Source organism: Mus caroli, unplaced genomic scaffold (assembly GCF_978045245.1).
Source record: "Mus caroli unplaced genomic scaffold, Mus_caroli_1 scaffold_6, whole genome shotgun sequence".
Lineage (NCBI taxonomy): Eukaryota > Metazoa > Chordata > Mammalia > Rodentia > Muridae > Mus > Mus caroli.
In genome coordinates, this window is record NW_028227261.1 from 151,051,725 (window position 1) to 151,340,082 (window position 288,358).

General features: G+C 42.5%; 2 protein-coding genes, 1 long non-coding RNA gene, 3 other non-coding genes and 2 pseudogenes across 7 annotated transcripts; 7 read left to right on the plus strand and 1 right to left on the minus strand.

Annotated features, from left to right (window-relative positions):
• Positions 1-3,985: 3,985 nt before the first annotated feature.
• On the plus strand, positions 3,986-4,122 carry LOC115031009 (small nucleolar RNA SNORA17). Its single transcript, XR_003836601.1, has one exon. It is a non-coding gene; the product is annotated as a small nucleolar RNA SNORA17 (small nucleolar RNA).
• Positions 4,123-28,008: 23,886 nt separating this feature from the next.
• Rps20 (ribosomal protein S20) lies at positions 28,009-29,219 on the plus strand. Its single transcript, XM_021160613.3, has 4 exons — positions 28,009-28,171; positions 28,365-28,464; positions 28,659-28,732; positions 28,996-29,219. Exons 1-4 carry the CDS (start codon positions 28,169-28,171, stop codon positions 29,176-29,178), a joined length of 360 nt encoding a protein of 119 aa, XP_021016272.1. The 5' UTR covers positions 28,009-28,168; the 3' UTR covers positions 29,179-29,219.
• LOC115031049 (small nucleolar RNA U54) lies at positions 28,522-28,589 on the plus strand. The gene has a single exon (XR_003836625.1). It is a non-coding gene; the product is annotated as a small nucleolar RNA U54 (small nucleolar RNA).
• Positions 29,220-43,209: 13,990 nt separating the features above from the next.
• On the plus strand, positions 43,210-52,837 carry LOC115030864 (uncharacterized). Its single transcript, XR_003836432.2, has 3 exons — positions 43,210-43,447; positions 44,537-44,669; positions 52,754-52,837. It is a non-coding gene; the product is annotated as an uncharacterized LOC115030864 (long non-coding RNA).
• Positions 52,838-62,770: 9,933 nt separating this feature from the next.
• On the plus strand, positions 62,771-68,135 carry LOC147004435 (protein SLX4IP pseudogene; annotated as a pseudogene).
• Positions 68,136-90,432: 22,297 nt separating this feature from the next.
• LOC115031003 (small nucleolar RNA SNORA17) lies at positions 90,433-90,569 on the plus strand. Its single transcript, XR_003836595.1, has one exon. It is a non-coding gene; the product is annotated as a small nucleolar RNA SNORA17 (small nucleolar RNA).
• A 4,762-nt stretch (positions 90,570-95,331) lies between these two features.
• Lyn (LYN proto-oncogene, Src family tyrosine kinase) lies at positions 95,332-221,440 on the minus strand. Of its 2 annotated transcripts, none has more exons than XM_085839511.1 (13): positions 221,132-221,440; positions 156,865-156,938; positions 152,784-152,829; positions 151,970-152,075; positions 149,898-149,996; positions 149,688-149,791; positions 148,434-148,583; positions 146,483-146,635; positions 138,550-138,732; positions 136,695-136,771; positions 104,359-104,512; positions 102,356-102,487; positions 95,332-96,950 (listed from the first exon to the last, which is right to left on the minus strand). In XM_085839511.1, the coding sequence occupies exons 2-13, from the start codon at positions 156,931-156,933 to the stop codon at positions 96,748-96,750; spliced, it is 1,476 nt and encodes a 491-aa protein (XP_085695637.1). In that variant the 5' UTR covers positions 156,934-156,938; positions 221,132-221,440; the 3' UTR covers positions 95,332-96,747. The 2 variants fall into 2 exon arrangements, with proteins under 2 accessions (XP_085695637.1, XP_085695636.1); XM_085839510.1 differs by having other exon boundaries at positions 156,802-156,938; positions 221,132-221,439.
• LOC110293660 (high mobility group protein B3 pseudogene) lies at positions 174,488-175,124 on the plus strand (annotated as a pseudogene).
• Positions 221,441-288,358: the final 66,918 nt, after the last annotated feature.

Consider the following 288,358-nt stretch of genomic DNA (forward strand, 5'->3'; position numbering starts at 1 on the left):
TTTTGAGACAGCCTATTGCTGGTTCAAAACTTGTCTGGAGAGAGCTAGGGAAGATGGGTCAGTGATTAAAGCACTGGCTGCTCTTCCAGAAGTACCTGGTTTGATTTCCAGCACCTACATGGGAGTTCACAACGGTCTGTAACTCCAGTTTCAGGGTATCCAATGTTCTTTTCTGACCTCCACAGGCACTGCACACATATAGGACACAGATATAGAAGCAGGCAAAACATATATACACATGAAATAAAAATACATAAATCTTTAAAAACCAAACCAGCCAACAAACTAAAAACACTTGTTTCAAACTTGTAATCTTCCTGCCTCAGCCTCCCAAATGTTAGTATTACAGATATATGGTACCTTGCTTAGGAATGAGGAAAATTCCTCCCTTTTGAAAGAAAGAAGACACTAGATTATAGCCAAAAATGTCAGAAGATATTCATTTCAGTGTGTTGCTTGGAGGTAACCTGAGACACCAAAGCCACCGACCAGCATAGGGAATGCTGCGGCCGCAGCACTGGTGTGCATGCTAGAATCGGATGCTCTACTGATTCTGGTATTTACGTGTAACTGATGGCATTTTAAAGTAAATTTAAAACAAACAAAACAAAACCAGAAGCATAGGTGTGCCTTAGGAATGTATTTCAACACAATAACTCTAACTCTAATTCTCAACTATGAAATAGTGTTTTGTCGTCTCTTTATGTAACCTATGCTACCTCCTTTTTCTTAAAAAAAAAAAATTCATTTATTTAATGTGTGTGTGTGTGTGTGTGTGTGTGTGTGTGTGTGTGTGTGTGTGTTTCCACATGCATACCATGGCACATGCATGCAGAGCAGCAGATAACTTGCAGGAGTCAGTTTTCTATTTCTACTATGTGGGTTCTGGGGAGCAAACTCAAGGCTTTGGGATTGGCAACAAATACCCACTGAGCCATCTTGATGGTCCCGAGCTGGCCTTTAATTCACAATCCTCCTGTCTCAGGCTTCCTGGTGTTGAGATTGTCACCATGTCATACTTAAATATGAGTTTTAAGAAACAGATGACACCACAGAGACAAACAGCATTCTTCTCCATTGCCTTGGTGTGTGTGCATCACTGTGCTGATAACCACTCTTTGTACACACACATACTACTAACGTGGAACAGACTCCCTCCTACAGGAAAGCCTAAAAGATGAAAAAGCCCACACTTTCTTCTAAAGAAAAGAAACTAAAGGAAGCTGGGGAAAGTAAAAAAAAAAAAAAAATGGAGCATACTACGGAGCAAGGAATTCGATTACAAAGAGGGAAAGCTAAGGGTCTATGGGACAGGAGAGGGCATGCAGAAGACATTTAAAGAGAAAGGCAGGGGGGCAGAGAACATGGGTGACAGGACTAGAAGCTTGTGCTCTTCCAAGAGGCCAAAGAGTGGCACTTCCTTGATTTAGAATTGGAGGTAGATTTTCCTGCTTTCAGGAACAGTGACGTACAGGAGAACATGCTGTACAGCAGTCCAAGAAAACATTTGTCAAATGCTGAGGAAGACTTAGGTCCCAGAGAACTGGGGAGTCCTGCCATAGAACCCTCTGAAGAATAAATCATGTACGTGTTTTCTCATATTGTTTAAATGCTGTGGCAAAGGGGTGACTTAGTAGATCCTGCAGCCATCATTAATGATTCACTTCAGTTTATTTTCCATAATTACTTATGACTTGCAGCTATTGTGATTTTAGCCATAATAATTCCTCACCAGGGCTATTCTGTACACCCAGTCAGTTGAACTGGGTCTTGGCTATGCAGTAAGAATGTTATTCCCGGGTTTCTCTTGGCTTTCTTGGTAGTCATGCTTTGGCTCATACTTGTTAGCATCTTTCTGGAATGTTAGAGAAAGTTTCAAATTTAGTCAACAATGTATTTCCTAAAGCAGCACTATCCTTTCTTGCCTTTAATTAGGTTCAAATACTATTAAAGAACTACTAGATTCTTTAAAGTCTCTGGTCTCTGAAGATTTCATAGAGTCTTTCTTGTCTAATAAATTCAATTTTAGCATATTTTATGGACCTTGCTTTAAACTCTCAGTCAGGGCTCAGTTGGTACTCCAGACATTGGTGTGGGAGCAGAAAAACCATGCGTAGCATTGGCCACTAAAGATTCAGGCTGAATGCCCCACCCACAATAGTTCCTCTACACCATATCAAGAAGACAGACAGACAGACAGACAGACAGACAGACAGACAGACAGACAGACATTTGAAAAAAAAAGAAACCAGAAAATGGTTTCTCTTGAACCAGGGAGGTGCTCTTCAAGTGGGGAGCAATTTTCCCATGTGGCATATTAACCCAGACAAAGGAAAGGAGGCACCAGGAGGTGCTGCTGGCCAGAGCCAGGAAGTCTCCAGGGATTACAGAAGTGTTTTCCTGAGTCTGCAGAGACCTAGGGTAGAAAGTGTCCCCAAGAACTAGTGGGGAGATGTAGGGACACCACCCATGTAGATTGTCATGGGTACTGTCTCTTCCACACTACAGACTGTGAGAGCCATTGTTCCTAAATAGAACCTAAGGAAGCAGAGGCTGGCTGATCATGTTTCTGTCTGGGAAAGCCAAGGAACCCCAAGAGTGAATAAAACATGCTTCCTGTTTTCAAAGAGTCTAGCCTAGCACATCAGTTTTACTAAAAGTATTTTTTTCAATAAATACTTTACATACCACATACCAAAATCATTTCCAGATGGACTAGAGGCCATATGTAACACTGGAAGAAAACAGAATGAAAGGTTATTATGAAGTTGGAGAGAGAAAAGATTTCAAAGTATGAAAGCAATGGAAAAGCTATAGAAGAGATTGCCAGAATTAATTACACAGTGGAGAGGATTTCTGAACATCAAAATATAAATAAAACACAGCCCGTGGACTGAGAAAAGTGTTTTGTTAGAATGTAACAACAGAAAAATGGAAATGAAAACTCAGCTTGCCCAAAAAAAGAGAGTAAAGAAAAGTTTTTAAAAGTGGATAAAAAATAAAGAAAATGCATTTAAGAGACAAGAATCACAGGAAAATGTCATCTCTCAAGTGCTTGGAGATTTGCACATTAAAAATAAGGTATTTTAAAAGACTCTGCACATATTTCTCTGTGTTGATGAAGTTGTGGTAAAACAGGATCTTCCCCATGTGGCTAAGTCACTACAACTTTTTGAAAACCAACTGCAGCTTGGCAGTATGTCAAGAACCCTATAAGTTTTAGTACTCAGGAGGCTGAGGGAGGGAGGCCAAGAGTTCAAGACCAGCCTAACTATATTGCAAGGTCCCACCTCGACAAAACAAAACAAAATTTACAAGATCCCTAAAAAGGTTTTGTATTTAGTACTCAGTACATAGTACTCAGAAATCTGTCTGTAAAGCACTAACTTTAACTAATGAAATAGTCACCAAAAGCCGCTTTATTCTGCCAAAATAAAACAACATAAATACCCAACATGGTCCAAGTAGATCAGTTGGTTCAGAATGTGATGGTTATTATAGTAACATAGAAATGGCTAATTTACAAGGTAAACTGAGTCAGGGAGATATTAAAGTGACTTATTCAGTGTGTTTATTACATATGTTTCATTATTTACTTATTTGGGTTTTTTGGGGGGTTTTTGGTGGTGGTAGGCAGTGGGGTTTTATTGAAGTTGTCTGTTTGTTTTGTTTTGTTTTGTTTTGTTTTGTTTTGTTTTGTTTTGTTTTGTTTTTTAGATAAGCTCTGTCTGTTACTTAGAATGACCTGGAGGTTACTTTGTTGCCCAGTCTAGCCTCAAATTCAGCCTTCTGAATGCTGGAATTACTGGTGTGAGCCCCCAAAGATGGTTATATACTGCCATTGTTTTAACCTAGTACCTCATGGATGCTAAGCCTTCTACCTACAGAGCTATTTCCCATCTCTCTGTTCTTTTTGTGGTGAATAGTATTAATTTATGATTGTCATGGAAATTATCCTAAAAGCACCTATTTAAAAAATAAATGACCTGCCCCAGAGGCATTGCAGGTGTGGCTGCTGTGTCACATGTACGTCAATAGGTGGCAGAGGGGAGAGAGGCTATGTCTATGCTCAGTGTTTTGACCTGTAATCACTGACCTATAAATGATTGGTAGACTAAAATCCCCCGAAAAAGTGAGCCGAAGACAACTAGCAGTCCAGTGCCAGGCAGACCCAGATGAACTTCAAGGAAGGGGAGCAAGCTGGAGACTAGAAGCATCCTTCCTGGACCTCCAGCCCCAGGTGGCCATGAGCCCAAGACAACCATCATCAAAAAGGGCCACTTGGGTGGGTGGGCTGGACAAGGATAGAGCCCAAGATGACCACCAGGTTAGTTCCATGAGACCACTCCTGGGAAGATCCCAGACACTCGGAGACCCCAGGCACCACTGAGAAGAGCACGTAAGTGGTGGAGAGATGGAAGAGAAAGAGAAACAGAAGGATGTGTGCATAATGAAGAGGCAGAACTGGAGGGTAGTGAGGAACAGCTGATGTGAGTAGCCAGTGATGCCACCTGGGATCATGGTAGGGTCCTGGCCTGTGCTGCCACTAGGAGCCACATCTGTGTCTGTGGCCCTGCAGCAGCAGGACTGTTACCCTCGAAGGCCAGGCAGATGTCTCCGGTCTGTTCTGTCACTCAGGGACATGCTGATGTCTGAGGGCTGTGCAGAACTGGCCCCACCCCTCACCTGGGCATCATGGGAGAGCTGACCCTGAGCGTATGAGAGCAGGAGAGCTGACTCTGCCCATAGCCAGCTTCAGTACTCAGGAGAGCAGGCTCTGCACATTGTGGGTGTGCTAGCCCCAAGGATTTGGGCATGGGAGAGCTGGCCCTACCACTTGCCTCCCATGCAGTGGTATAGACAAAGGAGAGATACTGTCCTCTCCCCTTGGCCCCCACCAATTGTAGCAGGTGGAAGACCTGGCCCTGGCATCATGAAAGCAGAAGAGCTGACCTTGTCCTTCATGCACTATAGCACTCAGGAGAGAGGGCCCTGTACCTCGCCTGGGCAACAAAGAAAACTAGCCTTGGATGTGGTGGTTACAGGTGAGCCAGCCTGCAAAGGCTCTTGGGCTCTTGCCTATTGGGCAGTGGCAGAGGGAAAGGTGCCCTTCTCCCCTCCCTTGTCCCTCACCATCTATGGCAGGTGGGCGACCTGGTCCCATGGTCATGAGAATAGACTTGGCCATAACCCTCAACAGCTGCAACAATCAGGAGAGTGAGCCCTGCACCTCACATGGGCAACAGAATAGAGCTGGCTGGTCCTGGTTGCAGGGGTTGCTGGTGAACTGGCTCTGTGGATGTGAACGCACAAGAGCCAGCAGGCTGACCAACTCAGATTCCTCTCAGGCCAGATCCAGGGCTTGAATCAGTCCACCCCAACATCTATCCCATTGATGAACTGCTGGAGTGCATGTAGGGGCTGGTCCTACAGATCCACAACTACAGAATCCCCATGATATAGGCTATATATTCTATATCCTCTTGGATATCCAAGAGGCGTCTCAGTGAGGCTCCAGTAATGATAAGAGTAGCAAAAATGAGAGGCCTCGTATCAGATGAAGGAGTCATTGACATGAACATCTGCAAGCAGAGAAGTGTGGACAAAAGGGTATACTGTGTGACACACTGCGGCTTCCATATTGAGATTTTTTTCTGTTGGTGGGAGGTTGCAAGGGTAGAGGGGCAAGTGTGAGGGGAGTGGGAGATGAGTGGGATTGGGGTACATGTTGAAACGCACAAAGAATTAATACAGAATTAAAAAATAAATGAATTAGGGAGGCAGGAGCATGCACACCCTTAACTCCAGTTGGGAGGCAGAAACCAGCCTGAATTCCAGTACAACCAGGGCTACACAGAGAAATTCTGTCTCAAAAAAAAAAAATCAAAAGCTAATAATCATAATCATAATAAATAAATGAGCGAAGAATTGCTTGTGCCTCTGTACGATAGTAATGAACAACCAGAAAGAGATTTTAAAACTAGTCTCATTTACAATATCAAAAAGGATAAGCTGGGCCGTGGTGGCTCACGCCTTTAATCCTAGCACTCGGGAGGCAGAGGCAGGCGAATTTCTGAGTTCGAGGCCAGCCTGGTCTACAAAGTGAGTTCCAGGACAGCCAGGGCTATACAGAGAAACCCTGTCTCGAAAAACCAAAAAAAAAAAAAAAAAAAAACAAACAAACAAACAAAAACATGACCAAAGAAGAAGAAAAAACAACATGTCTTTGTTCTTCCTTTTTAAAAACAGCCTCCCTGTTCCCCGATGTGATCATTCTCCTATTGAAAGTGTGTTCCCGTGGCTTTCAGTGTACCCAGAATTGTGCATTAGAATGGTTACCACACTTTCCCAGCCACTCTACTCCCTAGCCAGCCTGTCTTGACAGAATTCCCTAGTTTTGACATTGCATATAATCTGATTGCATAATGTATGACCGCCTGTGACTAGCTTGTTTGACAGCTGACTCTTTCCAAAGCTCATTCCTTTTGTAGCATGCCCCAGCACTCTGCCTTCTGAATAGAGCACATTTTATCTGTTCACTGGCTGATGGGCATGAGAACTGTTTCTACTTTGGGAGATACTATAAACAATCCAGATATGATAACCCAGACAAACATTTTTATAGGGAAATGTTTTCATTTCTCTGGAGTATATACTTAGAGCCAGAGTGATAATAATTTTAAAATTCTTTCTTAAAAAACTATGAAAAAATGCTTCCAAAGGCAGTTGAATTAACTTATACTATAAGGTATATATGCCACTTTGGAAAGACCAAATTTTCAGATAATAAGCATAGAAGGAAAAGAAGAAACATTTTTAATTTTATTTTTTTAGAATGAAATAAAAGAAAGACAGAGTGTCACCCACAAGGCATGCATGGTGGCCAGAGGACAGCTTTTGGGAATTGGTTTATTCCTTCTATCATTTGTCTCTCCAAGATTGAGGCCAGGTCATCAAGTTTGGCAGCAGGAACCTTTATGCACTGAGATATCTCACTGAGCCTAAAGATATGGAAAACATTTTTTAAAATAATTATAACAGAAAACTTCCCAGAGTTAGAAAAAGAGATGGGGCTGGAGAGATGGCTCAGCGGATAAGAGCACTGACTGCTCTTCCGAAGGTCATGAGTTCAAATCCCAGCAACCATATGGTGGCTCACAACCACCTGTAACAAGATCTGGCGACCTTTTCTGGAGTGTCTGAAGTCAGCTGCAGTGTACTTACATTAAATAAATAAATAAATAAATAAATAAATAAATAAATAAATAAATCTAAAAAAAAAAGAAAGGAAAAAGAGATGGCAATCTAGACAAAGGAGACATTTAAGACACCAATCAGACATGATCAGAGAAGGACCCCAACCTACTCCATGTTATAATTAAAACACAAAATACACTGGAAAATTATTGTGAGCAGCAACAGACAAACATCGAATCACATAGAAAAGCAGGCCCATCAGAATAACAGCAAATTAATCAACTGAAACTTTAAAAGCCAGGAAGCCTGGGAGTGGGTATTTCAAGTTCTACAAGACAACTGCAAACCCCAACTGTGAAATCAAAAAAGTTACTGTCATAATTGAAAGAAAAATAAAAGCTTTCCATGATAAAAATAGTCTAAAAGAATTCATGACCACTAAGTCAGTGCGACAGAAAATATTTGAAGGAATGAAAAAAAAAAAAAAACCCATGAGGCCACAGAAAAGAATAAACCACATAGAATAATAGTTAAGCAAGAGAGGAAAAGGGAGTAGAGGAGAAACACTACAAAATCAACAAAATTTCAAGAATCAATATATAACAGTTATAATGCTGAATAACTAATGATCTCATTTCCCCATTCAAAAGGCACAGATTGCTAGACTGGATCAAAAAGCAGAAAATATGTATGCCCCAATTATAGGTCCACCCAACTTCATAAAATAACAAGACGACACAAATTAACCCTAGCACAGGAAGAGGGGCAACTTCAATATTCACTCTCACCAACTGACAGGTCATTCTAACAAAAAATACAGAGATGTGTGACTCAGCCAACACCATACATCAAATGGGCTTAACAGACATCTACAGACCATTTCATCAAAACACTGGAGAAGAATTTATTCTTCTCCACTGAACCTTTTCCAGAATAAATAAAATACTAGAGGGAGAGAAGGAAAGACAGAGATAGGCAGAAATAGAGACAGAAAAAGAGAGATGGAGAGAGAACAGGAAGTTGGTGGGTAGGAGATGGAGGTAGATCTGGGAGGAGCTGGGTGGTAAATATAATAAAATGCATAGTATAAGATTCTTAAAAAATAATAAAATATTATTTAAAAAACAAACCATATATTAGTACACAAAACATCTCAACAATTACTTCAAAATTGAAATAATTACTTTTGTCTGGTGACTGAGAATGGGTGGGGGTGGGTTGGGGAGCCGGCTGTGGGGGGGGGGATTTTCGGAGGGAACACTAGGAAAGGGGATAACATTTGAAATGTAAATAAAGAAAATATCATATATTATATATATATATACCACCTAAGCCACATGCTGAGGAGTTAAGGATGAGCTAGCTGCTCAGTATCTGAAGAGCTCCGTCTGTAGCTCCTGTAGTTCATCCTATTGAGTAAACTAAAGCTTGGTTTTGTGACTCTCTCTGAGCATCAGAGCACTTAAGCCCCTGTTGTTATCAAGCTTGGTGTTTAGGTAGCCTAGAATAAATACCCAGAGCACTTGGGTTAGAAGGGGCAATTCTGACCATTGCATTAAAGTTTCCTCAGTTTCTTTAAAAAAAAAAAATGGGATACAGAGCTAAACAGAGAATTCTCAGCAGAAGAATCTTGAATGGCCAAGAAGCACCTAAAGAAATGTTTAACATCCTTAGTCATCAGGGAAATGCAAATCAAAATGACTTTGAGATTCCACCTTATAGCCATGAGAATGGCTAAGATCAAAAGCTCAAAGGACAGCACATGCTGTCAAGGTTATGGAGCAAGAAGAATCTTCCTCCACTGCTGGTAGGAGTGCAAACTTATACTGCCATTCTGGAAATCAATTTGGCAATTTCTTAGAAGACTGGGACTAGTTCTCCCTCAAGACCCAGCTATACCAGTCTGAGCATGTACCCAAAAGATGTTCCACCATTCTACAAGGACACTTGCTCAACTATGGTCATAGCAGATATATTCTGCTGCCAGAAACTGGGGAAAAAAAAACTAGATGTCTCTCAACTGAAGGACAGATTCAGAAAAATTTACACAATGGAATACTACACAGCCATTAAAAACAAAGGCACCATGTATTTTGTAGGTAAATAGATGGAACTAGAAAATATCATCTTGAGTGAGGTAACCCAGACCCAAAGGGATATGCATGGTATTTTGTGCTCACTTATAAGTGACTATTAAGCCATAAAATACAAAATAACCATGCTATAATCAACAGGCCTAAAAAAGCTAAATAACAAGGAAGGCCCAAGGGAGGGTGATTGAATCTTTCTCAGAAGGGGAACAAGATATTGGAGGTCAATAGTAGGAGGGAATTGGGTAGAAGAGGGGATGGGCAGGGAAGCAGGGCAGCAGGGTGTGTGGGGGGGAATCTTATGTAGGAAAAGCAGGGGATAGAGAAAGGAGATCAGCATTGGGGATTTGGACAATCTCTAGGATGTGCCAGAGACCTGGGATGGGTAGAGGTCCCAGAGGGTATATGGGGGCTACCCTAGCTGAAACTCCAAGCAGTAGGGGAAATGGATCCAGAAGTGGCTACTTCCTGTAGCCAGGCAGGACTCCCAGTGGAGGGATAAGGACAGCAACCCAACCACAAAACCTGCTACCAAAATGTGTCCTGCCTACAAGTGTGCAGGGAAAAAGAGCAGAGACTGAGGGAATGGCCAACGAATGGCTGCCCCAAATTGAGACCCATATCCTGGGTAAGAACCACTCCTTGACACTATTAATGATACTCTGTTATACTTACAGATAGGAACCTAGTATAATGGTTCACCCAGCAGCCAATGGAAAGAGATGCAAAGAATCACACCCAAACATTAGATGGAGCTTAGTGAGTCTTATAGAAGAATTGGGAGAAAAATTGAGGGACCTGAAGTGGACAAAGACTCCACAGAAAGACCAGTCAACTAAACTGGATCCTTGGGGGATCCCAGAGACTGGATTACCAACCAAAGAGCAAGCAGGGGCTGGACCTGGGCCCCCTGGACATATATAACAGATGTGCAGCTTGCTTTTCATATGAGTCCCCCAACAACTAGAGCAGGGACTGTCCCTGATCTTCTTGCCTGTGGATCCAGTGCCCCTAAATGGACCACCTTGTTTGACCTCAGTGGGAGAGGATGCACCGAGTCCCACAGTGACTTCATGGGGCGGGGGTGACGGCATGTTCATGATGTTCTTGTTAAATGGGGGGTGGGGGTAATTAGGAAAGGGGAAGGTGGAAACTGGGAGGAGAGGAAGAGTTGATATTGGTTTGTAATGTGAATAAATAAATACAGAGAGACCTCAAATAAAGAATTTATTGATCCCTCTCATTAACATAGGAAAAGAAAAGCATACTAGACCTCAAATCAGTATAGAAAATATTATTAATATCAGGGCAGAAATTAATGAAATGGAAACAAAAAACCCACAAAGGATCAAAGAAGCATAAGTTTGACCACTATGTAGGTAGACAATACTTCCTTAGAAGACATTGGTTATTAAATGAAAATGTCAGTGTTAACCATGAGTAATAATGGGAGACTCCCAAAAGAATGCAGCCTATTGCTATTGCTCCTGGCTGACCACCAGAACTAGATGGTAAGATCTTATTGTTGATGCATGAGTTGGTTTCAAGATAAAGATAAGGATAAAGAAAGAGAAAATCAACAAGATAGATAAACCCTTAGCCAGACTCACTAGAGGGCACAGGGAAAGCATCCTAATTCACAAAATCAGAAATGAAAAGGGAGACATAACAACAGATCCTGCAGAAATCCAAAACACCATCAGATCCTTCTACAAAAGGTTATACTCAACAAAACTGGACAACCTGGATGAAATGGACAACTTTCTAGACAGATACCAGGTACCAAAGTTAAATCGAGATCAGGTTAATGATCTAAACAGTCCTATATCCCCTAAAGAAATAGAAGCAGTCATTAATAGTCTCCCAACCAAAAAAAGCCCAGGACCAGATGGGTTTAGTGCAGAGTTCTATCAGACCTTCAAAGAAGATCTAATCCCAGTTCTTCACAAACTATTCCACAAAATAGAAGCATAGTAATTCTATGAAGCGAGATTTACCTAAACCACAAAAAGACCCAACAAAGATAGAGAAATTCAGACCAATTTCCCTTATGAATATCGATGCAAAAATACTCCATAAAGTTTTTGCTAACCGAATCCAAGAACACATCAAAACAATCATCCATCCTGACCAAGTAGGTTTCATCCCAGGGATGCAGGGATGGTTCAATATACTGAATTCCATCAACGTAATCCAGTATATAAACAAACTCAAAGACAAAAAACACGTTAGATGTGGAGAAAGCATTTGACAAAATCCAACACCCATTCATGATAAAAGTCTTGGAAAGATTAGGAATTCAAGGCCCATACCTAAACATGATAAAAGCAATCTACAGCAAACCAGTAGCCAACATCAAAGTAAATGGTGAGAAGCTGGAAGCAATCCCACTAAATTCAGGGACTAGACAAGGCTGCCCACTTTCTCCATACCTATTCAACATTGTACTTGAAGTCCTAGCCAGAGCAATTCAACAACAAAAGGAGATCAAGGGGATACAAATTGGAAAGGAAGAAGTCAAAATATCACTTTTTGCAGATGATATGATAGTATATATAAGTGACCCTAAAAATTCCACCAGAGAACTCCTAAGCCTGATAAACAGCTTCAATAAAGTGGCTGGATATAAAATTAACTCCAACAAGTCAATGGCCTTTCACTACACAAAGGATAAACAGGCTGAGAAAGAAATTAGGGAAACAACACCCTTCTCAATAGTCACAAATAATATAAAATACCTTGGCGTGACTCTAACTAAGGAAGTGAAAGATCTGTATGATAAAGAAGATCTCAGAAGATGGAAAGATCTCCCATGCTCATGGATTGGCAGGATCAATATAGTAAAAATGGCTATCTTGCCAAAAGCAATCTACAGATTCAATGCAATCCCCATCAAAATTCCAACTCAATTCTTCAACGAATTAGAAAGGGCAATTTTCAAATTCATCTGGAATAACAAAAAACCTAGGATAGCAAAAATTCTTCTCAAGGATAAAAGAACCTCTGGTGGAATCACCATGCCTGACCTAAAGCTGTACTACAGAGCAATTGTGATAAAAACTGCATGGTACTGATATAGCGACAGACAAGTGGACCAATGGAATAGAATTGAAGACCCAGAAATGAACCCACACACCAATGGTCACTTGATCTTTGACAAGGGAGCAAAAACCATTCAGTGGAAAAAAGACAGCATTTTCAACAAATGGTTCTGGCACAACTGGCGGTTATCATGTAGAAGAATGTGAATTGATCCATTCCTATCTCCTTGTACTAAGGTCAAATCTAAGTGGATCAAAGAACTCCACATAAAACCAGAGACACTGAAACTTATAGAGGAGAAAGTAGGGGAAAGCCTCGAAGATGTGGGTATAGGGGAAAGATTCCTGAATAGAACAGCAATGGCTTGTGCTGTAAGATCGAGAATCAACAAATGGGACCTCATAAAATTGAAAAGCTTCTGCAAGGCAAAAGACATTGTCAATAAGACAAAACATATTGTAAAGGATATTTACCTATCCTAAATCAGATAGGGGACTAATATCCAATATATATAAAGAACTCAATATAAAGAAGGTGGACTCCAGAAAATCAAATAACCCCATTAAAAAAATGGGGCTCAATATCCAGGGATCCATCCCATAATCAGCTTCCAAATGCTGACACCATTGCATACACTAGCAAGATTTTTCTGAAAGGACCCACATATAGCTGTCTCTTGTGAGACAATGCCGGGGCCTAGCAAACACAGAAGTGGATGCTCACAGTCAGCTATTGTATGGATCACAGGGCCCCCAATGAAGGAGTTAGAGAAAGTACCCAAGGAGCTGAAGGGGTCTGCAACCCTATAGGTGGAACAACAATATGAACTACCCAGTACCCCAGAGCTCGTGTCTCTAGCTGCATATGTATCAGAAGATGGCCTAGTTGGCCATCAGTGGAAAGAGAGGCCCATTGGTCATACAAACTTTATCTGCCTCAGTACAGGAGAACACCAGGGCCAAGATGTGGGAGTGGGTGGGTGGGGGACTTTTGGGATAGCATTGGAAATGTAAATGAAGTAAATACCTAATTTTAAAAAGAAAGATAAAGAATGAGATCACTCTGGAACTAACCTGAAAAGTTCCTCAGTGCTGACTACTTTCATAATTCCCAAATGTGCTGTGTAGGTTACTGGGGGAGAGAAGCTGTTGGTACCCAATAGAGAACCAAGTGCTGGACTCCAACACACCAGGCAAGATGTGTTCATTGGTACAATATGGGGTGAGCAACTGCTTCCTGATTGGATCTGAGGTTTGCTTCACAGCACGGAATTTATATCTACTACTGTGAACCCAGTGCAAAGCCCCTGGCATTGAAAGTTACAGTGGGGACCTACTATTGCTATTGCTGAATGATCATGTTGTCAAATGCTCTTCTAAATCTTTCTGTTTGATCCCATAGATTAGTTATGTGCCTTGGTGAGAGAAGCTTCTTTGTGCAGCAGACCAGCAGTGCAGAGCCCAAGGATGGGGAAGAGGCTATGAGATGCCGTCTTCTGAACATGGCATGGCTACTGTGCTCAGGAATTTGCAGCAGCTGTGGTTAGCTGCTTTTGGAATCACTTGACTCCAAGTAAAGAAGTCAATTGAGAGCTAAAAGAAGTTGCACTGACTGCAGGCCAATCAAGCAGCATCACCCAACACTGAGTCTCCCAATTTATGAACATAGCTATATGTCCATGTATCTTTGTCTTCTATACTTCTTTCATCAATGGTTCGTAGCTTCCCAAGTATGGCAGTTGGGCTGCCTTCTATGGAACTCACATTAAATTAATTTATTCTTATCGATGCTGTTACAAATGTTATTGTTTTTGTGTTGCTACTACTTATGGGGAGCAGCATGGCTGACTCCTGTGTGCAAATGATACAGTACCCATTGTACCTGTCTTTTGCAGTGTTGTTAGTGTATCCATTAGAATTGTCTGTCTATGAAGTTATCTATGGTGCAAATTCAGAGGACACTTCATTTCCAGCTTCAATCTTGCTTGCTTGTTCTTCTCATCTTATTACTCTGATGAATGTTTCTGGTAACATGCTGGATGCAAAGGACAAGAGTAGCCTCTATGTCTTGTTTCTGAACTTAAAGGTTTTTGCTCTTTTGCTTTTGAGTAGAATGTTTGTTGCACATTCTTCATAGAATACCCTGATGAGAGAGTCCTCTTGTGGGTCCATTTCCCCAGCTTATTGTGCTTTTATCAGGAAGGAATATTTTTTCATTGTCTATTAAAATAATTATGTTGGTTGTTTGTGTTTTCTTTTTGTTTTAGGTATGGTCTCCTGTAACCCCATCATGTAGCCTTAAAATTGCTATGTCTCTAGGGATGACCTTGAATTCCTGATCCCACTGCCTCTACACTCTAAGTGCTGAGGTTACAAGCATTCACTGCCTTGCCTGTCTAATCATATGGGGTTGCTTGTATGGTATGATTCACTAATATCTGACTGTCTTCAGCTAGGCATGGAGGGACACACCTTTAATCCCAGCAGGGAAGCAGAGGCTGGCAGATCTCTAAGTTTGAGGGGCAACCTGGTCTATTGACCTAATTCCAGGCCAGCCAGAGTTACATCAGGAAACCCTGTCTCAAACACCAAAATCAAAAAACAAATACACATTGTTTGCCTGTCTTTATTCTTACCCAGCCTTCCACCAACATTTACATAGTTTTCAAAGTCCTTCTTTTTGAAAACACTCTTCCAGCAACCACAAGGTGGCTCACAACCACCCATAATGAGATCTGACGCCCTCTTCTGGTGTGTCTGAAGACAGCCACAGTGTACTTATGTATAATAATAAATAAATCTTTGGGCCGGAGTGAGGAGGGACTGAATGAGTAGAGTTGACCAGAGCAAGCAGAGGTCCTAAAAATTCATTTCCTAACAACCACATGAAGGCTCACAACCATCTATACAGCTACAGTGTATTCACATACAAAATAATAAATAAATAAATCTTTAAAAAAAAAAACACTCTTACTTACTTGTTTTGGTTTATCTTTACTATTTGCCTCCTGCTTCCTTCCCCCTCTGCATCCTAAGCACTGAGAGCAGTGGGGTCGTTGGATGTCTTTACGTGATCACATCCTGTCCTGGGCTGGCATCCAGGGTAATGAGCCCTCAAAGTCATATTTCCAGGCCTGATCTCTTCTTTGAATTCAGAGCATGCCCCACTGTCTCTTATGATTCTACATTTTCTGTGAATAGTTCAACTATAACTTGCTCAAAGCTAAATGTTCTACATCTTCTTTTATTCAAATCTTATCATTTACATTCCAAAAAATGCATCTGGAATCCAACAACTTTTCACAATCTCTGCTGGTAAAGCCCAGCCCAAAGCACTGACAAGCTGCCTGTGGATGGCCAGGAGAACCTTCCTTCCACCCCATCTATTGCTTTAACTAGGGCTGGGACCAGCAGGCAAGCCCCTCATCACTCCACTCCACCTGTGTTTAGTGAATGCCTGTGATATCCATCAAATGGCCTGTTTCCCTAGGACCACATGCAACAGACAGTTTAAGGTTGGGAAACCTAAGGCATCAGTGTCTAACAAGTTCCCACGGTCAGAATATCATTCAGTCTCAGAAAGAGACTTTTGTAACGAGAGGGATGAAGAGAGAGGATCTTGTGCTAAGTGAAATGTTAAATGCAGAAAGAACACAGTGCCATCTTGCTTCTGCATGGGATCTAATGAAGCAAACACACAAGTACAGAAAGTAGAGGGTCTGGAATGAGGGCTGAGTGTTTATGAGCATTTATTGTTCATGCAGAGGACCCTAAGTCTAGCTCTGAATATCCATGTGGAATTGTTCACAACAGCCTCTAACTCCAGCCACAAAGACCAAGGCCCTCTGTAGCCTTTACAGGTACCTGCACACACAGAGCGTACACTCACACAGACACACACATATGCATGAATAAAAGCAAAATAAAATCCTTTAAGAACAGCAAAAATAGAAAGCAGAAAGATGGTTGTCAAGAGAGGAGGGGCCAAAGAAATGGGAAGCTAGAGATAAACATTCAATTTTCTGTTGCCTTCTCCATTACATCACAATAAAGCTCAGTCCTCTTGCTGTGGCCTCGAACCCTCACGGTCCGAGTCTGCCTGCACGGTACCCTTTGCCTCTCACCCTCCCAGTTTCATCCACATCTACACAGTCGTGGGGGATGCCAACCATCCTGCCCAAGGACTGCTGACTCCTTCTCAAAGTTCATGTCAGTTCATGCTACCTTTCCTGGATATTATTTTTCTAAATACTTATTCATTTTTCTAAAACAAATTTATGTGCATGAATGTCTTGCCTACATGTATGTATGTGTACCATGTATGAGCCTGGTGCTTGCTAAGACCAGGAGAGGTTGTCAGAGCCCTTGAAACTGTAGTTACAGATGGTTGTGTACTGCCACGGGGATGCCAGGCACTGAACCTGGATCCTCTGGGAAAGCAGTACTGAGCCATCTCTCAAGGGCAACATGCACACTTACCCGGTATCATTCTTTCCTCTGATATCAATCATGTTGCCGTATGTTCTTTTTATGGTTATGTTATTTATCTTGACAGAATCTCATACAGGCCAGGCTGGCCAGCAGCTGACTGAGGCTGAAGATAACCTTGAACTCTTCATCTTCCTGCTTCCAAGTCTGGAACAGTGAGATTTCACCTTGTGAACCAACAGCACTGTTTCTGTGGTGCTGGGCCCTGAACCCAAGGCCCCTACATGCTAGGTCAGCTCTACCAATGCAACGATGTCCCTCCTAAACTCTCCATAGCTATTCCCTCATCTTTCTCAAAAAATAAAATAATTTCCCCTTCTTCATTAATACAACGAATGTAAACTCCCGGAAAGAAACAGTAGCCTCAGTATTATCTAACTTTAAGTGAGATCTGATATATATCATTGATGTTCAATTAACATTTGTGGAAGGAAGGAATGAGTTATATTTGTGAAAGATATAAAAGCAAGGTATCTTGAAACAACTCAGAGTAGAAAAGGAAATGTGTATTCATTTATTCATTACAATTAGTTCTGAAGCATAGTACAAGTTAGGCATGATAACAATCTCAAAATGAGTTTTCCTTATTTTTAAAAAAAAGTTTAGACAAGATCACACCATGTAGCCCTGGCTAACCTGGAACTTACTATGTAGACCAGACTGGCCTTGAACTCACAGATGTTCACTTGACTCTGCCTTCCAAGTGCTGGGATTAAAGCCATGTATCACTACAGCCTGCCATTATTTTTAAATTAGCATTCACAATATTAAGTTTCATCGTGGTACTTTAAAAACTAGTGTGAGAGAAGGGGGAGGGGGAGAGAGAGAAATGTGTATGTGTGTACATACCACGGCACACATGCAGAGGTCAAAGGACATTTTTGGGAGTTGGTTCTGTCCTTCCACTGTGGATTCTGGGGATCAAACTCAGGCTGTCAGGCTTAACAACAAGCACTGTTAACCTCTGAGCCACTTTGCTGGTCCACATTATGGAATTTTCAAACCAAGTCAGTTTTTGTTGACTCCCTTTGCTCCCTTATTGCCCATGCCTCTGCTCCCCTGTGCCCACCCATCCCCCCCCCAGCCTTCTTTCTCCTTCCACTTCATGTGTGTTCTATGTTTCCCTTCTACCTATCTTAATGGCTCTTTTCTCCCTCTCATGGCTTCCTTCCTAGTTTCATAGCTCATATCCATACACACTCTACCTATATATATTCATATAAACATTATAAGCTAGATTTGTATATGAGAAACCCCTCTTTGAGTCTGTCATCTCACTTAATATACTATTTCCTTTGTCCATCTATTTCCCTAACATTTCATTTTTCTTTATAGCTAAATAATGTCATGGCATGTATTACCTCATTTTCCTTATCTAGTCATCTGTTGATGGACATCTTAGCTAGTTTCATTTCCTTGTTATTGTAAATGATACACACACACACACACACACACACATCTATATATAGATGTGTGCATGTGAAGTATTTCTGTGATAGGAGTCCACTAGGTAAATACTCAGAAGTGGTACTCCTGGGTCATATGGTAACTGTGTTCTTTTTTGTTGTTGTTGTTGTTGTTGTTGATTTTGAGAAATGACTATATTGCTCTGTATAACAACTATACTCATTTTATTCTCCCACTGTCAATGAGTAAAGGGTCCTCTTCTCTTTTCAGTTTTCCAAGACAGGGTTTCTCTGTGTAGCCCTGGCTGTCCTAGAACTCACTCTGCAGACCAGGATGGCCTCAAACTCAGAAATCTGTCTGCCTCTGCCTCTCAAGTGCTGAGATTAAATGCGTGTGCCACCACTGCCCGGCATAAAGGTTCTTCTTTATGCACAGCCTTACCAGGGTTTGTTGTCTATCAAAATAATGTTTACTGAACATTTAAAGCACATATAGAATCCCAATATGATTAGTTATTTAACATAGCACCAACTGTCCCTCATTGGGTCCTTTCTTGGACAATATTTTTCATCTGTAGATGAATAGAGCAATTTTTGTCCAGTAGCTACCTTGCCTTAACTGGAGCACCTCTATATGAGTTTTTTATTCTTAAGTTCTTCTTTGAAGGGAAATGGGGAAGATGTCAGGAGCAGACACGTCTCATTGTTAAATAGCCCTTAATTATGAAGTAACATTAAATGTCACATTTTGTGGATTTCTGGTGTTTCTGAAGACTATCTATGTAAAGTATATCTGAACTGTTAAACCTTAAATACTCTTAGCCATTTCTATTTGAGTAAATTGAAAATACTTTATTATAATTAAATCAGAATGTAATATAATCATGAATTAACTATCTGGCCCTTAACTTTTGTTAATCGACTTATAAACAGTTTGTAATAGCAACTATTAGAAGGTCTGGGTCAAAGGCTTGTATTCATAAATGAGTTGCATAGGCACAAGGCCTAGCTAAGAGTAGCAATATTAATTTCAAATTTTGTATCAATATACATGTTTATATCAATGAAAACATTAATTTTATATATGTATGTATATATATATATTCTGTATCAATGCAAGAAATTATAGCTAAGCTCTGAGTGGAAAGTGGCCCTATAGGGGGAACTGCCCAGAAGGTAACAGGGCTGCAAAGATAAAACAGAATTAAAGATAAAAAGATAAAACAGAATTAGAAGGTGTTAAGCCAAGACTACTAGAGGGAAATATATGCTAGCTGTGTGGAAGATTAGAAGTACCCAACCATTGAGCTAGCCAAGGTATATCAAAATTAACTGGGGTGTGTGTGTGTGTGTGTGTGTGTGTGTGTGTGTGTGTATGTGTTTCTTTCACCCATGAATCCAGAGGGTTCTGGCAGGTGGCAGTGCACCAACAGGAGCTCAAAGCAGGTTAACTAAATTGCCACTACACCTTATTGCTCACACAGGTGCAAGACAGATCAGGAAATTTTAATAGTATTCTTTTAAGGGTTAAACAAGGGTAACTGTCTGGGAAAGTAACTTGAGCCCCCTTAACACATCAGAATAAACTTAGAATGAGCAAAGAAATCAGCAAAACAATGAAAATAGTCAACAAAACCATGGGCTTTTACAAACTTTGCTGGAGACAAACATGACCCCAAAGTCAGAGGAGAAAAGATTGATGGTAGCTCAAACAAAGTAAGAGCCAATTATGTGAGAGAAAGTTCTTACCAAGTCTGTACAGAAAGTAGCAGTGACCTAACAGAGAGATAGTGCAGAATATCAATAAATACCCCACAGGAAAGGAAAGAAAGTGGCTCCTAAATGAGCTGCTGTGCAGCACCTAACACACTTGTACTGGGAGAAACAAGCCTTTGGGTGGATTCTAAGGTTAGGGAATAGCAGTCAACATGACGAACTTTGCTAATATAGCACACACAGAGAACTTTAAGAGGAAAAGCACAGGGATGCCTAGTTGAACCTACCAGCCTCATTCTTCACTGGAAAAAAAAAACAACACTGACAAACTATGACTGTTAGAGCAGCAGTATGTATTTGAAACATTTCTTCAACAATGCCTAGTGCGGAGAGCTAGAGGACTATCTGTATCATTAGAGGGTTTGTTGTGCAAGCATGAGGGGCTAAGTAACTCAAGACCCGTGTCAAACCAAACCAAACGAGTGTAGTGGTACATACTTGTCAGCCTAGTGCTGGGGAAGTAGAGGCAGGAGGATCATCGGACTCACCGACCAGCCAGTGAAACCCAGGTCCTAGTGAGAAACCTTGTTTCAAAAAACCAAAGCCAAAAGCTCCAGAAGAAAGACAGCTGAGGTCTTGCCCTCACACACACTCTTTCAGGGACAGACATAACACACACACACACACACACACACACACACACACACAAAACACACAACACACACAAAACACACAACACACACACACAACACACACACACACTTGCACAGTGTGAGTCTGTCAAGTAATAGGCAATTTCTGACTATAAAATTTGAGCTTTCAAACTCAATTTAGAGTTTGAAAATGCATTTGGAAAATGTACATGCCACCCTGACTTTACCAGTTGCCTAGTACTCAAAGCGTTCCTCAAATGAATCATAGAGATGATAAAAATGTAATTTTTAAGTGTGATGCCATGAAATATGTCAACAGTAAGATTTGTGTAATTCAGGGATTCAATATTTACTTGATGAATAGTATTCTGTTAAAATGCAAGAGATTATTGTAAATTCCATGGACACAAACTTCCAGATTCTCACAGTAACCACACATACAGCTTAAGTGTAATTTAAGTAAAAAGTATTCATTGCTTTCTAAATAGGTTATTATGTCTTCCTCTCTTTCCCAAGTGCATAGCTATGCTCACAAAACTTTCTACATAAAGTTTGTTTCTACCAAAGTAAAACAACTTGACACTGAGTGAAGAGGCAGGTATGAAAACTGGGTTGTCTTTTGCAAATTATATTAAGGAAAATTTCAAAAGTATAAAGACAATACTACCCTTCTCACCAGTAGTTTTGTCATGGAAGATATTTTAGTTTTTTTCATGGAAAGTATTCTTATTGTAAATACATTAGTAGTTAGTGTGTTTCTTATTTTAAAAAGAAGTTAACTTTGAATGCTTCTATTTTTATTTTTATTTATTTATTTTATTTATTTTTTTTGGGGGGGGGGTTTCCAGACAGGGTTTCTCTGTGTAGCCCTGGCTGTCCTGAAACTCATTTTGTAGACCAGCCTGGCCTCCAACTCAGAAATCTGCCTGTCTCTGCCTCCCAAATGCTGGGATTAAAGGCGTGCACCACCACGCCGGGCTTATTTTAATTTTTAACATGGAAAATGTCAATAGTGATAATCCATACAGGTCAAAGCTCTTTGTAGCCCCTAGCATCTTTTAAGCATTCAAAGAGTACCTAAGACCAAAACCTTCAAGAATTACTGTTCTAGAAAAATTTTAATTATCTAAACTAACCACAGAAATATATATGGTGGGCTAGAGAGAGGGCTAGAGAGATGGCTCAGCAATTAAGACAGCTCTTCGAGAGGTCCTGAGTTCAATTCCCAGCAACCACATGGTGACTCACAACCCTCTGCAATGGGATCAGATGCCCTCTTCTGATGCGCCTGAAGACAGCAACAGCGTGTGCGCGCGTGTGTATTTACATACTGAATGTATACTGACTCCTTCCTAGCCTGAGCTGCTCATCTCACTTAGCTCCTTCCTTCCTAAGTAGAATGTCCCCTAATATTGATATAAGGATCAAATGGATTGACACCAACACAGAGTACTTTTGATAGTGGTGCTGCTGGGACCTGCTCAGCCGCATTCTGCATCCTCACCTGCAATCCTAGGTACCTATGACAAACTCTCTGCTCCACTCCCTGATCTGACCCTGGGTAGTCACAGAGGTTTTAAAATCTTTTTAGGTTTTGCCTTTAATTTTCAGACTGATTAAGTTTAAAATTAAAATGTTTATTTAAACTCAAAATTTCACAAAGAAGTAACTATTTACACAGACTCTTCAATACTAGTGTGATCATTTAGCCTCATCATTTTTTTTTTTACAAATATATACAAGTGTTCCATGAACTAAGTGGTTTTCAATTGCCTTTCCTTTTGGAAGGAATAGGATGATACTGTCATTGCCAGTAGGTGGCAGTTCACAGACCAACTCGAATGTATAGTGCAACTCTTCATAAGCATAAAAAAAAAAAAAAGAAAAAAAAGACCAAGGAAAGACATTGAAAACATTTTCCGTTTATCTCCAGAGTTCTTCATAAGTTAAAATGAAATGTACATCTAAATCAGCTTTTTTCCCACTTAAATTTCTTATTGTTGAAGGATGTGTTTAGATACAACCTCCTCAGAAAGCAAGTTAGTAATAGCAAACTAATCTAAAGCATTAAATATGAGATAACGACTTATCTGTAACAGTGCTCTCAGTGGTGCAAAGGAAGGTCCTGACTACGTCCCAACAGGAAACAATGGCCAGTATCTGGACCTGTGTCTGATGTCACAGCTGGAGGGAACAAATTATTGTTGGTATGGGGACAAGAGATAAAGGGCAAATATATGACTAATTACCCTGCAATATACATACAGCCCCCAGCCCAGCATCACACGTAACTACTGAGGTTAAGGGGCCCAATATACAGTCCTACACCTACTGGGATTGTTTATCCGAGTAAAACAAATGGGAAAACAAACCCCCTGACTCAAAACTAGGAAAGCATCCCCTGCACAATTCATGACCTATATAGTGTTCATGCAAAGCCCAATTTGTGCTTCAAAGGGAATGAGAGAGGCTTCTCCCCAGTCACACAGCAGTGATCAGAACCCAGAAAAGCTGACTCAGTCACTGAATGATATGCCCCACTTTAAGGGATTCCATGAGGTTTTAGAAGCATAGAACAAAGTTTTAAAAAGCCCTAAATCAATGCACTGAGCAGACATGTTGATGGGGACACTAAGTGATCAAGTCCAGTAGAGTCGGGGCAGAGTCTTCTATAGGCTTCTGATGCTACCTTATAACTTTTAGATTTAGGGGTGGAAGAAGTTAGTAGTCAGATAAATAACACAGTCAAAAGGTTTTAACTATAGTCACAACACTGCTAGAAGAGATATAGATTGGCCACAAATAGCCATTAAGGAGCTAAAGGTAGCGCAAGGAAATGGCTCTCAATCTGTAACCTTGCATTTCTTCATGGCAAAATTAGGATCAGGCCATTGGTCTTCAATACAGATGTTGTTTCCTTGGAGACTTCAGTGGCAATTGTCATTAAAAGAGATGAAATGGGGCTGGCAAAGATGACTCAACAGGTAAAGGTGCTTGCTGCTGGACACTGACAACCTGAGTTTGACCACTGGATCCCAAGTAAATAAAGGTGGAATGAAGGCTGGAGAAATGGCTCACCCATTAAAGTGTGGACTCACAACCAAAAATAAAGGTGGAATGAGAGATTTGTTCTCTGACCTACACACACACACACACACACACACACATACACACATCATACATACAGATATGCACTAATAATTATTAGAGCAATAATTTTAATTAAAATATAAAAATAATGAGACAGAAATATACATATTATAATTAAATAGTCTTTGAATCATATTGTACATAGAATATAGGCCATATGTTTAAAAAGATATATACATACCTAACGGTGTAAATTGCTTACTTTGGAATGGTGAAAATGTGCGTTTTCCTTTAGCATTTTGCTTAGTGTTACTTTCTACTTTTCCTTTGATGACTACCTTACATAATAACATAGAAAATTGATTTTTTTTTACAGGGAAATTTGGGGGGCACTGTAACTGCTAATTTTCAAGAGAAAAACACGCAAGAAGTTTGAAATGAAAACTAATAAAATTTAAAATAATGATTGTTGCTGAACATCTCTCTAGAGCTTGCTGTCCCTGGAAACCACTCTTCTTCTTAGTTGTTGAGTGTTGGACCTTTAAGATGCCATGTCCCTGGGGGCATGCGCTATCTGTCTTCCTGCTCCCACTGAATACAATGCCAACAACCTCACTGGTATATATCAGAGTTTCCTCTTTTTTTTTTTTCTTTAAGAGCAGGTGATATTCCATCATATCTGTGTGTGTGTTCTTTTCTTTATTCACTCATCTGTTGATAGATACTTAAGTTGTTTCCATATCTTGATTATTGTGAATAACACTGCAGTGAACATGAGAAAGTATCTCCTTGAAATACTGTCTCATTTAGGGTTTCCATCGCTGTGGAGAGACACTACGAGGCATCGCTTATAAAGGACAACATTTAATTTTGGATGGCTGACAGGTTCAGAGGTTCAGTCCATTATCAGCAAGGTGGGAGCATGGCAGCTTCCACTCAGGCGTGGTACAGGAAGAGCTGAGAGTTCTGCATTGTTCTGAAGTCAAACAGGAGAAGATTGCTCCTATCTGGCTAGGAGGAAGGTCTCAAAGCCCAGGCTGACAATGATACACTTCCTCCAATAAGGCCACACCTCCTAATAGTGCCACTCCCTGGGCCAAGCATATTCAAACCACCATAGATACTTACTTTTATTTATGAATATGTGTCTGTTAGTGTATGCTACAGAGGTCAGAGGAGGGATGGCTTGGAGCTGGAGTTACGGCTAATTAAGAGCCTTCCAAGCATGAGTTAGCACCCTTGAGTTATGTGCTTTTAACTGCTGAAGCATCTCCCTAGCTGTGAGATAAGGATTTAACAGATAACCAAAGGTGGGAGTTCTAGGACATATAATGGATTTATTTATTTATTTAGTGTGGTGATGGGGTTGAACCAATGCTCATGTATGCTGTGCTAATGCCCTCAGTCAACTACACTCTCAGGCATACTTACAATTTCTAAAGTAAAACTGCCCTTGCTTTCTTTTTAAATGACTCTTCTTTAAAGATCTATGTCTTTTTTTGTATAACTGTTTTGCCTGCAAGTGTGTATGTGTGCCACATGTGTGCCTGGTATCCAGGAGGTAAGAATTACAGGTGACTGGAGCTGGGCGTGGTGGCACATGCCTTTAATCCCAGCACTCGGGAGGCAGAGGCAGGCGGATTTCTGAGTTTGAGGCCAGCCTGGTCTACTAAGTGAGTTCCAGGACAGCCAGGGCTACACAGAGAAACCCTGTCTCGAAAAACAAACAAACAAACAAACAAAAAGAATTACAGGTGACTGTGAGTCACCATGTGGATGCTGGACACCAAATCAGCTCCTCTTCAAGAATGGCAAGGCTACCTGCTGAGCCAACCACCTTCCTCCCTCCCTCCCTCCCTCCCTCCCTCCCTCCCTCCCTCCCTCCCTAAAGCCCTCACTATGTAGACCAGGTAGTCCTTGAACTCACAGAGATCCACCTGACTCTGCCTTCCAAGCGCTGGGATTAACTCCACTCACATAAATCTAGGGTGTATTTTACCTGTTTATCATTGAACTTTCTTTACCTCTCTTTTTCTTTGTGTGGTGCTGAGGGTCAATCTAAGACCTTGGTCATACTAGACAGAGGTTCCATTGCTAAGCCCCAGCCCCAGCTTTTTTCTTTTTCTTTCTTTGTTTTTTTTTTTGTTGTTGTTGTTGTTGTTTTGTTTGTTTGTTTGGTTGGTTGGGGGTTTTTTTGGTTTTTTTTTTTTTTTTGTGAGATGGGTTCTTACTATGTAGTCCAGGTTGATACTGAACATGAGATCCCCCTGCCTCTGACCGCCCAACTCTGGGATTATAGATCCATGCCACCGAGACTATGTTTAAGAAGTGAGGAAAGTCTAAGGTTTGTTTTTGTCAATAATTCTAGCTGGGAGTGGTTTCATTCACCTGTAATTCTATAGCACTGGAAAAAGAAGGATGGGAGGATCTTAAATTTGGAGCCAGCCTCAGTGTGTATGGTGTGTGTGGGGTGTGTGTGTGTGTGTGTACTTGTCCTTCTCAAGAACCCTGTTCAATCTCTGGACAACCTCGGAGCATTGCTTTACAGGCCTCTGAAGATGTAATTAATACGAATACAGATCACATCTCAGGAAGCTGCACTATGACTCATTTCTTTATTTGTTCCAGATAATCCTACTGATACATTACACAGACTTAAAATTTATGTCACAGTTAATAAAATAAAAATGCAGGTTTTAGCTATGGTGGTGGCCAATGCCTTTAATCCCACCCAGTATTCTAGAGGCAGAGACAGGAAGATCTCTGTAAATTTCAGACCGGCCCAGACTAAAGCCTTAAAAAAAAAGAAAAGAAAAGAAAAGCAAAACAAGTGGGCACTCAAGGAGGCAGAGGCAGAGGCAGGTAGATCTCAGGGTGCAGGCCAGCCTGGTCTACAGAAGAATTCCAGAACAGCGAGGGCTACACAAAGGAACTCTGTCTCACACAAAATCAAAGCAGAACAAAACAAATAGTCAAGAAAGGAAAAGAAAAACAAAGTTAGACTTTTTTTCTGATGTGAAATCTACTAGTAGTCTAAGAGGTCAATGGATTATATTTAAAAATAATTGAACTTGAAAAATCCCCTAACTTTAACACTTACCTAATTGTTCAATGACAGCAAAACTTCATGTACACTGTGAGTCAGAAAGCCAGTTCCTAGCTAGGTCGAATCCTGACCAAGCAAGTGAATCGGTGCTGGCGCTCCTAAAGCTCAGAAGAAATGGCTTAGGGAGTTCTCCTTGGAGGGGAATCAGTGCTCTGGGTTTGGCAACACGGAGCAAGTAACTCACCTACCAAATAATGTCATTTCCTCCTGTATTGTCTGTAACCCACCTCCAGGCTTACATTCTATTTGACCACAGCCTTATCCTTGCGCAATGAGTAGTATAGATTAACCGGCACCATCCTCTGCGTCCTAGGACATTTGACCTGAGGACATTTGGCTTTCTTTGTGCTGTTCATAGACACACATTTTATTATGAACAGCCTCTCCGTTCTAAAGAGTCCTCGGAGGTCTCAGCCATCATAACATAGCAGAACGGAGCTCCATCGCAACATAGAGAAGAGAATATTAAAACTGGGAAGATGGGTTCCAGGCCGGGCTGCAGGTACAATGCCCTGTGACCCCACAGAGCACTGGGACTAGAGTTCTGCCTTCACTTAATTGAAATAACAGAAGCTAAACCTGGGTTTCCAGCAGATATAGACGTTTCCACTACTCCTGGAAGCCCGAAGCCAAAATATCACAAAAGGGCATTTCAGCTCCGAAAAACAGTTTCCGAATAATTTTTAGAATATAAGCTTAGTAATTAATGAGGGGAGGGGGGTTGGGGGGTGCCACAGCTCTCGTGAGAAGACAAGTATCCGAAAACCACTATCTCCTTCTACCAAGGATTCACAAGATTGAACTCAGGGTGTCAGCTCATGGAGGGAGTGCTTTTTCCTGCTGATCCCTGGCTTCTGTCTTCAGCACCAAGTAAATAAATGCAAGCATCTGGCCTGTCAGGATCATTCTTCCCCAAGGTCCCTGTCAGCTAACCTCAAAACAACTCTTCCCTTGTCAGACAAAAGCAAGCTGATCGAGTAAGGATGCGAAGCATATTTCGCACTGTAAAGACCATAGGTGCATGTGCACAGAGCACCTGACATGAGTTTTCTCCGCTCCAGCTTCTTCTGAACTCCGGGTCAGGGCAGTGACTCCGCCCAGAGGCCAGAGGGCGCGCGCGCGTCCTCGCCTTTCCCGCCAACTAGGCGGCGACGCAGCCCGGCCTCCCTCCCGGCGACCTCTTCGCGGGCGGGGCGGTTCCTGTTCCGGGTCACAAAGCACCCGGATGCGTACGTGCTTTATAAACGCCCGGCGCCGTCCGGCCCCTCCTTTCTGAGCCCTGGCGGTGCGCGTTGCGGAGCTCAGCCAGCCTGCTCCGTCCTGACTCACCGCTGTTCGCTCCTGCTGAGGAACAAGTCGGTCAGGAAGCCGCGCCTCAGCCATGGTGAGGTGGGGGACGGCGCCACGCGGCCTGGGGCGTCGGCGGGGCTCGACCTTGCCGGGGCGCTGGGAGCGCAGAGCCCGGGAGAGGGCTCCCGCCGCGGCGAGGGCCCGGGAGAGGGTCCGCATGGCGGTTGTGTAGGAGTGGGCCTCCACTTACGGGTTGCTGTTTGTTTTTCCCGCCTGGGTGATAACAGGCATTTAAAGATACCGGAAAGACGCCCGTGGAGCCCGAAGTGGCGATTCACCGAATTCGAATCACGCTCACCAGCCGCAACGTGAAGTCGCTGGAGAAGGGTCAGTACGATGCTCGGGGTGGCTTGGTGATGCCTGGCGCCGTCGCTGGGGTGCGGTCGGCGATGAGGAGATACCTACCGTATTGAGTTATGGTGATATTTCTTATACGCTATTCTGAGCCGATAGGCGAACTTGTTTAAAACGCTTCGAGTCATTCTGAGCTAACTGAAAGACCATGCTTTCTTAACTCGCAGTTTGTGCGGACTTGATCAGAGGCGCCAAGGAAAAGAATCTGAAAGTGAAAGGACCGGTGCGCATGCCTACCAAGGTAAGCGACAGGTAGTACTGGTATATACTGGTGGGGAGGGGGAAGTTCAGGGTTTGACTGCCAAAGAAATTCAAAGATTAAATTTACATTCCTAAAATTACAAACAAGTTATTAGGGGCCAAATGTCTGGTGGTGATTGAGTATGATACCTTTCTTAAAGCAAACTCCAAGAGATCTACTCTTGAAAAGGTTGCTGGAACCTGTTAACGTACAGACAGAGAAAATGGTTCAGAAATGTACGAGTTACTTTTGTTTTATTGCAGACTTTGAGAATCACTACCAGAAAAACACCTTGTGGTGAAGGTTCCAAGACCTGGGATCGATTCCAGATGAGGATCCACAAGCGACTCATTGATTTACATAGTCCTTCTGAGATTGTTAAGCAGATTACTTCCATCAGTATTGAGCCGGGAGTTGAGGTTGAAGTCACCATTGCAGATGCCTAAGACAACTGAATAAATCGACTTAATAGTCAAATTTTGCTGGCTTTTGTTTAGGGTCTTTTTTCTTTTTATTCATGTTTATGGGTGTAAATGTGTGTGTGTCACAGGGGTGCCAGAAATTCTTTGAACCATCATGTAGGTGCTGGAAACCCAACCTGCATCCTCGGAGAGAACAAGTTCCTTAACCACTGAGCAAGTACTGAAGCAGTAACTGCTTTTAGAAATAAAGGTGTGCGAACAGATTGGTCAAGTGGAAAAGAGACGTTAGGTTTCCTGCAGGGGGCGCTAAGCCAATTTAAAGACTAAGTTGGGTTAGAAGAGAGCAGATTGATTGCATCCTTGATCTTTTAAGCCTGGGGATTTTTTTGTTTTGTTTTGGGATAGGGTCTCAACACAGAACCGGCTGGCCTCATTAAATATCAATCTTATTTGATTGCCTCTGCTCCTAGAGTACTGGAATTAAAGGCAGGGACCACTGTATTAGCCATTCTGAATTATTTGAAATGAATTCTGTAGGCCATGCTTAGTCAGAATTCTGCCTTCTCAATTACAGGCATGAGGCACTATGCCTGGTTTACTTACTAATAGATGTCCAAAAACTCGTGTATGAAAATTAGACCCAAGGTAACTTTTGCTTTTCCAGGTGACTTGTGAAGGGCAGGGTGGCCTCTCCCATGTCGCAGTACTTGGGTTACTCATGTCGCAGAATAACTGCAACTTTTGGGTTAGGGCATTTGAGCCTGCATGGGCCACTTTGGCCAACTGAACTAATCTTTCCATCTAAAACTTAAATCTCAGTCATGTTCAACTGGAAAATAACCTCAAGTGTGCTATGTTGAGTTCAGGTACGCATCAAAGCAGGTTTTAGTGAAGTAGAAGCTGTGTTTGAGTTGAACTAGTGTTGAGGCTAGGCCTAGGTACCATAGAACTTTTTTTGTTGTTTGGTTTTTCGAGACAGGGTTTCTCTGTAGCCCTGGCTGTCCTGGAACTCACTTTGTAGACCAGGCTGGCCTCGAACTCAGAAATCTGCCTGCCTCTGCCTCCCAAGTGCTGGGATTAAAGGTGTGCACCACCACGCCCAGCTCTAATTTAAATTCCTTGCACCAAGAGATGCTCCATCCATCTGCTGAGAATAAAGGTGCATGTCAGCATGCTAAATTCTAAAGTTTCAACACGTTTGAAAGGCCAACAATATAAGCAAAATGTATTTGCACTGTACGCCATGCCCTTTTGTGTTTAAAGTTGAACAGGCTACCATGCCACATAGAGGTTCCAGAAGAAACTGCTTCTAAGGAGGGGAGGACCCAAAAGGGAAATGCATAGAACCATAGAACTTTGTAAATGCTCCTACAGGTGGTACTATGGATAAGTATATGAACACCTTTCTATTGGAACAGTTTTCTAGAAGTACTTAGTGAATATGTAAATAATATTGTGAAATACTTTGAGGTTTCTCTATAGTCCTGGCTGGCCTTGAGCTCTATACCAGATTGGCTTCTAAAGCAAATCTGCCTGCCTCTGTCTCCTGAATGCTTATGATAAAGGTGCAAGTTACTTAATTTTTTACATAATTGCACTTTGTACATGCTTTTGTATATGGGCCTAGGCTTTTGCTTTTGGATTAGGCTGTCTTTATTACATTTACTGGCTTGCTACCTTACAGTCATAAGTCCGCTTGCCTGGGAGTGGTACCTCTTCATAATGGGCTGTATATCAATAGTTAACAGTGGAAGTGGCCGGGCAGTGGTGGCGCACACCTTTAATCCCAGCACTTGGGAGGCAGAGGCAGGGGGATTTCTGAGTTCCAGGACAGCCAGGGCTACACAGTGAAACCCTGTCTTGGAAAGCCTCTTTTAGAGACTTGAATCTAAGGATACTAAGCAGGCAGTAACCATGAGTCATTGATTCTGTGAGTCTTGTATGAGTGAGTTAAAGGCAGAAATTAACTTCCTCTGAGAGCACTGCTGTTTTAGAAATGCAACCTAGTAATTACCAAAGGCATTGAAGCCACTTAACTGCAATCTCAGGTTTCTGCATCTGACATTGCTGGGACTGTGGAGTTTATGGGCGTAAAATAAAACAGGCGAAAGGATGTTGAGTGGAAAGCTTTGGCTTCAGAATCAAATTCCAAATTGAGGTTCTTGGGTCCAAAGGCCAGATCAAAGTACAAGACTTCCTTATGACTAAATTCTTCGGTGACTTAAGGATACTAATAGTATCTGCCTCAAAAGTGTATATGGTTATTTTCGTCCCAGTGAAGCCAAGATTCACACGCTATGGGCATGGATTTCCTGAGGACATGCTAGCCTACAGAAAGGACTCTTGAGAAATCTGAGACCCCAGCTGTGAGGTTTTTAATGATCTTGCTCAATGGAAAGTGGGGCAGTAATTTGAGAACATGGCACAAATGAGGTTTTATCTTTTGAAGCTAAGTGAATATGTCCTTGGACAAGCATATTTTAAATCACACATCAAATGAAATTTCTGTTTGATTCCTATAAACAGTTTATTTCATATTTTGTAGTTACCATTTTCATTAGCAGCATACACCCTTCAATTGTGTTGCTAAAACTAAGTTGTGCCATTTTCACCAATCCAGAAATTTTATATTTTCAGGACCCAAACTCAATGCTTCACGTGTGCTAGGCAACTGGTTTATTTGTACAAACCCAGCATGCAGTGTGATTGTACAAATGTAGACAGCGTGTAAATGACATCTAAATAGTTTTGAGTTTGCTTTATGCTGTGAATCTGAATCGCTCATGCTGCTTTGTAAAATAGTAGTTATTCTGAAAGTGGGTCACATTCTGTAAGAACTTACTCCAGTGTCACAACTTGGTGCTCGTCGAATATTTTTATTTTCATTCTTTTTTCCTTGTCTAGCCACGTATGGCCCTTATTCTCTCTTCTTGGATTGACCCCTCTTAACTATTTTGTAGGCATTTGTTATTCAAAGCACAATCTCAATTAAAATGTTTTTAATCGCATCTTTCCACTTGGATGTGTAAAGAAAGTATTTTTAGAAGTCTGAATTTTTGTTGCATTGTAGATGTGTACACAAAGTTATAGGGCTGGAAAAGTAGCTCACAGTGGGTAAAAGCCATTTGTTGCCAATCCTGACAGCCTGAGTTCAATCCCAGAATCTACAAGGTACAAAAAAAACCCCAGCTCCCACAAGTTATCTGGCCCTCTGCACACATATAAATGATGCAATAAAAATTTAAAAATATAAGCATATACTAATTGCTCATGTGTGAACACTTTTCTGGGACATTTTAAGAGAAATTTTTCAGTAAAACAACCAAAAAGAAAATGGCTTTAAATGACTGACTGCATTTATGTTCCCACCATCATCAGAGTGCAAAGGCATTGTTCTATACACAAGATGGTTCTTTTGAGTTCTGCCATCTGTGCTCCATCTCTCTGGGACTCCTATTAACCTCAACTTTGTTGCCTTCTAAACTGCTGCTTCCATGAGTCCTTATAGTTTGTTGTTTTGGTTTGGTTTTTTTCGGAGAATTTTTGTTTTTGTTTTTTGGTTGGTTGGGTTTTGTTTTGTTGAGTCAGGGTTTCTCTGTGTAGCCCTGGCTGACCTAGAACTTAAATTCAGAGATCTGCCTGCCTCTGCTTCCTGAGAGCTGGGATTAAAGACCCGTACCATCGGCACTCTCAGGCGGAGATTTTCTTAACTGTCTTGCCTATCATTTCTGTTGATTTATTTTTCAACTTCATTGTCTTGAGTTTTTTAATATCTCACTGAAAGCTTCAAAAATGCAATAATGGTTCTTTATAGCTTAGCTTTATAGTTTCTGTTATAACTTAGTTTTAAGGATTGCCAGTTGCTGTTGCTTGTATTTCATGTATGACTATCCACTTTACTCAGAATATTTTGAATTCAATTTCAGTCATAATGTTTTAGCATGTATATGCTAAAAGATAACATTTAATTGTATGGGTGAGAGAGCTTTTCCTGAATGTCTGTGCACCACATGTGTACCTGGTACTGAAGGAGGCTAGAAGAGAAGGTCGGTGGATCCCTGGAGCTGGAGTTAGAGCTGCCAGGAGACTACTGGCAATTAAACCCTAACCCTTGGAAAGAGAAATAAGTGCTCCCAACCAGTAGGTTAGCCCCACAGCCACTGAAAGATAAGCCTTTAACAAGATCAAGCTAGCCAAAATTCCTGAGTAGAAAGGGGAGATACTGTCCAGACCCCACCCCCATCTGAGGAGCTGTTGGCAGTTGATAGCTGCTGAGGGAAGGAGAATCATGTAAGAGTTTTTTCTGGTAGGTTCCCCATGTTTCAGCGAATGGCTCCATGCTGATATACTAACTGGGTTTAGTAGGTTAGCCAAAAATAGAAGAAAAAAAAAGGTTGGGAGGGGAATATGGTGGAGAGATATGAAGGAGTTGGAAAATAGAGGTTAGATATGGTATTTCATTGTATATGTGTATCAAAATCTCAACAAAAATTATAAGAGAAAAGTTGTAATTTTTAAAAGTTCAGTATAATTGTAATACTGTGCAACAGATCCCCAAAACTCTTTAAACTACAATTCTCAACCCTTAAATACATCCTTAGCCGGCTAGCACCTATCATTTTACTTCCTGTTTTTTTGAGTTTGACTATTTATTGTAAGATAGCTCATATGAGTGCAGTCACAGGCTCCTGTTTATCATAATGTCATCAAGGTCCATCCATGTTGCATGGCAGGAATTTTTCTTTTCAGTAGTTGAGGAAAGTTTTATTGTTTAATTCTGGCTGGCCTCAAACTCTTGGCAATCCTCCTGCCTCTGTCTCAGGAATTCTAGAATTTCGAAGCTTGTGACATCATTCCTTGCTTTTACCAAGCTAGGAAACTGTGCACCTCATTTTTTATCCATGTTTCTGGTTTATTTGGGTTGCACTCATCTCTTGTTGATTGTGTCTAATGTTGCAGTGAGCATAAATGTACAGATACATCTTTGAAATACAGCTTTTCATACTGTATATGTCAAATGGGAAATGAGGTTGCTAGCATGTATGGTCTTCCTATTTCTAATTTTTGAGAAATCTATGCTGTTTTCCATAGCTGTTGTGTCATTTTACATTCTCACCAGGGATTCCAATTTTTCTTGTTTTTGTTTGCTTTGGTCTGGTTTTTCGAAACAGTATTTTTCTGTGAAGCTGTGGATCTCCTGGAACTTGCTCCCACTCAACACTGTAGGTTGTTTTTCATTCTGTTTTCTGTTAACTTAATTGTATTGTTTTCTCTTTGTTTCTGTTTTATGAGCCAGGGTCTTGTATAGCCTAGACTGGTTTCAACTTGCTAGATAGCCAGGGCTGGCTCGAACTACTACTGCTCTTCCTGGTTCAGTTTTCAGAGTGCTGGAGATAATAGATAAGCCAATAACTCTAGGCCTGAGTTATTGACTTATGAATATGAAAGGACTCTGCCATTGGTGTCATACCTAGGAGATCACTAAATATATCTATGCAGCTTTCCCATGAGGTTGTACGCCTTACAGTTGAATTGGTAACCCATTAAACTAAAGAAAATGACCATTTAATCTTAGTATGTCAAAATGATTTGGGGAAAATTATTAATCCATGACCTGTAAAATTCTTATGAAAACATAAAAGTGTCTCTTACTGTTACTTTAGTTGTAAGGGGGAATAAGAAAAAGTTAATATTTAGTATGCTGAAGCCCCTCTCATCCTTTGTCTTACTTTGCTCACCCTACATTCATTTTCTGCATTCCAGAATTGTGAAACTCACCCACCATCTATTTATATGTTCTTTTTGCCAGAGCTCTATTTCTTGGTTTCTCTACATGGCATTTCAATGTGTATTATCACGAGCTGAAATTTGATTTTAAAACTTCTCAAGCGTTGTTTCTATATACTATGTAAACAGTCATCCATAATACTTTGTACTGAAAGACAGCACAGTGTTTCACCACCATAGGGTTCCTGGACCAGACTCTGTGTTAGACTGTGTCTCCAGTTATTATGCATCTTAAGTTACTTATTAATCTTTTTTCCCCTGACTTTTCAAGACTGGGTTTCTCTGTGTAACCTTGCTGTCCTGGAACTCTATAGACAAGACTGGCCTCGAACCTAGAGACTTCCCTACCTTTGTCTCCCAAAGGTGTGTCCCACAACTGCAAGGAGAAAACATTTACTCTTTTGGTTTTTCAAGACAGGGTTTCTCTGTATAGCCCTGGCTGTCTTAGAACTCACTTTGTAGACCAGGCTGGCCTCGAACTCAGAAATCCTCCTGCCTCTGCCTCCCAAGTGCTGGGATTAAAGGCGTGAGCCACCTCGCCCAGCTTTTATTCATTACTCTTGTATCTCACTTTTCTTATATGTAAATTAAGAAAAGTACCTTGTGGAATTGCCTGAAAAATAGCTGAATTAACTTTTTAAGTATTTTTAAGATACTGCCTGGTACAGAACATAAGCTATATAAATATTTAAAAGTGTATTAAGCTAAACTTCAGGAAATGAAACACATTTGCCCTGACAAAACATTCAGGAATCTTAGTAGAAACTGAAATGATTTCATCCAAAATAGAAGCATGAGAAACTACAGAGAAAGGAGACAGGAGACATTCATGAAACAATTCCCAAACATCTGTTTCCTCCTGTGTTTTCTAATGACTGCCTCTTCACATTATTGGAGCCACAGCTTGAGGAAAGTTAGGAACTTCGTCTGTTTAAAACCCAACAAAAAGAAGCTAAGACATTCAGCAAAAGTATGCTTATTCTAAACTCTACAAAAATATTTTTGGCAGAGTCTCACTATATAAGTCAGTCTGACCTGGAACTAACTATTCTCCTGCATCAGACTTGTGAATGCTGGGACTTTAGGTATACACCATCATGTCTGGCATCAAACTGCAATTTTGAAAACAAAACAAAACAAAACCAAGAATTTGTTTTATTTTTAGACAGGGTTTCTCTGTGTAGCCCTGGCTGTCCTGGAACTCACTTTGTAGACTAAGCTGACCTCGAACTCAGAAATCCACCTGCCTCTGCCCTCCCAAGTACTGGGATTAAAGGCATGTGCCACCACCACCCAGTTTGAAATGTCAAGTTTTTAAAAGTATCAGTCTTTCACTTATGTTCCCTTAAGGTTTAACACATTGTGGTCAAGTCTCAAGTGTTTTCTTTTCTGAAAAGACTCAACACTGGTAGTTTAAATCTTTTCAAAGATAAAAACTACTAAGTTTCACAAAAGGAACAGGAACAATAAGTATTTTCTCTTAAGATTGAGAAAAGAGATATAAGCTAGTGTTAAAAAACGATGAGTGCTTTTCATAATCCATTCAATTGTTGGCACAGTGCCAAAATATGTTGGAAAGTACATGTGGTGGTTTGAATGCATAACCATAGTGTGTGGCACTATTAGGAGGTGTAGCCTTGTTGGAGGAAGTGTGTCACTGTGTAGGTGGGCTTTGATGTCTCCTATAAGTCTCCGACCAATTCGGAAGATAGTCCTCTGGTTGCCAAGATGTAAAAGTCTCAGCTTGTCTAGAATCATGTTTACTTGGAAACTGCCATGCTTCCCTCCATGATTAAAATGAACTGAACCTCTGAAACTATAAGCCAGCCTCAGTTAAATCTTTTCATTAACAAGAGTTGCCATGGGCCGGGCGTGGTGGCGCACGCCTTTAATCTCAGAGCTTGGGAGGCAGAGGCAGGTGGATTTCTGAGTTCGAGGCCAGCCTGGTCTACAAAGTGAGTTGCAGGACAGCCCGGTCTACACAGAGAAATCCTGTCTCAAAAAAACAAAAAACAAAAAAAAAGTTGCCATGGTCACGGTGTCTTCACAGCAATGAAATTCTAACAAAGATAGCACATTTCCTTGAATATTTCTTAATGCTTTTAGTTTAAAACCATCTCAACTTACAAAGTCAGATGAACAGTCCCCTATTCTTTGTTAGTTCATTTACCATTTTGATGTGTTGCCAACATGATGCTCTGTCAGCCCCAAGCATTTGTACTCATATGTTGCTTACGTGTCCATGGAGGCACATTCTGAAACCTGCATTGGCACTGGTTATTGTGTAAACATTACAGTGTGTATCACACACCCCTAAGGAGGCCACCTTGATCACTTCATATGGCTTTTTGATGCAATCAAAATACTTGTAAGGGAGCTGGAGAAACCACAGAAGCTACAAAAATACTTCAAGACAGAATGAGAGATTCTGAATGAACACTGAATTACTGAAGAAGTCAGGAAGTATTAAGTTCTCAGAATCAAATGAAAACAAAAGCACAATTTTCTGTAACCCCTGGGACACAGATAAGGCCACTTTAAGAGGAAGTTTATAGGTAAGAATGATCATATTTAAAAATCAGATTTCAAGTAAGTGGTATAGTGTTATACTTCAGGGTCCTGGAAAAATAAGAGCACAGTGGAATTAAGTCAGTGATGGAGGCTTGCTGAAAATGTGTGTGCCCTGAATTCAACTCCCAGCACCACAATAACAAATCATACCAAATCCAGACCTCAAAGCAGAAGGCATCAATAAGTAATAAAGAAATAGAGGTAGAGGTGAAAATTAAAGTCAAGGAAACAAAAAGGAAATCACCCAGAGAGTCAGTCTTTGAGTAAGTAAACAAGACTGATAAGCCCTGCTAGCCAAGAGAAAAAGAAAAGAGAACCCAGATTACCAATACAAGAGATGAAAACAGCTACTTAACCAGAGTCCAATAAAATCTAGATAATCATTATGGAATACTTTGAAACCTTTTATTTCCCAATCTTGTAAAATATAGAAGAAATGAATTGTGTAGCCATATGACTTACCAAACTTAAGAGGCTGTAAACAATTGGAATATCTTTCTAACAACCAGTGAAGAGTTAAGCAGCCATAGGTTCTTAACAAAGAAAAGTCCATAACTGGATAAATTCATTCCTGAATTCTATTCAACTTTTAAAGTATGTCAACCAAGTGGAAACCATATAACAGAAAGGGAAGGAACACTAGGAGACTCACAAAGTTAACATTTTCCTGATACTAAAACAAAGAAACAAATCTGTAGACCAACTTTTCTGACGAGTACAGACACAAAAATTCTCAATAAAAGTCTTGCAAACTGGGTTAAAGAACATCATACATCATGGCCAGGTTGGTTTCATTATAGCATGATACAAGGACTATTCAACATATGTAAATTGATAATTGATACAAAAAGATAACTAAAGACATAAACCATATTTGTGATATTCCAATCAGTGGAAAGAATAAAACCCTGATACATTCAGTATTCTGCATTGTAAAGAACCTAAAAAGGCCAGGAATAGAAGGAACACACCCCAGCATAATAAAACCTATATACACCACACCAATAGCCAGAATTGTACTGACCAGTGAAAACTTAGAGCATCTCCTGTAAAGTCAGGGACGAGATGAAGATGTCTACTTTCTCTGTCTTTATTCAAAATAGTGCTTTGAATATTGGCTAGAATAAGAAGAGACAAAAATAGAAAAGATACAGATAGGAAAGGAGAGTTAGAGGAAATCCTTGCCAACTATACCACAGGGCATTAAAGTCTGATGCATCAGAGGCTCTACCCACCCATCCAATCAAATACGAGTTAATGAATTGAATATAGGAATACAAGGGACCAATAAACGTTTGAAAATTTTCAATATTCTTATCCTCTAGGGAAATAAAAATGAATACTGCTTTGGAGGCAGTATTGCTATTATAAAGAAAGCAACCATGGTAAGACTTGAGCAGTGTTGTGAGAAGAGGAACATAAGTAGAAGCAGCTACTGTGGAAATCAGTATGGAACTCATCAAAACCTGAAATTATGACCACCCTATGACGTAGCTACACCAGCAGTAGGGAGAGACTCAAAGATTCTGTCAGCATCCACATTTACCATTGCTCTACTCACAATAGCAAAATATGGAACAATGCCCATCACGAGAAAATAGGACAAAAAGCTGTAGTACACATACGGAGTTTTATTCAGCTGTATAAAGAAACTTTGATGTTTTCAGGAAAACAGGTGAAATACATGGGATTCATAATAACTGCAAAGCATGTGAGGTGGTAGATCAGAAAAGATAGAAACTGTGATGTAGGAAAGGAAGACAACAGTGGGAGCGTCCTGAAGGAGGGCTCAAGCCACAGGTGAGGCTCCAGGAGGGAGAGAAAGGGATGCCTGAAGTCTATTATTTGTTGTTGTTACAAGGAGGAAGCCAACATCAAGTGTTGCTGGCAAGCCATTTCCCTTTCGAGAGTCTCTGTAAATAATAGAAAGTATATGCAGAGGGAGGGGATCTAAAGCTGAAAGAGAAGGGAGAAAGTTTGAAAAGAGTGAGGGGACAACAGGAGGCAACTGACCAAGCAACAGAAGGCTCATTGAGTTCTTTTTGACACCAGTCTGAGCCATTTTTCTACTTTTCTTTCACTGCTTGGTGAAAAAGCAAACTGCTTAGTGGATCCAGAGTGAAGGCTTGCTTAGTTATGTTATGCTGGAAGATATGATGAGTCCTTGGGATACTGCGAGTGGACTGTGAAAATCATGGAATGAAAACAGACACATAATGACAAAGTGTGTATTGATAATGGTAACTGGAGAACATGTGAGATATATATATATATATATATATATGACAGAGCCTAGAATTCCCTTTGTCCAGGGTGACCTTGAACTCATGGCAATCTTTTTGCTTCTGCCTCCTGAGTGCTGGAGGAAATTACAGGTATAAGCCACTATGGCCAGCTCAAATTGAGATACCTATTTCTTTACCTTTACCTTTATATAAACAACCATTCCAACAGTGCCTATAACGTAGTAAGACTTGGCACTAAAAGTTTGAGTTCTGTCCCCAGTACTGTGCTCTGGACTCCCTGCAGTTCTCTGTCTGAGACAGAGTATAGTGTAGATGGACTGGGTTGATCATAGAGTAAGGTGGAACATTTGAAAGAGGTGAGACAACCAAAAGACCAGTGTGTCAACCTACATTTTTCTAGACAGTTCTATTGACAGTAAATAATATATGCCAACTTATTTTTATTTTGAAATAGATGTAGAGTTTAGAATCATTCTAAAGCTCCTGGAACAAATGTGTCTTCCTGAGAGCTGTTTTTCCTGTCCAGGTGATTATCAGGACAGTTTGATTTGACCCTTAAAGGAGGAGTAATGACATGTCTTTGTTCTTTTCCAGAAAAACCATTTACTGAATATTAAGGGTTGGGTTCCGAGAAGTTGGTTTAGGTAATTAATTAATTACTAGTGACCTTCTTGGCAGTTCAAGATATCCTGCCACGGCCAGAGACTTCATTCCTCTGGGCAGTAATTATAGGCCGTGGTTTCATAGGTTGAAACTTCCTTCTGAAGTTGGTCAAGGATGCATTTTCTGCCTATTTGTCTTGATAAACGTGGTGCTCACTAATTGGATTGGCTAGAGTGGCTGACCAACTCTTCCCTCCCCCACCCCACCCCCAACACTGGCATTGTAGGTACTTACTGCCAGGCCCAACTTTTTACCCAGGTGCTAGTGATCTGAGTTCAGGTGCTCATTTTTGCAAGGTGGGTGCTTTGCCTACTGAGTCCTTTCTCCAGACCCTTTGTGATTCTTTTCCTTTTCAAATATATTTTTGTAATTATTCTTTTAAAATCTCATACATGTATACAATGTACTTTGATCACAACTTGATTAAATCTCTTAACCTTCGGCTTCATGCTAACCTCCTCCTATGGTTTTAAGTATATAATTGATAGGAGTGACGTTATGATATGTAGTTATGAGGGCCTTTCTCTTGAGAATTCACAAACATCTGATTGCCTCTGCCTTTCAAGTGCTAAGATTAAAGGCTGAATTGGGACTCCCTTTATAGTTGAGACTGGCCTTAAATTCCTAAGTCAGCCTCCAAACTCCAATCTAGGTACTGGGATTGCAAGTATATACCACTACAGCAGGCTCTTATATACAGGCCTGTACTCTCAACATTCAATTCAAGGTCTTCCTGACAAAGAACATATGTCACATAAAGTGTAGTTCAGAAATGCAGATCCACGAAAAACAAGGAAGCATGTAAAAAGAGGATTAAACAGAAACTACATAGGTCCCACACACAATTTCAACAGGACAATCTGTGAGCTGTTTCTAACACCTGGGTAAATAAAACAAATACAGAGGGCTGGTGAGATGGCTCAGTGGGTAAGAGCACCCGACTGCTCTTCTGAAGGTCCGAAGTTCAAATCCCAGCAACCACATGGTGGCCCACAACCACCCGTAATGAGACCTGATGCCCTCTTCTGGTGCGTCTGAAGACAGCTACAGTGTACTTACATTAAATAAATAAATAAATAAATAAATAAATAAATAAATAATCCTTAAAAAAAAATAAAACAAATACAGGGGGCTGGAGAGATGGCTCAGCAGTTAAGAGCACTGACTGCTCTTCTGAAGGTCCTGAGTTCAAAGCCCGCAACTACATGGCGGCTCACAACCATCCGTAACGAGATCTGGCACCCTCTTCTGGAGTGTCTAAAGACAGCTACAGTGTACATACATATAATAAATAAATCTTTAAAAAAAAAAAACAAATACAGTGGGAGGAGCTGCGAACATTGCTCTGATGAATCTGTATTTTGCAGGAGGCAGTGTGATGTTACTAAAAAATGGGTTTAGATTGGTTACAAAAGTGCATTTTAACCCAGGCAGTCCTTAGAACTGCCATTCTGTCTTTCTTCCCTCCTGCTCGACTTCCTTTCTTCTTTCTTTTAAAGGAATCTCACCCTTAGCCCAGGTTGTCTGGGGCTCCCTTTGTAGACCTGGCTGAACTTGAAGGCTGAGATTAAGGCCTGAGCCTCTGAGACACCTGGCTTTTAAAATGTTTTTAAAAGACATGAGCAACATGCCAGAAAACAGAACTGAAACTTGGCTACAGGATTATTCATTTAAAACCAGACAAGACATAGAAAGAAGAGGAAAGGAAACAGAACAACTGTATATGTAGAAACCTCAAATGGTAGGCTCCCTGGGTGCCTGTGTACATGTTGAAAGGGTCCATGAGTCACTGAATATTGATACTCCAGACTCAAATAGTATGTAACCACAAAGAGTGTTTTATTCTGTAGAAGTCCATCGTGCTGGGGTCTACCATCTACAAAGATGGAGAGACTCTGAAGTGAGCTGGCAGGCAGAATTTAAAGCACATTAGGGGAATTCCAGGAAGGGCCAGGTGACTTCAATCCGAATTTTGGCTCTGTCTCTAGGGATATGCTAGAACCATTGCTGGAGACTGGGAGGCTGGATACTGTTGCTGGGGAAGTCTGGAAACTGTTGTATCACCTGGCTCACCTTAGATAAATTTGTGGCTCATTTGATAGACTCTTGGAAGTCCTCCATCCAAATTTGGCAGTAGACTCAGAACCTCTCCTTACCTTCAGCAGTGTTAAGATCCCAGTTGGGCCCAGTCAAAGGAAAGGCTGCATCAGTATCAGCATGGACTTGAGTAGGCAGCCCATTTGCTCCCAGAACCAATTTCAGGGCAGCTTCTTGTTGTGAAGAGGACTGAAGTGGAAACTTAAGTGGGATGGTGTTTTGCTGGGGCAAACACATGAAGGAATGTTTTGTTAAAGTGGACACAGGTGTGAAAGGCTAAGGCAGACTCAAAAAAGGAACGTTTTGCTGAAGAAGACACAGGAGAGAGGATGTTCTGCTAAAGCAAACACATGAAAAGACATGTGATGGAAGATTCTTTGGTTATGACACCTAGGTATTGGTCTGCCTTACATTGCGTAGTTGAGCTGCATTTAGGATACCATAGAGAGAAATGCACCAAAAAACTTCTGGTGCTGTGCTGCAGTTTGTTGCCACGTCCAAGGACTGGGGCTGATTGGATGCACATGCTGAGGCAAGGCACATGGAGGACACATGATGTTTGGAGGGTATACATAGGACTCCACTGAGTGATAGAGACAGAGGTTGGCTTACTGGTATAGCCAACTGTGCAAAGATTGAGGGTCTTGAGTCTTTGGTGATCTTTGATTCCCTGGTAAAGGCACAGCTGAGACCTTCTGGTGTTCCTGTTGATCCCCCCTACTGACTTGAGCTGAGGCTGAGCCTGCTGTTTCTGCTAGGTCCTGTCACTGCTGTTGCTAAGTCAACTCTACTGGACTCTACTGGACTGCTGGGGTATCCATGAAGTGTTTGTGCATAGATCAAGCTGCAACTGCCTGCTGACCTGTGAGCTGAAATGTGATTTCCAGACAACACAGACAGGAATTGCTCTAAAGAACCTTTCTAAACAGGTTCATTTCCTCCATATTCTTTCTTTTATACTATCTCTGGTGGGTGATGGGCTACAAGGAAGGTCAAAAACCATCATTAAAAATAGAATTTGAGAAAATTAAAGTTACAGAGGACCTGGAGCAGTTGCTAACAGTCATCCCAGATGGGCTGGTGACTCAACATGATTAAATCTAGAAGACTTGTGAGAGCTGATGGTCTTTCTAAAAATGGGGAGTTCTGCAACTTCTACTTGTAAACATCATTACTTGCAAATATCATAAACTGTCTACTCTGAGCATCTGGGCATCCCATAGCCTGGATGTATAAGGCAAGGCCATAATAGAGTCGGCCCTCTGGGACCGAAGTGAACTCCAAGTGGTGTCAGGAGAGTCAGAGGAATCAGGGGAGTCAGGAATGCTCCTCCCTCTAGCTGTGGTAGCAGGAGCAGGACACGGGAGGCAGACAGAGACCCTTCTCTGGAACAGAGAAGGAGAGCAAGGCAAGGGGCTAAGAATGACCCTCCTTTAGAGGAAGAAGGGTGGAGAGCAGCGAGACCTGTAACAAAAAAGGTTTCATCCAAACAGGGGAGGAGGGGGCTTCTTGACCAGGTGTTGCCACGTGGTGATATATAGCACTTGGTCCTGGGGGGCCCCAGGCCTCATAAACTAAACCTTCACCTTCTAATTGAAGAGGTAATGGAAAGTCCCCTCCTCAGGTCATCCTACTTTATAAGTGGGCCATTCATTTCTGCAAAAGATGGTTAGACAAACAACCAGACCACAGTCTTGGCAAAAGTCATTAAAATTATTCAGGACCAAGCCCAGTGAGGTGCTTTGTGCCTGTCCCATCCTAGAAATCAAAGAAAAATTTGTACAAAAGGACAAAATGCACAAACAGAATACACACAGACAGACACAGAAGGACATTCCTGGGAAAACAAAAGCAAAACCAACAGTCTTCCTCCCTGTGCATGGGAGGCCTATAGACCTATAGACAGTTCAGCATTCAGAGGAGAACTAGCCATTTCTGCTGCTTCTCCTAGGGGGTCTGGAGCATCCTCTGTTGCCCTGGCCAGTTGACAAAATACGCATCTGCTTTGTCCTTCTCAGCCTCCAGATTAAACCCAAAACAGAACCACAGAGATGGACAAAAGACAACAAGGCACCCAAACTTACCGACTGGAAAAACACTCCACTATTTGGGTCAGGGGTCTCCAGAGAATCCCAGACAAATCCCCCAAATGTAAGTGTCCATGATTTGCTGAATATTGATATGTATGTAAATAGTATGTAACTGCAAAGAGTGTTTCATTCTGGAGAAGTCCAGCATGCTAGGTGCTCGGGACTACCATCTACAATGATAGAGAGACTCTGAAGTGAGTTTGCAGGCCAATTTAAAGCACATTAGGGGAATTTCAGAGAAAGGCAGGAGACTTTTTTTTTTTCTTTTTTTCTTTTTTTCTTTTTTTGAGATAGTTTCTCTGTGTAGCCCTGGCTGTCCTGGAACTCATTCTGTAGACCAGGCTGGCCTTGAACTCAAAAATTCGCCTGTTTCTGCCTCCCAAGTGCTGGGATTAAAGGCAGTGCCACCACGCCCGGGATGGGAGACCTCTATCTTAATCTTGGCTCTATCTCTAGAGATATACCAGAACCATTGCTAGGGCCTGGTGTGCTGGTGTGTGTGCGCACATGTCTGGAAACTGTTGCTGGGGAAGTCTGGAAACTGCTGCTGACCTTGCCTCAGGCCAGTTGGTGGGGCAGCTTCTGAGACCTAGACTTGCCTGAATTTGCGCAGTTCTTGGAAACAGATCTAGGTCTAGTCTTCTGAATTGCCAATTAGAAGCCTGTCATGGAGTCAACCTACCCTTCTCATTGTCTGTACATGTGTGTGCGTGTGCACATGCACACTTGTGTCTTCGTGGATAACTCCTCAGATAGCATCTATTTTTCCTGGGACAGGGCCTCTCAGAACTTTTGAAGTAGGTTAGACTAGCTGGCCACTGAGCCCCAGGATCTGCCTGTCTGCCTCCTCAACACTGGGATTATAAGCATGCGTGACCACCCCATTGTTTTCTATGTGGGTGCTGGGGATTTGACTCAGGTCCTCATCCTTGCAAGGCTTTACGGACTGAACTATCTCCCCAGCACAAAGATGATTGGTATTAATCCAATCATATCCATAACATTTTTAACTCTGAAGTGCTAAACACATAAACTAAAAGAAAATTTTACATTAGATTGAAAGAATAACATCAAATCCATCTTAAAAACTGACTTAACTCATTTTTATTTATTTTTTAAACTTATAATTTATTTATTTTATGTGCATTGGTGTTTTGCCTGCATGTTTATCTGTGTGAGGGGGTCTGATCCTGGAGTTCCAGACAGCTGTGAGCTGATAGGAATTGAACTCAGGCCCCTGGAAGATCAGCCAGTGCTCTTAACCAATGAGCTATCTCTCCAACCCCAATTAAACACATTAAATCCCTTAATTAAACACAGTCAGTGTAACATCTGCTGTTTGCTTCTGGCCTGGACTGGCCTCATTTGCATGTCTGCCTCACAGTCTAGGCTTCCTGCCTCCATCTTTACTCTTCTTCCATTTGTCAGGAATTAAAAACAAAACAAAAACCACAAACAAACAATCTCTAACCTCAAAGGACAATTTATTCTGGAACTAAACATGAGAGACCATGGTCCAGGAACACAGATTCACGTTACCCAAATGTCATGTTCCAATACTGTCCTGGGTTCATGCAGTTTTACAGTAACAGAAAAAAGGAAGTTATAGACCAAGACATTTTTTATTTTTTTAATTTTTTTTTATTTTTTTGGTTTTTCGAGACAGGATTTCTCTGTATAGCCCTGGCTGTCCTGGAACTCACTTCGTAGACCAGGCTGGCCTCGAACTCAGAAATCCGCCTGCCTCTGCCTCCCGAGTGCTGGGATTAAAGGCGTGTGCCACCACGCCCGGCTCAAGACATGTTTTTAAAACACATTGGTGGAAACATGAGGTTGACAGTTTCCAGAAAAGCTGGGAAGATCAACTACAGATGCTATCTGACAGCACCTTTAGCCTTCTGGTTGGTGGGAGCTAGGGTCTGTTGATGCATTCTGAAGGACTTACCTAATGGCCACACAGATGTTAGGTCCAGTACACAGGAGGATAATAACTGGCTATTAAGGAGGCTGAAGATGGCCTAAGATAATTGGGGTCTGGACTTGAAGCATTCCAACCTTAGCACATCACTGAAGTTCTAACTAGTCAACAAGCCATTGTAGTCACAGCTTCTTCCCAGGAATTTTTGTCACACTTGGGAGTCTTCAAGTGGAATCCAACAAATCCAAATTCACCCATCCCAGTGCCCCAAGTCTTCTCTCAGTTCCACACTCCAAACCACAGTCTTTACTGTGACTACCCCATTGCTGGGTACTAGAAAGCTTTGAGAACTTTACATCCTCTGTCATCAAGCTGAGTAATCTTCCAGAGAGTCATAAACCCACTTGTCCTGCCCCAGGGTTTTTTTCCACCCCCCATGGTGCTTCATTGCAAGGTGTCTGATTACCAGGCACGACTCCATTGGGTCACAAAACCAGGGGGTGCAAGAGTAGGCACCCCCTCATTTGTTGGACTGATTGCACCTTAATATTTTTATTAAGAAGTCAATTTTAGAATACTCATATATAAAATAAATAATAAATAAACGGAAAAAGGTAAACTCTGGATGGTACTATGATCTAGAGTCACTAAATTAAGTTTAGACAAATTGTACCAAGAAAAGATGAGGTTTATAAATCATTGTACAATATTTTTGTTTTGTTTTTGATTTACAAATGGTTTCACTGTTTAGCCCAAGATGGCCTCAGATTTGTGATTCTCCTGCCATCACCCCTTGAGCACTGGGATAATAGGTGTGTGTAGCCACACCTGTCTGCTTTGCAATTAAGGCATCAACAATAACAATGGCCTTTGTAATGAACAGTTTCTGCTTTCTAACATAAAGTCTTAACTGTAAAAAAGATAAAGAAGGCTTTGTAATTTACACTTTCCCATCTGCCAGCATAGGGCAATAAGCTGGAAAAGATACTGTGACTTTGTTTTACATTTATATATGCTGTGCATGAGTAAAAGCAGAGGTTCCTAGAGACTCCTTGAGCCTCAGGAATTCAGCCTGAGAACAATGGTACCTGAACAAACAGATGACCTGCAGAGCAGCAGACACAGACATGGAGGCCTATTCTCACACTGCCCAGCCGGTGGAAACAATTGGCTTTTCATGCCTTACATTAGCTGGGATTCAAATCCAGAAGCAGCACAGAGTTTGACAGTCTTCTGTCTGTGCTATATGACTTGTCCTGACTTTCTGCTTAACATTAGTCAGGGACTCTAGCCAGGCTATCACAGAGCCAAAGAGGTAAGATTGGTTCTTCCTGTAGGCTAAGGAAGAGGACAGCTTCATGTCTTAGAATTCAGTTGTTTTGCAACCCCTTTTATACAGTCTGAATTCTCCTACTAGCCCACAAAGGACAAAGCCATCATTTTGTACATTTAAGTGAGATTAAAGAGGCTGAGTAATTTACACTGGGAATGGTAGTATATAAGATTACTGTATGTACATGGGCATTAACCCTTGTAATAATTATCACTCCCATCAAATACATAGTATTAACATGTTCTGACTCTATATATTCCTTCTATTTCATGATATGGGGAGAAGAGAAATGATAGGGAGGGACTGGGAGGAGAGGAGAGTAGGGGAAATGTGCCTAGGATATAGTATATGAGAGGAGAATAAACAGACAGACATATTCCCTGGCTGTCTTTCCTTGACTGTCTGTGGCTCTCTCTTGTATGACTCTGAGAACGCCCAGATAAGCTAACCTTGGACACCATTTTTATCATGACCATGAAGAAAGCTCAGCTTTCCCTTGTTTGATCTAAAACTTCTATTGTTCATGATCCATAGAGTTGATTTCGCCAAAACACAGGAGACTGCCTGCTGCTGTTTGGGGTACCCTTCATGAATGAGCTCCCAGCAGAGTGTGTTGACTGAAGTCTATAATTCTAGCCCTTGGAAGGCTTGAAGCAGGAAAACGAAAAGTTCAAGATCAATGTGGCCTAAATATCAAGAACCTGCCTCACTTCCTCAGTCTCCCCCTAAGACATTTCTCCTTATTCTTCCAGTTTTTGTTTTGTTTTAGGGTAGAAATTTATTTATTCATTTTTTTAGAAAATTAATTATTTTATTTATTTATATCCCAAATGTTGCCCCACTCCACCTCCCTTCCCAGAGTTCCCTAACCCAATTTGGGATCCATCCCATAGGCGATCAGTATTACTGATGCTATGTTGTGCTTGCAGACAGGATCTTAGCATGGCTGTCCAGTTTTGTTTTTTAAGGTTCCTTTTCATTCCCAAGTCAATGGAGAGAGGAGAGTGGTAGGTAGGTAGGAAGGTAGGTGGATAGGTAGGTAGGTAGTGTTTATAGCCTGTTTCTTTTTCTGATAAGAACATGATGATAAGCTGTTAACAGAGTCTGACCTCTTTTCTTTCACTCTGAAGGAAAGCCCAAAGTCACCTCTGCCCACTCTCCAGCTCTCTACTGACACCCTCTGGGAAGAAAGCACATCTGTAAGACTAGGAACAATGCAGCTTTGTCAAGGGCTGTTCACCATAGGACTTCATGTGGCTCCTCTAGACTCCTAGCAGCTCCTCCTTCAGTCAGAGCATGCGGCTGCGGTTCTGACAATGGAGCCTCTCCTTGACACTACCTGGCTTCAGCCCTGCCCACACAGTCCTCTCTTCCATCACTCTCAAGCACCCTCTTGAGGTCTTTAGTCCTGGGAAAGAGCTCTCCCAACCATCATCTTCATCCATGATAAATCCCTTTTAAAGGTCCTTTACATTTTTCTCTGTTCCTGCAGACCTGATCCCTTAGTCTCATCTCTACCACTGCAAGAGAACACAGCAGCAACCTTCCTCCCCGCACCCTGCCTACAGCTCCAATGGATTCCACAGACCATGCCCTCCTAACTTTTCTCTCCCTACTTGTTTCTGTATACCAATCCCCAACTCCAGCAGGCATACCCTGCTAAAACACAGGCCACGCCTGCCAGAAAACCAGGTAGGCTGCCAGCAGACCTCTCCCCACTGTCTTTCTCTCTCTGTTCCCTCAAACCCAATCTCCCAGTCTCCTTTCATGAAGGACAACAGAACGGAGCTATATAGCCTTCCCTCCCTCCTGCCCACATCTTTTGTGGAGCCCACAAACCAACCCCTCCTAACCTCCCTCCTCAAACTTGTAGCTTTATCCAAGATTCCAACTCCAACAATCCCTCTAAACAACCATTGCTCTCTAAGGACTTTTCTTTTCCTACCCATCCTTGGCTAGGAGGAAGACCTTTGAAAAGAGAGAGTAAGAATCTCTCAATTAAACAAGCTTGATAGTCCCAATGTGTTCTAGTTGCTAATCTAAGAACTGCTTCTCCCAGGGTAACAAGTATACTGAAGGCAGACACAACAGTTCTACTGCTCCTGAGATCCAGTTCCCCCAATCTCATCCCCAACTCTGTTGCAAGCTTTGCAAACAGAATATAAGAGAGAATCTCAGGTATTGAAGGTATGATAAAAGAAATGGAAACATTGGTCAAAGAAAGTGTTAAATCTAAAAACAAAAAACAGCCGGGTGTGGTGGCACACGCCTTTAATCCCAGCACTCGGGAGGCAGAGGCAGGTGGATTTCTGAGTTTGAGGCCAGCCTGGTCTATAAAGGTACAAGAAGCATACAGAACACCAAATAGATTGGACCACAAAAGAAAGTCCTCTCAGTACATAATAATCAAAACATTATACATACAGAACCAAGAAAGAATATTAAAAACTACAAGTGGAAAGGACCAAGTAACATAAAGACAAAATTATTAGAATTGTGTGTGACTTCTTGATGAAGACTATAAATCCGGAAAGGTCTGGACAGATGTCCTGCAGACTCTAAGAGATCACAGATAGCAGCTTAGGCTATACCCAGGGAAAGTTTCAATGACTATAGATGGAGAAAAAAGGTATTCCATGATAAAGTCTAATTTAAGCACTATATTTCTATAAATCCAGCCTTATAGCAGGTACTAGAAGGTAGGCTCCAACCTAAGGAGGTTAACTATACTTATGAGAACATAGGAAATAAATAATCTCATACCAGCGAAATGAAGAGAAGGGAAGCACACACCCCCTCCCCCCACAATAACTACCACCACCATCAACCACCGCAAAGTAGTAGGAATCAACAGTCAGTGGTTATTGATGTTTCTCAATATCAATCAATGGTCTCAATAAGTAAAATACACACAAACAGGATGGATGTGAAAACAGGATCCATCATTCTGCTGCACCCAAGAAACAGACCTCAACATCAAGGATAGATATTACTTCAGGCTAAAAGGTGGGAAAAAGAGAATCCATGCAAATGGACCTACGAAGCAAGCTGGTGTAGCCATTTTACATCTAACAAACTAGACCAAACCATATTGATCAAATATGGCTTCCAGGGCAGACTGGGTTGCACTCTATTGAGTTAGCCGAAGGGATCCCATTGAAATCCATAAATAGCCCTGGCTGTTGCCAAGACAAAGGGTTGCTCTCTGCAAACTGATAGCAGGGTTCCATAGGCAAGGACAACACCCACACAACTGATTGGACATGGAGAAGTCAAGCTGGTTCCTACGTGGAACCTTAACCCCTACATCCTGGTCTCTTTGGTGCAGGAAGTACTCTACAGGCTACTAAAAGGGAAACGTGGCTACCACCTCAACTACAAAACCTTTGATTTACAATCTGTCTTGCCTACCAAAAACTATCGGCACAGAACGTCAGAATGCCTGATCTGACTTAAGGCCCCCTCCCTGAGAAGGAGCTCAGACCAGCACTGCTTGTGCAACCAAGAATCAGGACTAGGTAGCCTGGAGACCTAAGGTAAAACCAAACACTACTGCTTTTTAAAAAATCACCAAAATGACTACTAATGATATTCTGCTAAACTTAGAAGTCAATGCCTTACCCAGTCATCATCAGAGAGGTTTCCTCTGGCAGCGAATGGGAACAGATGCAGAGATCCATAGCCAGACAGTATGTGGAGAGAGAGTCTAAACTGGAGATCTCTGTCCAATTCCTCCCCTCAGAACTCAGGGAAGCCCACAGAAGAGGAGGCAGAAAGATTGTAGGATCCGCAGGAGATGGAGGACACCAGGAGAGCAGAGCCCTCTGAATCACTGCAGCAGGGCACATGTGAACTCACAGAGACTGAAGCAGCAAGCACAGGACCTGTAGGGACTGCATTAGGTCCTCTGTGTATATATAAGTTTAGTATTTTTATGGGATTCCTGACTGTGAGGACAAGTGGGTCTCTGACTCTTGTGTCTGCTCTTGGGACTCTTTTCTTCCTGTTGTGTTGTCATGTCCAACTTTGATATGATAATTTTTGCTACACCTTATTAGATTTTATTTTGTCATGCTTGGTTGATATCTCTTAGAAGCATTTTTTTTTTTTTTCTGATGAGAGACACAAAGGGAGTGGATCTGAACAGGAGGGGAAGAAGGGAGGAACTGGGAGGAGTAGAGGGAGGGGAAACTACAGACCCTCTTCCCACTACAATGAAGTACTACATCAAGTCCCAGACTTTTCTTTTTTTTTTTTTTAATATATTTTATTACGTATTTTCCTCAATTACATTTCCAATGCTATCCCAAAAGTCCCCCATACCCTCCCCCCCTCGACTTTTCTTTTCCTACCCATCTGTACTGGCTAGTTTTGTGTCAACTTGACACAGCTGGAGTTATCACAGAGAAAGGATCTGCAGTTGAGGAAATGCTTCCATGAGATCCAACTGTAAGGCATTTTCTCAATTAGTGATCAAGGGGGAAAGGCCCCTTGTGGGTGGGACCATTTCTGGGCTGGTAGTCTTGGGGTCTATAAGAGAGCAGGCTGAGCAAGCCAGAGGAAGCAAGCCAGTAAAGAACATCCCTCCATGGCCTCTGCATCAGCTCCTGCTTTCTGACCTGCTTGAGTTCCAGTCCTGACTTCCTTGGTGATGAACAACAGTATGGAAGTGTAAGCTGAATAAACCCTTTTCTCTCCAGTTTCCTTCTTGGTCATGATGTTTGTGCAGGAATAGAAACCCTGACTAAGACACCATCCTTGGCTAGGAGGAAGACCTTTGAGAAGCGAGAATAAGAATCTCTCAATTAAACAAGCTTGATAGTCCCAGCATGTTCTAGTTTTCTCTCCTGATGAATACAGAAGACCTCCATTCTCCTGTTTGCTCCTTCCTCAGGGTAAGAGGTCATACACTGCTATCAGATGGGGAGCTTCTGCAACCACAGAGGTAAATGAACAAAGGCAAGGGAAGCCCAGGATGGAAGGTAAGCATCCTATGGGGTAATTCATTTTCTTCATATCTCATTTCCACATGATTCCATTTCAGTGGAATGTTAGGAAAATCAAAATTATGGTAATAGAAGGTAGATAAGCCGTGTCTGGGGCAGGGGTAGGGGTCAAGGTACAGGATGCAGAGGAACCCAAGGGCACATTTGGAGGGAACTGAAACTTTTGTTTTGAATGTATTCATGTTATATTTGATGGGTATATAGATATATCATGAGACATAGATTATACATCTTAAATTATATTAGCTATTTTTATTGCTGTTTTGTTCTTGCTTTCCTTTTTTTAAAAAATGAATTCATTTATTTATTTTATGTGAGTACACTGCAGCTATCTTCAGACACAACAGAAGAGGGTAACAGATCCCATTACAGATGGTTGTGAGCCACCGTGTGGTTGCTGGGATTTGAACTAGGGACCTGTGGAAGAACAGTCAGTGCTCTTACCCACTGAGTGGTCTCCCCAGCTCCCTTGCTTTTGCTTTTCAAGGCAGAGTTTCTCTGTGTAGCCATGGTTGTCTTGGAGACTACTCTGTAGACCAGGTTGGCCTCAAACTCATAGAGATCTGCCCACCACTACCTCCCAAGTGCTGGGATCAAAGGTATGTGCCACACTGCCACTTCTAATTTTTAAAGAAGAGAGCAGTGAAACACTCCTACCTTAATAGATAGGGAAAGCCAAGGGACATATGGAGCTGGCTCACTAGTTATCTCCTTCCTCCCTTTTCTGGGCCCTAGAGAGCTCTTCTGTTGATCCACAACCCATGAATATACAGCCGAGAGAAACAGTTCCATGGAGTAGGCATTGTCTTGCTTATTTTCTCGTCCCTGCTTTTCATGAGGTTTCAAGGACATTAGAGTAATAAGCCACTGTAATAAGATCTGGAATCGATGTCATCTCATTTCCATCCTAGATCTTCTGGCGAACCCATGAGTTAATCCTTGAAGCTCCAGACTCCAGTTATAGCCTTCCTACCTATGATCTTCTTTTTCTTTCTTTCTCGTGGAGCTCCACACATGAGACAGATATTGTTCCTTGTTTCCCGTGGTTTCCAGGTTCCCGTTTGTGGGCCAGTCTGTAGTAAGCTGGCCCGCGGCTTACATGAACCAAGTATTTCTGGAAGGCAGGCTGGGCCTGAAAGAGTCTTAGACTTCGAGAAAAGATAATGAGGCCAAGACATTTTTTTCCAGATCAAGGCCCACAAGTTTACTAAGAGATCGGTGCCAGTCCATTCTTGGTGCTTTGAGCCAGCCTGTAGGCAATGTGCAGGATAGGGTGTGTCTCCAGAATGTCTCAAGGGTCTCTCAGAAGGTAGCAGAGTCTCAGAGAAGAGCAGAGGGAGTTGACATAACAATATAGTCATCTAAGTTGGAAGGCTACACCCCAGGTGATCTCATATTCAGTGGCAGCAAAGTCTGAATCAGCCTGCTTCAAGGCTGGGGGAGGCTACAATTTCCCCCCTGATTATATAATAAAAATAGCTGGACTGAGACAATAAAATTTATTTATGCTCCATAGTCCTGCCTGGGAGTTATGGTGGCTGGCGGCCATGCCTGTTTCAGGAAATCTCAGATTTTCCCGAGCCATTCTTAGCCATCAAGGAGCATACATGCAGCTCGTTTGTGTTTATTTTACACAAACATGGCTCTGTGGTGTATTATTAACAAACCCCAGTCTCTTGGCATGTACCTCTGTCTTAGATTGATATGGCTCTGAAATCTGGTTGCCATCATTGACTCTCCGGCCCTCATAGCACACCTTATTCCCAAATCAGAGCAAAGCCACAATATATACTGAATATGCGTCTTCATATTGATGAATTTCTGCCACCCACGCTTGCTGGAGGGGACCCTTGCTGAAATCAGGCTCTAAGGAGAGACTGACCTGCTTGAAAAACAAAGATAGTTGAAAAACAACAGGATAAAAGCTTCTTTGTGGAAGCCCAGGTACTTTATTCAGTTGCAAATTAGCAACATCAAGCTCAGACTCTGACCTCCCTGCAAGGGGGGGGGGGGGGAGCTGACTTTGAGAATTAGCAGAAAAGCAGGAGATTCTCTGAAAGTGGAGGCTGTGCTCCAAATTAACTTTTTTTGGCTAAAAAGGATTTTTAGCCATCAAGGAGGTTAGAATCATACTTACTAGAAGATTCAGGATCTGTGTCCACTTGACAAACCAGTCTTTCAGGCAGCCACCACGCTCCGTCTTCTTTTTGTGAAAAAATACAGACCGAACCTCTTCCCCAAATTAAAACAGGGTCTGGACCATTCCACGTATTAGATATTGGGTCCCGCCATTTAACCATGGCATAAGAACTGGAAGTAACTGGATGCCAGTGGCCATCTGCTGCAGACTGACCTTTAACATCAGTTTGCAAAAAATTAAAACGAACAAGACAAAAGCAAGATGTGCTTTTGGTGACTTTGCAGGGGTATAACTATGACTACGTTGCAGGGGTATAACTATGACTACGTAAGATATCCAGCTCGGATCTTGGCTCAGGGACTCCACCGAACTTAGTCTACAGGTTAGAGTGAGGACCACAGAGGCAGACAGCTTCTGGGACAGGCGGGAGCCACAGAGCCGCTGAGGCAGCACCCTTTTGGGGCCGCAGACATCCGGCACCCTCCCAGTCGGAGGACAGTGACCTGCCCTGCAGAGAGCGCCATCTTGGCTCCGGGACTCCGCCGAGCTTAGTCTCTACAGGTCAGAGTGGGGACCACGGGGGCAGACGGCTTCTGGGACAGGCAGGAGCCACAGAGCCGCTGAGGCAGCACCCTTTTGGGGCCGCAGACTTCCAGCACCCTCCCAGCCGGAGGACAGAGACCTGCCCTGCAGAGAGTGCCATCTTGGCTCCGGGACTCCTCCGAACTTAGTCTACAGGTTAGAGTGAGGACCACAGAGGCAGACAGCTTCTGGGACAGGCGGGAGCCACAGAGCCGCTGAGGCAGCACCCTTTTGGGGCCGCAGACATCCGGCACCCTCCCAGTCGGAGGACAGTGACCTGCCCTGCAGGGAACGCCATCTTGGCTCCGGGACTCCGCCGAGCTTAGTCTCTACAGGTCAGAGTGGGGACCACGGGGGCAGACGGCTTCTGGGACAGGCAGGAGCCACAGAGCCGCTGAGGCAGCACCCTTTTGGGGCCGCAGACTTCCGGCACCCTCCCAGCCGGAGGACAGAGACCTGCCCTGCAGAGAGTGCCATCTTGGCTCCGGGACTCCGCCGAACTTAGTCTACAGGTTAGAGTGAGGACCACAGAGGCAGACAGCTTCTGGGACAGGCGGGAGCCACAGAGCCGCTGAGGCAGCACCCTTTTGGGGCCGCAGACATCCGGCACCCTCCCAGTCGGAGGACAGTGACCTGCCCTGCAGGGAACGCCATCTTGGCTCCGGGACTCCACCGAGCTTAGTCTCTACAGGTCAGAGTGGGGACCACGGGGGCAGACGGCTTCTGGGACAGGCGGGAGCCACAGAGCTGCTGAGGCAGCACCCTTTAGGGGCCGCAGACATCCGGCACCCTCCCAGTCGGAGGACAGTGACCTGCCCTGCAGGGAGCACCATCTTGGCTCCGGGACTCCGCCGAACTTAGTCTGTACAGGTCTGCTGACAGAGGATACTCAGAATCCCCAGAAGAACAACCTCTGAACAGAGACAACTATAACAACTCCAGAGATTACCAGATGGCGAGAGGTAAAGGTAAGAATCTTACTAACAGAAACCAAGACCACTCACCATCATCAGGACCCAGCACTCCCACTTCGCCCAGTCCAGGGCACCCCAACACACCTGAAAAACTAGACCTGGATTTAAAAGCATATCTCATGATGATGGTAGAGGACATCAAGAAGGACTTTAAAGAACTACAGGAGAACATGGCTAAAGAGTTACAAGTCCTTAAAGAAAAACAGGAAAACACAACCAAACTGGTAGAAGTCCTTAAAGAGAAACAGGAAAACACATCCAATCAGATGATGGAAATGAACAAAACCATACTAGACCTAAAAAGGGAAGTAGACACAATAAAGAAAACCCAAAATGAGGCAACACTGGAGATAGAAACCCTAGGAAAGAAATCTGGAACCATAGATGCAAGCATCAGCAACAGAATACAAGAGATGGAAGAGAGAATCTCAGGTGCAGAAGATTCCATAGAGAACATGGGCACAACAATCAAGGAAAATGGAAAATGCAAAAAGATCCTAACTCAAAACATCCAGGAAATACAGGACAAAATGAGAAGACCAAACCTACGGATAATAGGAGTGGATGAGAATGAAGATTTTCAACTCAAAGGACCAGCAAACATCTTCAACAAAATTATAGAAGAAAACTTCCCAAATCTAAAGAAAGAGATGCCCATGAACATACAAGAAGCCTACAGAACTCCAAATAGGCTGGACCAGAAAAGAAATACCTCCCGACACATAATAATCAGAACAACAAATGCACTAAATAAAGATAGAATACTAAAAGCAGTAAGAGAAAAAGGCCAAGTAACATATAAAGGCAAGCCTATCAGAATTACACCAGATTTTTCACCAGAGACTATGAAAGCTAGAAGATCCTGGACAGATGTTATACAGACACTAAAAGAACACAAATTCCAGCCCAAGCTACTATACCCAGCCAAACTCTCAATTAACATAGATGGAGAAACCAAAGTATTCCACGACAAAGCCAAATTCACACATTATCTCTCCAGGAATCCAGCCCTTCAAAGGATAATAACAGAAAAAAACCAATACAAGGACAGGAACCACGCCCTAGAAACAACAAGAAGGTAATCCCTCAACAAACCTAAAAGAAGACAGCCACAAGAACAGAATGCCAACTTTAACAACAAAAATAACAGGAAACAACAATAACTTTTCCTTAATATCTCTTAATATCAATGGACTCAACTCCCCGATAAAAAGACATAGACTAACAAACTGGCTACACAAACAAGACCCAACATTTTGCTGCTTACAAGAAACTCATCTCAGAGAAAAAGATAGACACTACCTCAGAATGAAAGGCTGGAAAACAATTTTCCAAGCAAATGGTATGAAGAAACAAGCTGGAGTAGCCATTCTAATATCAGATAAGATTGACTTCCAACCCAAAGTCATCAAAAAAGACAGGGAGGGGCACTTCATACTCATCAAAGGTAAAATCCTCCAAGAGGAACTCTCAATCCTGAATATCTATGCTCCAAATACAAAGGCAGCCTCATTCATTAAAGAAACTTTAGTAAATCTCAAAGCACACATTTCACCTCATACAATAATAGTGGGAGACTTCAACACACCACTTTCACCAATGGACAGATCATGGAAACAGAAACTAAACAGGGACACAGTGAAACTAACAGAAGTTATGGATCAAATGGATCTGGCAGATATCTACAGAACATTTTACCCTAAAACAAAAGGATACACCTTCTTCTCAGCACCTCATGGTACCTTCTCCAAAATTGACCACGTAATTGGGCACAAAACAGGACTCAACAGATACAAAAACATTGAAATTGTCCCATGCATCCTATCAGATCACCATGGACTAAGGCTGATCTTCAACAACAAAATAAATAATAGAAAGCCAACCTTCACGTGGAAACTGAACAACACTCTTCTCAATGATACCTTGGTCAAGGAAGGAATAAAGAAAGAAATTAAGGACTTTTTAGAGTTCAATGAAAATGAAGCCACAACATACCCAAACTTATGGGACGCAATGAAAGCATTTCTAAGAGGAAAACTCATAGCTCTGAGTGCCTCCAAAAGGAAACTAGAAAGAGCACACATTAGCAGCTTGACAACACACCTAAAAGCACTAGAACAAAAGGAAGCAAATTCACCCAAGAGGAGTAGACGGCAGGAAATAATCAAACTCAGGGGTGAAATCAACCAAGTGGAAACAAGAAAAACTATTCAAAGAATCAACCAATCAAGGAGCTGGTTCTTTGAGAAAATCAACAAGATAGATAAACCCTTAGCCAGACTCACTAGAGGGCACAGGGAAAGCATCCTAATTAACAAAATCAGAAATGAAAAAGGAGACATAACAACAGATCCTGAAGACATCCAAAACACCATCAGATCCTTCTACCAAAGGCTATACTCAACAAAACTGGAGAACCTGGTTGAAATGGAGAAGTTCCTAGACAGATACCAGGTACCAAAGTTGAATCAAGATCAGGTTAATGATCTAAACAGCCCTATATCCCCCAAAGAAATAGAAGCAGTCATTAATAGTCTCCCAACCAAAAAAAGCCCAGGACCAGATGGGTTTAGTGCAGAGTTCTATCAGACCTTCAAAGAAGATCTAATCCCAGTTCTTCACAAACTATTCCACAAAATAGAAACAGAAGGTACTCTACCCAACTCATTCTATGAAGCCACAATTACTCTGATACCTAAACCACAAAAAGACCCAACAAAGATAGAAAACTTCAGACCAATATCCCTTATGAATATTGATGCAAAAATCCTCAATAAAATTCTTGCTAACCGAATCCAAGAACACATCAAAACAATCATCCATCCTGACCAAGTAGGTTTCATCCCAGGGATGCAGGGATGGTTCAATATACGGAAATCCATCAACGTAATCCAGTATATAAACAAACTCAAAGACAAAAACCACATGGTCATCTCGTTAGATGCGGAAAAAGCATTTGACAAGATCCAACACCCATTCATGATAAAAGTCTTGGAAAGATCAGGAATTCAAGGCCCATACCTAAACATGATAAAAGCAATCTACAGCAAACCAGTAGCCAACATCAAAGTAAATGGTCAGAAGCTTGAAGCAATCCCTCTAAAATCAGGGACTAGACAAGGCTGTCCACTTTCTCCATACCTATTCAACATTGTACTTGAAGTCCTAGCCAGAGCAATTCGACAACAAAAGGAGATCAAAGGGATACAAATTGGAAAAGATGAAGTCAAAATATCACTTTTTGCAGATGATATGATAGTATATATAAGTGACCCTAAAAATTCCACCAGAGAACTCCTAAGCCTGATAAACAGCTTCGGTGAAGTAGCTGGATATAAAATTAACTCAAACAAATCAATGGCCTTTCTCTACACAAAGAATAAACAGGCTGAGAAAGAAATTAGGGAAACAACACCCTTCTCAATAGTCACAAATAATATAAAATATCTTGGCGTGACTCTAACTAAGGAAGTGAAAGATCTGTATAATAAAAACTTCAAGTCTCTGAAGAAAGAAATTATAGAAGATCTCAGAAGATGGAAAGATCTCCCATGCTCATGGATTGGCAGGATCAACATTGTAAAAATGGCTATCTTGCCAAAAGCAATCTACAGATTCAATGCAATCCCCATCAAAATTCCAAATCAATTCTTCAACGAATTAGAAAGTGCAATCTGCAAATTCATCTGGAATAACAAAAAACCTAGGATAGCAAAAACTCTTCTCAAGGATAAAAGAACCTCTGGTGGAATCACCATGCCGGACCTAAAGCTCTACTACAGAGCAATTGTGATAAAAACTGCATGGTACTGGTATAGTGACAGACAAATAGACCAATGGAATAGAATTGAAGACCCAGAAATGAACCCACACACCTACGGTCACTTGATCTTCGACAAGGGAGCTAAAAACATCCAGTGGAAGAAAGACAGCATTTTCAACAAATGGTGCTGGCACAACTGGTTGTTAACATGTAGAAGAATGCGAATCGATCCATTCCTATCTCCTTGTACTAAGGTCAAGTCTAAGTGGATCAAGGAACTTCACATAAAACCAGAGACACTGAAACTTATAGAGGAGAAAGTGGGGAAAAGCCTTGAAGATATGGGCACAGGGGAAAAATTCCTGAATAGAACAGTAATGGCTTGTGCTGTAAGATCGAGAATTGACAAGTGGGACCTCATGAAACTACAAAGCTTCTGCAAGGCTAAAGACACCATCAATAAGACAAAAAAACCACCAACAGATTGGGAAAGGATCTTCACCTATCCTAAATCAGATAAGGGACTAATATCCAATATATATAAAGAACTCAAGAAGGTGGACTCCAGAAAGTCAAATAACCCCATTAAAAAATGGGGCTCAGAACTGAACAAAGAATTCTCGCCTGAGGAATACCGAATGGCAGAGAAACACCTGAAAAAATGTTCAACATCCTTAATCATCAGGGAAATGCAAATCAAAACAACCCTGAGATTCCACCTCACACCAGTCAGAATGGCTAAGATCAAAAATTCAGGTGACAGCAGTTGCTGGCGAGGATGTGGAGAAAGAGGAACACTCCTCCATTGTTGGTGGGATTGCAAGCTTGTACAACCACTTTGGAAATCAGTCTGGCGGTTCCTCAGAAAATTGGACATAGTACTACCGGAGGATCCAGCAATACCTCTCCTGGGCATATATCCAGAAGATGTCCCAACCGGTAAAAAGGACACATGTTCCACTATGTTCATAGCAGCCCTATTTATAATAGCCAGAAGCTGGAAAGAACCCAGATGTCCCTCAACAGAGGAATGGATACAGAAATTATGGTACATTTACACAATGGAGTACTACTCAGCTATTAAAAAGAATGAATTTATGAAATTCCTAGCCAAATGGATGGACCTGGAGGGCATCATCTTGAGTGAAGTAACACAATCACAAAAGAACTCACACAATATGTATTCACTGATAAGTGGATATTAGCCCAAAACTTAGGATACCCAAGATTTAAGATACAATTTGCTAAACGCATGAAACTCAAGAAGAATGAAGACCAAAGTGTGGACACTGTGCACCTTCTCAGAATTGGGAACAAAACACCCAGGGAAGGAGTTACAGAGACAAATTTCGTAGCGGTGATGAAAGGATGGACCATTTAGAGACTGCCGTATCCAGGGATCCATCCCATAATCAACTTCTAAACGCTGACACCATTGCATACACTAGCAAGATTTTGCTGAAAGGACCCAAATATAGCTGTCTCTTGTGAGACGATGCTGGGGCCTAGCAAACACAGGAGTGGATGTTCACAGTCAGCTATTGGATGTATCACAGGGCTCCCAATGGAGAAGCTAGAGTAAGTACCCAAGGAGCTAAAGGGATCTGCAACCCTATTGTTGGAACAACATGATGTACAAACTAGAACCCCGGAGCTCTTGTCTCTAGCTGCATATGTATCGAAAGATGGCCTAGTCAGCCATCAATGGAAAGAGAGGCCCATTGGACTTGCAAACTTTATATGCCCCAAGATAGGGGAATGCCAGGGCCAAAAGAATGGGAATGGGTGGGTAGGGAAGTGGGGGGCGCTATGGGGGACTCTTGGGATAGTATTGGAAATGTAATTGAGGAAAATATGTAATAAAAATATAAAAAAAAAAAAAAAAAGAAACACCCTTAAAAAAAAAAAAAAAAAAAAAAAAAAAAAAAAAAAAAAAGATATCCAGCTCGCCCTTTAGAGGAGCCATCAGTAAAAATCAATAGAGCATTATATAAAGGCTGTAAGGAAGTCATTTTAGGAAATATCACCTCATGTACATTTAAAAACTTTATCAACCTATCTTGAGGATAATGATTATCTATAGTTCCTATAAATCCTATTTGAGCAAGCAACCAATCTGTACTGTGCTGCTTCAGCCAAATATCTTGGTCTACACTATAAGGCTGAACAATGATATCTGGCTCTTTGCCAAAATAAGTTAGTGCCTGTTTCCTTCCAAGTATGATCACCTGAGCTACTGCTTCATAATATGGCAGGATATTATGTTTAGGAGAAATCCTCAAATGTATCCACATTAGAGGAGTCTTTTGCCACAACAATCCTGTAGGCATATGAATTGTATTAAAAATTAACAGATGTAAAGGCAAAGAGTAATCTATATAAGTGATAAATTGTTCTTCAATAGCTCTTTCCACTAGTTGTAAGGCCAACAATTGATTAAGTATAAGTCCTCAAGAATTAACACCGGCCTGTCGCCATGCAGGAAACTTCCGCCCAGTCTAGGAGCAGGGTTGGCAGAAGTCGGGAATCTCCAATTCAGTGCCGGATCCGCACTGCTGGACAAGCAACTTCATGTTCTCATTTCTCGTATTTCTTGGATACTCTATATAACCATAATTGTAAGGCTAATACTCCAGGTAGTATGGCCTTGTTGCTCAGGGTAATCATCGACCAGCCATCCCAGCATGTTTCTTGGAATGAGTAGAAGCTGCACTTGGGCACAGTATAATAGTGACTTGGAAACTTTGGACTGTGGCTTACCTTAGCTTTTTGTAGCACCAGGCTTTCTTCTGTGTCTTCTTGTATGAGAAATCAAAATTAGGAGTTCTCAACCTTGGCTGCCCATGACAGTCACCTGGGGAGCTTCTAAACCAGACTTCAGACCAGTTGCAGATAGAAATTGAGACTCTGTGGAATATAGATGACACTAAGGTTCTGTACCTCACTTGGGAATCAGTAAACCATGGCATCTAAGAAATTTGCCATTAAATGTGGGAACTTCGCAGTCCTGGTGGATCTTCATGTATTGCCACAAGGTTCAAATAGAGACTCCAGTTGGTTTTCTAAACAGAAGAAAGAGGAAGTTTGTTTGCTGTTAAAAGAAACCATTGATTCCAGAGTTAAGGAGTACGTGGGCATTTATAAACAGCACAAGCCATCAAGTGCAGAATTCACAAGATCCAGTGCCTTGTCCTTAAAAGGTTATGGCTTTCAGATCACAGCTTATTTCCTCAAGAGAGGGATACACCTTCACTGTATCCAGAGCTCCCAGAATACTGAACTTCGTATATTTCCTGAGAGATTTGTGGTGTGTGTTAGTCAGCTTGCATTTGGTCATGATATTTGGGCAAACCAGAATGAAAAATCGTGTGAGAAGAACTAAATCAAAAGGCACTGATGTGAGCAAACCACAGCCCAGCGGGGACCTCGTGGGAAGATCTAGTGACTCAGTAATTACTGTGGTACCATGGAGGAAGGATGCCTCAGCCATTCTCCTGTCAGAATCTGTGGGTCAAGCACAAGATGACATAAGAGCAGCCAAGAGCCACCAGGAGCTTCCTGTTCAAAAGCTGGAAAATGTTTCTCAGACTCAGCCAGGAGACACTTGCAGCCAGCAGCAACTTCATCCTGGGGAGTGGTTAAAGATGGGGCTTCTAAGCAGGAGCCCTGCATATAACTATGAGTCAGCATCACCAGGTCCAAAGCAAAGTCTGAGAGCAGCCAAGACACAGCAGAAACACAGGAATTGTGAGTCTGTGGAAGACTCTGACCACCGCAGGAGAGTTTCTCTTGGAAATGAAGGATTAGTCCCGGAGGATGCGGCCGAGGAAAGGAGCGCAGCTGTCAGGGTTTTGCCAGCCTTAGAGTTGTCAGATCCTGGGTTGCTTTTGAACAAGATTTGGCAAAAGCCACAGCTAAGGAAGAGCTACATGCTTTGGAAAATCTCTCCTCCAGACATCTTATGACAAACAACCCGGGGCAGGCACAGCAGACCGACTCAGCTGCAATTACTGAACGATTAGCTACAGATCAGGGCGGCCCCAGCAAGAAAAGAAAGAAACTGCAAAGTTACAACAGAGGATGTAGTGGCAAGAAAAACTGAGGATACAGTACCTGGGGTACTGGAAGAAATTAGGGCAATTACTTTAAATAAATAAATATTTAGGAGCTGGAGTTATGTCTCACTTAGTGCTCTTGCAGAGGACCCAAGTTTACGTTCCAGGCACCTAGAAGGTGACTTACAACCATCGTGAACTCCAGATCCAGAAGACCCAACACACTCTTTGACCTCCATGGGCACCAGGCCTGCGTATGGTATGCATATATACCAGGCAAAACACACATACATGTAAATCTTTTTGTAAAATTGTTTGTGTTGGAATTGGCCTTCATAGTCACCTCCTGGAGGCTATTTTCCTAACAGGCTTGTAACTTTTTCATCATTTTAGAACTGTCTCCAGAAAATACTATATTGACAAAGAGCCATCCACTGGTCAAGGAGTAAACTATGTATCTAGGACCCCAAGGAGAAATCAGTAATGGTGGCCTTCTCACCCCATCACTATGAAGACCTCCTGATTGGGGGGGTTGGGGGAGGCAGAGACAGTACCAGGTACTTCTGGCCACATCTTGTGCTGCAGTCCTCTGACTTCTCAAACTGAGTACCTGACAGTAAGAATAAGTCAGCAGTCTCAGCATGTGATTCTGTGAGGAATGCAGGTATTTGGGTCTCAGACATATGGAATGAAGAACTGTGATTCTGAAATGGACTAAAGTTGAAAACAGCTCCCTAGAACTTACATCCTACAGCCTAGTTACCGTGGCTTCCTTCAGCTGGGGACACATGTGGAAATGTACACCCCGTGCTTCCTTCAGCTGGGGACACATGTGGAGATGTACACCCCGTGCTTCCTTCAGCTGGGGACACATGTGGAGATGTACACCCCGTGCTTCCTTCAGACTTGGATTTGGGGTGTGAGTCACTTTGTTCCCAGGTTCATATGCTAAGGATGGACACAATGCCTAGGTTGCTCTTATATCTGGAGTTACCAGAAATGTATGCATAATTCATCCCAGTCTGAGATGAAGACATGGAAGAGGTGTGTCCTGTGTAGCACAAGTTTGACCCTGTCCTTGTCCACACCCCCCATATTCTGGTTGCAGTTAAGACAGACCAGAATCCAAAGCTAGGGCAGTGGCCGTTCCAGTTCCCAATTTGGAAAATTTCCCAGAGCATTTAAATGTCCTCTTCAGTTGTGTAGTCAGCCCTCAAGATAGACAGGAAGCCAGAGCTATCAGCCTGGACACTTCATCTGCTCACCCCAACCTCAAAGGACCAGAAACTGCTTGCTGGTGTCCCTCTCCTTTCCCGCCTAGCTTTTTTTGTTTTCTTGAGAGCTGATTTCAAGATGTTGAGTCCTCAATGAAAGCATGAGTAGTCACCATTGTACAGAGAGCTAAGATATTCTGACCTGGAATAGATGGGATTTGAATTATTTAATGGCTAAGGTCATATTCTGTATTTAATTGTACTTATATGAAGAATGTGCTTTCAAGAAATGTTTTGCTTTTCAAATCTGTTCCATTATATTATAGGAAATAGTGATTATTGTGACCAATGATTTAAAAAAAAAGTATGTTAAGAGTTATAGATAGATGTGGCTTTATAGCAGCCTTCATGCACAATGGATTTTAATAGGATTAGCAGAGCTCTGGGCTTCTATACTCTGCCATATGTTTAAGGAATTTTGCCCTTAATCATTTTCCTTCAGCATGTTTGAAACACCTCTCCATGTCCTGTTTCTTGAATGATTTTATAATTCCTTGAATATATGCATAAAGGGGCAAATTAATCCCCAGTGTTTTGTTACTTATCAGGTGGGACATGAAGTATTGTCTACTGTTGGGAATGGTATGAGTTTTTATATTCTTAATTACTGTAACAATTTAGCATTTGAAAGTCTGAGACACTGTCAGGATTGATAGTCAGAACCAAGTTCTTCAACCCTTTCATTCTCCAAATTAAAGTTATATTTAGGTCCCTGTGATTCTGATCCTTAGAGGAAACACTCACCCAATTCCGTTGATAACTGAACTCAAGACAGTCCTCAGTATCTGAGATGCTAAGCCACCTCCATGTACTATCAAATGACATTTTAATAGATGAAAGCTAGTTAGGTCTTTTTGTATTTTCTTTCCTTCTCCCTCATTCCCCAGTTTAAAAACATGGAAAAGCTGGCCTGGTGGCACATGCCTTTAATCCTAGCACTTGGGAGGCAGAGGCAGGTAGATCTCTGAGTGGGAGGCCAGACTGGTCTACATAATAAGTTAGTGAACAGACAAAACTACATAGTGAGACCTTGTCTCAGAACAAACAAATCAGTATGGGAATAATCTGTGATTTTTCTCCCATAAGTGCTTTTCTTTGCCACTGGAAGTTAACTCACCAAGACATGCATATGATTTGTGCAGTGTAAAGAAGCACTTGGTGCTGGAATAGTATGTAAATGTATTTAATTTTTTAAGAAACAAGACTTATGAGTCTTGAATACTTGGTGAAGGGGGTGTTCTGCATGTGCAGTGACCACTAAGACACCAATAAGAAAGAAAAAGACACAAAAAGTCTCTGTATTTTGATGTTTGAAGAATCCAGTTCATCTCTGGATGGACCTTCTCAAAGTGGATCTTAGTGGTGATGATGGGGTCTCAGTATAATTGTTTTATGTTTGATGTCATGTTTTGATTTCAGCTGAAATTGTACCTCTCATTGATTGGCCTTTGACTTCAGAAAAAGCCCCGACTAGGACGGACACATAGGGAAGGAAGCATCTATGCCCAAGAGAATGACCTAGGATCAGTGTCAGCCTTCGTAGTTTTTTAAGCTCCTTGGCAGGTCGTACTGTAATATTTCCACAAAACAGTAGTGAATGGCCCTCTGAATAATAAGCAACTTTTCAAGAGCCAAAACACGTACTGTGCAGCATTCTGGGACTGGAATATGGAAATTGTTTTAATTTCTTCTTTTCTCTTATGAGGAAATCACTGCACTTGGTTTGTCAAGACAAGAGAGTTCATTCCCCTGTATTGAAACAGTGATGAATTAAAACATGTTGGAGCAAGTTTTCTAAGAAAATCAAAATTAAACTGGTTTCTCTTAAATAGCTTAAAGCTTTCCACAGTACACAATAAATGAAGCATTGTAAAGTGAAGTTAATGCAAGTAGTCACTTAAGACAGAAGTCTAAGCAGATAGATAGATAGATAGATAGATAGATAGATAGATAGATAGATAGATAGATACACACACATCATCAGTCTTGCAGTTCCAGGCTGTAATTCATTCTCAGAAACCTGCTGAAATCCCTCTAATTTTGTTTCTATATATACTTAACAAGACAGGGAGCAAATGTGTGTCAATATGTAGCATGACAAAGAGAACTTGGGTGAAGTTTTCTACTTGTGAGGACCCATTTGGCATGGGCTTGAAATATCTCTGGGTAAGTCTCATCTGTGGCCCAGTGTCCCCACACTACAGTAAGGCTTCCATAACCATTCTAAGCAAAGGGAGCTTTTGTTTATTGAAGTAAAATCAGTAAAGGCGTGCAGTTGGCTCCCCAGGGCAGCTGGCCGACCGGTGCTAATAGGTGCTAACTTGACAGATTCTCAGGATGAGTTTCCAGATGGAATTAGACAGCGCCACAATCTCCAGGAGAGCCCTGGTCCTCTCAGTCAAGTATGTTTAATAGACTGAGTGTCCACAGAATAAAAACACTTTTGTAGTGAAAATGTACCTGTTTTATGAATAAACATGTGGGTTTTGTGAATTTAAAAAAAAAAAAAAAAAAGAATTAACACCATTAAAATATGTAATAAAAAAAAAAAGAATTAACACCATTATGTGGAAACAGGTAGGAACTGAGGACACTAAGAACAATTTTTTTTTTACAATTTGATATGCACATTCTCTAAAAATACCAACATATTATCTTAAGCCATTACTGTCTTGATTATATAAAGAATGAGATCATATGGCCAATCATTTCTATGTAAGGCCTGTAATCTGCCTAAAATATAAATCCAGCATGGCATTGCCCCAAGGTCTTGTCCAGGCAATCCAGGACAAATTCTTAAATGTCCAAAAACAGTCTTCTTAAAAGAACAGCATTTTTTCTTATGAGTTGTATATGCATAAACCATTGCAAATTTGAGAATTTATAGTATCTGAGGGATGAACAATTTTAAGCAATTGTAAGCTCTGAGTTATATATTGATAAATATACAAATTAAAGCCTGATTATTCAACATTTTAAAACACCATCTATACCACACAATTTAATTATCTGTGCTTAAGCAGGAGGAAACTCAAAAGAATAAGTGTGTGGTCCAATTCACATATACTTTTCTCCCCTAGAAGGGCTGTTTTTAAACACAGTAAATGGGATGCATGCATGAATTTATAGAAGGTACAAAAGCATGCATAAAAACAATTTTTAACTTATCTTTAGGATGATTATCAATTTTATTTAAAATGATGGCATGCAATGGGCCAAATATCAATATTCTGCAATAACCAATTTAATTGCTGTTTGGAACAAGGAACAGGCACTTTGTCAGGTTCTTTTTTTTTTTTTGGTTTTTTTTTTTGTTTGTTTGTTTTTTTTTTGGTTTTTTCGAGACAGGGTTTCTCTGTATAGCCCTGGCTGTCCTGGAACTCACTTCGTAGACCAGGCTGGCCTCGAACTCAGAAATCCGACTGCCTCTGCCTCCCGAGTGCTGGGATTAAAGGCGTGTGCCACCACGCCCGGCTCTTTGTCAGGTTCTTAAGACACAAATTTTTCTTATAGGTTTTTTAAAATATATGAATTTATCTTACAATTCTTAATTAGCACCACAGCAGCCTTAATAGGATGTTAAAACTTTGCTTTGAGGCAAGGAAACATGATTTTACATTAATGTTTTCTCTTGCCAAGGAATTGCCGTGGGCACATTTAATAACCAAAACTAAAATAAACAGCTAATATTTAATTACCATTGATTATAATTGATAACAATTATAAAAGCTTTATTTTCTGCAAAGCCTTTTGTTCTTACCAGTTAATTTGTGTCTCTCAAGGTAATATCCGACAAAGTTTAGGTCACTTTAAGACCTTAAGGTGAGGCCTTAGCCAATTAACATCTCCTGGAAGCTTTTGAAAAGAAAATTTTGAAGCAAATCAATTTTTTGTTCTTAGATTTTCTGTACCACAACTTTATAATATAACTAAAACCCCAAATATTAAAAAGATATTGCCTCTGAATCTTTTCGGGAGCAACAGCTACTCCCCAGAACTTTAAAGCTAATTGTGTGAGAGCAAAGATTTGAAGTAAACTTCCCTTGAGAGGCATTAGCTAATAAAATACTTTCCACTTAGGAAACAATATACACTGAAAGATTCAAACTCTTAGCTTCTTATATAGAAGCAGATACAATAAAAATTTTTCTTACATAATGTAAAGCTATATTAGCCATACCTAGAGGCAAAATTTTCCAGTGATTACCAGTTCACTAGAAGCAAACCCTTTACAATTATCAGGATGCAAAGGGAAAAAACAAACTTTTAAATCTATAATAACTTTACATGAAGTAGGCAAGCCAGATTGTAATGCCTTTACAAGTTCTACAGCCTGGTTTACCTTTTATAAATTTTTAATTTGAACTTTATTTAGAACAACATCTGGATAGATCTGCAACAGTGTTCTTTTTTTTTTTTTTTTAAAGATCTATTTATTTATTATATGTAAGTACACTGTAGCTGTCTTCAGAGACTCCAGAAGAGGGCATCAGATTTCATTACGGATGGTTGTGAGCCACCATGTGGTTGCTGGGATTTGAATTCAGGACCTTCAAAAGAACAATCAGCACTCTTAACCACTGAGCCATCTTGCCAGCCCAAGAGTGTTCTTTTAGCTAAAGAGAAATTCCCCTGAAAACAGGCAAGAACTTCTCTAGGCACTGCTTGCAAAACAAAAGAAAGTCACACAAACTTCTCTGAGGCTGCTCTGAGCTTTGTTCCTCTTGTCATGAGGACAGATTTTAGAATTTTTAAGTTTCTTTTGCAATATTAGACTATAACACAACTTTGGGAAAGCAAAACCCAATTTTAAAACAATTTATTATCTTTAGAATCAATATTAGAAACATTACTATCATGTTACGAAGTTTAGCTGCTAATTTATACCTATGAGTGCATGACAGTGCAAATTTTAATGCTTCACTAAAGACACATTGTTTTAAATCTTATCTTTAAGTCTACCTTTTAGGATAAGAATCACATTAAATATTATCTCAACTAGAAGTATCCTTAGAGGCCTAGTTTTTTGGCCTGCTTTATGCCACGTGTTTGAAAGACTCCAAACCTGAGTTACCAATTTAAAGCTGTCTTGCTACCAACGTTACACCTTTTATATCATACCCAATAACTTATAAGCCAATATTCTATGATAAAGACACGCAGAGCATATTATACCTTTAAGACCAGTAAAAACCCAAATTAAGTGGCTACGGGAATCTCATAAATTTAGACCAATCAAAGAATTTTACTTTTTCTAGCTATATTTATAAGATAAAAAAAGCACTTTGTCATTTGCTAAACACAATAATCACAATTGCAGAGAATTTTCTAGGAAAAAAACAACTATCAGCTTTTTTGCCTTAAAACTAAGAGGTTGCAGGCTCCTTTTCTTTAAAAGCAGTTTTTCAGCAGTGGCTCCCCTGCTGTGCTTGATTCTTGGCTAAAGTGTGGGCCACTCTTGGGCTTTGCTGAACCAGCAGATAGAATCTTAGCCATTTTTATTTTCCAACATGAAACACAGAACATTCAGTCATTCAGACAATGAAACAAAACACACATGAATTGACACAGATTGGTGCACCAGACATTAGACAACACAAAGAGCGCAGAGAACTTCTGCTGTAGGAGCGAGAGAATAACACAGGGCGTCCCCCAGTTTCTCTCTGTCTCTGGGAGAGTTTCAAAATCCATTTTCCTTTATTCTATTTTATTTTATTTTATCATTTTAAACCCTATTCCTCTAGCCTGATGTAGTTCTCGACTGCGGACAACCGCCTGTTTTATTATTTTAAACCCTATTCCTCTCGCCTGAAGCAGCTCTTAAAAGTTGCGGACAACCGCCTGTTTTGAGGTTTCTAGTCCTTCGCTGCCAAACCCTAAGTGGAATCAGCGCCCGGTCAGCACTCTTCCAACTTAGTCGGTATCCTACTACACTTCCAGCAACACTTTAAAAAATGGAGTTTAAAACCAGCGCTAGCATAAATACCTGTTGCTCACTGTGCCTGATACGATCTTCTTTTTCTTTCCTTCTCGTGGAGCTCCTCCACACATGAGACAGAGATCCCTCAGTGTTTCCTGCGGTTTCCAGGTTCCCGTGGCACCAATCTGTAATAAGCTGGCCCGCGGCTTACATGAACCCGGTATTTCTGGAAGGCAGGCTGGGGCCGAAAGAGACTTAGACTGCGAGAAAAGATAATGAAGCCAAGACAAATTTTTCTGATCAAGGCCCATGAGTTTACTAAGAGACTGAGCTTACTTATAAGGGGGAAGGCCCATCTCCCGTGCCAGTCCATTCTTGGTGCTTTGAGCCAGCCTGTAGGCAATGTGCAGGATAGGATGTGTCTCCGGAATGTCTCAAGGGTCTCTCAGCAGGTAGCAGAGTCTCGGAGAAGAGTAGCGGTAGTTGACATAACACTATAGCCATCTAAGTCAGAAGGCTACACCCCAGGTGATCTCATATTCAGTGGCAGCAAAGTCTGAATCAGCCCGCTTCAAGGATGGAGGAGGCTACAGTGTGGGTACAGTGACACCCTTTGCCCACCTGGAGCTTTGCCTCCCCATTCCAGGATGGCTTTATGCCAAGCAGGGACACTCTGAAAGATGTGAATATTCAAGCTTCCCAGTAGGAAGTGGGGTCATGGCACAGTTAAAGAGGAGGATGTCCCCATAGCTGCTGTCTGTCTGTCGTTGGAATGACTTATTCCAAGTTTTTGGGCTATGGGAATACCATAGCTCTTTTGAGTCTGAGACATTTAGCAAAGTATATGCCCTAATTCTGTCCTAGCAAACTTGTATTTCAGAATGCTGTTTCCATCTTTTCACGTTTTGTTTCCTTCCTTCCTCCCTCCTTTCCTTCTCTCTTTCTCTCTCTCTCTCTCTCTCTCTCTCTCTCTCTCTCTCTCTCTCTCTCTCTCTCTCTCTCTCTCTCTCTCTCTCTCTCTTAATCAAGGTCTCACTATGTATTTTAATCTGGACTCATACTCACATTCTTCCTGTCGCAGCTTGCAGAGCTCTGGGATCTTAAGTGCTTACTTCTTGCAATCTGGCTTCAGTGTGTATTAATGTTGGATTAGTTTAATATTTCCAGGCAACGATTCCAACTAATGGAGCAGATACATCATTCCTCAGGTAGCATCATTGAAGTTGAGCAGTGATTTGTTTGATTTCGGGAAAGGGTATAAACCCCAAACCTAAAAGAAGCTTTTTTGGAAAGCCAAAATCACCAAAACGTTTGAATTGGATTTATTGACATTATCTTTAGTACAATTTAACCTAATAAAACCATTACAAATCTGATCTTGCCTTGCAAACCATGTCTTTTATTTACTTATTTTTTAATCCTTATTTTATGTGCCTGTTTTGCACGTGTATATAGTGCTCTTCAAGATCACAAGAGGGCTCTGAATCCCATAGAAATGAAGTTATAGATGGTTGTGAGCCACCATGTGGGAGCTGGGATTTGAACTCAGGTACTCTACAAGAGTTATCAGTACTTTTTACTGTGAAGCTAGATCAGACTCCCCCCACAACGTCTACTCTTTCTCTATTACTGTCTCTTTTCCCCTCTGTATGATGTGTGTCTATGTGTTCATATGTGTGAATGCATGTGCCTGCATGCCATAGTGTGTGTGTGTGTGTGTGTGTGTGTGAGAGAGAGAGAGAGAGAGGGGCGGGCTCCTTTCTTTTCCTACATTTTGCTGCAGGAGTGCTGGGATCGAAGCTTAGGAGATCATGCAGAGTCTTAAAGCAAGAACATACCTCTTACCCAGAAATGATGAGAGCAGTATCTTTTTAGTCATAAGAGAGTGAGAAGTGGCATTAAAATTAATAGTAAGAGTTTCCCTAGTTCTGCACTGGCCCTACTGGGGATTGGCAGAACTAGGGCTAGCCATGTATACCACACGCTGTTATGTGACTTAGTGGCTGTAGACGACACTCCTTATTTCATCTGCTCCTTTCTTTTTAAGCCATGTTTTGAAGAATCATTCAGATTCAAGGAATTATTTGATTTTTTTCACTTTCAAAGATTACTTCAGTGAATACTGTTTTTCTCTTTTTAGCTATTTTTGATAAAGACATTTATTTTATGATATTAAAGCAAACACAAACACAGGCAGGAACACATGTAGCTATTGGATTAAAAAGAAATGATAGCTCTAGGTTTTCTTGAACTGACACTTGGAATTGAGATCTGCTGTTTTGTAGAGCCTAAGTTATTTTTACCTTTAAAAGAAAAAGTAATTTTATGAGGTCCCATTTATCGATTCTCGATCTTACAGCACAATCCATTGCTGTTCTATTCAGGAATTTTTCCCCTGTACCCATATCTTCGAGGCTTTTCCCTACTTTCTCCTCTATAAGTTTCAGTGTCTCTGGTTTTATGTGGAGTTCCTTAATCCACTTAGACTTGACCTTAGTTCAAGGAGATAGGAATGGATCAATTTGCAATCTTCTACATGATAACAGCCAGTTGTGCCAGCACCATTTGTTGAAAATGCTGTCTTTTTTCCACTGGATGGTTTTAGCTCCCTTGTCAAAGATCAAGTGATCATAGGTGTGTGGGTTCATCTCTGGGTCTTCAATTCTATTCCATTGGTCTACTTGTCTGTCACTATACCAGTACCATGCAGTTTTATCACAATTGCTCTGTAGTACAGCTTTAGGTCGGGCATGGTGATTCCACCAGAGGTTCTTTTATCCTTGAGAAGAGTTTTTGCTATCCTAGGTTTTTTGTTATTCCAGATGAATCTGCCGATTATCCTTTCTAATTCGTTGAAGAATTGAGTTGGAATTTTGATGGGGATTGCATTGAATCTGTAGATTGCTTTTGGCAAGATAGCCATTTTTAATTTATTGATCCTGCCAATCCATGAGCATGGGAGATCTTTCCATCTTCTGAGATCTTCTTTAATTTCTTTCTTCAGAGACATGAAGTTCTTGTCATACAGATCTTTCACTTCCTTAGTTAGAGTCACGTCTAGGTATTTTATATTGTTTGTGGCTATTGAGAAGGGTGTTGTTTCCCTAATTTCTTTCTCAGCCTGTTTGTCCTTTGTGTAGAGAAAGGCCATTGACTTGTTTGAGTTAATTTTATATCCAGCTACTTCACTGAAGCTGTTTATCAGGCTTAGAAGTTCTCTGGTGGAATTTTTAGGGTCACTTATATATACTATCATATCATCTGCAAAAAGTGATATTTTGACTTCTTCCTTTCCAATTTGTATCCCCTTGATCTCCTTTCGTTGTCGAATTGCTCTGGCTAGGACTTCAAGTACAATGTTGAATAGGTATGGAGAAAGTGGACAGCCTTGTCTAGTCCCTGATTTTAGTGGGATTGCTTCAAGCTTCTCACCATTTACTTTGATGCTGGCTACTGGTTTGCTGTAGATTGCTTTTATCATGTTTAGGTATGGGCCTTGAATTCCTGATCTTTCCAAGACTTTTATCATGAATGGGTGTTGGATTTTGTCAAATGCTTTCTCATCATCTAATGAGATGATCATGTGGTTTTTGCAATAAGACAAAAAGACCACCAACAGATTGGGAAAGGATCTTTACCTATCCCAAATCGGATAGGGGACTAATATCCAATATATATAAAGAACTCAAGAAGGTGGACTCCATAAAATCAAATAACCCCATTAAAAAATGGGGCTCAGAACTGAACAAAGAATTCTCACCCGAGGAATACTGAATGGCAGAGAAGCACCTGAAAAAATGTTCAACATCCTTAATCATCAGGGAAATGCAAATCAAAACAACCCTGAGATTCCACCTCACACCAGTCAGAATGGCTAAGATCAAAAATTCAGGTGACAGCAGATGCTGGCGAGGATGCGGAGAAAGAGGAACACTCCTCCATTGTTGGTGGGATTGCAAGCTTATACAACCACTCTGGAAATCAGTCTGGTGGTTCCTCAGAAAATTGGACATAGTACTACCGGAGGATCCAGCAATACCTCTCCTGGGCATATATCCAGAAGATGTCTCAACCGGTAAGAAGGACACATGCTCCACTATGTTCATAGCAGCCTTATTTATAATAGCCAGAAGCTGGAAAGAACCCAGATGCCCCTCAACAGAGGAATGGATACAGAAAATGTGGTAAATTTACACAATGGAGTACTACTCAGCTATTAAAAAGAATGAATTTATGAAATTCCTAGGCAAATGGATGGACCTGCAGGGCATCATCCTGAGTGAGGTAACCCAATCACAAAGGAACTCTCACAATATGTACTCACTGATAAGTGGATATTAGTCCAGAAACTTAGGATACCCAAGATATAAGATACAATTTACCAAGCGCATTAAACTCAAGAGAAGGAAGACCAAAGTGTGGACACTTTGCCCCTTCTTAGAACTGGGAACAAAACACCCATGGAAGGAGTTACAGAGACAAAATTTGGAAGTGTGACAAAAGGATGGACCATCTAGTGATTGCCATATCCAGAGATCCATCCCATGATCAGCTTCCAAACGCTGACACCATTGCATACACTAGCAAGATTTTGCTGAAAGGACCCAGATATAGCTGTCTCTTGTGAGACTATGCCAGGGCCTAGCAAACAGAGAAGTGGATGCTCACAGTCAGCTATTGAATGGATCACAGGGCCCCCAATGGAGGAGCTAGAGAAAGCACCCAAGGAACTAAAGGGAACTGCAACCCTATAGGTGGAACAACAATATGAACTATCCAGTACCCCGGAGCTCGTGTCTCTAGTTGCATATGTATCAAAAGATGGCCTAATAGGCCATCACTTGAAAGAGAGGCCCATTGGACTTGCAAACTTTATATGCCCCAGTACAGGGGAACACCAGGGCCAAAAAGGGGGAGTGGGTGGGTAGGGGAGTGGGGGTGGGTGGGTATGGGGGACTTTTGGTATAGCATTGGAAATGTAAATGAGCTAAATACCTAATTAAAAAAATGGAAAAAAAAAAAGAAAGAAAAAGTACCTGTTAGGAGTTTTGGCGAGTGTGTGTAAGTACCTGTTAGGTGTTTTGGTGAGTGTGTGTTTGAGATAAAATATCCTTAATAAACATTGTTTTTGGATTGCATTTCTTGGAGATTGAAAAATAGGCATGTCTGTAGACACAGAGATTCTGGAGTGAACTTATAATTATAATCAAGTTGTTTAAATCTAATTCCTCAGGAATCCTTAACAACTGTGAGTGCTCTTTAGAAGGGATATGGGATTTCAGCTCCTTGTCCTTTTGTGTTTTTATTATAATTATGAACACACATTTCAAAAGCTGATGGGATTTACAGTGGCATCTTCACACGTTACAGACACCTGGTATGAACCATTTCGGTCTTAAACTAGGACCAAGTTTATGTCTAAAGGGAAGAGCCAGAGCCTTTTGTGGGTGATTTATACAAGAAGACACTAGATGGTGCTGTTTCGTGAGGAATTAAGAAGAACTGACTAGTATTTAAAGCCTCCTTCAGAGGTGGGTTTATTGCATTTTTAGAAGTGAGGAAAATACATTTATTTTTGTACTTAGTGAAGGTTTAACTTTCTGAATAATCCCCACAATTAAAATGAAAATGGTCCCAGTGAATAAGTGGCGTGTTGAGTAGGATTTTGAATAAAGTATGTATGCTTCTCTATGTAGGAACCAACTCATAGGACAGATTGACTTTTGGATTTTGCTGTTATGTTTAATTTGATTTTATAGAACAGTTTTAGGTTTTCAGAAAACTGTTGAGTGCATGGATTTCTCACAAAATCTCTATATAGTTTCTACTATTATTAGATATATATCTATAACCCCAGCTACTCAGAAAGCTATGACAGGAGAGTGGTGAGAGAATTCAGCCAGGGAAATTTATATGGCCTTATCTCAAAATAAAACCTAAAACATCTAGGGCTATAGTTCAGGAGTAGAGAACTTCCCTAGCATACAAGAGATGTTAGGTTCAACACCTCCCCCACCACCCAACACTCACACTCAACTCAGTGGTAAAGCATTTGCCTAACCTGTGCTAAGCCCTGGATTCCATTTCCAGAACTGAAACGCAAGTACACAAATCCTGAAAGCATAGCATGAATCTATATGAGCACTTGCTGTTCTTTGTTGTTAACTTGCATACATCTGAAATTTGTAGGCTTTGATTTTATTTATTTATTTGTTTGTTTGTTTGTTTATTTATTTATTTTGGATTTTCAAGACAGGGTTTCTCTGTGTAGCCCTGGCTGTCCTGGAACTCACTCTGCAGACCAGGCTGGCCTCAAACTCAGAGATTCACCTGCCTCTGCCTCCCAAGTACTGGGATTAAAGGTGTGTGCCACCACTGCCCGGCTTTGTTTTTCTTTTTTCTTTTTTTTTGGGGGGGAAGGGGAGGTTAGGCTTCAATTTTTTTAAAACCTACTAAGAGTTCTCAAATACTTCGACTCCCTTCTAGCCCACTGTCCAAAGGTAGGGGAGAAAAGACGGTAAATAGGACAAGGGGATGTGAACCTGTTTAAAAATAGTTCTTTGAGGTGATTCCAATTTCCATTTGTCAGGATACCGGCATCCAGTTCAGTAGTGTCAGAATACCAAATAGGAATCTGGAGCAGTGGTGTGATCCAGCAGAAACTGCCAGGCCTCCACCAAGTCCGCATGAGTCAGCAGGATTGACCAGAATCAGCTGGAATGTCAGAAATTCTCTGTTGTGCCTCTATTAACGAATCAAAGATCAGTGAAAATGCAAGACCAATGAAGTGTTGCAAAGTTAGTACGCAAGCTTAACGTCACTGTCCATTGAGCCCTATTTATATTTTCTCCAAATACTGTGTCCTCTCACAGGTCTTACCTCAGCAAAACACATGAGTCTGCATCAGCAAAACACCACATGAGTCAGCGTCACATGACATATCCAGAAACTTCCACTTCAGGAGTTAGTTAAAACCCAAATAGCTGGATATACCTGTAAGAGACTTTCTTTTTTTCTTTTCTTTTCTTTTCTTTTCTTTTCTTTTCTTTTCTTTTCTTTTCTTTTCTTTTCTTTTCTTTTCTTTTCTTTCTTTCTTTTTTTTTTTTTTTTTTTTTTTTTTTTTTTTTTTTTTTTTTTTTTTTTTTTTTTGGTTTTTCGAGACAGGGTTTCTCTGTGTAGCCCTGGCTGTTCTGGCACTCACTTTGTAGACCAGGCTGGCCTCGAACTCAGAAATCCGCCTGCCTCTGCCTCCCGAGTGCTGGGATTAAAGGCGTGCACCACCACGCCCGGCTCTCTTTTTCCTTTTAAAGATTTATTTTGTTTTATGAGTACACTATAGCTGTATAAATGGTTGTGTGCCTTCATGTGGTTGTTGGGAATTGAACTTTTGGGACCTCTGCTTGCTCTGATCAACTCTGCTAGCTCAGTCTCTGCTCTCTCTGGCCCAAAGATTTAATTATTATTATATATAAGTACACTGTAGCTGTCTTCAGACTCACCAGAAGAGGGCATCAGATCTCATTATGGATGGTTGTGAGCCACCATGTGGTTGCTGGGATTTGAACTCAGGACTTTTGGAAGAACAGTCAGTGCTGCTGACCACTGAGCCATCTTGCCAGCCTGAGAGACTTTTTCTTAAGTAATTTAAGTAGGAAGACTCAGTTTTAGTCTTGATCTTTTGAGGTGGGAAGATCCACTTCTATTCTCACCCACACCTTCTGCTGGCAACCTATACAAAGGACACGGGAAAAGGAAGAGTTTGATCTTTGCCTGCTTGGCCTCACTCTTGCTGGCAAGCCTATTCCTTCACTGACATTAGAATTTACTTCTTTGGAATTCCAGCATATACTGAAGACCAACTCCAGTCTTCAATTGGAAAAGACATTCAAGCTCATGAACTGAGCAACTACTGGATTCTTTGACTTTCTTGTAGGTCGACAGCCATTGTTAGACTAGCTGGACCACTGTTAGACAGCCTGTAAGCCAATCTAATAAATCTCTCTCTCTCTCTTTCTCTCTCATCTATTTATAGATTCATTCTATAAGTTCTGTTCCTCTAGAGAACCCTGACTAATACAAAGGCATTATTATTTTTTCAAGTCCACACTTATTTAGTTAGAGTTGCTTAATTATTTTCTTCTTATGCCTTTTAGTGTCTTGGAACCCCATCCAAAATATCATATTCTCTTTGTTGTTTTCATCTCCCTTGCCTTCCCTTGCCCATAGCAGTTCGCTACTCAACATAACTGGTTTTGAGTAAACCTGAAGGTGTTGTGTATTCTTTGTTTGACCACTCACCCTTCTTTAGAAGTTGGTCTTCTTCAGTGAACATGAAGCTACAGGGGCATAGCTTGAAGGTCACACCACCACCTAAGCATATGCTCACCACTGATGCTGCCCTTTAACTCTCAACAAAGGGATGCCTGACAGGCGTCGTCACTGTAAATCCCCTCTTCCTGCTCTCATGCGCTTCTTCAGAAGGAGGTGTACAGTGAGTCCTTGTGGGGACGTGGGCTTCACTTCTACCTGGGGAAATTATGTGAAATTATTTGTCATGAGAAAATTGCCTCTTCTGTTTATTTGATGACTCATTTATGCATACCAGTGTGGACTTATGGGTATTTATTCTGCCTCCAGTGTGGACTTATGGGTATTTATTCTACACCCATTGTGGGATTATGGATATTTATTGTAAACCCGTTGTGAACTTATGGGTATTTATTGAACCCCAACGTGCACTTATAGGTATTTATTCTGCCCCAGTGTGGACTTATGGGTATTTATTCTGCCCCAGTGTGGACTTATGGGTATTTATTCTGTCCCAGTGTGGACTTATGGGTATTTATTCTGTCCCAGTGTGGACTTATGGGTATTTATTCTGCCCCAGTGTGGACTTATGGGTATTTACTCTGCCCCAGTGTGGACTTAGGGGTATTTATTCTATCCCCAGTGTGGACTTAGGGGTATTTATTCTATCCCCAGTGTGGACTCATGGGTATTTATTTTGCCTCCAGTGTGGACTTAGGAGTATTTATGCTGCCCCAGGGTTATGCTCTAACATATTATGCTGTTCCGTTGCTTGTATTGTCCCCATTTGGATCCTCCACTCTTCCACTTGGCTTCAGATCTTCTTATGCATTCTCCATTCCCTGTGGGTTTTTCTTCTCTTCCCTTTTCTTTCTTTTCTTTTTTCTTTTTCGTTTTAGCAACTTGTTTACTTTTTAATATGCAGATTTCTTTCTCACTCTTCTAATAGGATCTAGCATTAGTACTATCTGGGCATCTTCTTTTTCTTGTCTTTAAGTTAATCTATAAAAATGAAAACTGAGAGATACATGAATATTATGACTTTATTGTGTTCTCTTGACATATTTTGACATTTTTTCCTCCTTTGCTTTTTGCACTTTCATTTTTTTATGCATTTTCACATATCTTTTTAAAGTGACTCTTGCATTCTTTAAATAATTAGATGTTCTGATTATATTTTAACGATGGATCATGCACTTTGCCTCAATTTCTCATTGCTATACGTGATTCTATTCCCTTTTTATACTAAGCTGATCTGTGTTTTATTTTTTATTTATTTATTTATTTTTTTTGAGACAGGGTTTCTCTGTGTAGCCCTGGCTGTCCTGGAACTCACTCTGTAGACCAGGCTGGCCTCGAACTCAGAAATCCACCTGCCTCTGCCTCCCAAGTGCTGGGATTAAAGGTGTGCACCACCACACCCGGCTCGTGATCTGTGTTCTAATTGCATTGCACACTTCTGGATGCACAGCCAAATTTGAGTGCACTGTATTGTTATAAATTAATTATTTACAAGTGTGTGTGTTGTGTTTTATAAAAAGATAAGAAAGAAGCATATGTTTGGTGGGGGTGCAGTACACTATGGGGGAGGGGAGTGACTCTGAGGGCCCATGCTGAGGCATCCCTTCCCTCTGAGGGACCAGCCACAGGACAGTATAGTATAAAATAGAATTTATTCAGGGCATGGGGAGGGGAGTTAAGAGGGTAGAGGCAGCCAGGCATGGTGGAGCATGCCTTTAATCCCAGCACTCAGGAGGCAGAGGCAGGAGGATTTCTGAGTTCGAGGCCAGCCTGGTCTACAAAGTGAGTTCTAGGACCGCCAGGGCTATACAGAGAAACCCTGTCTCACCTCCCCCCCCCCCCAAAAAAAAACCCAACAACAACAAAAAAAACCAAAACCAAAACAAACAAACAAACAAAAAAAAGAGGGTAGTAGAGGAGAGAAAGGCAGAGAGAGAGAGAGAGAGAGAGAGAGAGAGAGAGAGAGAGAGAGAGAGAGAGAGAGAGAAGAAGAAGAAGAAGAAGAAGAAGAAGAAGAAGAAGAAGAAGAAGAAGAAGAAGAAGAAGAAGAAGAAGAAGAAGAAGAGGTAGAGAAGTAGAGGCAGGCTGTGAGCACATAGAGAAAGACCAGGGAAGGGGAATGGGGAGCAAGGGGGAGCAGGAACAAGAGGAGAGAACAAGAGGGTAAGAAATAGGAGGGGGCAAACAGCCCCCTTTATAGTGAGTCGGGCACACCTGGCTGTTGCCAAGTAACTGTAGGGCCGAGCCTAGACTAAATGCCAACAGTGTGTGTGTGTGTCTCCCTGAGAGTTAAACTGGAACTCTACTGCTGAGCTATGTCTTGCATATAGAGTTATTTAAGGCTTTTTGCCTTATTTTGCATACAAGATTTCTGAAGGTCACACTGGGTCCAATTATATTAGTATTTTAAAGTTTTTGATACACAATTAGATTTTACAAAGTTGACTAAATGGCATAAGGCTAAAGCAAGAAAGGGAAAAATGATCTATGCAGATTATACAAATAGCAGAGGGGCTTAGGCTGAGAATATAAACAAAATTGGCTGTTTCATGAAGAGTAAATTTTTGTTTGTTTGTTTGTTTGTTTGTTTTGGTTTTTTGAAACAGGGTTTCTCTGTGTAGCCCTGGCTGTCCTGGAACTCACTCTGTAGACCAGGCTGGCCTCGAACTCAGAAATCCACCTGCCTCTGCCTCCCCAGTGCTGGTATTAAAGGCATGTGCCATGAACACCCGGCAAGAGTAAATTTTTTTCTACAAACAATAAATCTAACTCAGATCCTGAACACCTAAAATATGGCTTGTTAAGGGCAGCACAGCCACCACCCACATGGCAACCATGGACCACTCTTGTCGCGCCTCCATTCTTCCCTCGGGTCTCTGCTTAATTGTGCTGTTCTCCCACCCAACAGGTTCACTTAACATCTGTGCTGGGACACACCAGAAAATGCCTGCAGCTGATAGGATCCAAAATGGAGTCTTAGCTCTTTTCAAGCATTAAAAATATTTTCCCTCCAGGGAGGCCTATCCAATCCTTATTTTGCAGGTGCATTGTGGGATCATTCATTGCATTTATAGTCTTAGTCTGAATGCAGCTAACAGTTGACTGTTAGTCCAGGAGGCTAGAAAAGGTGGCCTTGAGTTGTACTCCCTTGCCCTTGTTCTAAAATTCTATCTACATGTGAATTTATTTCCCAAAGGAATGCTTTGTTATATTATTGATGAATAAGGAAAAATGGTTTTTTGATCCAATTCTCTGAAATTAAGAGTTTTATTGAATTTTTCATAGTTTGCCTTTATTTCTACTAAGAAAGGATAGAAAGACAGGGAAGTTTTTGGCAATGGGAGAGAGAGAGAGAGAAGCAAGAAGCAGGACTGAAAGTTGCTCAGAGCCTTGGTCACATTGCAGCTGTAAACCTGCGACTTCCCACAAATTGCTCAAGAAATCCCAAATCCCACTTTCAGGAAAAAAAACACTAAGCATGTTGTACAAGCATAATGGCTTCTGCTTCCATTCTTTCAGATTTAAATTCTTTTGTTGTTGTTGTTTTTTGTTTTTTTTTGTTTTGTTTTGTTTTTTTGAGACAGGGTTTCTCTGTGTAGCTTTGGCTGTCCTGGAACTCACTTTGTAGACCAGGCTGGCCTCAAACTCAGAGATCCACCTGTCTCTGCCTCCCAAGTACTGAGATTAAAGGCATGCACCACCACCACCCAGCCAGATTTAAGTTCTAATCTTGCTTGTCAAGGAAAAGAGGGAAAAGGGTTTCTTTGCAGCCCCTTTAGATGCTACTTGAGAACCACATAAATGGCATTGGTGGCTAGTTAATTATGACTCCATTGAGTTACCTATACTTGGCTGTCTCTCCTTCTAGGCACCTGTCATCTTCCTAATCCCTGTGTTTGAGTCTATATTAAAATATCTTTAATAAACTCTCCAAGTCTGCTTTGTGTACACCTGAAAGTCTTTTTTGCTGTTGTTTTCATTTGTTTTTGTTTTTTGAGTCAAAGCTGTGAGTCTCAGTTTGGCCCTGAGTTGAGGTTCCTGAGAGGCTATGGGAGCTTCTCGCCATGCTGCTGAGGGTGACAGCGTGGAGCTGTGTCTATGTCTCCTCACCACTGATGCTCACACGTGGCCCTTTGCTGAGAAAGATGATGACAAGGTCTAAGGGTATGTTGGGAGGGTGAGGCCTATGCCCAGATAATCTTCACATTTCAGCTATCCTACGCACGCATGTAACCTGCTATACAGCAGACGATTAGTAAATATGACTGATTTAATGAATGAGTGAGTGAGATTCTAGTGTCTTACTTTATTTATTTATATACTTATTTATTCTCATAGTTGAGAATAAATTCACTCCTATTTTTGGTTCCCAAATTCTGGTTTCTTTAAAAGAAAGAAATGAGTTTAAATAACAGCAATAGAATAATACACTCTTGGGCTGCAGGTATGATTCAGGGGCCAAGAATTGATATGGCACGTACAAGGCCTGGGTTCAATCTAGCACTGCATAAACAAACAACAAAGAAACAAGAAAAATCTTCAAGGATTATAGATAACAACGAACATCAGGGAGAGTTTGTTTCTAAGCAGCAGCAGCAGCAGCAAGAATTCTGTCTCCTAAAATTATTTTATGTTAAACAGAACTTGACCTTGGCATACCTACATGTCCATTAGAATAAAAATGGAAAATAATCTTTCTTGATGGGATGGTTAGACAGGTGTGTGCATGTGCACACGAATGGAGCTAAGAGCTTGAGTGCAGAATATATTTTTACATCATGAGAATCGAGATGAGTTTGGTTGTCCTTTGCCAGGAAATGTTTCTCCTAATGCTGGTCCCCTGCTTAAGAAGCTGTGGGGCCCAGCAGGGCTGGCTGGGCAAGACGTGTGCTTACGGTGCCTGAGGACTCTCTGAAGCTCTGCTGCCCCTCACCCCCCCTTTTTTTTCTAATTTCATTTTACTTTATATGTGTGAGTGCTTTGCCTATACAATTCATGCATCCCTGATGCCCATGGAAGCCTGTAGAAGGCATCAGATTTCCTGGAACTAGAGTTAGAGACAGTTGTGAACTAAGGTCCTCTGGACCTTAATCTGGCCCAAAGATTTATTTATTATTATACATAAGTATACTGTACTTGTCTTCAGACGCCAGAAGAGGGCGTCAGATCTCATTACAGGTGGTTGTGAGCCACCATGTGGTTGCTGGGATTCGAACTCAAGATCTTTGAAAGAGCAGTCAGTGAGTGCTCTTACCCTCTGAGCCATCTCACCAGCCCAAACAAGGCAGTTCTTATAAGGACAACCTTTAATTGGGGCTGGCTTACAGGTTCAGAGGTTCAGTCCATTATCATCAAGGCAGGAACATGGCAGAATCCAGGGAGGCATGGTACAGGGGTGAGGGGCAGTGGGTGTGGGGGAAAGAGGGAGTGGGAGAACACCTATGTCCCGCCAGAGTTCCGGTGCTCTGGGTGGGCAGATGCGGAAGGACTGCCAAATGCTTCCCATGTGGCCCCATGTGGGTGTCTGGCTGTGTAAAGCCACTAAACCCCAGCTTGCTGGGTGGTGGACAAGGGGCAGTCCTAGGTACCAGGTCCTCACTCTTGGGCATCTCACGCTGGACAACTTGGAAGAGCCGAGAACAGAATGGGGGCCCCAGGGGCAGCTTCATCAGCCCCAGGGCCAAAGGGAGGAGAGAGCAGGGGAAGAGGGGTGCTGGATGGTTTCTACATGGGCGAGAGTCTTTGGTCTGGTCTGTGGATGGAGCATAGGAAGGCCTTCTGGCAGGAGGTTAGACATGGCTCGTTAGGAGAAAGCCTATCTCATAGTTCAAGCACAGCAGGCCTTGATGAGCAGAGATAGTCTGTGGTTTTTTAGCTTTATTGTAGAAAGGCAGAGGGAAAGAAAGAAGGTAGAGCAGAGGCAGGAGGATTTCTGAGTTCGAGGCCAGCCTGGTCTACAAAGTGAGTTCCAGGATAGCCAGGGCTACACAGAGAAACCCTGTCTCAACAAACAAAACAAAACAAAACAAAAAAAGAAAGGAGAGAGAGAGAGAGAGAGAGAGAGAGAGAGAGAGAGAGAGAGAGAGAGAGAGAGAGAGAGAAAGAGAGAAAGAGAGAAAAAGAGAAAGAAAGAAAGAATGAAAGAAAGAAAGAAAGAAAGAAAGAAAGAAAGAAAGAAAGAAAGAAAGAAAGAAAGAGGTACAAAGAAAGAGATACAAAGAGACAGAGAGAGAGAGAGAGGCCGGCCATGGCCATGTGGAGAGGGGGGAAGGGAGAGAGAGAAGGAGGGCTAGAGATGAGAGTAAAAGGGTGAGAGTTTAAAGAGAGAGAGTGAGGAGGGGCCAAGCAGCCCTTTTTATATTGGGCTGGGCTATCAGGTAACTGTGGGGAGAAGCATACCTGGCTATAGTCAGGTAACTGTGGGGGTAGAGTCTAGCCAGAATGCCAGAAGCTTTAGAGATTGTGTGACTTATAGTCACAGAATCATGGAGTTGGGGACTCTGTGGTGTCAGGCACCTGATTCTGGGAACGTGGCTCGCTTTTCTGTCCCTTGTAGAGTTTTCTTCTGGGTCGCCAGAGCAAGCCTCATTCAAGCAAAAGAGGCTGACTATCACAGTCCCACACAGGGGGAGCTGAGAGTTCTACATCTTCATCTGAATGCTGCTAGCAGAATACTGACTTCCAGGCAGCTAGGATAAGGGTCTTATAGCCCACACCCCCCGTGACACACCTACTCTAACAAGGCCACACTTACTCCAACAGGGCCACACCTTCTAATAGTGCCATTTTCTGGGCCGAGCATATACAAACCATCACAATTACTGAGCCAACTGCCCTTGCCCCTCATTTCAATGCTTTTTGCTTCTGTCTTTCTGGTCCAAAGCAGTAGCCAGTGCAGCCCCTGCATATGCCTCCATTATTTCCTGCTTACTAAGGCCTCCCACCACACTCAGTCTGTGTGGTTTTTTTGTATATGTGCGGCGGGGGGGGGGGGGGCGTCCTTTTCACCTTCTTTTCTAGTACTTTGCAGAACTAGCTGGGACTGAGGGGTTCATCTAGGTGCTCTGGGAGGGACTGCAGGGTAATAGGGACTAGTCCTAGGGTCTCATGCATGCTTGAGCACTTAGCCTTGCTCAGTGGTTTTGATGACAGCCTTTCCTACTTATTATGATCCGCCCAGGCCAGTTTCAGACTGAATTGTACTTTTAAACAATTTTCCCCAGTTGGAAGGCACTAGCTCCAACATTCAGAAGGGTAGTGTCTGAGATAATGTTCTTTTGCTGTGAAGAGACATCATGACCACAGCAACTCTTATAAAGGAAAGCATTTAATTGGGGGCTCACTTACATTCAAAGTTTTAGTCTATTATAATTATAGGAGGAAGCATGGTGGTATGCAGGCAGACACGTGCTGGAGAAATAGCTGAGAGTTCTACACCTTGGCAGGTAGCAGGAAGAGAAAGTAAGTCACTGGGCCTGCCTTGAGCTTCTGAAACCTCAAAGCCCATTCCTGGTGACATACTTCCTCCATCAAGGCCACATGCCCTAAACAAAGGCACTCCCTATAAGCCTATGGGGGCCATTTTTATTAAAATCACCACAGGTAGACTGTGAATAAATTCAGACTTAGAAAGGTTTAAAGGCTAAGGGAGGCGAACATAGCTGTGTACAGCTTAATCAGGCCCAGTCTCTATGTGCTGTGTCCAGCACTGTGTGGGCAGCAAACAACCCAGTTTTGGACTGTGCCTCTGTTTTAGTAGGGCTGAGTACTTGAATTGAGACCGTTGCTAACTGAGCTCCACACTGTCAATGTGGTGGCTTCTTCTTCTTCTTCTTCTTCTTCTTCTTCTTCTTCTTCTTCTTCTTCTTCTTCTTCTTCTTCTTCTTCTTCTTCTTCTTCTTCTTCTTCTTCTTCTTCTCCTCCTCTTCCTCCTCCTCCTTCTTCTTCTTCAGTCAATGCTGGCTCATAGTCTCTATTTCCCAAGAGCATTATGGGCTGAACCACAGCTCCAAATTTATATAGTGAAGTCTTTACTCCCAATACCTCCCAATGTGATTGTATTTGGAGATAGAGTTTTTACAGAGATAGGATAAATGAGGTTACGGGGGTGTACTCTGAATCAGTAAGACTGATGTACACATAACAAGAGGGAATTTGGACGCTGGTATGTGCAGTGAGGAGAACAGGCAAAGACAGGAACAAGGGTTCTGAGCCAGACAAAGACTTTAGGAGGAAGCCAGCTGTCCACGACTTGATAATAGCTTCTGGCCTCCTAGTGGTGAAAAACCTTCTTCTAAGTCCTCCAACTTTGAAATGGCAGCCTTTGCTAAGGCCGCTAGACAACTAGCTTTGGCAGGAGTCCTTTATTTCATCCACATTCTATACACCTGAAGCATTCAGAAAGCTGAGACAGGCTTCGATTCTGAGGTGACCAGAGCGCATTTCCAAAGTTTGGTGGTGTATGGCTGTTTGATATTCTCTGAGAGCAACTATGGAGAAGGCTTAGGGAGGAGGTGCCTGCTGGAGCCCCATGGCCCCCATGGCTGGCCTTCTGGTGAGCCAGTTGACAGGCCAGTTAGGATTTCAGCTTGCTTGTCTCCGTTACAATTACTTCATTTCCTCTGTGTTCTCTGCATTGTGTTCAGGTTGGAGTCTACAGCCTCTGTGATGCTGCATTGCTGCCAGCCACACAAACAGAGCCCTCTCTGTCTACCCTACAAGTCTCTCATCAGGAAATGCCCTCTTTCCCTTCCAAGTGCTGTTGTGGGTGCTGGGATGTGAACCAGGGCAGTATTACTCCTAGTCTCCAGATATTTTGGCTCTTCTTTGGAATGTGCAAACACTGTCTAACTCTGCCTCTTTGTACTGTACCCCTCCCCCCAACTTGCTGTTGTCTTTGACCCTGGGCCTCAGCATGCGTGTTAATTCTCTGTTCCCAAAGCTTTGATATCTGGGGCCTCTGTAATCTTAGAGGGAATATCCTTCCCAGGGTCAGACCTTCAGAGGAACCCCACATCTCCCTTCAACTCCAGCTGGTCTTTAATATGCAGACCAGCCAAGCAGGAGCTTATGACATGTCCTACCCACCCAGGGCTGAGTACTAGACAACTAGGAATAGTCTCCAGGAGTGAGAACTGAGTGCAAAAATTCAACGTAGCCAGTGCACAGCCTTTCCCTGCTTTCTTGACTTCCTACAGATGCTCAGATTTTCCTTCCTTCTGCCTGGCAATGTGGCTGCAGTGTATGCTGCAGGCATGGGAGGCTTCTCCATCAGATAGTACTGCCACCTCTTGGTCTATGCAAGGCCCACTCCTAGCCTGGACTTCTCTGAGCCATGGCCTGATCCAGGCTTCTGAGCCTCTAAGCAACTGTCTTGCAGGTCTCAAAAAGGTGCGCCATGGCTGCCACTCTAGAGCCCTGCCTGAGCTAGGAGACCTAGTGAGCCAGCCACCTTAAGGAGCCTGCCAGGAAGTTCTGAAAGGCAGTGCCTGTCTTTGATGTTAACCTCCCCTGCTGTGCCTCTTCCCTTGTTGCTGTTCCTGAAGCTCCTCTTTGCACTCTGGATCCCATGTGTGTCCTGTGGTTTTTCTTGTCCTATCTTGTCCTTGCTGCACTTGTCACCTTTAAGCAAGTTAAGGCTAAATGTTTCTGCCTCTCATACATCCACGTGGTTTCCTCCACAGGGAAACAGTGTCTGTTGAGACAGTGCTGAATAATACCTTTGGCTCAGAGAGATCCACAATCAGAGGATTGGGGGTGATCATTTAAGTATTTTTTAACACAAAAATTTCAAAACAATGTGGCATAAATCTTAAAAAAGACTTCATTGCTCCATCTAATACATTCAAGGGCTGTCTGTGCTGTGGCTTCCAGTGACTCCCTGTCCCTTCAGAAAAATCCAATTATCCATTCTGTTCAGTCACCCTCCGGGGTCCTGCCAGCACATGTTCAGCACAGAACATTTACTCTTCTGTGGCCTGACTTGAGGTGACAGAAAGCATGTCTGTGTATGCAGCCCTTTCAAGTTCCATTGGGTCCTGGGCCTGCACTTCATCTTGGCTCAATCTGTATTATATTTTCCCCTATAGATCTGAAGCTATAGTTCAAACTTCTTATGAAACCATCATTATATTAACAACAGAACATGCTGGTTCAGAGGAGCATAACTGTTGCATCTCTGAACATGGCTAATTCAGATGGTTTGGAGCATCCAGCATCTGGCTGTTCCATCTGAATCCAGGATGGCATTGACACTAAAGCTCTTGTGCCCCTCAAGGTGCCGAGGAGCAGGCCCTTACCTCACTCACAATTCTGAAATCCCCACACCCCCAAACAAAAAGGTTCCCAAAAACTCACCTGATGGCAAAACCAGATCTGAATCTACCTATAGGCTACATTCATCCCACCTATTCTGAATGTCTACAAAGATTTTTCCCCACCAAAATGTTCTATTTCATTAATAGTTTGAAGTGTTTGCAAGAGTCTTACCAGTAAATATTCAGTATATTAATTGTATTAAAACAAACAACTTGCTGCTCCTAGAAGCATTGCAGATGTGGGTGCTGTGTCACATGTACCTCAGTAGGTGGCAGAGAGGAGAGAGGCTTTGTCTATGCTCCAACCTGTGTTCTAACCTGTGAACATTGGAATGATTAGTAGTCTAATGTTCCCTGAAAGAAAGCAAGCCTGAGACAACTACCAGGAGGCCAGACAGGGAAATAGCCAGATATGATCACAAGTCCAATATCCCACATGCCCAGACAACCTCCTAGGGGAGGAAGCTAGCCGGAGACTAGAAAGATCCTGCCTGGAACTCCATAGCTTGAGGCAGTATTCTTGCATGGAGACACTTGGGTGGCCAACAACCAGACCAGAACCATGGGGCACTGACAGGGTAGTAGCCTGTGGTAATCACCAGTGTGGCACTACACAGGCCTTGGGGGTCAGGCAGACCACGCTTGAGATGACCCTTGCCTGCTGCCACAGTGTACAAATGGGCATAGCACTCCTGAGACCAGCGTTGAAACCCCAGACACTCAGAGACCCCAGGCTCCTCTAAGGGGAGGAGCAAGTAAGTGGTGGAGAAATGGAAGAGAAAGATAGACAGAAGGATGTGTGCATAATGAAGAGGCAGAACTGGAGACTTGAGGGTAGCCAGGAACAGCCTGATATGAGTAATCAGTGCCACCTGAGACCACACTGGAGCCCTGGCCTGTGCTGTCACCAGGGGCCATGTCTGGGTCCATGGCCCTGAAGCAGCAGGGTCTATTACTACTAAAGGCTAGGTGGACATCTCTGGTCTGGGCTGCTGCCCAGACACATGCTGATGTCTGAGGGCTGTGCAGAACTGACCCCACTCCTCACCTGGCATCAAGAGAAAGCTGGCCCTGGGGTAGCAGGAGAGCTGATCCCACCCCTACACACCTGCAGTATTGGAGAGAAGCTCCCAAAATTTCAAGAATCTTGGTGAGGATATGAGTGTGGGAGAGCTGGCCTAGTCAATCATCTTCCCTATGATGGTGTAGACAAATGAGAGATACCCTCCTCCCCTCTTGCCCCTGAGAAACCTGGCCCTGGGATCATTATAGCAGGAGTGTTGTCTCTTCCCTCATCAGCTGAAGCATTCAGGAGAGCAGGCCCTGCACTTTACCTGGGCATCACAGTAGAAGTTACCCTAATGTAGGTGAGCTGACCACAAAGGTGTGAGCTTGGGACAGCTGACCCTATATTGTCACTTGTCTGCCATGTGGTAGTATGGGCAAGTGAGAGATACCCCTCTCTTGCCTTTGCCACCCATGGCAGGGAGGAATGTGGCCCAAGGTCATCAGAATGGGAGAGCTGGCCCTGCCCCTCAGCTACTGCAGCACTTTGGAGAGTAGGTTCTACACCTTGACTAGGCAGCACAGCAGAGCTGGCCCTGGACATGGGGGTTACAGGTGAGTCAGCCAGAGGGTGTGAGCACAGGAGAGCTGACCCTGCCTCTTATGTATTGTGGTGCAGAGAGACTCCCTCCTCCCCTCCCTCATCCCTCAACACCTATGGCAGGCAGGAGAACTGGCCTCAGGGTCATGAGAATGGGATAACTGGCCCTATCTCTTGCCAACTGCAACACTTGGGAGAATGGACCTGTACCTCCCCTGGGTAGCATGGTAGAGCTGGCCCTGGTTGTTGGTGAACGGGGAAATAAGGAGGGTGTGCTTGAGGGCATGAGAGCAGGAGAGCCAATGGGCTGATTAGTTCAGATTCTTCTAAGGCCCAGATCCAGAGCTTTGGATTGGCCCACCCCGACATCTATCTCATTGATGAACTGCTGGAGTGCAAGAAGGGACCAGTACTATAGATCCAAAACTACAGGATCTCTGTAACACAGAGATCCAACAAGATATCCAAGAGGAGTCCCAGTGAGGCTCCAGGATTGACAGAGTCGCAGAAGCCAGAGTACCCATACCAGACCAAGCAGTCATTGCAATGAACATTTGCAAGTAAAGTGTGAATAAAAGGGTGGGATCTGTGGGACACACTGTGATACGTTACAGCTTCTACAGTAAGATGTTTTTTCTCTGCTTTAGGGGAGGATGCAAAGGTAGAGAGTAGGTATGAGTAGAGGGGCAGATGAGTGGGATTGGGGTGCATGCTGTGAAATTCACAAAGAACCAATAAAACGTTAGAAAAAAAAACAACCTGAAATTGACAATCCAAATTATTCTAGAACCTAAGGGATAAGACTGAAAGTAAATAGAACTTGCAATTATCCTGGCTTTCTGACATGGCATCTCCTTTTGTGCACGTAAGCTCTGTTCTATGACTATAGTTTGACAATCTAGATTATTCCAATGGTCTTTCCAACAACCTAGAGGATTGTTGGACAATCCATGGGGATTGTCGCTATTGTTTCCACACTTATGGAAGTGCAATGATGCTGTGGCCATCCCAGGAATGCTAGGTACATTTAACATGTCTATCTGAAGCACTTAACAGGAAACAGGGTCAGTGGAGTCACTCAGCAGTTAAAGGTCCTTGGGGCTGGATGGTGCACGCCTGGTTACTGATGTTACATCTCTGGCACCTGGAAAAGGTGGAAGAAGACAACACAGAGCTGTCCTCTGACCTCAACACAAAGCGTGGCCCTTGTTCCCACACACACCACACACACTCTCGAGTGCACACACATGCACATCACACACACATACACACACACACATATGCACATGTACACCACATGCCCGTCACACATATATTCATTCACATACATGTATACACACAAACACACACACAGACACACACACACACACACACACATTGCATAGGAAACTAAACGGGAAAACTTTCAACATAGTGGTCTAGAAATTGCTGAAAAAAAAAAACGTTACCAGTTTTAATATAGTCTCCCTCATAAAATGGACCAAAATATTATCAAAACATTTAATTTTGAAGGCTATAATCCCTACAAATTGTGTTTTAAAAGTATATTGGTGAGCTTAATTCTTCCATAATATAACTTTGAGGCCAAGTCTTGGTATGTAGCTGTGATGGTTTGACTACAATGCCTAGGCCCATAGGGAATGGCATTATTAGTAAGTGTGGCCATGTTGGAGGGGGTGTGGCCCAGTTGGGAGAAGTCTGTCACCATGAGTGGGCTTTGAGGTTCTTGAAGTTTTACTTAGGCCCAGTGGCTCACTCTCCCTTCCTGCTGCCTGAGGTGTAGAATTCTCAGCTACCTCTCCAGCACCATGTCTGCCTGCCATGCTTCCACCGTGATAATAATGGACTAAGCCTCTGAGCTGTAAGCCAGTCCCAATTAAATACTTTCCTTTTATAAGAGTTGCCGTGACAATAGTGTCTCTTCACAGGAATAAAACCCCAATTAAGACAGTAGCCAAGGCTAGCCTCAAAGTGTGCCTTGCATGATATTTTGTATACACAAAAAAAAATTACTTAAGGAAATTTCTCCTTCTATTTATGTGGACTTTAGTGGATCCTTTTGAAATGTATATCCTTGGCAATTGGAATCAGGGCTAATCTGCTACCGAAGTTCTTCAGAATTTGATTTTATAAGTAGATGCTCCCAGTGGCCTCGAGGTTAGAGTTAGGTGCGCTCATTTTATCTCACAAGAAAACAAGGAAAACAAACAAACAGGCAAACAAAGAAACAAACAAGCTCCAGTCTAGTCCTTCAGCATTGAACACACCAGATCACTCAGTCATGAAATCAGATCTTTCAAAAATTTCAGGGCTGTTGTGTGAACTGGAGAAAATTTTGATAAAGTGCCAAAGTTAAAAAAAAAAAAAGTCTTGACTAAATGGCAGATGTGATTAGAATCAACATTTCCTTTAGCAAAAATAGCAAGGCTCGCCAGCTCTTAATCTAAAAGGATTCTGCAGGAAAATGTGGAGTTGCTGATCCACTGGGTGAAGAGAAAGAAGGAAGGAGCCACCAGGAGGTGGGAAAGCAGTGTCCTCTGAGGGACAGTTTCCTTTGGGGAAATGGGAGACTGTTCAGCTGGTTGTGGATGCTGGTGGTAAAAACAGGAGAGCTGGAGGCCACAGGAGGATGAGCACTTCATCTAATTCAGCAGAGTTGCAGAGAGCGTGTCCCACTGCAAACATCTTAGCAGCTCTTGTCTATGAAGGGGTCCCAGATGGAAATGAACTGTAACACTTTCTTTGCCATGGATGTAACCACTATGTGAACATTCAAAACGTCTTGTTGTTGTTTGTTTTTTAGTCTCTCTCTCTCTCTCTCTCTCGTGTGATATATGTATGATATGTGTGTAGGATGTGTGTGTGTGTGTGTGTGTGTGTGTATAAAACCTATGGATTTATGTGTGCATTTGAGTGGTCAGAGGACAAGCTTGGGTACTGGTCTTTTTGCCTTTATCTTTTTGGGGTACCTTGTGTGTTGCTGCATGTGCCTGGCTAGGTGGACCTCAAGCTTCTGGGGATTCTCCTGTGTCTGACTCCGACTTCCCAGTAGGAGCATTGAAACTGCAGAAAGTACACACGTTCTGGGGCTGTGGAAGGTCCTTAGCCTTAACAAGCATTTTACCCACTGAGCCTCCTCCCTCCCAGCACACCTGATATCTCCTAATGACACAAGCATATGAAGGAAAGATCAAATACTCCATAGAAGGGGAATACCAAATGGAAAATGGAAGCAGGAGTGAGAGAAGTAAGACAAGATGGAAATGAATTTTTAGCAATGTTTTGGCGATTTCTTTAAGGATTCTTCACACTTCCTTTCCATGAAATAAAGTAGACAATGCAGGTGAGTTTGAAATGAGAGTAGGGACGGGAGGGCCTTAGAAATCCCACTATTGTCAATCAAATAACTAAATGTACACATGCTGTGTTTGGAAATAGGCACTCGGAAATGAAGGGCTTTAGAATACTTTGAAATGATACTATTTTTAAAAATCATGGAAAAGACAAATTAAAGATTGAGAAAAAATGAGATATTCAATCCCTTCCCCTGTTCATCCATATCTTCAAATGAACATACAAATTTCAATTTTAATGGTGCCTGCAAAGCCTGTTAAAAACAGATCTTTGGCTACCCAGGCCATCAACTCCTCAGCCCTCCAACCTGAAATGCTCCAGCTGTGGGGGTGCAACCTCCACAAGTTCATGCAGTGTGACTGTACAGAATAACTCCCTGCCCTTCCCCCACCAACCAGCTCTTATTTATACATGGATAAGAGTTGAAAATCTGATACACAAGACAAAAATCTTAAGATGTTATTGGGTGTATTAAAATAAAATCAAAAATCAAAATATTAAGTATGTACACAGTAGCGTAAGTGAAAGGGGCAGACACAGCAGTTTCCAATCAGCGTTGACAGTGGAAAACCCAGATAACAAAACTGCTCTGGTCACCAGAGGCTTCTCAATGACTCCTGATTCCTACTTGTAAATAGTCTCTCACACACCTTACACATTTTTAGAAAAGATTACTGAGTCACAAGAATAGCCCCAAATGTGCCATTTTAACTTTTTTAGAGTACAACTAAAATATATGATTTATAAAATGTTCAAGTCCTTTGAGGCAATGAGAGAAATGCTTTGTATTCTTGTAAGTCCTGACAGATTAGATAGATGTTTACATTTCTCCCAAAGGACACCATCAGGAAAGCCTTTAGAGAATCCTGTAATTGAAATACCTGGACCATTAAAAACATTCCTTTAGAGCTTGAGGCTTTCCTGCCTTCGGTGGGAGGTCTGGGCAGTGGTGTAGCTCCAAAGGGCTCCAGTTCAGCAGTGGTTCTTCTGTGTGCCCATGCACAGAGCTCCAGCAGAGTGGGCACGTGCTGCCTCCTGTCCAGTGATCTTACCACAAAGGAAAATGTTTAATAGTCTCATTTTCTGGGGGTTGGGTAGAAGGTGAGGAGGAATCAAATTTCCAAAGCAAAAAAAACATTCAAATTTAGAAAAGGTGTTTTAAAGCTTGTGGCTTCACCTGTAAAATCTAACAGGCTGGATTAGTAATTTTTAAGAAAGTAAGCCAAAGCATTGATAAGGTACAGGAGCATCTGCTCTGCACGGGGGTTTATTTTTGCTAAGTGAGTTTAGTTTTTGTTGCATCTGGGAATTTGTTGCAACAGTCTCTGAACCTGAATCACTCACCCCTGTAGAGCCAGTGTGCATATTGGAAAGAGCGGGTGTTTGTATTATGACTGTGGTCCCACTGAGCAGTGGCCACCCATTTAAGAAACCGCATCCAGGGTGTTCTTCCTGAGTTAATTCATCATGTCCATCAGGAGCCAGGAAAACAGAGGGTCCTGGCATGAGATAGTTAGCTCCGCCAAGGCTGCTTTTCCAACTACCTACAATGGGCTAGTCTCCATGCCCACTACGGTTGCTGCTGATACTGCCCTTCTGTGGCTGTATAGAAATCATCCAGGACACTCTGTAAGTAGTCAAAAGTTGGCCTCTCCTCTGCCTTTTCTTTCCAACACATTTTCATGATGTCATAGAGCTCATCTGGGCAGTTCTCCATGCGTGGCATTCGATATCCCTGTGACAGTGCGCTCATCACATCTGCGTTGGTTCTCCCTGAGGCCAAAACAAACAAAAGCAACCATGTAGAGTTTAGAAGCCCAGCTCAGTGGCAGAGCACTGCAGGTGGCTTGCCACCAGCATTCTGCAGCTAAGACTGAAAAAAGAAGTTCCCTTGAGTCTACTTACAGGTTGGGGTATGTTCTCCCCAAATTCACAGAGCCTACATCAAAAGCCAAGCAAGGTGGGACACACTTGCAATCCAAACTCTCAGGGCTGTAGGGATTGGCAGGCAGTGGAAGTAAGATTAGCAGATACATCTCTGGGGCTTACTAGCCAGTCAGCCTAGCCTACTTGGCAAATTCTAGGATGAGAGACTATCTCAAAATCAATAGACACTGAAGAATGAGACCTAGTGCTGTCCTCTACAAGCATGGTATATATGTGTACCTGTATATACACATACACCAGCATGCTTGTGAGTAACTCCTTCATATTAACATGCACATACATACTGTCTGAACATGGCCAAAGAATGACCTATGGTGAAAACTTGGGAAATTGTGAGAGAGGCTCCAGGAGAAAAGGCAGAGGGTCTCTTCAGGAACGTTTTGTTCCTTGGGTTGTTCTTGGATGTGATTTTCTGTCTACTGTGTTAAACATTTACACTCAATTTATATGACACGATGATGCAGAACATAGCTATAGAACCAAATCTGGTCAGTATACATTGACTCTACGTACAGCTTTCTGCATTGCTTTCTCAGATATACTCTATAGTAGGTGCCAGTCAATAGTGTTTATTTTATTTTTTTAAAGATTTATTTATTTATTTATTTATTTATTTAATGTATATAAGTATACCATTGCCTTCTTCAGACATACCAGAAGAGGGCATCCAATCCCATTACAGATGGCTACTGTGATGGTGAGCCACTGTGTGGTTGCTGGGAATTGCACTCAGGTCTTTTGGAAGAACAGTTGGTGCTCTTAACTGCTGAGCCATCTCTCCAGCCCCAGTCAATACTGTTGAAATTAGGGACCGGAGAGATGGCTCAGTGGGTAAGAGTACTGACTGCTCTTCTGAAGGTCCTGAGTTCAAATCCCAGCACTCACACAGTGGCTCACAACCACCTGTAATGAGATCTGACATCCCCTTCTGGTTCGTCTGAAGTAAGCTACAGTGTACTTAGATATAATAATACATAAATCTTTGAGCCGGATCAAGGAGGGACTGAGTGAGTGGAGTTGACGTGAGCAAGCAGGGCGGCCTGAGTGAGCAGAGGTCCTAAAAATTTAATTCCCAATGAAAGCTATACAGCTACAGTGTACTCATATATATATATAAAATAAATAAATCTTTAAAAAATAGTGTTTAAATTGGTCTGTCCTAAGAACATTCTGGGGAAGGGCTACTCTGTTAATATTCAGTATGTGTTTATTGATGTTTATTTACATGCTTTTCTGAACTCAGCCAACCTTCCTTGGATGGTTGTTTTTTTGTTGCATTTGTGTATAAAAATACACTGAACTGACGTAAGGTTGCCTACCACATCAGACTGTAGTCTGCCCCATCCTTCTAGGTCCTCAGATCCCGTGACCAGCAGAAAAATCTGCACAGGTCGGCTGAAAAGTCCACAACGTGCATACAAATCAATGTTAGACCTGACTGACCTTTTAAGTTAACCATACCAGCCCAATATTTAGTTTCTCCTTCCTTGGTGGGGAAGATACTTTTTAGCATCCAAAAATTAAAACTATATTGCACACATCTTATACTCTCAGACTCTCTGCCATCCTAGCTTTCCTTCAGAGAAGACAGGTGCTAAGGAGTCTCTCCTGACGCAAACCTCTGAGGAATGATTGTTGTTCCTGCCGTGCAGGAGCTCTTGTCTCTATATAAGAATCAAAATAAACTTTATAACACTTTGTATCTTTTTTTCTAAAATTTCATTTCTTTATTGTGTGTATGGGCGTTTTGCCCATATGTGTGCTCTGTGGCATCTCATGTGTACAGTGCCTGAGTAGGTCAGAGAATGTATCAAATACCTGAGAATGGAGTTATATACAGTTGTGAGCTACCATATAGGTGTTGAGAATTGAACCCTGGGCCTCTGGAAGAGCAGTCAGTGCTCTTAACCAATGACCCATCTCTCCATTTGTATGCCTTTCAAGTTGTTTACCTGGTGAATTCACTTTCCTAAACCTACTTATGAAATACGACTTTCAAATCTGTCTACTGAAATCCTCTGACTAGAAGATTACACTTGATTCTCACTGCCCAGCCAACGAGTAGATAGATATCACTTTCTTTAGTGGGAACTTTGGTGTCCACAAAATTCTGTAACTCTGACTCCTAGCTACATTGCTGAGGAAATGTCTGGTTTTACGTCTCCTTGAAGTTCTAGGGTGCTGGTGGAAGTTAATGCATAGGAGGGTGTAACTAGACATGGGTATGCAGCTTGGTTAGGAATCTCTTTACTTCCTTCCTGAGGAATCCTTGGCTACATAGGAGATCAGATGCCCATAGAAGATAAACTTTGTAGGAGCTCTTTGTATGTTCTCTTAACTCTGAATAACACACTCAGTGATGCAGACCAAGGACAGGAATGTCCAACCTGCCAGGGAAATCTGCTTTGGTAAGAGAAGAAAGAAGAAAGAATCGAAACACAACTTTTTCATTTTGAGTGAACCAACACATAAAGCAAGCCATGATATGACCAGCCTTATAGAGGAAAGGAGATGGGAGATATACTTCTACTTACCCTAAACTCACTCAGGGTTTCTACTTAGTCTGTGGCTAGGCTAAAGTATGCAAATGTCCATTAGCTGGAGGCCTTCAGCTCCTTCCTGTTGCATCCTTCAATCTTTCCACAGTGCTTACTACTAATCACCGTGAATCATGAGACAGCACGGAGTTCTGAAGGACGCAGTGAGATGGTTAACATGGAGAGCTGTCCTCAAGTGACACATAGCCCAGTCAGAAAGATCCTCTGACTTGGGGATGGGGAAGGTGGTATCCAGAAGCTAGGAAGTGCCAGAAACCACAAACTGGTCAAAAAGCATGAGAAAGAGGAAGATGTGGAAGAGATAAGAAAAGAAACTGGGGGTTGCTGACAGGGGCGGGGACCCAGCAGGACCATAGAACATTACTGTCTGCAGTTCTTCTGGGTAAGGGGGTACTGGAGTGGAGAAGAAGAAAAAGTACACCCTATAAGAAGGTGAACTGTCTTCTCTAAGCATCAGTTAAGATCAAGACAGATATTCATAGAAGGATGAATTTTTAACTTTGAATTCACACATGGCTGGAAAAAGCCAGAGAAGACATGATGTGTCAGAACTTGTTAATTTTCAGCCTAATTTCTATTTATAAGAGTAAAGCAAAGTGAAGGACCCTGTGCTGAGACCCTCGCTTCTCTTCGTAAAAACCATACACATACAACCATAATGAGGCTACAGAAGCACAGTCCTGGAACAAGCCTGGTTGTGCTGTGTTACTGCTGCAAACACAGCGAATGACCTGAGTATGGTGTGCCCTCCCAAACTGATGCTGAAGATTGGATGTTATTCTGAAAGTTTTGTGAGGTGGCCTCTGTAAAAGATGGCTGCTAGGTCATTAAGGAAGATGGATGCCTTTCTCACAGGAGCCAGTGCCTGCTCTTGAGGTCCCACATAAAATTGCTTAGGAGAGAGATGTTAGGAAGTGTGTCATCCCGGCTACCTAGTTCATTCTGCATGAGCCTGCTTGCCTCTCTGCTTCTCACCTTGTAGTTTTCCACCTGACAGCAGCAAGCTCCTGAAGTCAAAAGCAACACACTTACTTCCTGTATGGAGGCCCAGCCTCAGGCCTTCTGCTCTACCAACAGAGAGGAGCCAGAGTGAGCTGAATAGGGAAAGCTCCAGCAAGACTGTGGGGAAGGAATGCTGGACAGCAGGAACAAGAGCCAGACACGATGACACATGTCACACTGTGATGACACATGTCACACTGTGGATGGTCTGGAGGATGTTATGACAAGGGACCCATGCTGAGCAGAGAACAGAAAGCGGTTAATTCTTTTATGTGTATATATGAATATGTAATCTTTTATTTGTACAGGTAGATAGATATATATTTGTAGGGTTAGATAGATATAGGCTTACATACAGAATGATGTCATCAGTTTAGATACTCTGGATAAGTAGAAGTAGTTTTCCTAGTTTATAGCGGTGTTAACTCACTAACTTCACCACCATCTCCCCATCTTGACCTCAAGCTGAGTGTGACAGGAGGCTCTCCTACAGTCATCAGTACTCTGTTGAACCCAGGCCCATGGCCTCTGACACTCTCTGGCCCTGGGCCTGTGGCTTCCTCTGATATTCTGACCTCCTAGTATCTCATCCACAGTACGGAGACCGTCTTAAGGTTAAAGAGCCTTCCTGAGTTACTCATTCATTTGTCCATTATTCATTCATCAGGTATCAACTAAGGTCCAAATCACACTGGCCTCCTTCCCGTGGTCCAAGTCCAAAGCTAGCTGTTCCCACTGTGAGACGCTCAACTCTCAACTTCCAAGCCTCCTTCCCTCATGCCTTTGAGTCCCAGACATTAATAGCCCTTGGGTAAAGACAGTAGCTCCCTTCTTTGCAAGAAATCCTGCTAGCCCATACCCATCCACATGCTTTCTCCAGCATCTCTTACCCCCCCCCCACCACAAGCTGAAATCATCTGTTAAACATCAGTTTCTCCCATGAAGGGAAGGGTGGAGAACCTGCCTCCTTCTGGCCTTGGGCATGGGCCATATGCCCAGGTATTTCTAAATGAATGGGGCAATTAGAAACTTCAGGGATTTAACTGCAATTTTCTCCTCTTAATTTAAATTTTATGTGCATGGGTGTTTTTCCTACATGTATGTCTGTGCATTATGTACCAGCAATGCCTGCAGAGGCCAGAAGAGGGTGTTGGATCCCCTGAGATTGGAGTTGGTAGATGGCTGTGAGGGGCCATGCAGGCTCTGGGAATAGAACCTAGGTTCTCTGCATGAAGAGCCAGTGCTCTAACTGATGACTTATCTCTCAAGCCACTGAAGATTTAACTTTAAGATCAGAAGAGTCCTTCAGTGCTGAACAGTAGCAACTACCCCCTGAAGGGGGTGAGAGCCACTGCCACAGTTCTCACAGCTAGCAGAAGACATTGAGTCTGCCTCACCTGGAACCCTGCTTTGGCAGAGGGGCACTAGTGTCTAATCTGCCTCACTGAGACACCTCGAGCAGCGCCAGGTGCACAGTGTAGTAAGTGGTGAACTCACTGAAGGAAGCGTGAGGTAGAGACAAAGAAGCATCTAAGCATCGTTCAGTAAGATTTGCATAAAGGGTAAGGACCCTAAGTTCTGTCAGAAGAACAGATCTGGGTAGACAGAGCTATTGTCTCTGGGGTGCTTGGTTCTCCCCTCACACTGGAGTGGGGTGTAGGGAAATGATACCTGGGTAGGGAATCTTCCCATAGGTGACAATCTCATACAGGAGAATTCCGAAGGACCACACGTCAGATTTGATAGTGAAGCAGCCGAAGTTGATGGCCTCTGGAGCTGTCCACTTGATAGGGAACTTCGCACCTGAGGAGGAAGATGTGGGCTCCTACTCAGAGTTCAAGATAATGATGGGTTATGAGTAATTTTCTTCTTTGAATTTTTTTTTGAAATTTAAGTAATTTACTTGGAATAGAAAAGATACAATCAAAATGGATGTGGTGTCAAATTTGTTCACCTCCCTTTCTTGCATTTCCCTTTTAGGTCCTTCCCTTAGAAGCAGTTTCTTCTGGAACCTCTATGGGGCGCTGTAGCCTGTTCAACTTTAAACACAAAAGGGCATGGTGTACAGTGCAAATACATTTTGCTTATATTGTTGGCCTTTCAAACGTGTTGAAACTTTAGAGTTTAGCATGCTGACATGCACCTGTATTCTCAGAAGATGGATGGAGCATCTCTTGGTGCAAGGAATTTAAAGTTAGAGCTGAGCGTGGTGGCATGGGAGGCAGAGGCAGGCAGATTTCTGAGTTCTAGGCCAGCCTGGTCTACAAAGTGAGTTCCAGGAGTTCCAGGACAGCCAGGGCTACAGAGAAACCCTGCCTAAAACACACACACACACACACACACACACACACACACACACACACACAAAGGGAATTCAAAGCTAACCTGGAAAGCAAAGCAGGAACACATCTCAAAAAAACCAAACCAAACAAACCTATGAAAATGTTGAACCAAACCTCTATAAAACAGTTCAGGTTTTTCCTTAATGGGCTCATTCTAAGTTTCCATGGATACATCTTTTTATTTCATTTAAATTTGCCTACTTAACTTCTAGTGCTGGGGATGAATGCAAAGTACACATTTGACCACTGAACTATATCCACAGCCAGAATTATATATAATTTCCTTAAAGGAAAGCAAGACTTGGCACAGACTGTAACTTGATCATCACGGAACTGCTCAGGGTTCATAGCCATTGCTTGAAGACATTACCTTTACTATGTCTTTGCATGAGTTTTCTTTTGAAGTGCCTTACTAAAACTGGAAGTCCCTACAAGAGCAATAAAGACAGTTGTGTACACCTGTTGTGTGCTGGACCGTATCACTGATTCCTGGATGATTGCCAGGCAGTCTGGAACAGTGCTGCATGATGGGAGGACAGATGCTGAGACTGAGAGCATCTCCATGTTACCACTTTCTATTTGGTCCAATCCTAACATGTTCCTTATGATCTTTGTACCTTTCTGGTATCTTTCAAAGACTCAGTGCTTGCTGGTGTCAACAAACCAGTGGACTTGGTTCTTGCTCATGTACTTAGAAGCCGGATTCTCTGGTGTGGATCCAGACTTAGCCCCTTACAGAGGGATCTCTAGAGCGGCAGAACCTCTGAGGTCTGTCATCAGTGGTCTGCAGCATTGAATGAGTGTAACAAACGTCTCTGCAGTTCAGGGAAGCACACAGACTTTATTATTGAGAGAAAAAAATCTACCTGACAGGCTAAAAAAAGAATCTTAATTTTGACAAATTCAGTTTTGTTTTACTTTGACGAGTTGAAATACGAGGCTGGATGTGTAATCCCAGCACTTGGGAGGCCAAGGCAGCAGGATTTAGAGTTTGAGGCCAGCCTGGGTTACACAGCAAGACCGTGCTACAACTCAGTGGTTGAGCTCTTCCCTTGCAAGCACAAGGCCCTAGTCCATTAATCCCCAGTACCAAAGAGTAAAACAACCCCTTATCTAAGAACCAGCAAAGAAGAAGATAGATGCTACTGTTTATGAATCTTGTTACACAGCAACTCCCTGTCTTGAAGGTAGAAGTGAGGACTGTGGGAACAGAGAGAACACATGGTGGAATTGGGGGTGAAGAAACAGGAGGGCATCAGGCACGGGGGTCAATGTGTGGAAAGCACAGCAGAAACCTGCAGTGAGATGGCCTCTGTGGCCCAGCACACATACCTTCCCTTGCTGTGTACTCATTATCTTCAATGACTCTCGCAAGGCCAAAGTCTGCAATCTTGCACATGAGTGACTCAGAGACCAGGACGTTAGCAGCTCGCAGATCGCGGTGGATGTAGTTCTTCCGCTCGATATACGCCATGCCTTCTGCAATCTGCAAACAGAAGGGGCTCAGGCTTGTATTCTAGATAGGCTGTCATGGTTGGCCACCAAGAAAAACAAAACAAACACATACACAAAACCTGAGTTTTTGAGATTTTTTTCATGTGTATTATTATTCTGATTGTTCACATTTTTAAAGATACTGCTAAAGTCACCCTTAGAATCCTTTCTAAAATCTGTCCCTAACATCTACAATGATGATAACTTCCAAAAAAGGTTTTATTTTATTTTTATTTATCTGTATGTCTGTGTGTGTGTTCATATGTGTATGTGTGTGTTTGTGCATCTTTTGTGTGACAGTGTAAACATTGCATCTAGTTGCTCATTGAGGTCAAAAGGGGGCATCAGATTCCCTGGAGCTGGAGTTGCAGGCAGTTGAGAGCAGCCCAACATGAGAACAGGAACTGGACTTGGGCCCTCTCTAACAGCAGTTTGTGGTCTTAACTACTGAGCTGTCTCCTTAGCCCCATGGTAATGGGTTTTGTTTTGTTTTGTTTTACAGTTTTTCGAGACAGGGTTTCTCTGTATAACCCTGGCTGTCCTGTCCTGGAACTCACTTTGTAGACCAGGCTAGCCTCGAACTCAGACATCCACCTGCCTCTGCCTCCCAAGTGCTGGGATTAAAGGTGTGTGCCACCACCGTCTGGCATAATCTTAGATTCTTAAGTGAGGAAATATATGCTATTCTCTGGATGTTGTATCCCCTAAATTCATATATTGATACCCTGACCCTCAATATGATCCTTATGTGTTGGCAGTTGTAAAGTAATTAGGTCAGGGGGTCATGGAAGACTTGGTGTCCTTATACAAGAGACCACAGAGAGCTTCCTGGTCCCTTCCACCTTGGGTAGCCATAGCTGTTAAGGGAGAATGTGTGTGTGTGTGTGTGTGTGTGTGTATGCTTGTGTGTGTGCATGCCTGAGCCAGGTACTGAATGTGCTGGCACTTCCTCCTGGACATCCCTAGAACTCTGAGAAGTAAATGCCTGTTGTGTGAGCCATTCAGTCCATGATGATTTGTGGTAGAAACCAGAACTAAGACAACAGAAGTGAAGAAAGTGACTTTTTAATAATACAAGTTCATTATAAGGCACCAGGACATGAGGGCTGTGCTTGTTAGTAAGACTCACTCTATCAGGATCTTGCTAAGGAAGAGCTGTGGGGCCAGCTCTCCAGAGCCTCTGATTACAGTCCCTCAGGATGAACTGAATATACTCTGACAACAGAGCAAGGGCATGAGGCAGAATGAAGGATTCCAATAGACAACGACCCCGAGAGAAGAAGGTGCCACTTAGTGCTGGCAGGAAGTGTGGCAGAGCTCTAAAATCACTTAAAGGATTGTGCCACCAAATTATGCAGTCAAGGATAAGGAATGAAGGTGTGTGTGCTTGTGTGTGTTTATTTGTGTTTATGTGCATGTTTGTGGTGTGTGTTTGCGTGTGCTTGTGTGTGTGCATGTTTGTGGTATGTGTTTGTGTTTGCTTGTATGTGTGCATGTTTATGGTGTGTATTTGTGTGTGCTTGTGTGTGTGTGTTTACATGTGTTTGTGTGCAGGCTAATGGTGTGTGTGTGTTTCTGTGTGCTTGTCTGTATGTTTGTGTGTGTGTGTTTAAGAGAGTTAGAAGAAGTCACTTCCAATTAGGATTACTTCTAATAGAGTGCATTGCCCCCAGATTCTGCCTTAAACTGCAGCAGCTCATCTGGAAGGACCAGACTCCTCCATCACTGTGAGCAGCAGCCTCATTACATCATGTTGTGAAGCCCACTCAAGTCCCTTGCCCTCTACTGCTCAGCAAAGGAGCAGCTCTTTAGCACTTCCTTTCCTTCCAGGCCTCATCCTGGGTCCCCTTCCAGAGTCGACCAAGTCCCATCCTGAACCTCTCTTCTCCTGTTCTACAGTGTTGTTTTGCACAAACACTACTGGCAGCTAAGGGTTGTAGCTCTACCTTTGTTTTTATTCTGTTCAGGTGCTTACTGTTGTCATGGCAACCAGATAACAAACACCTCTAAGACAAAGGCCATGCTATTTATCTTTTCTATTTCACTTTTATCTAGTGCAACTTTGCTGCTGTTACTAATCTCCCTCAGAAAAATGAGCTAAGATTTTGTTTTTCTAAGATTTATTTATTTATTTTATATATGTGAGTACATCTCTTCAGATAGACCAGGAGAGGGCATCAGACCCCATTACAGATGGTTGTGAGCCATCATGTAGCTGTTGGAAATTGAATTCAGGTTCTCTGGAAGAGCACTCAGTGTTCTTAACTGCTGAGCCACCTCTCCAGCCCCTGGGCTAGGGTTTTGCTAGCACCAGGAAGCTATGTTGCTAGCACACAAGATTTGGCAGGTGTCATTTTTCTGGTCACAAAAAGTTGAGAATACTCAATATGTCCCAGACCTACTTCAAAGTCTAGTCAATCCAAAATTTCACTCTGTATGGGCACCAAGGCACACTGTGCAGATACTTTGTGCTTCCAAGGTTCTCCAGGACCTGACTTTGCTTCCACTTCTTGCCTCCTCACCATGACCCCTCCTACAGCTTCCTGGCAACCACCCTGGAACCTCTGCATGGGACATTCACTGCCCTCTTATGTGACTCATTCATTCTGCAGGTCTCGGCTGAGAGGCCCCCTTTTTTGAGAAGCCTTGGTAGCACGGTGCTTTCTCCAAGGAGGGCATCTCCACGGCTTGCCACTCTATCCATGTGCCCACTTCAAATGTGCACATCCCTGGGCACAGGTGAGATGCACATGCTGCCTGCATTCAGTTCTAAACTGAGTACAAAGCATGATGACCTGGCAGCCTGACCTTGTGAAGCATTGTACAAACCTATCAATCGGTAAGCACACAGAGAAGAAACCAGAGGGTGGCAGGGGAAAATATGAGGCTGGTCTAGATAGCAATGACTGTGTGGTCTCTGCTTTCCCATACTCTCAACGGCCCTAGGCACTCAGAAGATGTGCACTCTTATCTGGAAATATTCAAAATAGCTTCAACAGGAAGTCCACAAAAGGCAATAGGTGTTGTGTGTGTGTGCGTGTGTATGTGTGTGTGTGTGTGTGTGCGTGTATGTGTGTGTGCGTGCACGCCCTGGTGAGGGTATGCTAGCATACATGACTTCCTCTAGAAGACTCTGCACCAGACCAGTGGGGCATGACATAGAGGGCAGAGGGTGATGTAATATCACTCTGAGACTGAGGCAAAGTTTGGGGGCAGGAGTCATGCCTCAGTTTTAATTACTGTGCTGACACACCAACCTTAGGCAAACTTACTAAAGCCAAAGAAAGTGGAAGAGTGCAGAGCATGCTGGGACTAAGCAGAAGAATGGGCCAAGCAGTTGTCACACAACTGGATGGAATGTTTGGGTTAAGGAGACAGAGAGATGCCTTGCTGAAATGAGCCAGAGGCAGGTTCTAGAGCCCCAACGGAATACAAACAACTGCGTGGTCATTACTGGTGGTCTCTGAGCCCGTTTCCAGTCCTCCTTGGTTACTGCCTTTTTGAAATGCTGGTCACACCTAGCTAACAGACTAATGATTATATAGACCCTGGGCCAGGTGTGCAAAGAAGCTGAGGCTGGCTATAATCCCAACTTAGGCCTAAACTCAGTTAACTAGAAACCTGTGTGGGAAACACAGATACAAGCATCACAGACAGCAAGGGCTCATGCTCTGCCATGGATTCCCAGGATCAGCTCATTGAAGAACATTCCAAGAACTTGCAAGGAGGGCTCCACGAACATCTACTCAAGCTAGGCACCTGTTGAAAATGTTTGGAGGAGCTTCTGCTCCAATCCAATTGCGCGGGACCTGAGACTGCATTGGTTAGGGAAGCAGAAACCGGCCTGAGTAGGACCACAGGCCTCATCCGGCCAGATCAGTGCCGGGGTAGCGGGAGCGCAGGGTTGCCTGACACCCGCCAGCTACCCACGACCCCCGCCGCAGGATTTTGGGACTGCTGGTGAGTGGAACACAGCTTCTGCTCCAATCCAATTGCGCGGGACCTGAGACTGCATTAGTTAGGGAAGCAGAAACAGGCCTGAGTAGGGCCACAGGCCTCACCCGGCCGGATCAGCGCCAGGGTAGCGGGAGCACAGGGTTGCCTGACACCCGCCAGCTACCCACGACCCCCGCCGCAGGATTTTGGGACTGCTGGTGAGTGGAACACAGCTTCTGCTCCAATCCAATTGCGCGGGACCTGAGACTGCATTAGTTAGGGAAGCAGAAACCGGCCTGAGTAGGACCACAGGCCTCATCCGGCCGGATCAGCGCCGGGGTAGCGGGAGCGCAGGGTTGCCTGACACCCGCCAGCTACCCACGACCCCCGCCGCAGGATTTTGGGACTGCTGGTGAGTGGAACACAGCTTCTGCTCCAGTCCAATCACGCGGGACCTGAGACTGCTCGGGTTGGGGAGAGAGAAATCCGGCCTACATAGGGCCACAACCCTCTTCCGGTCAGAAAAGCACCTGGGCAGCTGGGGCGCAGGGTCTGCTGACACTCGCCAGCTACCCACAACACCCACCACAGGATCTTAAGACTTCTGGTGAGTGGAGCACAGCTTCTGCTCCAATCCAATTGCGCGGGACCTGAGACTGCATTAGTTAGGGAAACAGAAACCGGCCTGAGTAGGACCACAGGCCTCATCCGGCTGGATCAGCGCCGGGGTAGCGGGAGCGCAGGGTTGCCTGACACCCGCCAGCTACCCACGACCCCCGCCGCAGGATTTTGGGACTGCTGGTGAGTGGAACACAGCTTCTGCTCCAATCCAATTGCGCGGGACCTGAGACTGCATTAGTTAGGGAAGCAGAAACCGGCCTGAGTAGGGTCACAGGCCTCACCCGGCCGGATCAGCGCCAGGGTAGCGGGAGCCCAGGGTTGCCTGACACCCGCCAGCTACCCACGACCCCCGCCGCAGGATTTTGGGACTGCTGGTGAGTGGAACACAGCTTCTGCTCCAATCCAATTGCGCGGGACCTGAGACTGCATTAGTTAGGGAAGCAGAAACCGGCCTGAGTAGGACCACAGGCCTCATCCGGCCGGATCAGCGCCGGGGTAGCGGGAGCGCAGGGTTGCCTGACACCCGCCAGCTACCCACGACCCCCGCCGCAGGATTTTGGGACTGCTGGTGAGTGGAACACAGCTTCTGCTCCAATCCAATTGCGCGGGACCTGAGACTGCATTAGTTAGGGAAGCAGAAACCGGCCTGAGTAGGGTCACAGGCCTCACCCGGCCGGATCAGCGCCAGGGTAGCGGGAGCCCAGGGTTGCCTGACACCCGCCAGCTACCCACGACCCCCGCCGCAGGATTTTGGGACTGCTGGTGAGTGGAACACAGCTTCTGCTCCAATCCAATTGCGCGGGACCTGAGACTGCATTAGTTAGGGAAGCAGAAACCGGCCTGAGTAGGACCACAGGCCTCATCCGGCCGGATCAGCGCCGGGGTAGCGGGAGCGCAGGGTTGCCTGACACCCGCCAGCTACCCACGACCCCCGCCGCAGGATTTTGGGACTGCTGGTGAGTGGAACACAGCTTCTGCTCCAGTCCAATCACGCGGGACCTGAGACTGCTCGGGTTGGGGAGAGAGAAATCCGGCCTACATAGGGCCACAACCCTCTTCCGGTCAGAAAAGCACCTGGGCAGCTGGGGCGCAGGGTCTGCTGACACTCGCCAGCTACCCACAACACCCACCACAGGATCTTAAGACTTCTGGTGAGTGGAGCACAGCTTCTGCTCCAATCCAATTGCGCGGGACCTGAGACTGCATTAGTTAGGGAAACAGAAACCGGCCTGAGTAGGACCACAGGCCTCATCCGGCTGGATCAGCGCCGGGGTAGCGGGAGCGCAGGGTTGCCTGACACCCGCCAGCTACCCACGACCCCCGCCGCAGGATTTTGGGACTGCTGGTGAGTGGAACACAGCTTCTGCTCCAATCCAATTGCGCGGGACCTGAGACTGCATTAGTTAGGGAAGCAGAAACCGGCCTGAGTAGGGTCACAGGCCTCACCCGGCCGGATCAGCGCCAGGGTAGCGGGAGCCCAGGGTTGCCTGACACCCGCCAGCTACCCACGACCCCCGCCGCAGGATTTTGGGACTGCTGGTGAGTGGAACACAGCTTCTGCTCCAATCCAATTGCGCGGGACCTGAGACTGCATTAGTTAGGGAAGCAGTAACCGGCCTGAGTAGGGCTACAGGCCTCACCCGGCCGGATCAGCGCCAGGGTAGCGGGAGCGCAGGATTGCCTGACACCCGCCAGCTACCCAAGACCCCCGCCGCAGGATTTTGGGACTGCTGGTGAGTGGAACATAGCTTCTGCTCCAGTCCAATCACGCGGGACCTGAGACTGCTCTGGTTGGGGAGAGAGAAATCCGGCCTACATAGAGCCACAACCCTCTTCCGGTCAGAAAAGCACCTGGGCAGCTGGGGCGCAGGGTCAGCTGACACTCACCAGCTACCCACAACACCCACCACAGGATCTTAAGACTTCTGGAGAGTGGAACACAGCTTCTGCTCCAATCCAATTGCGCGCGGGACCAGAGACTGCATTAATTAGGGAAGCAGGAAAACGGCCTGAGTAGGACCACAGGCCTCTTCCGGCTGGACCAGCACCGGGGTACCGTCAGCTACCCACGGCCCCCGCCGCAGGATTTAGAGACTGCTGGTGAGTGGAACACAGCTTCTGCTCCAATCATTAAATAGTGACAACGATAACAACTAACCCCAGAGATTACCAGATGGCGAAAGGTAAACGTAATAATCTTACTAACAGGAACCAAGACCACTCACCATCATCAGAACCCAGCACCCCCACTTCGCCCAGTCCAGGGCACCCCAACACACCGGAAAAGCTAGACACGGATTTAAAAGCATATCTCCTGATGATGATAGAGGACTTCAAGAAGGACTTTAATAACACACTTAAAGAAATGCAGGAGAACACTGATAAAAAGGCAGAAGACAATAAAGAGGAAGCACAAAAATCCCTTAAAGAATTGCAGGAGAACACTGCTAAAGAGTTACAAATCCTTAAAGAAAAACATGATAACATAATAAAACAGGTAGAAGTCCTTACAGAAAAACAGGAAAACACATCCAAACAGATGATGGAAATGAACAAAACCATACTAGACCTAAAAAGGGAAGTAGACACAATAAAGAAAACCCAAAATGAGGCAACACTGGAGATAGAAACCCTAGGAAAGAAATCTGGAACCATAGATACGAGCATCAGCAACAGAATACAAGAGATGGAAGAGAGAATCTCAGGTGCAGAAGATTCCATAGAGAACATCGGCACAACAATCAAGGAAAATGTAAAATGCAAAAAGATCCTAACTCAAAACATCCAAGAAATACAGGACATAATGAGAAGACCAAACCTACGGATAATAGGAGTGGATGAGAATGAAGATTTTCAACTCAAAGGACCAGCAAACATCTTCAACAAAATTATAGAAGAAAACTTCCCAAATCTAAAGAAAGAGATGCCCATGAACATACAAGAAGCCTACAGAACTCCAAATAGACTGGACCAGAAAAGAAATACCTCCCGACACATAATAATCAGAGCAACAAATGCTCTAAATAAAGATAGAATACTAAAAGCAGTAAGAGAAAAAGGCCAAGTAACATATAAAGGCAAGCCTATCAGAATTACACCAGACTTTTCACCAGAGACTATGAAAGCCAGAAGATCCTGGACGGATGTTATACAGACACTAAAAGAACACAAATTCCAGCCCAGGCTACTATACCCAGCCAAACTCTCAATTAACATAGATGGAGAAACCAAAGTATTCCACGACAAAACCAAATTCACACATTATCTCTCCACGAATCCAGCCCTTCAAAGGATAATAACAGAAAAAAACCAATACAAGGACAGGAACCACGCCCTAGAAACAACAAGAAGGTAATCCCTCAACAAACCTAAAAGAAGACAGCCACAAGAACAAAATGCCAACTTTAACATCAAAAATAACAGGAAACAACAATTACTTTTCCTTAATATCTCTTAATATCAATGGACTCAACTCCCCGATAAAAAGACATAGACTAACAAACTGGCTACACAAACAAGACCCAACATTTTGCTGCTTACAGGAAACTCATCTCAGAGAAAAGGATAGACACTACCTCAGAATGAAAGGCTGGAAAACAATTTTCCAAGCAAATGGCATGAAGAAACAAGCTGGAGTAGCCATTCTAATATCTGATAAGATTGACTTCCAACCCAAAGTCATTAAAAAAGACAGGGAGGGACACTTCATACTCATCAAAGGTAAAATCCTCCAAGAGGAACTATCAATCCTGAATATCTATGCTCCAAATACAAAGGCAGCCACATTCATTAAAGAAACTTTAGTAAAGCTCAAAGCACACATTGCACCTCATACAATAATAGTGGGAGACTTCAACACACCACTTTCACCAATGGACAGATCATGGAAACAGAAACTAAACAGGGACACAGTGAAACTAACAGAAATTATGAATCAAATGGATCTGGCAGATATCTACAGAACATTCTATCCTAAAACAAAAGGATATACCTTCTTCTCAGCACCTCATGGTACCTTCTCCAAAATTGACCACATAATTGGTCACAAAACAGGCCTCAACAGATATAAAAATATTGAAATTGTCCCATGCATCCTATCAGATCACCATGGACTAAGGCTGATCTTCAATAACAAAATAAATAATAGAAAGCCAACCTTCACGTGGAAACTGAACAACACTCTTCTCAATGATACCTTGGTCAAGGAAGGAATAAAGAAAGAAATTAAGGACTTTTTAGAGTTCAATGAAAATGAAGCCACAACATACCCAAACTTATGGGACGCAATGAAAGCATTTTTAAGAGGAAAACTCATAGCTCTGAGTGCCTCCAAAAGGAAACTAGAGAGAGCACACATTAGCAGCTTGACAACACACCTAAAAGCACTAGAACAAAAGGAAGCAAATTCACCCAAGAGGAGTAGACGGCAGGAAATAATCAAACTCAGGGGTGAAATCAACCAAGTGGAAACAAGAAAAACTATTCAAAGAATCAACCAATCAAGGAGCTGGTTCTTTGAGAAAATCAACAAGATAGATAAACCCTTAGCCAGACTCACTAGAGGGCACAGGGAAAGCATCCTAATTAACAAAATCAGAAATGAAAAAGGAGACATAACAACAGATCCTGAAGACATCCAAAACACCATCAGATCCTTCTACCAAAGGCTATACTCAACAAAACTGGAGAACCTGGATGAAATGGAGAAGTTCCTAGACAGATACCAGGTACCAAAGTTGAATCAAGATCAGGTTAATGATCTAAACAGCCCTATATCCCCCAAAGAAATAGAAGCAGTCATTAATAGTCTCCCAACTAAAAAAACCCCAGGACCAGATGGGTTTAGTGCAGAGTTCTATCAGACCTTCAAAGAAGATCTAATCCCAGTTCTTCACAAACTATTCCACAAAATAGAAACAGAAGGTACTCTACCCAACTCATTCTATGAAGCCACAATTACTCTGATACCTAAACCACAAAAAAGACCCAACAAAGATAGAAAACTTCAGACCAATATCCCTTATGAATATTGATGCAAAAATCCTCAATAAAGTTCTTGCTAACCGAATCCAAGAACACATCAAAACAATCATCCATCCTGACCAAGTAGGTTTCATCCCAGGGATGCAGGGATGGTTCAATATACGGAAATCCATCAACGTAATCCAGTATATAAACAAACTCAAAGACAAAAACCACATGGTCATCTCCTTAGATGCGGAAAAAGCATTTGACAATATCCAACACCCATTCATGATAAAAGTCTTGGAAAGATCAGGAATTCAAGGCCCATACCTAAACATGATAAAAGCAATCTACAGCAAACCAGTAGCCAACATCAAAGTAAATGGTCAGAATCTTGAAGCAATCCCTCTAAAATCAGGGACTAGACAAGGCTGTCCACTTTCTCCATACCTATTCAACATTGTACTTGAAGTCCTAGCCAGAGCAATTCGACAACAAAAGGAGATCAAAGGGATACAAATTGGAAAAGATGAAGTCAAAATATCACTTTTTGCAGATGATATGATAGTATATATAAGTGACCCTAAAAATTCCACCAGAGAACTCCTAAGCCTGATAAACAGCTTCGGTGAAGTAGCTGGATATAAAATTAACTCAAACAAATCAATGGCCTTTCTCTATACAAAGAATAAACAGGCTGAGAAAGAAATTAGGGAAACAACACCCTTCTCAATAGTCACAAATAATATAAAATATCTTGGCGTGACTCTAACTAAGGAAGTGAAAGATCTGTATAATAAAAACTTCAAGTCTCTGAAGAAAGAAATTATAGAAGATCTCAGAAGATGGAAAGATCTCCCATGCTCATGGATTGGCAGGATCAACATTGTAAAAATGGCTATCTTGCCAAAAGCAATCTACAGATTCAATGCAATCCCCATCAAAATTCCAAATCAATTCTTCAACGAATTAGAAAGTGCAATCTGCAAATTCATCTGGAATAACAAAAAACCTAGGATAGCAAAAACTCTCCTCAAGGATAAAAGAACCTCTGGTGGAATCACCATGCCGGACCTAAAGCTCTACTACAGAGCAATTGTGATAAAAACTGCATGGTACTGGTATAGTGACAGACAAATAGACCAATGGAATAGAATTGAAGACCCAGAAATGAATCCACACACCTATGGTCACTTGATCTTCGACAAGGGAGCTAAAAACATCCAGTGGAAGAAAGACAGCATTTTCAACAAATGGTGCTGGCACAACTGGTTGTTAACATGTAGAAGAATGCGAATCGATCCATTCCTATCTCCTTGTACTAAGGTCAAGTCTAAGTGGATCAAGGAACTTCACATAAAACCAGAGACACTGAAACTTATAGAGGAGAAAGTGGGGAAAAGCCTTGAAGATATGGGCACAGGGGAAAAATTCCTGAATCGAACAGTAATGGCTTGTGCTGTAAGATCGAGAATTGACAAGTGGGACCTCATGAAACTACAAAGCTTCTGCAAAGCTAAAGACATCATCAATAAGACAAAAAAACCACCAACAGATTGGGAAAGGATCTTCACCTATCCTAAATCAGATAAGGGACTAATATCCAATATATATAAAGAACTCAAGAAGGTGGACTCCAGAAAGTCAAATAACCCCATTAAAAAATGGGGCTCAGAACTGAACAAAGAATTCTCACCTGAGGAATACCGAATGGCAGAGAAGCACCTGAAAAAATGTTCAACATCCTTAATCATCAGGGAAATGCAAATCAAAACAACCCTGAGATTCCACCTCACACCAGTCAGAATGGCTAAGATCAAAAATTCAGGTGACAGCAGATGCTGGCGAGGATGTGGAGAAAGTGGAACACTCCTCCATTGTTGGTGGGATTGCAAGCTTGTACAACCACTCTGGAAATCAGTCTGGCGGTTCCTCAGAAAATTGGACATAGTACTACCGGAGGATCCAGCAATACCTCTCCTGGGCATATATCCAGAAGATGCCCCAACCGGTAAAAAGGACACATGCTCCACTATGTTCATAGCAGCCCTATTTATAATAGCCAGAAGCTGGAAAGAACCCAGATGTCCCTCAACAGAGGAATGGATACAGAAATTATGGTACATTTACACAATGGAGTACTACTCAGCTATTAAAAAGAATGAATTTATGAAATTCCTAGCCAAATGGATGGACCTGGAGGGCATCATCTTGAGTGAAGTAACACAATCACAAAAGATCTCACACAATATGTATTCATTGATAAGTGGATATTAGCCCAAAACTTAGGATACCCAAGATATAAGATACAATTTGATAAACGCATGAAACTCAAGAAGAATGAAGACCAAAGTGTGGACACTGTGCACCTTCTTAGAATTGGGAACAAAACACCCAGGGAAGGAGTTACAGAGACAAAGTTCGTAGCTGTGATGAAAGGATGGACCATTTAGAGACTGCTGTATCCAGGGATCCGTCCCATAATCAGCTTCTAAACGCTGACACCATTGCATACACTAGTAAGATCTTGCTGAAAGGACCCAAATATAGCTGTCTCTTGTGAGACGATGCCGGGGCCTAGCAAACACAGGAGTGGATGTTCACAGTCAGCTATTGGATGTATCACAGGGCTCCCAATGGAGAAGCTAGAGAAAGTACCCAAGGAGCTAAAGGGATCTGCAACCCTATTGTTGGAACAACATGATGTACTAACCAGAACCCTGGAGCTCTTGTCTCTAGCTGAATATGTATCGAAAGATGGCCTAGTCGGCCATCAATGGAAAGAGAGGCCCATTGGACTTGCAAACTTTATATGCCCCAATATAGGGGAATGCCAGGGCCAAAAGAATGGGAATGGGTGGGTAGGGAAGTGGGGGGCGCTATGGGGGACTTTTGGGATAGTATTGGAAATGTAATTGAGGAAAATATGTAATAAAAATATAAAAAAAAACCAAAAAAAACATTAAATGGAAAAGTGTATAAAGAAATAAAAGAATTTTAATGATAAAAAAAAAAAAAAAAAAAAAAGAAAATGTTTGGAGGCGATTCTCTGAAGCAGTAACAGTATTGAACAAGCCCTGTGTACTTTGGCTCTCTATTCCAGGTAGAGTGCTCTTCTGAACTCAGCTTCTCAACCATGGTGATGGTGGTGGTGGTAATAGTGGTACTGAAGGTGGGTAATGATTATGATGGCGACTGTTAGGTAGTGAGAGAGGTAGTAACCACGACTAGTTCAGCATTTACTGTGTTTCACAGATTTTATACTTAATTCATGTTTGACCCTAATAACAACCACTAGGCAGGTTTTGCTCCCATGGAACACATGCAAATGAAGCTTAGAGAAGTTAAAGGCCTCATAAAACAGCAGTGTGAAGGAAGTCCATGGAGGTACATGACAACCACAGCCCGTGACCAAGCTCTGTCCAGAATGGTGCCTGTCACTTGAAAATGTTTCTGACTGAAGCAAATGCTGTGAAACACACCCTTGCTGAGTGTGCTGCTCTCCTGGGAGGATGGGCAGAGCCCCCAGGCAAGGCAGAGGTCTGTGAGCCACAGGGTCCACAGGAGCCTAGCAACCTAGCCACAGAAGGTTAGGATGCTGCCTGGGGTGAAGGGCTGCCTTGTCTTGTTAGTTGACAACCAGCCCTGCAGTGTCAGGAAATGAGTCCTGAGGTGTAGCCTCTCTGATGCACCTTGGGAAAGAAGAGAGGCTTCAGAGATGCTCTTACTCATTCACCAGTCAGCCAGACTTTCCTTAAGTAACAGCCAACTGGCTGATTATTTTCAATAACCAATCAGCTGAAGAGCCTGCCCTCCCAGAAGCCCAGAGCCACAGGTTTGGCCAAGCACACAAGTCAGAGATGGGAAGTATCAGCTTCTAACAGAAGCCATGTCAGGAGCTGCAGCATGCAGAAACCAAATATTGCTTCTTACACGTGTAGGCTGTGTGTGTGTGTGTGTGTGTGTGTGTGTGTGTGTGTGTGTTTAGGGTGTGCTGGATCAGGGCTGGTCCTTAGACTGTGGTCAGAATCCCAGAGGCTACTGTCCACTGCTAGCCTGTTGTCATGCCTTAGTAGGGACCGATACTTAGAAATCAATCATTAAGTGATCTTGCTATTGTTCAAGAACGGTGTGCTGTACTTACATAGCCTAAGGTGGTGACATCATCACTAGGTACTACAATCTGAGACTACAGTTGTATATGCAGTCAATGGCTGGCACAGCATTGGAATTTGGTAACCATGGGTGGTTTTTCACACAAAGTGATTCTTACAGTACAACAACCTTAGATGTACCTGCACACCTATGGTGGGCTGGGTGGCGATAGAATATAAACTGCAGGGTCTTATTACTTTGCACATGATTTTCTCCCAGGATACAACATCAGGGGTGTTAAATCAGACTAAAGATATTAGAAGAATCTTGATTGGGCATGCTCACATAAATTTCCCACCCACTAACCATGCTTACATAGGAAGTCTGTCTTCTTATTCCACAAACAAGGGGTGCACAGTGTGATCTACTTCATCAGGCCTCACTGTGCCAGAATAGCTCTGAGGAAGGCAATACTGGTCCCTCTCCACTAATGAACTTGAACCTCGAGTCACCATTGCACATATTTAGTGACGTGCAGGCAGCTCACAGCAGTTACATGTGTGTGGAGAACATCAATGGCCCACAGTGACACACAACAAGCCTTCCTTATTGAGGATTTAACTCTAGCTGGAAATATCAATTATGTCTGCAACTCAGGCAGAACTCAAATAATTCTCCTTGCGGGTGGCTGACTTACTAGTGAAAACTGCTCCCAAGTCAGTCATCTGCCTCCTTGTGTAGAACTAGTCCATTCCAGCACCCCACAGAGTGTAGCTTTCAGCTAGTTCCCACAATGCTTGGAATCCAGGCAGCTCCTCACTGTGGCGCTCATCTGTTCATGGACACTGGCTCAGATGTCATCACCCAACTTCCTGATGCTTTGGACAGCTAATGAAGTGTCTCACAGTGACTTGGGCTACACAACTATTGCTGCAGTGTTTATGTCCACTAATTACTACAGCTTTTGGGCACATCAGCAGATAGCAGGAGAAAGGTTTTGTTTCTGTTTTTAATAAGAAACACCCACAGCAGAGTCAGCTGACTCAGGGAGATAGGAACTCAGGAAAGCTGTATGTGATCTCTCAAGCAAAGCTAAACTCTATCCCAGGAAGTTTCAGCCTGAATGAGAAGCCGGAACTGAAACGCAGCAGCCTGCTTTCGAATGGGCTGTGGGAATAACAGTTGTCCAGGCAAGCAGGAGAGACAATAAAGAAGGAGCCACCAAAGGGCAGGAAGAAGGGACCCGCCACCCTGCTGCCTTACCTCCTTGTGGGGCAAGCTCACCCCACACTCTAGAGAGCTGCTCACCTCCTATGGCTGAGCAAAGGGTTCAGAGGGTTAGTTCTACCCCAATGTCCCAAGAGCCTGTGGAGTAAGGATGACTCTAGTAAAGTGGAAGGGAAAAATGAGCAGTAAGTGCTACACATCACAATCTCTGAAGTCATTCCTAACAGGGAGAAGGTGTCATGATAAGAGCAGAAAACAGAGTTTGCAAACCAAGCAAAACCAGGATCCACGTTTCTCTGTGTCTCCAACAGGGCAGCATTTGTCTCATGGCTCTCAATTGCCACAGAAACAATAGCAGTAATGGCCACTGATTCTCCATACTGGGTCTCTACATTGCAATCTATAATGTGCATGGAGGAAGCATGGATCAAAAAGCCCACTCCTTGCTGCTGAGTCTCTTGAAACTCAATTTTACTTAGTTATAATATCTATATTTTCCCAAGAAAACACAGCTAGACATGATGATCTATGCTTTGATGTTAATGGTAACAGCTGCCATCTTAGCTTCTCCTCACCCTGACCCTGCTAGACTTTTAAATCAGTCAAAACTAGCCTGCACAACAGGTGCCACTCATAATAGAGAAGAGGATCCAGGATCCAGAGAGGATCTGCTCCAAGGAAGGCAAGGATTCCATACCATATCTAGTGGGATCCTCCTTATGCACACTGGCTTCTGCCTTTCAAAGCAAAGCGTTCACCAAATAAAGAAGGGAAGGAGAAAGAAGGTGATGAGGTCATTTAAAATCCAGCCAAGACAAAACTGGAAGTCTGTTGGCTCGTCCTCAGTGCTGAGGATGAGGGAGGAGAGAGGAACACACACACACAAAGAAAGCCACATCAGAATATAAACAGCCAACAACAGACAAGGATTCCTCAGGGACACAGCTTTCCACAGGTGGCTCCACCAAGGGACTGGTTGCATTTCAATTAGTATGTCCCCATGAAAAGGAATCACTCTTGTTAGCCAGTAGAGGGGAATTGTCAGTTATTTTTCTTAGAGTTTCTCTTGCCCAATAACCCACATGCGACTACTTCACTCTGCTGAGAATTGTGTGGACACACTAGAAAAGAGCAAGTTGGACTAGTGAGGGGCTAGGGTCCAGAGCAGACGCTGTGCAAAACAGCATGGTGGGCTGTTATTATTGAAAATAGAATCACTACATGTTTCAGAAAGTCTCTTTCTTAAAAAGAGAAAGACAGACAGAAAGGAAGGAAGATCTTTGGCTCCCAGAACCTACATAAAAAAGCCAGATATGGTAACATGTTCTTTAAATCCTAGTGCTGACTAGGCAGAAACAGTGTGATCCCTGGACAGCCTAGTCACTGAGAGACCCTGCCTCAAAGGGAGCTAAACTGCTCCCAAGGAATGACATATGATGTCTATCTCTGGCCCTTCACACACACAGACACATACTTGTACATGTGCACTTGAACTTACATGAACACACACACACACACACACACACACACAAGAAACCATTGTAAGGTCTTGAGATATACTTGTACATCTGTTGCGGTAATTTTTACACCAGTAAGCCCATATAAAAATATACCAGTTATTATATTTATAAGCTATATACCTACATTGGGCAGATCTATCATTATACCTCTCCCTCCCTCTTTCTCCCTCCCCCTCCCCCACCCTCCCTGAGACCTCCAGTCCCATCTTTCCCTTCCATTGTCCAGTCATCCACTCTAGTCTTTATTTGCCAAGTCAGAATGGGGAGAAGGTTTAGTGAGGTCATCTGAGTATGTAATCTACTTCTCATCAGGGGCAGCCCTTCCTTTTCTCCTTCTCCTCCTCCTCCTCCTCCTCCTTCTACTTTTCTCCTCCTCCTCCTCCTCCTCCTCCTCCTCCTCCTTCTCCTTCTTCTTCTATTTGTTTTTCGAGACAGTGTTTCTCTGTATAGCCCTGGCTGTCCTGGAACTCACTCTGTAGACCAGGCTTGTCTCGAACTCAGAAATCCGCCTGCCTCTGCCTCCCAAGTGCTGGGATTAAAAGTGTGTGCCACCACTGCCCGGCAGGGGCAGCCCTTCTTAAGGAAGCAGAATTAACATCAAAATACAAACAGCACCAAGGCAACCCACAACACACACCTATGTTCAGAGAAGCATTATTCACAGTAGTGAATAATAGATTACCCCAAATATCCACCAGTGGTTGAATAGATAAACAAAGTGCAGTATTTTCATATCATGGACTGTTATCCAGTCAACAAAAGGAAGGAAATCTGATACACGTTAAAACACACATGAACCTTATAGAGATGAATCTAAATGAAACAAGTTAGGAGCTTTAAATGGTCAAATTCAGACCTACATAGAGCAGAATGCTGGTTAGCGGGCTGGGCATATAAGGGATATGGAGAGTTAGAAATAGGTGTCAAATGAAAGACTTGGTGTCTCAGCAGTGTGGAAGTGCTTAATACCAGACATAAGTAGAGAGTGACAGGCCATATGGAAGTCCTGAACAGCAGGGCGGACCTAGAAGAAATTGTCCAAGAGAATCTCTTACTGTTCATTCAGTCCGGTCTCAAAACTGCAACTGGGTCAGCAGGATGGCTCAGGGGATAAAAGTGCTTGCTACATGACTGATAACCTGAGTTTCATAGCAGATGGGAGTGAACAATAATTATTACTTTAAAATTTTCAGGTTTATTTATTTTATGTGATAACTGCTTTGCCTGCATGTTTGAGTATATGTATCACTTCTGCAGAGAAGTCAGAAGATGGGCTCAGAATTTCTGGAACTGGAGTTATGGATAGCTGAGCTACCATGCAGATTCAGAGCACCAAACCTGGGTCCTCTGCAAAAGCAACAAGTGTTCTTAACCGTTGAGCTACTTTTCCAGCCTGAATAATTATTATAGTGATTGTATTACCATCACTGAACCTTCAAGTGTGTGTGTGTGTGTGTATGTGTTGCTGCATGCTGAGCCCAGAGCCCTGCCATACTAAGCTTAAACCCTCAGCCCTGTACTGTATTGATATGAAAATGACTAACATCTCTAATGTGTGTACAGCAGTGAAATTATAAACAGTAAATGTGGTCCTGGAGAGGCCAGGTGGGAGGCCAGGTTGGCACAGCCTGGCCTCAGGTACACTGGCCATGCAGGTTGGCTACCACTGATTCATGGAAATGACTTATCACTTCGGTACACCCAGGATAGAGCAGAAAGTGGCAGACATACTAGAAATCTTTTCACTGTCATAGCAGTGGTGAAAATGCCCTAATCCTGGTCTCTAGTGAGCAGAGACCACTGAGAAAGCGGTTTTCCAACAACTCCACTGTGGACTGTGGACTGACCCTACAGGGGACTCCTGATGCCTCCATGCAAGTAACGATTCCCTCAGCTCAAGGCTGAAAATGCTCAGTGGGAATGAACTATGACTTTGACAAGAACTAAGACAGCTGCCCTCCATCATAAGGAGCCCAGGCCAGCAGAGCCTTGTGCAACAGCTGTGCCCTGTGCTGCTGCTGACCAGTGAAGAACTGAGCATCACCCAAGCACTGTTTCTAGGAGAATGCAAAGGAAGTGGTCAGGAAAAGATTACATTGTGATAGGTACACATGCATTTATAGACTTTTAATAGAAAATAGAAAAAAAAAGCACCATACCTTCTCTAAAACGTCCTAGGTACACTCAGCCTCAGCATGCTGTTGTTGTTAGTATTGTTGTTATTGCTAGAACTGAAACCAATTGAACTATAGGAGCTTGGTCTTAGAGTGTCAAAGGCCTGAAGGTCAAGGTCTTTGTGAGGCGGGAGTCTTCCTTGTTTGAGAAAATAGCATCTATTCATCCATCCACACATCCATCTATGCACTGACATGGTTGTCCCTGCCTTCAAGCCCCATCCTTTTCTCAAGGCAGAAGTCTCCTAGAGGAGCCCTGTCTATCGTGTTTATTTTCTAATGAGGTAAGAAATCTGGCAAACAGACACCAAGCCAGACACTATGAAACAGATCGCTGCCTCTCTACACTTCAGTTGGTTAAACTGTGCTCTACACAAAATCTCTAACTCACTTACCCTGGGATAAGCTTCAGGGAAGCTTGTAACAAGATCTAATAAATTCCAGGAGCAGAGTCGGGGTCATCTCTATTTATATTTCATCCCCTTTGAAGTGAGTTTTCAAAATAATCTGTGTTTAGGGATGAAGCCTTTAAAGGTCTCCCTCCACCACTCCAGCTTTCCCTTATGAAGCAGGAGGTGGTAGAGGCTGGAGTGACACTGACAGAAACTTGTCCCCTAGCCAGTCAGAATTTGCCTGAACCGACGGGATTAGGCAGACAACTCCTTGGCTTCCCTGACTTAGTGAGTGACAAAAGTCAGGTTCCTCCAGCAGATGTGCCTCAGAGAGGAGCAGATGTGGGCCTCTGCCAGGACGGCCTACAAAAGCATTACCCAGGAACTTCCCACCAGTCCTTCCCAGGCTCACGTGAGCCCAAAGGACACCTGAAGCTTGTCCTTAGCTACAGGTGTACATAAGTTTAAACAAGCACTTAGAGGAGACATGGGATACCATATGTATGGAAGACTCTGCAACAGTTTTCCAAACAAATAGCAGACACTTATGTATGCCTGGAACAGCATATATTAAAGTGCAGACCAACGACCTTTATCAGGGCTCAGTCTGTCCTGAGCGATGCACAAAGCACCAGAGGTCTCTGAGCATGGTGAGTCAACTCTTGTCATCCCCCAGTGCTCTGGTCAGTGACCAGTGGGCTCAGGAGCAGGGAAACCAGAAGCAAAGAGTGGCAGGCAGTTGTTCTATAAGTCATGAGGAGGTGGCGGAGGTGGCCATGTGAGTCACCTGTGTAGGACTGTGTTGAGTGAAGGACTGAGGAGAGTGTCAATGTTTGGCAACTCTAAGGACCATGTTGCCATCAGTGTGAGGGGACCAGCCATGAATGGGAATGGTTCAGGAGCGGGAAGAAAAGGCAGCTCAGCTGGGCATGATCAGTATGATGTGATGAACACACATCTGTGTGGAGAAGCCAAGAAAGCAGTAGACTGGAGGGAGCCATTGGAGCTGGAGATGGGAGTTACAAAGTGCTCAAAACTGGATAGTCTCACTACATCTACAGTGCCCCCAAATGACTTCAGAATGCAAAAGTTGACCCTGTAAACCAGTGGTTCTCGCCCTGTTCCTCATGACCCCTGGGGTATGTGTGGAATGACCCTTTCACAGGGATCACCTAAGATCATTGGGAAACATATTTATAATTTATAATAGCAAAATTACAGTTATGAAATAGAAATGAAATAATTTTATGGTTGGGGGTCACCACGACATGAAGAACTGTATTAAAGGGTCACAGCAGCATTAGGAAGGCTGAGAACCACTGATGTAAAGAAAACCTTTTCAGATTTAATAAATTAAAGATCTTGAGATGAAATGCCATTCTAGGCTCAGGGTGGACCCTGTGTCCAATGTCCGATGGCCGTTTATGAAAACAACAGAGGGGGCCTTTGCTTCTCCTCTAGAGAAGTCTTGGCAAAGACACAAGTCTTACAGAACCCTGCCTCAAACCAGGGAGTGCCAGGACCACCAGAACCTGGAAGAGCCAAGGAAAGAATTGGTGATCCTAAGGAACTATTTTATTCCTGAGGCCGCTGCTCAGCTTTAAATCATAGGAATTTAACTTGTACTTACACCAGAGGTGAATGTCTAGAAACAGCAGGAGAGGTGAGGGTCAATGAGTAACACTTGTAACCCAGTGGATCATGTCAGGCAGACAGAGTGTGATGGTTTGTATATTCTTGGACCAGGGAGTGGCATGCTGTGGAGGTGTGGCCTTGATGGAATAGGTGTGACCTAGTTGGAATAGGTGTGCCACTGTGGGTGTGGGCTTAAGACTCTCACCCCAGTTGCCTAGAAGTCAGTCTTCCACTAGCAGCCTTTGGATGAAGATGTAGAACTCTCAGCTCTGCCTGTGCCATGCCTGCCTGGATACTGCCATGCTCCCACCTTGATGATAATGGACTGAACCTCTGAACCTGTAAGCCAGCCCCAATTAGATGTTGTTTTGATAAGACTTGCCTTGGTCATGATGTCTGTTCACAGCAGTAAATCCCTGACTAAGACTGAAGTATTGTACTGGCTAGTTTTGTGTCAACTTGACACAGCTGGAGTTATCACAGAGAAAGGAGCTTCAGTTGAGGAAATGCCTCCATGAGATCCAGCTGTAAGGCATTTTCTCAATTAGTGATCAAGGGTGAAAGGCCCCTTGTGGGTGGTACCATCTCTGGGCTGGTAGTCTTGGGTTCTATAAGAGAACAGGCTGAGCAAGTCAGGGGAAGGAAGCCAGTAAAGAACATCCCTCCATGGCTTCTGCATCAGCTCCTGCTTTCTGACCTGCTTGAGTTCCAGTCCTGACTTCCTTTGGTGATGAACAAATCATACCAAAACAATTTGGTATGGAAGAGTAAGCTGAATAAACCCTTTTCTCCCCAACTGCTTCTTGGTCATGATGTTTGTGCGGGAATAGAAACCCTGACTAAGACACAGAGGCTGAATGGGGGAAGAGCTTTCAGGGAACGGCCCAGTCAGGAGGTCCACTAAGAGCCCCAAGCAGGTGGGCAGTGTGCAGGTGAAGGAGAATCACTGTTGCCCAGGAGCTGAAAAGGTATGGGCTTGGAACTTGTAGTGGGACCCACAGATTGGTGGTCCTGAATCAGAAATGCAGAAAGCTCACTGCCATAACAGTGCCTAGCTGAAAGTTAATGGTGGAAGAGGTGAAGATCTGGCTTTGCACGAGGCCAGGAAAGATTTTTACCAGGAACGTGTGACAGAGGTGTGTGTTTGCAGAAAGAAGGGACTATGAGGATGGAGGAAGTGTTGGCACCGATAATGTGTGAGGGAGCAACACTAAAACAAAATGAGAACTTTGGAGACACAGCAGGACCAAAGGTCCAATGAGCATTTCTTACTGCCCAGGGCCCAGTGAGGATTAAGGCAGAGTCCTGGAGGTCAGGAAGGAAGACACAGGACTGAATTTGAAGGTGAGGATTGCTGGGAACAATGGGAGATGTGCTTAGAGACAGTGCTCTGTGTCACAGTGAGGGAAGCGTCCAGGGACCCCAGGACGACTGCAGCAAGCACAGTCTGAGGGTGAGGGCTTCAAGGGAGTTAGGGCTCTGGGGATAAAGCAAAGGGTGTACAGTCAGCAAAAGGATCACACCAAGTAGGAACGTACCGAGAAAACTTGAGCTAAGAAACACGTGTGCACTAGTAGACGTATCATCTTAAAGGAACAAGGAGTTGGTATGACCCAGGAAATGACTTGGAGAAGCTGGAGAAATTTCTACCACCTACAAATCATAATTTTGTAGAGAAGAGTTCCTTCAGCATGTTAATTCCAGAATCAAGGTGTGTGCTCAGTGCCAAGGGAAAGGCCCAGAAAGGCCCTGACTTAGGCCAAGAGAGGAAAAACCACCTGTACCGCTGTGCATCTGTCCCCGCTTGCTGCAGTTTCAGCCAGTTCATTTATAGCTTTTCACTCTTCCTGGTGTTCTTTATGCCACAAGGAATGTGATACAAAGCCACTCTTTGTTTTCTCTAACAGTCCAGATACTCACATTCTATTTCCTTCTTCTCTTGCTTTTGTTTGACTGATTAGGCAAGTTTTGTGCAGGGAAATAAACACACAGAAGATGAGGAACATGAAAATGCTTTGTTCACACCTGAGCCTCAGACAACCTTCAAGGTGACACACATTCTTCCAGTCACCAATTCAGAGCTATGTGAAGCAAGACAGGTGTGCTCTAATTTAAGGGTCAATAAAATGACTCAGCAAGTTTTTACCCAGCACCTCTTCTATGCACTGATGATACGAACACAAACAAGAACTCACTGAAATATATTGTACATGTTATGGAAGAAATGCTCAGAGGTGACTATCGAGAGCCACGGAGCAGGCAGGAGGGGAAATGGCTCAGGTGGGAGGACAGATGTTAGCAAGAATGTGGGCATGAGGCAAAGGACAGTACCTCCCCTGAAGGACAATTTGGGAAAGGTGCTGAGCTCAGGCAGCATTTGTGAGCTGCAGAGCTGAGGAGGAGGAGGAGGGTGCTGTGGACTACTGCTCCAGGTCCAGTTGGACCTCACGGAGAAGAGCTGTCAGGCATGGAAGGTGGTGAGATACAGACAGTGTGCAGACTTAGAAAGATGAGTAATAGAGGGTCACAGAAGGGTACTGCCAGGGGTCATGGAGAGGGCAATGGGGAAGCTGGCTCTGGAAGTGCTTTTGGTTTTCCAACAGTGTGAATGGACTTAATGCTGCTGAATGTGCTGAATATGGCTAAACTGGTGCATTTGATGCTATGTATATTTTAACCACAATTGTGTATGTGTCTGATGTGTATGGGGACAGGGCATGGACATGCCATACAACACATGTAGAGGTCACAGGGAAAGCACAGGTGTCCTTGCCTTCCACCCCAGCTTTACATGGGACTGGGAGATTTGAACTCATTCTTCCTGCTTGTGTGGCAAACGATGTACATACCAAGCTATCTTCAAGCTCCTATTTAACCACGATATTTGAAAATCAAAGAATAGGAAAGAAAAGAGAATGAAGGAAGAGGATGAGAGAGGGCCGAGGGAGAAGAAAAACCCCTCTAGTTGGCCTGCCTACTCAGTGAAACTTGGAAAGAAGGAAGCTGAGGAGAGAGGAGAAAGAAGAGCTGTCAGCCAGTTCCCTGTCTGAGATTTATGGGTGCTGGCCAAGTTTTAGGTCAGCTTGACACAAGCCAGTGTCTTTTGGAAAGAGAGAACCTGAATTGAAGAAGTGTTCCCATCAGATTGGCCTGTAGGCAAGCCTGTGGGCCACTTTTAAAATTAGTGATTGATGAAAGAGGGTCCAGCTCACTCTGGGCAATGCCACCACTGGTTAGGCAATTCTGGAGTATAAGAGAGCAGACTGAGCAAACCATGAGGAGCAAGCCAATAAGCAGCACCCCTCCATGGGCTCTGCCTCAGCTCCTGCCTCCAGATTCCTGGAAGTAGGAGCCCCAGGACTAAAGGAGTCATGTAGAGCAGCTGATGCTTGGCACTATGTGGCAGATTCAGAGTCCCTGATGAAATCCCAGGAGAAGCTATTGGTATAGGTGTAACCCACTTGCAGTGAAGACCCCAGCATCTTGGAGATGCTGTACCATGGGACAACAACCAATGACAGCAGCAGCTATGGAGTGGAGCTGGCTTAAGTCTAGCTGTGTGTGCTGCAGAAGAAGTTCTGCTGCCTAAGTCCTTTAGAGTTCGGAAGAGTATGAGTTGGTATCAGATATCAAACACTGAACTTCTTATATCATTGAATTCTGCTTTATTTTGATTTGACTGTAACTATGCAGATGGTCTTGCGTGTATAAGAAAGCAGGGTGAGCAAGCTATGGGGAGTAAGCCAGAAAGCAGTGTTCCTCTGTGGCCTCTGCTTCTGTTTCTGCCTCCAGTTCCTATTCTTGTTTTCCTCAGTGATGAAGACTAGACACATACTTGCAAGCATAAGATAAGATAAAATAAACCCTTTCCTTCCCAGATTGCTTTTGTTTATGATGTTTCATCATAGCAGTCTAAACCCCAACTAAAGCAACTTGTTTACTGGGTTGTTTAATATTTAATGACCTTGTTGTTTAATTTAAAAAAAAACACATAATTATATTCATTTGTAGGTATAAAGCGATAGTTCATTATATGTATGCGATGTGTGATGATCAAGTCGAGCCCATCAGCATGCCAATCACCTCAAGTGCTTGAAGACAAAAGCCATACATTCTCAAAGTGTAAACTGAAAGTGACTTCATGGCTGTGGAGAGTAGTATGCCAGCTGCAGAAACTGGAGAGCACAGGGGAGATGGGGAAAGAAGGACATAGGCAGGCTGTTGTGGTGTGTCAGGTGCTGGGTTCAGATTGTTGTCTCAGAAATGGCAGTAAAGTCCAGAAAGAATGTTCCAGAGGGAAATGCAGAACTCAGGAATGCCCCACACCTCCCACACTCTCACTACACCTCAAGGATATCCAAGAGAAACAAGATGACTTCAGGTTAAACATTTAAGTCAAATGGTCCTTAAACTGGGGTGAAGGCTACTTTCAGTGTCTCCACTTTCCTGTACTTTCCAAAACCCTGGGGTCCCAGAGGCTACTTGCACAGATGTCTTGAGCACATGATGATCTGGGGTAGGGGAAGAATGCTCTGCTCTACAAAAGCCAACATGCTTTCTTGTTTGTTTGCTTGTTTATTATAAAGACCAATAATTAACTTGTCACTAACTAATTTCCATTTTTGCCTTCCTAAGACTTAATATAAGCCTACTTAAGAAATGAAAATTATACAGTTCCCTCTGTATAATTTCTGCACAAGCAGAAAGTACAGTGTGACCTAGGGAGAGTTATGAGGGAGTAGGTGAAGAAAGAGACCAGGAAGAACAGACAGGCAGAAACTAGGAGGAGAGAGGAAGTCTAGGAGTAGGGGAGAGAAACAGCCAAGAAGGACTTTCCCCAAACCAGTGCACTGAGAAGGCTCTAGCAAATTCTCCAAAGGGGAAGGCGAAGGCAAAGGCGCTTTTGCCTGGAAATGCAATGTAAGTTTCTTTGTTCTCAGTCATTCCCCCCTCCGTGGGGAGCTGGCTCTGTGGCCTTGCTTGCTCCACTGTATTCCTGCTCTCTCTTACCATCTCTGTACATCCCTCTCAGGTTCAACCTCCACCTCTTCATCCAGTCTCTTGAAACCCTATTTATGTCTGTCTACAGCCCAACCTCACAGAGCTCTTCAGTCCTACCCATCTTCCAAGTCTCAGACCCCATAATAGCAAAGCATCTGAAACCCAGGATGCCTGTAGCTCGTGCTACAGTATTCCAAAACTTATTGCTACTCCAGGGCTGGTGGTACCAGTCCCGCAGCTGCTCCGTGTAGACAACTGAGCATGTTCTTTATCTTCTATTGACCTCTGCCCCCAGACTCTAGTTCTTCCTGTATAATGCAGTCAGTTTTCTACCATTATAATAAGACACTAGAGGAAAGGTAAATTTAAAGCAACGAAGGCCCATTTAGTTTACAGATGGCCAGCTCAGGCAAGGGCTCCTCCTATTTCTTAGATAAGAACTGTCTCCTAATAAAATTCACATTTCGTTGACAGTGCTACTGAGAGGTATATGGACCATGAGGACCCATTTGTGAATTAATTGTTTTTCTTACCGCACTAGGGATGGAGGCCAGTACTGTGTCTAGTGGGCAAATACACTGCCATTGAGCCAAGTCCCTAGCCCTGAACTCACAATGGCTGTGCACTTCATTATTGGAAGATGAGGGAAACTTAGGAGGTGGGGACCTGGCTAGATGTCTCTGTGGGATATCTTTGAAGGACACCCTCAGGACCTTTCCTAACTCTCTTCCTCTGCTTCCTGGCAAGCATAAAATAAGCAAGTTTGCTCTGACAGGCACTCTCACCAGCATGGTGTTTTCTCTCACCACAGGCTCACAGCAACGAAACAAGCTGACCACGGACTGAAACGCCTGGCTAGAGTTCCCCCTTTTTTCTTTTGCGCACTTCTTTCAGATACTAGTAATGGTGGCAAATAGAAACCAGAGTGCAGGAGGGGCAGTCTTGTGATTCCCCAGGCAAATCCACTTCTTAAAGTGCTTGCATCTATACTCACTACCCACAGGCTCTTGGTATCCACAGTCAAATAGCACACACACCACGGACCTTCCTTTCTAATCATTTCTGTATCCAGCATGTCAAGGCCAGACTTGACAGCACATCCCTGTCACTCCCAGAGCAGTCACACCAAGTAGCCTGCCATGATTTCATGTCTCAGAAGCCAGCATGCTGTGGCGTCACCAGCAACCCACCTGGCTAGAGTTTTACATGGTTGTCATAGTGACTGCAAACACCATCTATTAATCACTAAGTACCAAAACATTACCGAAGAGAGCAAAACTGCCACAGGTCCAGGCGAGACCTTTGGCTGAGCACACTCGCTCATGTTGTTCACATATAGCTTTGAACCCTGGAGTTATCTACAAAATAGCTCACTGAGATTGACAGACACGGGCAGATTTCTTTAGCACCCAGATCCTGATCACTGGCATCTCTCATTTCACCACATGCTTCATTTGCAGTTCTCCTGCCCTCTTTTCTAGGCAGCAACTTCCTGGAGTCAAAGCTCACTTCTGCAGTCTGCAGCCCTTCCCAAGCTGATGGAGTGATCCTATCTCCAAAGCCAGCTCTCCTGCTCCACTGGATTCCAGCCTCCCTGTGTATAGTACTCTGAAAGCAACATAAGGTGCTTAATTAGACAGCCCTGGCCACATTCCTGGTGCTGAACCCTGTCCTCACACACTATGCACCTGCCTCCTGAGTGTGTTTTGCTCATCTCATTCTTAGCAAGGAGCCAGGCTGTGCTCCCTGCATGCTGTGCTCCCTGTTCACTGTGGGTGAAAGAGAGGAGAGAGACAGTCACGTGGAGAAGGTAAAAAGGGAGCCAATAAACCCCAAATAACGCTGCCCAGGGTTGACACAGCTGCTGTTTTTTTAAAGTGCTTTCAACCTCTGTTTTGAATGCATCTTTCTGGTGAGGACCCTCACTGGTCCCAAGCCACTCACTCCATTAAGTCTGGCCCCGTGGGATACCAAGACACATCTCAAAGAGGAAGCTGGATTGTGACTTATGGTCACACAAACTGGCAACTATCAACCTGGACAGAACAGTATCAAGATTTGAGGCCTATCTGACTCACAGGTTCTTTCTGGGACTAGGATGATTTCCAACCAGGTTCAAACAAAATAGACAGATGTGCGATCACACACCTTAATCCCAGCATTGGCAACTGGAAGCAGGGGTATTGAAAGTTTGAGGTCAGCTTAGGCTAAAGAGTTAGGCCCTTTCTCAAGAAGAAATAAAGAAATAAAACAATCAAACCCCGAAAACAAAACAACAAAACCAAAAGAAAACAAGACAAGGCTCCTTTGGCCGTACTCCTCAGCCGCATATTTTTAACTGAAAATTAAGTGTTGGTTTTTTTTTTCAATTTTTCCCCATAGAAGAAAACTGCTTATTATCCAGTTTTGCAATTCTGACATTGGCTCCAGTTTCACTTGTTCATTTTTGTAAGTTTTCATGTCCCAAGTGTTAAGTCACATTCTTAAAGTGAGTTTTGAATGGAACTCATTATTCAAACTGTATAAAGAGAAATGGGACCAAATTACAGTAAACCATATGGAGTGAATTCTAGTGTTCTAAAGTATGGAAGGGTAGCAACAGTTACCAGTCACGGATTGTGTCTATCAAAACAGGTAGGGCAGTGAGTTTTGAATGTCCACTGAGCTGGCTCAGCAGATAATGGTGCTTGCTGTCAACCCTGATAATTTGATTTGGACACAGGGACCCCACACAATGGAAGGAGAGAACAGAATCCTGTAGATTAGCCTTTGAACTTTATGGGTATGCACGTGCACAAACATGTACATACAATAAATTGTGTTCAATTTTTTCAAAGTTACACTGAACTGGGACAATAGCACATGCCTGTAATCCCAACACTTTTGGGGCAGAAGCGAAATGATGGTGAGTTGAGAGCATCCTGGGCTACACAGCCTGGTTCTGTCTCAAAAACAATGCACAAAAATAATCACACTGTACATTATAAATATGCACAATTATTTTTTTATCAATTTTTAAAATTTTGACAAGAGAACATTGCCATGCCTCAATCTGTCTACTAAAATAATATAATGTATTTATGTCCCTTTGTTTAGAACATGAAAATCATTAGTTATATTAATAATTAATGTTAACTATTAATATTAATAAAAATCATGAATAAAATAATTAATTATTAAAGAAAAGAGTGAAAGCTCATGTAGTGACAGTAGAAGAGAAGTTTCAGTGTCAGAATGTTAAAGCCGACACGGTGAAACACCTAACCGGGTGTTATTTACAGAACTGCAGTGGTGTGTCTTCTGTTTCACCAGACAAGGCAAGCACCAGTTACACAGGATTGCATGACCTGGGAGTCATGGTTCCCAAGCAACAATGGATACTGAGGCGTCTTGTCCTGATCACCATGGCCCCTTTATCTACAGTAGCTTTCCAATCCTAGTATTCTTTGGGAATTAATGAATGCCCACTTCATTGCTGATATTTCCCGCTGATATTACATGTCATTAAGTGGACATGCAAGTGCAAAGGCCGCAATAGAGAGGCACACATGAGAAACCCCAGAAAAGAGGAAAGACTAAGAAAGCGGAAATCACTGTGGTTTCCCAGCAGATGGACGAGCCAAGCCAGCTTCTAGAGGTTTCCACTTGCCTCCGAGCAAACTGTGTTTCTACTTCAGAGATGTTGATGCCAAGTAGCAAAATATGCTTTGCTTCACTGGGTCAGAAAGACAAAGGGATTGTATCTGACCACCTATGCTCCTTCAAATTTTGTACACTATTTTCTCCTCAGTTTTACAAGCATCTGTCTCAGGATGCTCCCAACTAATTTCAACTTCTTTTGCCAAGTAATTTTGCCAAGTAATTTTGCCAAGTAATTTCCGTCTATCACTTGGAATTTAGGTGAAGGCAATCTGCTCAGAAATGTCAAACGTCTGCTAAGGCACCACTTTCCTCTCGTAGCAAAGAAAAGCATGAAAGGGCAAGGAGAAAAGCTTGAGGAAATCTGTTCCAGTCAAAATCCCTTCATCTCTACCCAGTGAGCAGGAGGTATGTGCTCTTTGGGGAAGGGGGTGGGGCTGCTGGAGAGCACGGATTACACTTCTGCCCCATAAGACTTTTCAGAGCTTTCCTGAGACAGGAAGTGATGAAATCAGCTCTCACATGAATTGGTGGCCATGTGCATCATGGGTTTCCTGTCTCAACTGGATACCCAGGGAGAGTGCGAAAGAGAAAGCAGAGGAGAAGTAGGTCATGGGGAAGTCCCGATTCTGTCCCCTCATGCTTTTCCTTGTTCTTCTGAGGCTATGATTGTTAGCAGACCCATCTCCAGGCCTGATAACCAACCTTTGCTTTGGGCAGTAACAGTATCCATGGTGAACATTAATTTTCTCCACACTCGACCATATTTGACAATGGTAACAGGACAGAAGGACCATCGACATATTGTACACCCTGCTCACTGATTAAGTTAGGGCTCAAATACTAAGTAGATTCATCCAATTTCCACCCTAAGAAATAAGCTGGGGAAAAGATACAGGGTGCAAGCATGGATTAACTAAGTACTTGGCCACCAACTGTCTACTTAGATTAGTCTCATTAATATTCACTGTTCTCATGTGATTCACCACAGAAGATGGACAGAGTTAACTAGCGACAAGCGAAAAATTAAGAGAGGCCTTAAGAAGTATGGAGACTTTAAGAACAAACAACACATGAAAGACTAGACAACACATTGCATAATGCCACCAGAACCAGAACCCAGGGCTTCACAGTGGCAGCAGGAACATTGTAGAAGTCAGTGTGAAAGACTGTTTCCAGGGCTGATCCCACCACCTCAGTCTCAGCAGGAAGAGTCACAAGCAAATGGAACAAATAATAATGAAGGAGAGGAACCAGGTGCTTTCGCCAGGAACAGGGGAGAGTCTGGGTGAGGCTTGTGTGTCTAGCAAATATGAACTCAGAAGGAGCTAGAGCTTAGGTATGAGCTCAATGCCTTGGGGTGTAGCTGAGTAACAGACACAGACTTCGTATATACAGGTCCTGGGTTCAATTTATGAAGAAATAAAGGGAGAGAAGGAGGAAAAGGAGGGAGGGGGAGGGAAGGGGAGGAGTAAGGAGGAAGGGAAGGAAAGGAGGAAGGAAGGAGTGAGTGAATTTGTTCTAAGCCTGGATGCTCAGGCTATCCCTGACTGTTGCTGACTGTGACACTCTCAGTAATAGTGGTTTTCACATTTACCTTGACAATTCAGCAGGTTTCCCAGGGGCACCTCCCAGGAAAGATACCCTGGGACATGCAAATAAGAGCTCATCTGGCACAAGCTGGAAAGGACAGTGGCACCAACAGGATTTAGACTACTTAAAGTGAAATCCTGGAAATAGGCCTGGTATCCAGTGCATGGCCACAGTTAGAGCAGGCTCTGTGGATATTATGTCTGCAAACTACAAAATCTCAGAAATCAACTATTCCCTTGTCTTATAAGTCAGTGAAAACTACCCTTTATATGGTAGCCTCAAACACCCAGACTTAGACCTTAGAATTTCAGCTACAAGATAATGTTTAATCATACAAGATGTACAAAACCAAACACAGATACCCATGCAAAAGAAGAAAGACAGCCTTTCGATTCAGCATAAACCCTGCTGTGTGTAAAGTCTGAGGAGCAATGAGAACAAACTGACCCTCAGTCAGGATGAAGAGCAAGTCTGTGTAGGCCTCAGGTCACATGTGCCATGTCTCCTTATCCCTGACCATGGGACAAACCTTTACTGTGGTCCTCTAATCTCCAGCCTAGTAGGAAACCCTACATCCACTAAAGTAGAGGGCCCTTTATCTGTGTTCAGCGCAATAGACATTTATCAGACGTCTGCTTTCTTCACTTCCTGTTCTGCTAGCTTTGTGGGATCCATGGCTGCACCCAGCCATGTTGCCTTTACTGCAAGGCAGTCATCTTCAAACTATAGTCCTGAAAGTATAGAGCCCTGGAGTGGGACCCCAGAGCAGGGCCAGGATAGGAGTTAAGGATGGCAAAGAAGGCAGGGCCTCTGGTTCCTTCCCCTTCCTCGCTTCAAATGTACACTTCCTTACAGCACCAGGCACATATATAGCTTGGATTTCAGGCAATTTGCCTTGGCTTATAAGCATACTTCAGGAAGTATGTGACTCCAAAATAAACAGTTAACTCTTGAGTTAGTATTGGAAACATTACAAATGAAAGAATCTCCCACTCCTAAAGAGACAAACAATAAGGGCCTAAGAGGAAGAACAGGCAGGGAACACAGTTCTCCCTTCAAGAATCCCAGGACTCCAAAGGATCTGTACATTAGAGTCACACTTGATTAAACACATGCATGATTTAAAAGCTGCTGTACTTACACAATATGGATTTGCCTTTTCAAAATGCTAAACACCATTTCTATGAATTATAGGAAAGTAATCCAGAATAAAGAGGTTAACCTGCTTCACAGAATGTGATATACCAGCAGGTCTGAAGACAGGCAGACACACAGACATACACACGCTATTCTGGAACATTCGAGGGAGTTCCTTCTCCCAGGAAGAGACATTCTAACTGTAGAGCACACATCTACTGGGCTTTCTAATGCCTCACCTGCGCCGAGAAGTCAATGAGCTTGGGCAGCAGCACCTTGCCACCTTCATCACTCTTGAGGAAATCCAGCAAACTACCTGCAGACAGAGCCATGAAAGGTCAATGCAATGCAAGCACACGAGTAAAGGAAAATGCCATCAAGGGGCTTTAGGTGAAGTTCAGGAGTGGAGCGCTTATCTGGCATGTTCAAGACCCTAGGACTTATCTCCAGTACTGAGAAAGAAAACTGCCATTAGGGAGAAGACCCCATAAAATGATGGGCTTTGTAGTTCTAGATGGTTATAAAACCTTTTCCTGAGACTGGTCAAACTCAATCCCTTTCAGTCTGTTACGCTCAGGGTAGAGGGGAAGATGGTGGTATCTTTTATCTATAGCTATGTGAAATCATGTTTCAGAGAACTAATCAGCGTGTTAACAGCTGCAGCTGCCTGATCACTGCTTGGCTTGTTTGGGACAGAAAGACAGGAAGCATGTCTCATGGAAGGCCTTTCCCTTGCAGGCATCAGGCTAGGCTTGCTCTGACTTGTTCCAGCAAAAGTACAGACCTCAGAAGAAGCCTGAGGCTCTGGGAGAGCTGTTATACTGGAGACAAGTAGTTCCCTAAATACAGCTCTGACAGCAGCCCCCACCCACTTCCTCTGGTTTCATATCTATGAGACATTTTTCTCCCATAGAACGACAAGCACCTATCTCAGAGGCAGCTTTTACTTCTTATCATCAAGTCTTTGCAAAGTGGGCCATGTAGCTCTAAAGGAGTTTTTGTAAGGATGTAATCAAGGAGATTTAAGTTATACACTGTGGGGCTTGGCGGGTGCTAAGTGCTTAGTATCACAGAATAGCACTTAGTCCTTGGACACAGAAGTCACTGGCCAAAGTGATAGATAATAAGCACTCAATGAACCTTATTGTCATAAGGAAACACCACACTTATAAATGACAAAACACCTAGCCCTGAGTATGGCTTCTCAGTTATATCAACAAAAGCCATGCAGTTTTATTTATATTTTTAACAATCTGTCTGAGGTGGAGGACATGGCTCAATGAGAATGCACTTACCCAGGGTTGGGAAAAGCATAACACAAGACAGCACATGTCCCCTTCTGGGGAATGCTTTAAGTAAACGCTGTTCTGAAGAGCAACTACTAACAGATACTAAGTTCAAATATGTACCATCCATGCCTCTAATCTGCTGCTAATCGGACTTCCGATGTGTTAGCTCAATGCTACAGTGCTTGTCTACCATGAGTGAGGACCCAGGTATGATCGCCAGCATTAGAAACAATTACTAACACACTGGCTATCTCAGCACACTCTAATCTGACCTGCAGGAGCAATATTAATTTAGGATTATTACCTATGTTACGTTCTTCCCTACATTCATTTTTCCAAACACTTAAAAAAAAAGTGAGAGTTCTAAGTATCAGTACCAGACTGAAGGTGAAGGAAAAAAATCATGACTGATAGCCATTCCCAAAGGGCTAAGAAGCAAAGATGGCTGCTTAGAACTTCTTCCTGGGGGATTTAACCTCCAGGGGTTAAAAACCATTAACTAAATTTGTGTGCTGCATAAGCTCTCCACCTCATTCATTCACATCCTCAGACCCTAGATTAACAATTTAAAGCAACACTCAGAGATTTACATCATGCTGAAGAAGAAATCTCAGCCATTTTAGAATTGTGATTACTCAGATTTTAAGCATGGAAGAAAAATGCTGTCCCCAGGCTATGACTGTGAAATGACCTTTTTCTCTTACTTTCTAACTTTCCAGTACTGAGTATGCTTCCCATTAAAGCTGACTGTTCTCTGCTTTGGGACTTGCCTCCTTTAGGGGTACAGACTCGTGATGCCACTCACCCTTAGCCATGAACTCCGTGATGATGTAGATGGGCTCCTCTTTGGTGACCACAGCGTACAGCCGCACTAGCTTGTCATGCTGCAAGGTCTTCATGAGGTTGGCCTCTTCCAGGAATGCCTGCACAGACATGGTGCCGGGCTTGAGGGTCTTCACAGCCACCTTTGTGCTGTTGTTGTAGTAACCTGGGCAGACAAAAGAAAGCAGAGCGTGCTGGTCAAATGGAGAACTCAAGCACTGCACCTCCTAAATGCAGAGCTGGAGAGCTTATTTACAGACTGAGAAGGCTGAAGATAAAACACTCTGTGGTGTTAAATACCAAGGGCACAATGACTGGCAGGCATGTGGGAATTCTTCATACTCTTCCACAAAATGCTTAAAATTTACTGCAAAATCTAAAAGGTTTTGTAAAACAGTAGTTGTGAAAATTCTATATGCATTTTACCATGAGGAATAATATTTCCCTCCAGTTAATAAAATGTTATTCAAGGTAAAATAAACAAGAAAATTAAAACTTTACAATAAAAGTGTGTGTGTGTGTGTGTGTGTGTGTGTGTGTGTGTGAGGGGTTAGGCATGCAAGGGACAGTGTAAAAGAAAATATATCAACACACATTAAGTGCTGGATTTTATTAATGAAATAATGCAGACAATTTTATAAAGTGGATAAGTAGATGGTTTGGTTTGGTTTTGCTTAGATACTATGTAGCCTCGGTTGGCTTCAATCTGGTGCTCCTCCTGCCCCCATCTTCTGATCTCTGTGGTTTGAGTGTGGGTCTCCATGCCAGGCTTCTATCACCTTTATAATCAGGAAGAACTGTAGTACTTATAAAAGTTGCTTATATACACGCTTGAAAGTATAATATCCCAGGGCCAAATAAATATTTTCCAAGGTTTTCTAAGGCCTGGTCTTGGGAGATTGTCCACTGCTGAGAGCCAGGGATCACACCTGCTCACCTCTCCAGGAGCTCTTCGTGCAAGAAATCAGAACACACCCTCAGGAACATTGGCTCATGGAAACCCTTGAGCAATGCCAACTCTTTAATGTACTTTAAAAGTAAAGGTCTCACTACTTTGGAAACTGCTTCAATGAAGTGCCTAGGTTTAATGCATATTTTCTTAGGAAGCCCTTCTTTCTTTTCAGTAATTTGGAAAAGTAAAAATAAAAATAATAAGCAAAGTTCCCCTTTCTTTGTCTCTGTTTCCATAGTTCTCTTGGAAGTGTGGAAAAATGAGTTGAGAAGGGATGTTGAGTTGGTAGTACCCTAATGATATGCTGGGGTGTCACCTGGTGTGACAGGCCTTTGCAGCCACCCTCAGACAGTGGCCTGGGAGTGGGCAGACCCCTTCATAGGCTACTGAATCAGCTGGGGTAAGCAGCAGACTCAAACAACAGTGGCTTCCGGGTAACAGCATTTGGGGTGGCTTCTACTTAATTCTTTTTATCTTTTCCATTTTTATTAAAAATAACAATGAATATGCATATTCTCACAAAAGAAAGTATTATTACTATTTTTAAAGTATTTTCAAAAGGAGCAGAAAAAAAGCATTAATTTCTATGAATACCCTTAGCTGGTGATTTTCTGCTGGCCATTAAGAATGAGTTCTCTGGGTGGGAGTGTAGCTCAGTGGTAGTGTCTAATGCCCATATGTGAAGACCTGTGTTCCATCCCCAGCCTTGCAAAGAAAGGAGGGGGAGGAGAAGGAGAGGGAGAGGGGGAGAGAGAGGAGGCAGAGGCTGATCTCTATTAAAATATTTCCTTTTTATTATACTACATAACACAGTGTAATAAGATCAACAAGTGTAATTAAGACCATGTAGAAGAAACACGAAGAATGTAGTAGAAATAAGTTTTAAACTAACTGAAGACAGTGATAGAAAAGGTAACAAAAGCTACCTCCTAAACATCACAGAGTGCTAAATAAATTGTGTTGATGTGCCATTTTAATGTGAAAATGGTGCCTTTTTATGTACCTTAAGAGCAGTTTTATTGATCCCATTAATTAGCCTTTTAAATTATATTTGAGGGGCTCAGAGGTGATGAACGCCTGTGGTTTTTGCACAGGACCCAAGTTTGATTTCCAGCACCCACATGGAAGCTCACAACCATTTACTCAAGTTCCAGAGGCTCCAATGCTGTCTCAGGATCTCGGGGAGCATGAAGTCTGCATACAGAACACATGTATACATGTAGGCTAAACACTCACACATTCAATGAAACCAATAAATATATAAAAATGAATTACACTGAATCACAGACTCCATTATGAAATTTTTGTTAATTTATACAACAAGTCCTCAGTTATACGATATTATCAGTTATACTGGTAGCAAATGTAAGAAAATACAGTGTTAGAATAGGGAGGGAGTCAGAGGGTGAAGCAATTATTCTGCAAGTATGAAGACCTGAGTTTGGATCCCTATCACCCATTTAAAAGCTAGGCATAGCCCCGTAACTCCAGTGCTGATGGGACAGAGATAGGATTCCTAGAGCTCACTGACAGTTAGTTAGACTAGTTTAATGTGCAGGAATTCCCCTGACTCAATAAATAAGGTGGAGAGCAAAGAGGAAGATACCCAGTATCAACATCTGAACCCCCGCCCCCCTCCCACACACACACAGAGGGAAAGGCAGAGCATGAGAATATTTTCCATGACTTAAACAACTGACAAGGCACTAGTATCTCAAATCTGCGATTTCCACAAATCAGTTAAGTAGCAAAGCAGTAAGTGCTTGGGTGCACATTACAGTGGCTCAGATAACAAAAGGAAATCCATTGTATTAGTAATAAGAGAAATGCAAAAGAAACCCTCCAAATCAGCCTGCCTGACCCAAATCAAAACATGTGACAATGACTGTAGGTAAGTTCTGGGGAGTGAGTGAGGGATGGTATAGCAGCTCCCTCAGTCCCTGCCTTTGGTATTTTCCAGGTACCACTGAATGTTAACAGTTGAGCTTTGTGATAAAATCCCAAAGGTTGATGAAGTAGCCTCCTTCTGAGTCACCACAGGGGAGGTGCTACACTGGACCCATGCTGTGGGTACAAGTCCTCTGTTCAGGAGAAGGCATATTGTATATTGCTAGGAACAGGTGGAACTGAGACCTGTGGACAGTATTCATAGAGCAATGATTCATAAGTGGTCTTCCCTACATAATTCATAGGGATAGGTCCAGCTCTATTGTCCACAGGGGATTGATCTAGGCCCCTGGAGCATATGAAAATCCAAGGACTTCTTTCACATAAAACGGCGCAGTATTTGCATCCAACCTGTGCACATTTTCATGGATACTTTTAATCACCTCTAGGTAACTTAAGATGCCTTGTAAAATGCAAATGCTATGTACATAGTTGTTAGATTGTATTTATTAGGTATAAAGAAAAAAAAAACCCTGTACCTATTCAATATAAGTGCAACCCTCTCCCCAAATATTTTCTGTCCAACATTGATTGACCCCACACATATGGAGGCCTGACTGGCAAATCCATTACTCCTAGAAAAAAAATTCATGCATACTTGCACCACCAAAACTGCACTACGATCAGTGTTCACAACCCAGACTAACTCTGACTTCACCAGTGATTGTAAAACTGAATGAAGAAAATTCTGTATTTGTTGCATCACATACAAACAACACTATACAGCAACGAAGATGCATTAACTGTTCTGGCACCCCAAAACATGGACAAATTCCTTAAAATGTCTAATAATAGAGACAAGAAATAAGAGAATACATTCAGCATAACCCCTTAATATTAAGCCCAGACAAAGCTGGACTATTCTGTTTGATACATGCTGTACCATACATAAAAGTAGTCAGACTATATATAAAAGACACCACAGTACTGCCTGCATGCACATGTTCACTTCCAGAACCCTAGGGGGAAAGTCAGGGAATTATGACAAAGGTCAGAACAGCAGCTGTTCCGGGGGCAGGTGAGGCTGTGATGGAGAAGGGACAACAGGAACTCTAGGATCTGACAAGTTTCTTCTGTGGTCTTTGTAATTACTTGTTGCTATCCTTGCCATAGCTTTTCTGTGGACTTGTTACATCCTCTAGAATCAAAGTTAAAGAAACAAAGTCACTCCCACTCATCAACCCGAGAACAATGGAGCCTGGAAACTGTTACATCCTTTGAAATGATGAAAAATATGCTTTCCAGAGGCAGAGCAAAAGTTGCCAGGAAATAGTGCAGCTGCTAAAGACATTGAAAATGCTGATAAGGAATTTGGATTCAGCCATGACTTAACAGCTGTATCTGCAGCTCCAGAACACCAGCAGAACCCACCAAAAAGCCAGTCATTTGAAAATTTCAAACGAGTCACAGGCATTTGTATTGTTGCTCTAGATAGATTAAAAAAAAAAAAGTCAGGATAGCAAAGGACTGCTGTGGAGTGACACTTTGTCACAACAAAAGAAAACATTAAGTTGAGAAAGTTTCAATTCTAGCAATTCCTGGCTTGCTAAAAGGGATACATACACCATGGGAAGGAGAGTTACCTTAGAAAAACTTAATTGATTTGGGAAGTTGGCTGATGACAAGTTTTCACTAAATTGCCTCTAAATAAGAATGTATCAGCTTGAGAGATGCTTCAGCGGGTCAGGGCCCTGACTGCTCACATAGAGCCATAGGGTCCATTCTCAGCACCCACATGGCAGATCACAACCATCTGTAACTCCAATTCCATGGGATAGAAGCTCTTTTCTGACATATGCATAGTGAACATACATGCACACAGTGAGCACTCATAAACAAAAAATAAAAACAAATCAATCTCTTAAAAAAAAAAAAGACAGTTAGGTAGTGGTAGTGTGTGCCTTTAATCCCAGTGCTTAGGAGGCAAAGGTAGGTGGAGTTCTGAGTTCAAGGCCAGCCTGGCCTGCACAGTGAGTTCCAGGACAGCCAGGCCTACATAGTAAGACCTGTCTCAGAAAACCAACCAACCAAAGTTTTTTTTTAAAAAGATTTATTTATTTATTATAGTAAGTACACTGTAGCTGTCTTCAGACACTCCAGAAGAGGGCGTCAGATCTCCTTATGGATGGTTGTGAGCCACTATGTGGTTGCTGGGATTTGAACTCAGGACCTTTGGAAGAGCAGTCAGTGATCTTAACTGCCGAGCCATCTCTCCAGCCCCCCAAATCAAACAAAACTCAATTTAAAATTTTCATTTCTTAAAATAAAGCCTCCCAGAGACCAAGCTCTAAGAAGTCTCTTCCTCTCCCTCCTCCCTGTCCAGTCAGATCTCTGGCAATATTAACAATACAGAGGGGAAACAAGGCACCCACAGCAGATGCACATATCACACAAACAAGAGGAAACAGCTTGAGGCAGAGACAACTTTCGCTTTTTATCCCAACAGCCTTCTTCCTGCAAAGGGCAGGTTACAGCTGAGAATCTCTTCCCTGATTTTAGATCTTCTAATGTGAGAGGCAGCCTGTGAATAACACATTGTGATTAACGAAAGTTAAAATTTACTCACTTAACAATGATATCATTTTAACATGTGTTTTGTTTGTTTGCTTGTTTGTTTTTCAAGACAGGGTTTCTCTGTGTAGCCCTGGCTGTCCAGGAACTCACTCTGTAGACCAGGCTGGCCTCGAACTCAGAAATCTGCCTGCTTCTGCCTCCCAAGTGCTGGGATTAAAGGTGTGCACTCCCACTGCCCTAATGATATCATTTTAATTGGCTAAATTTTGTTTTGTACCCATGTGAAAAACTAGTTCCCATGTTCCTTCAAGATGAAAAACTAAACCTGGGGCTGGAGAGATGGCCCAGTAGTTAAGAGCACTTGTTGTTCTTCCAGAGGTCCCATACTCAGCACTGACATAGGCGCTCACAACCATCTGTAAGTCCTGCTGAGGTGGTGGGGGAGGGAATCCAGTGCCCTCTCCCGACCTTCTTAAGTATCAGACATTCAAATGTTCCACAGACATACATGTAAGGAAACATTCATGCAAGTAAACAATTCAAACAATTATTTTAAGAACAAAACCAACCAACGATATCTGGGCAACTTTATAGTCTCCCTGAGAGACAGGCTCAGATGGGTGGATGGAGGTGTGCGATGCCCAGAGGGGTGAGGCAGGGCACCTCTGACTGCTGACACTCACAGCACCTGCACCCACTCACTATTCTTTTGGCTTTGCTCCCAGTGCTTGCTACCTGCTAAAGTTCAGCAGGATGAAATCTTCCAGGCGCTACTGTGATGCCAAACTCACATTCAGGTCATATTTTCTCTTTCTTGTTCTTCCTCCCCTGCCCTTCCCTCTCATTCTCTCCCTCCCTCTCTTGAAAACATAATTTATAAACAATTAGACTTCATGGTGGCTCCTAGCACCTAGGAGACCTCGGCAGGGGGATTGATATGAGCTCAAGCTCAGCTTGGGCTATGTAGTGGGTTCCGGACAAGGCAGGGATAGACAGCAAGACTGTCTCACAAATGAATGAATGAATGAATGAATGAGTGAAACTATTGAGGCCAATATTTTAGTAGTGATATTTTGCAAGAATTTCATGAGATATTGTTCAGGACTGAATAAGTGGTACCCGGAAACTCACAATATTGTTTATTTCACATACAAGCTAGCATTGTTGAAACAGAATTCATATGTTATGCTATTTGTCCATTTCAAGCATACAATTAATCATAGTTGTGAAGTTGTAACTATAAGCTACTTTGAAACATTTCCATTAATTCTTAAAGAGTTCCCTCAGCAACCAGGCACCTACTTTCAGTCTCTGTAGCTTTGCCTGTTCTGGGCATTTCACATTCCATGAGTACATGGAATGATACTACCCCCCGCCCCCCCCCCCCCAAGCCCTGTGTGTGACCACCTCCTTCTGAGGGGTCATCTATGTTACACGAATACCAGCCTTTATTCTTTGGCTATAACAACTGTTGCTTATACATTATTATTATTATTTTTTTTTTTGGTAAAGATTCAGGTTGCTTTTCCTTTTGTTTTTGAGACAGTTTTGCCATGCAGCCCAGGCTGGCCTCAAATTTAAAGTTCTCCTGCTTTATTCTCATAAATGCTGGGATTCTACACCATTTTCCTGCTATTATGAGTAATGCATGCATGAATGTTCCTGTTCAGGCTTTTGTGGGGCATATTCCTTCACTTCTGTTCTCTCTCTCTCTCTCTCTCTCTCTCTCTCTCTCTCTCCCTCCCTCCCTCCCTCCCTCTCTCCCTTCTTCCCTCCCTTCCTTCCTTCCTTCCTTCCTTCCTTCCTTCCTTCCTTCCTTCCTTCCTTCCTTCCTTCCCACTTTCTCTTTCTCTTTCTTAACTGAACTTGTTTCTTAACTTTATTGCTATTTTACTTTGACCTGGCATTTCTCTACTTTTTTTAAAATGTTATTTTATGTGTCTGGGTGCATGGCCAGTATGTATATCTACACATAAGTGCATGACTGGTAGGTACCCAAGGAGACCAGAATGAAGGCATCAGATCCCATGGAACTGCAGTTAGAGTTGCCCCGTGTGCTAGGAGTTAATTCAGGTCTGCTAGAAGAGTATTTAGTGTTCTTTCACCTCTGATATTTCCATCTCTCCTGCCCCTTCTGTGTTCTTTCTTACAATCATATTGAATGCCAATTATCTCAAAAAATATTTATAGAAACAAAAAAGGTCCTAAGCCTGAGTGTAGCTTTCACTGAGTTGAGACTTCAAGGGTTTGCCCAGAGTGTGAGGATGAGAGATGGATGTGAGAGGAGAGAGGATTTGGGCAAGTACCCATGTTTCTATCCTGAAAGGAAGTATTGAGTTCCACATCTGTAAGCACTGAGCAAGCATCAAAGCAGACAGAGTTTGGCCCAAGACAGGAAAGCAAGAAATTATGCTCCTGAGTGGCCCAGTGCCTAGCTCAGTGGTTGGCAGAGGCTAGAACCCTTTAGCATCCCCTCCAGAGTGGGACACTTTTGAACACTCACCCATCCAGACTTCCCCAAACTGCCCTGCGCCGAGCTTTTTCACCAACTTAATGGACTCCCGGGGGATCTCCCAGGCATCTTTATCCCATGGCTTCTGAGGTTTGGGACTGATGCATGCCTTCTCCAGTCTTCTGCATAGACCATCAGACTGCTCTAAGGTGAAAGGAAGAACAAATGTTAAGGAATGCATGCTGGGCTGCAGAGATGCCTCACTAGGTAAGAAAGCTTGCTGTCAAGTCTTAATAACCTAGGTTCAATGCTGGATTCTCCAACATACACAAACAATAAATGTAAAAAGAAGGTAAAGGAGAAAGAAAGAAAAAGAAAAAAGAGAAGGAGAAAGGAAAAAAAGTAATATAAGCAATATAGTCTGTAGTCATGGCAGATGGATGCCAGGGTCTCTTAAATTCCAAAACCAAGTCCCTTATATAAAATAATGTAATACTTTGTATGCACACCTTATTTAAATCATGCTTGGATTACTTATATTATCAAATACAATGTAATCACCACGTTGTAACCCTGTATGGTTTAGGGGATGACAAGAAAGTCATCTGCACATGCTCATACAGATACTTTTGAAGACACTTGGCTGGCTGAGTTCTGATACAGAACCAATATGGTACATTCTTTTTATTTTACACGTGTCTATATAGTAAATCTTGAATAAGATGTTATTTTTATAATGTCCAACCTGACACCATCTAAAATGCCAATAGGGATACCTTTCGATTAATCACAACTTTAAAAATTACCAGAAGACAATTTGAAATATTTATTTTATTTATTAACGCTGCCAGCATATCAAAACAAGACCAGCAAAGACAGTGATGGGCTGTCACACTTAGCAAAATGTATTCTGATTCCTGTGTCCTCACAAGCTCAGTGGTACATGGCCAAGAATGTAGTTAGCCTACCCCAGTACTTCAGAACAGGCCCACAGGATTGCACCCACAGCCCCTCCCCACAGCCCCGCAGTCAGAGCATAAGTGAATGGAAGTGAGAGAGGAAGGGAGGGCTGTACAAGCGAGCCCCTTGTACTCTCCACACAGCACATTGCTCCATGCTTTGGGTCCTAAGTAAACCCTCAATGAGCTTTCTCGTAGAGCCCCTTAGAACAGGCAGGAGGAACCAGCCACAGTAGCAGCTCCCGCATCCAAGGACAGCCACAATGAATGCACCTAAGGCCACATAGGTGAGTTTCACCAGGCAAATACAGGTACTGGGCACGAGGCGTTGACTTTCTACATTTAAATATTCCCATAGTGCTATGATATGCACAATTACCATGGGCACATAGTTTTACATACATGCATTACACTCAGAGACATGAATCTGTATATCTTGTACTTTGAATATTTACACACATTAAGAGTATGCATTGTGCAAAGATAATATAAACTTTCCTCTACAGGAAGGAGGGAGCACTAGACATTAAGTAACTCGCACCAAGCAAGAAGGCCCTGACTACCACAGCAGCAATCTCACTGTGAATGCAGTGATAGCCCCCACTTACAGCGCTCTGCTCAATGTTTCCTATTTACCACAGTATGAAAGTGTGTCTACACAACCAACCTGTGTTCACCTCCAAGTACTTGGCAACTTGCATGAGCCACTAGCACACGGAGGTTATAAAGGGGATAGACTCTGTCCAACTGTAGGGAAATGTAAGTACCTGAGCACACTCACTGATGGCTACCTTAAGTTAGGGTGTTCAGAAGATAGGGCGAATGAAATGTATTTTCAACTTATAATATGTCCCGTCACAATGGACATATTAGAACATGTGATCACTGGAAGTCAAGGAGTATCTATATTAAGTTAAAACTACTTGTAGAGTGCTACCCATGGCATTACCTGAAGGAAACAATTTCTATAAAGTAGTACCCGTCACTTTACACTAATCATTATAAAGATAATCTGCCTCTCTTAGCCTTCCGTTTTGACTTACTTTGGTAATGCTTAATCATGTCACTGATGCAGGGAAAAGTGATCCGAGGAGAGATGTAATAGCCACCATTGTCCAGACTTCTAATTTTGTAGTGCTTAATGACGTCACCATGCAGAGGGTCATAATCTCTGACAGAGAGAGAGAAGCTTCCTGTAGTAAAAAGTTAAGAGAAGGCATGTTCATATGTTATTAATAAGGTCTATGTTATACCACGCTGTGATAAACATTTTACCATGAAACATACAAATACAAGCTCATCACATGAAAGCCCTGCAGCCATGTGCAGTGATGATTTTAGCCCAAGCATGTGGGGGGCAGAAACAGGTGAATCTAGGCTAATGCCGGGCTAGCCAAAGCCTCAAAGGGAAAATACAAGGTACTTTAAATTTTTGACTTGATAAATGACAATAGCAATTTGTTTGCTAGACAAATAGGCAATATATCACTTTTCTTCTTCACCATAGTTTTCCAAAATCATTTAGCTGAATAGAAATGTATTTTGACTTTCCTCTTGACACTTAGGATTCACTTTCATAATAACACAACAAAACAGGAAGTATGACCTGGCCATAATTACAGCAGTTTCCCGTTTAACATTTGAGTTGTTATTTGCTATCAAAATACAAAACTTTACTGTCAGGGGTTTGCATGATGGCTAGGCCGGTAAACAGAGCTTTCTATATAAGCCTGAAAACTTGAACTCAATCCCTAGAGCCTATGATGGAAGGAGAGAATTGATCTGCAAAGTTGCCCTAGGACCTCCACATATGCACCTTGCCAGGCAGGCATGCACACACGTACACACATACATGCACACACACACACACACACACACACACACACACACACACACACACAAATAATAATAACACTAACGCCAACAACAAATTTAAAGTTACACCATCTAAGTGAGGTGGCACAAGCTTTTAATCTCAGCACCCCAGAGGCAAAGGCAGGGGATCTCTGAGTTTGAAGGCAGCCTGCCTGGTCTACCTATTGACTGGTCTGCCTATAAAGCTACAGGTAAGTCAAGCATAGGGAGACTCTGTTTCAAAACCAAACACAAATAACCCCTTCACTCCCAGAATCTACTGTATTCTTTCTAGAATCGTTTTTCAAATGATTTTCTGCGGCTATGGCTGTAGCTCTGTGGCAGAATGCTTACCTAGCATGCCAAGGCCCTAGGATCTACATCTAAGGAGATTGCCCAAACCCCTAAGCAGTCTTCTGTATAGTCTTTAACCACGTACCCACCCTTTAAAGTTTCGCTTTCTCTGATAAGGAAAGCTCCTGCACTGTTCCCTGGTGCCAGAAGCTGTCGCTCTGCATCTTTCCTCGTTATGTCCTTGAAGAACCACCTGTGAAGACATGTTCACATTTCATAGGGGTTGCGGCAGGAATACAAAAATATGCAATCCTATGTAGCATTTAGAAACACCAGGATGGCCATGCGATAGGACTCACTCTTCAGTTTCTAAGGTGTTGACCTTGGCCACGTAGTTGCTGGGGATGAAGCCTTCTCTCTTTGATGAAATGGACTTAGCTTTCCACCATTCCCCATGCCTGGAATAGAAGTCAAGGTCAAGAGTTGTAATGGCAACTTTCCTAAGGTCTTTCTTTTGCAGACTGAAGGCAAGAGGGAGCATTCCTGAAACCCCTAAACCCAAGGGGAAAAGTATATTCCTTTTCATAGAAAAGTGTATTTAGTGACACGTGTAAAAATAAAAAATCATCCTTAAACTTCAATGTGGCTTGCAGTGCCCCATAGAAGAGAATTGGCAAAATGGCCAACCTTATCGAAGCCAAACACTTCTCCTTTCCCCAGGTGCCTAAGAAATGTTTTAAAGGATCCGTATAGCAATGGGAGTGAAGGGAATAGAGACTTTAAAATTCATGTGTTATATACTTGTTTATACAAACATCCACTTTACCCAGAGATAGGCACCAAGAATAAAAAACAACAACAAAAATAAATAGACCAAAAGTAATTAAGAGAAAGAAAGACTCCTCACATGCTACTGCACAATACCATACTAACCCAGAGGGCAACAGGAAGGAGAAGCAGGAAGGGCCAGGCCCAGAAGGAGCAAGTGAGCTCCAGAAGGGGTGGTGTAGAATTGGTCCTTGAAAGCCTCTATGATTGCACACAGATCAGGCTGTTACTAAATCTGAGCTGTGCCTGTGAACTCTTTACCACATAGGCAGCCTGTGTATGCTGCTCAAACTGAGAAAACTGGACATGGGAATTATTTGAAATATTTAGACTGACTTTTTTAGGGGTATTGAACCTAGGACCTTGCATGTGCTAGACAAGCTTTCTCGCACTGAGCTACCTTCTCAGGACCTAAAACTTTTATATCTGTATTTCTTATTATTCTCCATTTAAGTGCAGCATAAGGCTATTCTTGTAACAATCACAACCATATTGTATTAGACGGGGGAAGTCATCAAGAGATGGTTTGAAGTACGGAGGGCGGTTATATAGCATAGACCAGGCTCATGGGCCAGGTGATATGATTTCTAAGGATGTGATACTACAGACACATTTGAAAGTCCTGCTCAGCTACCTTGGTGATTCCCTGTAACTGCTTGGATGTTTCGTTTCCTTGGCCCCTGGTCAGGCCACAGGGCAGTGAGAAGGGAGAACAAGGAAGTCTGAACACTTAACTCTAACTCCCTTTCTGTAGTAAACTTGCATAAAGCAGCTCTGACCCTGACCTGCCATAGAGGGAGAGACTGGAGACCCCTTACTGAAGAGAAGGCACCAAGTGCTGACCCAGTGTCAGTGTGAAGTTGCATCTAAACGTGGCCCTTTCTTGTGATAGCTCTGTGACCTTGAAAAGTCACTCAGTCTATTCCTGGGAATTTTAACTTTTAAAATGGAAATGACAGTATCTAAGTCACAGGATTGTGGTGAGTATGGTGTGTGTGCATGAATGTGCACTTGTGTTTGCATATGTATCACATATGAACATGTGTGTACATGTCAAAAGACAGCCTCATAGTCATTCTTCAGATGCTCTAGATAGATATGGATTGGTATAGGTATAGATGGAGGTATAGGAATAGGTATAGATTAGGTATATATATATAGATTAGGTATAGGCATACATTAGGTATTGGTATAGATTTTTTCCCCATAGGCTTGGATCTTCCTAAGCAGATTAGACTGGCTGGCCAGAGAGCCTTCAGGAAGCTCTTACCACCTCCCCGATGCTGTACCACCACAAGCAAGTGCCACCATTCCCAATGTTTTCTTTTTTAAAATGTGGGTCCTAGGGAACTAACTCAGGCTATGACTGAGCTATCTCCCAACTCTACAATGGCCATCTTAAGTAGCATGTCACACAGCCAAACGTCTTAGGTAGCATTTTGGCAAGAAAGAAACAGTGCCTGTCCTTGGTGCAAGAAACAGTAGGAAGGGCCCACCACCACCCTCAAAATGAAAGCTCCTTTTGCTCTGCTTCTTCTGGTGCTGAAGCAAGCAGCCTGCAGGAGCTGGGACCAACTTGCTGCTGGGACCTGGACACACTTACTCTTCCAGAACTTTCATCTTTTCTCCTTTCTTGAAGGACAAGTCATCTGGGTGGATGCCATCATAAGGGTATAAGGCCACCACAATGTCACCTTGCTCCTCTGGATCTAAGAACAAAAGATACAAGAAGAGCCCTTCAAAACTTATCAACATAAACACAAAGGAAGAGAGGAAGCAATGGAGAGAGGGCCATGGAGAGAAGCTCTGTGCTTCCCACCTGTGAACGACATGTGGCGCATCCCATGTATACCAATACCCACAGCAATCTACCATAACTTCAAAACCATGCTTAGGAAAGGACGTACACATGATCATGGCAACACTGTTATAGTCTCCATAGGCAGAAGCCTCTCTAGTGTCCATTAGTGGAATGGACAAAATGTGACATATACACAGAATAGAATATACATATGCACAGAATAGACAGCCTTAAAAAGCATTAAAGTTCTGACACACAATGGACTATGGATGAGCCTTGAAAACTTTAAGTTAAGTGAGTCAGGTACAAAATGACAAAGACCATATTTCCAGTCGCATGTCTTACATAGAATCAAATCCATAAGGACAGAGGGTGTAATGGTGGCTGCCCAGAGCAGAAGGGAGAGGAGAGCAATGAGTGAGTGTTTAATGACAGCGTTCCACTTGAATACTGAAAACCTCCTGTGATGAACGCTGGTGACGCTTGCACAGCAATGTGTACTTCCTGTTCAGAGCTTGACATTGAAAACAGTGACTGAAACTGAGATAAATTTGTGTTGTGTGTACTTTTCTGCAATGACAAACAAAACATGAATTATGTTGGTAAGGAAACATACCTTTTGTTTGAAATCTCTGTCCTGGTAAAAGATGAGATTCAGGAACCTATGGAAGAGTATTTGTTAGAGGAACAAAAGTCATGATCATAGTTACTTCTTGCATGCATATTATTTTCCTAACAGCAGCAAGTGAGGTTTAGATGTGCAGCCAATAAATGAGAAAGAAGAGCCAAACAGAAAAACCCTATAGGGTGATGCCAGGGCTCCTGGCTAGGCTCTCATACTTGATGATGTCATTAGCAGGGTCCTAGCTGCGAGTCAGCTTTGGGGCTTTTCCTGGACATGTAGCCCTTGGTTTGTGTCAGCAGACTGAGTGGGTAGGCTTCCCGAGATGGGTCGAGATGCCGACACTTGTAAGAGGATTGTTTCTCATGTTTTTAACAGGAGACTAATATTTTGGGGTGTCAGTTTGCCCAGTGCGATCCCTGCTTCTAGACTCACAGCCCTCTGAGATGCTGAGGGGGTGGAGTGTCATTCCATAAGCTCTCTGCTTGGGTAGGGCCGTGGTACAATGTGCCTCTTTCTGCCTAGAAAGAACTAAATGTTGGAGGCACAGCAGTTATGGAAATCAAACAGTAGGAAGGGCCAGCACAAGCACACACAGGAGTGATGACATTTAGAGGTTGTCAGCAGCCCATCTCCATGTTTCCTGAACTTAGTTAAACATTTGATCAGACCTTTCACTAGCAGATAAACATAAGCTCAACCAAGTTAGGCTTTCTTGTCTGACAGTGACTCTGTCCAGGGCCAGGCATATCCCCCAGTTATGGCTGCAGCAGGATGCATCACACAAGGTACCTTCTGTTCTAAACCCTTTCCACACAAGAGCACTGCTGGGGGCATGTAAGGCCTGGTGACCTCTTCTAAGGAGGCCCTGCCTGGGCTCAGGTTTTAAACCACCTTATCCCTCTGCTTCTCCTTGAGTGGCTACTAACACTTTGGTGAGTGTTTAATAAAACACGGCCAAAGTGGTTTATACTAAAATATAAATTTCTGCTGAAAGTGAGCCCCTGAAATCTCAAATTCACTGAGGGAAGGGACTGAAGGAGTGGGCAATCATGGATCCATACTAACATTCAAGACTTAAAGCAGTTGTATATTGCTGATTTAGTCATTTACAGTTGCATAATTAAGAATCACATTCTACTTTATATGAATTAGAGGAGACAATTAGATAAGAAATTAGATAATTTTGAAAGCAGCAAGCTGATTTGCAAATACTAGAGAGGTTAGTCTACAATGCAGCAATTGCAGCACATTTTTATATGCGACCTGCTGGCTGGCTACTCTGGTCCTAGATATGTGCACTGAAGGTCTCCAGCCCATCTTAAAACACTTTTGTAAGACTAAAACATGTACGTGTGGCCCCCAGGACATCACTCTAGCTCTCTCTTGAACAGTTGTACTTCACTTCCTTGTAGAGCCCTTTGTAATCAACTGGGAGCATATATTTGTCACATGTGGCAAAGGCTGAGAGTCTTGCTTATGGTCATAGGATAAGGCCAAGCCAAGCAGCCCATAGAGAGCACCTATGGCCACAGGAGACCTAAACTATATATTTTTTTTTTCTGGTGAGCATCAGGGAACTGAAAGATTTTAAATACACTCATAGTTGCTTTCCAATCTACTTGTAATCTTTTTTACACTGAATATTGAGTTTTTTTTAAAACGAATATCCTTTGCTTTCCTAAATAAATAACACCTGGAAAAAATAACAAAACAAGCAAACAAAAACCAACAAAACAAATCAAAACAAAAAACCAGATCCAAGCAAACAACAACAACAAAAAAAGGAAAACAAAACATTTTTTTTTTAGGTTTTTAAAGCACATTAAAAAACTGTAGCATTTGCTACAAGAAATAAACAAAACTTTTTTTTTTAAGTTTTTAATTTTTTTATTACGTATTTTCATCAATTACATTTCCAATGCTATCCCAAAAGTCCCCCATACCCTTCCCCCCTCTTCTCTACCCACCCATTCCCATTATTTTGGCCCTGGCGTTCCCCTGTACTGGGGCATATAAAGATAAACAGAACTTTTGATGACAACTTTGAAGTCTACAAGAAAACTACCTTTTACCTTTTCTTTACTCTTACATTTCCTTCCATTCATCACATTTGTTTAAGAATATAACTCTATATCCATATTTATATAAATTGCTTTTAAATTTTATATTGGTATGTATTTATCATCACCAAATTACTAGTACTCTTTTTTTTTTTTTTTTTTTTTTGGTTTTTCGAGACAGGGTTTCTCTGTGTAGCCCTGGCTGTCCTGGAACTCACTCTGTAGACCAGGCTGGCCTCAAACTCAGAAATCCGCCTGCCTCTGCCTCCCGAGTGCTGGGATTAAAGGCGTGTGCCACCACTGCCCGGCGACTAGTACTCTTAATAATCTTATTCATTTTGTGTTGATACTTTTTCTATACTTCTTTTTCAAATTTATTTTTATAAGATAGGCATTGTGCCTGCACAAATATCTGTGCACCATGTGTGTGCATGGTACAGACAGAGGCCAGAAGAGGTGTCAGGTGCCCTGGAACTGGAGCTACACATGGTTGTGGTCTGACATGTGGGCACTGGAAATTGAAGTCAGGTCCTCCGGAAGAGCAGCCACTGCTCATAATCACATCATCTCTCCAACTCCTCTATGTTCAATTTTACATGATATATTGATAATGTATCTATACACAAACACTATATAAAAGAATGTAATAGCACAATGAAGTCATCAGTCCTCACTTCTCTTTAACTCTGACCAGGCAGTCTAAGTGATGACAGTTGATCCTGATAGGTTATAGCTAAGGAGATGGGCTAGCCAATAGCCTTCGGCCACACTAGGCAACAACAATGTATTCTAAAATGCCAAGCCATTTAAAAGCATAGAGCAAACTGGAGAAACTTCAAATTCTGTTTTGTTTTTTGACACAGGGCCTTACTATATAGCCTTCCTTGGCTGTTCTGGAACTTGCAATGTAAACCAGGCTTGGCCTCAAACTCACACAGATCTGCCTGCCTCTGCTGCCAACTTGTTGTGATTACAGGTGTGAACCACCATGCCTGCCAAACTGATAATAAAGGCATTTGGGCTAAACTGGAATAACTTGTTTTCATTTAAATGCCAAGACAGTCCATTAAAACTGGGTAAGGAGCTGGGCAGTGGTGGCACATGCCTTTAATCCCAGCACTTGAGAGGCAGAGGCATGTGGATTTCTGAGTTTGAGGCAAGCCAGGTCTACAAAGTGAGTTCCAGGACAGCCAGAGAAACCCTGTCTTGGGGGGGTGGGGGGAGGGAAACTGGGTAAGGGGATGCATACAGACATCCAATGAGAAATTGCTTGCCAGGTTACAAGCTCCAAAGTAAAGCAGATTTAGTTATAGCTATCCTAAGTTCTGAGTTCCCCTATGTCCCTAAAATTTGGCATCACTTCTTTTCCAAGTACAGCAGGTAGCACATCACTCATAAAGTTTCTAATGGGCACACCTGTATAAAGTGTTGAGGCAGAATCAGATATGCATTCTCTTAACCTTTACTGCAATATAACACATCATAATGTCTTTGTACTATTTTAAATCAGTTGAAGAAAAGGCGATAAGGAATAAAATGTAATACCCCAAAGACACACTAGCTAGCATATGTTTTAGATTCTGGTTTAAATCCAGAAAATCCTTTGTCCCCAGAACATCTATTCCGAGTCACAGAGGTCTGGGGTCTTTTCATTAGCAGCATTAAAGATACTTTTCTCTATACTTGAAAATGCTACTCAAGATCTACTTATCATCTAGTAAGTAGCCAGATTATCCCTAAAATCTCTACACATTTTTCATAGGATTAAGTTATAGAGCATATAAAATTATCTGGGGACTGTGTAATATATATATATATATTTATATATATATATATATATATATATACACATACATATATATATATGGCATGCAAAGATTGGGGTTTAGACTGCACAGCCATGCTCCGATCCTGCTGTGGGATTTCTCCCCTGAGACTAGTCTACTTACTGGCCTTTGCTGTTTATTGGACGTTGGATCTCTCACATAAATAGTTCGGTCAGTATTACGTACTGGTTGAGTCTTCAAATCTACTTCGTCATCATTGAGATTGTCTTTCCTTTTTGATTTAATACATCCCATATTTCCTGTTGGAATACAAAAGCAATGGCATTGTTTTTTAATCAATCAGAATTGGATGAAATCCACTCAAGTCTCTGTATTAAAGAAGAGCAAAAAGAATGTGCTTTTATTCATTGTTACACACTGGTTAATACTCTCAAAGGTGGATGCTGTTTGAAAGCAGGACATCTCGGTTGTTCATTTGCTCCTTGCTTCACTTATTTAAATTCCTTCCCGAGTGTCACCTTTACAGCAACCCAACACAATTCCTACTATAGAAAATGAGAATCGGCATTAGAGTATGGTCTGATAAATCTGTGACACAGGACAAGAGTCCCAATAAAAGAAAGGACTTCTAATTCAGAGAAGAAGAGAAAGGGCTGCTCCAGGAAGATCCTGGAGTGAGATGAGACAGATTTAAATCTGGTGTCAAATCGGCAAAGGGGCTCTGAGAAGTGTTTTCAGATGCAGCCATTGTGACCCTGGATAATCTGGTCCCAAGAACTAGTGCAAGAGTAGGTAGCCCTTTAGTTAAGGAGCAGGCAGGAAAGGCTGGGAGTCAGAGATGGAGAGAGAGGACCACGGTGAGTATGACAATATCATTTTCGTTTGTGTTCCCTAAAGACAACTGGCACATCCCTTCTGGAATGTGCAAGGGAGAGATAAAGGACTTGAGGCTTCACCAGCTGGAGTCTACTGTGTGGGGCCTGGGAAACTACAAACATGGCGGTGCCTTCGTCAAGACTGGAAATAAAAGAGACACAGGTCTGAGAGTAAAAATGCTTGAAGGATAATTCAGATGATCCAGTGTACTAGGCTCCCTATTAAAATATCTGAGCCTGCAAACCAGAAAAGGTGGCAGTACTTAAGACACAGTGACATCACCTACAAGCCATGACTACAGATAGAACTGAGAGGTGAAGTTTGTTTGCTCTGAGTTAACCCCCAACCTGAGACCTGATGCCCCCAAAGGAGTACAAGACTGTATTGAAACTAATTGACTTGGTCTTTGAGAAAGTGCCCGAAATTATGTATATCTTACAATCTCAAAAAACATTAAAGAGAAAAAAAGAGAGAGAGAAGTGCCTGTGGGTGGCAAACAGCCGCAGAATGGGTGGAGCTTGTGGAGATGGGAACAAGAGGTTGAGACTTCACTGATATCTCAGGAACTTGGCTACCAACTGGACCAGTGCAGCAGGACTGAGCTCTGGGTGACTGGCTACCTTTGTTTGACTCCATTTCTCCAATCTGTTGGCTGGAGATCAGATGGAAGAGAGTTTTCAGGATGTTAATTAACCCACTGTCTTCTGAGACCGCCAGCTCACTGAATAATGTGTGGCTTCACGATTCAAAGCCTGGCCTCTGCTCCCTAGTTTCCTATGTGGCAGGCAGCAGGACTGGGAGCTGTGTAGCTTGGGACATTGTGCTGCCCCTACAGGCTTTGGCTAGCTCTGGGGACTTGAGCTTTTTCATCTTTTCAACAGTCTGGGTGAGAAGTCTCAGAAGGACACTCCTTTCTCAAACTAGCAAAGTGGCAAGCAGTAGTTCTCAGAACAAAGAGGAAGTGAGCATTTTACTTCAAAACAGACTTTCTTCTTCTTTTCATAGCCTAAGTTTCTGAAATGGAGATTTTTTTGAATTGATCTGTAAATAAGCATAATTTGGTTCCCCTTGTCTGTTCTTCACCTTACCCATTCCCAACATTCCTGTCCAACTGACCATGCCTTATGATGGTGTTCTATATGTGCTGACAGGAAAGCCCTGTATCCCTGAGCATACAGAAGCTCCAGAGAGTGGGCTTCTCAGATCCCAACAGGACCCCCAGCCCTCCCACCCCTACTGCTAAGTTTGCCATGCTGCTCCTAACACCAAAACAGTACTGCTGCTCCAAGGGAGGCCCAAGACCCATTCTTCCTTTCCTTTCCTTCCTTCTCTCCTCCTCCTTTTTTTTTATTTATTTATTTATTTATTTATTTATTTATTTATTTATTTTTGCTGGGTTTCACTCTGTCTTCCAGGCTGGTGCGGAACTCACTCTATCCTCCAGGCTTGCCTTAAACTCACAGTGGCCTGCCATTTCTGGCTCCTGAAAGCTGGGATTACAGGTGAGCAGTCACACCCAGCTCAAGCCTGCAACTGAGAGAAGGCATAGGTGTATCACTGCAGATGGCAAGTTTTGTGCTAACAGCCATGTGGATCTTTGCTGAGAAGTATCAGAAGGGACGACAGGATGAAACCCTTCTTAGACTCTGCTTTCATGGGAGACAGCATGTGTGGTAAAAAAAAAAAAAAAAAACCCTCTAGACAGCCCTTTCTAAAACTGCAGTTTGGAAGCAGGGATGGTGGTTCACCTATAATCTCAAAGTTCAAAAGGCCAAGATAGAAAGATAGAGTCTGATCCACAGTGTGCAAATCTGTCTCATAAAATTAATTATTAATTTTGTTTTACAAAAGAAGTGTCTCTAGAGTAGAATTAATACAACAGTTTGTAGAAAATATGGGAGGAGAAGAAGACAGATTAAGTGGGAGAAGTCTAAAATGTGTCCTTTTCTCAAACGACTGGCCTGGAACTTCTCTAGAGAACAGAAGGCAGAACTACCCCATACTAAAGGGACTAGGGTGTGGAACATAGCTTAGCGTACCCATGAGGGTCAGGGTTACATCCTAGCACCGCACAAAGAGACTAGAACGACACAAGAACTCCATGTGGACCTTGACCAAATCCAGGGAGGGGACTGAGGGGATACAGTGTGTACAGCCAGAAAAGTCTGGGGGAAGTGTGTCAGTCCCAGTACAATCTTAGGAATTGTCTCAGTTTTATACATTTGATACAGGTACCTTGGAAATGTAGGATGTGTGGCATGCAGGAGTAAAGGCTAAAGTCTTTGCAATTCCAGATCCTTCCACCACAGTGAGAGGAAGCTGGAGGAGCAAGATGGTATACAGATTCGTGAAAATGAGGGCATCTACAAAAGGACATGCCTTTCTATCTTTTCTGTAGATTTGAAACTTTCAAACAGGTAAATTTGGTAGGTGGCTATTATAAACAGATATATAGAACTCATTAAGGTTGTTTGTTTGTTTGTTTGCCAGATGGTGCTGGTGCACGCCTGTAATCCCAGGAGTCAGAAACAGGTATAGAACCAGGCCAGCTGGTCTACAGAGCAAGTTCCAGCACAGCAAGGTTTACACACAGAAACCCTGTCTCAAAAAAAGGAAACAAGAAGATACAGAACAAAGCTTACTGATTTTCAAAATATTAAAAAATAAGTGGCTTGTCAGTTTGTATGTGTGTGTGTGTGTGTGTGCTATAGGAATGCTTGCTGGTAGCTGTTATTCCTGTGGCATGCTGAGCAGTCTCACTACAGTGCAGTTTTCATTCCAGAAGGGAGCCACAGGAATTCTCTACCTGGATTGACACAGAGATGTGGAGAACTCTTTCTGACATAACTTTATGACAAAGATTTGAGTTGGGCTCACAACTAGCAGGGAAACTCTATTCTTCAGGCACTTTGACCTGAGGAAGACCTGGAAAAGAAGTGATGTGTGCTGCCAGTGGAAGACAGTCATAAAGTAGAAAGTGGATGGGTACAGGGTGTCAGATTGTTATTTGCTTGTATTTTGTGATTTCCCCATTCCATCATTCCCACAATTAACCAAAACCAAATGTTCATTCTGCTTGGTGGATAGAAAGTGAAAAGAAAGGCCAAACACACCCTGGACTGAGCCCTCAAGCACAGAGCTCAGGACTGGGCTCCTGCATACAAACCCAACCAGGTCCTGCAGCTCCTTGTGCTGTAGGAAAGAACCAGAAAACCCCCAAAGCAATCGATTACTGCCAAAACCACCAAGGCTTTGTCACATAGCTCCCCAGGGTCTGAGCAGTCCAAGCTTATTTGCACCTCTGACATATTTTACTAAATGTATAATGTGCTAGTGTTTCTTGTTTAATCCCTGAAGAAACTCACGGACCTCAGCATTATGATGCTCCCTTTATAGAGACCAGAACTGGCTCTGGGAGAAGTTAAAGATTGGCACCTAGCTGCAGCAGGGGCTGCAGTGGGGCTTGCCCTCTGCATGACCTCAGGCTAGCTTCAGGCTGAGCACCCGTGTGCTTGCCATTTTCCCACATGATAACTGCTTGAAATAGGTATTTTACTAAATCACACAACACTATTTTAGTGTATGTTAATTACTAAATAGATCAATTTCATAGGTTGCCTCTAAAAATGTTATACAATGCTTCACTATAAGCATGAGATGACATTGTTTGGCGGTTCCTCCGAAAATTGGACATAGTACTACAGGTATATCCAGCAATACCTCTCCTGGGCATATACCCAGAAGATGTTCCAACTGGTAAGAAGGACACATGCTCCACTATGTTCATAGCAGCCTTATATATAATAGCCAGAATCTGGAAAGATTCCAGGTGTCCCTCAACAGAGGAATGGATATGGAAAATGTGGTACATTTACTCAATGGAGTACTACTCAGCAATTAAAAACAATGAATTTATGAAATCTTGGGCAATTGGATGTATCTGGAGCATATCATCCTGAGTGAGGTAACCCAATCACAAAAGAACTCACATGATATGCACTCACTCATAAGTGGTTATTAGCCCAGAAACCTAGAATACCCAAGATACAACTTTCAAAACATAAGAAAATCAAGAAGGAAGACCAACTCATGGGTACTTCATTCCTCCCTAGAATAGGGAATAAAATATCCATGGAACGAGTTGCAGAGACAAAGTTTAGAGCTAAGATGAAAGGATGGACCATCCAGAGACTGCCCCACCCGGGGGGTCCATCCCATAATCAGCCACCAAATGCAGACACTATTGCATATGCTAGCAAGATTTTGCTGAAAGGACCCTGATATAGCTGTCTCCTGTGAGGCTTTGCCAGTGCCTGGGAAATACAGAAGTGGATGCTCACAGTCATCTATAGGATGGAACACAGGACCCCCAATGTAGGAGCTAGAGAAAGTACCCAAGAGCTGAAGGGATCTGCAACCCTATAGGTGGAACAACAATATGAACTAAACAGTACCCCTAGAGCTTGTGTCTCTAACTGCATATGTATCAGAAGATGGCCTAGTTGGCCATCATTAGGAAGATGGGCCCCTTGGTATAGCAAACTTTATATGCCCCAGTACAGGGGAAAGCCAGATCCACGAAATGGAAGTCGGGGGGAGGGGTAGGGTAGTAGGGTGGGGGGAGGGTATAGGGGACTTTTGGGATAGCATTTGAAATGTAAATAAAGAAAATATCTAATAAAAAAAAAGAATCGATGAGATTAATACAATGTAAACAGAGAGTAAGGCCAGGGAACAGAGGGAAACACAATGTGCCTGCTTTTGCCAGAGGTGACTTATTTAGCCCAGCTGCATGCTCACGTAGGAGATAATGCAACTCACCCAGAGAGAGGAAAGGGACAAGCCTTATTCAGGAAAACTGTGGGTCCCTAGCAAGAATTCTAAGTTTGTACTCAATGGGCTTAATTAAATCTGATAGATGATGCTCTGTGCATTACTTCTTGGTATTATACATTTTTACTTTACACTACTTACTATGTAGTCCAGGCTGGCCTTGAACTTGCATTCCTCCTGCCTAAGGTTCTCCAGTGCTGGGATTTCAGGCAAGTACTATGACACCCAAGTCTGCCTCATGTCATTTCTAATGGTAAATAGAGGCACATTTAATATGCAGACACTTTATTTAAAATTAATTACATGAGGAGTGGGAGTATTAACTAAAATTGAGAATGGATAAGAATGCTTATAAAAATTATACTTTGTATGGCAATTTAAAAATATAATAATTACATATAGAAGGTTGGAAGGCAAAGGTGCTTGCCCCAAGCCTGACAACCAAAGTTTCCCTTCTGGGACCTACACGGTGAGAGAAGTTCTATATGTATGCTGCAGTATGCAAGCACACAGCATTTTTAAAATGTAATACAAATAGTATGTTTTTTAAAAGCAATTTTGAATGCAGATATCTGCTAAGGATAGGTAGTACTTCTCCAGGAAACATTAATTACTAAGTAAAATTCCTACTTAGTGCCAAGCATGAGCTACTTCCCCATGAGTTATTTGTCAAGAAGGCCCCAGAAGGCCCCCAAAGGACACAGGCTACAGTCATTGTTCTTGGTTGCCTACCATAGCTACATGTAAAATCCTATTGCGAGTCATCACCCACGTTGTGTGCAAGACCTAGAGAAATATAGCTTGAACTGACCTGAAAACTATCTTTATCCTGGTTAGCTCTCCCGGTGCCAAACATTGTTAAAAGGGAGAAGCAATGTCACTGGCTTATCCAGTGTGAACCCTGAACGCTACAATTCCAATCTACCAGGTGCTACCACTTGTGCAAAGTGGAATGTAGGTCATGAGGTAATGAAGATCCTTCTGCTTCTCAACAGGGAATTTACATCAGGTGCTCTAAAAATGGTCAAAAGTCCACACCTTGGGGGTTCATAGGCCCAAGTCAGGGAATGTACTCCTATTGTTTTGCTAACTGCACAGGTTTTCAAACTGTCTTCAAAATATTTACGCTTAGTGCTATTTTCAATCTTGGCCAGATAAGCTTGTTTTTGCAGAGTGCCTCAGACAATGCTGAGACTGGTGACTAGTCAAAGTGTTGAGACTGAGTGACAGTTGAATGACTTATGCCCTAAACCATAAGGTGATATAGACACCTTATGGGGTGTCTATATCATCCTCTCCACAGCTCAGAACACACCATGGAGGTGGGGGTAGAAAGAATGTCAGAGGTCAACCATGGTGTGGCCTTCTAGAGACACCTAGCAGCTGTGGTTACCTGCATAAAATTGAGTTGAGTCAACAAGACCCATCAATATTTCACAAAGTAGACTCAGTGGGTTCCAAAAGAAAGGAGAGGGCATGAAGGTGGGAGGAAGATATATGGGGGGGGGGTAAGTCTGTGGAAAGGTAGAGGAAAGAATTTGGGGGTAGATAGAATCAAGTTACATTGTTTGAAACTGTCAATAAATAAAAGATGTTGTTAAAATAATAAGACAAAAGTATGCATTTTAAAACTCCTTATCATTCTGGGTCTGACACATCCAAAAAACAAGTATGGATTCCCTGTAAAAGCTCAGCTCTGTGGTCTAGAGATGCAAATGGATAGGCAGCCCTTCGCTCACACAGGAGCACATGCCAATACCTAAGAACTGGTAGGCTGATGGTGTCTCTCGCTAGAAGATTCTCTCATGAGAACAAGTATAGGTAGTCCTCAGTTCAAAAACAGAATAGTAAATGAATGATTTTCTTTAAACCAAAGACAATATTCTAGAAAACTAGACTATAACTCCCATTATCAGCCTGTATCTTTGAGCTCTATCTGTAATAATGACTAAGAATTGCTGTCATTTGGACACCTTGGACTCTGCTTCTGGGATCTCCAGCAATCCTAGAGGACATCAGGATGTTCACTGCAACTTTATTTATGTTCTAAACAGAAACCAATAGACACCACTAGGGAAATTCACTACATTAGGGCAAACTGGCAATTTTTCCATTGTTCACATTAACGGAACTTAGACCCTAAATAGGAAGTGGGATGTCAGTTCCTCCTTAAGAAATCTGTCAGTGTGTGTATGTTATCTCATGTTCATAATCCTAGCACTTGAGATTGCTGGAGCAAAAAGAGTGCTCTGAGTTGGTGGCCAACCTGGGCTACAGAATGAACCCTGTCAGAAAGAGAGAGCCAGAGGGGGGGGGGGAAGGGGGAGGAGAGGAGAGGAGGGAGGGAGAGAGAGAGAGAGAGAGGATCTGAATATCCTAGATTTTTCTTTCTAGTTCTATTATCATATTCTTTTATTGTATTCTAGTCTATTCCATTCTACAGTCATGAGTATTATAACCAAATTTGATTCTATGAAGAATTTTTACAATCTTACAACTTAAAATTTAAAGACAAAACCACTAGAATTTGACCCTTAAATATTATGCCATTATAAACTAGTATACAACCTCCTGTGTTGCTAGCTGCAGTAGCACAGACCTGAAAGCATTTTACTGGGTAAGGGAGAAAGGTCATGAGTCTGAGACCAGTTCTCACCTAAGGGCTCCTCAGCAACCCTGATGTCTGACTTCCTCTTACTTAACCGTGTGCTGTAGCAAACACTTGCCTTAAGGCAAATGCAGAGGAGGAAACAAGGTCCTAAGGTGTGGATAAAAAAGGGATTGCCACTTCAACCCCTGGAGAACCCATCCCGGGTCATCCAAGGTCTCAGAACTTGCTTCATCTGGCTTCAATTCTGCATTTGATTTACACCCACCACAGCCTCGGTGCCTGTCTGGACAGCTCTCATTTCTGAGAATTTCCTGAGTTAGCAGAGACAGGAAAACAGGACAGAAGCCCAAGAAGAGATCTCATCCTTCAAAAGTCAGGTTGAAGTTTGATTCAAGCATCACTGGCAGGACTCAATCCCCACAGCAAGGTCCTATCCTCACCCTCCTTCCATTGTTTCTACTTCACTTTCAGAAATGAAACTTAAGAGAAAGAAAGGCACATACAACCAGCTTATTAGCAGCAGGCCCCACCAAAACAAGCCCTCCGACAGAATGTTCCTAATCCCCACATGAAACAGACAGCCGTAAAGCATAGGTTCTCTTCATGTAACTCAGTAATCATTCCAAATGTTTCTGATTTTCTTTCATCCATATCCCAGAAAACCAGGGCCGCCATAGTGGCTGTAGTGTCTGATGGGTGAGTTGGGGCTGTGAAGTAACTGTTGGTATAACTCTGCTGATGGGGATGCTATATGGACACCGAGAAAATTTGTGTTTCCTAAGGACTGTCACAGAAGCAGAAAGAGGAGCTCCTGGACAGTGACAAACTCTCTTTCTTAACTGCCTGCCAGCTCCCATGAGACAGGAAGCCAAGAGAGATAGAGGAGGCTCCTCCTTTAAACCTAGAGTCTATCCAGATAGCTGACTGGACTTCTGTTTGTCCAGTTGCAACATCAGACTCTCCCTAGGGTTTAATGCTGTAGGTGAAAGAAGAGTAGGCTGGAACCAAGATGGGCTAGGTTGGGGGTAGAAGAGTGGAGGTGAGCCATGGTGTTGGTAAGGTGACTGAGGGTGAGAATAGAGGCAGTTGCTACTTACAAAAAGTGAGAAAGGGAGGAATAGAGGAGAGAGTGACTGGTTGAGATAGAGCCTGCATTCCAACAGCCCACACCCACCATTTCATGGTGTCATTTGGTTCTTCTAAGACAAGTTTTTACTGTTTAGTCCAGGCTGGCCTCAAATTTTCAATTCTTCTTCCTTAACTCACTCTCTCTCTCTCTCTCTCTCTCTCTCTCTCTCTGTCTCCCTCTCTATGTCTCTATTTCCTTGTTTGTTTGTTTGTTTGTTTTTAGACAGGGTTTCACTATGTAGCTCTGGCTGCCCTGGAGCTCACTCTGTAGACCAGGCTGGATTTGAACTCACAGAGATCTGCCTGCCTCTACTTCTCGGTGCTGGTATGTGCCACCACATCATGCTTCCCTTAATTTCTGAGCACTGGAATTACAGGATTATGCCACATACTGTTTCTATTAGTGGTTAGTTGGGAAAGGGATCATGAGAGAGGAATTTGCATAAAGAATATCCACACAGAAAAGAGAGGTAACCCAGTTTCATGTAGTGCCTTCTTCTTTCCTCATAATGTGGAAAGAATGTCAAGACCAAAGACGCAGGGTCTATTTTCATCTCTCTTCACTGAGCCTGTGTAAGTATTTCAGGGGAATCTAGACGTCCTCAGCATCTATACAACTTCCTCCAAATCAGCAGTACTCAGTAAAATCTCAGCAGCCACTCTGTGTCCAAGACCAACTCAGTAAGAGCATAGAACATGCAAAACATGGAGGAATCTGAGACTTCTTCCCCAAACAGTGTGAGAGCCACCAGTGTCAGACTGGCAAGCAGTTGAGTCAAATTGAGCAAGTGTCAGATTAAGAAGGGGCCTTAAGGACTAGGTTGCTCTCCTACAGAGTCAGAGGCATCTGAAAACAGCCTAGGTCCATTGAAAGACTCTGCCGACAAATTGAGACACTTACCCCACTGTCTGCTACTCAGAGGGCCGAGGAGAGAACACACTCACAAAAAAAACATATTTTTTTTTCCTGATGCAGTGTATAAATTCGTGTAGAGAGCGACACAGAAAACACAATAGGCTCCAGAATTAGGCAGTGGTGATGGTGTGCATTGTGGGAAATATACTAAAACCTACTGAACTGGAGACTTTAGTTTTGTGTATGTGTAAGTTGTGTGTTATGTGTTCAGTGTGCAGTGCCTTCAGAGGCCAGCAGAGGGGATCAGATACCCTAAAGCTTGAGTTACAGGGCGTCATGAGCAGCCCAACATGGATGCTGGGAGCCTCTCTTAATTGCTGGGCCTCAAGAATTTGATACTTTAAATTGAGCTTCTCTGTATAGAACTTCCAGGAGGAAACTTGACTTTTAAAATGCCCCCCACCTCAGAGATAAGGAAAAATGGCTCTGCAGTTAAATGTACTTCGTGCTCATGGGGAGGACTCTGGTTAAATTCCTAATGCTTATGTCAGACAGCACACAACCACCTTTAACTGAAGGTCAGGAATCCACCCTGGCTTCTGGCATCCAAGATCACTTGTACACATGTGTAAAAATCCAACCATGTAACAATAACTGAAAAGAATAAATCAAATATATTATAAAGTCCCTACCTTAAAATGAGATATTGGTTCAGTGAAGCTTATATCTAGTTTATTTTGTTTTAGTAATTCCAGGGATTTAATTTAAGGCTTCTGGTATGCCAAGAAAATGCTGTAACTCTAGTTTCATCTCCAATCCTCCTTTTCTTGGGGGTGGGGGAGGGCGGGGATCCCTGCAAGTGTTACAGCCAACAGGGAAACAATCCAGGTGAGGTAAGAATTAAAGCTGGGTTCATCTTGACTTAGTCAGCTGCTGCCCGGCCAAAACTCCTGGAGTCTGACTCCAAGTGGTTTATATTTTACACATTAAAACACAGTAAAACTTTGGAAAAAGAAGTTTCCTCATGATAATTATCACAACAAGGTACTGCTCTTTAGCAGAGAGCACCGAGAATGGCTTGGACTGTTTGAGAAACAGTGCTCCGGAGCCTGGGACTGAAGAGGGAGGGAGGGTTTGTAATAAATCTGAGGATGGATTCAAATGACTGGAAAACAGTGCTCAAGATTCTGGGGGATTAGGTAAGGGCTGGCCTTGCAGAATAGCAAAGATCAATAGGTATTGACAAATCTATTACCAGTCTTCTGGATGGCTATCCCATGACAATTTCTTTCATTGAAGGAAACCACCTGGGTGTTTAACAGCTCTGGTTTCTCTGGAACTGTCTGTGAACACAGGAACCATATGTCCCTCTGTACTCTTTACTTATTATTTTGACATAGTGTCTCACTGAGTTGCCCCAGGTGGCCTTGAACTCTGGAATGAAAGCTGGTTGTGAACTTGCAATTCTCCTGAGTAGCTGGTGTTGGTGACAATTCCAGGAAATAAGCCGTGTCTGCAGAGATGGATTGACTGATAGAGCTGTCCTGATGTCCAGAGGCTGAATGCCGCAGGTCCAGAGGCTTGTCTTATCTCCACTTTAGCTCCTGGACCACCTCTGTATCAGAACGAACATCCTTTGACTTACAGGTAGAAACCTTTTGGAATTTATTAACATAGCAGACAACTCACCAACCTGAAAGCCATGGACGTCATCAGATAGCATCTCAGATCTATTGAAAGGCTTGCCACAGCTTGTGCTGTCTACCTCCCTGATGTACACAGAGAAGTACAAATTGCCCTTGATTTAGGACTTTCTTGGTTTTGTAAAACATCAAAATTTTGAATTTGGGGTAACCTAAATCCATGTTTCTGGGTCATGGTCACTCAAATTTGGCTCTAGAATAAACTTCTATCTTTAGTGTTAGAATTTGTGTGTGTGTGTTTCAGTTTGGGGAAAGAGAGTTGTGAGATTGTGACCTTGAACTTGTGATCCTCAGGACTCTACTCTCCATATGCTAGGATTATATTTTTAGCTGGGTACTACCATTTTCAGTTTATTTTTGTTTCCTTTTAATTCCAAAATATTGCAATTGACAAAGATTGTACATGTTCCATGCATCTTTAAAATTTAGGTTTTTTAGACCTAAGCCGGGTCTTCTCTCTAGAGTAGAGTCTGTCGAATTTGAAATTGATGTTTTTATTCTGTGTCACAGGCCTCACACAGAGCCATAGATCCAGAACTGTGCAGTTAGCTATGCCATGGACAGATTACAGGAGCTGATGCTGAGGTAGCTTGAAACTATAGCACATAAATACAGCAGCTCGTCTGCCCATCAGAATCTTTTAACAACTTCCTGGGAGCACTGCTTCACTGGATGTCTGGAAGGAGTTCAAGAACGAATGTCCAAAAGAAAAACTGTCCATTCTGGAGGCCAGAAGGGACACCTAGACATTCATGAGAGGGGTGAGCAAAGAAATAAAGGACAGTGAATAATTCTACATCCAGCTTAAGTGTCACCTACAAAGGAATTCACTGTTCTCCAGACTCTTGTTTCTTCAGCTTAAAGTGATTTCTGGGAATGGCAGGAGGCAACAAATGAGCTATGGTCAGATTGGTCGATAGAATGTCGGCCTTTCTTAGCCAGACATGAACAATTCTAGGGATAAATTATTCCTAAGAAAACTACTGGGGGAGAGGAGCATTACACAATTATCAGTGTAACAGAATATTTATTGTGGGGGCTATTTCCAATACCATACAGAAATTACTTGCCAGATAACTGCTCACTAGCTATAGAAATGCAGACCAGTTTTTACACTTCATTTTAATACAAGTCAGTTCATTTAGGATTTTGGTTTATAAGATGACCAGTTCAATGTCTGTATTTTTCAACTATAAGTTTTAGGCACTTTCATAGTTAATGCAAGAGAGTTGTCGTTATTTTAATAGCTTGAGAATGTTATTCTTATCAATTTTAACCAATTTTCAAAAGCTCTTGTCTATTTTTTATTCACTATGTATATGAGTGTGTGTCATCTGTGTGTAAGGGTGTACATGTGTGTATATGTGACCACAGAGGCCATAGGGAATGGATATTCCTGGAATTTGAATTAAAAGCAGTTTGTGAGCTGCTATGGGTGCTATGAACTGAACTCAGGTCGTCTGCTGAAGTGATTTATGCTCTTAACTGCTGAGCCATGTTCTCTTGAATCTTTCTGTGATATTTTCTATTGAATGTCTCTTGGGTGGAGGTTAATACAGAGCCCACAAACAGAGCCCAGACAATGCTTCCCAAGTGTGGGGTCATAGGTGTGCACCACCACATCTGGCTTAGAATCGTCCATGTTTTACAAGTTAATGATTAGCCAGGCGGTGGTGGCGCACGCCTTTAATCCCAGCACTTGGGAGGCAGAGGCAGAGGCAGAGGCAAGTGGATTTCTGAGTTCAAGGCCAGCCTGGTCTACAAAGTGAGTTCCAGGACAGCCAAGGCTACACAGAGAAACCCTGTCTCGAAAACAAACCAAACCAAACCAAGAAAGAAAGAAAGAAAGAAAGAAAGAAAGAAAGAAAGAAAGAAAGAAAGAAAGAAAGAAAGACAGAAAGAAGTTAATGATTACTGGGCCTTCTTAGAGCTCTAGTAATAATTCTTAACAGCAATTGTAGTTTAAGTATTCATGTGAGAACTGCTAATTTCTATGATTACTAGCTTGTTTCCTACTGGATCTAGTCTCACGTTTTGGACTTGTAATCTTTCTAATGCTCTCACTTTAGGGCTGTGTGATTGTACTGTATATGTAGCTGTAGACTTTTGCTTCTTCGTCCTGTTCTTCATCTCACTTTCACTTCCTTCTACATCTCAGGATAGAGCTAACCCTTCACACCAGAAAATCCTCTCTCTCTCTCTCTCTCTCTCTCTCTCTCTCTCTCTCTCTCACACACACACACACACACACACACACACACACACACACACACACACACACACAGGATTTCTTTGGCTGTCTTGACTGTTTTGGAACTTGCTCTGTAGACCAGGATAGCCTTGAACTCAGAAATCTCCCTGCCTCTGCCTCCCAAGTGCTGGCATTAAATGCATCTCCTTCTGTAAACTTAAGTTTCAGCACGTGATTTGTGTTGGAAATTTCTGGTTCATTTCCTTCTTTGGTCCAGTTTCCTTCTAATACTTCTAAGTAGAAATTCAAATTTGAATTAAAATTTTATTTTTTTTACTGATAAAATATATATTTTCTGTTGACATGCCCGTTTGAAGTTTTGGGCAAAGTACCTTTTTTTTTTTTTTTTTTTTTTTTTTTGGTTTTTCGAGACAGGGTTTCTCTGTATAGCCCTGGCTGTCCTGGAACTCACTCTGTAGACCAGGCTGGCCTCGAACTCAGAAATCCGCCTGCCTCTGCCTCCCGAGTGCTGGGATTAAAGGCGTGCACCACCACGCCCGGCTGCAAAGTACCTTTAAAATGCATAGTTAGGCTGTGGGATGCTCAACACAGGTAGGACATTTATATCACATTCCTTTCCCAATGCTCAGGGACCTTTATGGAAGATGGAATGGAAAGAATATGAGAGCCAGAGGACAGGAAGCACCAGAGCCAAACTGTGTCTCCTGGATATGATAGGACCACACACTCATGAGTCCACAGTCACTATAGCTGTCTGCTCAAGACCTACAGAACACCAAGCCAGCTAACCTTGCAAACTGAGGAGCTATTGGCAGACAACGGCTTCTGGGGCAGGAAGGATCTTTTATTAAGGATATTCATCCTGTGTCAACCAAACTTTGTGGTTGTCCCCTGATATATGGGTAGCAGAAACTGAACTTAGTGGATTATTCAAAAGGAAAAGGGAGCTCAGGAAGGTGGGGAGGAGATATGAGAGGAGTTGGGGAAGAGTGGAAGATGACTATGACCAAAACAACTGGACACATGTGTGAAGTGCTCAAAGGAATAAAAATCTCTTATGAAGCAGGAGGATGAGGAGGAGGGAGAGCAGCAGCAGCCTGGATCCAGCTGTGCGTGTGCCTGTTCAGAAGCTTCATGGTCTGATTTGGATCACTGAAACCCATGTAAATAAGTTTTGAGTTTTATCTCTCCAAATTTTATGTGAATATAATATAATATAATATAATATATAAATAGATAGAGAGAATATATACACAATACATACATGTATAGCATCTATATTATATACATGTATTATATATACCATATCCAAGTTACATAACAATCTATATCTTATATACTATATAGATCACTATATATTTTATATATAGCATACTAAATGGAAATATATTAAATCTTTAATCAAATAATATGAATGAGAATGTATTTTCTAGCCTGCAGCTCTGGTAGTCTGTAGGACGGAACAACTTGGGCTGGATGAATGCAGCTGGAGCTGTAGGCGTTGCTGAGAATTTAACAGAAAACAAAATTGTTTTGTTGTGATGATTTGTTACCAGTTATAAGAAAAGTCTCTGGCCACACTGGCAATGAGCCCAAGCGTGCTCTGGAAAACTGGGAGGCTCCAGTAGGGAATTTCAGAGGAATCACAGAGAAAACAAGTTGCCAGGCAAAAGCCTCCAGCCTGGAGTGAGCTAAGGAGCAGAGAGAGACTTGGCATAGCTGCAGAAAAGCCGACCTGGGCATAGGCAGAGGACAGCATGACAGAGTACAGCTACCAACAGACCTAGCTCAGTTCTGAGTGATGGTCCCGGTCAGTGTGCAGGAAGCAGCCCCTCCCACTTGGCTTACACTGATTGCAGAACTCTGCATTGCAATCTCACTAAGGAAGACAACAGTGGATTGCTGAAACCAAGGATTTAAAAACAATTTTTTGTTTCTCTTAACAAAAAGGAACAAAATGTAAAGAAGAGTTCATGGGAACATATACACATAGGGAAATGAGCCCCTTGACGGTCCTCAGGGGGAAATTAAAGGCAGGTCCAGAATCACACAACCAAGAAGCACCACTAAGCATCAGTTTTGTTTCCAGACTCAGACGTTATGATCCACAACCCAGGTGTCTACATTTAGAAATATACAGGACTGTTGATTCTGTCTTATAAAAGTAGTTAAACTATAACATAAAATGGATATAACATGAGATCAGGAAAGAGGGAAACTGAACTCCTGCAACCTGAAAGATGGCCTGGATGTTACTTTGGACAGGCAGGCATTTGCACAGTTGTTAGGTGTAGACAGCATATCTACACAACTCACACTTATCTAGAGGCCAACCCAATGAGGAAAACATGTCTGTGTATAACTACATTCCAGTGGTGCTTCTCAGCCTCTGCAATATTAACAGTTCAAGCAAGACAATGACTGGAGAGAAAGCAGTTCTATGCATTGTAGGACCTTCTGTCTGTAGCAAGCTTGGCCTTCACTCACTGGAAGCCTATAGCTCCCCCCCCCCACTAACACTTGTGACAGTCACAAATGTCTATTGACATTGCCTAATGTCCTGTGATGAAACCTGCCTGACAGAAAGTTGGCATCTTATTAATGATAGAAACTCTCAAGTATTAATATTTATGTTATAGACTGGGCAGAACACAGACACTCTCCTAGTCCTCAGTGAAACATGGTTTTAATATAGCCAATAGAAGAAACATGACTAGAGGACCTGTCTAAACAGATATCTGACACTCTAACAGTCTTCAAGATAAACAGGCCTGATGCCTGCTGAAACGAACCTTGAAACATTCAGTGACAATACTGCCAGCCTACCTGTGGCCTTAAATATAAAGTAGTCTCAGGGGCTAATGACAGATGGAACAGTGTGAGTGACCCAGTGTGCATATGAATGACTCAGAGCACGGCTACAGGCCCCCAAAGCCAAACCAAGATTAGCAACTCGGATTTCGTTTTCACTAAAAGAAACTCATTTAAAATGACATAGTAGACAGAAATAGAATCACACACACATAACCAGCTGGTCTCTGGCAGAGGACTAAAGGTGGTTCAATAAACAGAGGTCAATCTTGTCAACAAACAGTACAGAGCAACAGAACGGCCACACGGAACGTCATAATGGGGTTGGCAAAAATAATGACCCAGACTCAACCCTAACTCCAGTCTCAGTCACAGATCTAATGCAAAATGCAAAACTAGAAGATAACAGAAAAAATACAGGAGAACATGGGTTGGTGTTAAATTTTAATATACAAATTAAAAATAAGATCTTCAGAAGGAAAAGTTTGAAGTTTATTAAAATTAAAACCTTCTGCTCTGTAAACACCAGTGTTAAGAAAGGGAGGAACATGCCTTTAATCCTAGCACTAAGAAGGCAGCCTCCGGTGGATCCTGGGGACTTCCAGACCGGTCTGGGTTATTTAAAGAGCTCCAGGGTGATTTGGTAAAATCCTATCTTAAAAAAGAAAGATCAAAGAAACAAAGAAAAGAAAGGGAAGGAAGAAAAGTCTTTTTTAAAGTTTTTTCTTTAATAAAACACTGCCAATCAAATTATAAAAGGAAGTCTTAAAAAAACAATAATAAGAAAACAAGTGAGACTAGCAAACAATACAGTTAGGATGGTTAAAGGTGCCCCCAAGAAACCAAAGGGCAAGATGTCTGCTTATGCCTTCTTTGTTCAGACATGCAGGGAAAAACATAAGAAAAACCCAGAGGTTCCAGTCAATTTTGCGAAGTTTTCCAAGTATGCTCTGAGAGGTGGAAGACCATGTCTAGCAAAGAGAAATCCAAGTCTGATGAAATGGTAAAGGCAGATAAAGTAAGCTATGATGGGGAGATGAATGATTATGGACCAGCCAAAGGAGGCAAAAAGAAGAAGAAGAAGGACCCAAATGCCCCCAAAAGACCTCCATCTGGATTTTTCTTATTCTGCTCTGAATTCTTCCCCAAGATCAAATCCACAAACCCTGGCATCTCCAATGGAGATGTGGCAAAAAAGCTGGGTGAGATGTGGAATAACTTCAGTGACCGTGAAAAGCAGCCTTACATCACCAAGGCAGCAAAGCCGAAGGAGAAGTATGAGGATGTTGCTGACTATGTCTGAAGGGAAGTTTGATGGTGCCAAGGGTCCTGCTAAAGTTGCCTGGAAAAAGGTGGAAGAAGAGGAAGAGGAAGAAGAGGAGGAGGAGGAGAAGGAGGAAGATGAATAAAAACTCTGTCTCCTTGTGAATACCTTAGAGTAGGAGAGCGCTGTGATTGACACATCTTTTTTTTTTTTTTTAGGTATTTTCCTCGTTTACATTTTCAATGCTATCCCAAAAGTCCCCCATACCCACCCCCCCCAATCCCCTACCCACCCACTCCCCCTTTTTGGCCCTGGGGTTCCCCTGTACTGGGGCATATAAAGTTTGCAAGTCCAATGGGCCTCTCTTTGCAGTGATGGCTGATTTGAATCGTGTCTATTGCCCTTGTTAGGTTTAATAACAAAATTTGATCATGATCATATTGTAGTTTCTCAAAGTGTCAGTGGTTTACATGAAGTGGCCGTGGGTGTCTGGAGCACCGTGAAGCTGTATCAAAGTTGTAAATAGCTCCAAACATTTTTAAAATGAAAAGGCACTCTCGCATCCTCCTTAGTGCACTTTGCTATTGGTGTGACAAGGCATCTGAAGACGTTTCTGGCATTTTGTTCTCAGCTCGTAAGGTAGTGCTAACTATATGGTTATTGGCTAGAAATCCCGAGTTGTCAACTGTACTTATCTATAGTTTGTAAAGAGAACAAAACAACCCAGACAGATTCTTAATACTCCTTGTTTGGCGTAGAGGCTGTGAGGGGAAGATGCCTTTTGGAGGGGCCGTAGCTCAGGATGTGCACTGTGAGGCTGGACCTGTTGATACTGCGGTGGACATCCTTTAGCTTCAGGTTGCCTTGTTTTTTATATATAGTGGCATAGCATTCTGCTAACATTCTTAGGTGTGGAAAGGGGGGAGGGGTTGGCTGGCATGAGAAGTGTTTGAAGTGTTTTCTTTAGTTAAGTGCAAAACTTAGTTAGGTTTTAAACTTTTTAAAGAAAGTGTAGAACTCACTGTTGTCAGCAAAGCAAAGAACTACTGCATCAATGGAAGTTCAAGAACCCTCTGGACCTAAACGCAATTTGCAACACTCTGTTATTTTTTTGTATGTTTAGAATGCTGAAATGTTTTTGAAGTGAAATAAACAGTATTATATTTTAAAAAAGAAAGAAAACAAGCAACCCATTTTTTGAAATATATGAAAGACTTTAGCAAACACCTCAAAAAATAAAAAATAAAATAAAATAAAGCTCTCCTGGGGCCAGCAAGGGGCCTCAATGAGCAAAAGCACATGCCTGGAGACTTGAGCTTGAGCTTTGATCCTATGTGATGGAAGGAGAGAACCAATTTCCACAAGTTCTTCTCTAGCCTTCAAGAGCTCCCCTTGCCAATAAAAAGTGTGATTAAAAAGTAAAGAGGCATACAGATGGCACATGAAATGATACTCCACATTATGTATTGGGGAATTATGAATTAAAACAACAGTGAGATATACATACATGTATGAGACTGGCAAGCTGCTAACATCCTAACCCTACTCATTGCCCAGAAGGATAAGGAGCAGCAGGAACTTTCATTCACTGCTGGGGACATAGAGAATAAGCCGGAGACTCTGGGCAACAGGTTTAAGGTTTTTCTTACTGTGCAGTCCAACAATCACACTCCTTGATAGTTATGCTAAAGAGCTGAAGAATCGGCACGTGGATGTTAATAGGATCTTTATTCATAATTGACAACAATACCGAAGCAACCAAGATGTCCACGGAGGTGCTGTTCCTGCTTATTACTAAGGGAAATAAGCCAATGAGAGACTAGAGATGGCTCCCTAATGTGTGCTCCAACCACAGGACAGTTGGGAAAAGATAGAGTACAGAGACAGTGAAGATGGTCACTGTTTATCAAGGACTGGTAGGACAAAGTGCTGAGCAGATGAACTGGGATGTTTTGCTGGCTCTATTTCATGGAGCTTGTGGTGGAGACATGTTATTATGTATTTTTCAAAATCCATAGGATATATAACATGAGAAATGACAATTGTGCTGGGCATGGTGGTGCATGCCTTCAATCACAGCACTTGGGAGGCAGAGGCAGGTGAATCACTTTGAATTGGAGGCTAGCCTGGTCTACAGAGTAAGTTCTGGGAGAGCCAGGGATATTACACAGAGAAGCCCTTTGGAAAAACCAAAACAAAAAACTGAAACAACGAAACAACCAAACAAAAGTGAAAACTGTGGACTTCCAGGAGCATTGCATCAGTAGTGGCCCATCAACAGTAGCAGGCACTGCAGGAAAGCTAGAAGCTCTTATGGGAATTTGGTTAGTGGGGAGGAAGATTGGAGTGGGCTGTACAGGGACTCTGTGCTTTCTGCAATTTTCTACAATTCTAAAACTGGCTTTCACTCCACTAATGCTTTTAATGTGTTGTGACAGAATAGGTAGCAATCTGAAAACTTTTACATCAATTTTTAAAGGAATGATTTTTTACAAAGACTATTAACTTTAAGCATTTCTACAAGGAAAGTTCTACAGGTCAGCATGAGCCCCTCAACACCCACAGCCTTTGCAATTTCCAAGCTCTCAGGGCTACCCAGCCTGCTCTGAAACCCCTGGGCAGAGTCTAAGGCGCTGGGAAGGAGAGAAGGGAAGAAAGGGAGGGACGAAGGGGAATTTCACTGGATCTTCTTGAGACAATTCTCAAATGTCTACACTTTTAGCTTGAGGAAATGCCTGATAAGAGCTGGGAGTGCTATTAATGTTTAATGATAGTCACTATTCCTAATATGCTCATAGTTGTTTATAATAAACATACAATTAGACAGGGCTTATGAAAACAATAAAGCAAAGTACGTTTGCTAATGTAGCCTTGAGATTCATATAATCAACAAATTCACATAGTGAACATAGGACTTTATCAGCAGTATGTAACCTGGCAGAGCAACTACTATATTTTAACTATATTTTAAATTTTCTGAGACGATGTTTCTCTGTGCAGTCCTAGCTGTCCTGGAACTCACTCAGAGATCTGCCTGTTTCTGCCACACAAGTACTGAAATTAAAGGCCTGTGCCACCACTGCCTGGTTAATTGTTCTAATATTTTTCAATCTCTCTCTCTCTCTCTCTCTTTCTCGTGTGTGTGTGTGCGTGCGTGTGCATATGAAGTCAGAGGAAGACCTTAGGTCTGTTTAGAAACAGAGTCTCATGTTTCTTTTGCTCTGGATCTCAGGCTAGTTGGCATAAGATTCTGGCCGTTCTCCTGTCTCTGCGTCCAATCTTGATGTAGGAGCACTGGGGTTACAGACAAGGACAAGGATCACTGCATTCGGCTTTACATGGATTCCGGGATCTGAACCCAGGTTTTCCATCTTGTGTGGACACTTTATCCACTAAGCCATCGCCTTGGTCCCTGATATATAAATTATGTGCAAGCTTTCCTTTGACAGATCTAGGAACTTCTTTCTAATTAATTCTATCAGGGCTGGGAATGTTCAGTGGTGCTCCACATGCTCAAGGTCCTGGGTTCAATTCCTAACAAAAAAAAAATAATAATAAAATAATTGATGTAATACACAAAGCATAAAAATTGTTCTTATTTGTGGGGTACTATATATATATATATTGATACATGTTTAAGAATTCTAAAAGAATTATATAGTTATATAAAATATTAATTGAATTTTGTCCAAAAGTGCTTTAATATACATTATGTTTTTATAAAACGGTTACAAGGCATGTGAAGAACAAAGGAAATCGAAACAAACATTTTAACCCTTACTCTCCCATAATAGGTCAGTTGATTTTTTCTTTTTTCTCATTATCAAGGTATCCACATAAGCTACAATGTTTTACTCTTATAAAAACATGGTTATTTAATCATCAGAGAAATGCAAATCAAAACAATCCTGAGATTCCATCTCACACCAGTCAGAATGGCTAAGATCAAAAATTCAGGTGACAGCAGATGCTGGCGAGGATGTGGATAAAGAGGAACACTCCTTCATTGTTGGTGGGATTGCAAGCTTGTACAACCACTCTGGAAATCAGTCTGGCGGTTCCTCAGAAAATTGGACATGGTACTACTGGAGGATCCCGCAATACCTCTTCTGGGCATATATCCAGAAGATGTTCCAACCGGTAAGAAGGACACATGCTCCACTATGTTCATAGCAGCCTTATTTATAATAGCCAGAAGCTGGAAAGAACCCAGATGCCCCTCAACAGAGGAATGGATACAAAAAATGTGGTACATTTACACAATGGAGTACTACTCAGTTATTAAAAAGAATGAATTTATGAAATTCCTAGGCAAATGGTTGGACCTGGAGGGCATCATTCTGAGTGAGGTAACACAATCACAAAAGAACTCAAATGATATGTACTCACTGATAAGTGGATATTAGCCCAGAAACTTAGTATACCCGAGATATAAGAGACAATTTGTAAAACACATGAAACTGAAGAAGAACGAAGACCAAAATGTGGACACTTTGCCCCTTCTTAGAATTGGAAACAATCACCCATGGAAGGAGTTACAGAGACAAAGTTTGGAGCTGAGACAAAAGGATGGACCATCTAGAGACTGCCATATCCAGGGATCCATCCCATAATTAGCCTCCAAACGATGACACCATTGCATACACTAGCAAGCGTTTGCTGAAAGGACCCTGATATAGCTGTCTCTTGTGAGACAGCCAGGGCCTAGCAAACACATAAGTGGATGCTCACAGTCAGCTGTTGGATGGATCACAGGGCCCCCAATGGAGGAGCTAGAGAAAGTACCCAAGGACCTAAAGAGATCTGCAACCCTGTAGGTACATCAACATTATGAACTAACCAGTACCCCGGAGCTCTTGACTCTAGCTGCATATGTATCAAAAGATGGCCTAGTCGGCCATCACTGGAAAGAGAGGCCCATTGGTTGTGCAAACTTTATATGCCCCAGTACAGGGGAACGCCAGGGCCAAAAAGTGGGAATGGGTGGGTAGGGGAGTGGTGGGGAGGGTATGGGGGACTTTTGGGATAGCATTGGAAATGTAATTGAGGAAAATACGTAATAAAAAAATTAAAAAAATAAAAACATGGTTATGCTAGGTGTGGTGTGGCACATGCCTTTAATCACAGCACTCAGGAGGCAGAAGCAGGTGGACCTCTGTAAATTCAAGACCAGCCTAGTGTACAAAATGAGTCAACCTAGTCTACAAAATGAGTCCAGGACAGCCAAGGTTACAGAGAAACCCTGTCTCAAAAAACCCTGGTCTCAAACTCACAGAGATTAAAGGTTAACTCCAGCCCATGAACCTGGCCCAAGATTCTCAAAGCTTAACAAATAAGACACTTTATTAACTGGCTAAACGATGCATTGCAGGACAATGGAGTGTCCTGGAGAGACTCTAACAGACCCCAGGAGTTTAAAATGAGAAATAAGAAGCAAAAGCTCGTGCAGATTCAGAGCTGTTCCTCTTAAAAATGAGGCCAAGAAGAGCGGTGAAAAGAGATGATATAAAAGGATGGCTCTTGGGGTCAAGCCACCTCAGGGCACCAAGTGACAGAATGCTATAGGGGACTTCAAGCTTTCAGGGGATATGCCATGGTGAAGGCTTGTTCCAGCACTGGCTCAGCTATGTGCTCCTCCCTCCCTCCCATCTTAGCTTTGTGAAACCAGGCTGGCTGTGTCTGGTGTGATTCAAAACTAGCAAGTGTCAACTGCAAATCAATGGAACAGAAACAGGACAGTTTGAGAAGTTTCATGTCAAGATACACTTGACCCATTTGTGAGTGACTGTGATTATTAAAATATAGCAGAAATAGGATTCTTCCTTCCAATGTATGACATCTTTCAAACAGCATTGTGTCCTTATATCCAAAATGTATTCCAGGTTTGGATTCACTACTCACAGAATATCTTCCATTCTAGGACTACTAGAAAAAAAAAATTGTAGTCGGAGGACCATGAACCAAGAGTGCCAGAGAAGCTGTGACTCAGTACTTGGGAGAAATAGGAGCCAGGGGTTAGTCTGTGTGGGCGAGACTGGTAGAGGCTATATACCTTGAGTATGGTGTTAGGAACACACAGCATGTGACCACCAGCCAGCACTGAGGCAGTGGCTGGCACTTAGCAATTTTGCCTTCATTTTCTACATCGCCCAGAGTCCAGACAGAGACACTACTGGCTTTCCAGGGGACTAATACTCTAGGGAAGGCTGTCACTCAGTTTCAGACCATATCTTTTTATATATATAAAATGTATATATAAAATGTAAAATTGGCTCAATGGTCCCAGCACCTGGGGTAGAGACTCGAGGATCAGTTCAGTGTCATCTTCTGCTACTTAAACTGAAGGCCCTGGCTCATAAGCAGTAACAGTATAAGTAAATACACTGTAAAAATCAGTAAGATAAAATTAAAAGGAAAAATTTAAGGTTTAAAGAACACAAAACACAAGCAAACATCATGCAATATTACAATAAAAATCCCAACGCTAAAATAAAATACAATACTTTCTACCTCTGTAGTACGTTGGAAGTTTGAAAACTTCTTTTTTTTTTTTTTTTCGGGACAGGGATTACCTGTGTCATTCTAGCTTTGCTGGAACTCACTCTGTAGACCAGACTGGCCTCTGCATCCCAAGTGCTAGAATTAAAGGCCTTGACACACTCCTGACACTACTTCGACATTATTTACTTTATATATGTACTTCAACAGCATATCACAAAATTCTACTAAACTTTCATTTTTAATTAAATTCCTCACCACACTGTCCACTCAGCATGGGAAACCACAGCTGTCAAGTGTTGCCATTTCCTAGTCAAATCTAGCCCCATCAGGTCCCATTAATTCTGTGATAGATTTACATTTGGGTTCTGAGTTCTGGGAAGGCATGCATGAGAAAATGGTAAATTTTGATTTTCTTCCCCACGTTGATCCCCCCTCCCCCAGCAGACCTTCATGATATCAGCGATTACAGGATCTATCTAGAGGTGCGGTTGCTCACCAGTTGGTCCCCATGGCATTGGTCTTCCCTCTGCCCTGTACTGTGGTTATGTCTAGGAACATTATTTTCCATTTAAAATTCTCCAGAGACTTCTTCCCATCTATTACCTTCCTGATTTAATACAAAGGACACACAGAGAAACAATCTTGAAAAGTGTGATGCCCTCTTCCGAGTGTCCTCCCAGCTCACAGCTCTCTTTGTTCTTCCTTAATGCCAGCCTGAGAATTTACCTATTTTATCATCAATCTATCTTTCATGTAAATGTAGGCCCATGAAAGCCACACTTTCTGTCAGTAGTGTATAGTACTGAATTGTCAATGAAGGGCATTCTAAACCTTGCAGAGCTATTGTACAATGAAGGCTACTTGGTAGGATAAATAGGCAGTAAGTGTTCAGTACTGTCTTCACAATCACCTCTCATTAGATCAAAGACCACTGCCTTTCTTTGTGAGCAGTACACATTCACATAGACACCATACTGCTCACAGTCTGACAATACCTCTCTCCACCCTAACTGTCAATCATCTGCATGGCTCCAGCAGAAAATTTCTGTCAGAGGCAGAGATTTCAACCCATGAACATGCGGTCATCTTGCCTCCTCATCTCTACTTGAGCAAGCTCTTCCCATGTAGGCAAATCTAGCCAGCCCTCCAAACCAAATGCAAGGTCTAGCCAGCTGGCCTTCCACAGCTCACATATTCCTCTGCCTCATATTTCTTCTCTTCTCAGTCACAAGTACCAACATTAATAACTCACAATGTGACTTTATGTGTGCATTGAGCCCTCAGTATTGGAAACAGATGCAACTATTCCTTACCCCACTGCACACACCCTGAGGGCAGGCGCAACGCCACCTCTGTCACCTCTGAGCCATCATCATACTGAAGTGAAGAGAGGCATCTTGACCTCTAACACAAATAAAATCACTAGTTGCTAGGTCTCTGGGCAAACAATTGTCTACTTCCATGCTCCTTGCAGGTACCTTAAACAGAGAAAGGAGACCATCCAGTCTGCACCACCAGAACGGCTACCTGGTCACCAAGGCAGTGGCCAAGCACCATTTATTGAATCAAAGCAGACTCAGAAATTCTATGAACTATGTTTTGAGGTTTATAACAAGCTTATAAGTAGAATCCATTCTTTTATGGCCATATTTTTTTTGGTTTATAATAAATTATCAATAAATGTTAATTCCCAAAGTTATTTTACTTTTAGGCATAGCTACACCAAAAACTGAGCCAAACCCCACCCCACTTCATTAAGAATCAGGAAACACTCAAAGGATTTTGGCTAAAAGACTCTTGCTTTAAAACAACCATTTTCCTGATGTAAAGCAGAAAAAGGCCATAGTATGGGGAAATCAGGTCCCACCTGGAACTTTCATTTGTTAGTAGACACATAAATGCCAGAAAAGTTTCTTAATGTAATGGTATTTACTTCATCTGTGAATTCAGATAATTCCACTCTTTCCAAGGCTATTGTGAGAACTAAGTAAAATACCAGATGCTAAATGCTTCTTACATGGCAGGTAAACAATGGTTGTGTCCCAGCTTCCTTCCCTGTCCCCTACAGCAAAGAAAGCCAGAGTAGAGTGACTTAATCACACTTGACGGAAGAGAGGCTCCAGTGAATTTTTGAACAAACAAAATCATTAAATGTACGTGCTAAGGGCGTTGGAAAGCGGAAGTGGTTGGGGTTGGGTCAGGAAAGAAGATGGAGCAGACAGACAGCATGGGAAAGAGTATGCATGATGGGAGCATTCTCTCATAGTGAAATCTACTGTCTTGTACAATCACCATATACATGGCCTGGTGGTTAAGAACACTGGCTTCTCTCCCAAAAGACCAGGGTTCAATTCCCAGCACCCATATGGAAGCTCACCACCATCTGTAACTCCAATTCCAGGTATCTGACGCCCTCTTATGGCCTCTGAGGGCACCAGGCACACATGTACAGGCATATGCATGAAATACATCAAATAATAAAATGATTTTCAAGAACAACAAAAACATGCTAATAGTTATATTGTCAATTACACGCATATTAAAGTGTCTAGAAATGAGATATTTCATGCCTGAAGAAAGAAAATGCTACTAACAACTGCAGCTCTTTGACTATCCCAGCACTTAATGATTCAGAATATGTTCCCACTCTACCCTCAGTTCCTCTTCCTGAAACTGTGTGGTTGAAACTTCAGCTCTTCGGCTCACACTGTCTCCAGGTGACTCATGGCGTCCCTGTCCCTATGTTTACAGTCCATGCTCAAACACTTGGCAGGAAAACATTTCATATTTACAGATTGTTCTTTATCAATTGGCTTTCACATTTCTTCTTGATTCTATCCACGGGGAAGTGAAAAAAAAATAGACTTCTACTTTGTCCCCTCAGCATCAAGAAGCAGGGAAGACAGGAGACTCAGCCCCAGAGCTGTCCCTTTTCTCCTGTGAATGTGGAATGAACAAAGCTCCCTTTCAGCCCTCAGTCTTCCAAGCCTGCCACCTCAGCCAGTGTGTTCAGCTTCTCACCCCCAGGGGCACGTCCTCCCTCTCCAGGACCCCATGGCTTCTTGGCCTACTCCCCAGATGCTTCATGCTGAGCAGGAAGGGACTTTTTTCAAGCAGCCCTAAGAGGAGGAAGCTACTTGTTCCCAGGGGCTCCAGTTTTTCTTTTTTGTGTGTGGGTATGTTTTCTCTCTTTGAAACCAGGAAGCTAAATTTGCCTAATGATTAAGCCCAAAAGGATTAATTCTTTAGAGAACTCATAGTTGCCTGTTGTCCACCCTTCCCCTTCGTGTTAAAATCAGCCCATTTACAAATCACTCAGGCAGAAGGGAAGATTGTTAGTTGTCTCAGTGAAGCCTATCATTTCCCTCTCTTCTCTGTGGAGGTTACAAGGGAACCAATCTGGGCTTCAACATGCTAGCAGGCACTCTACCTCTGTATCCATCCATCTGTCCCAATGCCTTCACCAAAAGCATGCTTTTACCAGGTCACCAAATTTACATTTTACCCTATACTCACCAAACTCTAGAAACACACAAACTCAAAGAGTTCTTCATTTCCAACAAGACAAAAATAAAAATGTCACTTGCTTCTTACTTATTTATTGGTCTTTTGTTCTCAGAGATGGAACTCTGGATGTATGCAAGCAATGTAAGCACGCCACCATGAACTGCATGCTCAACTCCTCTTAAAAAAACAAACAAACAAACAAACAAACAAACAAACAAACAAAAAATCCTACAGCTAACCACACTCACACATTTTTCATATTTGTCCTTAATCAGCCCTGAAGACCCAGCATAGCCTATCTCTCTTCCTATACTTGAAATTCTTTTTCTCCCATGGATTCCACAAAGATGCACTCTTTGTTGGCCACACGTCTAAAATCCTTGCTGTCAGGAATGTCTGAGATCAAGAAATGTCTGGCTGTGGAAATATGCATACCTAGTATTAGCCTCCACGCAGGCAGAGAATTCTTGCCAAAGCCACCGCATAGTACTTTGTGGGCACCAACCAGAAGGAGTGACTGGTCAGAACCCTATTGGGTGTTGCAATGGTTGTGTATGCTGAGAATTGTGATCGAAGGCTAAATCGCAAATCCTAAATTTTGGAAAGACACTTAATCTTCTAGCCTCAGCTGACTCATTTGGAAAGTATGGATATTGCTACCAACTCCATGAGGACTGGGGAAAAAAATATGTATATATATATATATATATATATATATATATATATATATATATATATATCTCCAGAGCATCTACTGAGAACACAATCTGGGAGAATTCTTGAGAATGTCTTATATGCACTGGCCTGCAATTATTCATCTTCGCTAGATTTATTATCCTTAGTCCATTGAAACATCTTTTTTAGTCAACCTGGTTTAAACAGAACACCCTCTGTCAGTACAGAAGACCACAGCAGGTTGTTTTAACCCTGTATCAGAATAACACCAGATCTTTAAAGATAAATGCATAAGTCCTGGCTCCACCACAGGGCAAAATAATTTTGGGTAAGAGGATGGTGTGTTGGGGATGCCCTCGTGGGAGAGTCTTGTTTCAGCACATCCTGCTAATGCTGAGGCCTGTGTGGAAGAAAAGAACAGTCTCCTATTTAGATCAGAGAGACAGAGACATCTGCTTGGAGAGCTCTGGTACCACCCCACACCTGCCGGTCCTTTCCCATCACAGTCTTGCTTGGTCAGCTCTTCCTTTAGTTTTGTGCAATTGTGTTCAAAAGTTCAGCTTCCTTCCAATAAATTCCTCATTTTCTCTAAAGCTAGCCAGGGGAGGTTTTGGTAGAAACCCAAAGGCCTTTTATGGGTACACACATCATTTCCTTTAAATTAGTTTTATTGCACAGTTGTACTTGACAAACTGGTGACTTCAACTTATAAGGCTTGGGGAATCTCTCACAGATTTACCTCTGAGCAATCTAAACACATCCTGACTTCTAGAGTTTAAAAGTTGCAAAACCACTGGGTGACCCTAGTACCCATCCATCCCTTACAGCTCAAAACTCTCTGGATTTCTGCATCTGGGGTAATTTTCACTTCTTAGACACAAAAGAAGACATAGGAGTAAAAACCCAAAAGATGGGCAAAGACATCACCACTCCAGTAAGTGGAGGATAAACAGTATACAGATGGAGAAATTCCTTTTCTTCCCTTTTTACTAGTCTCTGCATATTGGGTTGTACTATTCACCTCCATCAAAGGAGAACTTTCAGAATAATAATCTCTCTGATTTGACCATTACTCTAAATTAGCAGCAATCTGATATTCTGCTTTTCTGTCTAATGTTATACACACACATCTCCTATATAGTTCTTCCTCTATTATTACTACTATGAAATATTTGAGGCTGAGTAACATTTGAAGAAAAGAAACTAATTTTGTCTTACAGTTCTTGAAGTCCAATGTCAAGAGCCGCATCTGGTCATGGTCTTTTGGCTGCCAGAGCTCCAAATGTGAGACAGAATGTGGAAGACATGGACCACATGTAGCTTGCGCTCTCTCTCTCTCTCTCTCTCTCTCTCTCTCTCTCTCTCTCTCTCTCTCTCTCTCTTCCTCTCTCTGTCTCTCTCTCCCTCCCTCCCTCCTTCCCTCCCTCTCTCTTTATAAAGCCACCAGAGTCCAGGACTTGCAACCTGACAGCCTAACAAAATCTTATGTACTTCCCTACAGCCACACCTCTGAGCATCAGGTCGCTTGATTTCCACTCTTTCCTTACATCACATCAGAGCTAAAGGGTCAACACACTGTCACCATATCCAAAAAACTGCACGCACATAACCCAAAGCTGCACTTCAGTATGGTTCACCATTCTCATGGATAATCCAGGCTGGAGCCAACAGAGGTCTGCCTGTGCTCTGCCCCAGCATGAGCGATGGGTAGATATTGCCAAAAGCAAACATGATGAGGGATTTATCTCTTCCTCAACATCTGGCACTTGGGACTTATCGTCAAAGGAAGGATACATATCTGGAGCAACTGTCCAAGTCACAGACTGTACTACATGCCCTCTCTATTGAAGGTCTGTGCTCATATACACCCTTTCAGACCACACTGTGAGGAATCACCCACAGCATGTAGTCTGACAAACTGCAGAAGTAGGAGATATAGCTCTAAATGTAGTATTTTAAGCATAATTTTAAAATTAGAAAACTGGAAAATTCCATACTATGTTGGAATTTGGAACATACATGTTCCATTCAACATTAAACACATCATTAACACTGAATACATGCCTCAAAGCCACATAAAACAACAAATATTCATACATCTTTCTTTAACCTTTCCCTCCAAAAAATAATTTTAAGCTAATGATCAATTTTTTTTCTGAAAAATTAGTTAACAAATGAGACCATCACAAGAAATTATGTGCCAAGTCCTACATTTAACTGTAACATCGCTGATCACTACATCATTATTTTATGCATCATTTAAAAGGACACTAGAGTATTGGATACCCTGAGCTGTAAGCCTATAGTTACGTTAGCCAGGGATGATGACTCCCACCTGTAATTCCATTATTCAGAGATAGTTGTAGGAGGATCAACACAAGTTTGAGGTCAACCTGGTCTGCATAGTGAGTTCCAGACCAGAAGGAATGATATAATGAGACCTTGTCTCAAAAATAAGAAAACAAAAAACATATCCAACAGCTTGTGCAAGAGTAAATATATGCTTACCCAATTTTCAATTATTTTAGATATCACAACTAGTTTTGCTTCCCCTCCAGGAGGGAGAGCTGGCCCTGGGGTCATGAGAATGAGAGCTGACCCTGTCTCTCACAGACTGCAGTATTGGGTGAGCTAGCAGGGGCAGTGCTGGAGAGCTCAACATGCTGGTGTGGTATGGACAGCTGGTGGGCTGACCAACTCAGCTACCACCCAGGCCCAGGTCCAGGACCTTGAGTTGACCCACCCCCAAATCTACCTTATCTATGAACTACTAGAGTGAATGGAGGAACTGGCCCTGCAAATCCAAAGCTGCAGGACCTCTATGACACAGAGTAACAACAGAATATCTGAGAAGAGTATCATTGAGGATCCAGTATTGGTAGTGTAGCAAAAGCCAGAAGCCTTGAATCAGACCAATGAGTCACTGCAAGGAACATCTGCAAGTATAGATGTGTGGACTAAGTAGAATTCTGTGGTAGACACTGTGACACACCACAGCTTACACAGGAGATGTTTTTCTTTGTTTTTAATTTTCTTTTGGGAGAGAAGTTGCAAGAGCAGAGGGCAGATAAGAAAGGATGGGGAGATGATTGGAATTGGGGTACATGGTGTGAAATTCACAGTGAATCAATAAACAGTTTAAAAAAAATTAGTGCTAGGGCCAAACACTGGGTCTCATGAATAGTAAGCGAGAATTCTAACATCTCAGCCCTTCCCATTCATTAGCTGAGGAAAATTTGCTTATTATTAATGTTAAACTTAATAGTCGTGAGTACGAAGCAGACCAATCTCTTGCCTGTTTAAAGGGGAAAGCCTGGCACCTGCTTTATGGGAGCGAGTCCTCATCTATTTTATGCTGTGCTGGGCTTCTAATCCAAACTAGCCCTGGCTGGGTGTGGTGATGCAAGGCTGAAGCAGGAGAATGGCTGCAAGTTTGAGGACCCCATGGAAACATTCTGTTTCAAAACAAACAAAACCCTACCAGGCTGACAAATGGAGCGATGAGTAAGCAGCTAAGAGTGCTGCTTCGTCCAGAGGATCTGGGTTCAATGCCCAGAACACTCATGGTGCCTCACAAGTCTGTCACTCTGATTCTGGGCGATATGACAATGCCTTCTGGATGCTGAGGGTACCAGGTACACATGTGTGCATACATTCAAGCAAACACTCATACATATAAAAGAAAATATTGAAAAACAAAAAGGAGATTATAATTATGGAAGTGAGGGTCCAAGTAGGTGACAGGTGCAGGAACGAACATTCACTGGGCCCACCTGGTGAAGGTGAAGGGTGGAATACAGTTGGAATACAATGTATTCAGTGTGGATACAGTGTAAACAGTGAGGATACAGACCTGGGACAAGAACATCACTGGAGAGCAAAGAGAGAGCAACAGAAGCTGGGGATGGCTTTGGCAGTCATCCAGCCTACAGAAGTAGCAAGACTTCAGAGCCTGGTAGAAATGCAAGCTCTCAGGCACCCCAGAATGTGGGTCTGAGCAAACTCACAGGGGTTCCATAGGGTTAGCGCAGCTTCAAGTTCCACGTCATTGGTTTACAGACAAGACAAGAGGCCCAGGGTCCAGCCACAGGGCCCACAGAACTTTAGCCTTCAAGATGTGAGTCTAGGAGAGCAAATTTTCTCACAAAGTTTCAGATTCACAGCAGTATCCATTTTTCAAAAATCCAAACTTAATAAGAAATATATTTAAACAAACTATAGGTGACATAAACCTGGAGACTACAGGCTCATTAGCTACAACTTCAGTGTGCATGCTCATAAAATCTCATACAGAAAATGGAAAGAGCTGCCCAGTGGAAGGTACCAGCCTCCCATTCTAGACTGGGCAGACTGGCTGGGTGCACAGGCCATGGATGTGAAAGCAGCTTTTCGAAAGGAACAGCAGACAACAGACAAGGCTTTGATGGAGTACAGTTACTGGTCATCAACCTATGGCTAACTGGATGAGAATTATAAAATGTCACTTTTTCATCTAATTAACAAATCACAAAAGAACTCAAATGATATGTACTCACTGATAAGTGGATATTAGCCCAGAAACTTAAAATACCCAAGACATAAGATACAATTTGCGAAACACATGAAACTCAAGAAGAATGAAGACCAAAGTGTGGACACTTTGTCCCTTCTTAGAATTGGGAACAAAACACCCATGGAAGGAGTTACAGAGACAAAGTTTGGAGCTGAGACAAAAGGATGGACCATCTAGAGACTGCCATATCCAGGGGTCCATCCCATAATTAGCCTACAAACAATGACACCATTGCATTCACTGGCAAGAGTTTGCTGAAAGGACCCTGATATAGCTGTCTCTTGTGAGACTATGCCGGGGCCTAGCAAACACATAAGTGGATGCTCACAGTCAGCTATTGGATGGATCACAGGGCCCCCAATGGAGGAGCTAGAGAAAGTACCCAAGGAGCTAAAGGGATCTGCAACCCTATAGGTGGAACAACAATATGAACTAACCAGTACCCCCGGAGCTCGTGTCTCTAGCTGCATATGTATCAGAAGATGGCCTAGTCGGCCATCAGTGGAAAGAGAGGCCCATTGGTTGTGCAAACTTTATATGCTTCAGTACAGGGGAACGCCAGGGCCAAGAAGTGGGAGTGGGTGGGTAGGGGATTGGGTGGGGGAGGGTATGGGAGACTTTTGGGATAGCACTGGAAATGTAAATGAGGAAAATACCTAATAAATAAAATTAAAAAAAAAAAAAAAAAGAGTCTGTCTCAAATACCCAGACACGGAAGGTGGCACCATTCCCTAGGCTAGTATACTGGATCTTATGATAACAAGGAAATGAACTGAGCACAAGCATTTATTGATCACTTTCTGCTTCCTGATTGTGGAGTCAATGTAACCTCAAGCTCCTGCAACCTTGACTTCTCGGCCATGATGGGTTGTACCTACAGATTCAGAACCAAATAAACCATTTCTCCCTTTAAAAAAAAAAAAAGCCATTTGTACTCTCCCAGTCTGATTGACTATAATTACATCATCCTAATTGAAAGCAGATGAAACCAGATTCACAGATGGTTCAAGTTCAGCTGTCCCTGACTGAGATTTGCAGTGTTCACCTTTTCTATGTTTGTTTGGAACTTGGCTCCACCACTGCAAACAACAGAACTGAGAGCCAGGAGCTGAGAGAACAGCTACTTCCTCAGCCTTTCTTATTGAGAAGTGCACAAGAGGGAGTTCTGAGGGAGTGAGGTCCTCACATCTGGAAAGACAAAGGCAGGTGGAAATAGAACCAGAATAATGGCGATCCTGCCCTCAGAATTCCACCCTAGTTCCTGGCAAAACAGGTCTGGGAGAAAGGCCTTGAGTTCCATGCACAGAACATCAGGGCACAATGGTGGTGGCGGGGCTGTGGCCAGGCAGCTGCATGCAGAGTCCTGGGCTCTCAAGGACCTGAGATTACACAGCAACTGGCAGACCGCTCTGCTGCCTCCTCAGCCCTCACACTGAGAGGACACCAGAAGCTGTGCCAGTATAGTCCTTTCTTAAAGACAAATTTATTTTATGTATGTGGGTGTAAAACACATGTGCCTGGTGCCCTTGGAGGCCTGAAGAGGTCATCAGATCACCTGGAGCTGGAGTTAAAGATGGTTGTTGAGCCATTATGTGGGTGCTGGGAATCAAATCTGGGTCCTGTGGAAGACAGTCAGTGCTCTTTACCACCGAAGCACCCAGTTCTTTCTTCTTTACACTGACACATAAACCCATAAATATTGTACAGATTAATAGGGCACTGGACCATGTTTCATATCAAATAAATAAAGTGTTCCTAGAAAACAGCAGGACTGGCCTCCTCAGGACACATTCTTGTACTCCTGCTCTGCCTGTCAGAGAGACTATCCCTGAGCATCCAGTGACATTCCTCAGGACATTCCTTATGTCATCACTATGCTGAGTAGAACGCACTGCCTCAGCCTCCTTTCCTAGTGCACTCCTGAATCATTCCCTAACATACATACCAATCCTCCCTACGGTCACTGCTAAGCCAGTATCTTTCCTTAGAACGGCTCCAACCCTCTGCCTCCTCCGTTTCCTCCCAGCCTGTGGGTCCCACAATGGGACTGGATGACAGCTGTTCGCAGTAAAGGCTTTCTGCTTAGTTATACACTGCACATTCTTTCAATCCGCCAAGGAAGCAGACATGGGAAGCACAGCTCAGCTCCTGCCAGCTTCCTGGAATACTGCACAATGTAAGCAGCCTCCGTCCTTTTAGATAACCCATTTTGAATACCACATCCACTGTGGAACTTGCCCCTAATTCCCTGGCAACAGCACACATCCCTTATACTTTATGCAGAACATGTATTTTGTACCTAATTTCACCAAGTAGCTTCAGTAGCTCGGACACTGCCAAGGTCCACACACCTTGTTTGTGCACAAACTAACTAAACGTAATTAAATAAAAAAAAATATTCCTTCCTTGTTACTCATTGTCAGGTGACTTATACAATATATTTCGTATGTTTGACTGAGTTGGGGGCACAGAACCTAGGTCAGTATACATGCTGGACAAAACTAATGTACTCTGCTGCGATCTTGAGCTACAAGGCAACTCACATGCTGATTTACTTTAGATGATATTTTTGATATTTTGTGAATACTTTGGCAGAGAGAATCTTGGTAAACGTTATCACCTGTCTACACTTTAACGTGAACTGCTCAAGAATGCTCTTTAAGAAGCACCTATCCTCACAGAGACTAGAAGTGCCAGGGTAGGGGGACTCCCAGGGGGGTCCCCACCTACTCAAAGGAGATGAGGAGGGGATGTGGGGGAGGATTACGTACGGAAGGAGGTAACCCAGAGGAGGGCAGTGAGAAGGATGTAAAGTGAATAAGTGAAAATTAATTAATTAAAAAATAAAAGAATGTTTTTTAAACAGTATCAATGGGATGAGGACAGAAACGGTGCGTCCCACCAGGTTCTGTCTGTATTTTTGGTAGAAGACCATTTTCTGTAACAAGACCATTCTTTATCGCAACCTTCTGAAATCAACATGCTTGTAGATGAATCAGCAATTAGGAGAACTGTCTACTATTCCAGGGGTCCTGAGTTCAAATCCTAGCTCCTACATGTTAGCTCATAGCAGTCTGTAACTCCAGTTCCTAGGGATCCATGCCATCTCTGGCTTCCATGGCCACCAGGCATATGGTGCATAGACATAAAAGCAGGCAAAGCATTCTTACACATAAAATAAATAAAGAAGCTCATCTAATAGTGTTTCTCCTACAGGCAGTTCTTCCACCAACTCTGCCAGAGGATCTGTAACTTGTGCCATAGGACATCTTGAGTGCTCTCAATGGTTAAATGCAAGTAACACCTATGAGCTACAAACTTTAATTACTGTAACAGAATAAAGTCAAAATGAATAAATGTTTAATAATAGGGCCATTTTATGGAAAAGACATTAATTCTTCTAATTAATTTTAAGAAGTACACATGCCCCCACAGAGACACACATAAATACACATACTTAAAAATTAAGCTAGACATGGTAGTGCACACATTTAATTCCAGCACTCAGGAGGCAGAGGCAGAGGCAAGATGTATGAGTTCAAGTCTAGCCAGGGCTATATAATGATTCCAGATTCACAGCTGAACTACATAGTGAGACCCTGTGTCAAAAAAAAAAAAATCAAATACACAAAAATAAGTTTAAAAATTAAAAAGTTATATATTTGAAATTATTCCTTTTTATATCAAGTAATATGATATTATAGTATTCATGGAAACTTTATTTTTCTTCATAACAAAGTGATTTCTTAGTCTTGTTTGTTGGCATATGCCCTTGATCTCAGCACTTGTGTGGCACAGGCCGAAGATCTCTGTGAGTTCAAGGCCAATCTGGTGTACATAGCAAGGCTAGCTGGTGCTGCATAGTGAGACTCTGTCTCAAAGCAACAATAACTAGCCAACTAACTAACTAACTAAATAACTAAATAAATAAACAAATAAATAGGAAGAATTCTTAATTTGGGTTAAAAAATTTACATGCAGACAAGGAATGATCCACAGTGATTCAAACTTCCACATCTTCAATGAGTCATCTACTACACCCTTTAAGTCAGATATAACTAGACAAACCCACTCCCTTTCCATCTTCCCCAACTCAGTAAAGAGTATCACCCAGTGCTGAGGGTTTCAAAACCTAGAAAGAATCCTTGATCTTTGCTTTCCTCCCTCCGCAAATTTGTCTGCAATCTTTCCAGAGACTGTAGATGCTAATCTTCCAGATCCCTGCTCAGTAACTCACAGGGTGCCACCGAAGCACTGTCAGATAAACACAGGACACCCAACCCTTCGAGGATAGCACAGCAACAACAAGTCACTTAGTGGTAGAAGTCTTTCCCCAACACTACGTAGGCTATACTAAGAAGTTTTCATTTCTGTCCTAGTTTGCTTCTCTGTTGGTGACCAAAAAACTTGGGGAGGAAAGGGTTTATTTGGCTTATAGGTTATCATCCTTCATTGAGAAAAGCCAAGACAGGAACTTAGAGGTGGGTACTAAAGCTAAGATGGTGTGTGTGTGTGTGTGTGTGTGTGTGTGTGTGTGAGAGAGAGAGAGAGAGAGAGAGAGAGAGAATGCTTCTTACCTTGTTCTCCTGGAGAAGTGCTGCTTCCTGCCCTGTTCTCTATGGTTTGCACAGCCTGCCTGTAGCCCAAGATTCTCTGCCCACAAATGGGACTACTCACAATGGGCTAGGCCCTCCCACATTAATAGTCAATCAAGACAGTACCCTCAGAAGTCATGGTCACAGGTTAATTAATCTGATGGAGACAATTCCACAGTTTAAATTCTCTCTTCCCAGAAATATTTAGATTAGTATCAAGTTGACAAAAATTAACCAGCACAATTGCTTACCTGAAAATTTAAGGGCATTCTAACAGCATAGTTTGTGTGTGTGTGTGTGTCTTTGGTAATATGGAAACTCCATCTGCCTCCTGATTTCTCCATACAGCTGAACTTCAACTAACTAACCCTCTTTAGTTAAAGAGATGGATCAGTAGTTAGGAGAATGTGTTTCTCTTCCAAAAGACCAGAGTTCAATTCCCAGCACCCATGTGAGTGGCTCAAAACTCAAGACTGCCTGTAACTCTAGCTCTAGGGATTGTCCAGGTGCACATACATACACACACACACACACACACACACACACACACAATTTGTAAAATAAATACGTTTCTAAACCCTTCCACTTAAAGGTATTAGCAAAGGTCAGGGGTAACGTGCTTGTCCATAACATGTGAAGCACAGGGATCCATCCCTCACACATCAAAATAAAACCAATTGGAGGCTTTCTTCATGATTTTTAATACTATTTAATATTTGTAGTTAGTGAGCCCATCTCACTCTTTGGACGGAGAGGGCAGGAGTAGCTGGTAAAGATCCTCTTTGTACTCCAACTTCAGTCAACAAAACCTTCTCAGCAGACACTCAAGCTTAGCTCTCTACCTCTGTACTTGCTATATACCCATCTAGAACCCTCTCCTCCTCTGTTAGATAGATTATAGCTCAAAGACACACAATCAAAGTAGCTAAAGAAGCATCTATGGTGCTTACATACTCCCTTTCTATGACTCAGTGTGATTTTCCTCAGAGCCCTTAATCATTCTGAAAACATATATGTAGTATATCGCCTGCATCTGCCCTGCATCTTCCCTGATTCAGGAGCACCCAGATCTGAATCTGACCCTTAGTCAGTTCAAGATCTCTTTGCTGATCAATGAAAAATTGTGCCTTCTATCACTGAGATTTCCTTCTGCTCTAGGCAGACTTCCACTTTGCGTGCTCCATTTTTCATATGTCAGCATTCCTAAAACAATCCTTCCTATACCAAATCCAGACTTCTTTCCACCAAGCTGTGAGCACACATTACCACCCTTGAAGCTCAGTCAACAGAATTGCCATCTAGTCTGAATGCGAACATGATTTCGCTATTTGAACACATCACTGTGTTTTGACCTTTTGATTTTGAGAACCAAGTAGAAAGTCAACATCCAAGGTATTGATATGCATGCTATAGAAAACCTATGTTCCATAGAACATAAGATAGAAATCAGAGGCTCACAGCAGAGGCTCCATAGTCTTAAGTGAAACACTTCTTTGACTTAAGCTGATATATTTATTGTAGGGGTAGGGGCAGAGCATTAACATTAAAGACCAAAGAGCAGATTCTATAGGTTGAAAACTACTCCTAAATGAGAATCTATCAGAGTAAGCAGCATAGGAAGGATTAAGTTCTAAGGAATGGTCCAAAGTCACATTAGCTTGAGAGCTAAAAATAGAGCAAAAGCCAACAAAGGAAGAGGGGACTTCCTCAGCAAGGTCCAGACACAGTTAAAGGCAGCATGACCAAAGTCTGAGGTACACAGCCGACTCCAGGATTTACACCCTCCTAGCATTCTGATACGGACATGGAGGCCTTGCTCAGATGAGTGGTTTTCAAATGGGGCAGCTGGTCTGGACAGAAGCAGGAGATAAGTTCATGTTGAGTGTTTCTGAGGAACATTGTACTAAATGCTTCGGGGTTCTCAGTTCTCCAGGTTGTTAACAGCCATGTATAGCATTCTTTGAGAAAACCTTGAACATAGGTTCTACTGTCACAGAACTCTCCATGCTTCCCCACACCCAAGTCCAGGGAAGGCATGTAAGGCTAAGCTCTATGCTTAGCCTGAGGAGAAGCAGCAGAAACGGGCAAACCCATGTGAGCACTGACCAGGCACCTCAGGTACAACCTGCCCACCCAGCAGGTAAGGGGTTAATGCCTCAAATGCTGGTTAATTGATCTCACTTGGGTGCTGTCTGCTTTCTCACTGAGCTACTTAGTGTTCTTCACACTGGTGGTGGCCATGTCTGCAGACCACTGAGTGTACTGAATCACTCCTCAGAATCACACACTTACAAATGGGTAAAATTAAATTTTTTATATTTTTTTCCTAGTCTCCAAAATGTATGTATACATGGTGGAAGGCACAGGCCCAGACTGTTGTCTGGAACTCATTTTGCTGTGTATACAAGCCCACGTAACCGTGTTTCAAACACAAGCCACACATTGCTATCACCCATGCTCTCATTCTCTCCCTTGCCTAGTCATCCTCCCTAGAATCTCAGTCTCGAGCTCCACACATGTGAAATAATAGCAGCTATATTCATTCCCATGTGACTTATTTTGCTGAACAAAGGCTTATGGAATTCAATAGCTTCTGCTAATGTGAACATCAGGAATATTTCAAACTTCTTCAAATGTGCTTCCAATGATTGAAATCTGATGTCTGTGATGTTTTTAGTGTGACTGAAGCTGACATTTGTAGCATTATACATTTTTGTGGATGTGTGCTTTCATTTCTCTAGGAAGAGAATTGGCTGTGAGGGCTGGTCTGCTGAGTTTTACATGAAAATTGCAAAGGTCTTCCACCAGCAGCCTCTACCTGTTTATGTATGATCTTCCTGTATCCCAACCAGGATGATGCAGTGCTCATGGGTGGTGAGAGATCATTGAACAAACATTGAAGGCTACATCCCCTCCTCAGCTGGACTCTGGATAGATTAGTTTCATCCCATTTCTTTTCCCTTTTTAAACATTCATTCATTCATTCATCCATTCATTCATTCATTCAACAGGTGTTTTCTGCCACTGAGAGAGAGTACAGATCAGAGGGCAATTTATAGGAGTTAGCTCTCTCCTTCCACCATGTGTGCTCCAAGGATTGTACTCTGGTCATCAGATTTGGTGGTAAGTGTCTTTATGCACCAAACTGGCCATCTATTTATTTGTTAACAAACAATTTTCACACACTTTCATAACCAACCTAGTTCAGCTGGGGTAAGGAATTCACAAAGATCATGAAAGACCAGCTCTGAGATGAGGAGTCTTGTCCATGATCAGAGTGGCTTCATAGTCTCAGCCAGCCCTTGATGAGACAGATATCCCGTCTAAACTGAACTCTTACATGTGAAAGAAACAAAACGACAGAGAAAAAAAACTATGGGATAATGGAGCTACCAGGGACTCCTTCATGGCTGCCTGCTGTGCACAGCTCCTCACTTTCAGGCTGCTTTGCAGAGTGCAGGCACACCCAGAGCTGCTAGAGATAAGACAAGATAGCAGGCCTCCTGTACGGTGATAGTTCAGCCCTGTCACTCCACAGAGTGACAGAAGCTCTGTGCTTTGTCATCGAGTGCACAAAATGGCCATAGCAATGCTGTCTGGGAGAGTGAGGCTGTCTAACACAGTGTGTCCCCATCCCACCCAAGGTGTCTTTAGAGAGCAGAGACAACTTGGAAGAACTGCAGTGTAGGGGCATTTCCGTACCCTGACCTGTACCTCTAAATTAATACCAAAGCAAGAGAGGACTTGGTGGATTTTACTTCCCGTTCCCTGTAGGTAGTTGCAATAATAATGATCCCATATGATGTTACAGTTTCTCTGCCCTATTGGGGGTAGGGGAGGTTTAGAATTTATTCACTTCCCATTGTGACTCCATATCTGAACTTAAAGAATAACAACAAAAGAAACCTAAGCAAAACAGAACTTGGCACAGGCATCTTACTAACCATCCCTGGTTTCCTGTGAAGTTCTTTCCCCCTCTTCTTCCTTTTCCTCCTTCTCTTCCTCCTCCCCGTCCCCCTTCTCCTCCTCCTTCCATTCTCCTTCTTTCTCTTCTTTCTCTTCCTCTAGTTCTTCATTTCTTTCTTCCCTCTTCCTATTTCTCTTCTCCTCCTCTTCAGTACTTGTTCTTGGCCAATAGTGGGAATCTGTTTCTGGGTGTAGTAATCTACAAATCTAGCAGATTAAGGCTTGGCATTGGTGGAGTTGCTGTGTGGCTCTTGCTGTCTATGGGGTTGAGGATAGAACTGTGGAGTATCATATTTGTAGTTTTAATGATGATTTGGTAGGGGGACCTGATACTAGGCCTGTAAGAACTCATAATATTGGGGCTGGAGATGATTCGGTGGCTCACAGCACCTGAGACACTGGAGGGCACATGAGTGCAGGTAACTCTAGCTGCAGGGCATCTGAGGCCCAAGAACAAGTACTAAGTACCCAACCTGGCATGGTAATTAGGCACATCGATCTTTTTTGTGTCCAAGTCAGTGTTAAAACATCCATACTTGTACTGACTTCATTGAGACAGGAGATTGAGCCTTTACTAAATAAATTATCTGATACCCTAGTAATGAAAGAAAGTGGGGACTCTAAATACATCGTTCTTTTCTAATGCAAGGTTGTGGTCTTAGTCATTGTTTAGCTGTCATCCTCATTTCAATGGCCACTGAAACATCAGGAGTACCATACAGGAGCTGCTTAGCTGTTGAGTGTACCCAGCAGCCATGATGTTCACTTCATTTCTTGAGAATAAACTGGTTTTGCTCAGATATTCCTGACACGTTGTCACAGATGCCACCAAGAAAAGGAGGAGGATAAACTATTCAGTATAAAACCATATATTCTTCCTTTTGCTGCTAGGAATCTGTTGAATAAAAATCTAACAACTTTTCAAAGTTTAAGATTTTGTAGTACCATTTCAAAGGAAAGCATCCCAAGTACATTAGTACCAAAGAACATCTGTTGGGTTGGAAGAAAAAGACAAGCAGAAAACCAGCAAGCCAAGGAGAAAGGTCAGACACACCAAAAAATATTACTTGTTCCCAACTACTGGTGACAACTGTAATAGGTAGAAACTATGTTGTCAGCTGAAGTCAATGCAGGTGTTGTTAACTGATCATGATATAGACTCCACTCAATGTTTCAATTTTCATCTAGTTTCATTTAGTTTATTTTCTTTGTCTAGTTAATTTGTGACTACAATAAGCTGGCACATACTGGCAGGAGTGGAGCTCTCTTGGGGTGCTGTCCTGCCTGGTTGAAGTGTCTGGCCTTTGCCTTCCCCAGTCAGTGACTGACCTTCCATTCTTGTAGCTATGGAACTAAGCCTGAGGGCAGATTCCTGGGTTCAGGTTCCAGCTTCACCTTATTGAGCAACATGATAGTAGCACTTTAGCTTTTACTGTCTTCATAATAGACTAACTTCATCTATTTCATAAAGGCACCATGACCAAATGACTCAAAGCTTGGCTAGTGTTTCGAATAAGGAATGAACACACAGCATGCTCAAAAAATATGCTTTACCTTATATTTATTGTGAGGTTTTCAAAAGTCAACTGATAAACTAAAGTCAAGGACATTACCTTCTACAAATAGAAGCACAGCACATGAGATTGCTGACCCATGTTCCATTTACTTAGTAGCGACCTCTGCATCTCAGCACCCTTATCCGTAACAAGAGTGAGTAAAACACCTTCTAAGAATCTAGTCATCTAACAAAGTATGCTCATTCAATAGCTGATTGCTGTTTAATAGATTTTTGAATAAAAGTTAATTATTATTTTATATGAAGGTAGAACAAACAATCACAATATTGCATCATTATAAATTTTTTCCAACTACAGAAGAAGCTTGCTTTCCTCTGTGCCCAGTAGATCAAGTCCTGGCTCCCTTGTTCTCTTGTTCCTTGAAAAGTAACCATTCATGGAGGGAGAGAGCTTCAGCCAGACTTTGCATGCAGCTCTCCATCAGCTGGTATTCAGAGAGGAAGCTGGAGTACCCTGCCTCCTCAGCTGGATTCAGGTCCTCTGGAAAGGATGTGAGGACCTAAGAGCCAGAAAGTTCCTTTCACTTCCTAGAGAGACTAAACAATGCATGGAAAACAAATGTAGGTCTCCCTTGTCCATCGTGGCTTGTCTAAACATCATTTCCCTTTAGCAAACATTTCAAAATAGAATGGCAGCTCAAGTCAAAGCACACAGCTGGGCTCAGACCACCATGGTCCTTGAAAATGGCTTCATTTTGTGCAAATGAGGAAGGTATGAGATGTAGGGAAGAGGATCAGGAGCTCAAAATCAGCCTGGCTTTATAGGGTGAGAGCCTGCACTTAAGAAAGAAGGAAAGAAAAGGAGAAAGAGAGAGACGGGGGGGGGGATGGAGGGAGCGGGGGAGGGAGGGAGGGAGGAAGGAAGGAAGGAAGGAAGGAAGGAAGGAAGGAAGGAAGGAAGGAAGGAAGGTAGATGGATAAAAGAATGAAAATTTGTGGTGATGGGACTTAGATTAGTTATAGAGTGTTTGCCTGGCATGCATGAGGCCCTCCCTAGGTTCAAGCCCCAATATTAAAAAACAAAACAAAACAAAACAAAAAACTATTGCTCAAGCACAGTGGCATGTGGCTGTAGTTCTAGCTACTTCAGAAAGGACAGGAGGACTCCTTGAGCCCAAGGAGTTTGAGAGTGGCTCAGGCAACATAGCAAGACCTTGGCTAATAAAATAATAAAATAAAATAAATAAATAAAATAAAATAAGTAAAAGTGCCAGAACTACACAGAAAAAGCCCAGTCAAAAACTTCTATGGTTTAATAATTACTAGTTTCAACAAAAATAAAAGTAAATGTTAAATGTTTATCTAGCCTCTGTAATGTTTGGAAATATCCACAGAATCACAGAAAAACTTCAAAATGAATGTCTGTCATGAATCACCAAATCCTGCCTGGCTACAGAAGATGTGACACAGTGGCTTGCCTAATGTTATATGTTATATATGTTATATCCTCTGATAGTGAGGATTTGTACCTCCAACTGTGGAGTCAGGTCTGAGATTGGTGTGTACCTACCTAGTAGAACCTGCCTGGTGCAGTTTGTGGAAAACAAAATGGCTTTGAAGGAATATCAGGCAGCCCTCACTGTATCCTGTGAGAATCCCCAAGAGCTGTGGGCCAGTCTGTTCTCTAGGTGGGGAGCCCAAGGCTCAGCAATACCTCATCTAAAGGAAACCTTGGAGGGACATCACTGCCATCATCTCCACAGCACAAGTGGACAGTAGAATGTGGCAAAACAAGATGACAATAGAATTGCCTTCAGAGTTGAGTTTGGGACAGAGGGCATAGCTCCAAGGTAGAGAATGAGTCCCGGGTTTCATGTCCAACACCACATAAGAACTGAAAACTTAGTTTCCCCTGCAAGAGGCCTTCCCTCTTAGGGATATTCGTTCTGGAGTAGACCACACTGCCTTTTGATATATTAAAGGATGAAGATGACGAAGAGAAAAGACTTAATTTAAGTAATTGGCTTAATGGAGGATGTGATAAGAGTTTCCCCCATGCTCCCAACAAGGTTTCCAGAAACCAGGATAAATTACACCTCAAAAGTCTGCAAAGTTAAGTTATTTCTATTGTAACAATAGAAATAGTTCAATCTGAGAAACATCAGAAACTGTGAACAAATCATTCAAAGCACTTGCCTGGCCTTTCCAGGCTCAAAGGATCCTATGGGTAGATGAGCCTAGGAGACAAGCGCCATGACACCTGGCTTATCTAAGAAAATGTAAAAGTTGATTGAAAGAACAAAGCCAGAAAAAAAATATCGCTATTTCTTAACATCAAGTCTATATAGTTTTTCTTTTTGTTACTCTTGTCTATTTTCTGATTATGATAGTTAATCTCCACTGTCAGGTTGACATATTTTTACAATCACCCAGGTAACACACCCCAGGGCCCAGAAGGGTGTTTCCAGAGGCTTGACTCAGGAGAGAAGACCTCTGTCTGTGAGAAGATCTCTCCCATCGGTTGTGATGCTGGACTGAATAAAAAGGAGAAGCTGAGCCAAGTATTCATCTGTCACAAGCAGAGCTCCCCCACCCCCCCACTTTCCCACTCCCTAGCTCCCTCATTGACACACTCTTCCCCTCATGGTGGGCAAGCTAACCGTGGGGCATCTCTTCCTTAAGCTGTGCCCATCAGATATTTTATCACAGCAATAAAACAGCAAATAACACACCGACAGTAAAAAGCTATTTTGTGCAGCTAGAGAAATGGCTCAGTGGGTACGTGTGCTTACTGCTCTTGCAAGAGACCCCAGCATTTCCTAACCCAGGTCAGGTGGCTCACAACCAGCCCAAACTCCCTAAGCACAGTCACATTCACACATAATTAAAAATAAAACTATTTTTTTGAAAGTGATTTTGAAGGTTTAGAATATTGTATGCCTCTTCAGTAAACTGAGTATTTTGGAGTATTATGAAGCCATTGGTTTTCCATTTAAATCATGGGATATCAGAGTTGAAGAATAATAGAGAAGGAAATACAAGTCAACTGTGGCCAGGCTACCAGGATCTTTACAGTCCAGTCCCCAAGAACCACCTCACAGGAAGCCTGATGTCTAAATAGACCCAAATGGAGTCGCAAATGTGGGCTTTCTCTGTAGAGCATTAGTTTCATGGCATTTTAAGAAGCATGAACAGGGTAATGAACCTTAAATACTCCAAAATCTGAAATATCCATGCACCACTGAAAGCCACAAGAAGAAAATGTTAGCCCTGATCTCAGGCGATAGGCTGCAGTCACAACATAGGCCCACTGAGCCTCCTGGCTGTATAAGACACACATCAGACACAATGGGTTTCATGTACAGGCTTTAGAGCCCATCTCTAAGATGTCTCATAGATGCATATATTTCAAAAGCTGAAAACCAAGTTCCAGAGCACTCTGGTCCTAAATGGTTGCTCAGATGCGACACCTCAGCTGTTCTTTACTTGAAATGGAGAAGTCTGGGCTAAGACACAGGAGAGGGGCTGGTCAGAGGGCTCAGTTGTTAGAAGCACTAGCTGCTTTTCCATAAGACCCAGTGTTCAATTCCCAGCACACACAGTGGCTAACTCCATTTTCAGGGAATCCAGTGCACTATTGTGGCCTCCTTGAGCACCAGGCACACAAGCAGTACACAGCCATATATGCCGGCACAATGACTATACACAGGAAATAAAGAGGTCCAAAAGATACAATAGAAAAACACTACTTTCCTCCATATAAAATCTGATTTTTTAATATAACAACAAAAAGAATAAAATGAACCAGAGGCTTTTTTGTTTGCTTGCTTGCTTTTTTGTTTGGGTTTTTGTTTTCTGGGGGCTTTTTTGTTTTTGTTTTTGTTTGTTTGTTTGTATGTTTTGAGACAGGATTTCCTGTGGAGCCCTGGCTGTTTTGGAACTAGCTCTGTAGACCAGTGTAACCCACATGTACCACCATGCCTGTCTCAAATACAGTTTAATACACTGATGGTTGTTCTTTATCACTTTGTGAGGAAAAAAATAGTTTAAGGTCAGTATATAATCAGAGAGTCTATGTGGTCCTTGAACTTATGTAAAGCCAATTCTCTGATCAAGTACCATGGTTCTACATTTAACTACTTTAAATAGAGGTGAGGAACCTAGGAGTATACCTTTGCTATATTAGTCAAGGTTGTGTGTTTGTATGTGTGTGTGTGTGTGTGTGTGTATATATATATATATATATGTATATATATATATATATATATATATATATGCGCATGCGCCCCAGGCAAACACACGCTTTCCTATACAGAAAAAATTCCTGTCAGGCTTGGTTACACATCTGCAATCCCAGGACTGTTGGGCTAAGGCAGGAGGACCCTGAGTTAATGGCCAGCCTGTGCTACCTAGTGAGACTCTACCAAAAAAGAAAGAAGGGCCTGCATGGTAGCTAAGTGGGCAAAAGGTGATTGCCACACAAGCCTGGCAACCTGAGTTTGAATCCCCAAAAGCCACATAGAGTAGAAGGACAAAAACAACTCCATCGACCCCTATACCCAACACACATGCCCACACCTCTAATTGTCCCCAGTTGGTCTCCTGCCTTGCTGTGTGTGTGGGGGGGGGGGTGGGGGGATTATTACATGTATACAAGTTCATGTGAGTGTATGTCTGTGGGCTGACACATGTGCATACACCCACAGAGACCAAAGCTTGACATCAGGTGTCCTCCTTTCTTTCTCTTCTCACAGGACCTGGAGATCACTGCCAAGCTAGGCTGGCTGGCCTGTGAGTTTCAGGATCCGTTTGTGTGTCTCTCCATCACTGAGATTGCTGAAGTGTAATGGCGGGCCAGTTTTTACGTGGGTTCTGGGGATCTAAATTCAGTTCCTCATGCTTTCTCAGCAAACACTTTATAGACTGAATTATCTCCCCAAACCTGCCCTAACTTCTTAAGAGTGAATTTTACTTGAGGTACATAAATCTCAACTTCTTCAACTACATCAACATGGTTATGATGTAAAAATGCAAGACAGGGCAAGGTGATGTGCACAAGGGGGAGTTGGGGGACTGTTACAATAGAGAAAAGCTGGGGATACTACAGTTCAGTCAAACCACAACCACCTGGTCAAACACGGTGGAATGGACCTGTAGTCTGAACCTAAGAGACCGAAGCAGAAGGGTTGCTTAAGTCCAAGAATTCCAAAACACTTTAGGCAGCACTGTACAGCCCATCTACAGACAGATAGAAAAACTGACTAACAACCAACCAACCAACCAATAGCCAAATGTTTGTCGTAAGTTAAGAGTCCTCAAAAAACTCCCAGAAATTAGTACAATTCAGATGAGTGTCCCCCCCCCCCCAAAGGCCTTCTTCCCCAGAGTGGTGATATTGAGATGTGTTATATAGATCTTTTAGGTGGCTGAGTCTTCCATGAGGTCATCTGGTCACTTGGGGATCATGAGACATTGTTTCTCTCTTTCTCTTTGTTGCTTGGTTCATGAGGTGTGATTGGTCCATCACGTACTCCTCTTATGCTATACAGCGTCATCAGAGGCCCAAGCAATGACATCAAACTCAGGAAGTAATGTAGTGTTTTCTGTGTGTAAATTTGATACTTTGGGTACTTTGTCACAATAAGATGATGTTCACATAGTTTCATAACACTTTTATAACTACTAGATGAAATAGCAGACAAGCCTCTGTTAGTACTATTTTTTATGACCGAAAACGAAGCCTGGAGAGTTAAAGAAACATCAGTCACTATTCCAACATTGGAAAACTGCACCACACTCCAGTTGCTGAACCTCAGCTTTGACATCACACACCCTAGTGACAGTGGGCATTTATCACAACTTATCTTGGTACTAATCTATGTCTTTGCCAAGAGAAGCAGGAATCCAACTAAGGTGCTGTTTCTGCTGTCTTCCTGATACGCAACTGAGGCTCCACTTCCTCCCCTGGAAATAACTCTGTTCTGCTCAGGCTCCTGGGTCCCACACTCTCCTCTATCCCAAGGACTCACTCCTTGCTCAGTCCTTGGCAGCAGCATCTGTGGTTGCCAACAGGCCCTGGCAGTCGGAATGCAGATGCTGAACCTCAGTCTCTCTAGAGAGGAGAAATGAACTGAAGTCAAGGGCTGTGAGCTGTCCATTCACAGGCTCAGCACCCCTGCAGGCTGTCACTTTGAAATGCTGCCCAGAAAAAATAGCTTCCCTACAATCCCACTGTCTGGTATGCACATATTTTATTTGAAATGAAAATGTAGCCTTTTCATTCAATTTTTAGAAACACTTTAATTTCTGAGTACAGCTATCTCTTAATATCAGTGGGACAACAAGGTATAAAGTCTATAGTTGCCCAAATCTGTGGATGTTCAAATCTGTTATATAACATAGTTATAATCTATGCACACTTACTATGTACTTGAGATCATCTCTTGATTATTTATGATACCTAATACATTGTAAGTATTGTGTAAGTAGCTAATATACTATGTTATTCAGGTAATAACAACCAAAAGAACTGTAGTTGCTTGTACCAGAGCAAATTTTGAAAATATTTTCAATCCAAATTTGGTTACAAATGAAGATACAGAGGCAAGGGTGTGGAGGCTTGGCTTTATATATGGAACAACTCTGCTTTTGAGAGCCAGTGGCTATAACTGCCAGCTAATCACATGCATATTTATGAGTGCCGAGCATCCAAGACATGTTTTCTGAATGATGAATAAATAAAGCACAGCTTCATGGATTAACAAATTCCACAGGTTAAATTATGCTTCTCTCCCCCCAATGAAATGAAATATGCAAAGTAGCCCACACAGAAACTGAACAGCCAGTAATGAAGATGCTGTGTTCTTTGACATCAGAATATGGGTCTGATTTAACCTCAGAAGAGAATTTCTGAATCCACAGAGTTTCAAAGGCTAGTGCAGACACTGGCACTGTGTCGTTCACAGGATGCCTGATATCAGTGAGTCAGTAGAAACCACCCATCACACTGGCACATATGCATTTGGGAATTAGCTTCACTGTGAGAACTGGGTAGGAAAATAACCTATGCATACATAGCAACTAAGTTTTCTAGTTAATGGATAAATAAAAAGCATTTAAATAAGGCACAGATCGAACTGAAGTGTGAGAAATACAACTGCAAAGCCAGAGTGTATAACAGGGCAAGACCTGCTTTCTTCTCAAATGGCAGTAAGCCCAACATGCAGAGATTCTGGCATCAGCCAGACACACAGCGTGAAAATCTGTTTCTTTGTGAGACCAACTGGCTTTGTTTTGATTTTCAGTTTCTTACACTGGGTTGTTAAAAATCTACCTGCCTTGAAAACTGAACTTAAATGAGAAGCAGGAAGGTAGATACCTGTGAGACAGCTCTGGGGCAGATAGGCAGTCCTGTGTGGGAATGGACAGTCCCATCCCAGCATGGTGGCTTCTTGGTCAGGTTGTCCTTGCCCCAAAGCTTGCACTGCACCAGACATCTCTTTCTGTACTTTTCTACACTGTGTGAGGTAACATAAGATGCTCCACCATGGGAAAAAAAAACCTGAAATCTATGAGGAAGACTTCCAACAAGGGGTTGGATATCTTTCTGTACACTCCTAAGAATCTGAGTTTATATCAGTAGCACCCATGAGAAAAACCAGGTGAGGTGACACTTCCCTGAAACCCCAATGTTGGGGGAAACGGAGACAAGAAGACCCTTGATGAGCCAATTTAGCAGAAACTATGAGCTCCAGGTTCAATGAGACTCTTATCTTAAGAGAATAAGATGGAGAAATGATTGAGGAAGGCACCTGGCATCAACCTCTGACCTCCATATGTACACCAATGGGCAATGAACCCGTCCCAATGCACATAAACAAATAAATAATAAGAGAGAGAGAGAGAGAGAGAGAGAGAGAGTGCGTGCGTGCATTTTTTCAAGCTGTGTATGTAGCTCAGTAGTGAAATGCTTACCAGAGAGGAGGAAATAGAGTCAATGAGAAACAGTAGAATCATTAGGTCAGAAAGTACCTTTAGAAGCCATTAATCCAATGAACTCTACAGGGTTCTCTAGGGAAATCCATGATGACCCTCTAAGGACTGAGACTCTATTTCACAGGTTAGATGCCTGCAAACAAACTGGATTGTTATAAAAAGGGAAAGAGCCTTTCTCCTTACCTTCTACAGCACAGGCTCTATTACAGTAAACCTTTCTCGTTATCCTAACTTCTCTCTACTCATTGCCAGCATACTACTTTGTCAGAAATGTGCAAGGTCTTACACTGAATGAGGTGATTAAGTATTCCACTGTGGTGGTTGGTTTGTGTCAACTTGGCACAAGCCAAGACATAACTGGAAAGGGAGACTTTTGAGAAAATGCCTCCAAAACATTGGCCTGTAGACAAGTCTGTGAGAGTACTGCCTTGATTAATGATTGATTTGGGAGTGCTCAGCTCACTGTTGACAGTGACATCCCTGGGCAAATGGTCCTGGATGGCATAAGAGAGCAGGCTAAGCCATGGGGAGCAAGCCAGTAAGCAGCAATCTCCATGACCTCTGCTTCAGTTCCTGCCTTGAGTTCTTGCTCTAACTTCCTATGATGACGGGCTGTCATATGGCAGTATACAGTGAAATAAACTCTTTCCTCCCTAAGTTACTTTGGGTCGTGGTTTTATTTTTTTTTATTTTTATTTTTTTTTATTACAGCAATAGAAGCCCTAAGACACCAAAGACAGACACAGCAACCCGCTTGTTAGGCAAGTCTGAGTCAGAAAAAAAGATCATTTATCAAACTCACTGATGGATCCTCAAAGCCACTCTCAGTCCTTATTTCTGCACATAAACTTTTTAAAATTATTCTTTAGATTTTTTTTTAGCAAAAATATGCATAGTATAAAATGTATTCCTGAACTATTTTAAGGCTGTAACTCACTAGCACAGCCATTGCTATAATCTATCTTCAGAACCCTTTTCAGCTTGAAAATTTGCCCATTAAAGAATCTCTCCCCATCCCCACCTCCTCAGAGCCCCTGGAAGCTACCATCCTATTTATTGGTTAGTCCATTGTGGATTGACTAGTCCATGACTATAAGAGCAATCACACAGTATTTTTTCTTTGGTAACTGGCCTGTTTCACTACGAAAACATCCTCAGGGTTCTTTTATCAAGGACATCAAGGACCAGCATTTCTTTCCCTTTTAGGCTGAATGGCCTGCTATATGTATAGCACAATTCCCTTTGCTCCTTGGTTATTCTGAATTACTTTGCACTGAACATGGATGGGCATACATCACTCAAAATCCCCACTTTTGGGTATACACCCAGATGTGGGATTGCTGTGTCATTTCTTGAGGAACTGCCCTTAATGGCCGCCCCGTTTGACTTGTCCAATATGAATGCTTAAGGACTCAAGTTTCTCCACATCCTGGCCATCAGTTTCTTTTCTCCTTCTCCTTTATTTTTATTTTTATTTTTTTTTTTATTTCTTGCTTTTGAGTAACCACACTGAACAACTTTTGTGCCGTTTCACTAACACTTATAACATTCTAAAGAACATTAGCTCTATGTTTCAAAGCCAGCTTGGAATCTATCACAACCTGGATCCCTTACTACCAATCTCTGAGGTTTAACGTAAGCTCCCAGAGGCTAGCATGGCCAGTAAATTTCCAGCAACCTACAGCTAGGAAGGGTCAGCCCCAGAGTCATCAGAATGACACTCCAAACTCTATTATAGTTGAAGATGAAAAGAATCTCACAGGTAATCGTTGCAGTGGGTGCTCAATACACGATACCTAATTATGTAAGTGGTTGCTTAGTTTTAACCAACTACTGTTCCCAGTTGTGGTGATGATCTTAGTAAGATATAAGTTATAGGGCTGGTCTCAGATTGTTAAATCACAATAGTCTCTCCTTTAAACTGAATGGCAAAGATTGGTGACTGCCCCAAAATCTAGATCTCTTATTCAAATGGCATGTAGACAAACTTTTGGGCAAGGCCAACATTACTTGGAGTAGTTAGAGTGGCTATCATATATCAACTTGCAGATCCCAGGTAAAGTCTATAGCTCTCAAAACAAGCAGCAACAGATATTTTCTAGCTTCGAGTTAACCTCTGTGGAACACCCTTTGAGTCTTTCAGTTACTCACCCACCTCTCTAAATCTATGGAAGTGCTAGCTGCCTCTTTCTTTTACATCATAAATATCTTCTTACAGCTAGTGGTGGCACATGCTTTTAATCCCCAGAATTCAGGAGGCAGAGACAGGGCAGATGGATCTCTTTGAGTTTAAGGCCACCCTGGTCTACAGAGTGAGTTCCAAGACAGCCAGAGCTACACAGTGAAACCCTGTTGAGAAACCTAGGCAGACAGACAGACAGATAAATAGATAGATAGATAATAAATTGATGATAAGTAGATAGGTAGGTAGATAGATAGATAGATAGATAGATAGATAGATAGATAGATAGATAGATAGATAGATAGATAGATGCTTTAAAAAGAGTGACAGGATGCTGCCTTTAACTGAAAGGGGCTGTTCCTTACTAAAAGTTCTCCTTTCCTTTTTTAAAATCCATCATTTTTAGTCAGGGACTCTCCTGTCAAGGCTTATTACAGATTCTAGGACAAGGTTTAGTGACAGAGCTGGACCGCTCTTTCATCAGGATCCAATCCTGGGTATTCACAGTGTGTCTTCCTCCTTTGTTTTGTTTTGTTTTGTTTTGTTTTGTTTTGTTTTGTTTTGTTTTGTTTTGTTTTGTTTTGTTGTTTCTGTTTTATTGAGGCAGGGTTTCTGTATATAGCCCTGGCTGTCCTGGAACTCACATTGTAGACCAGGCTGGCCTCAAACTCAGAAATCTGCCTGCCTTTGCCTCCCAAGTGACGAGATTAAAGGTGTGCACCACCATCGTCCGGCCATGTGTATTTCCATCAACACCATCTGGACTCCCAGGAGGTACTCCAGAAAAGTTAGCTAAATGGATCACTGAACATCACAGAACTTTCTAAGGAAATGCTCTGGCCAGTCATGATGACACACACATATAAACCCAGAACTCAGGAGGCTGAGGCAGGAAGAGTAAGGATATTTGTGTCAGCTTAGGCTACACAGCAAGTGCACGATTAGCCTAGGATATATAGAAAGATATGTATCAAAAAATAAAAATAAGTTCAGTCTGTTCCTAAAGCAGGACATGATGGTACAAACCTATCCTCTCGGCACATGGGAGAACTCGGGGGGAAAGGACAGCAATCTAACTGCAGGCGGCCTAGGGTATCTTGGAGACTTTATCTCCAAGAAGGAAAGAAAAAGCAAAGGGAGGAAGTAAAGAGGGAAGGAGGGAGGAAGGAGAGGGGGAGGGAGCAAGGTGAGTGGAAGACAGGGAAAGAGGGGAGGGAGGATAGAGAGAAGAAAACATTCTCCATATTTACATTTCTGGAATGTAGCTCACAATTACTCTCGGCCTTGATATCCATGATTTCACATCTGCAGATTCAACCAACTACTGACAGAAAATATTCACATGGCACTGCTGAACAAGTGTAGACTTTTTTTTTTTTATGGGTCTGAGAGATGGTTCAGCAGTTAAGAAAACTGATTGCTCTTTCAGAGGTCCAGAGTTCAATTCCTAGCAACCACATGGTGGTTCACAACCTTCTGAAACAGGACTTGATGCCCTCTTCTGGTGTGTCTGAAGACAGCTACATATACTCATATACATAAAATAATAAATAATTTTAAAAACAATATCATCTAACAAGTATCTTCACATTATATATTGTTTTAGGCATAATATGTAATCTAGAGATGGCTCCGTGAACTCCAGAGAGTAAGTGAGGTCACACACAAACACATCCTTGAGTGGTCCTTGTTAGATTTCTTTCTAAACTCCACCCCATATTTACCTGGCAACAGCCAGGTATGCTCCACCTGACAGTTACCTAGCAACAGCCAAGTAGGCCTGACCCACTATAAAAGGGTCCCTCTCTTGATCTCTTGCTTCTCTCCTGCTCTTGCTCTCCCCCCTTCCTGTTGCACCCCTCTCCCCCTCCCACGTGTTCATGGCCAGCCTCTATTTCTCTACTCTTTCCTCTCTCTGCCTTTATCTGCCTCTACTACCCTCTTAACTCTCCTCCCCATGCCCTGAATAAACTCTATTCTATACTATACCATGACGGGTCTCATGGGGAAGGGATGCCTCAGCATGGGCTCGCTGAGACATCTCCTTTCCCCATACCTCACCACACCCCTCTGTAGAACATATTCCTTTTCTCTTTATCTTTTTATAAACACATCAGTCCTGGAACCAATTATCCATAGATAATAAGGACAACAGCGCCATCCTTAAGGGCAGCCTGCAGGCTACTCTAGTTCCCTGATCTCCCTACCTTTTGCAATCACTGTGTCTGAGGTTCCTTGTACTGCTATTTGTTAGAAATTGTGTGTATTCTGTTCAATTTAAGGCCAGTCTGGACAACTTAGAGAGACACTTTCAAGATAATATATTATTAACCCAAAATGCATTTATTGAAAGGGTTTCCCATTATCCTGATTTGGGGTATTTTTACTCCTTTTTTGTCATGAAAGAATATCCTTTGTCAGCCTTGTCTTTCTACTTATAGGCTGACAAAGCAGTGGAGCAGACAACACAGCAGGCTACCCTTTGTGTGTGGGCTTTAGCAGCATCCTGGGCATTTCACATCCATCTTCTAAGCAGAAACTGGAGCTCTGCACCAGGGTTTTTTTTTTTTTTTTTTTTTTCTGTTTCCTCTCCTCCTTTTTCTGGGAGGGATGAAGGAGATCCTTTGTGTGAGTAATATAATCACCTCTGAGGATTTTTAAAGGGACTGAGATTGGGTTTGGTGATAGAATGCTTGCCTGTATCACACAAATATGTAAATAAATAGATGTGAAACAAAATAAGGATAAGAGTTGGAAAAGATAGGTAGGTGGTAGGATGATTGCTTACTACACACAATGCCCCAGATTTAGCCACAGTAAATAAATAAATGACTCATTCATCCTCCAGAAAAAGACCACTATGAAGACTTTAGAATAAAAAAATTGATATGCAGAGCTTTTAAATGCTATTTTTCACCAATCAGTAATTTAAGGAATGCTATCATATTACCTATCGGTTTGTATTTAGCTAGCTTTTTATTTATTTATTTATTTATTTATTTATTTATTTATTTATTTATTATGAAAGGAAGCATTTTGTTTTGGTATCTAATTCGGAGTGGAGCAGTCCATGATCCATTGACCCCTATGCTTTGGGCCTATGACAAAGAGGCACATTGTGGATGAAGCATGTGGCGCAGAAAACACACTCATCTCATCACTGTGAAATACAGCAGAGGAAGAGGGAAGCCTGAGAACCAACTACAGCTTCTACTAGTGAAGCAAAAATGACCTCAAGACCTCCCATGAGTTCCTCCTCTGGGAATTCCCACTTCCTCTACACAGTAGCAAGCTGGGAGTGAAGCCTTAAGCACAGAGAGTTTAGAGAGCATCCCACATGCAAATTATGGTGGGACAGATTCATACCCACTTAAACATTATAGAATGTAGACATACCTATATTAAAACATCTCAGGCTACTTCACAAATGTGTACAATTTTAATGTATCAGTTAAAACTGTTTTAAGGTTTATTTTTTTATAATTTTGGGGGATTATAATATAATTACACCATTTCCTCCAATTTCCTTCCTTTAATGACTACCATGCATTGCTCACAAATTCATGACTTTTTATTCTTTAATTGTTGTTGTTGTTGGTGGTGGTGGTGTGTGTGTGTGTGTGTATATGCAACCTGCTCAGTCAGTATAATGTTATCTGTAAGCATCTGCTCTCAGGGCCTACTGCTGGTATTACATAAGCAATTAGGGGGCTTTTCCCTGGAAGGCTACTTCTCCCACTCTCAGCATTCCTCAGTTGTCTTCAGCTTTTAAAGAACACCTTGGGGGCTGGGGAGATGGCTCCAAGGCTAAAGCAGTTCCTGCTGAAACAAGGGGCCACAGAATCTGCATACAGGTGATTCCAGTCTTGAAAGGCAGACATAATGCCCAAGACACTGGCTGGCTAGCAAGACTAGCTGTACTAGTGAGCTCTGGGTTTGACTGAGAGACCCTGCCCTAAAAGAATGATAGAAACTGTGAATACGGAGTCCCAACCTCAGGCCTCCATACATGTTCACTTCACACACACACACACACACACTCACACACACACACACACACACATGATTGGGTGGAGGGGGGCATTTTGCCATATAAGGAATCATAATCAAATGCTATCTGAGGCATTTACATTTGGAGACATCTGCCCTTGTATGGCCATGTAGCAGGTGGGTCTGATGCTAAGGTCCTGTTCCCAGTTAGCTCTTGATTGATCACTAAAGATGCCACCAGCCAATTGCTGGGCAGAAGGAAAGAGGCTGGAGTTCCAGGTACTGGCAGGCAAGCTAGCAGATGCAGGAGAAGGGGGAGATTTTCAATATGCTTTGGAGAGAGAAAAGGTGACCAGCCATGTTGAGATCTCCGGTGGAGCAACCATAGACCGTTCTCTCAGGCAGAGATTAGAAACACAGCTAAAGCTGAGGGAAGCTGTGGGATGCTGAACAAGGAGAAGATAACTAAAGTTTAGGGCAGATTTCAGGTGCTGAGCTAAGAATATTGGGAAGGGCACATAAGCAGCGGGAGATTAGAAGCGCCCAGCAATTGATCCATAAGGCAGGTTGAAAAATAAGTTAGTGTGTGTGTGTGTGTGTTTCATCTGCAGATCCAAGGGAACCTGGGTGGGGCTGGAAGCACTGTTTGCCTGGATCATAAAGCAGGGTAGCAAAAACTACACGGTACATGCCTCTTAATTTGTATTTGGATTGCTTGGTTTGGTTTTTAAATGGGATCTCATTATTTTGGTCATGCTGGCCCTAAACTCCCAAGTTCAAATGACCCTCTTGCCTCAGCCTCTTGAATAGCTGGTACTACAGGTCTGTATCACCCTAGCCAGCTGAATCTGCATTTCTTTACTACATCTTCAGCCAGACCCAGGTTCACTTCTGCTCACTTGCAGCTCAATATAGCTCTTGAAGAGGGCGCAGGACTCCCAACCCCTGGTACAAAGGAAAAGCCCCTCAGTCATGGTTTAAATGTCCATCTGCTTGTCTGCTTGGTTTTTATGTGCTATAGACATAAGCTAAGTATATTTCTAAGACAGAGATTATGCTTGTGGAGGTTTGAAAATACTGCTGCATTCCAAGAGTTTAACAAAAGACTGTAATTCAGGAACTTTAAAAACATCCTTAAAGTACTATAGTCAAGATCTTGTATAGTGAGAACATTAAAGATTGCGAAATCTTCTTTTGAGTTTCCATGAGGGGAAATTTCAAAACATACATCTTTCTGGTGCTGGAAAAATCAAGACTGTATATTTCAAAATATATAACTTCCTGCTGGAGGTCTTTGCCTGGGACGAGTCTGCACCCTCTCCCCCTCTTATTCACTCTCCCTCTCTTTCCCCTCCCCTCCCTCCATTCATCCCCTTGTCTCCCTCCAAGGAAAGTTGGCAATGAACCTGCAGACCAAGCAAGGCTGGTAAAAGGAACCCCAAGGGAAAAGCAATTCTGAGTGGTTTGAAGGGAGGGGCCCCCACAGGCAAATGACTGGATGGTGCAGGGTGTGGGGGTATCACTTCCTTTGTGCCTTCTCCCTTCAGCTGAGTTCTGTTCTCAGCAACACAGCTTTCCCGTGGAAAGCAGAAGTGGTCCTCCCTCCTCAGAGAGCCTCACAGAGACCAGTTTCTCCATTCCCTTGGCCTCATGGGAGTTAACACTTACAGGAAGAGTGGGGCACCTACTTGGACCAAGAACCAAGTAGCCTCCAGGACTTCAGGAACCAGAGTGAACACTGACCCACCTCTGCAGTTTCCCCTGTGGACTCTGCACTCAAAAGTATTACCTTCAAATTGGTATAGATTCACAACAAATGTTTTACGAGTACAGAGTGAGGACAGAACTAGAGGAAGTATGTTTAAGAGTAGCTTCCAGTCAAGGTGGCCTGGAGTCAGAAAGGTCACCAGGGACATTTTGGATGCCTACAAAAAGGTGAGATTAAGCACAAAGGAAAATAATGACTTTGAAGTATAAACTGTAGGAAAGAAAAATAAAACAAACTGAAAAACAGTCCAAGCTACACATATAGAAAGGCTCCCCCTTGGTCAATAAAATATTTAGGAAATTGTCTCTCAAACTGATGTGTGAGCCAGACATGGTGTCACACACCTGCAATCCTACCCTTAAAAGGAGGGAAGGTACATCAGGACTTCAGGGTCATCCTCAGTTCCATAGTGAGTTTGAGGTATGTTGGGGGTGTTTGAGATCAGGTCTTGAAAACAAGACAAATGACTGTATTTTCGCATCTGTGTGGTTTTATATGACACTATTTATAACAACACCAATTAGGGAATCTCAGTCTTATGAACTGTAATTGTGGGTACCAGTGTCTGTGGGTGCAATAATGAGCACAGGTATAATCCCGTCTCATAATTGGTCAACTAGCATCACGCCAATCACGGGGTAGGGGGAGAAGAATGTTTTTGTAAGATGGCAGGAGTTACCCTGGAAAGGCATCAACAGTTGATAAAACACAGTAAAGTCAGCAGAACTTCCAAAGAACTGTGTCTCAACTCTGAACACAACTTTCAAGAAGTAGTTTCATGGCAAACAACAAATTCAATGGCTTATCCAATAAGAGGGATGGAGAAGGAGAGCCGGAGCAAAATGAAGAAAAGATCGAATGACTAAGAATGAAGAACTAAGGCTATGGCAGACTGTACTTGCCAAAATTTGCTATAATTATGTAAACTTGTTATTCAACATTACAGGAAAGTTTTTCTAGTTATCTCAAGACAAGATAAGCGACGGCATAAGTCTTGACACTGACTCGTTACACACTTCCTAATCCCTCAGTAGCCACCCAGTTCTTACACTTGAGTGTCTCCCCTCAAATAGGAACTTAAATGTTAGAAATGACGACAGAGTTCAGTTTCACAATTTAAGCATCAGGAAACTGGGCAGCTGTAGAAATATTTCAGTATTTCTGACTGGAAAAGCAGCTTCCTCTTCCATTTCCTTCTCTTCATTAAAAGATAGGAAGCAATGACTATACATGAATCCTGGGACTCTGGCTTGCCCACAGCAGACACCCAGAAAGTCAGACACATGGTCTTCTACATGGGTCTTAAGGCTTTTCTATCTTCATCATGAACGGTGCTCTTTTTTTTTTAATTTTTAATATTTTTTATTACATATTTTCCTCAATTACATTTCCAATGCTATCCCAAAAGTCCCCCATAGCGCCCCCCACTTCCCTACCCACCCATTCCCATTCTTTTGGCCCTGGCATTCCCCTATATCGGGGCATATAAAGTTTGCAAGTCCAATGGGCCTCTCTTTCCAGTGATGGCTGACTAGGCCATCTTTTGATACATATGCAGCTAGAGACAAGAGCTCCGGGGTACTGGTTAGTTCATCATGTTGTTCCAACTATAGGGTTGCAGATCCCTTTAGCTCCTTGGGTACTTTCTCTAGCTTCTCCATTGGGAGCCCTGTGATACATCCAATAGCTGACTGTGAACATCCACTCCTGTGTTTGCTAGGCCCCGGCATCGTCTCACAAGAGACAGCTATATTTGGGTCCTTTCAGCAAAATCTTGCTAGTGTATGCAATGGTGTCAGCGTTTAGAAGCTGATTATGGGATGGATCCCTGGATACGGCAGTCTCTAGATGGTCCATCCTTTCATCACAGCTCCAAACTTTGTCTCTGTAACTCCTTCCATGGGTGTTTTGTTCCCAATTCTAAGAAGGGGCACAGTGTCCACATTTTGGATGAACGGTGCTCTTATTCTAACAAGCATTAAGAGCCGGTAGAGTTCGTGGCCAAGATATTTCCAGCAATGGCAGAGAATTCTTTTGACAGTTAGTCCTTGGACATTTCTGGTTAACTACTTAGTGTTATAATCAAGGCAGTTACAGCTGATATACAGGTTTTCACCATAGCAAATAGTATGGACTGTCCACACCTAAGAGGACACATTTCTGAAAATATAGAAGATGGTTTCCTGGAGACCTACTTCAACATATTCTCATACTTAGTTTAAAAAAAAAAACTTACCAAATAAGTAAAGAAAATTGCTTCATAGTTCACTTTCACAAATGTGCATTGAATAATAAATTTATTTTAAGTAATTAACTACTGGCAAAGTAGGAAAAACATACCTATAATATCCAAAGACCATTTAACCTTTTAACGAAGATAAACTCCTGAATCTCTTTTTCATGTCTGCCCTGGCCTATCCTGTAGGGATCCATGAGGGGGTCCAAATGAAGTCAGCATTGAGAAAGCCTCAGAAGTCACAAACAGTGACTTCTGAGCAAGCAAGCAAACAAACAAATAAATAAAATAAAGAATCATCTTCATCGCTAAGAACTGCTCAGAAGGACTCCAGGCTGGACATTGCGAATATGTCACTGGTTAATGTCCTTCAGTGCTGTGTTAATCTAAGTATCCGAGGGATCACTGGTCCCAGTGACCTGTAACAATGTCTTATGCTGTATATGTGTGCATATTGTATTCCTATTTATGAAATCAGTGCAGGTTTATTATATGGTTCCAAGTAGTATCTCTGTAAGAACAAACTCTAATCTCAGGTGTTCCTGTAATTTTTTTTGCTGAACAGAAACACTGCAGGAACTAGGAGGTCTTGAAAGTCTCCGATTTGCCAAGCTATGCAAGACTACTTTTTCTGCTAAAAGGAAGGCACTGGCCATGGAAGGGAAGTATCACAAATCAACCAAAGACTCTAAGATAAATTAGGGTGACTGCCTCTATAGAAACTGTCGTGTTTTATCCAAGGCATGCAGAGAACAGTCCTGACCAGGGATTTCCATCGAAGGTTCCGGTGCCATTCTAAAATGTCCTCCTACCCTTGTTACAGAAACCAAGACAGAAGACCCCAACTCCATGTGTCCAGTAGGCAACCTTCCTTCCTCCTTCTAAGTCACTGAGCACTTATCAGGCAACAGGCACTAGGACTTCATGTGGGACAAGAGAGATAACGTTGTTGTCTTGGCATTGACATTGTCTGGATGAAGAGCCCATGAACATGGACATATATCAATATAACTGATGCTGCCTTGAGGAATGCTGACTCAGTCCATGGCCCAAGTAACTGGTCCAAAACTTCAGCTCTGGCAAACAGTGACTACAACACAACTCCTGAGCTCTCTTCCTCCACATCTACTGTCCTCTTCCAGGCTCATAAAGTTACTCCACTTACATACAGCCCAAAAGGATCATAACCAAGGCTCTTGGGAGCTGAATTTTAAAAACAACAAAACCCCCAAATCACCCTGCCTTTCTCCAAATGAGGACCTGGATAGGCAGCAATCCTGAGGGGAGGGGAGTTTCATTTCATTTAAGAAGGGCCACAGGAAGCTCCTGCACCCACAGGGCATAGCCTATTTCCCTAAAACATGTTATGGGTGTTAACTCCACAGAGAGAAAACACCCTACAGACAGCCTAGCTTCGGAGCAAAGAGTCCATCGTCTTCCACATTAGGTCTTAAGATCTCTTGAACTGGGGGGATCTCAGGAACCTCTGAGGCAGCACACATTTCAGATGTTTTATTAAATAGATTTTCAAAAGTCAGTTAGCTCACTCAGACATGTGGTCTCAGGTTTAAAAATCACCAAACTGCCAACCACCAAAGGCCTCCGATTTTATAGATGATCAGTTGTACCAAGTAGCATTTATATAATACGTAGAGTGTCCAAGGACCTTCAGTGTACTAAACCTATGAAGTAGGTTCAGAGTCAATCAGGCGGAAACCCAAACAGGGAACTTCAATAATCCGCAGTCACATACAAACTGAGAGAATGCATGGCCTAGATTCCCACCTGGATTCTGAACAGCAAAGAAGTTGGGCGGATTAGCATAAGTAACAAAATCACCGGTACTCCAATAAATGAAGAGACAATCACAAGCACCCCAAGTAGCGGGGACTATTGGAAAAAAAAAAAAAAAAAAAAAAAACCTATACCAACAGCATAGGGAAGTCACTATAGTCAGCCAAGATAAGGCGGGCAAGTGGGAACTGTCGCACACACCCTTCCCCCATTCAGAAGGAAAGGCATCCCTGAATTCTTAAAATAACTCTAGCTTCCTCTTGGCCAAGGCGTTGGACTACTCCTCTGCCTGCTGACAGAAGTCGAGCTACTCGGGAGGTCGAGCTCCAGCCTCTGTGGCAGCCGTTCGACGTCACCACCTTGCCTTGAGTCACCAGGGACCTCAGCTGTCAGCCACCCTTAGAGAGGGGCTGGGTTCAAACCCCCCTTCTCATCCCTGGGGACTCAAGGTCCTATCTGGAGACTAAATACTGGATCCCAGGTGACTCACTCTGGAATCCCCACCGCGCTCCCTTTCGGAGTGGACTCAGGCTTCTCTGCCAGGCAAGAGAAGCTGGAAAGGGGCATGGGAGAGACTCGACGACAAGGACCCAGGGGCGCCCACCCGGTGCGCACCGCCCACCACGCCTCCGCTCCGCTCCGCTGCGGACACCTGCGGAGTCGCCGCCCCCGCGTCCCCGCTCGATCGCCTGGGCGAGTCACTGTCTCCCAAGGCTGAAGGAGTCTAGATGCTCTTACCACCCGGGGCCAGCGCGAGCGCCACCAAGAAACAGTGCGCGACCTCTGCTGCAGGCGCTGTGGCTGCACCGAAACCCCGAGTCCCAAGCCAAAAAAGCGACCTGTGCTCGGGTCTATGACCCAGCCCCGGTCCCTGCCCGCTCCACCCTACGCACCCACCCTGCGCTCAAGCCCCCGACATACTCGCTGGTGGTGGAAGTTTCGGGGCGGCGGAACTCCACGGTGACTTCGGTTAAAAGCTGTTCACGCGACGGGATAGCCCTGAGGGGCCCGCCTGGGAAGCAGCTGCGGGCCCGGGTCTTAGGACGCGTGGCCGGGGCTTGCGGGCACACTGCTCGGGGAACAGTGTCTGGCCTGCAGCAACCTATTAGCTGCAGAACGTCGGCCAGGAGGCGCCCAGGCCCGGCTCGGTGGGAGAGGAACTGGCTGTCGCTGGGCTTGGCCGAGAGGTCCCAGCTACTTCCTGGTGCTCGAATTTGCATACTGTGCTGGGAGGGCGGGGAAGTGACCGTTTGGTTCCTGTCCAAGGTTTGGTATTTGGTGTAGCCGTCGCGCAGGGTTTTACAAGCAAACAGACTTTGGAGACCCAGCCTGCAAGTTGGGAGAGTGGCGGCAGCCTCGGAAACAACATTCTCCCCTAGGGCTACGTGGAAGATCTAGAGGTTCTCGAGGGTCGTGAAAAACGTTCACCCTACTTCGCTGTTCCTTAGGACCCAACTCCTCAATGCACTGTGTCTTGGGAGCAGAAGCAGCACTCTCTGTGTGTGTTTGGAGCTTTCCAGAGAGAAAAACCGTATCAGCGAGTAGATGTTTGGAGGGGATCAGGGTACGGCGAGGGGGGAATCTTTGCTTTAACAATCAAAACATCAAATTCCTTAAAGGTGTACAAGGAGTGCGAAGATATTCACTGGAATGAGGAGTGGGAACTCGCTATGGAGTTAAAGGGCGTGTCGATAGCTGAAAGCTTCCAGGAAAATGGAGCTAAGACTACTTATCAAGAACTGTCCTCTGTAGCAGGCTCACATTGATTAGCATGTGGTCCTGGTAACATTACTGCATTCCTAACAAATGCTGTGTCCTTGTGTTTCTATGTGTACACAGTGCTTGGCATACTGTAGGTACATAACCAGTGCATGTTGTAAGATTGCTTGTTCAAACCAAATTTTGACTTGATAAATGCCCCTTACTGAACCAAGGTATGCAATTAGCCTCAGTCACTATGATACCCACTTATGCTAATCTGACTTCTGTTTTCTGGGATTCCCTAATTGCAGTTCAACAGGTCAGAACAGGTACCTTGTAACAAAGTCCAGTACAGCTGTCATTTGTTACTAATGAAGGAAGACTAACATTTGCGAGCATACTGATACACCAGTTTTGTTGTTTTTCTTTTCTTTTTTCTCGTTGTAACCCTGGGTGTTCTAGAACTCACCCTGCAGATTATGCTAGGCTTAAAACCAGCAATCTGCTTCCCAAGTGCTGGAATTAAAGGTGTGCACCAGCATTGCCTGGCCCCTCCATTTTTCAGTCAACTAGGGACTATGAAGATGAAGATGGTGCCAGAGATTATAATGGAGCTGAAAAATCTATATCACTTAGTGGTGTCATAGCTGTCATAGCTCTTTCAGTGTGACAGTGCAAGTCAGATCTACAGTGTTTGTGATGATGATGATGCCAACAAGTCCTCTCTACTGTTGTGGACCATAGGTTTAAGTGAGTGTACGATGTCTACCAGAAGACGAAATCACCAAAGAGCATGCTTCTTAGAGTGCCCCCAATCACTAAGCCACAGGAATAACTCCTCAAACAAAAACAGTAGGAAGGTGGTTATTCCTATAATGAACAGTGCTACTGATCTGTGGTGCATATGAACTGTTATCTGTCAAGTATCGTATAGAACAGTGTGGTTTAAAACCTGTTATCCCAACCCTCTTGGGAGTGTGTGTGTGTGGGGGGGGGGGTTGAATGACCCTTTCATGGGGATAACAGGAAAATACATATATTTAAACTGTGGTTCATAACAGTGGCAAAATTACAGTTATGAAGTAGCTATGAAAATAACTTTAAGGTTGGGGGTTCCCACCACATGAGGACCTGTATGAAAGGTCCACAGTGTTAACCAGGGTGGGAACCACTGCTCAGGAGGAATTCACCATCTGAGAATTCATGTTCTGGGCTTTTCTGAATGACCTCTTCAATGCACTGGCTGTAAGTAATAACACTCTTACATTGAGCCCCTGAAGTCTTGGCTAACTCACTGGCTACTCTTCAGCAGGACAGTGACAGTAGCTCTGTTCATTATAGGTTAACCACCTTCCTACTGTTTTTGTTTGAAGAGTTATTCCTGTGGCTTAATGATGGTGGCACTCTAAGAAGCAAACAAGAATAAGATTAAATTATTTGGCATTGACTGCCACTGCTGTCCCTTCTACTCTCCTGGGAACCTTTCTCCAGAGATCTAGACTTCTGAGCCCAGCATGGGTACTTTAAAAAAACTCTTTGCACAAGCTGCTGTTTGACTTTTGTGAGAAGGGGTGGAGTGGACACAGAGATTTCCTTGAATGTTGCAAGCCTGGCTAGAGACCCTTGTGATCCAAATGGCAATACCATAGAGCAGCATCGACAGGCCAGTCAGTCTCTAGAGGAAAACCCAACAGTTCTCAAGCTCCCTAGATCGCTCTAGTATCGAGATGCCATTGGGAACCACTGGGAGAGCCTCAGCCAAATTTAAGTTGCCCATTTTGGTAAAACTGGCATAAAACCTGTTGGTTTTAGAAAACTGTACTTCAAAGATGAGGAAGTTCACTTTGCTGGAAGGGTGTGGGAGAATTTCCCAAGAGAACCAGGAGTTCACCCCAATTTTCTGGGAAGGAGGTGATTAGTGGCTTCTTTGTCATAACCACCACCAAAACACTGGGCAGACTCTTTAACGAGACTCCTACTCAGTCCTCATGACCATGCCCTGCTTTCACACTACATAGGGGAAAAAGGCTGAACATTAATAGGCAGGTTGCCTGAATTCCCTCTGTAAAGTCAATGTGTTGGTTTTGAACCTTGTACTGTGTGGGTGACATTGAAGCTTTTTATTCAGTCACTTTCCCAATCTGAGATGCCACAGACACAGCTTCGGCTAAGAAGCCCCAGCCCTGCTCTGTTTCCCAAAGCAAACAGGGAAGTCCAGCTCCAAACCATGCTAGTTCTCTGACATTGTGAGGGAGCAAACAAACTACCTAAACAATATGTTATTACAACTGAGCCACATAGTAATGATTATGACACCAATTACATAATTATTGTTTGAATCTTATTAAAGTTAATCTGCCATTTGATGACACACAGAAGCGTACTGCACAGTAACTACACCAAAAACAGTGAACTACACATTAAAAATTGCCTCATACAGTCAGATTAGAGGTTTCCAAGGTCTATCAGGTGCTGTCTGGAAGGTAAGAAGAAGAACCAGTGAGATGATGTTTCTGTTCTCTCTGAGGGAAGGAGGCTCCACTGACCTCAGATCTGCACCATGGACACTCTGCTCTCCTCTCCTTAACAAGATGGCCTCCCAACCTTGGTATCTGCTCTATCATCAGTTCAAATTCTACAAATGCCAAAAGTGGTTTCTAAGTGGCCTTATAGTCTCTAGAAACACTTTTTAACTTTTAGGTAGATGTAATTTCAGAATTACAGGACTGTATCAAAAGTAACACATGGAATAGTATATATTCTTTGCCCAGTTCCCCTGCTATTAACATTTAACCATACTTTTTTGTTCCTTAGCACTCTTCCATCTCTCCCTCTCTTCCATCAATCTCTCTGTCTATAAATGATCTGAACTGTTATCTAACAATTAGAGGAATAATAATCCTTTGCCCTCATCATAAGCCTCCTGGCTGCTGCTCTTTTTTTTCTGTTCTAAAAACACAGTTGTCTGCATTCTATCCATATCCCTCTGTCCCCCTTTTACTTCATATTTCAGAGACTAATTTCAAATATCTAAGAGCATTCCGTCATCCTTGAGCCTAACCACCACCCACAGGTCTGCAGTCAGGCAGGCCAGCTTTCTTAGAAAGAATGTGTGTGTACTTACCCATGTCCAACATGGTAGTAATTAGAAAACACAAACCTGTATTTGTTTCCAGGAAAAACAGGAATCTTTAGCATGAATTACTTACAGATGCAGAGAATTATTATTTTTTAAAAGAAACTACAAAAATTTTGTAATAAATATTATAAAATATCATCGGTGCTGGCTAGTTTTATGTCAACAAGTTAATGTTATTTAAAAGGAGGAACATCAATTGATAAAATGCCTCTATAGGGCTGGTGAGATGGCTCAGCGGTTAAGAGCACCTGACTGCTCTTCTGAAGGTCTGAGTTCAAGTCCCAGCAACCACATGGTGGCTCACAACCATCCGTAAGGAGATCTGACTCCCTCATCTAAAGTTTGTGAAGTGTCTTCTGAAGTGTCTGAAGACAGCTGCAGTGTACTTAGATATAATAAATAAATAAATCTTTAAAAAAAAAGCCTCTATAATATTCTCATGGAGGGCATTTTCTAATTAGTGATTGATGAAAAAAGGGACAGCCCACTATGGGTGGTACCATCCCTGGACTGGTGGTCTTTGGTTCTATAAAAGAGGAAACTGGAGGCTCAGTGGTTAAGAGCACTGACTGCTCTTCCAGAGGTCCTGAGTTCAATTCTCAGCACCCACATGGTGACTCACAACCATCCGTAATGGGACCTGATGCCCTCTTCTGGTGTGTCTGAAGACAGCTACAGTGTACTCATATACATAAACTAAGTAAATCACTCTTTTATAAAAAGAAAGAAGGAAAGGAGGCTGAGTAAGCCATGAGGAGCAAGCCAGTAAGCAGCCCTCCTCCATGACCTCTGCATCAGCTCCTGCCTCCAGGTCGCTGCCCTGTTTGAATTTTTGTCCTGATTTCTCAGTGATTGCTTTGGTCATGATGCTTCATCACAGCAATAATAGCTCTGACTAAGACAATATTTATTCATGAGTTTATCAAATGCTGATTTTTAGCAGGAAAGCGGTGATACTGTTCTGCTCTTGACAGGGGTCTTAGCATGTGTGTGACTCAGTTCATGTGCCAGACCACCAGCATGCTGTGATGCACGTAGGAGCATCTGTCAAAGAGGACACACTTCTCTGATATTTTCCCAAGAATGGAAAGGGTTGTCACATATCATTGTCACTTGGCACTGGCATGGCATCTTGTCTGAGATGCCAAAAACTGTGTTCTCTAATTGCTACTATTTGGCCATAAAAAAATATGGCAGTGAAGTAACCTCAGCCATAGTTCAGAAGTGACGTACGTGGATGCTGAAGCCCCCTCCCTAATGTGAAAACAAGTCCAGCCTTTTGCCCTGAGATTGGGTGACTCCAGATTGATGTTAATTTTTATAGCAATAGTTGTTTGTTATTATTTTTGTTTCATTTGTTTTAAACTTCACATTTATTGAAGTTAAACTGGCAATACAACCTGAAACTACTGAATCTCAAATAGACTGTGATGCTTGGTCATTGTTGGTAGAGGATGCTTCCCTGGCCTGTTGCTTTTTGAGACAAGGTCTTGTGACATAACCAAAGATATCCTCAAACTTGAAATTCTCCTACCTCTGCCTCCAAGGTACTGGATTTACAGGCATAAACCACCATGTCCATTCATAATAACCTTTCATGTTGAGCCACTGAGAGTCTTTTAGAGTCTGCTTAATGCTGCCTCTCATTCATGGGTCCATCTTCTCAGGCAGCCCTATGTCCACTCATTAAGAGCCTCCTGTATGCCTGGAGCAAGAAGAGGTGTAATATTAAGCTCTTTCTTTCTTTCCTTCTTCCTCCCTCCCTCCCTCCCTCCCTCCCTCCCTCCCTCCCTCCCTCCCTCCCTCCCTCCTTTCCTTCCTTCCTTCCTTCCTTCCTTCCTTCCTTCCTTCCTTCCTTCCTTCCTTCCTTCCTTCCTTCCCTTTCTTTCTTGCTTCTTTCTTTCTTTCTTTCTTTCTTTCTTTCTTTCTTTCTTTCTTTCTTTCTTTCTTTCTTTCTTCCTTCCTTCCTTCCTTCCTTCCTTCCTTCCTTCCTTCCTTCCTTCCTTCCTTTCTTTCTTTCTTTCTTTCTTTCTTTCTTTCTTTCTTTCTTTCTTTCTTTCTTTCTTTCTTTCTTTCTTTCTTCTTTCTCTCTTTCTCTCTGTAAGCTCAAGGCCAGCCTCATCTACAAGTTGAGTTCAAAGGTGTCCAGAGCTACACAGAGAAGTGCTGTCTCAAGAAACAAAAAACACCCAACCAAAAAAAGACAGCAAATAAATTCAGGAAAGACAAAAGCCCATTGAGCATGCTTTGTTTAATACTAGTTCTTGCACATGACCACCACTGATGTGAGAGAGAAAGTATACTTCAGAAGTTGATAGAGTCTAGTTGCGGGGTAAATGTTGATGTGCTCTAACCTGAGTATCAGTGGCTTGTGGCCTCAGAGCTTGGCAGACTAATCGGTTAGTGATGTCATGCACCCAGCAAAGTGTCATGGAGACCAGCGAGGCTTCATTCTGATCACCTGTCATTCCTTAGCTCTACCTCAGAAAACTACAGAGTTTTGAACATTCTTCCAGGGCTCTTGGGAGAATCTCTGCTGCCTTCTAGGAGGTAGAGTTCTTCCCAGGATGGGTTTATGGCTTTCTCTGACTCTGGGTGTATCTTTATGTAGATCGAAGTAGTTTGTATGCATATGTTCCCCAGAAATCCTGTAAGTTTTAATAATTTATTGTTAGGCTTTGAGAATGTTACTCCTCCAAAACTACACCCTCCTGTGATAATTGACCATTGGATCTTACATAGGGAATATCCAGCTATGATTATAGGTAGATTCAAAGGTATAGAAGAAAAAAACCATCACAAACTTAGAATTTCGGGCACTTTTTATTCACCCTTACTTCACAATAGGTAAGTGTTGACTAAATTAACATGATTTTGAAACTGGGTAGCAATTTTAGGACTCAAGGGTTATAGAAGAGGTTATTCTATATAAATTTTCATTTCTTTGGCTTTGTGCACTGTAGAGAATCTCATAAAGCCTGCACAAGTCCTGGGGATGGAACAGTCAAGCAACCAGTTTTCTAACCCATTGGCTAGTGCGTGATTGATTAGATAAAGAGATGTCTAGGGTGTAGTGAGGCACACTCCTTCACGTGGTTGGGAAGACATTTCCAGAGATGACTCAATGAGAAGGGCAATTTTTGAAAGCTTCAGCACCATCCCATGGACTGCAGATCTACAATGAATAAGAAGGAAAAAGGGAGATAGCAGCTGAGTGCTAGCATTTTCCTTCCCCTGCCCCTGGACTGCTGAGATGTGAGCAGGCAGCTGTCATGCATTCCTACTGCCTGCTACCTTTCACTCCCTGAAGAACTGGAGCCCCTCAAATCATGAATAAAAAGAAAGTCTTCCCCCTTGAAATGGGGATTTCAGTTCATGGCAATATGAAACATATCTGGGAACTATTAAAGAGATTTTAATATAGGTTTTAAGCATGAAGGTCAAGAGAAAGAGGCACCCTCGAAGAAAGGGCTGATACCAAGGGTATCTCAGGGCTTCTCAGTGTCTCAATGTAATGTATTTACAGTAGCTATAAATACTTTTTTCTTGGCTTTGATGTTATATCTCTAAGGGTTGCTGGAACCTAAATAACACAGTATGGCAGTCCCTGTGAATTGGATGGGATTAAGGCTGACCATATCATAAATCCTTAGGTCACAAGGATTATAAAGGAAGTTAAGTTTTAAGTTTTTTTTAAAAATGCTATGTTATTATTCTGTGTATATGGGTGTTTTGCCTGCATGTATGTCTGTGCACCATGTGTATACAGTGTATTTCAAGGCCAGGAGAGGGTGTAACACTCCTGAGGTGAGTTACACCGGACTGTCAACCTCCTTGTGGGTGCTGGAGATTGAATCTATGTTCTTTGAAAAAACAGCCAGTACTGTTAACCACTGGATCATCTCTCCAGCTCCCAAAATGATTTCATTGTAAACAAAAAGTTCAGTCTTGTTTGTGGAATTCCTAGAAAATCTTTCAGGAAGGAGTTAGGCCATACTTGAAGACTATATAGGCTTAGGCCTTATGCATGTCATTGTTAACATTCTCTGTATTAAAGGAATATACTTTCAATGTCAACAACTGTCTTAAGTTAGGGTGTCTATTGATGTGATGAAACACTATGACCAAAAGTAAGTTGAGGAGAAAAGGATTTATTTGGCTGATACTTCCTTAATGTAGTCTATCACTGAAGGAAGTCAGGGCAGGAACTCAAACTGGGCAGGGATGTGGAGGCAAGAGCTGATGCAGAGGCTATGGAGGGGTGCTGCTTACTGGCTTGCTCACTGTGGCTTGTTCAGCCTGCTTTCTTATAGAGCATAGGACCACCAGCCCAGCAAAGGCTCCACCTGCAATGGGCTGAACCTTCCCCATCAATCACTAATTAAGAAAATGCTCCACAGACTGGCTCACAGCCTGATCTTATGGAGGCATTTTCTCAATTGTAGTTTGTTCCTCTGGGATCACTATAGTTTGTGTCAAGTTGCCAGCACAACAACCTTCACAGCAAAGGTTAATTGTTTTGAATTTACTTTTCACATTTACTTACTTGTATTTATGTGCAAGTGTGTGTGTGTGTGCAAATGTGTGTGTGTTGTGCACACGTTCTTATGTTGGGAAATGGTTTTTCTCTGTGTATTCAGATGCTGATTGCTGTACCCAGAGATCTGGTTATAGTCCAGACATTGGCATTGTCATGATATTTGGAGCATCCCCTGTCTCAAGGATATGTAAAACTTCTTTTCTTCACTTCTGACTGGTTAATAAAGAGCTGATGCAGCCTATGAAGGGTCAGAAGAAAATAGGGTGCAACTTCTGATCCCAGTCAGGTGGTCCCAAGCAAGAAGAAGAAGAGAAGAGGCAGATTCACCCTAAACAGATGGTCAGGGAACTCCCCATGAGGTCACCATGAGGAGAAGATGTATGGAGCAGGAACAGCCAGGGCAAGATGAAGATGGCAGGTAGCACCAAGTGGCTGGGAAGTTGGCAGCCTTAAAGGGTTAGAATAAATGATTATCTGCCTAGCTTAGTGCCTGAAGCTTGTTAATACTCCTTTTTTAGGTCTCAGTGTTTTTTATTTGGGAGCTAAAACAGGCCAGAGCAGGTGTACAAACACCGTCATTACTTGGGAGCAAAAGGGGTAAAGAGACCCACCAGGAATTCCTTTTACATGTCTGTGTGGGCCTGTGGAAGTCAGAGGGACAACTGCAGGAATTTGTTCTCTTTCCACCATGCTGGCACAGGGTTGAAGTCAAGTCCTCAGGCTTTGTGATAGATGCTTTTACCTGCAGAACCATCTCACTGCCCAGCACATTTGCCCAGATTTAGCATGACATAGTGTAGAATGATATGAAAACTACAGAGTTTCGTGAAGAAAGGAATTTTAAACCAGTTAAATTAAGAAAAGAGCTGAAGGCAAGAAACTTTCTGTAATTATTAAAGAGAGTAGTATCGTTGCAGAATAATGCTGGACTTTAGCAAGGGTGCATTGAGGATGAAACCCTCCTCACTGAAGGCTCCAAGATTGTAACAATGCAAGTACATTCGCAAGGGGAGTGTGTGAAAGCATCCAGCCTTCCATGTACCCTGCTGGAAAACAGCCACCTAGGAAAGACACAGGCTGCACTCTGAAGGTGTGTAGAGGTCACTGTAGTCATGGCCTAGGAAAGCCAGTCTGCAGATGATATCCTTTCTGCTGTGGTCAGTGAAGCATACACATGCAAGTGTAAAGGTGTCATGAAGCCTTGCACCCAGGTTCCTGAAGCTAAGATGTGTAACAGAGTGAAGCTAAGATGTATAACTCATGTACAGTGTCTGAATAAGCTGTGCATGGGGTTCTGATGGTAAAACCAAGTTATAGTATAGACCCCAGGATATCCACTGAAGGAAGGAAGCTGAAGGCTCGAAACAGAGCTAGCGTAAGAGAGCTGTATTAGTCAGGGTTCTCTAAGGGGACAAAATTGATTAAATGGATATATGTATGCATTAAAGGCAACCTTAATAAACTGGCTTGCTGACTGTGGCTAGTGAAGTCCAACCACAGCTATTTTATGACAGAAAGGCTAAGAACCTGGTAGCTGTTTTGACTATGAGCCTGCATGTCTCAGCCGTCTCAATCTGCCACTGGAGTCTCAGAAGATCCCTGAAGAGCTGATGATTTTAGGTATATGTTAGAATTTCAAAGAAGTTAATTCAAAAATACAGGCAATGGGATGCTGCAATGACAGGATGAGTAAATTTGCCAGCTAGAGGCAGAGGCAGAAGACAAAACCCAAAAGCTCCTTTTTTCCATGTCCTTTTATGTGAGCTACTCCCAGAAGGTGTGCCTTATATTTAGGGTAGATCTTTTTGCCTCAATTAATCTGACCAAGCAAATCCCACATAGGCATGCTCAGCAGCTTGGGCATTAGCTGATTTCAGGAATGACTAGTGGACAACCAAGATCACAAAAGGTCACATAAGATTCATGCTCTAGTGCTGGAGGATGAATCTTCCCTAGATGACTAGAAGCCAGATGGTTTCATCACAAGCCAAGATGCCCAGACATGGAGTTGCAGGGGTTTGTGTTTGCTCTGCTAGGTTTTGGTCTTGTTTTGGCCCAATATTTCCTTGTTACCTTCTGGCTCTTCTCCTCTAATACATGCTGAAGATACACAACAGTTTTTAAGAACTGGTACAGCTATGCGTTTGTCTTGAGTCTCAGAGTGACTCTGGACTTTCAAACAATGTTGGAAATTCAAGACTTTTGGACTTGAGGTGAATGCATTTTGAGATGACCAGGAGCGGGAGGAGGGGGGGTAGAAGCAAGTTATGTAAAGTGTCCCAGCTGGTCCATATATTTAAACACATAGTGTCTGGTGGGTGGTACTATCTGGGGAGGTTATGAACCTGTAAGAGGTGGTAAGGAGGAAGCGGGGTAGGTGGAGGTAGCTGTCATTATGAGGCAGCCCTTGAAGTTTATAGCTCAGCTCTGTTTCTTGGTTCCCTGAGATGCAGGCAAGCAGTCTCCATATGCTTGCCCTGCATGGAGCACCATGAAGCATCTTATACCAAGCTTTCCAGGCCGTGGTAAATAGAATACCTTCTAGCCAAATCCTATGAGCCCAAATAAATCTTTCCTCAGTGAAGCAGCAGGAATAGTAAGCAATAGAGCAGTGGTGTCACAGTGTGGGCAAACACAGAGGGAGGGGAATGTGTCAATAGTGTTCAGAGAGCCTAACATTGGAAGGGTATTTTTGTGAGACTTACCATGTTGACACTCATGTTCACATCTTTGCTCCCATTCATGTCTCCCTTGCCATCTGTCTTTGTGTGTCCACGTCCTACACACTTTCCAAGGACTAGTTTAAATGCCACATTACAGAAGAACTCGTTTCCAAATGCATCACTGTTTTTTTTTTTTTTTAATCCTTTGGTAAGTTGCCTTTACTTCTTGTCAACAGTAGTCACTTTTTATCCTTATTCTAATCTTGATGTTTGCCCTCACATAGCAAACATTGAAGAGGTAAACCAATCTCTTTTATTTACTAACCTAAGTTTTAAACTCAGTGCACATTAGCAGAATGTACTCGTAATTTTTTATATGATTGAGCATAAGATATATGAGATTATTACTACTATATTGAGATTCAAAGAAGTGACTTTCTGCCTTGGTTCATAGGGAGAACCTATATTGTTTTGAGACAGGGTCTCTCTATGTCATCCTGCAATTCTCTTTGTAGATCAGACTGGCCTCCAATTTACCTGCTTCTGACTCCCAAGTTCTGGGAATAAAGGCATGTGCCGCCATGCCCTGTTTTAGTAAAACCCTGGCCTGGGGTTTCTATCCCACCTTTGGTTATTGAAGTACCCAGATGAAAGACACACTCTCAGCATTTATGTTTACAGTAAGCCTTACGCTGCACAGGAGTTGGGAAGATACCTAGTCTCCATGCTAATAGAATCTACTTTCCTATTGATAACCCTGAGTTATTACTGACTACTTACTATGTTTCATTTGAGCTGCTCTTAACTCCAACTGGCTAGTCCACAGGGACATGCTTTTATGGCTCAGCTAACCCATGGAATCTTCTTCTACTCCTTCCTACATGTTCTTTTCCTCTTCCCCCAACCTCAAGTCCCAGAAAATCTAAGCCTTATCTATGTCTCTTCTCCCCAGCTATTGGCTGTTGGCATTTTTATTCACCAATCAGAAATAACTTGGGGCAGTTTTCCAGGGGCTACATACTCCAGGTCTTGGGGGTCCCAAATGTAGCATTAGAATAGATAGTAGAAGATAAAACCTCAACAATTCCTGGCTCCTGGGGAAAACCTAATAGTAATTTAGTCTCTGTTCTGTATCAGGAGCTAGGTAAGTCACTAGTGGACATCAAATCTTTGCACTTCACAGTAGGTTTTTAAAAAACACTTTCTTTTTACATCATCTTACATTCTCTAAAATTGAGTTGAAGGAATTAAGAAAAGTTTCCAAGGTCTCACAATAGTGAGTGGATAGAACCAAATTTTGACTGAGGTTTAACTAAGCCCACCTGTACCCTCCTTCACTGCACACTCCCATGCCTCACCTCCTTTCTGCACACCCTCTGCCAAGGTTCCCCATCCAATCACAAGGAATACCTCCAGCAGTGACTACCCCCACCAAAAGCATGTTGGCATTCTGATTCCAAAAGAATATGCTCTGCAGAAGTTACAGGATCAGCCCTAATATTTTCAGAACCATTTTTTTGAGAGAACAAGTGGAGTTTAGTATATGCAAATTAGTGATGAAAAATGAATAAAACGCAGTCTGTTCCCTGACCTGCATAATTATGGCTTGTATTCAAAGGTATGTGGACCATTCAAAGGTCTAGAGAAGCAGAGTAAAGAGAATACATGTTTGTGTGTTCATGTGTGTGTGTGTGTGTGTGTGTGTGTGTGTGTGCATGTGTGTGTGTGTGCATGTGTGTGTGTGTGCATGTGTGTGTGTGTTTGTGTGTGTCTATATATTCAATATTCTCTCTGTCTCTTTATGTTTCTGTCTCTGTCTCTGCCTCTCTGTCTCTGTCTCTCTCTCTCTGTCTGTCTGAGAAGGAAACACTCCTAGGAGTTGACATGTGGGATTAGAGAGTTTGAAAGATTGAAACACATGCTCTCTGCAAAATCACCCACTATACTAGAAACCTAGGGATATGTCACTATGACCGCTCAAGTTCAAGTCCAAGGGCATTCTGATGACAGCATTCTTTGTTTTCTTCTTGAAACTTCAGGTTTTTCCCCCTAAAATCTTTAGCTGGTTTGGTGAGACCCACCTACAATGTGAAAGATAATCTGATTTTCATAAAAAATCTATTGAACAAAATATTAATTAATCTATAAAATGCCCAAATCTGAATAGGGACTTGAGGGTTTTGATACTTGAATTACAGGCTGGAAGCATTCATGGGCTCAGTTCCCTTTTGGGGGGAGAAGGTACGGCTACAGGGCCTTCCTTTTCTACATGGAGAATGCACCTAGCATTATTTTATTTTATTATTCTTTGAGAATTTCATACATGTTCACAATGTATCTCGCTGATATCCACTCCCTCCTCCAGCTCCCCCTAGAGCTCCCTAACACTTCCTTCTCCAAATTTTATGCTCCCCTTTTTAAATTATTATTTTTGATAACCTACTGAGTCCAATTCAAACCCATATGTGTATGGATGTTGGACCAGCCACTAGGATATGGGCAGCCTACCAGTGGTCACACTCCCAAAGAAAATGACCCTTCACCTCCCAGCAACCATCAAGGTTAATTACCAGTAGCTTCCCAGTTAGGGGTTGGAGCTCATAAGCTACTCCTATATTCATGCTGGAAATGTAATGTTCACTGGCTTGATATTACATAGCTCTTGTGTAGATACCTACAGGTACTGTGAGTTCCTGAGCACAAGGGCTGCTATGTCCCTAGGTCTGCATTTTACATCTCTCTTCCCCACTTAGCCTCCTGCCATTCCCTCTTTCCATTCCCTCTCCTGTTGTGTTTTTAAGCCTGAGAGGTGGGAATGGAGCAGTGTTGATAAATGTCTTTCCTAAGGCTGAGCATGTATAGTTACTTGACCACTTTTGAGTCTTGAATTAACCAGTGGCCACACAAAAAGAAGCCACTCTGATCAAGGCTGAAAGCGGCACAGGTCTATGGATCTAAGGATAAATAGTTAGAGGCAGTTCTGCCAAATGGCTTTTCATGTATCGTGTGAGTTATGCCAGAGCGCCACTCATTTTACACACAAAATTGAGACATGCTCAAAATCACATCACCAGGAGTCAATGTAGAAGCTGTCATTCCTTGTGACCTCAGCCTCCATTCAGTACATTTATCTGTCTACCTAGACTCCGGATGCAGATTCAGGTGGCCACATCCCAGGCTGATGCTACAGGGCCACATTCAGGATTCTGTGCATCTCGAAGTTGACAGTCTTGCTTCTCTTCGCCTCCCCATGCCTCAGACAGTGAGTCCCAAGGCATCCGGCATCCAGTGACTGTTAGGTAAATAAATGGTTCAGCATATGGACAATTATATCTATAATATTTTGTTCTTAGGAACAAATACAACCTAAATTCTAGAGAAATCTGGCCACATAAATCATCTTTTTGGAAGAGAAGAAACATGTATAGAAACTCCAAGGTCTTTGTGCCAGTTGTAATTTCATGGTTTCTCAGCTGTGAAATACTGGCTTGTTCATTTTGTAAAGTAGGGCTTGGTTCAGTGGCTTCTGTAATAACATCCAATTCTCAGATTTGGTGCTTTGTACCGTAACATGCAAAGCCTTTTATTGTCAATTCAAAGCATTTGCCCAAGAAAATAAACCATCGCAACCTAGAGTCAAGTTTAAGGAGCACAGCTGTAATCCTAGCACTTGGCAGGCTAAGGCAAGAACATCACAAGGTTAAGGCTAGCTAGGGTTGCTTAAAAAACAAATAACAACAACAACAACAAAACAGCCTAAGGTTATTTTAAATAAAGATTGAAAAATAGACATAGGGCCACAAGCCTCTTCCGGTCAGAAAAGCACCGGGGTAGCTAGGGCGCAGGGTCGGCTGACACTCGCCAGCTACCCACAACACCCGCCACAGGATCTTAAGACTTCTGGTGAGTGGAACACAGCTTCTGCTCCAATCCAATTGAGCGCGGGACCTGAGACTGCATTAGTTAGGGAAGCAGAAAACCGGCCTGAGTAGGGCCACAGGCCTCTTCCGGCTGGACCAGCACTGGGGTACCGCCAGCTACCCACGACCCCCGCCACAGGATTTTGAGACTGCTGGTGAGTGGAACCCAGCTTCTGCTCCAATCTTTAAACAGTGACAACGACAACAACTAACCCCAGAGATTACCAGATGGCGAAAGGTAAACGTAATAATCTTACTAACAGAAACCAAGACTACTCACCATCATCAGAACCCAGCACTCCCACTTCGCCCAGTCCAGGGCACCCAAACACACCGGAAAAGCTAGACACGGATCTAAAAGCATATCTCCTGATGATGGTAGAGGACTTCAAGAAGGAATTTAATAACACACTTAAAGAAAAACAAAGGAACACTGGTAAACAGGTAGAAGACAGTAAAGAGGAAGCACAAAAATCCCTTAAAGAATTGCAGGAGAGCCGGGCGTGGTGGCACACGCCTTTAATCCCAGCACTCGGGAGGCAGAGGCAGGTGGATTTCTGAGTTCGAGGCAAGCCTGGTCTACAAAGTGAGCTCCAGGACAGCCAGGGCTATACAGAGAAACCCTGTCTCGTAAAACCAAAAAAAAAAAAAAAAAAAAAGAATTGCAGGAGAACACTGCTAAAGAGTTAGAAATCCTTAAAGAAAAACAGGATAACATAATCACACAGGTAGAAGTCCTTAATGAAAAACAGGAAAACACATCCAAAGAGATGATGGAAATGAACAAAACCATACTAGACCTAAAAAGGGAAGTAGACACAATAAAGAAAACCCAAAATGAGGCAACACTGGAGATAGAAACCCTAGGAAAGAAATCTGGAACCATAGATACCAGCATCAGCAACAGAATACAAGAGATGGAAGAGAGAATCTCAGGTGCAGAAGATTCCATAGAGAACATCGGCACAACAATCAAGGAAAATGTAAAATGCAAAAAGATCCTAACTCAAAACATTCAAGAAATACAGGACACAATGAGAAGACCAAACCTATGGATAATAGGAGTGGATGAGAATGAAGATTTTCAACTCAAAGGACCAGCAAACATCTTCAACAAAATTATAGAAGAAAACTTCCCAAATCTAAAGAAAGAGATGCCCATGAACATACAAGAAGCCTACAGAACTCCAAATAGACTGGACCAGAAAAGAAATACCTCCCGACACATAATAATCAGAACAACAAATGCACTAAATAAAGATAGAATACTAAAAGCAGTAAGAGAAAAAGGCCAAGTAACATATAAAGGCAAGCCTATCAGAATTACACCAGATTTTTCACCAGAGACTATGAAAGCCAGAAGATCCTGGACAGATGTTATACAGACACTAAAAGAACACAAATTCCAGCCCAGGCTACTATACCCAGCCAAACTCTCAATTAACATAGATGGAGAAACCAAAGTATTCCACGACAAAACCAAATTCACACATTATCTCTCCACGAATCCAGCCCTTCAAAGGATAATAACAGAAAAAAACCAATACAAGGACAGGAACCACGCCCTAGAAACAACAAGAAGGTAATCCCTCAACAAACCTAAAAGAAGACAGCCACAAGAACAGAATGCCAACTTTAACAACAAAAATAACAGGAAACAACGATTACTTTTCCTTAATATCTCTTAATATCAATGGACTCAACTCCCCGATAAAAAGACATAGACTAACAAACTGGCTACACAAACAAGACCCAACATTTTGCTGCTTACAGGAAACTCATCTCAGAGAAAAAGATAGACACTACCTCAGAATGAAAGGCTGGAAAACAATTTTCCAAGCAAATGGTATGAAGAAACAAGCTGGAGTAGCCATTCTAATATCTGATAAGATTGACTTCCAACCCAAAGTCATTAAAAAAGACAGGGAGGGACACTTCATACTCATCAAAGGTAAAATCCTCCAAGAGGAACTATCAATCCTGAATATCTATGCTCCAAATACAAAGGCAGCCACATTCATTAAAGAAACTTTAGTAAATCTCAAAGCACACCTTGCACCTCATACAATAATAGTGGGAAACTTCAACACACCACTTTCACCAATGGACAGATCATGGAAACAGAAACTAAACAGGAACACAGAGAAACTAAGAGAAATTATGAATCAAATGGATCTGGCAGATATCTACAGAACATTCTATCCTAAAACAAAAGGATATACCTTCTTCTCAGCACCTCATGGTACCTTCTCCAAAATTGACCATATAATTGGTCAAAAAACAGGCCTCAACAGATACAAAAATATTGAAATTCTCCCATGCATCCTATCAGATCACCATGGACTAAGGCTGATCTTCAATAACAAAATAAATAATAGAAAGCCAACCTTCACATGGAAACTGAACAACACTCTTCTCAATGATACCTTGGTCAAGGAAGGAATAAAGAAAGAAATTAAGGACTTTTTAGAGTTCAATGAAAATGAAGCCACAACATTCCCAAACTTATGGGACGCAATGAAAGCATTTCTAAGAGGAAAACTCATAGCTCTGAGTGCCTCCAAAAGGAAACTAGAGAGAGCACACATTAGCAGCTTGACAACATACCTAAAAGCACTAGAACAAAAGGAAGCAAATTCACCCAAGAGGAGTAGACGGCAGGAAATAATCAAACTCAGGGGCGAAATCAACCAAGTGGAAACAAGAAAAACTATTCAAAGAATCAACCAATCAAGGAGCTGGTTCTTTGAGAAAATCAACAAGATAGATAAACCCTTAGCCAGACTCATTAGAGGGCACAGGGAAAGCATCCTAATTAACAAAATCAGAAATGAAAAAGGAGACATAACAACAGATCCTGAAGACATCCAAAACACCATCAGATCCTTCTACCAAAGGCTATACTCAACAAAACTGGAGAACCTGGATGAAATGGAGAAGTTCCTAGACAGATACCAGGTACCAAAGTTGAATCAAGATCAGGTTAATGATCTAAACAGCCCTATATCCCCCAAAGAAATAGAAGCAGTCATTAATAGTCACCCAACTAAAAAAAGCCCAGGACCAGATTGGAAATTACATTTCCAATGCTATCCCAAAAGTCCCCCATAGCGCCCCCCACTTCCCTACCCACCCATTCCCATTCTTTTGGCCCTGGCATTCCCCTATATTGGGGCATATAAAGTTTGCAAGTCCAATGGGCCTCTCTTTCCATTGATGGCCGACTAGGCCATCTTTCGATACATATGCAGCTAGAGACAAGAGCTCCGGGGTACTGGTTAGTTCATCATGTTGTTCCAACTATAGGGTTGCAGATCCCTTTAGCTCCTTGGGTACTTTCTCTAGCTTCTCCATTGGGAGCCCTGTGATACATCCAATAGCTGACTGTGAACATCCACTCCTGTGTTTGCTAGGCCCCGGCATCGTCTCACAAGAGACAGCTATATTTGGGTCCTTTCAGCAAAATCTTGCTAGTGTATGCAATGGTGTCAGCGTTTAGAAGTTGATTATGGGATGGATCCCTGGATACGGCAGTCTCTAAATGGTCCATCCTTTCATCACAGCTACGAACTTTGTCTCTGTAACTCCTTCCCTGGGTGTTTTGTTCCCAATTCTAAGAAGGTGCACAGTGTCCACACTTTGGTCTTCATTCTTCTTGAGTTTCATGCGTTTAGCAAATTGTATCTTATATCTTGGGTATCCTAAGTTTTGGGCTAATATCCACTTATCAGTGAATACATATTGTGTGAGTTCTTTTGTGATTGTGTTACTTCACTCAAGATGATGCCCTCCAGGTCCATCCATTTGGCTAGGAATTTCATAAATTCATTCTTTTTAATAGCTGAGTAGTACTCCATTGTGTAAATGTACCATAATTTCTGTATCCATTCCTCTGTTGAGGGACATCTGGGTTCTTTCCAGCTTCTGGCTATTATAAATAGGGCTGCTATGAACATAGTGGAGCATGTGTCCTTTTTACAGGTTGGGACATCTTCTGGATATATGCCCAGGAGAGGTATTGCTGGATCCTCCGGTAGTACTATGTCCAATTTTCTGAGGAACCGCCAGACTGATTTCCAGAGTGGTTGTACAAGCTTGCAATCCCACCAACAATGGAGGAGTGTTCCTCTTTCTCCACATCCTCGCCAGCATCTGCTGTCACCTGAGTTTTTTGATCTTAGCCATTCTGACTGGTGTGAGGTGGAATCTCAGGGTTGTTTTGATTTGCATTTCCCTGATGATTAAGGATGTTGAACATTTTTTCAGGTGTTTCTCTGCCATTCGGTATTCCTCAGGTGAGAATTCTTTGTTCAGTTCTGAGCGCCATTTTTTAATGGGGTTATTTGACTTTCTGGAGTCCACCTTCTTGAGTTCTTTATATATATTGGATATTATTCCCTTATCTGATTTAGGATAGGTGAAGATCCTTTCCCAATCTGTTGGTGGTTTTTTTTTTTTGTCTTATTGATGGTGTCTTTAGCCTTGCAGAAGCTTTGTAGTTTCATGAGGTCCCACTTGTCAATTCTCGATCTTACAGCACAAGCCATTAGTGTTCTATTCAGGAATTTTTCCCCTGTGCCCATATCTTCAAGGCTTTTCCCCACTTTCTCCTCTATAAGTTTCAGTGTCTCTGGTTTTATGTGAAGTTCCTTGATCCACTTAGATTTGACCTTAGTACAAGGAGATAGGAATGGATCGATTCGCATTCTTCTACATGTTAACAACCAGTTGTGCCAGCATCATTTGTTGAAAATGCTGTCTTTCTTCCACTGGATATTTTTAGCTCCCTTGTCGAAGATCAAGTGACCATAGGTGTGTGGGTTCATTTCTGGGTCTTCAATTCTATTCCATTGGTCTATTTGTCTGTCACTATACCAGTACCATGCAGTTTTTATCACAATTGCTCTGTAGTAGAGCTTTAGGTCCGGCATGGTGATTCCACCAGAGGTTCTTTTATCCTTGAGAAGAGTTTTTGCTATCCTAGGTTTTTTGTTATTCCAGATGAATTTGCAGATTGCACTTTCTAATTTGTTGAAGAATTGATTTGGAATTTTGATGGGGATTGCATTGAATCTGTAGATTGCTTTTGGCAAGATAGCCATTTTTACAATGTTGATCCTGCCAATCCATGAGCATGGGAGATCTTTCCATCTTCTGAGATCTTCTATAATATCTTTCTTCAGAGACTTGAAGTTTTTATCATACAGATCTTTCACTTCCTTAGTTAGAGTCACGCCAAGATATTTTATATTATTTGTGACTATTGACAAGGGTGTTGTTTCCCTAATTTCTTTCTCAGCCTGTTTATTCTTTGTGTAGAGAAAGGCCATTGATTTGTTTGAGTTAATTTTATATCCAGCTACTTCACCGAAGCTGTTTATCAGGCTTAGGAGTTCTCTGGTGGAATTTTTAGGGTCACTTATATATACTATCATATCATCTGCAAAAAGTGATATTTTGACTTCATCTTTTCCAATTTGTATCCCTTTGATCTCCTTTTGTTGTCGAATTGCTCTGGCTAGGACTTCAAGTACAATGTTGAATAGGTATGGAGAAAGTGGACAGCCTTGTCTAGTCCCTGATTTTAGAGGGATTGCTTCAAGCTTCTCACCATTTACTTTGATGTTGGCTACTGGTTTGCTGTAGATTGCTTTTATCATGTTTAGGTATGGGCCTTGAATTCCTGATCTTTCCAAGACTTTTATCATGAATGGGTGTTGGATCTTGTCAAATGCTTTTTCCGCATCTAACGAGATGACCATGTGGTTTTTGTCTTTGAGTTTGTTTATATACTGGATTACGTTGATGGATTTCCGTATATTGAACCATCCCTGCATCCCTGGGATGAAACCTACTTGGTCAGGATGGATGATGGTTTTGATGTGTTCTTGGATTCGGTTAGCAAGAACTTTATTGAGGATTTTTGCATCAATATTCATAAGGGATATTGGTCTGAAGTTTTCTATCTTTGTTGGGTCTTTTTGTGGTTTAGGTATCAGAGTAATTGTGGCTTCATAGAATGAGTTGGGTAGAGTACCTTCTGTTTCTATTTTGTGGAATAGTTTGTGAAGAACTGGGATTAGATCTTCTTTGAAGGTCTGATAGAACTCTGCACTAAACCCATCTGGTCCTGGGCTTTTTTTAGTTGGGAGACTATTAATGACTGCTTCTATTTCTTTGGGGGATATAGGGCTGTTTAGATCATTAACCTGATCTTGATTCAACTTTGGTACCTGGTATCTGTCTAGGAACTTCTCCATTTCATCCAGGTTCTCCAGTTTTGTTGAGTATAGCCTTTGGTAGAAGGATCTGATGGTGTTTTGGATGTCTTCAGGATCTGTTGTTATGTCTCCTTTTTCATTTCTGATTTTGTTAATTAGGATGCTTTCCCTGTGCCCTCTAGTGAGTCTGGCTAAGGGTTTATCTATCTTGTTGATTTTCTCAAAGAACCAGCTCCTTGATTGGTTGATTCTTTGAATAGTTTTTCTTGTTTCCACTTGGTTGATTTCGCCCCTGAGTTTGATTATTTCCTGCCGTCTACTCCTCTTGGGTGAATTTGCTTCCTTTTGTTCTAGTGCTTTTAGGTGTGTTGTCAAGCTGCTAATGTGTGCTCTCTCTAGTTTCCTTTTGGAGGCACTCAGAGCTATGAGTTTTCCTCTTAGAAATGCTTTCATTGCGTCCCATAAGTTTGGGTATGTTGTGGCTTCATTTTCATTGAACTCTAAAAAGTCCTTAATTTCTTTCTTTATTCCTTCCTTGACCAAGGTATCATTGAGAAGAGTGTTGTTCAGTTTCCACGTGAAGGTTGGCTTTCTATTATTTATTTTGTTATTGAAGATCAGCCTTAGGCCATGGTGATCTGATAGGATGCATGGGACAATTTCAATATTTTTGTATCTGTTGAGGCCTGCTTTGTGACCAATTATGTGGTCAATTTTGGAGAAGGTGTCATGAGGTGCTGAGAAGAAGGTATATCCTTTTGTTTTAGGATAGAATGTTCTGTAGATATCTGCCAGATTCATTTGATTCATAATTTCTCTTAGTTTCACTGTGTCCCTGTTTAGTTTCTGTTTCCCTGATCTGTCCATTGGTGAAAGTGGTGTGTTGAAGTCTCCCACTATTATTGTATGAGGTGCAATGTGTGCTTTGAGCTTTACTAAAGTTTCTTTAATGAATGTGGCTGCCTTTGTATTTGGAGCATAGATATTCAGGATTGATAGTTCCTCTTGTAGGACTTTATCTTTGATGAGTATGAAGTGTCCCTCCCTGTCTTTTTTAATGACTTTGGGTTGGAAGTCAATCTTATCAGATATTAGAATGGCTACTCCAGCTTGTTTCTTCATACCATTTGCTTGGAAAATTGTTTTCCAGCCTTTCATTCTCTGGTAGTGTCTATCTTTTTCTCTGAGATGAGTTTCCTGTAAGCAGCAAAATGTTGGGTCTTGTTTGTGTAGCCAGTTTGTTAATCTATGTCTTTTTATCGGGGAGTTGAGTCCATTGATATTAAGAGATATTAAGGAAAAGTAATTGTTGTTTCCTGTTATTTTTGTTGTTAAAGTTGGCATTCTGTTCTTTTTTTTTTTTTTTTTTCAGTGTCTGGATTCTTTTTTTTTTTTATATTTTTATTACATATTTTCCTCAATTACATTTCCAATACTATCCCAAAAGTCCCCCATAGCGCCCCCCACTTCCCTACCCACCCATTCCCATTCTTTTGGCCCTGGCATTCCCCTATATTGGGGCATATAAAGTTTGCAAGTCCAATGGGCCTCTCTTTCCAGTGATGGCCGACTAGGCCATCTTTCGATACATATGCAGCTAGAGACAAGAGCTCCAGGGTTCTGGTTAGTACATCATGTTGTTCCAACAATAGGGTTGCAGATCCCTTTAGCTCCTTGGGTACTTTCTCTAGCTTCTCCATTGGGAGCCCTGTGATACATCCAATAGCTGACTGTGAACATCCACTCCTGTGTTTGATAGGCCCCGGCATCGTCTCACAAGAGACAGCTATATTTGGGTCCTTTCAGCAAAATCTTGCTAGTGTATGCAATGGTGTCAGCGTTTAGAAGCTGATTATGGGACGGATCCCTGGATACAGCAGTCTCTAAATGGTCCATCCTTTCATCACAGCTACGAACTTTGTCTCTGTAACTCCTTCCCTGGGTGTTTTGTTCCCAATTCTAAGAAGGTGCACAGTGTCCACACTTTGGTCTTCATTCTTCTTGAGTTTCATGCGTTTATCAAATTGTATCTTATATCTTGGGTATCCTAAGTTTTGGGCTAATATCCACTTATCAATGAATATATATTGTGTGAGTTCTTTTGTGATTGTGTTACTTCACTCAAGATGATGCCCTCCAGGTCCATCCATTTGGCTAGGAATTTCATAAATTCATTCTTTTTAATAGCTGAGTAGTACTCCATTGTGTAAATGTACCATAATTTCTGTATCCATTCCTCTGTTGAGGGACATCTGGGTTCTTTCCAGCTTCTGGCTATTATAAATAGGGCTGCTATGAACATAGTGGAGCATGTGTCCTTTTTACAGGTTGGGACATCTTCTGGATATATGCCCAGGAGAGGTATTGCTGGATCCTCCGGTAGTACTATGTCCAATTTTCTGAGGAACCGCCAGACTGATTTCCAGAGTGGTTGTACAAGCTTGCAATCCCACCAACAATGGAGGAGTGTTCCTCTTTCTCCACATCCTCGCCAGCATCTGCTGTCACCTGAATTTTTGATCTTAGCCATTCTGACTGGTGTGAGGTGGAATCTCAGGGTTGTTTTGATTTGCATTTCCCTGATGATTAAGGATGTTGAACATTTCTTCAGGTGCTTCTCTGCCATTCGGTATTCCTCAGGTGAGAATTCTTTGTTCAGTTCTGAGCGCCATTTTTTAATGGGGTTATTTGACTTTCTGGAGTCCACCTTCTTGAGTTCTTTATATATATTGGATATTAGTCCCTTATCTGATTTAGGATAGGTGAAGATCCTTTCCCAATCTGTTGGTGGTTTTTTTGTCTTATTGATGGTGTCTTTAGCCTTGCAGAAGCTTTGTAGTTTCATGAGGTCCCACTTGTCAATTCTCGATCTTACAGCACAAGCCATTACTGTTCTATTCAGGAATTTTTCCCCTGTGCCCATATCTTCAAGGCTTTTCCCCACTTTCTCCTCTATAAGTTTCAGTGTCTCTGGTTTTATGTGAAGTTCCTTGATCCACTTAGACTTGACCTTAGTACAAGGAGATAGGAATGGATCGATTCGCATTCTTCTACATGTTAACAACCAGTTGTGCCAGCACCATTTGTTGAAAATGCTGTCTTTCTTCCACTGGATGTTTTTAGCTCCCTTGTCGAAGATCAAGTGACCATAGGTGTGTGGGTTCATTTCTGGGTCTTCAATTCTATTCCATTGGTCTATTTGTCTGTCACTATACCAGTACCATGCAGTTTTTATCACAATTGCTCTGTAGTAGAGCTTTAGGTCCGGCATGGTGATTCCACCAGAGGTTCTTTTATCCTTGAGAAGAGTTTTTGCTATCCTAGGTTTTTTGTTATTCCAGATGAATTTGCAGATTGCACTTTCTAATTCGTTGAAGAATTGATTTGGAATTTTGATGGGGATTGCATTGAATCTGTAGATTGCTTTTGGCAAGATAGCCATTTTTACAATGTTGATCCTGCCAATCCATGAGCATGGGAGATCTTTCCATCTTCTGAGATCTTCTATAATTTCTTTCTTCAGAGACTTGAAGTTTTTATCATACAGATCTTTCACTTCCTTAGTTAGAGTCACGCCAAGATATTTTATATTATTTGTGACTATTGACAAGGGTGTTGTTTCCCTAATTTCTTTCTCAGCCTGTTTATTCTTTGTGTAGAGAAAGGCCATTGATTTGTTTGAGTTAATTTTATATCCAGCTACTTCACCGAAGCTGTTTATCAGGCTTAGGAGTTCTCTGGTGGAATTTTTAGGGTCACTTATATATACTATCATATCATCTGCAAAAAGTGATATTTTGACTTCATCTTTTCCAATTTGTATCCCTTTGATCTCCTTTTGTTGTCGAATTGCTCTGGCTAGGACTTCAAGTACAATGTTGAATAGGTATGGAGAAAGTGGACAGCCTTGTCTAGTCCCTGATTTTAGAGGGATTGCTTCAAGCTTCTCACCATTTACTTTGATGTTGGCTACTGGTTTGCTGTAGATTGCTTTTATCATGTTTAGGTATGGGCCTTGAATTCCTGATCTTTCCAAGACTTTTATCATGAATGGGTGTTGGATCTTGTCAAATGCTTTTTCCGCATCTAAGGAGATGACCATGTGGTTTTTGTCTTTGAGTTTGTTTATATACTGGATTACGTTGATGGATTTCCGTATATTGAACCATCCCTGCATCCCTGGGATGAAACCTACTTGGTCAGGATGGATGATTGTTTTGATGTGTTCTTGGATTTGGTTAGCAAGAACTTTATTGAGGATTTTTGCATCAATATTCATAAGGGATATTGGTCTGAAGTTTTCTATCTTTGTTGGGTCTTTTTGTGGTTTAGGTATCAGAGTAATTGTGGCTTCATAGAATGAGTTGGGTAGAGTACCTTCTGTTTCTTTTTTGTGGAATAGTTTGTGAAGAACTGGGATTAGATCTTCTTTGAAGGTCTGATAGAACTCTGCACTAAACCCATCTGGTCCTGGGCTTTTTTTAGTTGGGAGACTATTAATGACTGCTTCTATTTCTTTGGGGGATATAGGGCTGTTTAGATCATTAACCTGATCTTGATTCAACTTTGGTACCTGGTATCTGTCTAGGAACTTCTCCATTTCATCCAGGTTCTCCAGTTTTGTTGAGTATAGCCTTTGGTAGAAGGATCTGATGGTGTTTTGGATGTCTTCAGGATCTGTTGTTATGTCTCCTTTTTCATTTCTGATTTTGTTAATTAGGATGCTTTCCCTGTGCCCTCTAGTGAGTCTGGCTAAGAGTTTATCTATCTTGTTGATTTTCTCAAAGAACCAGCTCCTTGATTGGTTGATTCTTTGAATAGTTTTTCTTGTTTCCACTTGGTTGATTTCGCCCCTGAGTTTGATTATTTCCTGCCGTCTACTCCTCTTGGGTGAATTTGCTTCCTTTTGTTCTAGTGCTTTTAGGTGTGTTGTCAAGCTGCTAATGTGTGCTCTCTCTAGTTTCCTTTTGGAGGCACTCAGAGCTATGAGTATTCCTCTTAGAAATGCTTTCATTGCGTCCCATAAGTTTGGGTATGTTGTGGCTTCATTTTCATTGAACTCTAAAAAGTCCTTAATTTCTTTCTTTATTCCTTCCTTGACCAAGGTATCATTGAGAAGAGTGTTGTTCAGTTTCCACGTGAAGGTTGGCTTTCTATTATTTATTTTGTTATTGAAGATCAGCTTTAGTCCATGGTGATCTGATAGGATGCATGGGACAATTTCAATATTTTTGTATCTGTTGAGGCCTGTTTTGTGACCAATTATGTGGTCAATTTTGGAGAAGGTGCCATGAGGTGCTGAGAAGAAGGTATATCCTTTTGTTTTAGGATAGAATGTTCTGTAGATATCTGCCAGATCCATTTGATTCATAATTTCTCTTAGTTTCTCTGTGTCCCTGTTTAGTTTCTGTTTCCATGATCTATCCATTGGTGAAAGTGGTGTGTTGAAGTCTCCCACTATTATTGTATGAGGTGCAATGTGTGCTTTGAGCTTTACTAAAGTTTCTTTAATGAATGTGGCTGCCTTTGTATTTGGAGCATATATATTCAGGATTGATAGTTCCTCTTGTAGGACTTTACCTTTGATGAGTATGAAGTGTCCCTCCCTGTCTTTTTTAATGACTTTGGGTTGGAAGTCAATCTTATCAGATATTAGAATGGCTACTCCAGCTTGTTTCTTCATTCCATTTGCTTGGAAAATTGTTTTCCAGCCTTTCATTCTGAGTTAGTGTCTATCCTTTTCTCTGAGATGAGTTTCCTGTAAGCAGCAAAATGTTGGGTCTTGTTTGTGTAGCCAGTTTGTTAGTCTATGTCTTTTTATCGGGGAGTTGAGTCCATTGATATTAAGAGATATTAAGGAAAAGTAATTGTTGTTTCCTGTTATTTTTGTTGTTAAAGTTGGCATTTTGTTCTTGTGGCTGTCTTCTTTTAGGTTTGTTGAGGGATTACCTTCTTGTTGTTTCTAGGGCGTGGTTCCTGTCCTTGTATTGGTTTTTTTCTGTTATTATCCTTTGAAGGGCTGGATTCGTGGAGAGATAATGTGTGAATTTGGTTTTGTCGTGGAATACTTTGGTTTCTCCATCTATGTTAATTGAGAGTTTGGCTGGGTATAGTAGCCTGGGCTGGAATTTGTGTTCTTTTAGTGTCTGTATAACATCCGTCCAGGATCTTCTGGCTTTCATAGTCTCTGGTGAAAAATCTGGTGTAATTCTGATAGGCTTGCCTTTATATGTTACTTGGCCTTTTTCTCTTACTGCTTTTAGTATTCTATCTTTATTTAGTGCATTTGTTGTTCTGATTATTATGTGTCGGGAGGTATTTCTTTTCTGGTCCAGTCTATTTGGAGTTCTGTAGGCTTCTTGTATGTTCATGGGCATCTCTTTCTTTAGATTTGGGAAGTTTTCTTCTATAATTTTGTTGAAGATGTTTGCTGGTCCTTTGAGTTGAAAATCTTCATTCTCATCCACTCCTATTATCCGTAGGTTTGGTCTTCTCATTGTGTCCTGTATTTCTTGGATGTTTTGAGTTAGGATCTTTTTGCATTTTACATTTTCCTTGATTGTTGTGCCGATGTTCTCTATGGAATCTTCTGCACCTGAGATTCTCTCTTCCATCTCTTGTATTCTGTTGCTGATGCTGGTATCTATGGTTCCAGATTTCTTTCCTAGGGTTTCTATCTCCAGTGTTGCCTCATTTTGGGTTTTCTTTATTGTGTCTACTTCTCTTTTTAGGTCTAGTATGGTTTTGTTCATTTCCATCATCTGTTTGGATGTGTTTTCCTGTTTTTCTTTAAGGACTTCTACCTGTTTGATTGTGTTATCCTGTTTTTCTTTAAGGAATTCTACCTGTTTGATTGTGTTATCCTGTTTTTCTTTAAGGACTTGTAACTCTTTAGCCATGTTCTCCTGTAATTCTTTAAGTGAGTTATTAAAGTCCTTCTTGATGTCCTCTACCATCATCATGAGATATGCTTTTAGATCCGTGTCTAGCTTTTCCGGTGTGTTGGGGTGCCCTGGACTGGGCGAAGTGGGGGTGCTGGGTTCTGATGATGGTGAGTGGTCTTGGTTTCTGTTAGTAAGATTATTACGTTTACCTTTCGCCATCTGGTAATCTCTGGGGTTAGTTGTTATCGTTGTCACTGTTTAAAGATTGGAGCAGAAGCTGTGTTCTACTCACCAGCAGTCTCAAAATCCTGTGGCGGGGGTCGTGGGTAGCTGGCGGTACCCAGGTGCTGGTCCAGCCGGAAGAGGCCTGTGGTCCTACTCAGGCCGGTTTTCTGCTTCTCTAACTAATGCAGTCTCTGGTCCCGCGCGCAATTGGATTGGAGCAGAAGCTGTGTTCCACTCACCAGCTGTCTCAAAATCCTGTGGCGGGGGTCGTGGGTAGCTGGCGGGTGTCAGCCGACCCTGCGCCCTAGCTGTCCCGGTGCTTTTCTGACCGGAAGAGGCTTGTGGCCCTACGTAGGCCGGATTTCTGCCTCCCCAACCAGAGCAGTCTCAGGTCCCGCGTGATTGGACTGGAGTGAAGCTGTGTTCCACTCACCAGCAGTCCCAAAATCCTGTGGCCGGCTCTTTCTATTCTTATTAGCATACTTTCCTCAATCTTTGCATATATAGCTGTCATTTCTGGGGTCTCTTATGTGGCTGCCTAGTGGTTGCTGATTCTTTCCCCATTTTACTGGGAAGAAGACAAAATCATTGACAGAATGTGTGAGAGTTGAGGATAAAGAATTATCCACAAACCAAATAATCTACCATTTCCTTCTGTCTCTGTCTCTTCTCTGTCTCTTTCCCTTTTCAGAGAAGCTTAGATTTCTATGAAGAGTAAAAAACTGAGCTGAAAATGGTGGTACATTCCTATAACATGGGAGAGGGAGGAAGGAGGATCACCAGCTGTAGGCCAGCTAGGGCTGCAGAACCAGATCTCAATCTCAATGGCAAAAGAACAAAACTAAACAATAACCAAACACAAGTCAAGAATGGGGGTTCTAGGAAATATTGAAATCATCGATAGGGGAGGATGGGAGTGTGGGGAGAGGATGACGGGAAATCAGTAGAAGAGGGTGCACTGTAAAACAAGAGACAGGCAGAAAGATTTTGCTGACAGGACCCTGACATAGCTCTCTCTTGTGAGACTATGCCAATGCCTGGCAAATACAGAAGTGGATGCTCACAGTCATCTATTGGAACACAGGGCCCCTAAAGATGGAGCTAGAGAAAGTACCCAAGGAGCTGAAGGGGTCTGCAACCCTATAGGAGGAACAACAATATGAACTAACCAGTACCCTCCCCCCCTCCTGAGCTGTGTCTCTAGTTGCATATGTAGCACAGGATGGCCCAGTTGGCCATCAATGAGAGGAGAGGCCCTTGGTCTTGGGAAGATCATATGCCCCAGTACAGGGGAATGGCAGGGCCAGGAAGTGGCAGTGGGTGGGTTGGGGAGCAGGGTGGGGGTAGGATATAGGGGGCTTTGGGGATAACATTTGAAATGTAAATGAAGAAAATATCTTTAAAAAAACAAACAAACAAACAAACAAAAAAAAAAACAAGAGGCAGGACCTGCTGGCAAGCCTCAGACCTGAGTGGACAAGGCTTGACATTCAGTCCCGCAACAAACAACAAGAAGGATTTTAAAAATAAAAAAAAGGGATATGTTGTTAGAGAGAGTAGTGATGCAAAAGCACTTTTAAATCATTGTTTTGTGAAATTGAAGCTCTAAATGCAATGTGTATTTGGCTAAAGTTCTGTTTCCCTTGTGTCTTCTGCAGAGCCAGAAGAGAAACAAAACATTGAAGTTCTGGCAAAAGTGCACAGCGACTACAGGATGTCCTGTTACATTATCTGGTCAGGCAGACGCATGACTCACTGTACAGTATGACACATCGGAAATGGGTTTATTGTGCATCAGTCCTCTCCCTCATAAATATTAAACACGTAGATGTGATGATAGCAAGCTATCTTTGTCCTAATATAAAGGTTTCTGATGTACTTTCTTTTTGAAAAAGAAGAAATTTTAGACATATTGGTGATGATAAGAAAAAGTACAGGAACCTCACATTAAACTGCCTTTGAAGCAGCCCCAAGTTCCTGCAGCTCCCTTTCTGAAGGTGAGAGTAATAAATGGTGTAAAAAGGTAGTTCTGTTCATTTCACTGTTGTCTTCCAAAGCTGGGATGGTATTTGCCCAACTACAAAGCCTCCAGCCGTTCACCCACAGTAGAAGGATATGCTGTAGGTGGGTGTGTACCTCAGTGGCAGTGCTTGCCTAGCATGCTCAAGGCTCTGGGTTCAATCCCAAGCACAAGAGGGATATACTTTTAAAACGCACCAGTAGTTGAATAATAATAATCACAAATGTAAGTTGAAAAATAATAACCATTCACATAATCATAAAAAAGGACCAACATATTTTCTCATTGTGAAGATGTAAAAATGAATTTCATGCAGTCAATTTTACAATCCTTTGAGAAATGAAACTAAATGAAGAGCCCATGGTGCAGGAGTCTTCTTCCTCTTTTTAAAATGGCGTGCTTTTTTTAGGAGCCTAAAATGTCTGCTGTACACAGACACTCCTTGATTACATTGTGTCAGAGAATCTCCGTGTCTACTTTCAGTATAGGATGACCACTGAACTACATTGTTGTGTTGTTCTGTATCTAAGACAGGATCACACTCTGTAGTTCAAACTCACCTGGAATTCACTCCATAGCTCAAGCTGGTCTCAAACTTGCAGTCATATACCTAGCCCAGCTTCCCAACTGCTGGAATTACAGGTGGGAGCAAATAGTGCCATCAGGTCACATCATTTGTGAAAAGAAATACTTTTGCAAAGAAAGAAAATGTCCTTCAGTCCTATCACTGAAATTGCTAAATGATAAAATTTAGCCTTAGTTTTAGACCTTTCATGAATTTGCAGATTTTGACCCTAATATTGTATGTGTGCAGGGTAGTATGTGTACAAATACATGTGTGTGCATGTGGGTATGTGTGTAGAGGTATGTGTATGTAGGTCACAGTGTGTATAGGATGACAAATGCACACAGATATGTGAGTGTTTTGTATTTGAGAGGGAAGATGTTTTCAAGGGTATTTTTAAAGGTAAGAGTGTATATGTAGAAGTTCATTGTAAGTAAACTGTAAGCTTGTGTATGTTTATGGATGAATATAGGGAAGTACTGGGCTCTTAAGACACATGTGTTAACTTCATGTAAATGCAGATACTTGTGTGCATAGACTATTACTGGGAAATGTATTCTGGGGTAGTATTCTGGAAGTGAATTGGCTATGTGTGTGTGTGTGTGTGGGTGGGTGGGGTTATGATATTAGAAGCTAAACATACCAGTAGGTCATGGAAGCTGGACTGTGCAGAGCCTTCAAATCAAGGACAAGCATTGAGACATCACCGAGAACAGCTAGTAGGACAGAGAAGGAGGAGAATCTACATAATTTGAGTAATCCCAGCAGCCACAATACTTCTGCTTAACTGAAGGGTTTATTTGATGGTTGGGTGGTATTAGGGATAAAGGGAGAACAAAGAAACTGATTTTCAGGCTGTGAAGTCCCATTTCATGAAGGATGGGAACTTGGTTCCTTTGGGCAAGAGAGTTGCTTCTAAGAAAAGCATAGACTCAAATTTCTACTCCATCTCTTATTAAATTGTGAGATAGGATCTCACTATGTAGCCTTTGATGGTCTGAAACTTTCTGCATAGATTGAGCTAGCCTTGAACTCATAGAAATCTACCAGCCTCTGCCTCTCTAGTGCTGGAATTAAATGTCTGTGCCATGGTGCCTTGCATCTACTCTAGTCCTTAAAAGCTTGGAAAGTGATGAACTCAGTAAAACTTGAGGATATTTTAAAAATTTTGTTTCTATCATTTATCTATGGAACCCAAAGCCTTACTCATGTTTGGTACATAACTCTGTTACTGAACCCCAAGTCTCTATTTTAAACGGAAATAAGATTTTTCTTGAACTAATGTGGTGATTTAATCAAACAACACAAATGACTTACTGTAACTTGATTCACTGAAAATTCTCATGGTGAAAGTAGAAGAGAAAGAAGAGAAAAAAATAGGGATTTATGAGGACTGCCCTGTTTGGTAGAGAAATAGAGCTGTTTCTGACTCCAGTTCTTCAGTCCATTTTTAGGGTTTCTAATTCAGTGTCTAAGTTTGAACATTTTCAGACTGCAGGCAATAACAATTCCTATACACATAGATATGGGAATATGATACAGAATATTATCCACATGCCATCTCCATCTGTGTGAAGGCATTAAGTAAATAAGTAAGTAAGTAAATAAATAAATAAATAAATAAATAAATAAATAAATAACCAGACATAAAAGTAATGAGTTTGTGGTAGGAAAAGACAGAGTACCTGCTTGTTGGCATGGGATAGTGAGTCAGCCATTCCACAAGGATGTCTACTCAGGGTGATTCTTTCTTCAGTAACAGGTCAAGGATAACTCTTTTGAGTTGTGGGATGAACAGCCAATTCAACTCCAGGTCCAAGAGCTATGTGTCGTGACCAGATCTCAGTCAAGTGTGAAAATTAAAGTAAAGATAAAGTAAAAAGAAATAGTGACCTGTGTGCTCTACTCTGTCAGTATAGGGGTCAACGAAATGTTTCTTCTGCAGAAAATACTTACACTTTCTATAGTTTGCAGTTTTGTAAGCTTGTATGTTGACAGTATTCGAACAATGGGCATTTACTTAGTAGATACTCAAGGTTGGTTGAAGTCTTGAGAACAGGGCATCTGTAATAGGATTAGTGGATTTATAAGAAGCTAAGACATAGTTGAATTGCTTAGGTGAATTGAATAGGATGTGTGTATGTGCGTGCATGTATGTGTGTGTGTGTATGTGTGTGTGTGTGTGTAAGTCAGAAGACAACCTCAGGTGTTGATTCTCACATGTTGTTTACTTTTGGTGTGGAGTAGTGTGGGAACAAGGTCTCTTTGCTTGTCCTGGAGCTCACTGAGTAAGCTAAGTTGCAGTTGCAGGGCCCGTAAGCCCCAGGGATTCACCTTACTCTGCCTACCCAGCATGTAAGGATCAACACCTGAGGTTGTCTTCCGAATGATACACACACACAAACACACACACAAACACATGCCTGCACATACTTGAAAGCTGGGGATAGAATGCAGGCGTTTCTGTCTGTAAGAAAAGCACTCTAAAGACTAAGCTACCCTATTGCGAGCTTTTGTGTCCCCCTGGTAAGAACACGCTCAGGGCAACCGGAATCTTCTGCAGCACAAACTTTATTGCTTACCCCATCAGGAGCCAGTGGAGAAGAGAGCCAGAGAGAGAGAGAGATGGCGGAGCCCCCTCCCTTTTATGGAGGACTGTCCTCCGCCTCGGACGTGTCACTCCCTGATTGGCTGCAGCCCATCAGCCAGAGTTGTCGTCACGGGAAAGGCAGAGCACATGGCGTGGAAAGCTACCCCGGCACATGCGCAGCTTGCTTGTTTACTACTTAGAACACGGGTGTCAGTGCCATCAGCGCCATCTTGTAATGGCGAATGTGAAGGCGGCTCCTTACACTACCCCCTCAGCCACTAAATTGAGAATTCCTCTGTAGCTGTTACTGACCTGGAATTTATTACTTGTAACCCTAGGGCTGAACTCCCATTTCCCATTTTGCCTGTCTCCTGATTGCTGCAATTACAGGCAAGCACCTTCATGACTTAATCCACACATTCAGTCAACATAGAGTTATATTGGAGCTTCTCTGAAGGGTGGGAATAATCCCTACTGTTAGCCATGGAATTTGAATCTCATGAAGATTGAACTTGCTGGGGTGTCTCTGGGGGTGGGTGGAGAAGGCCAGTCATCGGGCTTCAGCCTAGTCTCACCCACAGCTTAGGGGCTTACCCAGGGAAACTGTGTAGAAATCTCTCCTGACAAACAGAAACTAGACTTAAGAGAGGAAGAACAAATAGCACATTTGTTTTGTGAAGTACAGAATTCAAATGAGTGTGTGATGTCCTCCCCCAAATTCACTAACTTTATATAATTTTCTTCATTACAAAAGCTGATGTTTTAGAATACTGAAACTTAACTGACAGAAATAACTCTCTGGAGGTTTTCAAGCATTGTGCCACAGAAAAGAGAATGACACTTAGAGAGAAAATAAGTGAAATGCCTGGCTGAACAGTAAAACCATCTTTTAAGTTCACAGTAAGAGGAATGGTCTGTGGCTAGCATGATCATATGCAACTATAGTCCCAGCTTCTTAGGAGGGTAAGATAGCAGAACTGCTCCATTCCAGGAGTTTAAGGCTAGCCTAGGCAACAGAGTGAGACCTGGTCTAAAAACCAACCAACCATCAAAAACAAAATAGACAAGACCCAAAACAAATCTAAAAACAGCCCAAGCTAGAAACAAACAAAACCTACATGGATTTCTTTCCCCCTTTAAATAGAACTTTCTAGTTGAGTTTGAGGCTGGTAACAAGTTTCAGTCCAATGAACATCTTTTTTTAAAAAGTAAGACAGAAATAAATCAAAAATAAATTTGATTCTATCTAGTTCAGTTTAAATAACAAAAAATTAAGTGGAACTTTCAGTCAAACATTGAAACTGACATTACTGTGAAAAAAGGAATTTCTGGGTGAAGACAACTCACTTGCTTAGCTTACCCTCGAAATCAATGCAGTGTGAATGAATTAACATGTTCCAGATGAATTATTCTAAAGGGACATTGCTCAAGATGTAAAAATAAATTGAACACAGTCATGTTGTAAATATAGAAAAGAAAGAATCCCATGAACTGAAGGCAGTAAGGAACCTTAGGCTGACGGCATGGGAGCTATGACAGTGTTTGTAAAGAATATTTTCTTGTTCATTTATTTTGTTTAAATCTAACATCTCTTTGGTTATTTTTTGGTTTTTCGAGACAGGGTTTCTCTGTGTAGCCCTGGCTGTTCTGGAAGTCACTTTGTAGACCAGGCTGGCCTTGAACTCAGAAATCTGCCTGCCTCTGCCTCCTGAGTGCTGGGATTAAAGGCCTGATCCACCACACCTGTTTAATCTAACATCTCTTGGTTACATTGATCAGTTGTAAATGATCAAAATGTAATTGTAATTGATCAATAACATTGAGTTTTATCTACTATATCTCCACACTGGTGAACTTGTTGATTGAACATCCTCCCAAATTTATATGTTGATATCTCTGAAATGTCAATATTTTATATTGTGGTTTTATTTGGAAGAAGGGTCTTTAAAGAAATAACTAAGTTAAAATGAAGTCACAGAATGAGCCCTAATCTAATGTGACTGGTATCCTCATAAGAACAAAAATTTGGGGATCAAGACATGGCTCAGTGGTTAAAAGTGTGCACTGTTCTTTCAGAGGCCCAGAGTTCAGTTCCCATCACCAATGTTTGGCAGTTCACAGCTACCTGCGACTCTAGATCCAGAGAACATGATACCCATATACAGAAAATAGTAAAATAATTTTAAAACTAAAGAAATACCATTTAAAAGGGCATAGGGCTCCAAGAAAAGAGACCATTTCTAGGTCTGGCCCCAGTAAATTCAACACAAGGTCAAAACAGTCAGAAATGAACTTTAAACATGACAGGGACAAAACCAGGAGGCTACCCTCAAGGGGACTCTATTGTCACAACTCAGACAAGTATAATATAAAATATGAAAGTAGCACAGTGAAACAGATTATAACTTGTAAGATAAATTAGAAATCATGAGTCTAAGCTGATATTTAAATGGAAAATGGTTAATGTTTAATAATATGCTTACTACTAAAAAAGGAGAAATGAGAAATAAAAAGAACTTGGCAAACAGTTTAGACATGAGTTCAGAATAGCCAAGCAATCTGGGAACACTTTAACCTTTTAGGCCACCGGACACAGCAGCACTTCTGTTATGTTCTGCCAGAGACAAACCTGAGAGAAATCATCACAAGATATATCAGGCAAGTCCCATCAGGCAGGGTCCTTTCTGTAAAATAACTGCCTTGTATGCCCCCAACGGTCACTAAGGAAGGACAGGGACACTGCAGTAGTCTAATACTGAGACACCTTGATTCACCATGATTTCTCATGCTGGGGGTGGAATCTCTGTTTTAAAGAACATTGGTTGGAATGGATGACTGGCAAAGCTTGAAAGACCCATGAAGTTAATTTAGGTATGAGAAAGGTATTTACACTGATTTCCCAGGGGCCCAGGCCTCCAGCATGCTAAGCGAATGTTCTATCTGAGCCTCCACCCTAGGAATTGTATATGAAGTAGTCTAGGATGGTAGAATTTTAGGGCAGACCTTTTCATAACTTAAATGCACATACAAGCAGATTGGGAGATGATCATCACTGAAAAGAGAGTTGTGCTGAGCACGGTAGCACATGCCAACTTCTCTAACACTGAGGAGGCTGAGGCAGGAGGATTAGAGGCTTCAGAAAGAGATGTTGGAGGAGGAGAAAGAAGAGAAGGAAAGAGAGGGAGAGAAGGAAGATTCGTGAGTTCCCAAGAGGAAGGGCCAGGCAATTAGGAGGGGGTGAGTAGGGCACATAGTGAGCCACCAAGTTAGTCAGGAGGCAGAGGGAGCAGGAACATGTGGGTTAGAGATGGTTTCTATGGAAAAGAGTAAGCATGGCAGGACCAGAAGGCATAGGAAGGGCAGGATAAGCAGTCTCAAAGACATAGAGTTGTCCCTAGTCCGTTATCTGCACCTGGGGTGACAGATCAAGAACTGTGGCCCATAGAGGGAGAGTTGAAATCTTGGACATAGATTGGTTGTTTGAACAAGAATGGGAAGCTTCCTGGTCAAGCAGTGACTCTTGCTAGAAACTAACTAGGTATGAAATCAGAAATCCTCTCACAAACAAGGCCCCAGATGTCACAATGCAAGGATACTGAAAACAAAGGACACAGTTGACACAGACAGGATAACAAGTCAGCAACTCAGTGTCCAGTGCCTGGGGTGGGATGTCTCTGTATCCTAGTCACAAGTCTTCCTAGAAATTTAAGATTTTTAAATTTTTATTAATTTATTTTAAGACTTTATTGATGTTGGAAGAAAGAAACAAGAAAGAATGGTTTACAGCAATATCCCAATAACTTCTCCCCCAAACCATTGAGAATACTGAACATTAAGAAGGACATTTTTTTTACATGCTTTACATATGTCAAGAGTCTAGAACATTATGACACATAGCATGAGTTAAATGTGATGTCACTCTAGGTCACTCAGGAACAAGAGAGTGACTGCTAGTGAATGGACAGGCCTGTTGCCTCTTCTGTGTGGTCATCCTGTGAGCTCCCCATCAATTCTCATCCCACCTATACCCTAGAGGGACATTGCTTTTTCTCTTTAGTAAAAGTTCATTATACTCTGGAGATTTTCAATCTAGTATGAGCAGGAACATAGAAGAATAAATCACCTTTAGGTTGAGGGGCTAAAGAGATAGCTCAGTTGGTAAAGTGCTTGTCACAGAAACATGAGGACTTAAGTTTGGTACCTAGCACTCACATAAAAAGCCAGGTGTGGCCATGCTTGCCAACTCTGGTGCTTGGGAAGGCAAGGATAGACAGGAGGGTCCCTGGGGCTCATTGGCTAGTCAGTCTAGTTCAAGGTTCAGTGAGAGATCTTGGGTCAAACACAAACATGGAGAGCAATTGAAAAAGATCCTCAACCTCTGACCTCCCACACATGTGCATGTGTGCCCTCACACACCTGCATACACACACACACACACACACACACACACACACACACACACACACACACACAAACAAACAAATATGCACTCATAAATAGTATCTTCATGCTGGCTTTTTTTGTGGCTAGTTGATATCCTCTTTTTTTTCCTAAGTGTACAGTCGAAATTCTACATGTGCTAATGAGTCTACAAGTGCCTTTTATTAATTCTGGATAGAGTAGATGGGTGGCCACAATATTGCAAGTTATTGATGAGACGAGAAAATCCAAGTTTTTAATTACTTTATACACTTTATGGAACTTCTGTCACTGTATTGCCCGGGGATGGAGCAGGCTATGTGACCTCAATTCCAGGACAGCATTGTCCTTGGATAGAGAAGCCAGAGGATGGAGGAAAAGGATGGGAAACAATGGTTGTTGTGGAGCCATTCATCATCTCATCCCACTAATCCTCCCTCCACTGGTCCTGTGGATGGCTATGGGCTAAAGGAACCAAGAGAGCAGTTGGAGATGCTGAGCAGGAAAAGGAAGGAAATTCTGTATTCTTAGGACCGTCTGATAGGGACCCCATCCTAGTTTGTTCCTTTTTGAAGATAACAGTATGTAGAGAATAAAGGTCACAGGCCACCAGAGCTAATGAAGGACTATCATGCCACCACATAGATGCTAAGGACACCTGAAACTGAGCTACAGTGTTGTGTGAGGTGGAGGTATAGATTCATAAAGGATGGAACCAAAATGAGATATTCTAGAACGAATATAACCTGGGAGGTGGGATTTTTTTTAAGATAACACTAAAGCTGTAGCATTCAATAGACTGAATGTGCAAGTACATCAGCCACTAGGAAATCAGGGACAAGAGCAGAAAGGAAGGGGGAGAGAAGGGGGAAGGAGGAGGTCTAGGGAGAGGGAGAGAGGGAGAGGAGGAGGAGGGAGGGGGGATATCTCACATGGAACAATCAGGAAGATTGAAGCTATTTTGTTTAAAAATGTGTGTTTTGTATTTTGTGGCTTCCTTTACTATTTTATTTCATGTCACAAGTAATGCAGACAACCACACATAATCACCAGACCCACCGAGGACTTGCTCCCCGGGAGAGACTGTGGACGCACACGAGCCTGCCTTCGGGAGGTTACAAAGACAAAAGTCACTCTGACTGTTCAAGAATTTTTCAGTTGAAATTGGGATAAAGGCTTGAAATGGTCTGGAAAGGCTTTTCTGTACCTAGGCTTTGAAAAAGAAAATGTGCTATGAGTTGTAACCCTTGTTCTTTTGTCTTGTTTGATGATCCCTTGGCAAAGTGGCTGCAGGGATCCTTAAAACGGTCCTTGAGGGGAAAGCTGGAGACTTCTAGTGTTCAAGGCAATGTGTCCCCAATGTGCATGGAACATAGGAGGGATAGCATTAAGGCCTATCTGTCACTGCAGATACATTCCAGTTCTTTCTGGAGGTTTCCATGCCCTCAGAAAGCCTGAGAAGCACATGCCACCATGAGCCTGAGAACTGGATAACCTTGGGCATTCAATGTATATGCCATTCAACATAGGCCCAGTTTGCTGCATTCTGCACAACTGACCAATTGATATCTTTCTTAGGAGCTGATGATTTGCCCTATGCTGGAAATAACCCTTTGGGCCACTTGGACAGAAAGTGAACAATTTTTAGGGGGGAAAAAGGAAGGAAGGAAGAAAATAAATAAGGGAAAGGCCATGACTGTTACTAGGTATGGTGGAGAAGAAAGTTTATTACAGGTAAAAGGAAGAGCACAGCCAAAGGCAGGGACATCTGGAATAGTCCAGAGTGAACATGACCTGAGCCATGTGAGGAGAGGGGCAAGGGAAGAGCAATAACCAAACCAGGAGGCTAGGAGAGTAAAGAGTAGATGAAGAAAACAGGTAACCAAATAGTTGTATTATATAGGGATGGGCAGCTGTTGGAAAGGCAGCCCAGGCCCTGGGTTGGAGAAGTTTAGGATAGAAGGTAGAGTATGCTACCAATACCTTGTACCAGATACAGAGATGCAGGGAGAACCTGGGGAGCCAGCATCTGCTTTGATATGTTAATGGGCACTTCAGTTATTGATCCCTGGTTTAGAACCTAATGGCCATCATTAAGAGCCATCTGTATCTCGGGCTGCTGTGAGTGTGTCCCACCCCAGCTGCACTCTCAGAGATAAGTTTGAATCTATTTCCCTACAGCCTCTCTGGATGGTTGTAGCACTCATGTAAATCCATGGATGTCTTTACACTCTGCTCAAAATTTTGAATAAAAAGTTAAAACATATTTAGGCTGTCCATCAGATTTTGATGTGGAGAGAGATGAAAGAGACCATTTAAATGTCATTGGACTCCACAGATATTCAGCATCATAAACAGGTCCTAAGACCTTGTCATTCTCTATCTCTCCTGACTTGTCCAGGAAAGCCTTATTGCATTAAGCTAAATTTCCTCTTGTACAGTTTACAAAACTGTTCAATGCACTTGCTTAGCATTCACAAGACCCTTGCTTTGATTCCAAGAATCACAATAAATAAGTGAAACTATAGCATAAGCACCAAAACAAAACTGAATTAGATATAAAACCAGACCAGGGTAATCCAGCAGTGCCTGTTATTGGGTGCAGCATTGCTCTTAAGCAACACTTTTGTGTTAAGCAGGCTACAGCCTTCTCCTGCAAGAGAAGGCTTGACTATAAAGAAGCCTTCTTGACTAAGAGAAGATGAAACCACATCTTCTGCATCCATATGGCAACATGCATAGACTGTCAATAGGATATGCTACTAAAGAAAAAAATCATAGGTCAATGTTTTAGACTAATGCTTATACTGGATTCAATAAATGAAAATAAAAATAAAGGTTGAGTTACTCAGGGTAAAACTCCATCTCATAAAGCAAAAGAAGCTTTATATAGACCTCCTGAGAGATGAAGATTAGAAGACAGCTAAATCCCCACAGTCTTGTTTTCATAGCATGGCAATGAGAATTCTCCAACTCAGTTCATAGACAAGACAGCTGAAGAGTTCTGATGTTGACTGACATTCTGATCATAATTATCTCTATAAAAATCACAATTTTAAAATGTCTAGTCTGGCTTTTGCCCATTGTTTCTATTTCCCTCAATCCTTCTCTATAGAAAACCAACCCATTTAGCTTACTGCATTTTAGGGAGTAAAGTATTGCCCAATCCTATAAGACAGAATAAGATCAATAAAGTAAACCATTTTAATTAAATATGTTCTGTATTGCGAGCTTTTGTGTCCCCCTGGTAAGATCACACTCAGGGCAACCGGAATCTTCTGCAGCACAAGCTTTATTGCTTACCCCATCAGGAGCCAGTGGTGAAGAGAGCCAGAGAGGGAGCCAGAGAGAGAGAGATGGCCAGAGAGAGAGAGAGAGATTGATAGAGAGATCCTCTGAATGGCGAAAACCCGTCCCTTTTATGGAGGACTGTCCTCCGCCTCGGACGTGTCGCTCCCTGATTGGCTGCAGCCCATCGGCTGGAGTTGTCGTCATGGGGAAGGCAGAGCACATGGGGTGGGAAACTACCCCAGTGCATGTGCAGATGGTTTGTTTACACAGGTGCCAGTGCCATCAGCGCCATCTTGTAATGGCCAATGTGAGGGCGGCTCCTTACATCTCCCCCTTTTCTTTTATTTAAGAGCAATAGGCCACCCATTCTAATGAGAGTGGAGATAGAGGTCAAATCCCCAGTGTGCAAAATAGGGGCTTTACACAAAACCTCCTCCCAGGCTCATCACCTGAAGGGGTCTTGGTCCGCTCCCGTGTCGTTTTTCCTGGGGGAAGGACACTTGGACACTCAACCTTCTTGAAAGATGACATGTCTCCCTAGAATAGGCTCATATATGCCACAGAGCCCTTCTACTGCAGTGCTTAGCCGTGCAACTCTCTCGGGCTGCTGAAGCACACTCACTCTATCCCGTGCAATGAGACTAGCCTCGTGGGGTGCAAGAGCTGAGTGGCCAGCGACCTATTGCTTAAGCATAGATAACCATATATCAGGGGAAACACTATGTTCTAGTGCTGCAAGCGCCTGGGAAATAACCACCATGTCTCTCCTAGTTTGGGCCTTAAGCTTACAGACCAATCAGAGAAGCAACACTAATCCACAGCAAAGAACAGCTCCAAATAATTCCACCCCCACCCATTCTTTAAAGAAGGAAAATGTTGAAAAGATAGTCCTTAGGTCAGGGACAGGTCCAAGTGCGTGGGGCAAGTCTCAATTTTCAAAGGGTCTATTTAAATTTAGCCGTCCAATTCTGTATCTCCCAACGCTGCTCTCCCTTTGTTGTTATCGCACTGGACATCACCAAGACGAGGGACATCAGTCTTCCCTTGGTCAGTCTGGATTTTTCGGGTGAGTCTTTCTGGTATCCAAAATGGGTTGTCTTCATTCTGTGGAAAAACACAAACAGCTCCCCTGGATCCTATCAAAATAGGATCCGGTCCTTTCCATTTGTTACTTAAAACATCTTTCCATTTAACCATTTCTTTGGGCCTATCTGGCTCTGAACAATGATGTTCAGCCGCTGTATCTTTGTTAATTGTCCAGTGGCTTCACCTGTTCGGGAGAGCGCCTTCCAGGCCTTAATAGCCGTGGAGGAAATTTGGGCATAAGCTCCCCAGTGATAATTTGTTTGATCAGCGGTATAAGCTCCCTGACCCGTTAACAGGTCAAAGGTCCAATCTCTCTGCTCTGGAGTCAAAGCGGCAGCATTTGCTCGGGCCTGCGTTTGTGCAGCCTCTTGCCATAGAGCTCTCCATTCCATATATTTGCCCATATTGGGGAGAGCGGCTTTTGCAATCATTTGCCAGTCGGCAGGAGTTAATGCCTCGCCAGTAAGCCTGTCTAACTGCACCAAGGTGAAATTAGCATTGGTTCCATATTTATGGACCAATTCAGCAAGCTCTTTAATCTGTGTATAACCTACCGGAGCGTGAACACGCCCACCCTCGGCTCCTTCAAAGACCGGAAATGCCTGTTGTATCTTCCTTTGTGCCTCTCTTGAAATGAACGAGTCCGCGCACTGCCTCTCTGCGCAGGGCTGACGCACTACGCAGGGAGGGGGCTCGCATAGGGCGGAGGTGCACTATGACCTTGAGGCCAAGCAGCAAGCTGGCCTTTGCCAGCTGCTTTTGGCTTTTTTCTTGACCTATAAGCTCGCATTTCTCTCTCATAACGAGCTGCTCCCTCCTCTAAGTCTGTTTTCTCAGAAGGGCTAATTTTTTCATCTGATTTACAGCTACTAAGAACTGGCTCTTTAAACTCATCTCTTTTCTCCTCTTTCCTTCTAATCTCTCCCCAGGTATTTTTCCCTGACATTAACTTTTCTTTTTTCCTTTGTTTTTTCTCCTCTTTCTTTCTAATCTCTCCCCAGGTATTCTTCCCTGACATTAACTTTTCCTCAGGTTCAAGACCCGTGGAAAGGCCTGTATACTTATTTGGCGCGCCATGCTTTCTCTTTTTTCCTGCTCTCTCTCCCCGCTTTACTTCTGATAGACTGTCTTGAATTTCGTTCAGAATTCTCCACCCTGCCTTAACCACTTGTTGACATGTGAAAAGAAATAAAAGGGCTTTTAACACTAGAGAAAGTTCAAGACCAGACATACCTTGTAAAGCTGTAACGCGCGTCCCATCCCCACAGTTCTGGTTCTGCTCCGTTCCCCAGCTGGAGTTCTGAACCCATGCCGGATCCTTCTCAACAGTCTGTTTTGCGGGAACACTTCATTACCACAGTTCCCCAGCTGAAGAGTTCTGAATCCACACCTGATCCTTCTCAACAGTCTGTTTTCCGGGAACACTTCATTAACCGCTCCTTCCCCGTGATGCAGTAGCTCGCGGGTTTCGGCACCATTTATTGCGAGCTTTTGTGTCCCCCTGGTAAGATCACACTCAGGGCAACCGGAATCTTCTGCAGCACAAGCTTTATTGCTTACCCCATCAGGAGCCAGTGGCGAAGAGAGCCAGAGAGGGAGCCAGAGAGAGAGAGATGGCCAGAGAGAGAGAGAGATTGATAGAGAGATCCTCTGAATGGCGAAAACCCGTCCCTTTTATGGAGGACTGTCCTCCGCCTCGGACGTGTCGCTCCCTGATTGGCTGCAGCCCATCGGCTGGAGTTGTCGTCACGGGGAAGGCAGAGCACATGGGGTGGGAAACTACCCCAGTGCATGTGCAGATGGTTTGTTTACACAGGTGCCAGTGCCATCAGCGCCATCTTGTAATGGCCAATGTGAGGGCGGCTCCTTACAGTTCTGGGGTTCTTTTTTTTTTTAAAGATTTATTTATTTATTATATGTAAGTACACTGTAGCTGTCTTCAGACACTCTAGAAGAGGGCATCAGATTTCGTTACGGATGGTTGTGAGCCACCATGTGGTTGCTGGGATTTGAACTTGGGACCTTGGGAAGAGCAGTCGGGCGCTCTTAACCACTGAGCCATCTCGCCAGCCCTGTTCTGGGGTTCTTAAGAGATCAACAATAAATACTCAGCCTTAAAGCTCTGATGTTGACCAAAATTTCATGTGGCTCATGAATACAGAGTGAAAATATCCTGGCATGTGCTGAGATGAATTCTAACTATATAGTTCAGGCTGGTCTTGAACCTAGGATTCGGCTTCAGCCTCCTGAGGGTTGGGATTACAAATGTGGACCACCAAGCTCAGCAAGAATGATATCGTAAAGAAAAGTGACTTTATGCTAGGTGATATCCAGAGCTGGTGATGATAGAATCACAGAGAGATATATACCAGGACAAAGATCTAGGATGCTACATGGCCTCTTCCCAGGGTGACATTCTTTCTAGCATTTTCTGCTGATGCTTGAAAGAGCTTCAAAGACAGTGCCATTCTGGGGTCTCTCAAAGTGAGATCTTGATAAATGTTGATAAAGATAGAAAGACAGAGGAATAAAATAAATAGTATCAGGTTAAAAGGAAAGACATGCAAAAGGCCCCGTGGTGGCTAATTCCTGAAATTTGGTATTCAGGTTTCAGAGGCAGGAGGATCCCCAGTTTAATGCCTGTTTGTGCAACAACAATGACAAAGCCAGAAACACCATGACTTGTCTTTTGTAATACAAAGCTACAAGCAAGAACTGTTGCTTAATGTGGCACAAATAACTCAGAGGGTGCTGCAAATCACTGACAAGAAAGGAGAGGAGTAATCACTAATTATTGAGGAAGGAACCCTGCTGTAGGCAGGTCACTGAGCAACAGCCCAGGGGCTTCTCTGGGCCATTTAGCAGGATTATATCCCAGGTATACCCACAGCACTGACCACTAGGCTGCTCATCAACCATAGAGGAACTCATCATGTTAAGCAGTTGAGTAGCTCAAAGTCTTCTGACATCCCATTGTGATACAAAATGGTATAAACAACATAAAATATAAAAACAAAATTGATAAAATGTAACCCTTCTTAGAACAAAAGAGTCCTTTTTGCTCAAACCTCATTGTGCCCCAACCCTTTGAAAACCAATGCAAAACTGCATAAACAGTCATTTCAAGTTCTCCGGGAAGCAGGAGTTGGGATTAGAGAACTTTTAAGAAAAATAGTAATTTGGTACTGTGGTAACTTGTTCCCAAGTTCCTAGCCAGCCAAGGACCCTGGTTGCTGTCAGGCAGTCAGAGACCTACCTGATCTTTGGCTTCAGCCCAAGGAGTGGAAGGCACATCTAAAGCCTGGGAACGTGATCCTGGATTCATACATCTGGCCCTTCAGCTATGCAGAAACTTTCTCAAGAACACCCCTTTAGGCCCCTACAGAAGGAGCTAGAGAAAGTACCTGTACTGGCTAGTTTTGTGTCAACTTGACACAAGCTGGAGTTATCACAGAGAAAGGATTGTCAGTTGAGGAAATGCCTCCAAGAGATCCAGCTGTAAGTAATTTTCTCAATTAGTGATCAAGGGGGAAAGGCCCCTTGTGGGTGGGACCATCTCTGGGCTGGTAATCTTGGTTCTATAAGAGAGCAGGCTGAGCAAGCCAGGGGAAGCAAGCCAGTAAGTAACATCCCTCCATGACCTCTGCATCAGCTCCTGCTTCCTGACCTGCTTGAGTTCCAGTCCTGACGTCCTTTGGTGATGAACAGCAATGTGGAACTGTAAGCTGAATAAACCCTTTCTTCCCCAACTTGCTTCTTGGTCATGATGTTTGTGCAGGAATAGAAACCCTGACTAAGACAGTACCCAAAGAGCTAAAGGGGTCGGCAACCCTATAGGAGGAACAACAATATGAACTAACCAGTATACCACAGAACATGTCTCTAGTTGCATATGTAGCAGAGGATGGCCTATTTGCCCATCAATGGGAGGAGAGACCCTTGGTCTTGGGAAGATCACATGCCCCAGTACAGGGGAATGCCAGGGCCAGGAAGCAGGAATGGTGGGTTGGGAAGCAGAGCAGAGCAGAGGGAGGGTATAGGGGACTTTCAGAATAGCATTTGAAATGTAAATGAAGAAAATATCTAATAAAAAATTTTTTAAAAAGAACACCTTTATTCACACTGAATTGGGGAACAGCAGAGCCCCGTTTGGTGACTCAGTGCAGAGCTTGCGGGGATGACTGGGTTACTATGGTAGCTGATTAGAATTTTCCTTCAGAATCATGCTAGTCTCTGAGAGGAAAACCAGGAATCAGGAAGATCTCAGGAAGAGGAGGTTGCTATGAAAGTCATACAGACTCCTGTCCTGTCTCAGATCATCCTTGTCTCTTCTGTGAAGTCCTCAGTCATCTTCCCAAAAGGATAAGAGGCCATATGAGTGACAGCTGGAGCCTTCCCCTGCCCTCACTGTCTATCTTGGCCTGCCCTGTATCCTTCAAGAGTCCAAATGAGGCCATGAGATTAAGTGCACAGACCTCTGCAATTACCCTGAATTCAATGCTGTACATATCAGGTACATGTGCTTGTAGTTTAATAATATAAAATATCGTGTACTTGTATGGATAGATGACTCTATGTATGAGACCATGGAGACAGACACTGAGCGAGAAGGACATGGGGCTATAACACCACTTCCCTTTATTCGATGGCTAGAAAAGATCACGGGCTCAGCTCCATTGATGAGATCCATTTTATTGAGAGGATCATGCCAAGCACAGGTGACACAAAGGCAACTTGGCAAGAAGCCAGCTTTCCAGCCACTGAAAGAAGGCCCCAGAAGTTGAGGCTGGGTACAAAGGATAGGTAGCATATGACAGATAATGTTGGTGAAGATTGGGTTGAACATGTAATGGTAGAATACCATTTAAAGAGATATGTATGCAGAGAGGACTTTTAGATTTGACTTTGAGGATTCTTGCATATTTCTTGCCATGGTTGGTTTTTGTCAACTTGGCAGAAGCTAGAGTTATCTGGAAAAAGGGAATCTCAATTGAGAAAAAGCCTTCATAAGAATAGTTTGTAAGCAATTCTGTAGGGCATTTTCTTGATGAATGATCAATGTGGTTGGGGGCAACCCACTATGGGTGTTCCTAGCCCTGGGCAGGTGGGCCTGCATTGTGTAAGAATACAGCCTGACCAAACCACGAGAAGCAGTCCAGGAAGCATGTTTGTCCAAGGCCTCCTGCTTTCCAGGTTCTGAAGTCTTCCTTGTCCTAATTCAATGGATTAAGACCTGAGATGTATAAGTCAAGTAAACCCTTTCCTCCCCAGTTGCTTTTGGTCCTGGCGCTTTATCACGGCAATGGCAATTCTAACTAAGACAGAATACTGGTCTGTGAAGACTGGCATTTACTATCTAAGAGGCTATTGATTCATTTAGTGATAACCAGTGGGCACCACCCACATTCAGAACAGAACTAAATGTAGAAGAGGGAATGAATTAAATGTTTTTACAAGCACTTTAGGGAATTGTCAGGTCTAGAGGGTCCACTTTACAGTAGGCACTGCCTACTTTGTCACGTGCCTTGGGGACACAAAACCACATTGAAGGGAGTCTCAGTGTTGGTGTGGGGAATATGTTCTCACATCTCTTTCCTGGATTAGAAGCAGAAGTCTGGTTTTCATTTATTCCTCCAGATGGTAAGTTATTGGAGAGAAAGCCTTTCATGGCCATGTAGACACTTTTTTGTTCCTTATTCTTAGCAGCTACCATTGTATCTGTATCTCAGTAGATACTGAGTTTGTAATAAGAGAAAAGTTTGGCAGGCTTCCTCAAAGGGTGGGAGGAGTCCAGGGAGAGAGGAACAGCAGCTCACCTCTCCACCAAGAACAAGCCCTGGGTGGGCTGCTAAGCTTTTGCACTTGACTGGGTCTCTGAGAGCATCCAGCTGAAGGCAGCTGGTCAGCAGGAGGAAGCCCATGGAATGGAGAAGTGAGAATGCAGCTGAGTGCACAGCCGCCCTCATCGTGGCCGGAAAACCACGAATGGAAAAAGAACAAGTGCCCCAGAAGCTCTTTGAGAACTTACAGTGAGTACACAGGGTCAGCCAGGGCTTCATTTCCTCACCTGACCCGCCTCCATCATGTTCCTCTCACCCACAAGTGCGTGTGTGTGCTTTTCTAAGTTACAGACCCCTGCTTCTGTGTTGGACCATGGTGCATTAGGTAAGGCGTAGTCAAGGAAAGCAGGCTCAGTAATTCTCTTCAGTTTGTGGGTTTACTTGTTATCATTTGGTGGGGGTTAGTGGTAAATTTAAAATCAAGAGTGACATATGTTAGGTAAGTGCGCTTTCTCACTGGGCTACACCCAAGTCCACAATCTTTGTGTAAGGTGACCTTGACATCCTGGGCTCCAGAGATCATTGTACCTCAGCCTCCTCAGCTGCTGGAACAGGATGACAGTCTGGATCCGAGCCACAGCCTGGTTCTTAAGCAGGATATGGGTGAGCTCAGTGGATACATCTTCGCAAGTGGGCGTGGATCTCACAGTGATGGCAGCATGACCCTGGCTCTGGGTCCTCCTGGTTGTGAATACCCTTAAGGTGATGGGACAGCCCTGACCTTGCTTTCTCCATGTACAAAAATGTAGTCACTTCTAGTGCTCATATTCCAGGCTGTTGCAAAAAGTGAATGTGATTGGTTCATGAAAGTTACTTTCAAACCCTTGAAGTACCACTGAGTCTTTCCTTAACTATAAACTAGACCAATCACTCAACAGCAACATCAGTGTCTACCCCAAGCTAATTTCCCCCTCTTTTTTCTTACTGCCTCCTTTTCATAGTCCCTAGTATATAGCTTGTTATTAAATTAGATCAACAAACATCCAACAGGTTTCACATCTGACTCCGAGATAAATAGGTTTAAGCTGAAGTATCCTCAAGAAAAACACGTGACGAACATGTCAGAAGACCTTAAGAGATGTTCATGGCCATGATAAATGAACTGAGGAGAAGGGCTCTTTCCCCAGAGCATGATTTAATTATTCTGTTTTCTAGGACTATCATAAAATACCACAAACTTGGAGACCTACACAGAGCTGTGCTCTGTCGCAGCCCTGATCATGATGATGACTGTGACCTGGCAGAGTTGGGGTCTACCACTATGACTTCTTTGTATGGTTGACTTATTTTTGTCTGAGATGCACTATGTATCAATAGATAATGTTGAACTCCATGCTCTTCTGAAAGCTGAGATGACAATGTTCCACTGTATTCAGCTTCTGTGCAAACTTTCTTTTCCTTACAGTGCTGGACATCGGATCTAGATACCTGTTCCCACAAATCAAAAGCTCTCTCTTGAGCTATGCCCATAAGCCTTTTTGGAGACTATTGACTATGACTAGCCCATGCCATTGTACCACCACATGTATATAACAAACACTAAGCCAAGGGGCAGAAGACATTGAGTATAACTTAGTGTGATGAACCTTATTATAGAGAAAGTAGTCTTGAAAAGAGGAACTCACAGATCAATGTCAACAAATCATGTCTACCAGGTTTGGGCTGCAGAAAGCATTGACACTGGGCTTCTTTAGCATGAGTATGTGCAGTGTTTCTTCTGTGTATATGCCACAATCTACTTAAAAATTTGCTTTCCTCAAATGTTTAATTCTTTATTCAGAAGAGTACTGCAGTGAGCATTTACCTAAGTCTTTTTGGTGTTTGTTTTGAGGCAAGGTTTCTCTATGTAGCCGTGGCTGGTCTGCTAAATCATTCTTAGCAAGCAGACCACACTAAGAAGGTGAATGGTGAGCCATGGCTTCTAGGCTGTCATTTGCTAACTTGTTACTAGAATTGGAAAAGTTCAAATACATTGCCCTCTGGTTAGAGTTACAGGAAACTGAAAATCAGCTGCTCAGTTAGAGGGAAGTTAGATGCGGTACAGCAGCTAAGGGTGACGACTCATCTTCCAAGGGTTTCTTGGCAGTGGCTCAAGTTCATCAGGAAATGCTGGGTTGTGGGCTTGCACTGCCACCTGTTGCATGAGGGTTTCCAACCAGGGTGACAACATAAACAAAACAAACCAAACCACCTCTGTACACGCTAACCGGACAAAAGGCAGAAAGCATAGCACATGGCACCTTGGCTTCCATCGTGTGCACCACGAGCACATGATACCCTTCCATTTGGCCAGGCTTTTCTGGTTAAAAAAAAAAAAACAAAAAAAAAAAAAACCGGAGAAGTAACAGCTTACATTGATGAGCCCATTTTCCTATTTCTATTGAAGGCTCCACCTGGTCACTGTCTGGGCATGCTTCTATCCTGTGTGGCAGAATCCAACAAACTTCCTGCACAAGGCCTGAATCATGGACGACTTTCTACTTCCTCTTCTCCCTCCTTTCCCTTCCTTCCTTTGTTCCTTCCTCCCTCCCTTCTTCCTTCTTTCCTTCTTTCCCTTCTTCCCTTTTTTCTTTATTTTTTGAGGCAGGATCAAGGTGGCTGGAATTCCTTGTGCAGCCCAGGCTAACAGGGAAGTCACCATCTTTTTGCTTTCAGCCCATTGTACTGCCTAGTTTTGTGTCAATTTGTCACAAGCTAGAGGCATCTGAAAGAAGAGAACCGTAATTGAGAAAATGTTCCCAGAAGATCTGGCTGTAAGGCAATTTTAAAAATTTGAGGTTGATGGGGGAGAGCCCAGTGCATGGTGATTGGTGTCATCCCTGTGCTGGTGGTCCTGGGTTCTATAAGAAAGCAGGCTGGCCAGGCGTGGTGGCGCACGCCTTTAATCCCAGCATTTGGGAGGCAGAGGCAGGCGGATTTCTGCGTTCAGCCTGGTCTACAAAGTGAGTTTCAGGACAGCCAGGGCTATACAGAGAAACCCTGTCTCGAAAAACCAAAAAAAAAAAAAAAAAAAAGCAAGCAGGCTAATCATGCATGGGGAGCAAGTCAGTAAGCAGCACCCTCCATGGGCTCTGCATGAACTCCTGCCTCCAGGTTCCAGCCATGTTTGAGTATCTGTGCCGACTTCCTTCAATTGTGAACTATGATGTAGAAGTGTAAACTGAATAAGCCCATTCTGCCCCTTTTGGTTGTGGTGTTTCATCCTAACCATGTGCTGGGATTACAGGCATGTAATCACAGGCTGGGATTACTCACCATGGGACTCATCTGCATCGCACTTCTTGAAAGTACTGTTTGTGAAGTAGCAGAAATCAGAATTTACATTTCCTTGTTAACATTTTAACAGCATCATAGCATGCTCCAAATAGTTCTTAATTTTTGAGGGTCTGCAAAGAGCTCCCGACCCTTCAGAGACTCTGAACTACGTCCATTTTCATTTCACTGGGACCAGGGAGAAGCCAGCTTTAAACATAGTGCGAGCGGCTCTAGGAATTTCTGTTTGGCCATTATAGTAGCAACTCTTCACTGACCTTCCTGATTATTTTGTGATGCAGGAATGGCTGCTTACATTTCACAAGAAGAATGTAGCTAGGCACATAGTTGCACATGCTTATAGCCCCAGCAAGTCAACATCAATGACAGGAAGTCTGGCTACATACTGAGTTCTAGGCTTCCTAGAGCTAGAGTCTTAACCTGTTTCTTTACAAAATATTCCCAAGTAAAACATGGCAGTGGCATCAGGTGGCTTGTCTACAATTAGTTTGGGCACAAACTGAATCAGATTGTTATTTGGGGCTGGCAGTTTACCTGAGTGCGACAGTGGGTATCTGACATAACGCTCCAAGGTTGGCTATAAAAGAAAAACAGAGATAATTAATTAATTAACAACCAACCTCTGTCATACTCAGCCCTAGCACCAGCACATTTGTTTCTGGTTAAAACAATGTGATCACAAAGATAACAAAATTTAATGAGAATAAAGGAAAAATGCTTATTTTCTAGCCTCTAACTGATTCATTTGCCGAAGTAGGGATGAACACAATGCATTTTTATTTTAATAATGGAATGCAAGGTTTGTTATTAGGACTCTGACAGCTATCATCAACCCCTTGTTCTTTCTTACATCTAATGGTGTATCAGTGTTACCTTCACTTTTCAAATGAATCAGTGAAGACACAGGTCTAAGGTACGGGGTCCCCAATGTGTTTAGCCCTATTGGAGCAGAAGAGTGCAGTAGCTCTGGAGGCAGCCTAGGTTCAAATCCCTGCTACCCCACTTTCCAGCGCTTCAAACTTGGACAAATAACTTGATATTCCAACCTTAGTTTTGTGACCTGTGAAACTAAACAAATGTCACTGATTTCATATTGGTCTGTGAGTGTCAAGTGAATCAAAGAAAGTAGGCCATAGTCACTGTCTGTAGTGACTACAATGTTCCACTAGGGGCGACAGTCCCACAGAACTTAGTCATTGAGCCTGATGACAGCTTGCCTCTAAGTTTGTACCTTGTAAAGGTCAAGGCTGAGTTGACAAGGTCACTTAATGAGGGTGTGATGCAGGTAAAGCCATCTTACAAATTGTAGCCATAAGGCACATAGTGTCTTCAGCTGTAGTACCAGCTACCCAGAAGCTAAGGCACAAAAAACACTTGAACTCGGACTTTTAAAGCCAATCTGGACAGCACAATGAAACCTCATTTAAAAACAATGATTAGTACTGGAGAGGTGGCTCAGGGTTTAAGAGCACTGGCTGCTCTTACAGAGGGCCTGAGTTCACTTCCCAGCACCCACATGGCAGCTCATAACTGTCTTAAAACAATGATTATACACTTGAAAACAAATGTTTATATATCTGGATATATTTGCATACATAGATGTTTCTCCATTTATGATATGCACATGTTCTTATAAACCCCTTTGAAAACAGAAAACATCATAAGTTAAACATAAGGGATCTACCTAGGTACATTCTATTTCAGAAATGCAATGTGCTCAGGGCTAGTCCGGCACCCCCATATTGCGTGGGTGAGTGAGAGCTGCGGCTCAGTGTCCATGTCTACCACAGAGAGAAGTATCACGCTGCTTTGTCACTAGCTCCCGAGCAGGCCCTGACTTGACCTCTGAAGCATGGTTTCTACAGAGTGTACTGCTTTCCATCGTCATAAGGTCAGAGATCATAGAACCATCATGAATTTGAATTTATCTGTGTGCGTGCGTGTGTGTGTGTGATTTTTTTTTACTGAAAAATAATATTTTACTTTAAAATGTAAAATTTATTGATTAAGTATACAATTATGCAGACAATTTATCTCTAGAACTTTTTCACCACCCCAGTGTGAATTCCTGAAGTGACAATTTCTTCTTCTCCACCTCACTGAGCCTTGGTAGTAACTTTTCTACTTCCTATTTCTATGAACTTGACTTCTCTAGGTCATGTATGTAGTCGAGTGTTTCATATGTGCTTATGAACAGAAAATGAATAAGAACTGAGGCTGTGATAGAAGCCATCTGCATGGCCTGCTCACTCCCCTTATCTTCCTTTTAAAGACTCTGCCTGTCTTGTTCTTCATGTGTAAAGCCCTCAAGGGAAAGTACACGGAGTTCGGAGTTCCCGATCGAGGTGCTGGGGAAAAGAGAGTGTCAGGACAAAGAATGGGGGCTCATTAAGACACAGTTAGTTTCTGCTGGGTGTGGTGGCGCACGCCTTTAAAGCCAGCAATTGGGAGGCAGTGGCAGGTGGATCTCTGGTTTGAGGTCAGCCTGGGAGGGGGGGGAGAGAGAGAGAGAGAGAGAGGGAGGGAGGGAGGGAGGGAGGGAGGGAGAGAGAGGGAGGGAGGGAGGGAGAGAGAGAGAGGGAGAGGGAGGGAGGGAGAGAGAGAGAGGGAGAGGGAGAGGGAGAGGGAGAGAGAGAGAGGGAGAGGGAGGGAGGGAGGGAGGGAGGGAGGGAGAGAGAGGGAGAGAGAGAGGACCAAGAAGGAGGAGGAGGAGGAGGGAGAGAGAGAGAAGGGGGTGGGAGAGGGAGACAGACAAAGTTCCAAGACAGCCAGGGCTACAGAGAAATCCTATTTCAAAAATCAAAACAGCAACCCCCTGCTTCCCCCACACACATGTGCATGCTCTCTCTCTCTCTCTCTCTCACACACACACACACACACACACACACACACACACACACACACTCACACACCAAAGCCAAAATAAAACAACAACAAAACTGTTCTTTTGGTAAAGAACAACAGTGCATTAGTTTGATTGGTGGTGGGGAGACACTTTTTTCTTTTCTTTTTTCTTCTTTGAGTAACTGGGACAAGTATGAGAGAAATAGTTTAAGGAAGGAATGCATACATACTTTTATCTGTCAGGCTCACAGTCCACGGCTAGCCAGCTCCATTGCTTTAGGCACGCAGTAAGGCAGCGAGGCAGCGAGGCGGACCATGGTGGCAATGGGAGTATGAAGTAGACACTGCTCACCAAAGGCAGCTATGAGCAGAGAGGATGAAGAGGGGTTGGAGATGAGGAATATGATTCCCCGGTGTGTCTTACTTTTTCCCATTAATGGCAGCATATTACAAATCCATCCGAAAGATGAATTTCATGACTAATGCAGAGCCCTCACACAAAACTTTATATATACTGTATGTTGTAAATTAGGGAATGCCAAGCCACAGTGTAGATGAAAACACCCCAAGGCAACTTTGCTTTTGACATCTACTTATTTTCAAGATGTTTAAGAGTCTTCAATCTGAGCCAGGCATGGTGGCCCAGGCCTTTAATCCCAGCACTTGGGAGGCAGAGGCAGGCGAATTTCTGAGTTTGAGGCTAGCCTGGTCTACAGAGTGAGTTCCAGGACAGCCAGGGCTACACCCTGTCTCGAAAACCAAAAAAAAAAAAAAAAAAAAAAAAAAAAAAAAGAAAGAAAGAAAGAAAGAAAGAAAGAAAGAAAGAAAGAAAAAAGAGTCTCCAATCTGTCTACAATATGACTCAGATAGTAAGAGAAGATTGGAAATGGGTTGAATGCCTGTATTCCCTGCCCTTGAGTTCTTAAAGTTAAGTAATTTTAAGCCTGGCTATACAGTAAGATGTTGTCTGCATTAATTATTTTTCTCACTGCTGTGGTAAAACTTGAACATCATGAACTGGAGGGGAAAGAAAGGCTTATCTCATTACTTCATAGGACAGAATGTGTTACTGTGAGGAAGACAAGTTGGTGTGGGCTCCTGTGGTGGTGGAAGTGTATGGTGGTTTGTCCGTCTATCCTTGAATTAGCAAGCGACACAAGGCTCTAACCCTTAAGGCCTGTTCCTAAACAACTTACTTCCTTCTACTAAATTCTACCTCCCAAAGGTTCTACAACCCTCACCTTACCCCTCCCTCCTCCCCGCAACAGCATTACCAGTTGGGGAGTAAATATTCAAAACACATGAACCAGTGGGAACATTTCACACTCAAATCATGATACTGTCAAGAAAAAAAACAAAAAAAGGAAAGAAAAAGACAAACTGTTATGGCTAAAGAATTTCCATTTTATGTCTTTACTCTTGCACAAACATCATGACCAAGAAGCAAGTTGGGGAGGAAAGGCTTTATTCGGCTTACACTTCCACATTGCTGTTCATCACCAAAGGAAGTCAGGACTAGAACTCAAGCAGGTCAGGAAGCAGGAGCTGATGCAGAGGCCATGGAGGGATGTTCTTTACTGGCTTGCTTCCCCTGGCTTGCTCAGCCTGCTCTCTTATAGAACCAAGACTACCAGCCCAGAGATGGTCCCACCCACAAGGGGCCTTTCCCCCTTGATCACTAATTGAGAAAATGCCTTACAGTTGAATCTCATGGAGGCATTTCCCCAACTGAAGCTCCTTTCTCTGTGATAACTCCAGCTATGTTGACACAAAACTAGTCAGTACATCGACCATCTTGGTTCCCACCAGCTATTTGACTTTGACTCCAGTCTCTGGAAAATAAATTCCCTGTAACCCTGACTCAGTATCCACCCCCCCCCCAAGTGTACAGCCATGACTATCCACTTGTTATGATATGACTAACTGCTTTTTTTTTTTTTGCTTCTGTTACTTGCTTATGCAAATACTCAAAGACTGTTTTGAGCTGACTTAACTATTTAACTTGGCAGAACAGAACAGTTTTTGCTTGCTTACATAGATATTAAAGGTCTTGGTGTGTGTGATTTTTTTCCCCTTTAAAAGTCTTTCTTCACACCCCTCTTCCAAGGCAATCTCAAATTTGGCTTAGAGATTGTCCCCCACCCCCACCCCCATCCCCATCCCCTACCGGCTAGCTGCTAATCAATAAATCTTTTGATTATAATTGGATTGAGTCTATGGTCTTTTCTCAGGGGTCACAATGCCATAACATTTGGAGGCCTCCAGCAAGATTCCAGGGAGACCCTAGAGTCAGAGTTAAGGGTTGGGAACAGAGCCCACAAGGAGCAAGTCACAAGTGGCCTTCTAAGGCCCCAGAGAGCTGAGGTGGTGGACAGCCCCAAATTTGCAAATGAAAAGCAAATTGAAAGTAAAAACTGCTGGCCAACAGGCTTCTGAAGCTGGGACATATGGGTGAGTTGTTCTGTTCTGTTTTGGAGTCCAGACATTTGGAGAGACAAAAGGCAAGATCTGATGAAATGGTAGACCCAGGCTTTGGGGCAGAGGGCACGGCCCGGCCCGCTATCCTTCTGGTTTGGGTGTGTGAGTGAAGGTAGCCACCACATGTCTGAGTTCATCTGTGGTTTTGGGTTTTTGTCTCCCTCACCCCCAATTGTGTTGTTTCACCACCTTTTGCTGTTGTTCTCTGCTGTCTGTTGGATTTGTGTTTTCAAACTTTGTTGCAAAGATGGAAAAGACCTGAGCACAGTCGAATTGCCCGAGCTGCGCGTTACATCTTCAGGGTTTTACGTGAGACAGACTGTTGCTGGCTGCCATTACACTAGTTCCCCCTGCTCTAGAGTTTCTCCTACAAGCTTGCCCCATGTCTCTTTCACTGAAGTCTGCTGTTTAAGCTCTGCAGGCACAGCAGGCATTTCTCTGTGCCCTCCTGTTTGCAATTCTTTTTCCTTGCTGTGCTCCTGAAGAATGTATCTTTTTCCTAATTAACCTATCTCCCAGCTGACTCTTGTTTCTGTCGTAGAGCCCTGGTTGTAGTCTTCCCCTTCAGCTGGACTGGCGTGATGCACACTCCCATGATGGTAGGCACCATAAGGTCCTTGTTCTATGGGCTGTTCCTTGCTGCACTGCCACAGCTGGCCCACACCCAGAACTACTTATTTCTAATCTTTCTTTGTTTTCTACTTGCTCTGGTCTTCCCCTCTGGTCACTGAATTCAGCTTTTCAAGGATTCAGGCGTCTTTGAGGTATGGTTAATATTTAAATATTATTTTATGCTGTTGTACATTATTAAAAAGCTGGCTCTGGAGTTGGGGTATGGCCTCCCTCTCCCGACGCAAGCAGGGTTGTTTAAACATTTTCTCCAAAATCTTTGTCCTAGGCTAGAAGGCCATCTGAATCTAGGACAAAGAGAGAAAACAAAACCTAGCCCAAGAGAACACACTAAGTGCTTTCAAAGGGCTTAAATCATACTCTCTATACCTTAAGATTTGTAAGCTTATTGCATATGGTTAAAAATCTATAAAGAAAAATAAAAATCTGTAAAGATGCCAGCATTGTCTGGAGTTCCTGTAGAGGTCTGGTTTTCAGTTTAATGGTTACAGATACTTACATTATTCCACAACTTAAGGTCTATATAAGATAAAGAATACTTATTAAGCTTTTCCGGTTGTCTTCCTCTGTCTTCACACACACAAACTAGTTACAAAATAAAACAAAACCTGTCTGAAATCTCTAAATAATAACTCTAGATATGCTTGCTTAAAATAATTAGAGCTGGAATTGTTAAACGTTAGTATCTCTTCAAAAGAAGGAGCTAGGTGCGGTCACTGGACCTTCACCTAAGAATCCAGTCACTTCTAGCTAGTTGCATGCAATTAGGCCCCAATTGCATGAAGTCCCAAGGTTTTCTGGAGAAACTAGGCGAGATAGGCAAATAGCTAAGACTAAGCATGGGGTCCACCTATGAAAAAATAGAAAAACTGCTACGTATACTGGGTAAACACTCCAGATATTATCTAACACCTCCTTAGGAAAAAATTCTTACAATAAGTGGTAAAGGTATTTGTTATTATGTCTTCTTATTTCAATTTTTTAAAAAAAGGATTTATATAAAAATTAGGATGGCTAAATGCAAATAAATAAATAAATAAATGTAATATAATGTAAATTAAATCATTCATTGACTTCTGTGCCCCTTTTTATTCTTGTTTATAAAAATATTGTCCTTTCAATGGAGGTCATAGGTATTCAAAACTCTTGGTAAAATGTTAACTTTCTTTTTCGCAATATCTATAATACCCCAGGGTGGGAGTTGAGGGATAGGAAACCCACAACCTATTTTAAACAAAATAAATGCTTAAAACTTGTAACAAAAGGTTAATAATTAAAAATCTCTATATAAGTAGTCTTAATTTGTTATTGAATGCTTATATGTAACTGGAAATAAATGCCAATCTCCTTTTTTAGACAAAGGAGACAACAGGTCTCTAAGATAATTTGCGTTTTTTATGATGATTTTGTCCTAAATATCTAAAATAAAAATAACATATGTTTAATAAATAAAATACATTTAATAAATAATGTCTATAAACTCCTAAGATCTACTTGTATTAGTGATAACTAACTTAAAGATATTTGTATAGCCTCCTTGTCTTGCTAATTTTGTTAATCTTTAACAATATTTGGATAAACTGAGTCATACAAGAATCTATAACATTCTGAAATGGTGTACTATAAAAGGATCAAAAAATATGTATAGTTTCCAATCTCTCTGTCGACTATATTTATGGTTTTATATCATTCCCAGTCTCTGTAAGGGATACATTAATGATTTAAAATTTTATTCTGATACTGAGAGCTTCAATTCAAAAATTATAAACTTTAAGACTAAAACTTAACTTGGATAAAAGTGTAAAATCCTAATTTTATTAAAGCTGCTAACTTCTTATGAACTACTAAGGATAATTAGGACATGCAAGGTAACGGTCAGTCACCTTATAAATGGTCAATTTTTTTTAATATGCTCAAAACTATTCTCCTTATGATGCTAAGTACAAATGTAATTCATCTTCAGGGACAAGCTTTATTCAGCCTTCCATGAATGTTTTCAAGGTTAAGCCTAAGGCAATTAACTGAAAACAAAGCTTATTTAAAACTAAGTGTATTTCATAAATTAAATGTTGGTCCTCAAACAGATGGCATTTAAAGTGTTTGTATGTGTGGGTGAGTGTGTGAGTGTATTTGTGTGAGTGGGTGTGTATGTGTGTGTGAGTGTGTTTTAAAGCTTCCCATGATATACAAAACTGCTAGCTCCTAGTGTCAGCCCTAAGGTATCCTTCACAGAAAATGATGGGGTCTGAAGGCTGAATGATTCCATCTGGAGTACAGCAACTCTAACCAATGAGCAAAACAACAAAACAAAACAAAACAACTGCCTCGTATGCTAACAAAAGACTTAACTAATGCTGCCACTGTGTTACTGCCTGTGGAAGACCTCTGCCCCCAAGAGCGTCATGGAGGAGCCTAGGATACCTGTCTGAGTAAGACTGTTTAATTATATATAAAACAATTAAAATATTTCAAATTTCTTTCCCTCTGGCTAGGTCATTGTTACATGAAGACTTCAAAAGTTCAGAGTTTTGACATTAACCAATGGAGTTAAGGTTTCCCCCTAAACTCCTCAGCTTTAACTTTCTGTTCCTAATCTGTATTTGTCCCAACAGATTTCCAGTCAACTAAAAATTGCTCCAAATACACAGGTGGTCTTTTGAATCTAGCACACTCTGCACTTGCTGAAGCCAGTGTAAACCAGATGCATCTGTCAAATTTCCCTATCAGCTTGAACCCCAGCTTTGGACCAGCCTTCCAGACAACTCCAAAACTACCTGTACTTCCCTACTCTCAGAGGGTCCTACAAAACCTGGGCAGCAAATCAGATAGGTGTGCCCTGCCCACTCCAGGCCTTTGACCATCATTCCAGCCTTTCAGGGCCTGACAATAACAGTAATATTCCACTTCAGAGGAGAAGCAGTTACAGAAGAGACTGCATTGCCCCTTATTATTAACAAAAGGCTGTAATTTTAGGCTCAAAGGAAACTAGGTCCCCTCTACCAAAGAAGCCATTTATCTATCACTGTCAAAACAAACAAATATCTCTTTGTGGTACTTATTACATATGAAACCTTGTGCTGGCCTCTAGGGTCCTTCAGTATTACAAATACCTTTAAAAGTCAGAGAGTTACAAAATGAATTACTCAAGATGGGGACTTGAATCTGATTGAATGGCTTAATTAAAATATCAACCTTTACGCTGACATAAATGTTAAACAATGGTTTGATCCATATAGTCTAGAGACAGGGAGGTAATGTTATGGCTAAATAAGCTCCATTTTATGCTGGTACCCACTAGACACTAGTCTATGACCTTAGTCCCTGAAAGATAACTCCCTCGTAACGTTGACTCTGTGACCTCACCCCCCAAATATACAGCTGTGACTATCATTTGTTATGATCTGAATAATTTTTTTTGCTTCTGTAACTTGCTTACTCAGATACCCAAAGATGATTGTTTTAAATTGCTGTAACCACGAAACAGAACAGTACAGTTTGGCTTGCCTGCATAGATATCGAAAGTCTTTTATGTCGTGTTCCCCTTGGAAAGTCCTTCTCCATACCCCTTCTACAAGGCAATATCAAATTTGGCTTAGAGTTTGTTTGCCCTGCTAGCAGCTAACCAATATGTCTTTTAATTATAATTGGACTGAGTCTATAGTCTTTTCCCAGAGGTCACAAACTCCATAGTAGAAACCTGTGTACTTAGCTAGGAGTGACCCACAAATATAGCACTTGCTTAGTATTCACAAACCCTTGGCCTTAAGCCATAAAAAAATAAAAGCTGAAAGTTCAGGTTGTGGTTTCAGATGGATCTTGGTTTTGTTTCATAGTGTTCAGAATAGAACTCATGGCACCTGCACATACTAAGCACATAAAAGCAACACTCCCCAGCCTATGCTTTTAGCTGTTATGAGAACTTGCTTTTAAAGCTGACCCTTGAGCCCCTTGCTCAAGCAAGTACCACATACCACCAACATAGAGCATCCAAAACACCCTGTATGTGGTTTCTATTTGTACTTTGTCAATGGTAGGAATGTCTTCATTCCACTGTGTGTCTTTGTAGAATATGGGTGATTGTCACTGTTTTGAATTCTTGTGAGGCAGCTATGTGAAGAACCATGACAGCCCACACAGCTGTTAACTGAAATAACACATAGGTGTTGCTTTAAATACTCTCTGGGGAAGAACAGAGAAGAGGCAGAACTTCAGTTATCAGGCTCAGGGGTCCCAGGTAGGGACTATGAGGAGAAGACTTCATGGGTTTTACTTTTTCCAAGAATCCAAATAGTTCATAAGCATGCTACACCTGAAACATAGACAAAACCAATCTGTGTTTTTCCACAATGTCAGAATTCACTGAATAATAATAAATTCATAAGGTTTGGCCATTTGAACTACACCAATTTGTTGTCTGCCTACCTTGGTAGCCTGGCTCGGGTGAATGCGGGTTCTTTCATTCCAGTCTTCATTATCAGTGTCACTCTTGTATCACATGTCACACAGCACACAGTTAGCCTAGATATATGCTGTTAACACCACAGATTCAAGGAGAAAGACCATTGAACCAAACAGTGGCCAAATTAGTTGATGTAAGTAAGCTTTTAAAAATTCATGTATAAGGGCCATCGCTCCAAAAAGTTGGGTTCAAGAGATCAGCATTGGCCATAGGCCAGATAAGGGTTCTTATAGCTTCAGAACAGGGGGTTTTCAAATTGGGGATTTGTTAGGCAAAAGGTTGGGGTTACAGAAGCCAAGCATACATATAACAATTTAGTCATAACAACCTCCTGAAACAAAAGGCATGGTAGTATTTCCTGGAACAGGCAGTACAGACCATTTGTAGTTAACGTTACAGGTGGGGCATAGCCCAATCCTTGAGGAACAGATTTAATCATAAACAGAAATTAATCTAGCTTGTTTTAATTATAAGGTGGTTTTCAAGCTTAAGATGGCAGCAGGCTTGTTCATGAATGCATACACACACACACACACACATAAAACAGAATGAATACAGTATGAGAGAGGGCAGCAGAATTTAAGAGGCTTTAGAAGTGGGCTGAGAGAGAAAAGAGTCTGCATTGATAAGAAAATGAGCCAGACTAGTGTTGGCAGCAGGCAGTTTCTGGCTGGAGCTGCTGGAGTCAGGGTTTTAGAATGAAGCTGTTCCCAGTTGTGAGGTGGAAGGTTGAGAGCAGGAAATAGCTAGTAGGTTCAGATCCAGATGGGAGAACTTGTGGACAGGCAGGTGGTGGAATAGGGTTCATCAATAGCAGGGAAACAAGCTAAGCCAAAGCTCTAGAAACAGTGAGTGAGACCTGAATGCATACCACAGGTGTCAGATGGTAGCTGTGGGGCTATGCCATAGCAATCAGGTGTCCATCACTTTATGGGTCCAGATGAGGGAGCTATGATGGAGCTACTCCTTTTCCTCCGTCTGTCCTGTCTGATAAGTACATTTTAATATACCCAAGCATCTCTACGGACACAATTCACCTGATAAACAGGCTGGCTCCCTTTCTATTTCCAGAGATAAGCTGTGCTGGATGAGTCGTACCTGAGGCTATGGTTTCTGTCTCCAGCTGTCTCCAGGTCTGGTTGTGGCTAGCCCTCTGCCCCAAATGAAATCAACATTTGCTTGTAAAATGGAGTGCTTTTGGACAAGCCACAGCCTGAGCACAGTTTTATACAATACGTTAGTGACTTGGAGTAGAGCACAGCCTGAGCTTAACAGTGTCGATTTTGTGTCCCATGATATGAGTTCAGCTTGTCACCCAGAGCAGGTCACTTTCTGCTAGAGAAAGCAAGGGACAAACAACTGTAAAACTTCCTTTAAGGATTCTGTAAACCATCTCTAGCACAATTATTAGGTGATTGCCCCTAATCCATATTTGTATTTGCTAGACTGTGAGAAGAAAAGATTTCTTTTTGCATACTAGCATTTCTTTGTAAAAGTGACTAAGTATTTCAGTGTATTTAACTAGAAACACAATGTAAAGAAAATCAATTTAAATACGAGAACAGAATAGAATTAATCAATTCTGTACCCTTGCTGTGAGGGCTAGGGAGAAGCGGGGCTGTCAGGGGCTGAGTATTCCACTAGTTCTGGTGTATCAAGCTCCAAAGATGCCCTGAGAGACCTGAATGGATTAAGTAAATGCCAGCCAAAGTCCTAAAGGAGATAGTTTCGACAGTTTAACACAACCTTTAGCAACACACTTGCTATTTTAGGCATACTGTTCTTTGTCAGGGAAAGTGAAGAATCATGGGTTTACTCGATTGGGACAGGTAAAGTGAAATAAATTGAGGGCTTTCACAAACCTATTTTAGGATTTCTCAAACTCTTGACATACTATCAAGGACTGGCTTCCATGTTCTCATGTGGAAGGACAACTTAAATTTCCTTGCCTATGCTATAGAAGGTGAGCTTAATGTTTTACTTCTGATCTACAGCCCAGTGGCACTCTTACCTAAGAATGGAATTTCAATTCCCATCACTTTACACTCAGTGCAGTGGTTCTCAACAAGGGGTCGCATATCAAATATCCTGCATATAAGATATTTTACATTATGATTAATAACAGGAGCAAAATAGAGTTATGAAGTAGCAACAAAACACTTTATGGTTGGAGGTCGCCATAACATGAGGAAATCTATTAAAGGGTCACAGCATTAGGAAGGTTGAGAACCACTGCTGTAGTGTAATGTAGCAAAGGCTGTCCTGTGCCAAAAAGTGTTTTTGTTATTACATTATTATTACATTATTCATTTTGTTCTCCAGATGTCTGTATGGGAGCCATTAGCAAGGAGCACATGAGTAACTAAACCGTAGGTGATACAAATTAGATGTAGTGTCAGTTTCAGAGAACAGAATAAAATTAATCAATTCTGTAGCAGATACCCAAGAGAGTAGCCAGGGTGGGGTTGCACACACTTGGGAGTCCCAGAGAGGAACATCGTAGGTTCTAGACTAGCCTGGGGTATAGAGTGAGACTGTTGAAAAGAGGAAAGTCACCATTGGCTTCACCCTTTAACTCTGAGCTCAGCTCTATGGTTCAGAATGTGGTCTGTCTTGTAGAGTATGTCTTATGTTCCTTTATTTGTTTGTTTTGGTTTTGGTTGGTTAGTTTTTGCTTTTGTTTGTTTTTTGTTTTGTTTGTGTGTTTTTGACACTGGGTCTCTTTGTAGCCCTGTTTGGCCTTGAACTTACTATATAGGGATTAAGTCATGACTCTTCATTCCAGGTTTGGAGGCAGAAGCAAGTGGATCTCTTTGAGTTCAAGGTTAGTCTGGTTGACAAAGTGTGTTCAAGGCCTGTTAGTGCTATGTGCAGAGGCCCTGTCCCTGCTCCACCCCCCCCCCCTAAAAAAAAACCTGAAGAAAGAGAAAAAGCTATTTGTTTTGGATATATATATATTGAAATGCTTTTTTTTTTGGTAATGAAATATATTCATTTCTTATTAATAATGTTAATTTATTATTAGTGTGTGTGTGTGCATGCATGTAGACCAGAGGACAATTGGCAGTTTTATTCCTCAGGAAAGACGTTTGCTTTATTTTGAAACAGAGTTTCCTATTGATTTGGATCTCTTCAGGTAGGCTAGGCCATCTGTCTGTCTCTGTGTCGCAGGGCTGAGGCTACAGGTAGGGCTGTGCACTACCACATCTGGTTTTTTTTTTTTTTAAACCCAAGTTCTGGGGGTCAAATTCAGTCCCTCCTGCATAGCAGACCATCATCTCCCCAGCCCTTGGTTTTACTTTTTAGATTTTTCTCAGGAAACCTATGGATTTCCTACTGGATAGCACAAACGGAGATGACCCCTGTGCAGTCGAATATTATTCTTTTTTTTTAAATTTTTGATATTTTTATTGCATATTTTCCTCAATTACATTTCCAATGCTATCCCAAAAGTCCCCCATACCGCCCCCCACTTCCCTACCCACCCATTCCCATTCTTTGGCCCTGGCATTCCCCTATATTGGGGCATATAAAGTTTGCAAGTCCAATGGGCCTTTCTTTCCAGTGATGGCCGACTAGGCCATCTTTTGATACATATGCAGCTAGAGACAAGAGCTCCGGGGTACTGGTTAGTTCATCATGTTGTTCCAACTATAGGGTTGCAGATCGCTTTAGCTCCTTGGGTACTTTCTCTAGCTTCTCCATTGGGAGCCCTGTGATACATCCAATAGCTGACTGTGAGCATCCACTCCTGTGTTTGCTAGGCCCCGGCATAGTCTCACAAGAGAGAGCTATATTTGGGTCCTTTCAGCAAAATCTTGCTAGTGTATGCAATGGTGTCAGCGTTTGGAAGCTGATTATGGGATGGATCCCTGGATATGCCAGTCTCTAGATGGTCCATCCTTTCATCACAGCTACGAACTTTGTCTCTGTAACTCCTTCCATGGGTGTTTTGTTCCCAATTCTAAGAAGGGGCATATTGTCCACACTTTGGTCTTCATTCTTCTTGAGTTTCATGCGTTTAGCAAATTGTATCTTATATCTTGGGTATCCTAAGATTTGGGCTAATATCCACTTATCAGTGAATACATATTGTGTGAGTTCCTTTGTGATTGTGTTACCTCACTCAAGATGATGCCCTCCAGGTCCATCCATTTGGCTAGGAATTTCATAAATTCATTCTTTTTAATAGCTGAGTAGTATTCCATTGTGTAAATGTACCATAATTTCTGTATCCATTCCTCTGTTGAGGGGCATCTGGGTTCTTTCCAGCTTCTGGCTATTATAAATAGGGCTGCTATGAACATAGTGGAGCATGTGTCCTTCTTACCGGTTGGGACATCTTCTGGATATATGCCCAGGAGAGGTATTGCTGGATCCTCCGGTAGTACTATGTCCAGTTTTCTGAGGAACCGCCAGACTGATTTCCAGAGTGGTTGTACAAGCTTGCAATCCCACCAACAATGGAGGAGTGGTCCTCTTTCTCCACATCCTCGCCAGCATCTGCTGTCACCTGAATTTTTGATCTTAGCCATTCTGACTGGTGTGAGGTGGAATCTCAGGGTTGTTTTGATTTGCATTTCCCTGATGATTAAGGATGTTGAACATTTTTTCAGGTGCTTCTCTGCCATTCGGTATTCCTCAGGTGAGAATTTTTTGTTCAGTTGTGAGGCCCATTTTTTAATGGGGTTATTTGACTTTCTGGAGTCCACCTTCTTGAGTTCCTTATATGTATTGGATATTAGACCCTTATCTGATTTAGGATAGGTAAAGATCCTTTCCCAATCTATTGGTGGTTTTTTTGTCTTATTGATGGTGTCTTTTGCCTTGCAGAAGCTTTGCAGTTTCATGAGGTCCCACTTGTCAATTCTCGATCTTACAGCACAAGCCATTGCTGTTCTATTCAAGAATTTTTCCCCTGTGCCCATATCTTCAAGGCTTTTCCCCACTTTCTCCTCTATAAGTTTCAGTGTCTCTGGTTTTATGTGAAGTTCCTTGATCCATTTAGACTTGACCTTAGTACAAGGAGATAGGAATGGATCGATTCGCATTCTTCTACATGATAACAACCAGTTGTGCCAGCACCATTTGTTGAAAATGCTGTCTTTCTTCCACTGGATGTTTTTAGCTCCCTTGTCGAAGATCAAGTGACCGTAGGTGTGTGGGTTCATTTCTGGGTCTTCAATTCTACTCCGGCATGGTGATTCCACCAGAGGTTCTTTTATCCTTGAGAAGAGTTTTTGCTATCCTAGGTTTTTTGTTATTCCAGATGAATATGCAGATTGCACTTTCTAATTCGTTGAAGAATTGAGTTGGAATTTTGATGGGGATTGTATTGAATCTGTAGATTGCTTTTGGCA

Coding starts and splice junctions, on each gene's coding strand:
- Rps20 (XM_021160613.3), top strand. Junction 28,465..28,658: donor CGTGAAGTCGCTGGAGAAGG/GTCAGTACGATG, acceptor CTTAACTCGCAG/TTTGTGCGGACTTGATCAGA. Junction 28,733..28,995: donor CGGTGCGCATGCCTACCAAG/GTAAGCGACAGG, acceptor GTTTTATTGCAG/ACTTTGAGAATCACTACCAG.
- Lyn (XM_085839510.1), bottom strand. CDS start 156,933: ATGGGATGTATTAAATCAAAAAGGAAAGACAATCTCAATGATGACGAA. Junction 152,076..152,783: donor ACAGAGATTTCAAACAAAAG/GTATGTTTCCTT, acceptor TTTTGTTCTTAG/ATCCAGAGGAGCAAGGTGAC. Junction 96,951..102,355: donor TGGGAAGATTCCCTACCCAG/GTATCATTTCCC, acceptor TTTTGGCCTCAG/GGAGAACCAACGCAGATGTG.